Genomic DNA, 260060 nt, shown 5'->3' on the forward strand with positions numbered 1-260060 from the left:
CCGGGGCCACGCAGGGCCACCTCCCCGAGGAGAGCCCCCCGCCTGCCCGGCCGCTGTGACTAGACTTCCCAGTTGCTGCATAGTTTCTACATGTGAATGAACACCCCTCCCCCCGCCCCCCTCCCCCGCCCCCCGTTGCCGATGGCGCTGGCACCTGCTGGCCCAGACGGCCCCAGCATAGAGAGCCGCGTGGCAGTCACCTCCAATGTTGTTCGAATAAAAACCACCCAGAAGCCTATTTAGGGAGCTCTCCGTGTGTCTCTGCTGTTCTTTCTTACAGTGGGGGAGGGACCAGCTGGGCTTTCTCCAGGGAAGGGTGCAGGCTGTGGGGCAGTGGTGGGGACAGGACCCTTGCGGCCAGCGGCCTCCTGTCCTGAGCTCTACCCCCGACCTGTGACGCCTGCTCTGGGTGCCCAGTGTGGATGGCATGACCAACACGTGCCCAGTGAGCCCTGGCTCTGTGACTCCCGACTGCTCACTACAGGTCTGCTGGACGACTCTACCAGGAGGCTCTTAGACTCAGTGGGCCCAAGGCCCCAGTATCACCTGTGCCCTCCCTGCCCCTCACCTCTGGGGGCACCTCACTCTGGCTTGATGGCTTGGATACCTCCCTCCACCTCCGACTTGGGTTGAGGGCCAAGGTCGTGGCTTCTGTGTTCTGCATGTTTCTCTGGGGCTTGGGTCTACTGTCCTGGCCACTTCCTGCCCAGTGCTTGTCCCCTTGGATCGCTATGCCTCCTGATTGTCTCTCGGAGTGCTGTAGCTGTACCTCCCCCCCCACCCCGGCTGGCCCATCCTGCAGAATCCTTCCTCCTCTGTGCTTCTCCAAGGGTGGGGGTGAAGCGTAACCCCCCCAGGAGATCTTGGCACACTGTGGGGAGGGACAGGTGGCCTGGGTTCTATCCGCTGTGTCCAGTCCCCACAGCAGGTATGACTGGCACTGGAAGCCGCTCAGTGAGTACCTGGGCATGCATCTCGCTGGCCCCACTTGTGTTTGGATCAGACTGGTCACCCTGGAGGCCTGAGCCTGTCCCCAGGACCAGGACCCTTCTGGTCTTACTTGCTCCTTGCTCTCTTCCTTTGGTTAACTCTTTTCACTTCAGGGCTCAGTTGGAATGTCTACTCTTCCAAGAAGCCTCTCAAGCTGGCCCCTGGCTTTGGGGGCTGCTTCTGCTGCTCCGTCTCCCCCCACCATGCCAGCCCTTGGTCCCTGATGCCATAGTGGGCTCACCGTATCTGCTTGGGGTACAGCAGCCACGAGTCAATCCCCCACGTGCCAACTGTGTGGCTGTGGGTGGGAGTGAGGGGATGTTGACATTCATGTGACTGCGTTTTCCATTCCTCTGCATGAGCGAACAGGCCCAGACAGGCTGGTGGGTCACTCGCACAGGCTGAGGTCATGCCTGTGTGTCCTAACTCGTCCCCTGCCAGGAGCGGCTTCTAGCCGCCCCCCAGCCCTGTCTGGTCCCCCCTTCCACTCTCCCTCACCCATTAATAACAGGATTAAGAGCAGGTTGCTGCTGAGCAGAGACAGGCTTAGAAAAACAACCCGAGAATGTTCTAAGAGACCGAGAAACTTCAGCCATCAGCACTTTTTATATAGTCCCGAATTCATGAATTTTAACCAAATAAACACAGGCATGTTAGGTATTAATGTATGTGCCATTATGCAAAAGCGCTATTACGGCTGTAATGAAAATTAGATTCTGACTCGGCAGTGGTGGCAGCGTGCCATTGCCATAGTGACGGGGCTGCAGTGGGAGCTGGACCAGTCCTGTGGGAAGGGACAGGGGCAGGGCCTGGCCCAGGTGGCAGGAACCTGCTGCTGCCTGGCCAGCCCTGCTGGGCTCTCAGAAGAGCAGACCGTAGTTTGGAAGGGGTGTGGGTGTGCTGTGCCCGTGGGACTCACCTCCCCCTGTCCCGTCCTCTCCCAGCCGAGCAGAGTGGGATCACATATGTGAAGTAGAGCCGCCGGGGACTGACCGACAGAGCTCTCAGCTGGCTCACTCCCCAGACGCTTCTAGTGGCCAGGACTGGGCCAGGCTGAAGTGGAGGAGTCGGAACCCAATCCAGGTCTTCCTAGAGGGTCACAAGGATCTTACCACTTGAGTTGTCATTGCTGTCGCCTCTCAGGGTCTACATTAGCTGGCAGCTGGAGTCGAGAGGGTTCGTGAGATCAGGACTGAAACCCAGGTACTGCAATGTGAGATGAGGGTATCGTACCAGGCCACATGCCCACCCGTGTGCATGTGTGTGAGTCCATGTGTGAATGTGTACGTATGTGTATGTGTGTGTGTGTGTGACCACATCACACACAGTAGCTCACGCACACGCCCAACCATTTTTTTGGAACATGGTCAGGGCATGGGACACAGGTCTGTGTGCAAGTTGCCGTGACCTATGTCTTCCCAAGCCCACGCTCTCCTCCCGGCCCCCATGCTCGGCCCTGGCCCTGACTGCTGCCTCCTGCCTCCTGATATGTCACGGTGTCTGTTCCCTTCCAGCCTTTTCTTGCCCTCCACAGGGTCGTCAGGGTTTGTCCGGGTCACAGCCTGATAGGAAACTTCCACATTTACAGATTGAATTGCACTTGGCATGGCTGGGCCATGCTGTCTGTCCCTTTTATCACCCCGATGGCTTGTACCTTTCAGAGGATCACTGGCGTGTGCCCTTCAGCCTGTCCTTGGGGCGTGGAATTTGTGGAGCCGCAGCCATGAGTCCCTGTTCCCTGGCTGCTGAGAGCCACAGCGGCAGCTAGCTCAGGGCAGACCTGGAGACTTGGGAGGGCAGACCCCGAGAGCAGATGGCAGGCAGGGGAGCAGGGTGAGGACTGTGTGGCAGTGGGATCATGTAACACAGGGCGCGTGCGTGTTTGTTGCAGCTCAGCAAACGGCTTTCAGGATCGGTGGACACCCAGTGGCAGCGTGCACATCTCCCGTTTACTTTGAAACCATCCAGGCGTCGGATGGTTGACGAATGGCTCCAGACGTGGAGAGCTGGGTAGAAGCGTGATCAGCAAATATTTTGAAATGTAAATGGCAGCATTGTAGGTGGGAGCACGTGGATGTTTGCTAAAAATTCCTTCCACTTTGTCGTGTGTTTGAAAAGTCTTGCAATTAGATGTTGGCAGAGGGGGATGGGGAATCACTTATGGAGCGAATCTTTGCTGAATGCTGAATGGGAAAATGAGAATAATAGCATTGAGGGGCAGGGGGAGCAAGTGACTGAGAGAGAGTGCTTCCATCTGTTGGTTTACTTCCCCAGAGCTGGCAGGCTGAAGTCAGGAGCCTGGAACTCCAGCTGGGTCCCCACATGGCCAGCAGGAACCCAGGTATTTGAGTCACCCTGTGCCGCCTCTAGGTCTCATTAGCAGGAAGCTGGCTCGGAAGTGGAGAAGCCAAGCCCTGAGCCAGCACTCTGGATTGGCCTGTGGGTGCTCCCAGAAATGGATGAGCCCTCTGTGCCATCCCAGCTCCAGGTGGATGTTCCAGTCAAGGCTTATTTCATGTGAGGCGCTCTCTCGTGTTTTAGCTCCATTTATGGTCTGGCCACCCCACCAGGAAGCGGTTATGCGTGGAGAAAAGGAGGTACGGGAACGCAGCAGTGGAGCTGGGCTTTCTCTGGCTCAGTGTGGCAGTCCGGGGGCATCTTCGGTCCAGGCTCTGAAATGGGGCTGATGGCTCCAGGGCTCTGCAGGTCCAACAGCCACCAGCGTCCCTCATCACTCCCCAGTCCTCCGGGCTAGCCCCTTCCCTTGCTGATGCTCAGACATTTGGCAGGGCTGGGTGGTTTGACTGGGGGCTGCACTGCCAGGGGTGACCTGGGCCTCCCGCTGGCTCTGTGGGAGGAACCATTTTGTCTACCTGCAGTCCTGGCCTGGGAGAAAAGCCCCAAAGTCCAGACTGGTCCAGGCCCCTGCCTCCTTAAGGGGACCTTCCTCCCTTGGGGAGGTGGGAGGGGAGGATAGGGGCCCTGAGCTCCTGAGCAGAGCAGGGAAGGAAGACCTAGGGCTCTCCTGCCTTGGAGTCTGTCCACACTGCCACCATCTTCTCTGTCCGCCCCTCACACTCCAGGGCCCCACCTGGCCAGGCCATCCCTGGGGGCTGTGCTCCTCCTGGAGGCTGCGCAAGTCAGGACAAACCTGGCAGTCTGTGAACGGTTGGTGTGTGTGGGCTCAGCTCTTGGAGGGGGGTGGCAGCCAAGGAAACAGATTTCCTGGAGGTCAGGGGTCCACCTGAGTGGTCTGGGGAATGAGCTTGGCCGGCTGTGCCAGCTCAATGGAGAAGACAGCTGTGACAGTCACAGCACTGCCCCCCCGCCATGTCCTAGGGGACTCTGTCCTTGTGGGCTGGGCAGAACCCAGGGCAGTGGCTGAGTGACTTTGTTCCCTGAGAACCTGGCCTGGCCAGAAACACTGAGCAGGCATAGCCCTGAGATCATGACCCCCCTCTGCTCACCAGGGCGGGGGTGCGGCAAGGCAGGTGCGGAGCTGTCCCCCAGCTGGACCCTTCTCGGCTGAGGCTCCCTTGGGGACACCCACTCGGGGCTCTGACTTGCAGGCAGCTGTGGTGTGGGGTGAGGCCAGGGCTGTCCTACGTGCAGAGAAAGAGTGGGAAGGAAAGAGAGAGAGAGGGAGGTGGGGGGAATGCATCTTTGGGACACTAAGTCAGTGAAGGAGCCTTCATCATGACTTCAGCTAACCCCAGCACCCCCCAGCACTCCCTCCTGCCCAAAAGGGCCTGGCCCGAGACACGAACTTTGGGGAGATGTGTACCTGTGGTCCAAGACGGGACTGGCCATGGGCCTCTGACCAGAGCCTCAAGCTCAGGCACAGGGACCCTGAGCTGGGCAGAACACAGAAAGGACTGTAGGGTCCAGGGCTGGGGCTGGAGAGAGACTTCTCATTCTGTTCTCCCCTGGCGGAGGACCTGCCCACCCCCAGCCTCTGATGGGTCTGGGAATCTGCATTTGTAGCTGGTTCCTGCAGTGTGAGAGCTGCTGCTGGGGCCTGGTCCCCTCGTGTCCCTGTTGTGGGTCATCGTCCGTGCCTCTTCCAGGATGTCCCCGACAGTGCAGCTCCTCAGGTCTGCGTTTCTCATCACCTCCGCACCTTCATCTGGACCTGCTCAGCACACAGCAGCTGCGGAATCAGCTGGAGCCGATGGCCAACTCCAGGATCCCCGGAGGAAGATTCTGCCAGGGGCTGGAAGTTCCAAGTCCCTCTGGGCCCTCCCGCCCAGCAGGGACACCGCGCGTGTGTGCACCCACAGAGATGTGCACCCACGCACATGTAACACACGGCCACTCACACGTGCACAGGCACATACAGCCTTTCTCCTCAAGGAGACGTGCCAGGCTCCTCCCTGGCCCGGCTGCTGGCCATTAGTGCCCCTGCATGCCAGGCTGCATGCCACCCTTCCCTCCAGACAAGTCTAGCTCCCCAGGGAGCCTTTCACTGAAGTCGAGGCAAGGACCCCAGGGTGCAGATCCCCACTTGTCCGCCCCCCTTTGCATGCTGAAGGCCACGTCCCTCAGGGGCGGGATGGGGTCCCCAGCAAGTCCTGCCTGCCCCTCCCCCCTGTTGGCGCTGTCTGCCACCTGCCTTGCAGAACATGCAGGCAATGTGCTCCCCACCCCAAGTAGGTCCCGTTCCAGGAGAAGGCCCAGGGGATAGGAGGGAGGGGCAGCAGGGAGTCCTCACCCTACAATAGGGACGTGGCCCTGTGCAGGGAGTGGGCAGGAGTCCTACAGCTGCCCCCAGAGGCACCCAGAAGATTAGGGTGTTGGGTGGGCCGGCCAGGGGAGGTTGGGAGTCTGACTCACGAGGCAGATTAGGGAGACCGATGGCCTGTCCCTCAGCTGAGAGTCCTGGGCAGAGCTCGGCAGGGCACGAGGAGCAGGAGGAGGGGGGAAGCATGAAGGAATCCTGGGCCACGGCTGAGCCAGACGCTGGTGACTACAGAGTCTGAGAAGGCGGGAGAGCTGGGCCTGCCGTCGGAACCCAGGGGAACCTGATGGGGTCAGGTGCAGCCTGCGGCCCTGTCTGAAGACAGATCTGTGCCCAGGGCTGGCACAGGGACACCCCAAGGCTGAGGAAAGCTAGTGTGGCCTGGGTCCACAGTACTCCTGTGAAAATGTCCTTGGCCCTGAGCCCAGCACCGACTTCACAGGTGCATGGCAGGTGCACAGTCAGGCAGGGTCACCCCCAAGCCCAGCTTCAGACCCCAAAGCCAGCACAGCAGGGGGCAAGAGCCCTCCAAGGGACTAGGATGGGGCTGGAATGGGGTCCAGAGCTGGCAGGCAAGGTCCTGTTCGGGGCGAGGGCTGCCATGATCACCAGTGGACAGTCTGAACTCTTCCTGGCCACCTGCCAGGTTCATGGTCTCTTGGTTCTCCGTGAGCAGTAGCAGATGCTGCCCTCCCCCTCCCCCCACCCCTCAGGGGCACATGCATCCGCTGAGTAATGGACCGTGTGTGCCAAGGCATAAAGACTCATACCTGACTCACTGCCTCGGCCGTGGGCACCGGCTGTGCTGGTTAGGGTCTCAGCGTGGGCTGCGGAACTCACTGTGGACCCCTCCCATGTGGCCATCTGCTGGCCACAGCTCTGGGCTCATTTTGGGAGGCAGGTGGTGGTTCTCCCCACGTTGCAGGCAGGACAGGGAGCGGAGAGGCCAAGGCTAGGCAGTGGCTGAGTAGGTTGGAGTCCAGCTTGGTCTGACCCCTAGGAAAACCCATTGCCTTCTTCCACAACAACTTGCAGCTCCCGGGGACCCTGGGAGTGAAGCAGGCCTGGACTGGCACCTTGCAGGACCTGGCAAGTAGCTTGATGTGGCCTCTCTGGACTTGATGGCTGTGCCCAGTTCTCTCCTGCTCTTCCCAGCACCGTACCTGTTGTGCAGAGATGCCATGGCCTTGATTCCTTCCTGAAATGCCACAGACAGGAGCCAGCAGTGACAGGTCTTCCAGATCCCCCAGGGAGGCTGTCCCTGGCCTGGGTTCTAGGCTCCTGGGGTAGTGCCGGTTGCCCAGGGTGTGAGCAGCCCTGGGTTAAGGTGGTTGGGTTTGCAACAGCCTTGCGTGGTTTTGTTGTCAGGGAAGGCTTTGGGGGAGAGTAAGAGGGAAACGTAGCAGCAGAAACATCCCCGCCCCCGAAACAAGAGTTCCTCATGAGTTTGAGACATGGACGCCAATGCAGAAGTGACGGATCTACTGGTGCTGGGGGCCTGTAGCATCCTGCTGTTGCGGGGGGTGATCTCCCCTGCCTGGAGGCGGACCTCGAGGATGCTGGCCTGGTGTCCACGCTCAGAGTTCCTTGTTGCTTTATTTGATTGTCATTGTTATTCAAGAGTGTTTATCTGAGAGGCTGCAGGTGGAGAGAGATGTGTATGCCCATCCTGTGATTCACTCATCAAGTGCCACCACCAGCGCCAGGAGTCCACGCAGGCCTCCCACAGCCCCTGCAGTGGCCACCGCTGCCTCCCAGGGCACCCAGCAGCAGGAAGCTGGAGGTGGGATTGGAACCCAGGTCTTCCCACATGGGACATAGGCCCATGCCCGCCCCACTGTGAGTAGAACTGGGGGCAGACATCTGCGTGATCCAGCTCAGCATGGGTAAGGATCAATTTTCAGCCAAGCCACCAGCTGCTCCTGGAGTGAGACCCAAGGAGCAAGACCCACACATGGCTCAGCTCCTGTAGCCACCGTGCTGTGGGCCCTGTGATGAGAACACTGGCCTTCTTCCTGCTTCTGCGGGGCCCGCAGCAGGTCCCTGAGTGACTTGGTAGAACCAGAACAGGCTCTGATTCTGCTGCTGGAGACCAGAGGTCCTGGCATGGTGGCTGGTGAGGAGGGGGTCTGTGGAGTCCTGTCTCTTGGGTGCATTAGCAGGGAGCTGGATTGGATGTGGCTGGGACTCGAACAGGTTCCCGCATGGGCTCCTGTGGGAACCTTCTCCAAACCTTGTTGAGGAAGCATGGGAAAAAAAAAAAAAACGCATGGCAGAAATGCTTTCTAAGTGAAAAAGCAGTGTGTGTGTTAGTCACGGAGGCTCCGGAGCCATTTACAATACGCGTGAGTGGCAGGTGCTCAGCCCAGGGGTTAGAGCACCCACAGCCCACACTGCAGCGCCCACCCAGAGCCGGCTTCCTGCGGGTGCACCCCTGAGGCAGCCGATGTTGGCTCAGCAGCAGCTGGGTCCACACCACGCCCCGGGGAGGCCTGGATGGAGCCCCCAGTTCCCAGTTCCCTGCGTGGCTGTCACAGGCACGTGGGACGTGAGCCAGCGATGGCAGCTCTCTGTCTGCCTGCCTCTCGGATACAGAGAGAATGAAATGCCTGTCAGCCACGCACACAATGGAACATGATTCAACCTCAAAAAAGGGAAGACGTTCTGACACCTGCTGCGACCTTGTTCCAACCTTGAGGATGCTGTGCCAAGCGAGATGCCTAGAAGGGACAACCTTATAGAGAAAGAGGAGTGGCTGGGGCTGGGAACCAGGGAGGGATGTGGAAGGTGGGGAGGGTCGCGAAGTGGTGTGAATGTGTTTAACGCCACGGAACTGTGTGTGTTGTGTAAAAACGGATAGGACGGTAGGTTTTATGTAACGTGCATTTTACATAAGAGGAAAAAAAAAGTGACAGCTGCTTTGGGGATGGAAAAGGAAGGGATGGAAACATTACCTCATGCGCAGAAATAAAAGGGCGTGAGTGTGCGCGTGCGAGTGCGCGTGGGTACACCGCACGTGTGTGCGAGTGGGCGTTTCCTTTAGAGAGTGAGTGAGATGAGACTCAAAGGAAGGCTGTAGGTTTGTGGCACCCCCACTGCGGCATGGCGTCTGCTGGGTTGGCAGGAAGCTGGTGTTGCTGGTGACAATCTGAGTGGTCAGACACCTCCGGCAGGGGCCAGCACTGTGGCTCAGCATGCTAACCCTCCACCTCCGAGTGTCATCCCATGTGGGTGCCAGTGTGTGTCCCAGCTGCTCGCTCCACTTCTCATCCAGTCCCCTGCTTGTGGCCTGAGAAAGCAGGGCAGGATGGCTCAACTCCTTGGGACCCCTGACTCCTGGCTTTGGGTGGGCTCAGTTCCGGCTGCTGTGGCCAGTGAGGGCCAGAATTTTGTTTCTCCTTCTCATTCTTTCTAATAAAAATCTTGCTTTTTAATAAAAATAAATAAGTCTTAAGAACACCACTGGGAACTTTGGCATGCTGTCCAAATTCAGGCTGACAGTGAATTCCAAAATGAGCGACCAGGTGTCTGAGCTGGTATGAGGGGTGCAGCTCAGGCTGTGTGGTTGGAGCTGAGATGGCAGCAGCCCTTACCACGTGGTCTTACGTTCCCCAGGGCTGGCCGAGCCACTGGCTGCTGCTGGCCATAGCCAACAGGGCAGCTATATCTGCGGTGGCTCTAATTGGACACAGAGGAGGTGCCCTCTGGATGCCAAATCCAGGCAGGAACCAGTCTCGACTTGGCCAAGGGCAGAAGGGACAGCAACTTGGTGAGGAGCCTTGGGGATCCCCAGTACCCCTTCCTTCCTGCTACGGTGACCCTTGGAGACCTCTGAGACTACATGGAAAAGCCAGGCCAGGCCAGGGTCATGTGACTTGTCACCGAGACTTGAGCTGTGGGCGCTCAGGGACACAGCAGCAGAGGGCTGCGCAGCCAGCTGGAGGTGATGCTGCTCTGTGAATCACTCGTGCTGTCATTGTGATTACTTTTGAAAACAGCCCTACCTGGCTTTCATTCTATCCTAGGAACCAGCTATGACCGTGACCATGGCTGTGGCCATGGCCAACTCCCCCTGCGCCCCCACACCTGCCGCCTCAAGCCCAGCAGTAGAGGCGGCACTGAAGCTCTGGCGTGGCTCTGGTGGTCCTGACCACAATTCACTGTTTGGGTTCTCCATGGCAATTTCTACTGTCCCAATCCCAAGGCCACAGGAACATGGTGATGGTGACAGGCTCGGATCCCAGAGCCAAGAGCAAAGTGAGACGACACCGTATGGTGGCCAAGGGCCAAGGGAGGGTGTTGGAGCCGTCAACTTAGATGTGGCAGGTGCAGGGGCCAGGGCAGAGGGGAATTGAAGGTTTCTGGGCCAATGCTCAGTGGCCAGGGAGCCTGTGTAGTGGGTCTGGCTTTAGCTTTGCTGTCTCTGGCCCTGTTCTGAGCAGGTGCTATAGGCTGGAGACCAGCTCTCAAATACTTGGACCAGCTCTGCTCTGTGTGGCCCAACCTCGGCAGAGAGTGGTTGGAGACTTAGCGACCACAGTCACCACCAGGGCTCCCTGCCTGTCCTGCCCCCACATTCTTCTGAGAACCTCCTACTGTGTTGCTTTGCCTTTGGGCTGCCCTCAACACAGCAGGAGCCCGTGGGTGGCTCCTAGCCTCCTGCTTCTGGAGCTGTGAAAGATCCGCCCAGGGTGCTGGGGAGCCCTCCTATTTCTTATCTATTCTGTTGCAGGGCTTATTGGAATCTGCTCTCTCTCCTGCACTCAGGTGTGTATCTGTGTGTGTGTGTGTGTGTGTGTGTGTGTGTGTGTGTGTGTGTGTGTGTGTAGGGTGCCTGTAGTTCCAGGTGTGAATGTTGTGACTCTACTGAGTGTGGGTGGGAAGTGAGACCCAGGCTTCCAGAATTACTGTCACCGGAGCCAGGCCAAGGTCAGGGTCTGCAGGGCCTGGAGCCCACCACATGCTTCCTTGGAGAGGGCTGGTCTCCAAGACCCTCCTGTGCAGACCCCGTAGAATGGAACGTAAACTCAGCTGGAGTTCCAGAAGCTGAAATGCTGCACTAGGTTCTGGTGACCCGGTCCTAGCCCATCTGACTCTAGGCAGGAAGGGGAGGAGGGTGAGGTCCCTTCCCCCGACCCTCCCTGCTGCCAGGGATCTGATCAGCCTGCAATGGGCACCTGCCACAAGGCCTTTGCAAGTGCTACCTCTTGCTGCCCAGGCTGCAGTCTCCTTGGATCTTTTCAGGCCTTGCCTCTGCCCATACCATAAAGCTCTCTTCCTTGTCATGAGGGGCCTTGCTCCTCTTGGCTTTCAGATCTCAAGTTATTTGAGTTCTCCACTGACTGGGACCAATGGTGTGTGAGGACAGAGGTCTCGCTTGGCCTGTTGTCTGCTAGACTCTGACAGCTGTCCTGGAAGAGTCTAGAAGCATGCCCAGGCCGGAGCAGGCAATCGGCAGATTCCTCAGCTGGGCACCTGCTCTGGATCAGGCACCCAGGGACTGGACACTGTGCTGACCGCTGTGTTGCCTTGAGCGCCTCATACGTGCCTCCTTGGAGGGAAAACGGTGGCTGCAAGAATTCCGAGGGGAGAAGCCTCTGGGGTCGGGGGTGCCCAAGGGGGTCGGGAGGATGTGAGTACAGGTGCTGCAGCTACACAGGATCCGTGCACCTTCTCAGGCTCCTGATCCCTGAGGTGCTAACATCTCGCTGCGTGGGGCTGTGACGTGGTGGCTGTGATGTGGCAGCACCAGGAAGACATGGAGGAGTGTGGGCCAGTGTCTGGCTTGCTGTGGATATCTGCCTGAATGGATGGAGACAATTGACCAGGATCTTGCAAGTTGGGGGCCGTGGAATGATCTGGAAGCCATGTTGCCGCGATGTGTTTCTGAACCCACCTAGCCAAGGAGGTGGCTGCCATCCCAGCCAGGGACAGTCCACCCACCCTTCCCCAGCAGAGATGTCTGCCCGGCTGTAGCTGTGACCTTCACAGCCTTCTGAATGCTGCTGCTCGGGCTGCTGGCTCCTGGGAACCAGGCAATTGATTCGTGAACTTGACACACAAAGGCTCTCGCGACATGGGACTCGGAGGGATGCTGTGACAGTCCATCAAGGCCGGGCATGGCATTTGGCCGGCTGTGTCTTTTTCAAAGAAGTCAGTCCCTGGGAACTGCCTCCCCCCACCCCACCTCCTGACAGCTGCTTGAATCACAGACTCGGCTTCCGGAGGGTGCTGGGAAGTGAGGGTCTAGAGACACAGCCCTGGCAGAGAGGAGCTCCTAGTTCTGGGCTTCTGCTCCCAGCAAGCCATTTGGGGAAGACTGGCCGTCAAGGGTAGCCAAGCAGGGGGACATGTGCAGGAGACGCTTGGAAAGGCTAGAGCAGTAGTGTAGGCTCAGAGCGGCGCTGTCCATCCAGAGCACGCTGCCCTGTCACACCTTAACCCCCACCCTAGGGAGCGCTTGCCCTGGGTCCTGCTTGAACCCCCCCCCATCCCGCCAGGATCTGGGCCTGGCTGAATTGAGCCGAGTGGCTGCCTGAGAGGCGAGGAAACTGTGAGGACCCAAGCTGCCAGAGGTTCGGGTGATGCTGCGTCCCCAGGGCTGCCTGGACCTCATCCCTAAAGAGCTGTTGTCGGGACAGTGTCCTCGTTGCACTGTTTCCGGTTGCTGGCAGGACAGGCAAGCACCTCAGGGCCCGGAAGCCCTGGGCACAGGTGCAATGTTTGGAAAGATGGAAAGATGCAAAGATGGAAGTGAGGAACCTTGGAGAAAGATGCACATACTTCCCCACGCCCTGTCCAGCCCCAGGATCCTGTACAGAGCTTTGAGGTCAACCAGTTGATGACTGTTGGTGCAACCAATTGATGAATCAACCAACTGATGACTGTTGGTGCACACTGGGGCGTGTGTGCACTGTGCTGGGCGCTAGGTGAATGAGCGCTCTGCAGAGCTCAGTGGGTCTCTCATGGAGATGTGCCTCCTGGTGGCTGTCATGGAGGCGTCAGGACAGGATTAGCGCGACAAGCACACGCCCCTCGGCCCACCTGCAGGCTGGAGAGGGTGTCCTTGTTTCCTGCGATGTTGTTTTCAGGGAGTTCAGCCTTCTGAGGGGAAGGAGATTAATGAGCCACACGAAAACACTAATTTCCATATATTAGAGGTGATGAAATATGCTAATGGCTCCAACCTAGCTAATCTCCAAGATCGGGACTATGGAAGACAGTGTGAAGGGCAGAGGGGCTGTGCTGGGGATTCCAGATGCTTCCTTGGGGCGGTGGATTGCTTGTGTGTGTGCTCCCCAACTGCTACTGCACCTCCCCATCCAGTTGAGTGGTGAGAGGAGATGCTGAGAGCGGACCCCATGAGGCTGAGGTGGCTCCAAGCTCTGCAGCTCTCCCTTCCCCCTGCCCCCCAGCACTCCTACCACAGAGGGCGGAAAGCACTGGGGTTCCAGTTTATTTCTGTAACATGGAGCCCACCCGCCTCTGCTGCTGCCAAACCAAGATCAGACTTAGGGCATCAGACACTGACGTTCAATGGAGGCAGACAGTGACTCAGACATGGTAGTAACACACCAGGCTGAGGGGGACCCTTGAGCCCGCTGGTCTACACTGCCCTGGCCTTGCTGGGTGGTGCCTCTTCCAGGGCCCTTCGTGGGTGAGGTCTTGTGGTCTGTGTTGGACAAGCTGGATGGAGGGCTGCTTGATCTCTCTATTTTTCTAGGAGCGATTTTATTCGAAAGGCACAGTGAAAGAGTAAGAGAGGGTCAGAGTCCGAGAAAGCCCGAGGCATTTTCCATCTGATGATTCACTCCTCAAATGATCTCAAATAGCCAAAGCTGGTCTGGGCCAAAACCAGGAGCTTGGAACCCCATCAGAGTCTCCCACACTGGGGCAATGCTCTGTTGCTTTCCCAGGTGCCTTGGCAGGGAACTGGGTGGGAAACAGAGTAGCTGGGACTTGAACCCGTGCTCCCACTCTGAGATGCTCACACTGCAAGCCAGGAGGTATCTCCCAGCCACGGCCATGGGCAGGGGAATGACTGGGGTGGTATGTCCAAGCTCCTGCTGTTTTGCCGCAGCAGCCACAATGACAAACTTGCTGGAGAAGCCCCCCACATCAGGAGCTTTGGCAGATGGCCTCCTGCCCTGGGACCCAGAGCTGTGGGCCCTTGAGCCAGTGACGCCCGCTGCTCCAGGGTCCCAGTCCCAACTTTACCTGTCCCTCTGAAAAGCCACAAGACTGAACCAAGACATGTTCAATTGCTTTACCAAGGCCCAGGGACAAGCCAGACTGAACAGTGGGAACTCTATGAGATAAGCCACACGGCTAATACAGTCCTGAATTACTCCCCAAGGGGCAAGTTGCCAGGGTCTGCCTCCCCAGTGGGTATCAGAGTCCGTGGACGCTTTGTTCCTGAGGTGCCACCACCAGCCACTGTTGGCACCTGAATGGTTAAGACAATTGAAGTGACCTTCCCTCTCCCATCTGACCATTCCAGGCGGAGGCAGCACAGCTGCACACAGTGGCAGCTCTTGGTAGACCAGAGTGAGCTGGGGTGGGGCTGGGCAACACCCAAACTCTCCATGGAAGATGGGAACGGAGGTGGACGGGGCAGGGGGGCAGAGTGTGCCCCCACACCCAGCTCACCCTGTGGGACCGCTGCATGTTGTCTCTGCAAGGTTCCCTTCTCTCCTAAAGGTGGGTCCTGGGAGAGTGCAAGCCCCTCACGGCCTCCTGGGGAGCCCTGCCCATCCCCCACACTGTATACCTGTGGTGCCTGGTCCTGCAGCTCCCCATGGGCCCTGGCTAAGCAGCCTTAGAATCCAGCACTTAAAAAAATTGTGCCCTTGCCACTCTAGGCCTCACCAAGCTCCTCAGAGCCAGGGGGAAGAGCTGAAGGTAGGGGATGGGGCAGCTTGAAGCAGGGCTTGGCTCAGGAGGGGAGGCAGGCAGGGCAGCAGCTCTGTCCAGCCCCTTCTTCCTTGTTGGCACCAGTGGGAGACAGCATGGACTGCACATCTGGGCTACCCAAGGTTCAAGGCCCAGTCGTGATCCTGGCCAAGTTCTTGGGCCTTTTAGCCCATTTTCTCATCCACAGCAGGGCGATGCACCAGTACTTTTCTGGCAGGGTTCTGAGAGGACTGGGTAGTGCCCAGAACATTGCTGGCATTCAATAGGTGCCAACTCTTATTGCAGCAGGGCTCTGGGGCCCAGCCTTGCCCCATCCCCTCCCTTGACCCCCTCTGTTGGTTCATCAGTGGCCCTAGGACAGCTACAGCTGGCATCTCAAGCCTGTTACCTTCTCCTAGCCTCCACCTCCAGCTTCCATCCTACCCTGCAACTACCGATGACCGTCTGACAAGGGGCAGGGAGTACAGTGGAGACATTTGCTGGCAGGGATTAAAAAGGACTAGAAGCACAGTTGCAACACTTTTGGCTAAGCCAGGGTGACTGCCAGGGGAATGTGGAGGGGAAAGGAATGAGCAACCCCGGGGAGCCCAGGAGCTGGCGGAAGTCAGGGAGAGAGAAGAGGAAGGGCAAGCACGAGGCCCAAGCACATGCTGTCGCGGTATTGCCAGTGAGGGGTAGCCAGGCTGGAATGGGGATAGCCAACTTGTGACTCAGTGAGGGTTCAGAACAGAGAGAGTGCGCCTGTTGCTCTGACACTTGCAGGTTGCTTCCCAAGTCGCCATTGTTCTTTTCCAACGTTTGCATGGTATTAGGATGGTGCTTATGGCAAGCAACTTGGCTATGCTGCCCATGCTATGACTGGATAGCAGCTGTGAGGCAGATACAGTCTGTGAAGATTTTTGCCCAGCTCAACTGCACAGCCCATGGCTTGTTCCCCCTACCCCTTAGAGAGGGTAATGATTGAGAAACTGCTGGTATGTGCCACTGCTCGGCCCCTCCCCTGCCTCTCTCCCCATCTCTGAAGTGGCCACAAGGGATGGGCTTGGAATCTGAATCCTGTTTAGACTCTGTGCCTCTACTTCCTCTAGGGACCAGATGAGCTAACACACATGCCAAGTACTTTTGCAGCAAAGAGTGGCTCCCAGCACAGCCCAGGGGACCTGCAGCTCCCCTTGCTGGGGCGTGCACCCCTGCAGCCACAGGGACCCTTGGGGCTTAGGTCGGAACCTATGCTTCTTCTTCCATTCCTTGCACCCACAAGCTACCCTGGTGCCCATCATTTGCTCTTGCCACATTCCACAATGCCTAGGCTGCTCACGTCAGCTACAAATGCCCAGGCTATGAGTGGTCTTGTTCAGTCTGTCCTGTGAGGATGCTAGCTCCGGAAGGCCAGGACTGTGTTTTAGGGTTGTGTTTTGGGATGTGTCGACACTACCAACAGCTGATCTGTGCGCATGTGCGTTTTTAACAGTCAGTCTCCTGGCTGTCCGCTCTAAAGCTCCTGGGACCATGTGCGCCAGCAGCGGCAAGGCTGGCCCTGTGCTGCTTTTTGAGCCCCGCCAAGGGTCCCCTTGGGCCCTTCCTGTTTGTTTTGTAATTTATGACTCTTATTTCTTTTTCTAAAAAAAATTATTAGAAAGGCAGATTTATAGAGGAGAGACAGGGAGAAAGATCTGTCCACTGGTTCACTCTCCAAATAGCACTGAGCAGATCCAAAGCCAGGAGTCAGGGAGCTTCTTCTGGGTCGGTGCAGGGTCCCAAGGTTTTGGGTTATCCACTACTGCTTTCCCAGGCCAGAATCAAGGAGCTAGATGGGAAGTGGAGCAGCTGGGGCACAAATCAATGCCCATACGGGATCTTGGCATTTGCGGGTAGAAGATTAGCCTGTTGAGTCACTGCACCAGGCCCATGACTCTTATTCCTTTCTTTCTTTTCTTTTCTTTTCTTTTTTTTTTTTAAACATTGATTTGAAAGGCAGAGTGACAAAGAGACTGTGAGATCATTCACCTGCTGACTCCCTCCTGCAGATGGCTGCAATGGCTCAACGGGCCAGGTCAGGCCACAGCCAGGAGTCCAGAACTCCGTTCAGCCTCCTACCTGGGTGCAGGCAGCTGGGTAAGAAGCAGAGCAGTTGGCACCTAAGCCTGTGCTGCAATGCAGCATGCTGTGATGCTGGCGTGGCAAGCTTATCCCACTATGTCACAGCACCGGCCCCTACGTCTCTTGGTTTGAAGGTACATGTGTTCCCAGCTGCTGATAGCTTAGTCGTCCGGTTCTGTCCATGAGAAGGTTCTCTGGAACCAATGAGCACACTTTCTAAATCCCACACACATCAGCCGGGGACTTATCTTGCTAGTCTCAGATTCTCAACGACCTCTATGAACACCAGCCTGCGAGGTGACCCAAATCTCAGAGACTCCATGGCCTCACACATTCTGTCACCTCAGCGCCAATGCTGACTTAGGCACTACCCGAGTGACCATGAATAATAACAGGAAGTGCTCACTAACAGACAAGCTCATCTTTCCGTCTTGCTACGGGTTGCTTTTACCTCCTTTGTGTTGTGCTAACAGCTTTCCAGGTAAATTCATAGACTGTTGGATGAAAATGCAAGTGTTAACAAAAGCATAATTGATTCGATTTCTGACTGTAGCTGATTGGAGAACTCCACATGGCCCTAATAGGTCACTTAGCCAAAGCACAGCAGGGATAGGACTTGGTGACTACAGTCTATCAGGTGGCATTCTGTGTGTCCCCTGTGATGGAGGGGCCAGCGTGTCCCTTCGGCCTTGCTGCAGGCTGCTGTGTCAAGGGGACACAGCCAGTTCTGGAAGCAGCACAGTTGCACACATTACACTGTGATGTTTTGTGATGCAAGTTTTCTGTTTGAATAGCTGCGAATGGCAGGAGCCATAATTCTGCAATAATTACCATATCTCTGAGAACTTGCCGCACCATTGGTGAGAAAACAGAATTCGAAATTACCAAACAAAATCATCCTGAAAACCCAGTGTCTCCGGAGCCACTTTCCTCTTTCTTCTCGAAGGCTGCCTGCTGATAAAAGGTGCCAGTGTGATTCTGCCCTCCACAATCACACGCTTGGCCTCCTCAAATTACTTGCTGTTCTGCAAGAGATAGAATCTCCCCATGCCACGCTCCAAACCCTTTTATCACATCTCAGAATTCAGGCTATTAAAAGCCAAGTCAAAACCTAGAAGTGCAGGCCCGGGTGTGGTGAATATACTTTGCGAGTCTACCCTGCGGTTCTCAGGGCTCCACATCTCTCCAGAACAAAGGCAGACAGCCGAGGGAACTCCCAGCCTGCCCCGAGGCACACCGCCAGCCCATCGGACTCACCGGCATGGCCGCTAGTGCTCCGAGTTCTCCAACAACCCCCTTTTTAAGTCAACGGATGTTGGGAACTCTCTAAACCTCAAATTTCAACGACATTTTATTGTCAGCACTTTGCACTCACAGGTATTATTAATTTGCTGCTTAGTCTTTTGTTAAGAGCCGGTCTGTTCAGGTCCCCTGGCCATCGTGTCTGTGTCACAGTATCAAGTCTGAAGCTTCCGTGTTCAAGTTCCTGACTCATTCCAGTCAAACCCACCAGTCTTCTCCACCCAGACAAGTCTCTTTGTTTCTATAATTCCATTGGCCTGACCAGCTGCCACTCATCTTTGGGGTTCGGTCTGGCCCTGGCCCTCCATGTGGCCATGCCCAACCCCTAGTTTTGAGCTGGCTATTCCTCCTCGCCAGCCCATTTCCCTGGTCCTGGCTTCCCCAGACTCAGGCCACTCTCACTGCACTGCCAACTTCTTCTTTTTTTTTTTTTTTTAAAGATTTATTTTTATTTATTTTTTTTATTGGAAAGGCGGATATACAGAGAGGAGAGACAGAGAGGAAGATCTTCCGTCCGATGATTCACTCCCTAAGCGAGCGCAACGGCCGATCCGAAACCAGAAGGCTCTTCCGGGTCTCCCATGCGGGTGCAGGGTCCCAAAGCCTTGGGCTGTCCTCGACTGCTCTCCCGGGCCACAGGCAGGGAGCTGGAAGGGAAGCGGGGCTGCCAGGACAGAACTGGCGCCCATATGGGATCCCGGGCGTGCAAGGCGAGGACCTTAACCACTTGCGCCACCGCGCTGGGCCCCTGCCCTGCCAACTTCTTAGCTCTGCCTGTATCGCCACCAAACTGTCACCCTGAAGATGGCACGTCCGCCTTTTTCACTACTGAGTGCCCAATGTCTAGCAAAGTGCCTACTCGTACAGGGTGCTTATTAATAAATACTTAAAGAATGAGTGCATGAGTAATTTGATAATGGATGAACAGTAAAATATTTTATAACTGTTATAGAATAGGATCCTCACACTCAAAGCAAAATGCTTAATAGCACTCCATGAAGTATTTTTAATGTGAGATAGGTACAAAGTCAATCAGGATATACCCACTCTTAATTTTAACCAAGTTTGTTCTGTTCATTTAATGGAGTTGGCTAAATAGAAATTCAAATAAGTGCTTAATTATACTAATTAACAAACGGTTGAATTGAAATACACAAGCTATGTGAAACCTAGTTGAGATGCGCGGTTATCATGTGCGTGTGCCAAGTGCAGAATAAGTGAGGGGGTTTTGCTGTCCAGTGCCTTGTGGGGGAGAAGCCCCATGAGCAGCAGTGGACCCCGAGACATTTTAAAATCAGCACAGGGTGTTCACTTCGGCCAGCACGGGAAGATGGCACCCCTCTGGCCCTAAGGATGTACTGGTGGGTCTCCCAGGCGCATAAAGAGAGCCAGCACGTGTGATGCTCTACTGTACCTCATGAAGTGGCTTTGGCCAACGTTGTACCCATGGCATTCCTTTCCGCAACGCTGGGACTTGTGTGTCAGCTCCAAAGAGCCTTCCCTGGACAGGCTGGGCCTGAACTCCAGCCAGCTCCTTCCCCAGAATCCTCACACTATCACGTAGGGGTGGGGATGGGGCAATTTATTATCAGATTCTTCCAGAACTCAAGCTGTGCCAGCACAGCAACTGTGTCTGGTTTTGTCACTTTTCCCTAGGGGCACTGGTTGGGTCTCTCAAATCCCTGCATCCATTTGGATGGCTTTGAGAGGAAGCCTTCTGAGAGATGTTCCTTAGAATACAGTAAGACACAATGGGAGTGAGGAGACGGGAATCTCTCATGAGCAGCTGAGTCTGGAATTGACCTGGGTACTTGAAGAACTTCGTGGCAGATCTTGATTTACTTGACCATGATGGTGGTAGACCAGGCAAAAACACAAGTGTCTGTATTATTCCTGCAAAATAAAGGTAATCAGGCACACGAGAAAACGCTACGCACAGAAGCCAACAAGATGACAGACAACAAAACAGACCAGCCAAAAAAAAAAAAATCAGGAATTGGTTTATCAGAGTATGATATGCTGAGACCAGGAAAGGGTCAGAGGTCGAGGAAGATGAGCACGGAACAATACTTGTGATGAAACGGGAAGGCAACTCCAGGAAGCAGTCCGCCAGTCCCCCCAAACTCAGGTTCAGAGTCGCACTGCACACAGCAAGAGCTGACGCTCGCCCACACCCACGGTCAAACTCACACTGAACTGCAAGTTTGAGTCCCAGCTGTTCTGTTTGTGATCTGAGTTCCTCCTAACATGCCTGGGAAGACACTGGAAGCTGGCTTGTCCTGGGGCCCTGCCACCCCCTTGAGAGGTGGGGGAAGGAATTTCTGGTTCCTAGCTTCAGCTTGGGTCAACCCTGGCTGCTGTGGCCATTTAGGGAGACAGCAGGCAGCTTGGAGAGCTCTTTCTCTTTATCTCTTTTGCCCTGTACCTGTGTCTTTCATATATATGTGTATATATGTACATATGCACATATGAAATATACACATATATATTTTTAAATATTAATGAAGTACTGAGCCCAGTGCAGTGGCTAATCCTGTACCTGCAGTGCTGGCAGGCATCCAATATGGGTGCTGGTTTGAGTATTGGCTGCTCCATTTCAGATTCATTTCTCTGTTTACGACCCAGGAAAGCAGAGCAGGATGGCCCCAAATCCCGAGCTCCTGCACCCACATGGGAAACCCAGAAGAAGCTCCTGGCTTCTGGCTTTGGACTACCCCAGTTCTGGCTGTTGCAGCCATTTGGGGAGTGAACCAGTGGATGGCCTCTTTCTTGCTCCATCTTCTGTAAATAATTTTTTCTCTTTTTTTTTTTAAATGAAGCACTGATATATGCGACAACGGGACTGTCATTACACTAAGTAAAAGAAATTAGACATACAAGTTACATATATATGATTCCATTTATACAAAATATCCAAAGTAGGTAAATGCATGGAGATACATATAGGTTAGTGGTTGTTAGGGTTTAGGAGAAGAGGAAATGGAGAGTGGGTGCTAGAAGCTACGGTGCTTCATTTTGTTGTGAATATTCTGGAATCAGACCACGACAATGGCTGCTCAACCTTGTCAATACACTAAAAGCCACTGAATTTCACAACCTAAAAGGGCACATTTCATGGTATGTGACTTCTATCTTAATTCCTAAAGCTCAGAGGGATGCGGTCATGTAAAAGAAAATTTATAGCCTTAAATGAATATATTAAACTATCCTTATCAGCTTGCTAGAATTCTGTCTAGTTTACTTGCTATTTCTTTGTAAAAGACTGATTGTTTTCAAGATTTACTAACTGGAAAAGCAGAGGTAGAGGGAGAGGAAGAAAGAGAGACACCTTCCATCCACTGGTTCACTTCCCAAATGGCTTCAAGTCTAAAGGGCTGGTCAGGCTGAATTCAACAGTCAGGAGATTCCTCCAGGTCTCCCACGTGGATGCAGGGCCCCATGGCTTTGAACCATCTTCTACTGCTTTCCCAGGCCACAAGCAGGGAACTGGAGCATCTGGGACTTGAACTGGTGCCCATATGGGATGCCAGTGCTTCAGATTGTGACTTACCATGTTGTGCCACAGTGCTAGGCCCCTCGCCCCAAAATTTATTTTTTTTAAAGGCAGAAAGAGAAGGAGAAAGATCAGTTTTCTATCTACTGGGGCACTTCTCAAACAGCGGCAACAGCTGGAACTGGGCCAGTCAAAGCCCAGAAGGCCACGTGGAGCTCTCAGATGGGTGGCAGGCGCCCAAGCCTTTGAGCCTTCATCTGCTGTTTTCATCAGGCACATGAGCAGCAAGTTGGACCAGAAATGGTCATAAAACTGGTATTGTCAGATGGGATGCTGCCTTCACCTGCGGTGCCCCGATGTCTACCCCCACTTGTTCTTCTTACTGGTAAGAATTCTATTCTAATTTTCACACTTAACGTTCTTAATAGTAAAGACTAGTAAAAACAGTTGTACAAATATTAACCTATGAAAAGTAACACAGATCTTAAAAGTACTACAAAAAACACAGTTAACTTGATTAAAAACTTGCTGGGATTATTTGACAACCAATTAAAAGAGAATCTGTTGGCAGGTTGGAAATCATGGGATATTCTGGGGTGAAGTCTCAAACGGTTTGGCAAGGACATGCCTGTTTATGTAATGTGTACACACACAAACAAGTTCAGCAGGAGAGAGCGTAAACTGAGAAAAAATGCAGATATTCCATTTCCAACTGTCCACTCCCAACTTCCAAAACACTAGATGCTGTTTTGTTCCCAGCACAGTGGTGGCTTTTTTCTGTTTCCTTCATTGGGTCTTCGACATCCTCCAGATCTCTTCATATTTGGGCCCTCAGTTTCTCTCCGCTGCCACTCTCACCCCTTGGGGAATTTCATCCAGTCTCAAGCCAAACTAGACTGCTCCCTGGAAATCACTTTCACATCCAGGGCCTCACTAGCATCTCCACGTGACCATCTCATAAATACGACATTCAGCAAACCCACAACATGAGTCTGGAATCTCTGCCAGCAGCAGCCTTCCTTGTTTCAGCCTGGTTCTTGGACTCACCCTGGAGTGGCTCTTCTCAGTGAGCCCTTCAGCTAATCACCTCTCCCCTCGCGCTGTCTCCCTGCTCTGAGACATCACCAGTCCTACCTGCCGGAGCCTGTTAATGAACTTACCTGCTCCACCTGTGTCCCTGCACATCTCCCCGCCCAAGTCAGAGTGGTCATTTCAGATGAAGTCATATCACGCGCTGTAACTTTATTTCACAGAGTCACAACGTTGTAGCGGCATCCAAGGACCTGCACTGTGCTCTGCTCCGCGCTGCACATCAGCCTCCCCTTCACGCTTTTCACTGCAGCCAGCCACTGCCCACCCCCAACCGCCACCACCGGCAAGCCCCCACTCCCCACCCTGCCCCCAACACACATCGCTGCTTAATGATCTTGGCACTGGCCATTCCCCTCTTTCTCCTAAACCCACTTTGCATGATTTTGTCAGGAAGTGGGACCCAGGCATTGTTATTCTTTTTAAATGTTTCCTATTTCTTCAGCAATAACCTGGGGTTGGTTATTTCACCCTGAACTTGGGAGTTGTTGAAACAGAATGATGGGAACATGGGGCTCATTATATGAGTCTCCCAAATACGAGCTAAATGCAGCTTCCACTGGGATCCTGGGAACAGCACAGCTAGCAGTCTCTGCTCCGTAGATCCCAAAGGGGATAATTTCCTCCCTCACGGAGAAGAGCCATTTCTATCTGAAAGGCCATCTGAATGAATTAAAAACTTGCACATAAGGTGAAAATGGCAAATTTATTTCCTGAAATAAAAGGATGCACTTGAATTTACTTTGCAATATGCACAAACAGTGAAGACGCCAATGCAACCCGACTGATTTCAACTCAGCTCCCGCCCTGCGGCATCTGCAGAACCCAAAGCTTGCAGGAGAGTGTGGAGTGCCTGCCCCAAGCACAGTGCGCCTGGACAGGGCGGCGGTGTTTAAGACAGATGTGCTCTGAGACCTGCAGCTCCCCTGCCTCAACCAACATTCTAGAACGATTCCCTTGTGCTGACCTGCAGCGCAGGCCTTGGCCAAACTCTCACTAAAATGTAATCCACTTCCAAGTGCAGAGAGGATGACATCCTCAGCTTCAAAGGGTCAAAGGTGACACTCTTCTCTTTGAGAAACAAATCACTCCAATGCATTTACTGATTGGAAACACGCTAAGGAACCCGGTGAAGCACTGCGCGGTTCTCTGTTTCCCCCTGGGAAGTGGGAGCCCTAGAGGGCTAGTCAGGCTGGGAGCTGCCCTCCGAGGGCGGAGGAGCCTGTGAGCCCGTGCTGGGCGGCAGGCTGGGCTCGCTCATGCTCAGCAGGTGGCTACTGATGACATTAAGCTCCTGGATCACCAGGCTCAGATCCTCGTGTAGCCTACCTATGGCATTCCTGACTTCCCCCAGGAGAACCTGAACGGAATTACTGGCTTCTGGTTCCTCAGGCAAGTTCCTCGTTGTCTGAAAGCTGGAACAGGACAGAGAAGTGAAACAGTCTACATTTTGGGTGGAAAACTCCACCCAATTATGGCTAGAAATGTGACTCGTCTCTTTTTTGGCAGAAGCAAGGCTGGGCGGGAGAACTTCCACCACGCTGAGGTTGCTGCTTTCCCCGGGAGTCTCGGCGGGCGCGTGGCCGTCTCTGGAGGTGGCAGAGGTGGGCATGTGCTGGGACAGAGTCCAGGAGGCACGGTCGGCCAGGAGCGGGGGCAGGAGGTGAACTGACCTCTCGGCGGTGGTCAGCTCCGGAGACGACTCAGAGAAAGTGGAAAAGGAAGATGTGCCCTCGGACGTAGCTGGAACTGAAATGTGGGAGTGAGAGAAGTGTTTATTTAACACACGAGTGAGAGGAATAACTGCAATTATTTTATAAAATGTAAAGCTTACCTGGAGAGTCTCAACATATAGGAAGTACTTAGACTTTTAAATGTTAAATCTTCATATTAAGTGCCCCCCGCAAAAAAAAAAAAAAATCCAGAGTGGGAAACCCAGAAAATCTTTTACAGACATAAATGCCAAAATACCAAGGGGCTGAAGTGAAAATACAATGATGGGTGTTCACGTTGACTCCCAACCCCTGCCCAACATGCTCCACGCTGCTGCTGAGTCGGACGGCGGGAAGGCGCTGACCTCCGTGCCACCGACTGGCAGCCTGGCACGGTGGCATTTGAAGCAGAAAGATCTATGAGCCTGTCTTCCGATTCCTTGCAGAGAATGTCCCACCTCGAGGGACCCCCGCGTGGGTGAGATTGATCTTCTGTTCCCTCTGAGGCCAAGTGCCATCAAAACTGAGGTCTGACTCACCTGAGACCTGCAACACTCCAGCACACCTACACAACTTCACCAGGAAAGAAAGAGGATTCTAAATCTATCTTCCATGAGTCTAACGATCTCAGAAAATGTGGGTTTCCGCTCTGGCAGAATCCTAGCGAAGGTCACTTCCCTCTGACTTCCCTTTATGTCCTCATTTTGCGGCCTGTGCTATGAACACGGATTCCAGGCCAGCAGGACTGGCAGGTGTGTGCTGCCCCCCGCAGTAGGGAGGAGAGGAACCAAGCCCACAACAGTCCTGAGACATCCAAGGCAATCTACACAGTGTTTTCCCAAACTTTTTCTTCTTAAACTTAAAAAAATATTTTATTTTTTATTGGAAAGACAGATTTACGGAGGAGAGACAGAGAGAAAGGTCTTCTGTCTGCTGGTTCACTCCCCAAATGCCTACAATGGCCAGAGCTGAGCTGATCCCAAACTGGATGGGAAGTGGAGCAGTAGAGACACGAGCTGGCACCCATATGGGATCCTGGCACGTGTAAGGTGAGGATTTAGCCACTAGGCCATCGCAATGGGCCCTCCAACCATTTTTTAACACCCAGCTTTTATTTCTTCCTTGAACTCTGTATTTGCATTCATTTGTGTATGTGAGAAATTATTGAAATTCAATTCTAAAGTCTTTGCAAGTAACTGACTAAACCTGGCTTTTTGTTTTTTAAATAGAAAAGAGTTGTTTGCTATAAGTCACAGTACACAGGAACTGACATTTATTGCTTAGTGGCCATGACTCCTTATTATTATTTTGCTTTACATATTCATGATGCTTCTAAGCTAAACTGCATCTCCTGTAAGAAAATGTGGTCAGGGCAGGTGGCTCCTATTCCCTGCTCACCTCCATGTCTTAGGAAGGTTTCCAGTCATGAAACTACGGCTGCAACCACACCTGAAAAGGAGAGCAGGAGCTCTCATCAGCTGATAGGCACCCAAGCAAGCACATCTCGGTCTCCAGTCAAGCTTACCAGACACTGGCTCCGTGGCTTAAAAAAGGTGGTGGGCAGAGGTGTAGGGGCAAATCGTGGGGGTGAAGAGGTGCATGCCTGCAGGGCAGGAGGTGGGGAGCAGGGGCATGGCGAGAGGGGTCGTCTTGTGTATCTTTTCAGAATCACACTGCTGCACTCAGAACCTGTGCACTGCCGGCCTCCTAGCATGCCTGCTGCGCTGGCTCTAGTCTCTATAGCCCATGTGTCCTCTTGGTTCACTCTCATTGGGGTGCAGTGCATTCTTTCCAGGCAAGGGTAGGGACTGGGGCAGGTACTTGCTGTCTGACAAGGTGGCGAATACGAAGAGCTCCCCCCAGGTGTAGGCACCTGCCTGGGTTGCCTTATAGCTAGACAAGTGCTACACTGCTGGGAGAAAAGCAGCCAGGAGCTGGTGGGCATTCTGGGCCTGGTTGATGCCAAATTTGTGTGAACTATATCAGTATGCCAGCATAGTTGCCTATTCTATTTTTATTTTAAGATATGTGGGGAAGGTGGGGGACCTCTGGGCCAGAAAAGGCAACCCCAGCCCCCAGGCCAGGGGTGGGATTGGGGTACAAGGTTGGGCTGCAGTTTGCCTAGGGGAAGGGGGTCTGGAGATATATCACAGTGGCAGTGGCTGAGGGTATGTTTGACAGGACAGGGGAGGAATGACTTCCGGGGCCTGCCATGGACTGGGCCACTGTACTTGTAGGTAGGCAAGGGAGCTGAGACAGAGTGGTTTAGAGGGGGTATACCAGAGGGCATGTCTTGGTCAGGCCAAGGCACCTTCCTATGTGGGGAACCTGGGCTGGACTAAACAGCATCATCTGTAGCCTGCTGGTGCATGTAAAAGCGGGGGGGGGGGCGGGGGGGCAGGGCAGGGTTGGGCCATGCCAAGCAGAGTCACTTCACCCATTGGCACAGGTGGGACCCAGGAATGGGAGCAGGCCTGGCAGGGGAATTAGGGGAACTCCCCTATTAGGCTGCAGCTCCTACGGGGGAGCACAAGTGCTCAGACTGGGGGTAGGCCAGGCTAAGGAGGGCTGCAATACTTGTCAGCCTTTGTGTTGGCTAAGTCTGGGGCCAGGCTGGGCTGGGCCAGGTTGAAGCACTTGTTGGCACACATGAGAATGAGGTTAGGAGAATGGCCATACCCAGATAGGCTAGACTACAACATCTACCAATGAGTGTTGAGACTACAGGCAGGCCATGCCAGATTGGGCTGAAACATCTACCAGTATATGCAAGACCTAGGGTTGGGAGCAGACCTGGTAGGGAATCTGATGGCATGTATAAGACCCACGGCTAGGAGCTGGCCTCTAAGGACTACCTCCAGGACTTCCCTGCTAGACCACTGCTTCCACAGGTGAATGTAAGAGCTGGGACTGGGAGCAAGCCAGACTTGGCTAAGCTGCTGCACCTGCTGGTGTACATGAACGCCAGAATGGGTGCAGGTCAGCTGGGCTAGGCCTCAAAGCTAGCTAGCAAGTGCCAGGACTGGCAATGAGTCATGTAAAGCTTGACTGCGGTATCCTTGCAGGTGTAAGATAAGATAGGGGGCTGGTAGCATGCCTGGCAAGGGGACTGTGGGCACTTCTCTGCTCGGCTGTACCCACTGCTGGTGACCACATGAATCAAGGCTTGGAGTGGGTCAGACTGGACAAGGTAGTTGCACCTGTCAGCATATGTGAGGGCTGGGTCTGGGGATGGAATGAGCTGAGCTAAGTCATAGCACCTATGGGTATGTGTGAGAGCCAGATGTGGGATGGGCCAGGCTAAGTTGCAGCAGATGTTGGCATGTACAAAAACCAGTGCTGGGGTGCGTTTGGTGGGAAGTATTAGGGATTAACCTGACTGGGCTGCGGCACCCACTGGAATGCTTGAGGACTGGGTCTGTGCCAGGCTGAGCTGGGCATGGCTGTTGTACCTGTCGGTTTGCATGAGGCAGGGGGCTGGAGTGGAACCTATCAGGTATCTGTGTCCCCTGGCATATGCATTGGTTGGTACAGGTGACAGATCAAACCTTACCTGCACTGGCTGGTGCACAAAGTTAAACCTGATATCATTTCAGATGAGGTATCATGGGGGACTTCCCAGCTGGACTACTCAACTCAGACCCTGGCCACGGGAAAAGTCACAGACTACATTGTTCAACCTTGAAGTGCATGTACTGGGACTGGGCCTCCTTGATTGCTGATGTCTGTGCAATGGATAGTCAGTCTGTTCCGATGCACCCAGGGGACATGACAGCCAAGATGTTGAGTGCTTTGTCAGAGGATGGAAAGCAGAAGGGGTTGGACCACTCTCCTGGCCAAGCTTTGTGGTATGTTTCTGGGGCTGTGGATGCACTAAGGTGGATTTTTTTCCCCTAATCGATAGACCTTGGAAAGACTTTCTCAACCATGGAGCAATGAAATGAACAACTTCGAAGAACTATCAAGTCCACTCAAGTACACCCTTGGAGCATTCTCCCCCACATCGGGGTCTCTAAGGTGTCATCAAATGACTGTCATCCGTCCCTGGGTGCTGATGTAGTCTGACAGCAAGAAGTGGCTCCCTTCCTCTTCTCCCTAAGAATGCAGGAGGAAAAAAAAAACCCCACAAATACATATCTCACCCACCTTCCTCCATACTTGGCTCTCTCCCATCCTAACCAGAGACCCACATGGGCATGCATCCCTCTCAATTATATAACAATATTTAAAAATAAAAATAAAGTAAGAATACCAACAGTTCAACTGCTTTTCAAATTGTTCTTTTCTACTTCATTTTTGGGCATAAACTGTGGAATAGGTTTTGTAATCCTATTTTAAACATAAGAGTACTTCTAAAAGTTCTTAGAAAACGGAATTAGAGAATATTTTGTTTTGGTGTCCCACCTCCAATTGAAATCCATTCATACTAGCATGAAGCAAAGACATCTCAAAGGTTAAAAATCTGCCTCACACTCACAAACCTAAGAAATGGCGGAGACAGGGTTCAAATTTGCATCTCTTTGATGTCCAAGCATATCTTAACCACTTCCATACTACATTTCCATGCCACTCTGCTATGTTAGAATTAGTGACTCCTTTAGAGAACTGCATTAAACTTTAAGCACAAAATTCAGAAGGCAGGTAACCTGGATGGTGGCTATGTCAATCTGCACCCAGAAAGAGCAGAAGGACAAGAGGCCATACTTAACTTCTTTGAAAATTGTGACTAAGATGCTACCTTTCATTTCTCTTGCTGTACAAGTTAGGGCTGGATTTAACATGAAAAGGAGATTCTGCCCAAGTAGTGAAAGAACTTCCTAAAATCTCAATTCTCTACACACACAATGCACAGTGTTGGGAAGGATTGGCGTCCCAATGCTCACGGTGCCCGGGGAACAACCAGAATGACCAACCAGCAAGGATATGCCAGGCACAATGCAGCATCAGGCGACAGAATGAGGCGTCCCTGAGGAGGACATAGCACGCCTGTGAGAGCCCTGGGCTCTGTTGGTTGCCAGGTGCTTGCTCATGCATGCTGCCGTGTGAGAGCCACTGCTTCCTGCCCACTGCCCACCTTTCTCTTGCTTTGTAGCTGCACCTGCTGACTCAGTGGTTTGCCATCATTTACAGCTTTGCATCTTGTACTCACAGGCTACATGATGCGTTCACTTATAAGAAGCCACTCATTTCTAATTGCCCCGCATCAATTCACTTTTGTTTCCAAACACTCCACAGCTGTACCACACACTCCCAGCTGAAATTCAGGGCACATCTTCCTGGCCCACTTGGCTCCATTTCTCCGGCTCCCTCTGGAACTTATTTAGATATCTTGCTATCATCATCTGCTTCCTGTAGTCCACTCAACGGAGCTGACACGTAGCCAGTATCACAGATATGGCTCAATAATTTGCTGTTTGAAAATCTTGTGAGGGGCTGTTACAATGGCTCAACTGGCTAATCCTCCACCCACAAGCACCGTCATCCCATATGGGCACTGGTTCTTGTCCCTGCTGCTCCCCTGCTTGTGGCCTGGGAAAGCAGTGAAAAATGGCCCAAGTGTTTGGTCCCTGCCACCCCCATGGGAGATTCAAATGAAGCTTTGCTTCTGCCTGGTCCAATCCTGGCCCCTGCGGCCACCTGGGGTGTGAGCCAGCAGATGGGAGCTCTCTCTCCTCTGTCTCTCCCTGTTTTTGCAACTCTGACTTACAAATAAATAAATATTCTCAAAAATGACACGCAAGTTCTTACAAATAGTTAAAAATCCTTATTCGCTGTAAATGCACATTTTCCTGTAAGCAGCAGGTCTTTGATCAGCTGGACACTCTAAACAGTTCATTGTACAACAGTTTTTTTTTTTTTTCCATTCTCTAGTTCATCTCTTCCAGTCTTCCCAGCTGATATACATGACTGTCAAGTTAACTATACACATACGCCATTCTGATTTTCATTCTGTGGTTAAAAATTCTAACAGTTTACACAAGTGTTCCTAGCAGGATTATCTGCAACAGCCAAAATGTGCACACCAGCCAGATGTTGATCGGTGCATCAGCAAGATGTATGTAACTGGGTGGTGGTGTCTTCTTTAGCCAATAATGTTACAATATAGATGGGCCTCAAACAGCTCATGCCGAGTACAGAAGCCAGTCAAAACGCCACAGCTTACACGACTCCATTTACGTGAAGTGTCCAGGAGGAGTAAATCCAGCAAGACAGAAGGGAGGTCAGGAGTTGCCAGAAGTCGGGGGAAGGAGAATAGGAATGTGAGTGATGGGAACAGAACTCCCCGGGGTAATGAAACTGTTCTGGAATTAGTAGAGGTAAGTCTAAGAAAACAAGAAACACTACTAAACCGTGACCTTTACAAAGGCATGCTTCAGAGTATATGAATTAGTTCTCAATCGCAAAAAAAAAAAAAAAAAAGCATAACATTTATTGTCATTATGATCAGTAAACTACATAAAACAGATTAAGGAAGCCCCTACATCACTTATGTTAAACTTCAGACTAAAGATGTGTTTCCTCACTTGTCTTTGCAGCATTGGGCTCCCTTGATGTGAAAATGGCTGTGGTGCACCTTTCTGGCTGCACACAGCAGGCAGGGGCTGGCCGGCTGGCCTCCCCAGGGGCTCTACTGGAGTAGTGGCAGCTGTAGCCCTGGAGGGAATATGCTCTGCCACCCTCCTCCTCCTCTTCAGGGAAGCTACTCATTACTCTGGCTTGTGCGCTGCACAGAAAGCAAAGGCGCATGGCCGGTGCGGCTCCGTGTGTGGGTCAGGTAGGGCTCCTCTCACTGGCAAAAGTGAACTGGAACGGCTTCTCCTCAGCCCATTCTGCCCAGGGAATCCATGGGACAGAGCCCCAGGACGCAGCCAGGAGGAATGACCACCACGATTCAACACCAGAGAGAGAATGAACCCAGTATAGTCAAACACATTTGTTGCAGCTGAGGCTCCTAAGAACAGAGATAGCTGGCTGCCTCTGTGTCTGGCTTTGAAATATCTACTAGCTCCCCTCTCTTTCTAGTGTGTGTGGTAAAGCATCTAATGACTTGGAAGAACAGTTTGAACTACAGATAAATAACATGAAATTTAAACGGAGAAGGAATGACCTGTTCCAGGAACAGCTATTTATTACCAAAAGGTCAAGTGAGGTCACTGCAGCCAATCTGTTGCTCTTGCTCGGTGGAAATCTGAACATGCAGTAGCTGGCTGCCTGAGACGGCATCTTCCAGATCCACCAAAACAGGAGCGTACAGTTTTCAATTTGTTCCCTTCAGTATCTCTGATCTGGCCCTTCATACAGGAAACAGACCCTGGCTTCTCTATCTTGTCCCCCACTGAGTGGTCCAGTGGATGGTGAGTCTAGCTGTCTTGCCTTGACTCTCAACCACCTGACTGGCACCTGCTCCTCTGATAACTTGGCCACATCATGACTCAACTGTACCTCTCTGACATCTCCAAGCTCGCCTGCCTCCTGCTTACTTCTGCTCCCCCGTTTCCTTTAAGATGCTGACATTCGGCCTCCTCAGAGACCACAGGCTCATGGACCTTTCTCCCACCTCTATCACTGCCTGCCTGCCTCTTTTCTTACCTGTCCAGGCTAGACGCCCCTTATTTGTCACTCCAACCGCTTTCCTGCCACTCCCTGGCTGCACACATTCTGCCTTACTGGGTCCTTTGTGGCCTAGGCATCAGCAAACCTTTCCTGTAGAGGCCTGGATAGTGACATTGAGGCTCTGTAGGGCAGCGTTTGCAAAGGGGTATGGCCGGTGGGGCTCCGCGTGTGGGTCAGCTAAGGCTTCCCTCACTGGCAAAAGTGAAACAAAACGGTACCTACCCCACCCAGGGAACCCATGGGATGGAGCCATGCAGTGGTGTCTTCTTCAGCCACAGTGTCTGTAGTACCACAGCAGCTACAGGCAAGGAACAAACGCTAGCCTGCCTGTGGTTGCATTCTGACAAACACGGGCAGTGGGGCCATGTGTGGCCTGGAGTGGAGCCCTGATCCTCTTCCTGCTGAAGTTGCCACTCCTCCCTGCCTGAGCCCAGGCCGCTGCAGAGAAGCACGGCAGCCTGTGCACTGGGACCAAGCCTGCTGCCTCAGTTGGCGGTGGCGGCGGGGGGTGGGGGGTGTCTCCTCAGCATCTCCCTCTATCTCCTAGCTTCTCTCAACCCCTAAGGCTTGGCAGACAACCTGTGGTGACACACAAAGCCCAACACACAATAACAACCCAGGCCTCCTTATATCTGACCTCACCTACCCTCCTTTCTTCACAGCTCCCTCCACCCCGTGACCCCAGATGGGGAGCTTCTGTCCTTCTGGGTTCTTGGTTCCTCACACCAAGGTCCACCTGACACTCCTATCTCCCTCTCTCTTCTCTGTGGCTCCTTTTCTTGCATGGTTTCCCTTAGCAGCCTCTGGTTTTACCTCTAAAATCCATCCTATGTTCCTAAAATACCTCTGGGAGGCTTAAGACCTTAATGGCTTGCATAGACTTCAAGGGAAAGTCCAAACTTTTTACCCTTGTGCGCGTACACACACACACACACACACACACACACACACACACACACACACACACACACACAGACAGGCTTTTGAAAGTTGATAGGAAGTGAGAAAAAACTATGAATGTATTTCAAAACTTCTTTGCACCAAAATAAACTTATCCTGCTGTTACATTTTCCACAAACTTCCTGAAGCACCCGTGCAGCCCTCATGTTTTCCTCCATCATTTCCTCATGAATATCTTCTCTTTCTGCTTTACTCCTTTGTTTTCAGTTCACATACTGTGTGCCCATGGTGCACAAGGCACTGTGCTTGGTGCTGGAAGTAACAGTCAGCAGGGCAGAGCCTGGGCCCTGCCCTCAGGAGGCTGATGTTTCAGCTGGAGAAGAAGGCATGTTCTAACTGGGCACTGGAGACGGGAGGACAGTAAGGTACCAGGACAGCATCCAGCTGGGGTGCCTGGAAATCACACGGCGGGTGGGAAATCTTCAAGAGGCAATGCTTGTGCTGCTTTGGGAAGGAGGGACAAGACTGAGCTGGAGGGAGGGTGAGTCAGGGTGCTTCGGCCAGAGGGAAGAGCTGGGCGAGCCTGCAGCCGTTACCGACAGTGGTGAGAAAGCAGGCAGGTGAGAGGCAGAGGGCAGAGGCTGGGCCGCCAGGGTTGGGCGACCAGGACTGGGCAGCTAGTTGCCTGGTACTCTGACAACACGCTCAGCAGTTCAGGCTTGACAGCAAACACCAGGGACCGTGCCACTCTGGCTGCCCCATGGCTGCCTCCTCTGCATGCCTCCTCTGCCCGCGTGCCCGTCCAGGAGGACTGGGGTTCAGCTGTTCCTGGGACTAAACGGGAAACTGTGGGGGACTTTGAAAAACAAGCAGGGGGATTCTAAGGTGAGGAGAGGGCCGAGGTTGTACAGTTCTAAAAAATGGAACTCAAATACGCGCACCTATGTAACAAGAGCAAGTTTTGAGGCAGTGGGTCCGACTCTCAGCACATTACCGTGGCTATGACACTCACTGTGGTGGTGGTCTCACCATGTCTGCTCTACAGATGCAGGTATTAACAGGACAAACACCTGCCATACGAGGGAGGTCACAGGTCTGGGCCCAGGCAATCTGACTCAGTGTCTGTGCTCTCAATATTACTTATTTTCACCAGAAATCCAAGACGCCAGACACAATAAGTGAGCCACAAGATAAGTCTTTATTTTCAGGATGCTGGGTAGGGAGAAAGCAGGGAGCATGGAGAAAGAGCAGAACAAAGGGCAGAGGCCCCTGGGTAGCCCACAGGTGGGGCATGGGAAGTGCGGGCTCAGGGCCTGGGATGTGGCTGTTGGTGAACATCGGGGATAAATGCCCCAGGGGACTGGTGAGCAGGGCCGTCAGGTATGGGGGTCACAAAGCACAGGGATTGGTGCAGGGCTCAGTGTCAACCTAAAGAGGTGATGGGCCTGACGGGTGCTGAGACCTAGGAGATCTACGGTAGTGCTGGGTAAATAGGTGTTCAGGGTGGCACGGGTCCAGGATGACAGGGTCAGGGGCATTATACTCAGGACCTATGCCATCCAGCAAATGGGCACCTCTGCCTCATTCCCGGTGGGCCCATGCTTCTTCCCAGTAGCCCTTTGTCAAACTGGAGTCTCCGAACTATGTCCTAAACAACCAAATACAAAAATGGCCTGGCCCTTGCTTATCAATACAGAGATTTCAAGAACTTGCAATAATTATTGTTCAATCTGTCAATGTCACACACATATTCTATCTCTCTCCTTCCTGTCTATTAACAAAATTATTAGGAGAAATTAAAGGCCAAATTAATTTTTAAAGAAATAAATGATAAAACATTATAATTAAGAATGTAAGAAGAGGCCAGCATAGTGGCTCAACAGGCTAATTCTCCACCTGCAGTGTCAGCATCCCATGTGGGCATCAGTTCGTGTCCTGGCTGCTTCCTAGGTCTGTATCGCCAGGAAACTGGAATTGGTTGCTGGAACTAGGAACAAACCCATGGCACTCCAAAGGCCTGCCCGAGATTCCATCTATTAACACTTGTGAAATGACATTTTGTTGTCTCTTGGTATATACTGCTTATAAGGACAATCTAGAAATTTCTCTCGTATTGTTCCTTTGTACATGATGTGACAATATTTCCTCGCTGCTTTGAAGATTTATGTTAACTATAATGCCTGGGTATAGTTTTCCTTGTATTTATTCTTTTTAAGAATAAATAAATTAATTAAAAATGATTATTTTAATTTTTAATGTGGGGCATGCTCTGAGGGTCTTGCTCATGAGGTTTCGATACTTCAACACTTCTGAATTACTGCTGATCTCACCACTCCAAGCACGATGAAATCTCTCCAGACTCCACTGACGTAGTCCACCTTAGAGTGTTCGTTTGCCCAGATATTCACTGCTAGCTCTTGGCTGGGATAGTTGATCCGTTTGTTCCATCCTCCGTCCTTTGTTGTGGTACCAGGTGTCCCCTGCAGACTTGGATGGACTGCCCCAGCCTCCATGTGCACCTGGGTATGCTGTCCACTGCTCTGCCTTGTATTTATTTTTAAGCTTGGAATTCCCTGAGCATTCTGGGAGTTTCACAAATCTGGAAAGCCTTTGGCTAATAACTCTTTAAATATTTTTCTGCTCCTTTCTTTTTCCTCATGTTTTTTGCCATGTTTTGAAAATATAATGGCAACAAGGTGACTAGTTGATATTTTCCCACAAGACTTTAGATCTCTGTATTTTGAACTTTTATTTTCATTTTTCAGGTTGAACAATTTGTTTGAGCTCATTTACTTTTACTTTTTGCACTTTTCCTTCCTTATCTTCTAACTCCATTTTTTTTCCTCAAACTTTCTGAAATGCCCTCTTTGTCAAGTTTCTTCTTTACATTCACTCGCTATATTTGAAGCCCCTGCATGGATTCACAAGAGCTGCTCTAAGAACTTGGCTGCTGATGGAAACTTCTGGTCACCCAAGGGCCAGTTTCTATCGACTTCCGATATCCTCATTATGACTCATATTTTCCTATTTTTTCACATGCCCAGGAATTTTTAATTTTATAGTAGACATTTGAATGATACATTGTAGCATTTCTGGATTTTGTAAAATTCTCCTGACTAGTGATTTTTGTTTCAGTAAGAAAGCCTGGAATTTCTAAGCTGTCACCCTTATGGTGAGCAAAAGCTGATACCTCTTTTCAATTCTTTTAGGCTTCTAGCAGAACTTTTAGTTTAAAGATTTATTTATTTCACTAGAAAGAGCTACAGAGGAGACAGAGAGCAAGATTTTCCATTACTGATCATTCCCCAGACAGTAGCGATGGCCAGAGTCGTGCCTGTCCAAACCCAGGTGCCGGGGGCGTCTCCATGTCTCCCAGGTGGCTGCAAGGCTTTGGACCATCTTCTGCTTCCGCAGGCCAAAGCAGGGGGCTGGACTGGAAATGGAGCAGCTGGAGCTTGCGCAAGTGCCCACATGGGATCCTGGTGCCACAGACGGAGAACTGACAAGCTGGCTATGCCACTGTGCCGGCCCCTGGAATTTACCTTTTGTAAGTAAGATTCACTGGCTGCCCGGCTTACATCTATAAGCATAGCAGAGGGGTCCAAGACCTGGGATGAGTTTGCACTTGAACTGGGAGGAATCTTCTGTGAAGGCTTTTCTTCATAACTTTCCAGGTTCTCTGTCAGCACGCTCTACTCTCAGACCACGTGGCCAGGAAGGCATCCTCAGGGTCCCCATTTCAGCTCTAAGACTTTCTTTTTTGGGGGTCTTGTTTTAAACAGCTATTAGTACTCTGATGAAATTCTCCATCTTTTCCTCTATCTTCTAGGTCATATTAACCACATTTTAAAGCATCTATTCATTACGTTGAAGAGTCTAGGTTACAAGTCTGTTTACACTGTCGGATTCTCTCCTGTGTTTGTCCGTTTCCTGGAATTTTTTTTTTTTGTGTGTGCTGTTGAGCACACTTTTTTCCATTAGAAATTGCAGAAACTCTCACACAAGGATCTGATTGTCTTCTTAGGCCACTGGCAAACCCTCCCCTACTCTGGGGGAAGCTGGGCATGTGAGCCTGCTCTGTTCCTGGGCTGCCTCACGCCCAGTGCAGCTCTGAAAGCACAGTGTGTTAGTGGCCTCAGCTGACAGCAGGGCATGTGAGCCTGCTCTGTTCCTGGGCTGCCTCACGCCCAGTGCAGCTCTGAAAGCACAGTGTGTTAGTGGCCTCAGCTGACAGCAGGGCCCTCTACACTCTGGCCTGTTTTTGAACTCTAACTCCTGTGTTCCGGCAGCACAGAACCATCCGAATCTTGGTTGGCTCATTGGCTTCTCAGAGATTTCCCATTTAGCTTCTTGGCATCCACATCCAGAATATTCGCAATTATGCAATGAGTCAGAGAATTTTCTCTGCATTTCCCTCCCGTCTGGCCCTGGCTCCACAGCAGCCCCCGTTCCTCCCTGGCTTCTGAGCTTCTGAGGGAGACTGCATGCCCGGAGCCTCTGACTGTTGCTCGGCATCTGCAGCCTCTCTCTGCGAAGAGGTAACTGACTCCAGGCCTCCTCCCGACAGCCTTCCTCACCTGGGATCTTCCTGGATCAGCCTGCATCTGCCTGGCGACTTGACAATGACTTTAAATCAGCTTCCTACAATTTTCCAGCTTGAATGGTTATTTTTGGAGGAGGGGTTAGGTCAATCTATTTACTTCATTCTGAACAGAACCCAAAGTCCTTTTTGCTAACCAGTTTCAGAGGAACATATTACTAAGTTTTGCTAAGCTTACTCAGTACACAAACAGTGCCCAAAGCATATTTTCAATTTCTTGTGCTACTGTGAAAGGGATGAATGAAAAGCAGCAGCTTCCCAGGGCACAGCTTTGCACAGTGTCACAATTACCATAGCCGGGTCCCCGATGGTCTCCACATCAGTAGTTTCAGCACAAAGATTAATTTGGTGATAACCAAGAATCTGTTTTACTTCCTTTAGGTTGTTCAATACAAAAAATTTCTCAAAATGGTGGTAAAAATTTTTATTATTCATTAACCTTTATAGAACCAAAGTAAATCTCTTTAACTTAACATGATAGCTTCTACTGTTTGAATTTACATGTAGCTTTAATCTCTATTTCAAAGTAGCTTGAAAGATTTATGTTAAAAGCATGCTATCTGGAGGCTGGTGTTGGGCCTGGCACGATAGTGTAATGGTTAAGGTCCTTGCCTTTATCATGTGGGATCCCATATGGGCACCGGTTCTAATCCTGGCAGCTCCACTTCCCATCCAGCTCCCTGCTTGTGGCCTGGGAAAGCAGTGGAGGACAGCCCAAAGCCTTGGGACCCTGCACCCACGTGGGAGACCCAGAAAGAAGTTCCTGGCTCCTGGCTTCAGATCAGCGCAACGCTGGCTGTTGTGGCCACTTGCGGAGTGAATCATTGGACAGATCTTCCTCTCTGTCTCTCCTCCTCTTTGTACATCTGCCTTTCCATTAAAAAAAAAAAATCTAAAACAAATATAGAAAAAAAATAGAGGCTGGCATCGTGGCATGGTAAGCTAAGCCTCTGCCTGTGGTTTTAGTATCCTATGTCAGTGCTGGTCAGTATCCCAGCTGCTCCACATCTGATCTAGCTATCCTCTTATGGCCTGAGAAGGCAGTGGGACCCTGCACCCATGTGGGAGACCTGGAAGGAGTGACTTGCTTCGGATAGGCTTAGCTCTCACCACTGTAGCTATTTGGGGAGTGAAGCAGCAGATGGAAGATTCTGTGTGTGTCTGTGTTTCTCCTTCTCTCTGTAAATGTGCCTTTCAAATAAGAATAAATAAATCTTAAAAAAATAAACTAGATGAGTTCTAACTTTGGAATACATCTGTAAATTTATTTATAAAAAAGCTTGTTATTTATCAGTTGGTAAACACTACTATCCATGAGAATATAACCACTATTTAATCTTTGAAAAATGCATAAGCAAATCATTATTCTACTGATTAACTTTAATGAAGGATGCATAATTATATAATGCATGCATTAATAGCTGACAGCCCACAACCTGGAATTTCAACTAGTTTTGTCCAGTATCACCCAGTCTAAGCAATTCCAAAGCTTCTGGAAGACAGGAAAAGGAGGCGCTGCTCTGCTCCCTTTGTGTGCTGAGCACACAATGCCACCTCTGTGTGTGCGTAGTCACGGCCAGTTCTTCCTCAGACAGCACATCCCTAGTAGGAAACTCTCACCCAGCCTTAGTTCCTTCTAGTTTGCTGTGAGAACCTAGAGCAGTGTAGTCAACGGGGCACCTGTAACCCATGGTAACGAATTCTCCATCGGCCTTTAATAAAACAGTTTCACAACAGAGAAGTATTTGGCATGTACATGCTAACATCATCGATGGAGAGTGAAAGGAAGTGGTGGTGGGAGGCAACATGGAAAGCATAGGAAAGGGAAAGCAGAAGACTTCGAGACAGGTTTCCTGTTGCTAGGGTTTGTTTTTTGGAGACTCACCCCTGGTGATGGAGGCCGGGTTCTCATCTGCCATGGGGATGCTCTCAGGTTCCAGTGGTTTCGGGCGGTCCTTGTCGATAACGATCTCCTTCATTGGGTTAAATGTTCTGAATGAGGGAGACACGTACAGTGTCTCCACAGAGGCTTGGTTATAGAAGGTAGAGTCTGACTTGGAGATCTTGAAATTGTGGCTGATAAACTCTTCTTTACTTGAGTACCAGAATGTTGGCAGAGCCGTCAGGGTCTCACAGCTTCCGGCAGCTGCTGTGCTGTCAGGAGGTGTGGGCAGGGGGTCTTCGGTCACAGCACTTGTAATGGTACTGTCTGAACTCTGGTCCAGACTCACAGCTGTCTGGGGGGAGGGGCTCTTCTCCAAGGGAGCAGGCACGGCACCTACAGAACAGTAAGAATTCTACATAAAGAAAAACCCAAGACACGCCACCCAACCCCATTGCACTTCCAATAACCAGGATTTCCTCCCTATTTAACTCTCCTGCATTCATATTACACTTCTATCTGCTGCCTATTTAAAGCACACCCAAACTATAATTGCTGCCTTAGTCATTTGGTGGCTGCCTTCTCCCTCTCTTCTAACTGAAGTACAAAGCAAAGACAGCTTCAAATAGCTTGCCTTCAAAAATTTCTGCCAGCACCCACGTATCAGTCTCTGAAACCACCATATTTTTAGTATCTTCGAACTCTCATCCCTTACAAGACAAACTGGGGAAAATGTGCCTCATCTCACAGGTCCATTCTCACCCAGCCCCGAGCTGGTAAAGCCTCCTTCCCCTGAAACACAGAGTGTCTTCTTTCCTCCATATTGGCATGAGGGACGTTAAAGAGCCTGCATTGGGTAGCAGCAAAATTATAATTAAACCTTTTGTGGATAGGGAAGAAAAGAAACACTCTTCCAGGGTTGTGACAATGACTAGGATGTAAGTTCCTTCCGGTTTGAGATCTGTGTCCATTGCAATCATTGAATTCATCAAAGTATCTATAATAGTGCGTGGAATGAAACAAACAAGCAGCATTTATTACAAATAGAAGAAACAGAAGAAATTCTAAGAAACTAAGACTTAAGATGAACTTGATGTAGGCCTGTCTACTCAATCTAAGAGTCATAGGTCTGTTTGAATTTCCAGGTGCAAATTGAGAACTTATTTTGGGGAGGTTGGGTTCATCAAACTAGAAGAATAACAAGACGATAAGAGTAAAAGGAAGGTTATATCATTTAAGGTTCCCCAAATGGGAAAAAGAATATAGAAATTGTATAAATCACTAACAAGCTACAATGCAGATGATAACATACTTATAACATACATTTATATGCAACCAGCACTTTCAGGCTCTGGATGCTTTTTATTTTTGAGGAACTATCTAATTTATTTGAAAGGCAGAGTGACAGAGATGCATGGAATGAGAGGTATCCATCTTTCATCTATGGCTCACTTCCCACATGGCCACAGTTGTAAGGCTGCAGTCAGAAGCTGGGAGCTCCAGTCAGGTCTCTCACACAGGGAGCAGGGGTCAAGAACTTGGGCCAGCACATGGTGCCTTCCTAAGTGCTTTAGAGCAAGTGGGATTAGAGGCTAAGTAGCCAGCACTCTCTGAGATGGGATGCTGGCTTGGCAAGCAACGTCATCTGCTGTGCTAGTGTCCACTCCAGGCTCTGAGCTACTAAAAACAAAAAGCAAAGGGTGGATGTTTGGCACAGTGGATAAGACACAACTTGTGGTGCCTGCGCTTCATACTGGAGTATTAGGGCTCAATGCTTGCATTCAAGTTCAGCTTCCTGCTAACGTGTGTCCAGGGAGGCAGAGATTATGGTTCAAGTTCTTGAATCCCTGCCATCCATGGGGGAGACCTGGCTGGAGTTCTGGGCTCCTGGTGTCAGCCTGGCCCAGCCCTGCTGCTGTGGGCCTTTGAAGAATGAACCAATGGAGAAAAAACCTGTCTCTATTGCATTTCTTTCTACCTTTCAAATAAATAAAAATTATAAAAGAAAGAACACTTCCTTTGACTCTAAAAAACTTCCTTTCTATTTTCAACGCCAGTTGGGGGCCAGAAGTAAGTTGCTGGTGAACACCACAGAATTAGACAATAAAGCAACTTATTTTGCTGTCTCCACCAGGAATCCTATCTTTTGTTCAAACTTCTGGCTTCTAAAATTCAATTCAAATATCACTTGCTCTGACCCTTCCCTTCCGCATCCCATTCTCTTACTGTTCTTAGCAACTCCTGCTCAGACCTTGTGCTTAATTATAACACTTGGTGTGATGTGTTCTAAGTTCTGCCCCTCCCCGACAACAGCCTTCTTGACAGACATTATTAGGAGCTATCTTTATATACTGCACTTAGCAGCGACCTTCCTAGAGGACGGAGTCAGGCAATGCTCTTGAGGCAAAAGGAAAAAGACAGAAGCACACAGATGAAAAAAAGCAATGCCAAAGTCAATACAGTATTAACTTTTTACAAAAGATTTATCTATTAATTTTAAAGGCAGTCATAAACTGGGACAATTCAGAGTGACAATGTCTTTCTGAAGAAAATATTTGTAACAGCAATTAACATTTCAAAATTAAAATGTATAAAGTTGTCTATATGATTGTCACTTTAATATCTAATGTGAAAATTGAATGTTAGACCAAAATAAATAAATAAATAAAACCCTACAAGAGAAACAAAGCAAATTGAGGCTGTTCTGTCCCTATCAACCCCCGCTCCAACACCCTGGGAGAACCGGCTGCATTCTTGCTTGCTTAAACCTCAGGTAAAACTAGTAACTTTTGAAATTAATCAAATACTATCACCTTAAAGAATCCTGATGAAACCAAGAATGACTTTAAATGCATAGTTCATAATCTCAAAGAGAAAAATCTTTAAAGGTGAAACCTTGAAGATTCTGGAGAGCTAGCTGTGCTCACTGCCATGAGTGCTCTGCCAGGAGTCCTGTCCATGAGTCCTATCCATGAGTCCTGTCCCGCCCCTGCTCTTTATGCAGCACAGCGGATCAACACACTTCAGTTCAATCACTACTTCGGTTATTTGTAGTTTCTATTTTTTAAAAAAAATCTTCAAGAACTCCCTCTTGTGTTAGAAAGTTCAATCTCTGGGGCTTAAACACTTTCCTCTGCTTATCTGCTTTTTTTTCCTTTTCAAAAAAATATGTATTTATATTTTTACTGGAAAGTCAGATTGACAGAGAAGAGGAGATTCACTCCCCAAGCGGCTGCCACAGCCAGAGCTGTGCTGATCTGAAGCAAAGAGACTGGAGCCTCTTCTGGTTCTCTCACGCGGGTGCAAGGCCTCAAGGCTTTGGGCTGTACTCCACTGCTTTCCCAGGCCACAGGCAGGGAGCTGGGTGGGAAGTGGAGCAACCAGGACACAAACCGGCGCCTATATGGGATCCTGGTGCATGCAAGTTGAGGGCTTCAGCCACTAGACTACCCCGCCAGATCCCTGTTTATATGCTCTTGTAGCTCAATAGTTACAGCCAGGTCTGTGTCCCCACTGCTCAGACTTACTATGCAGGAAGTCCTTTGGGTGTCATTCCTCATGCAGGTGCAGACCTCATCTTTATGATCACTGATGTTCACCCTGCGTGCCCACACGGGAGCACCTGCTGCTCTATTCACTGCTCAAATCCCATCAGTCCCTCAAGGTCCACCTCTAACAATTATTACCTCTAGATGCCATTTCAAATGGTATGCATTTTTCCTTTCTAATCTATCCCTTTTCTGAAGCAGCATTTACATCTGTAAACTCACTTTTTTCACTCTATATAGGCCATATAATGGTTACCACAAAGCATATTAAGTTCCTGTAAGCTGGTTTTATAGCATGCATCATGCTTTACTATATATGAGGTATGATATGTTTGTTAAATTGAAATGTAATTTATACAAGATCTACTGTTAACTTCACACTGTATGTGAAGCCTAGAAATAAGAATGATCCAGCAAGAAACACTTGCCTGTACCTGCTGTTCACACTGGACCATGTTGGACTCTTTAGATATATACAAGTTGGAGTCACACTTCCTGCTGCCAATGACCTTGAAATCCAATTTGAGGGCCAGGTGTTATGGCAGAGCCTCCGACGGTGATGCCAGCATTCCACATGGGCATGGCTTTGTGTCTGGCTGCAGCATTCCCACACAGGCACGGCTTTGTGTCCTGGCTATTCCACTTCTGACAGCACCCCCACTCTAATGGCTTGGGAAGAGCAGCAGATGGCCCAAGTTCTTGTGCTCCTGCACTCCTGCGGGAGGTCCCAGATGAAGCTCCTGGTTCCTGACTTAGCTCTGTTCTAGTCATTGTGGCCATCTGTGGAGTGAACCAGTGGATCCAAGATCTCTCTCTCTCCCTGTCTGCAGCTCTGATTTTCAAACAAATATGTAAAACATTACTATAAATTATATACATAGATATACTTATATGCACACGAATACTTGCATATATCTATACATATACACAGTGTATAATAAGAAATGCATAAACTATCTGATGTAAGTTATCGATTGCACAACGCCTAGAAGACCATAGTTCCTCTATTAATAAACTGAATATAAAGAATATGCTTGTATAACATAGCAATTTGAACAATTCAAAATTTTAATTATTTTCATTTTAAATTCAGAAAGACCCTCTGCTTGCTGATTCACTCCCCAAACATTCCCAAAAGCTGGAACTAGGTCAAATTGAATTCAGGAGCCTATATAACTCCATTCAGATCACCCACATGGAAGGCAGGGACTCAGGTACTTGAGCCATGACGTGCTGCTTTCCCAGGAGCATTCAGAAGAGTCTGGATAGGGCCCAGCATGAAGTTCTCACCTTGCACACTCCAGGATCCCAGGTGGGTACCAGCTCTAATCCCGGCAGCCCCGCTTCCCAACCAGCTCCTTGCTTGTGGCCCAAAGCTTTGGGACCCTGCACCCATATGGGAGACCCAGAAGAGGCTTCTGGCTCCTGGATCAGCTTAGTTCCAGCCATTGTGGCCATTTGAGGAGTGAACCAGTGGAGAAAGATCCTTCTCTCTGTTTCTCCTCTCTGTAATTCTGACTTTCCAATTAAAATAAGTGAACAAATAAATAGGGTCTGGCGCAGTAGCCTAGTGGCTAGAGTCCTCACCTTGCACATTCCAGGATCCCATTTGGCACCAGTTCTAATCCTGATAGCCCCATTTCCCATCCAGCTCTCTGTTTGTGGCCTGGGAAAGCAGTGGAGGACAGCCCAAAGCCTTGGAACCCTGCACCTGTGTGGGAAACCTGGAGGAGGCTCTGGGCTCCTGGCTTCAGATTAGTGCAGCTCAGCCATTGTGGCTGCATGGGGAGTGAATCAGTGGACAGAAGTGACTCAGTCTCTCCTCCTCTCTGTATATGTGACTTTCCAACAAAAATAAGTAAATCTAAAAAAAAATGTTTTAAAAATATTACAAAGAAAAAAGAGAGAAGAGTGTGGATCAGAAATGTGGGGACCCAGACTAGCTCTTCTGGTGTGAGATGCAAACATCCCAAACAGAAGCTTACCCTGCCGTGCCACATCATGCAGAAACCCTAACGTAAATACACTGTAAAATGATGAAAAAGAGTAAAACTGGCAATGCAGAATTCGGCTTTTATTACAATATCCTGCACATTTGAAGGAAAAATAAAACAATGTAAGACAAACAGAAACCAAGGGAAGGAACCGCCAGCAAGTCTTTATAATAAGATCTATTTATTCAAGGAAAAACGAGACAGGAAGTTGACTTTTAGGGAAGAAATACAGAATGTAAGAGACAGGAAATACAAAGGTAAATGCAGAAGACTGTTCCCCTAATTCCTTTAATACTTGTGCAACTGATTAAACACACTCTGTTGCAAACTGTTTAAACAATGCTTTGTTTGCAATGTTATAACAAATATATTTATGACAACTACAGCTAAATGATGGATTGTAAAAACACTTATGTCTGCAGGATGCTTACATTTTACATGGTGTGCTGGTATGATCTTAACTCTAAATAGACTGCAGCTATTCAGCGAAATGTAACTTATTTCCCCAGGAGAAACCACAAACATTTGAAAAATTATTTGTTTATTTTGGGATAAAGTTCCATAGGCTCTGGGATCTCCTCTCCTCTTTGATCTTCTCCCCACACTGATTTTCCCTATATTATTGCAATAGTGCAGTCCTTCAAAAACAATCATAAGTCCATCATTCTGCTATGTAAGTGTATCCTGACATTGTAGGTATGGATAGACAAAGACAGAGAGTTCAGCATCCTATTGTCAAGATGTATTCAACAGTGTCACTGGGAGTCCGTCGTTGAGTTGGAAGTGGAGATGCATGCTGCATTGTGCCTTCACATTTCTACCTGATCGTCTCTGTTACACCGCTCCTCCAGATGACTATATGTACATGCATGTTGACCTATATGTCCACTGAGCTTGTACTTTGCTGGAAGGTTTTCTTATAGCAGAGAGAAATAAGATATTCGTCCTTTCAGTATCGGCTTGTTTCACTGAGCAGTAAACAAGTGTATTGTTTTTTTTTTAAAGATTTATTTTTATTATTTTTATTGGAAAGGCAGATATACAGAGAGGAGAGACAGAGAGGAAGATCTTCCGTCTGATGATGCACTCCCCAAGTGAGCGCAACGGCCGATGCTATGCCGGTCCGAAGCCAGGAACCTCTTCCAGGTCTCCCACACGGGTGCAGGATCCCAAAGCTTTGGGCCGTCCTCGACTGCTTTCCCGGGCCACAGGCAGGGAGCTGGAAGGGAAGCGGGGCTGCCGGGATAGAACTGGCGCCCATATGGGATCCCGGGCGTGCAAGGCGAGGACCTTAACCACTGTGCCACCGCGCCGGGCCCAAGTGTATTGTTTTTTTAAAGATTTATTTATTTTTATTACAAAGTCAGATATACAGAGAGGAAGATCTTCCATCCAATGATTCACTCTCCAAGTGAGCGCAAAGGCCGGTGCTGCACCGATCCGAAACCGGGAACCAGGAACCTCTTCCGGGTCTCCCATGCGGGTGCAGGATCCCAAAGCCTTGGGCCGTCCTCAACTGCTTTCACAGGCCACAAGCAGGGAGCTGGATGGGAAGTGGAGCTACCGGGATTAGAACCGGTGCCTATATGGGATCCCGGCGCGTTTAAGGCGAGGACTTTAGCTGCTAGGCCATGCCGCCGGGCCCATAATGCATGTTAATTTCTTATTTTCAAGTTTATCACCTCCAGAATACAGTACACAAATTCCCCCTTTCAATCTTTAAGCGAGTACTGGACAGTCATTTGATAAATGAATCATGAATCGTTATCTGGATGATGTGGCCATTGACATGAAGTCAAGTGGAGAGCAAGGAAAAGTCTTATAGGATGTCCCAATCCAGGCACTTTAAGATATACATGAAGCCTGAGACATCTAGGGATTAACTTGCTTAGGATCACACAGCAACTATAAAGGACTTGAAGGAACTGATGGAGAAGAGCAGAGAAAGCTGCTTCCGTGTGTCTGAGCACAAACACACGAGTATGGAGTTGTAAACACCCCAGCAATCCTTTCCTAAAGGCTCCCCAGCCGTCCTGGGATAGAATCTCCTTGAATTGCACTGAAAAGTCAGAGAAGACTGGAGTGAATTAATTTGGTCAGCCTGCTTTATCTGGTTTCTCATTTTCTTTCAATTTAAACCTGAATGCCAAAGAGCTTTGTTCTCAAGTATCTATCCAACTGACTCCTACGTGGGAAGCTTGCTGTTCAATTATGAGACTATCCAGTTTTCTTTGTTGTACAGTGCTTTCAGACCTGTCAATGCGCTTGATTAATGCAAAATAGGACCTCGAAACACGGCTTTTATTAAAGCTAGTTTGATTACTGGTAGTTATCATTTAAGGAGAAGCTTATTCTCTGTGTAACATATCGGGCTGCAAATTCAAAATGGATTGTCCTGCAAAAGTCTGACAAAGCAAAGCATGGTGAAACAAAACCAGCACTACCAGCACACGGCAAAAATGCCTGCATGCTCCCAGCCTAGGAACAGAGGGAATATCATACTGCTAAAAGTGCTAGAATGTTCTTGCCAATGTGCAGGTGATGATGAAGTTGTGTCTGAGTTGAGGCTTCACCTCCACTCTGCTACCTCCTTTTCATTTTCCACCAACTGCACTGCCTTGTTTCAGGTACACCACAATCATTGCATGTTAGTCGGTATTCATTACTGTGAACCTAATAATGGGTGTTATGTCCCAACAGAGCTACTGCTGAGCTGTATTCTCTGTTGGTCTGACACATAGCATCCAATTAGAGCTACAAAGTAGAGAGCTGGCAGGCATGACAAAAGATGGATGCCAAAACAGGTCTTTCTGTAGCTTAAAAATGTATAACTGAAGGAATTTCTACTTTAGTGATTAAGTTAATCAAAGGAAATAGGAGCTGGAGGTAATAATAAGGTCATTTTGCTAAGAGGCCAGTTAGGAATTATTAATATAGAGGGTGTTTTAAGCTGCTCATTAACATAATGGTTTAAAGTAGACTAGGCAATTTAAACTACACATAGCAAGCAAAAAATACTCATAAACATGTTTAACATGAAAATCTTAAATTTTTTTTCCTTAAGGTAAACTTGTGTGCCTGAGCACAGGTTAGAGCAGTTACACTTTCCCCAGGAGCTGTCTCGGCGGGGGAGGAGGAGGGCAGAGTGCAGGGGTGCCAAGTTGCAGGTCCTCAGGATTTCAGCAGAAATCACCACATTTCATGGTAGTGTTAAAATATTAACCCATGCTTGAGAACCACAAAATATGGCATGCAGTCAGGACTTGTTCCAACGTAAACTTGAGCTCATGGTCTAATCTCTCACGAGGATAGCAGATGTATGGACACACACGAAGGCTGTTTTTTCAAAAAGCTCTTCCAAGTGGGACAGCTAAAGACTTTCACGGCACAAAACCCAACCGTACGAACAGATTCGAACAGGAGTTCAGCATGCTCATCATAATGTTTTATACCACAGTTACCTTAAAAACTGTGATTTCCTCGAACAGACTGCAGTCACCAACCTGAAGCAGAAACTGTCTCTGTGAGCAGGTGATCCCTACTTCATGCGCTGGCCTCTTAGGCTTGGGCTGAGGGAACCTGGTCTCCTCGCTCCACAGAAAGCATTCCAGCAGGTGCCTCAAGACCCGTCTGGATATTGACAATAAAACACTACAGATGACAACACAAGTCAGGAGTCACAGCTTCACTTTTCACACTTGTTGAGAATGTGAAGCAGTACCTGGCTGCTGGTGTTGCTGCCTTGACGTGGTCTGAAGCCTGGAATCACGCAGAGGTCTGCAGGGCCCTGCCTGGAGCCAGGGGAACCTGAACAAAGCAGGGATCCTCCTCCCCCTGGAAGCTGCGCCAAGCACGCCCTGCTTCCCTCTGGCTGAGGTGCAGAACAAACAACAGGTAACCCTAACTCTCAAATGTTTTTCCCAGTAGATGGACACCCTAATTAATAAGGTTTGTTAACTTCAACTAGGAGTAAAAAAAAAAAAGAGTCTAAGCCAAAAAGAGGCCTATTAAAAGCACAAATATTACACTAGAGTTTGTTTCTTCAGAAACAACTTACTGCAAAGCAAAAAGGACACCTAACATCCATTTTTTTCTCCCCAGATCAAGACTATTGTTAAGTTTCTCTTTTTATAATAATAAAATGAAACAGATTTGACAAAGATCGAAGAACTTTTTCTAAAAATAAAACTAAAATAACTTAAATTAGTGGATGAAAGATTAATGGCAGTTGAAGATAAAACTTGGAGCTGGGTGACAGGTATAAAGGAATTATTCAAAGACACAGTACAGAGATCAAAGGGAAATGACAGAAGTGAAGATTCGGAGAGGGCAGAGGGTCATATGTGTGTCCCAGCTCTCACTCCTGCCTGATTCCCTGCCACCTGCTCCTCAAAGCAGCCACTCAGCACCCCAGCACCCCAGCACCCCAGCACTTCGGCTGCTCTCACCCCTCTGTGCTTTGCCAAGGTCTGCCCTTTTATTTTGTTTTCTTTCCTCATTTGGAAGTTGACTCTTCGTCTGCTGATTGGATAAGTCTTCCTTACTCTGTCTACGCTCCGTTCTCTCGGGTGTTAGCAAGCAGACACAGCCGACTGTCTGTCTCTTCCTCACCTGGCCACTGTTGGGGTCGCCTCTCTGTTGTTTGTTGTAGCATCCTTGACTAATATGGCCAGCTATACTGTCTGTGTGCCAGGAACCCAAATTTTGGCTCTTACGGAGTGGATGTGGGGATTTTTTTAGCACACTCTGAGAGTCTCCTAATTACATGATTTCCTCTATGGGATATCTGGGTGTAATTATTCCAAATCTTGGATTTTTAATGTTTGCATCTGGCACCTTGGGGCTGGGTTATCAGCCAGTGCTAAGATTTGTGCAAGTGCAACTCTGTGGTCTCTGTGCCCACCGATCCCTGTGAATATCCTCAGCTCTCCACTTCTCTTAAAGACATTTCCAAAACCTCACGGCTATCCACGAACCATTTCTGTCAGTCTGACCTTTTCCTTCTCACGTTCAGCAGGCGTCTTCTCCCAGATTCACCAAGATGGCTGGTTTTTTTTTTTCTTTTCTTTTTTTTTTTTTTTAAATGGCTCTGCTTCTACTCCTTACCCTTTCCCTCCGGCCCTAGCTTCAAGATGCCTTCCTGCACCTGTCATTGGCTCATCCCCTCAAATCCCTCCTTCTTGTCTGCAACTTTTTTTTCACTGCTTCCTGCCCCAGCCCACGGAGCTACCCAATCTCCCACTGTATTTTTTCATTTTATTAAGCTATAATTGACAAATAAAAATCATATATAGTTACAGTGTACAACATGGTTGTGATATATATACATATATATATCTCCTGTGAAGTGGTTAAATGGCTAATTAACATATCTATCATTTCACAGATTTACTTTTTGTAAATGTTTAAGATGTACCATTTTCAGTATTACAATACATTTTTACTTACTAGAGTCTCTATATTGTACAACGAATGTCCAGAATTTATTCCCCTTTCCAAACTGAAACTTCAGTAACCTGGTGACCATCATCTCTCCCAACCTCCGTCTCCTGGAACCCAGCATTCCACTCTCTGGTTGAACAGGACTTGTCTTCCCAAAACACATGCAGAAGTTTAAAGTCTGATGTCTTAGGGTTAATCATGGCAGCTAGGAGATGGGGCCAATGGAGGTTGTTAGGTTAATGGGAGCATGCCTTTAGAATATGTGCTTTCAAGAAGGGTGGCTTGTTTGAGTTCAAGCTTAGCCTAGCTTCTCTTTCTCTCTGCTCCCATGTTCATCATTTGATTCTTCCTCCACATCCGCCATGCCAGCCTCCATCAAATTCCACTGCAAGGTCAGCCATTCCTTTGATCTTAACCTCCAGATCCTAAGCTGAAACTAGCCTTCTGTTTCCCAGAAAGCTCCTTCTGGGTATTTCACTCAAGGTAATGAAAAGCAGACTAATGGCAAGTCAACTATTTTAGATCCTACATAGAAGTAGAATCAGAAAGTAGTTTGCTTTCTGTGCCTGGCTTACTTCACCTAATATAATGTCCTCCAGTTTCATCCAGGCAGCCTCAAATGACAAGACTGTCTTTTCCTTAATTGCTGAACAGCATTTCATTGTGCACATAAAACATACTTTATTTATACATTTATCCATTGACAGACACTGAGGTTGATTGTCGATCAAGGCTATTGTAAATAAGGCTGCAATAAATGTGGAACTACAGCTGCCACTCTGACACACTGATTCCATGTCCTGGGCATGTAAACAGTGGGATTGCTGGACCACATGGTAGCTCTATGGCTAACTGCCTGAGGACAATCCTTTCCACTTTCAATGTTTCTTTCCTGGGCCTGACTGCTGCGTTTGCCTTTCTCCTGCTGCACAAACTCAACACATTGAAAAAACGTGGTTTTTTTTACCATTGATTTATCTCCTCCTCATGTTCCATTCCGCTATTTCACCTGCAGCTGTGCTGTGAGACCACCACTGGCTCTTCCTTGTTAAATCAATGAGAATGTGTCAATCCCAAGTCTCAAGCACTTGACTGAGTAATTCTTCTCTTTAATCTGTGCCCTTTACTTTCTATACTTACTCATTCAAAAACACATTGGGCCGTGTGCCACACACTCGCATAAACTCCAAGAACACAACAGTGAACCAAAAGACAAAGTCTTTGTTGCCTTGGAGGTTACATGATAGTTGAGGAAGAAGGCATGAACACTCTGACAATGATTTACACAAAGGAGATCAGATGGTGGCTGCTCCTTGCTAATGGCTTGGGAAAGCAGAGGAAGATGGCTCAAGGCCTTGGGCTCTTGCACCCATGTGGGAGACCTGGAAGAAGTTCCTGGCTCCCAGCTTCAGACTGATCCAACTCTGGCCATTGTGGCCATTTGGTAAGTGAACTAGTGGATGGAAGATCTCTCTCTTCTCTCTCTGCCTCTCCTCATCTCTGTGCAAATCTGCCTTTCAAGTAAAATAAATACTAAATCTAAAAAAAAAGAATTTCTTTTTTTAGTACAACAACCCATCATCTAACATTAGTTTATTGGAGGTACACACACACACCTCTGCCCCAACCAGTTCAGTTCTCAAATGCCTGCAAAGGCTGGGTCATGGCCAGAGCTGATGCGGAAGCCAGAAGCTGGGAAGCCAGTCCAGGTCTCTCCTGTAGATGACAGGAAGCCAATCAACTGGGCCTTCATTGCTCTTCCCAGGCTGTGTATCAGCTAGAAAGGAGTCATGAGCCAGACCTGGGTGTGCAACTCGGGTACTCCAAAATGGAATGTGGGAATCTTAACCATCTTTCAGAGACTTTGGAATCCCATAGCTCTGACTTATCCTTCTGTCCTTGGTTATAGTTACAACTGTTGTGTAGAATTTTAGTTCTTTTTCTGATACTACAGTAAGTTAGATACTATAATTATTTTTGTGATCTGTAATTTTTGTTTGAGTTATTGTAAGCCTTAGAATCACACGATGTGCATATTGTGCTGAGGCTGTATCTCTTCTACCTTAATCCTGCTAATGAGCTGGCAAAAGTACCACTATCAATCACACACAGATGGTGGTTGTGCAGTTCTGCAGTCTGCCCCTTCTGCTTTCTTCCTAACGACAGGCAAGATCATCTTCTGCTCCAGGGATGCACTTGTTGGGATTCTCCAAGTGCTCCATCAGTGTCTTTTCGCACCACATGATGCCTTTGTTCTCGCTGATTCAATGAGGGAACTCAGGGCCTGACCTGTCTCTTGCCCAGGCAGATTTGGCCCGGTCAGTCTTGTTTTTGTTTTTCCCCATGCTGTGACCTTTGGCATCTCCTTGTCACTTTCAGCCCTGAAAATTGTTAATACATCTTTCACTGTACGTGCTTTGAAAGTCCCGCTCAGAATCCCAACATCCTGGACTCTCATAATTACACAGGCTACAGCTGTTCACCTGATGGCTAACCTCTTTTTCTGCTCACCATTCTTTCTTTTTTCTCAGCTCTTCCTTCTGGAATGGTTTCCTTCTGCCTGAAACACATTTGCAAGTTCTTTCCATGAGCACCAGTAATAGATTTTTTTTTCTTATTTGAAATGTCTTTTTGTAAAAAATGTATTTCACCTTTATTCTGAAAAAGTTACACATTTCAGATGGACAGTCACAGGAGAACTGAGAAGATACCATTCACTGCCATCTAGCTTCCAGCGGCCCTGCTGAGGAACCTGCTCCAGACTAAACGCTTCTCCTGTACAGCTCATCTGCCTTCCTCTGTGTCTGAGCAGTTGTCCAGGCTCTCTCTGACATGTCAGCTTGAGCTGCTGTAATGATTTATCCCAGTGGATAAACACTGTGCTTCTTGTATGTTTGGATGTATGTTTTTCAGGGAAAAAAAAATTCTCTCACCATGTTTTCCAACGTTGCCGAGTCTCTTTCTACATCTTTGGGTGGATAGACAGACACAGTCTGTTCCCGGGGCTCCTGTTGGCTCTGATAAGCTTCAATAGTCATTTTGTCTCCTTACTTTTCTTTAATATTTACTATCTTCTTGGTTTTTTCTTTTGTACCCTGGGGAATTTATTCCACTACATATTTCAATCGATTCACTCTCACTTCAGTCTTGTTTAACTATCTGATTTATCCATATTTTTCACTTTCAGTTGTGTTTTTCCTTTTCAAAAGTTTCAATTTATTATTTTTCCAATCTGTTTCGTCATCAGTCCTCTATTGATTCCATCTTCACTGTTTTCCAGCATTTGCTTCTGAGATGTTTAATTTCTGCAGCTAATAACTCACAGGTGAGATCCACTGTCTATGCTTTTGCAGGTGTCTGCTTGGCATTTGGGGAATCACTGATTATGGCATTACAGGGGTCCATGCTTTTGCCCCCAGGAAGCACCTGTGTTTTCCTGTGGGAGGCTCAGGCCAACAATGACTAAGAAAAGCAAGGCAAGTATTACAACAGCCACAGCAGGGAGCAGAGATGACACTCAACACACCATCATCATGAAATTGCCACAACTTAATTATTGAGAATTCTGAGTAATTAAGCTTTTTCAAGTTCATAGGGAGCAAAGGACCACCACTCCTTTCTGGAATTTTCTGATACTTAGCATTTCTTTTTGGAATTTCTAAATTAAATGAAATCAAGTATCTACAAGTAAGTAAGGCATCTTAAATCTCTATTTACTCAGAACATCTGACTAGAGTAGGAGCTGCACTCTAGCTCTGCAATTGTTATCACCCTTTGTGTACCAAAATCTGGAAGTGCCTTTTGGTAACCACTTTGCAACACTGCATGTTGATCCATCAACAGGAAAGAAATGCCTGCTTGCAAAATCTTCTCAGGCACATCAGGGTATCTCTACAGAGCAGTACTGTATCATATCACACATACCTACAAATACAAGAGAAGCACTACAACGTTTTTACAAAGGAAATAAAAATCATTTTGCATGGGCTTGATTAACTTGTCAGAACTAGCTCATTCATTGTCTACTTGCCCTTGAACATATCCCTGCTCTTCAGGACGATGACAGCAACACGAAGAGGTGAAGATCAAGTCTCGCTACCTGCGTTTTGTTAAAAACTGTGATGTGAACATGAACTGTGGTCAGTGACAAGGACAGAGAATACCCACACAGATTCCCCCAGCATTTCATCAAGGACAGCTCTGCATGCAAGGTGTACTCCTCTTCATAGTAAGTGAGGACTCCAATATTAGAAATCTACAGGAGACATAGGACCACCACCTAGAAAGCATAATCAGAATCTTGTTTTAAATCAGGATTCTTAAGGAAAGTGAAGGTGATTAAGAGATAGGAAAAGCCATCATCTAAGCTCCGAGTTAGCTATCTGAGTGCACTGATATTCAGGGCTCCCCAGAGTAGAGTAGAGTGGGACTTTAGTATCATAACCCAAAGCACACTGCTTAGATTTCCCAGACCTGCGGTTGCCCCATGGTCCCAGTCTTGAACAACAGCAACAGCACACACACTCATCAGCCAATGGCAGCAGCACACACACATTCATTTCATTCCCTCACACTCCCTGTCCCAGCCAGTGGCGGCAGCACACACTCACTTCCCCAAAACATCCTTGCTCCTATCCCCCTGTCCGCCAATCATCAGGAGATCCGCAGGACTGAACTCCACAAAACATCTCAACGCTGCTGTTTGCCATAGTCACTGACTCTGTCCTCAGCCAAGGTCCCTGGGACAGCTGATAGGGAACAGTCTCTTCAGTGACCTGCTTCTGCTCCCATCCTCATTCATTCTCCCCAGGCCACATTTAAGTAAATAGAAACCAGCTCTGTTGCTGTCCTCAGCACCCAGCCCTCCTCCTCCCTACACCTGCCCTTTGCTCTAGCCCCCATCTTCCTCTGCTCATGCCACTCCCCCCTCACTTGCTACCTTTTGCCCACCCTGGCCTCCTTGCCATCCTGGGAGCAAGTTGATCTTTTTCCATCTCTTAGCATCTGCGTTTGCTATTGTGTCTGCTTGGATGCTGCTTCCCTGGTTTCTTCATCTTTCTCAGCTCATCTCCTTTCATCTTGTCAAACTGCCACCCCATTATCACTTAACAAAGACCCTCTACTGACTTCCTCCAACGAACATTGGAACATGTTACAACCTGTAATTATTTTACTTCCTGTCACCTGTTACTTTATCAAACTAGAAACTTCTGATGTGTAGACCCTGCTGTGATTACAGCCATAAATCTGTGCCTGATGGTAAGTATACGTTGAAGCAGAATGCAATTTTCTTTTTTAGCTTTCCCTTTTTGACTTTTCTATTTCGCATTTAAGAGTAAGTTGTTGGCCACTATTTCAGTTTATGTTTAGTTAAATTGAGCAATATCTAGACTTTGACTCTAGTTTAGAGAGTTAATTGATTAAGTTGGGGTCTAGAGAACACCAGTATTATCAATCAACACATATAACAGCAACACTTCCTATTAGTATCAGAATTAGCAAACCCCACAGCTTTACTGAATGGAGCTCTGTCTCAACAAAGAACAGGGCTAATGAGCAGTCCTTCTCTCCAGTCTGTCTTTACTCTCAGGACAACACAAAGCTTCCATTTAATACCACTCAACGAGATGAGGAGATGGGCGCACGCAGGTGAAAGGAGCACAGCTGAGGCATTACTGTGCTTAGTGCTGGCCCCAGAACTCCATATGCCATTGAACAGACCCCTTTCCCTAAGCAGACTCTACTAAATATGCAGTCACCGGTGCCCACAGAGTATTTGCATGCAGGGTCCAGAGATGGAAGATTTGAACAAAAAACAAACCTCACCCAGATAAACTTAGAAAAAGATTTGGGGAGAAAAGATTTCTACAGAGAGAAGATTTCTCTCCCTAATATTGAATCTAAGCTTGCGTCCCAGAAAAGTGACTGGAGGGAAAAGAGGAACAGGTAAACAGCAGTCAGACTTCTAGTCAGGTGTGTGTGGGGAGGAGGGCAAAGGCTCTCGTGAGGGAGACACCTGGACCCTGTTCAGGGCCAAGGTATGGGAGTTGGGGAGTGGTGGTGGTCACCCTTTTGTCCAAAAGCGCTTCTGGAGCACCTGCCATCTGCTGGCCAGTGTTTTAGGTACTGAACGTTCAGCAGTGAGCAGAGCAGAAACATTCCTTCCTCAGAAGTCCCTTTCATTCTGAGAGTGAAAGGGACTTCTACTTGTCTTCTGGTGCAGCCTGGAACCATGGGAGCTGGTCCAGAGCATCCCCCTGTGTCCTACCCCACCTCTCTTCACCTCACAGCAACCCAAGAGGATGAAAGCAGTAGTGATGGATTCAAACGGCAGCAGCAGGGCTGGTTAAAAGAGTGTCTGAGTCAGTCCCTCCAGAGTTGCCTCCTGTGTGAGATGTGGCAAGTTTTCAGCAGTTCCTGGGGAGGAGAATTTGCTGGGAGCAGTTGGTAGGAACCACAGGGCTTCAGGATGGGGACAAGAAAGATGGGAAAGCATGGTCTAAAGCTTAACTCCAGGGCAGTGCAGGTGGACCTCAGAGGCTACAGGCAGAAAGAGAGGTGGACGATCCAAGGGTCACTTCCAGTAGTGGCTAGAAGGTTTCCCTGTCTCCAAAGCCATGACACTATCTTCAGGAGGGTAAAGGGAAATCTCAAAAGATTGAGTTTAAGACAGAAAGTTATGGATTCTGTTATAAGGAAGTTTAAGATTATCATCAATTACGGAAAAACAGAAAAATATCTCTACTTTCTAGCATACTTGAGTCATGGTTTGACAATATCATGTCCACAACTTGTGCATGAACACAATGAGATTGCTGCCTGCAGCCCCCTGGCAGTTCTGTCCTTCCTCTGCCCTCCTCTCCCAATAAACCACAGGCCTTATCCGTCAGCCCACGCTGCCTCCCAGCCTTCCTTGCCTCCTCGCAGCCTCTCCCCCTTCCGAGTGTATGAGGGACCACCCCGACATGTGGACACTGTGTGAAGTCAATGCTACATCTCTGGATTCAAGTTCACCAAGATGGGTCCTAGCCCAACAGACCTGACGTGGTCCAAAAGAAAACGCTAAGTAAGAAAGATCTGGACCAACCCAGTGCCCACATGCCTTCCTTCACTATACCCTTAAACATGACTTCAAATCCGTGCAGCTGAGCATGTCTTCAAACAGACTCTCTTTAGCTAAGGTAACAATCAAGTATAAACCAGAGATGAGGAAACTTCCACAGGATTCAAAGATGACTGCAGGCTGCAGACCTCCTCGGTGAACTCACAGTGCTCCCACTGTGTGGCTCATGCTGCTTGTCTTTTAAAAACCTGTAACGAGTCTTCTTCGAAGACACTTTTAAAGCATATACAACAAAGAGCTCGCTCTGTGAGGATGGCAGCCTTGCATTTGTTGGCATTTAAAATGCTACTTATTCAGCCAACAAATGTTTAATTCTACACTTACTATGTGCTAAGTACTGGATTAGAGACAGAGACCATAGTGATGATAAGACCCAGCCTTTGCTCTTGAAAAAGTGAGTCTAGTTGGTTTGATGGCAGGGAACCAATGGGTTGTGCCAATGTGGCATGATGGGCACCACATCTGGAGAAGGAGAAAAGCAGCACATACCCTGTCTTCCACATTTGAGGGACAGTCTTCTGGGAAAATTATTCCTTACCTGAATCCTGAAAATCAGCAGGGTTAGAAATGGCAAGTGGAGGCAAGGGTAGGACTTTCCTGGCTGAAGGAGTGGCAGGTGCCATACATTTGAGAGGACACCTAATTAGGAGGGCATTGTAGCTGGACAGGCTTGCGCGACGGGCAGAGGCAGGGAGATGAAAAGAGCAGAGGCCAGTGAAGGAAGGAGCTCAACTGCTCTGTGAAGATGTCAGGAGCTTCTCCTAGGGAAGCTCAGCTGGTACCTGACCAGAATTACATTAGAAGTGCCGAGGTCTCTGTTTCAGTTTTCACCCCGACTGCTCTTTGCGGCTCACCGGATTGACCCTGCAGGCAGTCATCTTCAGGAGGCTGGGATTTGACTACATCATGTCTTTCCTGAAGACATCCCCGAGTCTCCCCATTGGTTTTTGAACAAAACAGAAACTCTTCAACACGGCTTATCAGGGTCACCTTACTCAGAAAGCTCCAGGCTTAAACTGGTTATCTGAGAATAGTTACTACTTGTGTCTGCTCTCACCCTCAAGAGTGTGCTGGTCATTTCTCCTGGTACCCGATAGCCAGCTGTGCAGACATGACCTTGCTTATCACTCTGGCACCTCTCCCACCATTCAGGCAACCCTAAGTTCCTGCTGGTCTTCATTCAGCTCATCAAACCTGCTGAGCTCTCAGCTGCCCCACCTTCAGCTTCTGACCCCAGAATCTCTCTCTCACACACACATTTTCACTCTGCCTAAGAGAGTCTCCTCCTCCCACTTGGTTTGGCTGACTCTGTGGAGTAGGTGAAATGGTGCAAAAGCAACTGTGTGGGCCATCCTTCAGGGACCCCGCCTTGGCACCCTCAGCAGGCTGGGTTCTGCCACGTCCCCGTCCTCTGCTCCTCACCTCATCTGTCTGATGAGACTCAGGGAGGCCTGCTGTTTTCCACTGTTCCAAGAGCTGCAGAGAAGCAGGGATCCTGGTGCTTTCTGGATAGCCAGGAGCTGGCACAATGCCTGGCATTTGGTAAGTTTTCACAGGATGGATGATCTACTCTTGGTAATAAATACTCGGCTATTTGCTTCTCTCAAATAAAAAGTCATCCGGGGACTCACGCACCTGAGAGATCACAGTCAGCTTGATGAAGAGCCTGTCACCTTAGTTTAGATTAAGCATGGTTCTTCTAATTTGAACTGTCAAAAGGGTTTTATGACATTTTTGTAATACACACACTCATTAGCCAGAAAAAAGTTTAGGTTGGATGGCTTCCTGACCTAAACCTCATACACACTTCAATTTCTTTCATCTGAATCACAAGGATGTGGAAAGTTGGTCTTGAAAAAGAAAAGGTGGCACTTTTAATGTAGTTCTCATCTGTCTAGCCTTTTAATTGACTTCCACTATAAATGACTGCGGCTTGTCCGATCTATTCACTCATTTCAATGAAAGCCCTTTATTAGGTTCACTCGTGCCTGTTTTTCATGTGTGAACCATGCTTTCCCCCATTTTACTTTTAAAAATGTAAAAATTTCACTTTTAAAATGGGGAAAAGATTAAGATTTAAAACATTGCACTTGGATTCCCTGACATCTATCACATAATTCAGTTACTATGTTAAAAGTCTCTCAAATTTCTACAGTCAATTCTATAATTTCAGGCATGCTTTGCAATGCTCCGATTGACATATTGACATAAAGACAAACGGAGCACAATGTGAAGGGATGCAGAAAATTGTCATCAAACTGGAAGAGCTGAGTTTAGGCACCCCATTCATCAGCAACACACACAAACTATAGGCAACTGCTTGAAAAGCATCTTGTATGTACCAAGAAGTAGGCAGAACACAGTCCTAGTCTCCGCCTGATAGTAGCGGGTTTACTAGGATGCCTGGGGGCAATGGGACTCCTTGGCCAGACCACTACAGTAGGCCCAGCTATTGGAAAAGCTGCGCTGACTACTGGACTAGGTAAACTCACAGGAGTGGTCCTGGAAGACAAGCCGTCTACAATATGAATCAATAGCAATTCATGAGCAGCGGCTAACAGGTGCTGGTCAGGGACCGGAAAAGGATAAGATTACAAGACTGGTGACAAGGGGGCACATAGATGAACCTCTCAGGATGCACACACAATGGGAAGATATCTATGTTCATGATATAAATGCCTGCAGAAGCTATCCACCGTGAAAGAGGCTTTCAAAAGTCAGGTGGGAAAACTGCCCTGTTGAGTTGCTGTTTACACTCTTGCCTTCATCATTTAGCATCTGTTGTTCAGTGGGTTGTTGTGCAGCAGGGCTGTTCTTGACAGGCACAGGCTCAACAACATGAATTTTCTTTCACCAGGTCATTGATTACCACAAATGCTGTAAGTCCAAATTGCCAAGGGACCAATACTATATTCCAGAAGCTACCAAGCCCCAGGCCGACTGCCCTGGTCACTTTCCTCTACAGAGCCATGCAGGGAGACCCACACATTCTGGGTACCATTCACTGTCACAGGCAGTGGTCCCTTGGCAGTGGACTCAGGGAGTGCCTTATGTACTACAGAGCAACACTTCAACAATCCCACACCAACCCAGCTCAGGGCATAAAGAAGAGTAAAGATGCTATGAATCTAGCATAACCTTACTTCGGAAACATGATGGACAGAACTGCCCTCAACAGTGTCAGACACAGACGCAAAGCTGATAGACAACACAGCAGCAAACCAAATCCAGCAACATACAATGGCACTTCACAAAGTTTGGGTAAAACTGAAACACTTTCATAATGTACATTTTCTGTGAACCTTTTGAAGATCCTCATACGTAAAATATTAGGTACTATGGCCAGGTCAGACTCATTCCAGGAAATAAAAATTATTCTAATATTTGGAAATCAACTATTTTTCAAATTAATAGCCCAAAGGAGAAAAAAAAATCTGTAACTATCAATATTAATGCTAAAAATGGAGACAATTCCACAAATAGCCATGATAAAACTTAACAGATTAGGAATAGAGATCTGCAAAAAACAGTTTTTCTTAAAGGCAAATGTTGAAATGCTTCTCATCAATATATAGAGCAAGTCCAGGAAGCCATTATCACCCTTGCACTCAGTACTGTATAAGTAGTTCACCTGGCATGGCAAGTAAGAAAACAAAATACAAGGTATATGATTTGCAAATGAAGAAACCAATCTATCACTTTTCACAGATGGTATCATTTTCAACATGAGAGACTCAGAAGAATCTACAGACAAATTGGGAAAATTGCTAAAAATTAAGCAAGGTGTTGGTTGCAAAATCAATATACAAAATCTAATTCCACTCTTTTTCGGCATCAACATGCAAGTTAGAAAATATATTTTATAAGATGCCTTTCGTAATAAGCAATGAAAACACAGAGGCTATCAACTTGAAATGGCATTAAACCCTGATAAAAAGTTGAAACCGGTAAGTTGAAGATGCAGTTATACAGCTCGTCTGCTGAACATACCCTGCAGTGCTCCTGTCGTCCCGGGCCCCCATTGTAATTGTGACGCCAAGCGGGAGCTGTGGCCACTGCCACCATTACAAAACAGGATCACACCACCTACTGCCAGCCTGAGAATAAACTGAAATCCAAAATCCAAGTTTCTCACCGTGGGAAAGGAAAAAAGCCCAGTCACGTGAATGTTCCCAAGCGAGGGATCTTCTGTTTCTCAGATATCAAGGACTAAACAAAAGATATAAAATATCTCTTCATAACAAAAATGCATAAAATATCACACATTAAAAATTAAATGGACTGGACAGAATGATCTGACATTATAAAAAGGGGTTTTTTTTTCCCCCCAAGTTGATTTAAAGTTTCAATATAGTGGCAGATGAAACCCCAATAAGCTTTTTTCAAGCAACTTGACAAGCATTCATGTGGCAAAGCAAAGGGTCAAAAGGAGCCCAAACTCTCCTGATCAAAGCAGAAGCCTTCAGAACTATCACAGAAGCAGAGTGGTTAAATGGCTTTGTAGGAGTAGTCATGAAACAGACAGAACAGAACAAAAATACCAGAAACATCCACACAGGTGCGTACACCTGCCTTAGGAACAAGAAACACTGCAGTTCACTGGGGAGAAGCCAGCTAAGGCTGCTGACTATCCATGAGGAAGTAAAATGGGATTTCTGTATTAAAGACTTAATACACCAAGGTCAATTCTGTATTAAAGACTTAAATATTTAATTATTGAAAGTAAAAGTATAAACATTTGGGGGCTGGCACCAGGGCTCAAAAGGCTAATCCTCCACCTCCAAGCACCCCCACGTGGGCATGGTTTGTGTCCTGACTGTTCCACTTCCCATCTGCTCCCTGCGTAAGCCTGAGAAAGCAGTGAAGGATGAGTAAGGACATGTGACCCTGTAGCCATGTGGGAGAGCCAGAAGAAACCCCTGGCTTGTGGTTTTGGATCAGCTTAGCTCTGGCCATTGCAGTCACTGAAGGAATGAACGAGCAGATGGAAGATCTTTTCCCCTCTGAGTCTCCTTCTCCCTGTGAATCTGTCTTTCAAATAAAAATAAATAAATATTTTTAAAAAGATCTGGTACTCTTGGTCTTTGCATGTTATAAACATTGCACTCTATTTAAATTATCTTCATGGTCTCAGCACAAGAAAAATTTTGAAAAGATGCAATGAGTACAGACCGTAAAGAATAAAATTCTACCTCATTAAGATTCAGAACTTCTGTTATTCAAAGGCTCCATATGAAGTGAAAGAGCAAGTCATGAACTGGAAAAACATTTATGAGATGCAATGCTTAGCCTCCAGAATAAAGAATGCCTAGAAACCAATGAAGACAAGACAGAGGTTTGATGTAGCAGTTAAGACATCACTTAAGATGCCTTTGTCCCACAGTGGAGTATCTGCGTTTGGGTTCTAACTGTGATTCCAAATGCAGCCTCCTGCTGACACGCCACCCTGGAAGGCAGCAGGTGACAACGGCTCAGGACTTGGATCCTGTTACCCACGGTGGGGATGGGGATTGAGTTCAGGGCTCCTGGATTCATGGTGGCCCAGCCCCAGCTGCGTGGGCATTCGGCAGTGAACCAGCACATGGGGAGATCTATCTCTTTGCACTAGATCTCTTTGTAACCTAGATTAAGGGAGGGGGTGTTTAGCTTGGAGGTTGGGCCGGTTAAGATGCCAGTGGGGACACCTATGTCATTCAGCAGGGTGCTTGGGTTGGAGTCCCAGCTCTGCTCCGGAGCCCAGCTTCCTGCTGGTGTCCATCCTAGGAGGCAGTACACGTATACTTTCCTCTCTTGCTATGGCTCTTTGTCTTTAAAATAATTACAAATTTTTAAAAAGATTTATTTATTTTTATTGGAAAGACAGATATACAAAGAGGAGGAGCGACAGAGAGGAAGATCTTCTGTCTGTTGATTCACTCCCCAAGCAGCTGCATTGTTTGGAGCTGAACCTCACGGAAGGCAGGAACCAGGAGCTTCCTCTGGGTTTCCCACGTGGGTGCAGGGTTCCAAAGCTTTGGGCCGTCCTCAACTGCTTTCCCAGGCCACAGCAGGGAGCTGGATGGGAAGTGGGGCTGCTGGGATTAGAACTGGCGTCCATATGGGATCCCAGCACGTTCAAGACAAGGACTTTAACCGCTATGCTATTGTGTTGGGCCCAAAATAAATTTAAAAATTTAAGAGAAAAAGATAAACAAGCAAATAGAAAAGTGGCCAAGAGAGAGTGACAGATACTTTACGGATGAGTAAACATATCTATGTTTCAACACATGAAAGTACATTAAATTATATGATGAGAAATGCATACTATAGCAAATGAGACCTAACAGCTAATATACTGGCAAGTTTTTAATACGAGCAGTAAGAGTTAGTAACAACAATTAAAACTCTGAAAAAAAAACTTGCATTAACTAGTAAAATTAAAGTCTCATTACTGACCATACAGCAACTTTATTTCCAAACATATGAGTATACGCCCTAGATAAGTTATTTTCCAAGGGAACCAGGAGTCATGTCGAGTACACAAGTTCATAAACATCACTGTTTGCATTATAAAAAAAAATCTCAGGGTCACGATGCTCCTGAATCATATTGGGAAATCTATGAAATTTGTTTACTTTATATAAATAAGTTTAAAAGATCTTGACACACACTACTGATGACAGACTACATTCCTACAACAAATGATGATGAGACTGTGCAGTAAGTGGACATGAATCAAAATATAACTTCATGTTGGTACAAAGGACTTGAAATTCATGCTGTGGGGATTTTTTACAATACATATTTTCAAGAATTTTTGAAGACCTCTCTGATGCATGGAATTAAAAAGAAAAATTTGTTTCAAAATAAACTTATCTTTTAATTCTATTTCCGCAGAATTTCGGAAGCATCTTTGCACTGCATAGCAGTGAAAAAGATATGACAACCACATACATGATGAATCTAAAGAACGTAACACTGAGTGACAAAAGAAAGTCACAGAAGAGCAAGTTCAGAACAGCAGCTATATGAAGCCCCAGCGCCCAGGAAACGAACCAGCAGACTGTTTAGAGCGCACACACACACACACACACACACACACACACACACACGAAGAGCACATAGAAAAGCAGGGCCCCGTGAGCACACCATTCCCCAGTGGCTCCCTGGAGCTGCAGGCAAGGCTGGGCTCAGCATCAAGAGCTGTGCGCTCCGTGGGAGGGAGGCTCCCCACGCTGCAGCCGCTCGCTTGCCTAAGGAGGGCAAAGGCAAGGGAGGAAAGGAGAACTGAGGGTACCGCACAATAATAACTTTCCTACTTTATTTTTGCCTTGGGCTAAAGTTGTCAAAATCATAACATGGAAACGGAACCATCTGTTGATGGGATAAATCAGTGAACTGGACAGAATTTACCATAAGAAATTCAGAATAATGTACTCAGAATCCCTATCAAGTCACAGAAAAAATGTAAACGATAAATGCCTACTTTATTTGAAAGGGGATCAGGGAAGCAGGCATTTGGCCTCGTGAAGAGGCTTCTTGGGATGCACAGCCTGGGCTCGAGTGCCAGCTCAGCCCTAATCTCAGTCTGCTAACACGCACCCCAGGAGGCAGCAGAATTCAGCCATCCGAGCCAGGAATACCCATGGGGGCCTGGATTGAATCCTGGTCTGGTTCTGGCTGTTGTGGAACCAATGGACAGATGAGAGATCTGTCTCTCTCTCTGTGTGTGCCTCAAAAATACAATTAAAAAAAAAAAGAATGAAAAACAGGTGGGCATTTGGTGCAGTGTCAAGATGCCCCGTGTGAAAGCTAGCATCTCTCTGAGCGCTAAGGTTCACGCTCCGGCCTGGTCCCTGCCTCCAGCTCCTGGCAAATGCACAGCTGCGAGGCAGGGTGATGGCTCAAGGAGCTGGGTCCCCATCACGAAGTGGGAGACTTGGGTTGAGCTCCGAAATCCTGGCTTTGGCCTGACCTAGTCCTAGCTGTTGTGGATATCTGGAGAGTGGAATGAGATGAGAACCCTCTCCATCTCTCTATTCCTTTCTCTTCCTGTTTCTCCCATAAAATTAATAAATAGAAAAATTACGGAACTCCATCTCCAAAAAAGGATAAGAAATCTCATCTTTTAAAACAAAAAGTATGTACACATGCGTGTATGCATGTTCAATTTGGAATGACTACCGACAGAAATTGAACACCACAGTTTGGAGCACAAACACACAGAACAAAATTAGTAAAGTTCTATTATAAATGAAAAAGAGAAGCAAGCAACAATGAGCATGACATCTGAGTGATCTCCCTCCAGGGAAGGAGGAGGCTCGGGCTCAGTGGGACAAACACCCAGTATGTATACATGTGGTGGGGAGTGAATGCTTTTATACACTGTGAACCAGAATGTGAACTGGTGCCACTACACGGGGACACTTGGGCATACATTATGACTCAAGGGTCCCATTTCTAGGACCCACAGGAAAGGATCCACGCACAGCTACTCGCTGAAGCATCAAATACCCGAGAGCCCCTCAACAAGAGCATTCAGACACTGCAGTCCCACACCCTGCACAGGCATGTGACAGACCTCTAAATACTGACATGCATGGAAGGACACACGGTCATGTGATGTTCTATTTTTAAAAGTTTCAGAAAACTACAAAATAATGTCATAAAACAAACAGCAATTTGATACACTTCTTTTTTTATATTATTTTTTTTTATTGATTACATTGTATTATGAGACACAGTTCTATAGGTACTGGGATTCCCCCCACCCTTCCCCTAACCCTCCTCCCATGGTGGATTCCTCCACCTTGTTGCATAACCACAGTTCAAGGTCAGTTGAGATTCCTTCATTTTAAGCATATACCAAGCATAGAGTCCAGCATCTTATTGTCCAGATAAGTTCAACGGCTTCTTGGGGAGACCTTCTCTGGTCTGAAGGCAGGGAATTTGATATACTTCTAAAGATACATGTTTGTAACTATATAGAGAAAGGTCTGGAAAGTAACTATTAATTTGGTAAGTAAATGCTAAGGAGACCTGTTCAGAGCATGGGAGAGTCAAAGGGAGCTTTTAGCTGTATCTATATTGCTTGAATTTTTAAAAAAGAATTATTTACTCATAGTTGCATAAATCTTAAATAAAGCTTGTGAAATGATACAAATTAGAAAGTCTGTAATAGAGATTTATGGGAGCACAGTAGAAAGAGAAATTAGCTTAGCACGTCCACAGATCTTGACGGCAGTGGTGCTATTTTCACTGGGCCTTGTTGTTTGAGTGATTCTGTCATGTATTATAACTTGGTACAATATTTGGCAGATCATATTTTCCAAAGATAACTGTTCCAGCCATCCCATCCGATATGCTTTCCTTGCAGTGTGACAGTGACGTTCCTCGGTGGAGGGGCAGGGTTCTGAGTGTCCTCTGCGGTCCTGGGCAGGACTTGGAGAGTGCCTTAATGCACAGAATGTGGTAGAAGGATCCCAGCATGACTTCAGGGATTACTTAGTTTCTGCTGGGTCCCTGTTTTCACAGAACGCTCAGCCTTGGACCACTGCCACCCATGCTGTGAGGAAGCCCCAACCAGCCCACATGGGGAGCGGACTGAGGCCCCCAGCCAATGGGCTGCACCCATGGCCAGACACGTGGTGAGCAAGCTTCAGATGAGTCCCGGCCTCAGGCTTTGTGCTGCCCAGCTGAGGCTCAGAAACGCAACCGGGGCACAGACAAGCCATCCCCACTGTGCCCTGTCCTAATTCCTGCCCCAGAGACTCCACGAACAAAATAAATGGTTACTTTATGCCACAGAGCTTGATGGCAATACGTTACACAGCCAAAGTAACTGGAAATCTAAAGAGAAGAAATCACCTAAGCATGAGCTGTCATGAAGCATTCTGAGTGCTGCCAGTCTGGGGCGACGAGGCCAGAAGGCCTGCCTGGGTCGGACCATGAAAAGTTCTCTACGTCAATACAGAAAAAACAGACAACCCATTGGTAGTACAAAACTGCTGAAAGTTTTTAAGCTAGAAAGGCAGATGCTATGATCTGAAATTTAGCAACATATCCCTAAGACCAGTGTCAAGGGAAGTTTGGAGAAAAGAGAGTTAAACACAGAGACACTCTTGATTAAGACAGGTCCTAGCAGCGTGAAATAGAGCCATCATCCCGCAGCCTATGTGTTCTTACGAATTTTTCCTCTTAAGGCCGTCACTGATGCACATTTGCACTCCAGTTCACTTGTATTAAAATGTGAGAGGAGAAGCTTATGATCACACAGAAACCTGCCACACATATTTATAACAGCTCTATTCATAGCTGCTAAAATTATGTCCTTCACCAGATGAATTTAAAAAATAAATTGTGGTATGTCTTGTTCAGCACTAAACAGAAATGAGCTTCCGATCCATGGGAAGATATGGAGGAACCTTATGTGCAAATTACTATGTGAGAGAAGCAGTGTGACAAGGCCACATGGCCAACGATTCCAACCGCACAGCATTTCAGAGAATACAAAACTAGGCAGGCAATGAAGTGATCAGTGGTTCCCAAGAGCTGGGGAGAAGGAAGGATGAACAGGCAGAGGGCGGGGTTTAAGGCAGCGGCATTACACTGTGATTCTCCAGTGGTGGACCCATGTCAAACACTGGTCCAACTGCACAGATGGGCTGACACCCAGAGTGAGCGCCAATGTAAGCCGCGACTTGGGGTGAAAATGACTGGGCAAAACAGCCTCATTGACTACAGCAAATGTGCTATTCTGTGGTGGAATTCTGATAGCAGGGACAGGAGGAATATGGGAACTCTGCAGTTTCCACTCAGCTTTGCTATGAATCTAATTCTATCCAAAAAAGGAAAGTTTGTCTAAAAAAAAAGGTTAGGTGGCTGTTAGAATACAAGAAATATTTTCTACTTTTAAATTTCTGGTAATGGATCTGTTTGTAAAAACTGCACTGCAATAATACAAAGCAAGCCATCTAAAGACTGTAACCACTGGGGGGTCCGGCATGGTAGCCTAGTGGATAAAGTCTTTCTAAGTACTAGGATCCCATACGGGTGCTGGTTCGCATCCTGACGGCCCCCATCTTCCACTCAACTTTCTGCTTGTGGCCTGGGAAAGCAGTAAGAGATGGCCCAAAGCCTTGGGATCCTACACCTGCATGGGACACCCAGAAAAGGCTCCTGGTTCCTGGCTTTGAGTCAGCTCAGCTCTGGCTATTGTGGTCACTTGGGCAGTGAATCAGCAGACAGAAGATCTTCCTCTCTGTCTCTCCTCTTGTCTGTAAACCTGACTTTCCAGTGAAAATAAAGAACTCTTTCTTTAAAAAAGATTGTATGTAACCACTGGGGCAGGTTTTTGGCCTAACAGTTAGCATACAGGCTGAGACACCTGTGTGTCCCATTGCAGTGCCTGGCTTAGACACCCAGCTCTAATCCTGACCAGTTCCTGCTGAGGCAGACCCTCGGAGCTGGCGGTGATGGCTCAGATTGAGTGCCTGCGTTTGGGGCCCAGCTTCAGCCCCAGAGCAGCCCTGGCGTTTGAAGCCATTTGGGCACATGCTCATGCATTTACACACAGTCTCTCAAAGAACCATTTCTAAAATATTTTTATCATTCTCACAACTGGCTTCATAATAAAAGTTCCATCAATGCGGACTTACATAAAAAAATCTATACTAATCTATTATAGCTTTTAGATGATAGATGCTGAAGATCCACATAAGGGAGAAAATTTGAAGTGCATAGTCCAAGAGGGGGGAAAATATTGAATTACAAACAGCCGCCTCTGTAATAAGGAAAAGGATCTTTGGACGAATATAAAAGCAAAGCTACACAGTGAGAGGAATACCAATGAGAATATCTCATTGTCATCTTGGCAGAAGATCTCACATTCTACTTTCTGAGAAAATCAAGGGAAAGAATGTCTTAAAAATGAACAATTCGGGGCCAACATTGTAGTGTAATGAGTAGAGCCTCAGCCTGCAGTCCCGGCATCCCAAGCGGGCAATGGTTCAAGCCCCAGTTGCTTCACTTTCGATCCAGCTCCCTGCTACTGTGCCTGGGAGAACAGCGGAGGCTGGCCCCAGGGCTTGGGCTCCCGCACCCTTGGGAAAGACCCGGAAGGCTCTCTGGTCTCCTGGTTTCAACCCGGCCCAGCTCTGCCCATGGTAACCCTTTGGGAAATGAGCCAGAGGACAAAAGACAGTCTCTTTTTTTCTCTCTCTCTCTCCCTGCCTACCTCCTCTCTTTCCCGTCCTTCCTTCCTCCATCCTTCCCTTCCTCCCTCTCTCCCCTCTCTGCAACTCTGCCCTTCAAATAAACATCTTAAGAAAGAAAGGTTGAGAAAAACTTAAGAAAGATCGAGAGAGAGAAAAGAGGGAAGGAAATGGAGAGTCAGCAGAGAACAGAGGGGACGGAGTGGCTTGATAGTGAAGCCATCAGCCTCAGGGACCCGGAGCCACAGCGGAGCCATCAGCCTAAGGGACCCGGAGCCACAGCGGAGCCATCAGCCTAAGGGACCCGGAGCCACGGCGGAGCCATCAGCCTCAGGGACCCGGAGCCACGGCGGAGCCATCAGCCTCAGGGACCCGGAGCCACGGCGGAGCCATCAGCCTCAGGGACCCGGAGCCACGGCGGAGTCCGGCTAGAATCTCACTGTGTGATTCCTTCGGGGCCGGCTTTGTATCGTTTATAAAATGTGCCTTTCTCTGATGTTAGCTATTTAAAAGGTGATTAACCAATCTGTGGAGTAGATGCCATGCTGTTTTTCACTTGTTCACTTAATGCCTGCTTTGGAAAGATGTCATAACATTCTCTTCATCAGAAACTAGAAAAGGAACTAAAATCAATTTTCTGCTGTCAAAATAATTTGTAAAAGACTTAGGTTTGTAGCTAATTTTTAAAGAAGAATAACCAAAAAAAGCTAAAGGAAAGTATAGGGAAAAAAAACCAAAAACAATGATAGAATTATGCTATGCTATGTATTAGCTGTTTATTATTATTATTATTCTTTCACATATGGGTTAGATAAGCCCATGTCAGTCCGATCCCTCATTATCAAAGTGAAATAAAAGCCTCCTGCGGCTAGAAGCTCACAAAAGGCAAACCAATGTGAGGCAGTTCCTGACTAGCACTTCTGAATAGCCGGTTTACCTGCGTCCTGGACCTGACGGACTTCTGCGGCTCCTTCTGCGAAGCATGCATCTGAAGAGACGCTGCAAGGAGGAATCGCGGGCACAAGCGGCTTGGGGTCATCCTCGTGAAATAGCATCAGGTCCTGACAAAAAGACAAGACAGAACACATGAGGTGGGAAAACAAAATCAATCTCATTGGACGGGGCAGTCTCTGAAGACACCTTCTGTTGTACATGCCCGCAATAAATACATTTATCTCACTCAGACACAAGCTGCTCACACCCTTGGGGGGACATGAAGTGTGCGTGGTTCTTGGCACTTGGGGACCTCCCGCTCCTCACCAAAGATGCTCCATGGACAAGCAATGGTTTGTTTAGGCCACTCCCTTTCCCTACGACAACTGGAGCATACTGTCTTGGAGGTGAACTGTTTTTGTTTCCACAGTAACATGAGTCAAAAAAAAAAAAAAACACTGGGCCCAGCGTGATAGCCTAGTGGTTTAATCTCTGCCTTGCATGTGCCAGGATCCCATTTGGGCACTGATTCATAACCCGGTGGCCCCACTTCCCATCCAGCTCCCTGCTTGTGGCCTGGGAAAGCAGTTGGGGATGACCCAAAGCCTTGGGACCCTGTGCCTGTGTGGGAGACCTGGAAGAAGCTCTGGGCTCCTGGCTTTGGATTGGCTCAGCTCTGGCTATTGCGGCTATTTGGGGAGATGGCCAGCAGATGGAAGATCTTCCACTGTCTCCTTCTCTAGAAACGTGCCTTTCCAATAAAAAACAATCTTAAAAAATAATACCGGTGTATCTTTTGCTCATGTTTTAAAATTTAAATGTTTTACCACGTGGACAAAAGCTGCTAAAACAGATAATGTGATCATGTAGAACAGCAACAGTCAAGTCACAGCAGGAAATGAACCGGTGCCCATATGGGATCTCAGCATGTGCAAAGTGAGGACTCCAGCCACCAGACTGCCATGCCAGGGCCTGTAGATCACATCTGAGCAGAGAAAGATCTTCCATTTGCTGGTTTACTCAGCAAGTGGCTGCAACAGTTGGAGCTGAGCTGATCCAGAGCCAGGAGCCAGGAGCTTCTTCCAGGTCTCCCATGCAGGTACAGGGTCCTAAGGCTTTGGGCCATCCTCCACTGCTTTCCCAGGCCACAAGCAGGGAGCTGGATGGGAAGTGGTGCAGCTGGGACATGAACCAGCACCCATATGGGATCCTGGCACTTGCAAGAGGAGGATTTAGTTTTTGAGCTATCATGTGGGCCCTGTTAAAAACTCTTTAAAACAATAATCATGTCACAATGACAGAATTTACAATAACTCCTTAATGTAATCAAATATCAAAATTTTCAGATTTTCCATTTCTCAGAAATGTCCTAAATAAGGTTTTTAAAATAGTTTGTTTGAAATAAGTTTTAAATATAACTAATAAAGTGGGCATGGTTGAAACATCTTGCTTTTTTTTCTCTGTGAATTGAAGATATTCTTCCAGTTCTGTGCCGAACATATTTAACACATAGTAAACGTTATGTATTAAATGTAATGCCCAATAACTTTGATCAGAGGGATATGGCTATATAACCACTCTTCCCTTACTCCAGAAAGATATCTGAAATTTCTTTCCAGTTGATGCCACCCCACCCTCCATAACCCCTGTGGTAATTCTGCCTTCTATCCTCACCGATGAATTTTGCCTATTCTTGGACTCCTTGGTAATCACACTAGAGACTGCCTGGCTCCTGTTACTTGGCATGGCATGTGTGAGACGCACCAGGGTTTTGCTGTGAGGAGTTTTCTCTTCCCCACTCTTTCCTTTTGGTGAGAAACATCCTGCCGTAAGAACAGCATCCTCTCCCCACCTGTTATGAACGTGCTGTATGAATCTCTTTCTGGACAAACGTGCTCATTATTACTTGATATTACAATGTAGTGGAATTGCTGGCTCATAGAATAGGTTTGTTTTAATTTCATCAAACATTGGCATTTAACAACAACAACAAAATTTTCCAAAGTGAATTCAGCATTTGATTGAGAATCTGCAGATTGATATTTGATTGTAACAAATAACAGATCCCACATAGTCTTTACTCAGGTTTCTCCAAATGTGTCACTTTAGAAAACCACAGGACAGCCCATACCCGTCATACTGATGTCAGCACAGCACATAGAGCAACAAGGATCCTTCCTGATGCTCATTTATAATCTCCCCCTCCCCCGGACCACTACTAATCTGTTCTGCAATTCTATAACGACATTTCTTTTTAAAAAGATTTATTTTATTTTTTGGGAAGTCAGATATACAGAGAGGAGGAGAGACAGAGAGGAACATCTTCCATCCATTGATTCACTCCCCAAGAGGCTGCAATAGCTGGACTTGAGCCAATTTGAAGCCCAGAGCCTGAAGCCTCTTCCAGGTCTCCCATGCAAGTACAGGATCCTAAGCCTTTGGGTCATCCTTGACTGCTTTCCCAGGACACAAGTAGGGAGCTGGATGGAAAGTGGTGCTGCTGGGATTAGATGGCACCCATATGGGATCCCAGCATGTACAAGGCGAGGACTTTAGCCACCAGGCTAACATGCTGGGCCCTCTATAATGACATTTTAAAATGTTATATAAATGCAATGAAACAGTGTGAAAACCTTTGAGAATTGACTTTTTCTACCTGGTATAATTCCTGAAGATTCATCCCAATTGTGTGTATCAACAGTTCTTTCATTTTGACTGAACAGTATCCATGATATGGATGCGTTACAGTTAAGCCGTGGACAGACATCTGGATCTCTCTATGCATGCACTGCTACAGATAAATCTCCGAACGTCTGTGCACAGTTTTGGTATGCTATAAGTAAGTTTTCATAGTTCTGGGGTGGATGCCTAGGAGTACAACCGCTGGGTTGCATGATAGTCAAATGTTCGGTTTTACAAAAAAAAAAAAGTACCCCAATTTTTCAGATAGCTGTAATATTTTATATTCTCCCCAGTAATATGGAACGATCTAATTTCTCCACATCCTCACCAGCATTTGATGTCCACTTATTTAAAATTTTATTCACTTTAGTATTTGATTGTGTATCAGGACAAAATAAAACAAAAGCAGTGATTGAGCGCATGTACCCTCTGGCTTGCTCCTCAGACGCCCAACATGGCTATGCTGGGTCCAGGGCTGCAGCCGGGAGCTGGGCACTCAGTCCAGCTTTCCACATCCACAGGTTGCAGAGACCCAAATGCTTGAGATGCCGCCTGCTGCCCCCTTGGGTCGGGCCTGGCAGGAAGGAAGCTGGCCTCAGGAGCCAGAGTTGAACCCAGGCACTCTGGCCGAGACAAGAGCATCCTGTTCAGCACCTCCCCCTGCTGTGTACCCTGCTTACAGTTTCCTCCAGGCTGATGATCTGCTTGCCTTATTTGCCATCTGTACTTGATGAAATGACTGTGCGTATCATTTGCTCATTTTCTAATTTCCAGTTTGCTGAGGTTTTTTTTTTTTTTATCATAAATTGGTGCTGGGTTTTACTAAATACTTAATGGCATATTCTTCAGCTTGCTGAAATGACTGACTTCATGAATTTATACTAGCATATCTCCAATTCTAGTTAGGAATCCTGAGGTGCGGCAGTATCCTCTATCTGATGCCCACAGCTCCTCATCTCACACTGGAGAGATGACAAGCAGCACACGAGGATGCATTGGGGTCATTTGTCATACAATAATCTCAGCGCAAAAATACCCATATCACAGGACAAAAATAGCATCTAAACACAAGGTCATTTGCTTAAGAATACTTTGCAGTCTTAGATTTTGTTCTGTTATTAGGCCAAAATCTTTGCAGGGTCCAATGGCAAATCCAAAAATGAAATCTAATCAATGAAATTCAGCATTATTACTTCCTCGCCCTCGGCTTTACACTCTCTGTCCTATTGTGGGTGATTTTTTTTCTTAAATCCTAACTTTGTGGTTTGTCTTTTTTTGTGAGTTATTCAATATAAACCAACGGAAAATCCAAGAATAGAACTAACATAAATGGAAAGTTATTATATGATATAAGCCATACTTCAAATCAAAGGAAAAAATGGATTATTCAACAAATCACATTGAGATAAATGACTATCATTTATAAAAATATGAAAGCATTTCTCTGATGCTCTTCATTTAGCAAAAATAAATTCCTTATAATTAAGATTTAAATATATCTTAAAATTTAAAGTGGGAACCAGCATCATGGCTCAGCAAGCGAAGCTGCCTGCTGCAACGCCAGCATCCCACGGCAGAGCTCTGCTTTCAGTCCTGGCAGCCCTGGGATCCCATATGAGGATTAGTTCGTGTCCTGGCTTCTCTACTTTCCATCTAGCTCACTGCTTGTGGTCTGGGAAAGCAGTTAAGGACAGTCCAAAGCCTTGGGACCCTGCACCCACGTGGGAGACCTGGAAGCAGCTCCTGGCTCCTGGCCTTGGATTAGCTCAGCTCCAACCGTTGCAGCCGCTTGGGGAGTGAACCAGCAGATGGAAGATCTTCCTCTTTGTCTCTCCTCTCTGTATATATGACTTTCCAATAAAAACAAATAAATCTTTTAAAAATAATAAATAAATACACTTTTAAAAGGCATACAAATTCAGGGCTACTTTCTTATAAAATTAAATTACTGTTACGAACCAGCAATTTTACTCCTTGGTATTTTCTCAGATGAACTGAGAATGCACGTCCTCACAAAACCTGGCACACATATGTTCTATTTATAACTGTCAAAATTCACAAGCAACCAAGCTGTCTTTCAGCAGGTGAATAGATAGGCCAGGATATACGCAGATAATGGAATATTATTTAGTATTCAGAAGAAATGAGCTATCAAGCCATACACAGATATGGAGGGAACTCTAATATGTATTAGTATGTGGAACAAGCCAATCCCAAAGACTGTAAGGCTCCGAACAAATGGTACTCTGGGAAAGCTAACATCACACAGCGGTGCGAGGGTGCATGGCAGCCGGGACGGAGTACTACGTGGAGCACGGAGGATGTTTAAGGCAATGGACAGAACTGGCATGGTATAGCAACGGTGGACACAGAGCCCCGCACATTTGTTGAAAACCCAGGGAAAGAACAAACCAAGAATGAAGCTAATGTAAACCACAGATTTGGGGTGATTACAGTGTCTCACTGCAGGGTCCCGATCATCACAGGAGGACTAAGATGCTGGCAGCAGCGGGAGCTGTGTGTGCAAAGGGGAACGGAGGGCAGACAGGACACTCCTGGGCCTTTGCTCATTTTTCTATGAGTCCAAAATGGCTCTAAAATCCAATCTTGTTTTTAAAATCAGGATAACTTATACAGTCTTAGAGCAAAGAAGATTTAAGAATTACTTAAAATCCAGTAACTGTACAGGAAAAACAAGGTGATTTGATTTTTATAAACATTAAAGACTTCTTAGGGCAAAATGAAAACTGAAGATAACAGACAAGAACCAGACAACGGGCTAATTATTTAATAGATAACTTTTAAATTGATATGAAAAAGGTGAGAAATTCACAGCCATGCAAAAACGTAAAATCAATAAAAGGAAATGCGAATGCCTAATAAAACACATGAGAAATTTTCAGTATTATCTACATTCCATATTTGCAATGACAAGATTCATTCAGCTTTAGTTGTTACAGAAACTGGTGCAACTTTTACGAAGGTAATTTACAGTGATTTTCACAAATTTGTTCATTTGAAAGGCAGAGTGAGAATAAGAGGGACACAGAGAGAGATAGCATGCTCTTCCATCTGCTGGCTCACTCCCCACATGGCTGCAATGGCTGGAACTGGACCAAGTCAGGGACCCAGAACTTCATCTGAACCTCAGGCATGGGTGGCAGAGATCCATCTTCCACCACCTTCTCAGAAACATTAGCAGGGAAGTGGATCGGATGTGGAGCAGCTGAGACTCACATCATAGGCAGTGGCTTAACCCACTGTGCCATAACACCAGGCCTCAATTTGAAGAATTTTCAAAAATTGACAACATGTAAAAACCTTTAGCATTATTTGTTTGCAGGACAGCATCATGAAAATAGAAGGACAAAGGCTGCTACTGCAACACTGCTTTCAATAAACAAACATGAAAAATCTCCAAATGATTTCCATTACGAAATGGTTAAATTAATTATTATTCATTTGTACATTCAAAATATAGCATACTTACATGTTCTATTATAGAAATCTGTTCACAATATGTAGCTTAGTGAAAGCCTGTTTTGGAATAATGTACTTTAACAATTACAATTATTAGGCACAAAGGTAACCATAATATATTGCATTGTTCAGAGCAGGATGCCAGGCACCATATATTGAATTACTGCATTTAGGTAAAAGAATAATGTGCACATCAAACAGTTCCCCACAGTCCATTAAGAGACTCTGGACTACTCGTTTCTAGTGGGAAGAATTCCAGGAGTATAGAGGAATAAAGGTAACTTTCACCTTTACTCTTGACCCTTTTGTGTTATTCAAAATTTTTCAACAAGTATTTTCTAATTTAAAAAATAATAATACATGTACAAACATGAAGATGAAAAAGAACTAAGCATAAGGCAATGATACAGCACAGAGATAAAGGAATGATGGACTAGCATGATTAGAATAACTTCCATTTCTGTAACAGTATTGATGAATTCAAATTTTTACAAATATATAAATGACATGTAAATAACTAAGGATAAAAACTATATACTTTGCCTTTAGCAAAAATAAATGGAACCAATAGGAAATAAACATTCTTTATCTAGCACCATCAATTCAGTAACTCAAACTAGACAGAAGGTCTCCGTCAGCACTAATTTTATGTCAGCCACTTCACAGCAACCCTATCTGTTGCTATGGAAACAACTGTAACCCCCCAAATCACGACTTCATTGTTCAATATCCTCAACTAGGAAAAGAAGACAGTCTTCTGAGGTGGTAAAAAGCTAAAATTGCCTTATTAACTACAGAATTTAATAATGAAAATTCTGGACAGTATGAATAGAGAAAACAGATCCATGCCTGTCAAATTTCAAGGCTTTCCTTAATTTAAAAAAATATATATATGTATATATATATATAATTTAGGCAAGCACTATTCTGCTGCTGAAAGCTCTGTTAAAATTTTATTTACTGCCTGTGAAGTAATTTTTCTTTCATTTGGGGGAAAGGATAAAAAGATATCTATTTAAAACTTTTAAAGGATATTTTTGCAGCTTCTCTTGTTCTGCCTAAGCAACCAACAATATCGCTCTTTCTTCTGGTATTAGGAACACAAGGGTCTTCATGTAGACACAGCGCTTCTTACACAGTTCATTTAGCAACAGCAGTCAGCTTTCATGTCCAGCTGGCTCGGGTCTTGTCTCCTGCTCCATGAGCAGTTTGCTGCAGAGCTGACGCTGGATTCCACCAGCAACTCCTGATGGTCGTACGAGGAGACGCTTGTCAATAGGATGACGGGACATTTTGATAACAGAGTGATGCTTTGAGGAAGGGAAACTCAGCTTGTGAATTTCTCCTGAGGGAAGGGTAGTGCATTTTTTTCTCATTATTATGGTGAGTGATAATATACATGAATCAAAGGGGGTTCCTCTAAAGTAAGAAAAATCATTACAAATCAGGATTTAAAGACTGATGTAGAAAACAACCATGTGTCATTTTCTGTCTTTGGCTCCAAGGCACACAGGACTATTCAGTCTATTTTCTACCTAGAAGCAATCAGCGACAAATACATGGATTTCAAATTTAAAAAAATAATTTTGACTGAATGCCTTACGGTTTCAAATAATCTATATCGTTTTAATCTGTGAGCTGCTATGTAATTAAAGAGCAGTGACATTCCCATTCCATGTACCTTTTTGAGCTACCAGAAAAGCAGCTGAATCAAAAACCTAAACGGTGAGAAATGGGTTAGGAAGAGAAGGTCAAGAATTCCAACCCCCTTCATTGGGACTGTGACAGGGAGCACTAAACAAAGAGTCTCTTTCAAAGGAAAATACCTACCTACCTAGTGTCTACTGTTCACTCATTTCTTCACTAACAAAAATTGGTCATCCTAAGATCCAGCAATGAATACATTTCTCACAGTGCCTTCCTTTAGGGGGAGACACACAATACACACAACAAACAAGCGGATGAGTAACTGTGTAGTCGCAAAGGAACAGATTTTCAGTTAAGAGGGCTCTGCATGTCTGCAGTTCAGCAGTACTTGACCTCCCCAAACACATGGCAATGCAGGAGAAAACACAAATGGGAAAGTTAAAAATACGCAGTCACGCTCAAAACCAAGATTAACTTCTGTCTCTAAGGATGAGGACGTGAACAGAAACAAGTAGTCGCAAGGAGGCTCACACAGTGGACTCTGGGGCCCTGGGTCCATAAAAGGCAGAACTGGGAGCATACAGTAAACTCCACTAGAAGTGCCCATCAATGGCAGGCATGCTGAACGTGGACTCGCTGCTTAACACTACACCTAGGCATTGGAATCCCTTGCTCATGAAGGAAGCTGAAACAACCTGCAGGCATTGCAGCCCAGAAGTCTTCTATGGAGGTTAGATGTGAGTACTGCGGTACAGTGAGTTAAGTCTTCACTTAGGATGCCTGTATCCACCCTGGAGTGCTGGCCACAGTCCTGCTATTCCTCTTTTGATGCTACTGCACCCAAGAAGGAGGCAGATAATGGCTCCAATGGTTGGGACCCTCCCATCCATGTGGCAGCACAGGTGGAGTTTGTGGCTCCTGGCTTTCAGCCTGGTCGGTCCTGGCTGGTGGAGCTGGTGGAGAAGTGAAAAAGGAGATGGGAGATTTCAGTGCCATGCATAGTGTGTGTGCCATGCTGGCTTACTCTCTTTTTCGCTTTCTGCTTTTTAAGGGGATGAAAACAAGTAAATCTAAGAGAATCCTACTGCTCCACTATCAGATAAAGCACTCCACCCCTGGTCTAGGGATCTGATCTGGCCCCGTGCTGCCAGGTTAGGTCCTGGACTTGGACAGATCTTCAGAGGAAGCAAATAAAAAGCTGTCAAGCAAGAAGGGTAAGGAGACACACACACACGAGAGAGAGAGAGAGAGAGAGAGAGAGAGAGAGAGAGAAAGAGAGAAAGAGAGAGAGAGAGGTTAAGTTACCCAAGACGAATTTATAATCTAATAATCTGAGGCATACATTACTCCTGACAAAATCAGAATTATAAACAAATCTAAAACTAGGAATTTTTCCGTTTGAAGGGCCAGTGAGTCATGAAATTGCCTGTGACATCAGAACCCCATCTTGCAATGCAGGTTTAAGTTTCTGCTGCTCGAATTCTGTTCCAGCTCCCTGCTAAGGTGCTGGGAAAGCAGTGGGAGATGGCCCCTGCCACTTGGATGATGTTTCAGCTCCTGGCTTTCAGTCGGCTTAGTCTGGCCTAGCCCTGGCTGCTGCAGCCATCTGGGAATAAATCAGCACATGAAATATCTTATTCTCTCTGTTTCCTCCTCTCTGTCAATCTACAACTCAAATAAATACAATTAATTTTGTAGAAAAAGAATGGTTAGTCTTCAAAAACAGCATGGAAAGGATAAAGTTAGTTTACAGGAAAATGTAAATGACAAACAAAAATAGGCAGAGATGTAGTAAGTACAAATAAGTATAAACAAGAATAAGTAATATTTTCAAAATGAAAACAGAGACTGAAGTAAACTTTGTTTTCTAAAAATGCTTATTTTCAATTACTGGAAAGAAGAAGGGCAGAAAGGTTATCTGCCGACTCACTCCCTCCATCCTCCGAGCAGGCAGGACTACGCAAGGCCAAATGCTGCTGTGAGGACACACAGGAGTGAACAAACAGCACCGCAGAAGCTCGGGGAGCACTGACACCAGAAAAGAGCAGGTGCTGGTGCTGGGGGTCTCTCTTCCCTCCAGGCCAACTCTGGAGGCATTACAAAAGGATGGCACAAAAATGAGAAGGAACTTGGAGGCCCCAGGGGGATGGAAGTGCTCTTTTGAGTTGAAGGAGTGGCCTGTTGTTGGTCTTACACCATGGCAGGAGGCCTCCGCAGTGCTAGGGGAAATGAGGATGGAATTCCTCTCTATTCATTGTCTTGAAAGCCTCCTCAGCCAGCCATACCCAGGAGTATCTTAGCCCGAGTGGCTCAGGATGAGAAAATCCAGTGGGGGCTTGCCAGGCAGGCCTAGGAAGATGGCTCTTCACCCCCGCTCACCTAACTCTCCAGACAGGCACATGGTCCATCTTCCTCTGAAGCTACCTCTTCCAGGGTAAAGGAATAAGCTCCCAAGTGACAGGCACTGATCCTGAAGGGGTGAGAGATTAGCTCTGGATGTGGAGGGAAGAGGAACAAGTGCCATCCACTGGGCCACCCATTTCCCCTCCTGCCACTTAAACGAACAAGGCAGACACAGACTAAAGCTTAGTAATTGTGGACAGAGCAGTTGTTACTTCTCGGGGTAATGAATCATTTGAGGAAAACTATCTACTTGAAAATAAAAATAAAAATAAAAATTTCAAAAGCATATTTCATTAGCAGCATAGGTATTAGAGAAAAAGGACCAGGAATTTAAAATAAGTTTAATATATTAAAATAAGTAAGGAAGAACATAAGTAATATGAAATCAAAGATGATATAAAAAAGAGGTATTACAGATAAGATGGAGGTATACTTGGCTTCCTGCTTGAGCCACAGGTTGGGACCTCTGCACCTCCTGCGGGAGCACTGTTGGATTCTACCTTCCCGCCCGTGCACACCCTGGAGGGCAGCACGACCATGCAGGTAACCGTGAGAGAGCCAGGACTAGCACCAGACCAGACTAACTCCATCCCATAGCTGCTCGCCAGCACGTTCACACTACGGCTGCTCGAAAGCACGCACACACTGGGTAAAACAGGATGGAAGTTCAGTTGAAACAGTATTTGCCAGAGGACTAGAGGGAAAAAACAAAAACAAAAAACAAGAGCAGTGATTGCCAGGGGATAAGTCTCCAGCAGCATGAAGGGCTTTCTCGGTGAGATGGAGATGGGACAGTTCCATTTTACAAATGGGAAGCTAGTTTTACAAACCTATGCATGAGATAAAAATGGCACAGAGCTGCACACACACACACAAATGCAATGGAAGGCAAAGGAAAAAGCCCTGACACCAACAGAAGCTGAACACTGAGTCAGGCTCATAGTCTCGTTAGCACCAACACCAACAGTCACTCCTGTGTTGACATGGTGTTGCAGCCATGTAGGCAGCCAACCCCGGAGAAGGCTGACAGAAGCACATATCAGACTTCTAGGTAAGTATTTAAACTTCATATTAACTATATCACAATAAGAATCTTTAAATGAGGAAGATGGATGATATAATCAATGAAATAGTGTTTCTCCAAACATAAAGCAACCAATAAAACAGACCTCAAGTTCACATTATGCAGTAAAATTCTAGGAGACATAAAGACCGGAACGCTTGGAAGGATTAAGAGATTTTTATTGTGTCAATATCTTAAGATGTCTTAGAAAGCACACATCATAAACGAAAACTTTGATAATTAGACCTTACTTGATTAAAATCCTGTGTAATGGGAAGAATCAAGATGGAGGAATAGGGTAAGGACACATTTAAACAGACGGAGAAACATTTAATCAGGATGAAGCAGAGAGGACATATTCCAGGAAATAGGAGAAGACAGAACAACAGCAGAGGGGTACCTGGACACTGACAGACACAGGAAAGCAGCAGACAAAACAATATGGTGTTGCAGTGACTGATACCCCAGCAGCATTGAGCAAGTGATGATCTGAACTCCAACCAGCAGCCGGAACTCCATCAGCAACCAGGTGGGAAGGGACTTTCAGTGGGAGCTCAGGCAGTGAACCCAGACAAAGAACAGCCTGTCCTGCTAGGCCATTTGCTTTGATCAGGAGCAGAGACAGAGCAGCAGATCCCAGATGGGCAGTGTGAGAAAAGGGTGGATTTCACAGCCCAGTCAGCCCCCTAGAGCCGAATTGGGTGCCATTTTGTTTAACGAGGCAAGGGCAAGGGAAAGGACTGAGCATATACTGAGCTGGCAGTGAACTCATTTTTGACTCAGTGGACTGCATCAATGTGGCAACCTACAGGTTCCACCCAAGACAGGTCTGGGTAGCCTTCAGACCTGATGGCCAGCAAATCAAGAACTGTAGTAGTGGTATGTCAGGCGCCATTGTGTACATTGTGGCAAAAGCTATAGGACTGCAGGGGACAACAGTGAACTGCACATGTGCTGAGCTCGTGAGAACTCACTGAGTTCCGTGGATTGCACTGGTCCCACAGGAAAATAATACCGACTTTATCATCGTACGAGTCAAAATAGGTCTGTGTGGCCCTCAGACCCAACACCCAACAGGTTCCTGCAAAATCACCACCAACAACAACCTAGCTATATAAGAAACCTGGTGTCTCCCTAATCCTGGGACCTGCTCCAACTGGAAGTGAAAGAAAGGTTGTACAGACAATGGTGCAGCCTCAGAATGGTATCACAGGAGGAGGAGATTGGTGAGCCAGGAGCTGGGGATACCGAGACCATAGTGAAAATATAACATAAGAACCCAAATCTTGAATTCACTGGAAGGGAGTGGCACAAGTGACTACAACAAAGAGCCGTGTACCAACTGCAATAAGTAAAATCAAACTGTAGACCTGTGGAATGCACAGCTTAGAAACCTGCTCCAAGGAGAAGACTCTGCTAACCAGAAGTACAATGACCAAGAGCAAAACAAGAGGCAAACACACAATGAATATTAATGAAAACTCCCCTGCAATGGAGCAAAACCCTATCCCAACATAAGAGTTCACTGAGGAAGATATGGAGAAATGGGAGACACAGAATTCAGAAAACTCATTTTAAAGCTTCTGATCAACAATGAGAAGCATATACAAGAGTTCAAAGAATTTAAGGAATATTTTACACAAGCAATAGCAGTAATAAAGCAAATCAAGGCTGATATGTCAGAAATTAAAAACACAGTAGAGCAAATGAAAAGTACAGTGGAGAGTCTCCAAAATAGAATGAAGCAAGCAGAAGAAAGAATCTCAAAATTGGAAGATATTTCCTGTCACCAGGGGGAAACAAACAAAAAGCTGGAACCAGAGCTGGATCAGGCCAAAAAAAGTATTCAAGAGTTGAAACACACTATTAAGAGGCCTACTATAAGAGCTATGGGAGTCCCAGAAGGTGCAGAAAGAGAAGCTGGGTTTACAAATATATTCAATGAAATAATAACTGAAAATTTCCCTCACCTAGAGAAAGAATTGGGAAACAAGAACCAGGAGGGGCACACAACTCCCAACAGACTTGACCAAAAGTGATCTACACCACGACACATGATCATCAAGCTCTCTTCAACTAAACCTAAGGAAAACATCCTTAAATGTGCATGTGAAAAAATTCAACTGACATATAAAGGAATTCCAAAAAACTCACAGGAGACCACTTACAGAAAACTCTACAGGCAAGAAGAGAATAGAGTGACATATTCCAGATTCTAAAAGAAAAAAATTGTTGGCCCAGGACAACATATCCAGCAAAGCTTTCCTTTGTCTTTGAAAATGAAATAAAATTCTTCCACAGTCAAGAAAAGTTAAAAGAGTTTGCCTTTCCCAAACCTGCCCTACAAAGGATACTTAAAGATGTTCTCTTGACAGAGAAGAGGAATAGTGCCCACTGAAACCAAAGGCAAAAGCGAAGAACATCCCAGTAAAATAACAATAGAAGACTAAGTCAATGAACAACCCATTCCTAAAATGACAGGAACAAATTACCACCCATACATATTAACCTTGAATGTAAATGGCTTTAACTCATTAATCAAACGTCACAGATTAGTAGATTGGATTAAAAAACAAAACCCATCTATTTGTTGCCTACAGGAGACACATTTCTCCAGCAAAGATCAGTGGAAACTATATTGCATGGGTTTTGATGGTTTCTGTTAGCTTCATCTCTTCAAACACTTTTTTCTGATTGAGTTCTTCGATGACTCACAGATCATACAGTAGCATCTTTTTCAGCAAGAAGGTTCTTGATTTTCATTTCTTCAGCAACATGTTGGTCGTTTAGTGGCATGTTATTTGACTTCATGGTGTTGTTAATTTCTTTTTCCTCCCTGATATTGATGTTGTTTTGTGGCTCTTCATTTAAGAGGATGTGTAGTAGTTGTGTAATGGAGACTGTCATATCTAGTAACATGTTATTTAACTTCATGGCATTGCAAATTTCTATTTTTCTTTCTATTGTTGATTTTGCATTATGACTTTTCATCTGAGGGGATGTACAACAGCTGTGAAGTGGAGACTGACATATCCAGATGTGAGGATACAACGTAGTATGCATCTCTACTTCCAGACAAAAATGGACTTACAATGAGGCTGTTTATTATGTTGACGATGGGATGTTGGACTCTGCCATCGTCCATGCCCGCAATAGTGGACATATGACTGTGTATTAGGAGCTATACTTCAGTAATAATATAGAGGAACTAGGTGGGGGGGGGGATTGGGGCTGGGATAAGGGAAACACCAGGAGCCTATGGAACTGTATCATCAAATGATAATAATAATGTAAAATATGAAAAAAATTTAAAAATCACACACACACAATCCTGTATAACAAAAGACACAAAGACACAAAGGTGAAAGACAAAAAGCAAAGTTGTTCCTGGAACACAGGAAGCTGCAGAGTTCCCGAACAGACTGCCCCTGGGATCTCCTTGACTGGGACCCACTGACACCAGAGCCTGAATTCTAACCTACAGGGCTGTGGGGTGAGAGACATGGGATGTTTTAAGGTGTGGGATGTGTGGCTGCTTGTTCCCTCAGCAACGGGAAATGACCTACCTCTGTTGATTCCCATGTGTGGGGCACCAGTGGCAGGGACTCCTGGGACAAGGTGGCTCCAGCCAGCAGCCGAAGGTCTTGGCGCTGCTCTTGTTTCAGTCCTGCCTTGGCAGTGTTCTCTGTCAACGACACAGAGCTAACATTTTACTTTGGCAGAAAACGGTAACGTTTTTATATCAGCTCCCAATTTTAAGACTCGTTTTACCTCCCTAATCCATCCACATCATCCAGTGGTTTATAAGTTTCAATTACTTCCACATAGCTGTTTATCATACTTGTCAAGTTCAGACATTTACAAAAACAACTGCAACTTGAGTCCTTTCTCACATTCACAACTCTATTATACTTATATTATCTGATACATCTTCCTTAAGAATAAAGTATAAAATGGTAAAAAGTCTGAAAATATAAAAATTATTCAAGTGAAATTTTAGCAACAAAGGCAACCATAATTATTCTAATTGTTTAAACGCACTTACTATTGCAGTATTTTCACCTGTTTCAAGAGAAACTGATTAGAAATGCATATATTATTTGACAAGAATACACTTTCAAAGTTTTGATGATAAAACATTCACCAATGAAAATAAACTTTTGTTTGTATATTTTTGCTGAATTTAATATTTTTGTGGTCTTAATATTCTTTTTTTGTTAATGTTAATTATTAATACCAATATTAAAAAGTACAACTCTTTTTTATGAAGCACTCTTTTATTATCGTGTATTCTAAGAGTCATATAAAAGCAATTCTTACAGTGATAAATGCAGTTATCTGGGGGTACATAAAGACTTTCCAAAAGCTAGGTAGGCACCGGTAGTTTCACAGGAACCACTTCTGAGATCCACCCTCTCACATCTTCTTTCCCGCAGCTTCAGGAGGCCTTAGGCTAGTTCTTCTGTCTCATAAGTACCTGTCTCCCACGTTATAGCAGAGCAAGCAGTGCTGACGGACAGGACAGGCCCTGTTCCTGAGGTTACACAAAGGAGTTTTCCAGTTTGTCCTGTTCGGCTTGGACGTCCCTCAGGTAGGGCACAGCCAGAGCACAGGGGGTTGTTGTCCACGGGTGACTTGGTTCAGAGTGGCTCCGAAAGAGCGTGGGGACCCTCAATGTCCCTGGCTTTTCACCTCTAACTTGGTCACACACGCATCATTCCTGAAGATTTCTTGGAGGCAAAGCAGGAGACATGCCATGAAGTCAACAACCCAACAGAAGCCAACAAGGGAGAGCAAGAAGCGTGAAGACAATCGTGATATTTATTTACACATTCATTAGGGGAAAGATGTTTTCTGAGAAACTTGATATATCATTTGGCTAGTTGTCTTGATAATGAGGGTTGGCATTGACAAGTAGGTAAAAATATAAATATTTTCTAAAAAGTGAACAAACCAAATCTGCAGTTTTCCTTATGTTTATGACAACACACTTAAAACACAAAAATTACCTGTTAAAAAGCATTACTCAACAGATAGGTGATGCAATTAACATCTTAATTTTTTTCATGCTTTTGAGTATACTGGATTAAAGTAAAACAGCTTTAATTCAGTTACTTGATAAATTTTGATATATATTTTTTGGATTATTCCAAGAAATTGCATAAATTACTCCCAATGATTATTTAACACATTATTTTCTAAGTAGTTTGTTTCCAATTCTCTGCATTTAACAACACTTTAGAAAAATCTAATTAACAGCCAATGAGAGATTAAAAACCTTTTTTTACAAATCACTGTATAATTTCTGGTATATTACTTGGAAGGAATTCATAGAATTGATTGGCACTGCTATAATAAAACTCCCTCTAGTTCCACCTACAATTTCTGTGAACAGACTTTCTTAACATTTACATCGGTAAAAATGTAAAGCAGAAACAGAAATACGTTGAAACCTGCTCTTATCTAACAATAAGTAGTATTATGTTTTACAATAAGATATGTGGGTATCTCATAAGACCATGTTTTTCTATAAGCTTTATGCTGGATAAGTATTTATAAGAATTTATAATAATTAGTTTTGACTCATTGTTTAATAATAATTATAAAGAGAAGTCAATCTAGGAGAAATATTTTACCATGTAAAACCTTTGGTCACAAATTATTTTAGAAAGTAATTTTAATTTACATACAGATTTGATATAAAGAAGACTTTCAAACATAAACTATTTTATATTGAGAGAGTGGAGCTACGGCATAGCACAAGATGCCTCTACTTGCAGCTCTGACATCCCACATGGGCACCAGTTCAGGTTCCAGCTGAACTGCATCTGATCCAGCTCCCAGCTTGTGGCCTGGAAAAGCAGTGGAAGATGGCCCAAGTCCTTAGGACCCTGCACCCATGTGGGAGACCCAGAAGAAGTTTCTGGATTCTGGTTTTGGACTGGTCTAGCTCTGGCCATTGCAGCTGCTTGGGGAGTGAATCAGCACACAGAACATTTTCCTCTCTGTATATCTGACATTCCAATAAAAATAAAAAAATCTTTAAAAAATAAACAAAATCAATGGCACAAAACCTTCAAGGGACTAGGGAGTTGAGTCTAATACACAGACTTGTAGGAAACAGAGAACAATTTTATGTTATAGGTTCTTGAGTTAACAAATCTGCAGGCAGGAAAAAAAAAATAATGTGTACCACAAAATCAGAAAGAGCCTCAAATAGAGAGAGCCGAATTTGAACAAGCCTGTGAAGCATTACTGGGATTCCAAAAAATTCATGAGAGAGCGCGTGCCAAGCAGCAAGGACTGTGTAGGCAAAAGGCGGCAAGCAGCGGAGATGCCAGAGATCTGAGTCACAAGAACGTCTCATTTACAGTCACAGCTTTTCATTTGTTATAACTTCACAGGAAGATGAGTAATTAAAATGGTCTTATTTTGAGCCCAAAGACTGTAATTAATACTGGCAAACAGTGTGACACCGGGCTGAGATCATCCAACTGTTTGGATTTAATCAGGAACTTTATTACCCCTCTTCCAGCATCCAGCAGCAAAGTATCTCTGAAATGATATGGACTTGACTTTTAGACACTGCACAAGTAAATTAATAAAACATATCAGAACATCATTCTAATTCAATCATGAGTGAAATACAATAGGAAGAATTGAGAAGGAAAAACACCTTATATATTTGGTGATGCATTTTAACCTTAATCAACTAAAATGCTACGTATGACTATCTTACGGAAAAACTAGAAAGGCAGTTATAACACAGTGAGTCTGCGGAACTTCACTTGGCTTTTAACATCAGCGAAACACTGGAAGTAAGGTGTGCTTAATTAGACTACGTTAGACCAAGTGACATTTACTTGTTCTCCTTAGTGGAAACGAAATCCCTCTGATATCATAGGCTATTTGTCAGTTGAGACTCGAGTCACAAGCCAAGGAAGGCTAGCACGTGAACGAGAAAAACGAAGACGCCACAGGGAACATGTTGGTGAGTCACCCTGAGATAAGTGCTTAGCTATCAAAGCAATCTCACCGAGCTGCCCCCTCGCAGATAACACGGCCAGGCAGGACTGGTAAACCAGGGATGTGGCTTAGATGAGATACACGGCACTCAAACTGTCAGACAGTAACAAGACAACAGCAATTTTGGGAATGAATGTTCTGGAAATCAAATTTCCAAACTGTTCAGTTTGTTATCCAGCATCTACTAACCACTGTTGCTATCAACTGGTAATGCCCACCCAGGTATAATTTAAGTAAATGAGGCTATTTACTTAGCAAAATTAATTTTTAGAAACTAATTAAATCCCTCACAGAAATATTCAGTTGGCTGAAAAAACCAGACAAAATACAAAATAACTTTTATCACGATTAAGGTTACATCTTGACTCACATTTCTTTATCTGGGAGCATAATTACACATAAACATCTTCAGGTAATTTATATTTGTCCTATTTTTTAACTTTTAATTTTATAATAATCTTAAATTTATAGGAAAGCTGCACAAATAATACAAAGAACTCCCAACATTTTTCATCCAGAATCAGTTGTTAACATTTTGTCCCTTTTGCTGCATTAGTTGCTCTCTGTCTCTTTCACTGCATGCACACTACTGCTGAGTTGTGCTCGCTTTGGCAGCACATACACACTACTGCTGAGTTGTATTTTAAACCTAGGAAAAGTCACTGTGAGTTGGGGTCCACATAAGGACCGTTCTGAGAAGCCAATCAGTGAGCAGGCTGGAAGGCAAGATTGGACCAAAGCAGAAACTGACATGCCTGCAGAGGTTCTTCTAGAATCCTTCAAGATGGAACAGCTCTTGGCAACTCCCTTGTCTGGAAGCAAGGGGACTGGCCCATATCCACAAGTCTGGTGTAAGTACCCTCAGCAAGGGACTTATCCTTGGGCAAAAATCCTCTATAGCAGCTGGAAATTCCCAAGGACTCGGGTGAGCTCAGCCCCCATGCTCCCAGCACCCCCGCCCTGAGGGACAGCTGGCCGTACCACAGCAACTGCCCCTACGCTTTCACGTCACTGCTCCGGTTCTAGAGACTCTGAGAGGCATCGGGACAGAACACACAATGTGCACAAACTGTAAATTCTTCTTCAAACGCAAATTTTGAGATTCTTGGGAAAGACATTTAAAAAAAAAGGTAAAAAGAGAATTCTGAGCATATTTTTAATTAAATGTGAAATAGGTAGACAATAAATGAATGAATACATTTTATTGGCAGAGATCTTAAACAAGGTTAAGGTACTTTTATCTTCCCCATTTTGCTAAAAATATCATGTAAAATTTGAGACAACTCCAACTGTTGTTAGTTAAGAATAGTGGGGACCAGGAAGAGTCATAGACTTTGTTAAATGCTCAGCTCCAGGAACAAAAAAGAACAGTACTGCAAAAGCAGGTTTGAATCGCCAGTGGTTGATTCCTGAATTAAGGAAGAAGAGTAAAACTGCAGCATTGAATTACCATCATTTAACACTTAATGTTATTATAAGTCAAAACTAATAAAAAAAAATTTATGATAGCAATCTGAGATGGAAAAAGATGTAACTGGGAGTAATTTTTAGAAGAAAGACAAAGAAAGAACTGTGGTCAGGAAAAGAAACAAGATCTAGGACATCTCCTCTTTCCCCGAGTTACCCCGGCGGCTGCCACGACGGTGAGACCGCTCATCAATCCCCACACACGCAGCAAAGCACAAGCACGGACAGTGCTTCCTCCCTTTGACTGAGAGGGGGAATCACCTTGAGTGAGTAACAAAGAGGCTGAGGATTTAATGGAAAACAAAGTCGCGGTTTCATATTGAATTGGCACGGGAGGAAAGGGGTGAGATTTGAAGATCGCATAAAAAAGATTCAGGAACAGGACAGAGCCCAGGAAGTCTCCAGCAGGTTGCACATAGCTCAAGCCGAGACCTAGTTCTTGCCATTGGAAAGTGGGTGAATAGCCCACTAACTGCACCTTGATGAAGAAAATAGAACTGGCCCGAATGACGGGAGAAGTTGAAAAAACTTAGTAAGTGTATCTAAGCAAATGGCAGCTCTAGTCGGGGCTATGCTATCCCCATCGCACGACTGAACCGGAGGCAACACAGTAACCTAGGAGTGGTGACATGCCCAGCTAACTGAAATCCTGGCTCTCTGTGGCCTTCAGTCACAGCTGCCTAGTACAGCATGATGTGAAGAAACAACGTGAGAACTGCCCAAACACGTTCCACCAAATAGAGGAAGCAAGGAAAAGAAAGGAAGGCAGAGAGAAGCAAATGGTGTGCAGCTTCAAGGTCCCTAACTGCAGACAAAAGCTGTCCAAGGAACAGAAGGAAAATCCCTCACAACCTGCTCGTGACTTGATTTTTTTAAGAAATTGTAAATTATTTCTTTCTGCAAACTTCATTTTATGACTGTTATTGCTACCATGGGGAAATTCAAAATATCTTCAAAAGTTCATTGAAAATGTATAAACTAAAGAAAATACTATGCGTGAACTTTTTTTTTTAACCAAAATAAACTTTTAACTCCATTTTCCACTAATCTTTTAAAGTGCCTTCATACAAGGCTGAATATATTTTTAAAATATTTCTTGACTTTACATGTTTCCTTCCTTTTCCTAGGAAATGGTTTCCATATTCCATTTTTTTTAACCTCCCTAATTGATTCGGATGAATTCTGGATGATGATGTTTTTATCAGTTAAATATGTTGCAAAATCCTCCTGTTTTGTGACTTGAGTTTTTTCCAGTTTCTGTTTGATGGGTTTTGATCTCAAAATCTACTATTAAAAATAACAACAACAACAAAAACAATAAACTAGCAGGGCTAGGGATGAGGAGAGTCAGGTCACTCCACATTTGAGTCCAGTTTGAGTCCTGCCCACTTCACCTCCAACCCAGACCCTTTGCTAATAAGCCTGGGAAACTGGCAGAAGATGGCTCAAGTACATGGGCCCCTGCCACCCACATCAGAGACTCTCTTGAAGCCCCTGGCTCCTGGGTTTGGCCTGGCCAATCCCAAGCCATTGTGCCACTGTGCTCTTTTGTTTGAGAGTAGACCAACAGATGCCAAGATACCCCTCTTGCATGCCTCTCTCTCCTCTCTGAAACCCTTTCAAAAAAATGGAAAAAAAAAAAGAAAAAAATCCAACAAAAGAGATCTTTGATACAGAAAATAAAAATAAACCACAAAAGCCATAGTCATCAAAATAGCATGGTCCCAGCAAAGTAACAGACATGGGGCTAGCAATTTTCAGGTTAAGCCTCAGCCTGTGATGCTGGCATCCCATATGGGTACTGATTTAAAACCTGGCCGCTCCACTTCTGATCCAGCTCTCTGCTAACAGTAGAGAATGGTCCAAGTGTTTGGGCTCCTGCGCCCATATGGCCCAGGCCTGGTCGTGTAGCAATCTGACAACTGAACCAGCAGATAACAGAACTCTCTCCTCTCTAATTCTGTCTTTCAAATAAACAATAATTAAAAACAAAAGAAAACAAAGCAACACACATGTAGATCAATAGGACAAAACAGAATTACTAGATATAAATCTAGTCAATTCATTTTCAACAAATGTACCAAAAATACACAATGGGAGAATGGCTGCCTGCCTGCCTGCCTGCCTGCCTTCTCTTGAAATAGTAGTGGGAAACTAGAAATTCACATTCAGAAGAATGGAATTGTTCCCTTATGTCATCCCATTTATCAAGTCAACTCAAAAAATGAATTTAAGATTTTAAAGTAAGACTTGAAACTGTAATACTCCTAGAAAAACTAGTGTTGTGGCACAGCACGTTATGCTGCTGCCTGAGTGGTTGGCATTCAATATGAGTACCAATTTGAGTTCTGGCTGCTTCACTTCCCATCCAGCTTCCTGCCAATACACCTGGGAAGGTAGTGTGAGCCTGCTACCCCACGGAAGACCAAGGCAGAGTTCCAGGCTCTTGGCTTTGGCATAGCCCAGCCTTGGCCATTGCAGTCATTTAGGGAGTGAACCAGAAGATGGAAGATCTTACTCTCCATGGCTCTCCCTGTATCTGTAATTCTGCCTTTCAAATAAAACAGGTAATTCTTAACAAACAAACAAAACTACTAGAAGAAAACAGGGAAAAGGCGTTGGCATTGGTCTGTGAGGATAAGATGGATAGGACCTTAAAGAAGAATGATCAATGTAATCGTTTCTTAAAAAGAGACTGATTTATTTATATTTACTTGAAAAGTGGAATGACACAGAGGAAGGTAGAGGCAGAGAGACACACATAGAGCAAGTGCTCTCTCTCACTGGTTCACTCCCCCAGTGGCTGTAACAGCTGGATCTGGTTCAAATGAAGTCAGGAAGCAGCAACTCCATCCTTCTCTCACACTTGTAGGTGGTGGGCCCAATTATTTGGGCCATCTTTAACTGCTTTTCCTGGCACATGAGCAGGAAGCTGGATAGCAAAAAGAGCAGCTGGGATTTGAACTGGCACCCCGATGTGGGATGCTGGTGTTACAGGCAGCACCTCAGTTGGCTGCGTAACAGTGGTCCCTTACTGTAGCTTTACTGATTTTTCCTTTGTTGTTGTAACAACTTAGCACAAAGTTGTTTGGCCAAACCAACAACCTTTCATTAGCTCACAGTTTTGTGAAGGCAGGTTAAGAGAGTTCTCTATTTGGAGTGTCTCACACAGCCACATCCAGGTGTCAGCCAAGCTAGATTCTCTTCTGGATACTCGGGAAGATGCCCCTTAAAGCTTGTGCAGGCTGCAGGCACCGCACAGCTCCGTGAGGCTGCAGGACCCAATCCCTATCGTCCTGCTGGCTGCCAACCATGCAGGGGCTACTCTCAGCTTCTGCAAGATGTGCGCTTCTTCTCATTCCACCTTAAAACCAGTGAGGTCACAGGGTTTGGGATCCTCCTCTGAGTGCTCCCACGTAGGGTCCATGACGAGGAACCTGGGCTCGCCTGGATAATCTGGCCCGTAACTGACCAGGGGACTGACCATTCATCACAGTCACAAGTTTTACCATTGCTCGAGGAGGCAAGTGCCTTGGGAATTTATTCTCATGATCCTGTCTACCTCTTTTTAAAACAGTCTTGTATTTTTTTAATTTTTAAAAATTGTACTTCTTTTTATTATTATCATTTTATGATACAGTTCAAAAGGCCCTGGGATTTCCCTTATCCCATCCCTAATTCCCTCCCCACTGAGTTCCCCTATTCATTACTATAGTATAGTTCTTCACACAGTCATATGTCCATCATTGTGGGCATGGACAATGGAAGACACTCCAACATCCTATTGTCAAGATATAGTAAACAGTTTCATTGGAAGTTGATCTTCGTTTGGAAGCAGAGGTGCATACTGCATTGTATCCTCACATCTGGATGTGATAGTCTCCATTACACAGTTACTTGACATCCTCTTAAATGAAAAGTCACAAAACAACATCAACAACAGGAAGAAAAAAAAATTAACAACACCATGAAGTTAAATAACACGCTACTGAATGACTAACGTGTTATTCAAGAAATGAAAAAGAAAGTCAAGAATCTTCTTGAAGAAAATGATGCTACTGAATGATCTGTGAGTCATCGAAGAACTCAATCAGAAAAAAGTGTTTGAAGAGATGAAGCTAACAGAAAGCATCAAAACCCATGCAATATAGTTTCCACCGATCTTTGCTGGAGAAATGTGTCTCCTGTAGGCAACAAATAGATGGGTTTTGTTTTTTAATCCAAGCTGCTAATCTGTGATGTTTGATTGATGAGTTAAAGCCATTTACATTCAAGGTTAATATGTATGGGTGGTAATTTGTTCCTGTCATTTTAGGAATGGGTTGTTCATTGACTTAGTCTTCTATTGTTATTTTACTGGGATGTTCTTCGCTTTTGCCTTTGGTTTCAGTGGGCACTATTCCTCTTCTCTGTCAAGAGAACATCTTTAAGTATCCTTTGTAGGGCAGGTTTGGGAAAGGCAAACTCTTTTAACTTTTCTTGACTGTGGAAGAATTTTATTTCATTTTCAAAGACAAAGGAAAGCTTTGCTGGATATGTTGTCCTGGGCCAACAATTTTTTTCTTTTAGAATCTGGAATATGTCACTCTATTCTCTTCTTGCCTGTAGAGTTTCCTGCAAGAGGTCTCCTGTGAGTTTTTTGGAATTCCTTTATATGTCAGTTGAATTTTTTCACATGCACATTTAAGGATGTTTTCCTTATGTTTAGTTGAAGAGAGCTTGATGATCATGTGTCGTGGTGTAGATCACTTTTGGTCAAGTCTGTTGGGAGTTGTGTGCCCCTCCTGGTTCTTGTTTCCCAATTCTTTCTCTAGGTGAGGGAAATTTTCAGTTATTATTTCATTGAATATATTTGTAAACCCAGCTTCTCTTTCTGCACCTTCTGGGACTCCCATAGCTCTTATAGTAGGCCTCTTAATAGTGTGTTTCAACTCTTGAATACTTTTTTTGGCCTGATTCAGCTCTGGTTCCAGCTTTTTGTTTCCCCCTGGTGACAGGAAATATCTTCCAATTTTGAGATTCTTTCTTCTGCTTGCTTCATTCTATTTTGGAGACTCTCCACTGTACTTTTCATTTGCTCTACTGTGTTCTTCATTTCTGATATATCAGTTTTCATTTGATTCATTTCCAATGTGACATATTCCTTAAATGCCTTGAATGTCTGCTTTACATGCTTCTCATTGTTGATGTTTTACAGCAAGTGTTTTCAATTCTGTATCCTCCATTTTCTCGATGTCTTCCTCAGTGATCTCTGAGGCTAGCTTTTGCTCCATTGCAGGGGAGTTGTCATTAATATTCATTGTGTATTTGCCTCTTCTTTTGCTCTTGGTCATTGTACTTCTGGTTAGCAGAGTCTTCTCCTTGGAGCAGATTTCTAAGCTGTGCATTCCACAGGTCTACAGTTTGATTTTACTTATTGCAGTTGGTACACGGCTCTTTGTTGTAGTCACTTGTGCCACTCCCTTCCAGTGAATTCCAGATTTGGGTTCTTATGTTATATTTTCACCATGGTCTCGGTATCCCCAGCTCCTGGCTCACCAATCTCCTCCTCCTGTGATACCATTCTGAGGCTGCACCATTGTCTGTACAACCTTTCTCCCACTTCTGGTTGGAGCAGGTCCCAGGATTAGGGAGACACCAGGTTTCTTATATAGCTAGGTTGTTGGTGGTGGTGATCTTGCAGGAACCTGTTGGATGTTAGATCTGGGTGCCACACGGACCTATTTTGACTCGTACGATGCCATAGCCAGTATTCTTTTCCTGTGGGACCAGTGAATGCATACAGCTCATTATTGTCCCTGCACTCTTACAGTCTTTGCCACAATGTACAAAGTGGCACCTGACATACCACTACTACAGTTCCTAATTTGCTGGCCATCAGGTCTGAAGGCTACCCAGACCTGTCTTGGGTGGAACCTGTAGGTTGCCACGTTATTGCAGTTCACTGAGCCAGAAGTGAGTTCAATCCCAGCTCAATGCAAGAGTTCACCTGTCCTAAGCCCTTGCCTCTTTAAGCAAAATGGCACCCAATTCGGCTCTAGGGGACTGACTGGGCTGTGAAATTCACTCTGTTCCTACATTGCTGGTCTGGGATCTGCTGCTCTGTCTCTGCTCCTGATCAAAGCAAATGGATCAGCAGGACAGGCTGTTCTTTGTCTGGGTTCACTGCCTGAGCTCCCAGTGAAAGTCCCTTCCCACCTGGTTGCTGATGGAGTTCCGGCTGCTGGTGGAGTTCAGATCATCACTTGCTCAGTGCTGCTGGGGTATCAGTCACTGCAACACCACACCGTTTTGTCTGCTGCTTTCCTGTGTCTGTCAGTGTCCAGGTACCCCTCTGCTGTTGTTCTGTCCTCTCCTATTTCCTGGAATATGTCCTCTCTGCTTCATCCTGATTAAATGTTTCTCTGTCTGTTTAAATGTGTCCTTACCCTATTCTGCCATCTTGATTCTCTGTGCTGTACTTTAAAAAAATAGATCTCTTTCTATCCCAGTGTAACAGAAACTCTCATTAAAACAAACAAGAAAAAGCTTTATTTATTTAACTTGAAAGTCAGAGTTAGAAATAAATTTTCCACTTTTGGTTCACTCCCCAAAGGGCCACATGGCCAGAGCTGACCTAATCTAAAGCCAGTAGCTAGGAGTTTCTTCTGGGTTTCCCACTTGGCACAAGGACCCAAAGACTTGGACTGCATGTTGCTTTCTTCCCCGGCCATAAGCACGGAGCTGGACAGAGAAGTGGAGCACCCAGGACTTGAACTGGTGTCTGTAAGGGATGCTGGCCCTGCAGGTGGAAGATTAGCTCATGTAGTCCTTCTCTTGAATTTTCATAAATATTTAGATAATTGCCCAATATTATCTATTCTGAAATTCATCTCATGCCCACCAATCTAAAAATTCACTTGTGATACTGAGAATTTGTAGTGGCACAGATCTGTTTTCCGGGCCCTATAAGTTGGTTACACTGATTCATGAACCATTCCGTCTCTCATGATTACTGAAGATGTAGTCTTGTTTAGAAAGACAAGCTCTCCATCTTACTCAGCTTCAGGAATGTTTTGAATATTCTTGATCTTTCTGATGATTCCACATGAATTTTGGAGTCAGCCCATCAAACTCAATCTAAAAAATTCTTTTTGAACTTTGTAATTGCACTGATTCAGCGGTTCTCCACTGTAGACAGTTTTGGCCTTGAAGGAACACAAGGCCACGTCTGCTGACATTTTTGATTCTCACAACCAGAAGGGAATACATGCTAACAGTATCCAGTGAGTAAAAGCCAATGATAATACCAAATATTCTGCAACACACAAATCCAATAGCAAAGAATTGTCTGGCTTGGGGCTGGTACAGTGCGCAGTAAGTTAATCCTCATCCTGCAGCACAGGATTCCCATGTGGGTGCTATTCAAGCCCCAGCTACTTCACTTCCCTATCCAGCTCCTTCCTAGTAATCCTGGGAAAGCAGTGGGGAGGGTGGCTGAATTCATCCTACATGAAAAACCTGGAAGAATCTCTTGGCTTCAGATCGGCCCAGCAGGCAGAAGTTTAGTATACTACACTATGGCACCAGCCCATCAGCAGCTTTCTCTTTCACTCTCTTTTTAAAAATTTTTGTTTATCTGAAAGGCAGAGTTTCAGAGACAGAAAAAAGAGAGAGATCCTCCATCCACTGGTATACTTCCCTGTGGCTGTAACAGCTGAGGCTGGTCTGGTCCAAAGCCAGCAGCCAGGAGTTTCCTCCTGTTTGCCCATGTGGATATAGGAACCCAAGAACTTAAGCCATCTTTGTTGCTTTGTCAAGCACATTAACAGAGAGTTGGACTAGAAGTGGAGTAGTGGGGATTTGAACCAGTGTCCAACTGGGATGCAAGATTGCAGCCAGCAACTTTACCCTCTATGCCACAGTGTCACTCCCTATACAACTTTCTAAATATATGCTGAGTTTTTCTATTTCCAATCATTTGCTTTTGACTTTGGTATGAATTTATACCATATACAAGGTGCTCCAAATGTTCATAGAAAATTGAATTTTTTCTATTTAAAATATTTATATTTAAAATATTTATATATTTATATATTCTATTTAAAATATTATATTTATATTGGTGCAAAACTTCCTGAAATCCATGCATACAAAGAGTCTTTAAAACGTTCATGGAAGAGCCAGTGCTGGGGCACAGCAACTTAAGCTGCCACCTGCACCACAGGCATCCCAAATGGGTGCCGGTTCATATCTGATCAATTCAGTTCTCTGTTAATAGCCTGGGAAAACAGCAGAAGATGGCCCAAGTCTTAGGGCCTCTGCCACCTACATGGTGGCATTTTTCGATTCTGCAAATTCTTATTTCAAATCAATCATGCAGCTGTAATAACCTCTTGATGGCTGGTGATACATATGATTGTATTCTTACTCATTTAAATACATAGCTAGTCTGTGCCCTGATTCTGGTCCTTCTGTTATCAACAATTTTGGGGAGACTAAATATGCTCTTTGCTGCTTACTGTCTCCCAGTTTGGTGACACTGGATTACAAACTCTTTACTTGATTTTGGTGGCAAAATCCCTGGTGGCAAAAATACCAGGGAGTTCATTTTTCAATTCAGTAGGCCTTCTTTGTGCAAAGATGGCTTCCTGGGATGACTTCTGGACCTGTGGAAGGCTGGTTTCAGGACACTAAGCTTAGAGTTTCCTTACCAACAGTCCAGGCAGACCCCAAAAGCATCTTTGTAACTATCAACAAAGCCCTCACACAACACACGCTCTACAGTCCCCTGATGCTTCTCACAGCATCACAGTCACACTGACCTCTGCCCACGCATTCTGCTTTACTTGCTTTAGCTATCATAAACTGCCGGAAGTCAAGATCACTGGTGACCTTCCATACGCCTTGTGAGGCCAGTGAATATCTCAATACTGTATCCTTTCCAGTCTCTGGTTACTGGGCAACAGATGAGTGCCTGGTGACTCTCACTATTAGAGGCAAATCTTGATCTTTTTTCTAAAAAAATAAAACCTCCTTTTTATAAAAACAATCTGATTCTACTTACTGCATCTCTCTATATACATATGTCTAAATGATGGCAGTTAAATAATGAGACTGGAAGTGAATGCTTCTTAAAATAAGCATGCATTATTTATACAATAGTTATTTTTCTTAAACAAAAACAAAAGAAGAACATTAAGTAGTGTGGAAGTAAACACCGCAGCATGTGAACGGTGGCTGATCTGGGATGGTAAACTGCTATATTTCCTATAATTATTTTAAGATTTAAAAGAATTAACTTCTGGGTGTTCATCAATGCAGATTAGTTAGTAGGAACCACAGCTTCCATCATGAGTCCTGGCATCTTGTCTAAAGGAACTAACTACAACTCCACATCAACTCTGGCAGCACAAAATTCACTACAGGGAGTAACAACACCAAGGCCTGCGGTTTTGCTTATAAAAGCAGGCAACTACTTTGATGTATAACTTCAACATTTTTTCTTCATTTTATCAACATGTAATATTTCTAATATAACATGATGTTTTGATTCATGGTAACTAGTATAACTACCTCCTCAAAGTTTCATCATTTCTTTATGATGAATACATCTGAATTCTCTCCTAATTAAGACAGAATACATTGTCATTAACTACACTCACTTGTTTCATCAGGGGACACCAGAACTTATTTCAGCAAAATGTAGCACTGCAGTATATATGGATTAAACTCTTCCAATTTCCCTTCCCTCTTTCACGCCCTAGTCTCTGATAACTACCCTCAACTTCTACCCTCCACTTCTGTAAGATCAATGTTTTCAGATCCATATATGAGATCACGTCTTCCTGTGCCTGAATTACTTTACTTGACGTAATGCCCTCCAGGATCCATCTATGCTTTTGCAAATGACAAGAGTTTCAAGATTCTATATGGCTGAATATTATTCTATGGTTATACAGATTCTGTGTGCATAGATGCTGCATTTTCTTTACCCATCCTCTACTGATGGCTCTGTAGGTACAAACAGCGGTGCAGACACACGAGAGTGTGGGCGTCTATTCCACATGCTGATTTCACTTCCTTTGGGTCTGCACCAGGAGTAGGGATTTGGGATCAAATGGTAGGCTCCATTTTTAGTTTTTTGAGAAACTGCTATATTGTTTTCCATAACAGCAATACTAATCGATATTCCCACCAGTGATGGGTAAGAGTTATCCTTTTTCCACATCCTGCCATTACATTGCGATTTTTCTTTTTTTTTTTAACAGGCAGAGAGGTAGTAACTCATTGTGGTTGAGATCTGCAGTTCCGTGGTGGTGAGTGATGTGACTCAGCATTTTTCATATTTGTATATCTGCTGGCCATTTTTAAGTGTTCTGAGAAATTTCTATTCAGATGTTTGGCCCTATAATTGGACCATTTGTTATTGTGCTATTAAATGGTTGAATTGCTTACATATTCTGGACATTAACTCCTTCTCAGATGTATAATTTGTAAATAGTTTAATTCAGCAGCATAGTAAAAAGATCATTATGACCAAAGTAGAATCCATCCCAAGGATGTACGAATGGTTCAGACATGCAAATAAATAGATGTGAGATCTACTACATCAACAGAAAAAAAGTACAAAACAATAAGATCATTTTAACAGATGCAGATAAATATCCAATATACCTTCATGATACAGAAAAGTTTCTATAAATCAGTTTTAGAAGGAATGTACTGCAACACAATGGAGGTCATCTATGACAAACTGAATAGCTAGTATCATACTGAACACAGGAGAGGTGAAAACTCTTTCTCTAAGACCGAGAACAAGAACATCCACCTTTACCACTCACGTTCAACACATAAGCAGTGTTACATTCACCAATACCAGAAGCCCTGGTCAGAGCAATTAGAGAAGAAAAAAAGTAACGTAAATACAACTAGCAAAGGAGGAAATTAAGCTTTGCACATTGTATAAAGAAAATCCTAAAGAATCCACCGAACACCTGTCAGAAGAAATGATTCCAGTATAACTTATGGCTTAAAATCAATCGTATCATATTTTCAGGAAAATATTCCCTTAATACAAAACTCCATTACATGTAACATGATCCAGAGGGTCATCCTTTCATGTAGATGAAATCCACTGCAGAGATGACCACTCAAGAGCTCTTCATGAACACTGAAACAAGCACCGCAGGCAAACACTTGGTAAGCAATCTTTGCAGACGCAGTTTTTGTAGTAAGTACTGCCTTGAGCAAAGAGCCTACCGCTGATGCTTACAGCTCAGGGAAGCTGTGATGTAACTGTGCTGTCTGTAGTTTCCTGTCTTGCCATCCAGTAGCAGGTACCCTTCAGTTCATCCCCTTCAAACAGCAAAAGCATCAAACAGAAACCACACAAGTTATCCTCTAGAATTAAAACCAGTGTAAATATTCAGGAATAGGCAAAAAATAAGTATTAATGTGTATACAATGCCTTCTTTGAGTACCTCATTTCTCTTGCTAATTCACCATGAAGAAGTAAATTGCAGATGTGCTGGCTCTAGCTGCTAAAGCTTGGAAATCCGATTTCCAGCAATGATTTTTATTTCACTACAACTAAATAACTTAGAGACATCGTTAAATACCTTCTGGCAGAGGTTTACCTGTGTGGCACACTCGCTTGCCTCCATTTCCCCCGACTCCAATGTTATTGCCATTTTTCATTTCTCCCTTTGTTTCCCACCAGCCACTGATCCCACTGCCTCCCTACCTCCCATGCTCTCTTTAAACAATACTCTCCCTTGTCTCCACAATCCCAGAGAAGGGTCTTATAAGCACGGATTCAAACTGTCTCTTGGAAAACTTCTGGCCCAATTTGGGTTTCCTTACAAAGCAGTAAGAATAATCTTCCAACAGCTGTTTTCAGTAATAAGAAAGCCAAGTTTTGTGACTAAGCAAAACATCCCTTCTGTTCTTCAAGCCCTACAACAGTTTGTAGTTGCTAGGCTTCTCAAATTGAAATGTCCAACAGTGTTTACTATGTCTTCAACGAACTGCTCTGAGTACTCTTAGCTGTGTGCTCAATTCTCTACAGATTCAAATGAATAGATTTTATACCACTTAGCTGGGCAACCACATACAAGGAACTTCAAAAAGCTCATGACAAAGAGTATTAAGAGATATTTACTTGGGTGCAAAAACCGAAATCCATGCATAGACTTTTTCATAATGTGCATCTTCTATGAACATTTTTTTAAAGATTAATTAATCCATTTGGTGATCTCTGTATTATTCCAGTTTTAGTACAGGTATTGCCAAAGTGAACACTAATTGGTTAATCTGGAAAGCTGAGCAACACAGAAACACATAAAGAGAAACACACAGATCTTCATTTGCTGGTTCATTCCAAGTTGTCCAGATGGGATCCCGACGCATGCCAAGGACAGGACTTTAGCCACTGGGCTGCTATGCTAGGTCCAGAGTCACGTTTTTAGCCTAGAAAACCTAGCTATTTAGGGAAGACAGCAATAGTCCCAGGATCTGTGTGGCCTCTACTACTACCACTTCCAGCCTTTCCCACTTCTAACCCATCCAGCCATCTCCTACGCGTTCCTTCAGTACTTTGCCTACCCTTCAAGGAATGCTCTCCCAATTCAACTTCTTATCCTTTCCAACTCCCTCCCAAAGTGTTAGTTTTCACTCTTCCTTTAACTTCAGATTCAGATTCAGATATCTACATGGGAAACAGTGCTGCTAAATTTATTTAATCCAGTCACTCTTTTCCAAACAGAAATAGACATATCTATATATCTAGTATATATAAGTACTTCAAAAAGTTAATGAAAAATAGAAAACCAGTATGCTGTATGCATACTAAATATATAAAACAAAAACAAAACTAAGACTTTAAAACAATGATAGTATTTACATTTGCTAGTCCCTCTGAATTGTTCTGTTTCTATTTCGACTTGGCATTTACTTTGATGATGTCATCACTAATCTCTAAGCAAGTCTCTTCTGTAACATTTTTTATGAAACATATGTGAAAATAAACAGTGCATCTCAAGACATAACCTCCATGAGCAAACACCTAATTTGCGTGCCATGCCTACAAGAGTGGTTGGCATATACTGGGAGCAAAACTTTGACAGTAAACTGAAAACCTGTTTTAAAAGGTCGAAAATAATGCAGAGCTCAGTGTAGGGAACAGTATGTCATAAAGTGGGGAAATGACAGAAGAAGAAGAAGGGGAAAGGGAAGAAGAGGAGGGGAAGAGGAAGAGGAAGAAGAAGAAGAAACCTCATGTGTCTATAAAGCAATACTCCAGAGTTTCTGGTATGAACCATAACAACGCCTCAGCAGTGACTTAGGAGGTGAAGCTGACGGCGAACCTGACGGAGGTGGCTTCATTCAGAGCGCTTGCTTCTGCCGGTCCCTGTGCTGATGGGTCTCTCGCTGCATTCGAGGCTCACCCTCAGTAGTCACCTCCTCCACATGGCCTCCAATAAAGTGACCCCTACCACTCAGTCAGCTGACTCCGTCTTTGGTGTCATACAGACTGCTATTGACATGCTTTATATTTATTTTGCTCTTTGTTTAATGTCCATTTCTATCACTAGAATGTTAATCCTACGACTGAAGGAGTTGTACTTCATTCACTGCCATAGCTCCAGGTTTCTGGATACTTAAATTCCAAATAATACATTCAATAAATTGTGTGTTTACAATGAAACAGGAAAGAAGAAAAGATACAGAAGAAGGAAGATCAAGGGAAGTAGCAGAGGGGATGAAGCAACTCTGGAGGAGACTTAAGTGGCTGTTTGACTCTGCAATGCTATTTTTAGAACCAGTTTTAAACCTCAGGCCTTCATGAGGTGATTTCAGAATGAACTGCGAACCCTTTTCAAGATTTTATTTCAAAAGAAATGGGCAGAAGAGGTTCCACAACGTTCAGAAGTATTTGAGTGCTATTTGCTCTCATAATTTCAACAACCAACTGTCCCTCCTTCTCTCTCTCCCTCTCTATCTCTATCTCAAAAATTGGTATTATTGGTATTATTCACATTTTAATTAATGTTTAATTCAACAATTTAATTTTCCTTCAATAATGTAATTAACATTTTTGATTTCCCACACCTGACACTTCAAGTTATCTGTTCACACTGAACAGCTGCATACCTGCTTTGGGGTTCTTCCTTTACAGCAGCTAAGCTCAGGCTGCTCACAACCTAACACCCTAGGAGCAGAGATGGTTTCTCACAGTTCTGAGGGCTAGCTCAGGAGGCCCACAAGGTCAGGATCCTGTTCTGGGCTGCAGGTGCAGACCCCCGGCTGGAGTCTCGCTTGGCCACAGGAAGCTGACCAAGCCTCTGAGAGTCTCTTCATGAGGCGTACCCCCCTACTCCATCCCCACTCCATCCCCACACCCTAATAACCTCCCAAACCACAGCACAATATTCACTCAAGAAGCCCGGAAGTAAGCCTCTGAAAACACTTGTATCCATACTATTCCCACTGTGTCCCTCACCTTAGGGGACAAAGTTTACTTTCTTTCAAGGAACAGTTATCTAAGTCACATTTCATTAATTTGCTTGCCCCCTCAAATTGCTTACTTCTTTTAAAAAAGATTTATTTCATTTTAATTGGAAAGTCAGATAGACAGAGAGGAAGATCTTCCATCTGTTGAGTCACTCCACAAGTGTCTGCAACAGCTGGAGCAGAGCCAATCTGAAGCCAGGAGCTCAGAGCTTCTTCCGGGTCTCCCATGTGGGTGCAGGGTTCCAAGGCTATCGGCTATCCTCTACTGCTTTCCCAGGGTGCAAACAGGAAGCTGAATGGGAAGCGGTGCTGCTGGGATTTAACCAGTGCCCATATGGTATCCCAGCACGTTCAAGGGGAGGACTTTAGCCACTAGGCTACTGTGCCAGGCCCTAAAACAACATTTTTAATGTTCTGGCAAATTCAGTAGAAAAGATCCTTCTACTTTCATTTTTCCCACTGATTTCTATAATAACATCATAAACAAGCTCTTTTATTAAAAAAAAAAAGTTCAGTCATCCTGGCTTCAAGATTTATGCAAACTAAACAGTATAGAGTACTATTCTAGAAGAAATTTTGAAGTACTTTCAGAATTTTGAGGCATTTTAGAAAACTCAGTTTCTTCATGCGCAGAATCAGTGCCCAAGCACACATACCCAGACCCTTAGAGAACAGTTTATTCCAGTGATAAATTAAACCTTCCTCCTCTCCACAGTACAACGTATAACATAGTAATGTTGATATAACACTTATGGCCCATTATGAAATCTGATCATTTACACTTCTGAATTGCTCTTAAGCCTCACCTCTGGCACTGTAAGTCCACGTTCACTGTACTTACTTTTACTTCTCAGGCTTGTTATCTTTTGTTTCTTCTGGGAGGTAGGGATTTCTGGCGTGGGGGCAGATGCGCAGGCTGTTGGTGAGTTCCCTGCACCAGGTAATTTTTTAGGAAACGCCATGGAGTAGGAGGTGCGCCGTCGAGTCCGACTCGCCACTTCCCTCTCTCTGTGCAGCAGCTGCTCGTCCATCAGCAATGTCATGAGTTGCTTAGACTTTTCCCGAATATAATAACCTGAAAAATGCATTGCATTTGCTTGTAAAAGGAAACTCTAGCTAACACTGTAATAACAATTTGTATTCTAAAAAGAAAGCAAAACTGAGCAAAGTCAAAAACCTGTTGTAAATGAGGAACTGCCCATAAACACGCTCCTCTCCGTGTACTGTGAGAAGTAAATAAATCATTATGATGAAATCACGCCACAGATTGGCATTACATTTTTCACATTAAGTACATTATTGCTTTTCCTTTTAAAAGCAATACAAACTGCAATAAATCATACAACATCGCATCAAAGAAGATGAATGAATTAGATCTAGACATACTGACCTAGATGTATGACCAGGGCCTATTGCCAAAGATTTAAAGTAAAAACCATTCGTAAAATTAAGGAGAAAATAAACTACCGTGTGTGTTCATAAAGAGACGTGGATGAGAAGTGCCCAGGTGCCTTCTGGGTGAATGGGTGCCCTCCAGAACCTAGGCACTGCCATCACGATGGTCACGATGGCATTAAGAGGTCAGGTCCCTGTCAAGGTGTTTAGGCCTGAGGGCTCCTTCCTCATGAACGGGATTAAGGCCTTATCAACGAGCATCCATGCAGTGTTAGTCTTTTGCCACCTTCTGCCTGATACCACATGAGAACATGAAAGTGCTTTTTTTTTTTTAAGAAATTTTATTTTTTGATGATGTTTACATAGTTGAGAAGGATATATGCCCACTGAGCCAGTGATTCATGTGGAAAGGGTTGAGGAATGGGGGAAAGTGAATAAGACAATGGCTTTCAATCCCCTCTTTCTTTCTGTATCTGGGGTAAGGAAGGTAAGGGAGAGGGCCACTCCCAGGAGCCCAACTGCCTCAGTATCCATGAGTGGCAGATGGCCACCCAGTGCCATCCTAGGGTTTCTGGTGTATTCTTCGAGGGTACAGCTTAAGTGGTCCTGATAGTTCTCAGATGCTGTTCATTTCACTGTTCCAAGGTTGAGAAAATCCTTTCAAGGTTCATTGGCTGACTTAATTTACCTTAGAGTTTCCACTTGCTCAGAGACTTGCTATCAAAGCTTGGCTGGAAGAGCTATCCAATCTGTTCTGCCCTGCATCTTCTGCCATGGCACTAGATGTCCTCTGCAGGCCACAATGATCTGTCATGTTGCCCATGTGCATCTTGGCATGTTGTCCACTGCACAGGCTTCAGCAACCGAAGAGGCCCATTCTGACACATGCGCTCCACAACCAGGCCACAGATCCTGTGATTTTCCCTGTGGTTGGAGTTTTGAGTCCAGCAGTCTAATTGGGTGGGGGTGGGAGCTCCCCAAAAAAACTTTGCTGAAATGACCCCAGGTATTAACTCTTGGGTGTGCCAGCCAGGGTGGGGTCCGGTTCTGTCCATCACCCATATCAGCCTACACACACATGCACGTTGGTGGTTGCAATCATCTGGTCAGTTCTGTCCCCAGCCCCATTTCATGCGCAAACCAATGGATGTTGTGGTCCAGCCTAACCATGCTTACCACACACTCGGCCCTCACACACACCAGCAGGAACTGCAGCAGATGTTCTATTCTTTACAAATTGCTCTGGTATTTTGTTACAGTTGCATAAAAGATACAGATGATCAGGCAGATTGTCTACTTACAACATCGATAATATTTATTAGTTTAAAGGAGTGCTACTGTGGTGAGACTAGAAAAGGGAGAGAGGCTTTGACTTTTCTTTGACTCAATATCCTGTGAAAACAATTTGTTAGTATTAGTAACGGGCAAAGTATAGTCAAGCCGAAGTGCAGTGACAGCTCTGCCCTCAGGCATCTGCCTGGGCTGCAGCCTGTCTGAAAAGCAGTATAAGCAGATCTGTTCAGTTTAATTTACAGACATAAAGTACACTACAACCTGTAATTCATTCAAGTACCAGTCTGAGTACTATTCTAAACTCTCCCACAGGAGAAGAAATCATGGAAACCAGTTACCTCTCTGCATTCTGTGACCAACTCACGTAAGTACGGTCTTCCCCAGCCTTCTTCCAGAAGTAAATTGGCAAAGTCTCCAAAGATGGATATTTTGGGCTTTTAAGCATGATGAATTAAAGTACTGCTATTTTCTAACAACAATTGGCCAAGGTTAAAGTGATGAGAAATGGTCAACTCTAGGGCCCATTTAAATGACAGAGACCAGATTATCTATCACCTCACTAAGGACTGATTTGATCAGTATCAAAAACTGTGGCTCAGGTTGCCAGCTTCACCAAAATTAACTCACTGAATCTGACAATTGGCAAACAGTGTATGCTCACAAGTATTTACTCAATGAATGAATCAAAAAAGAAACAAATGATCAAAAACCCTTCACACTTTCTCCCTGATATAATGCAATGGAACCACAGTATATGGAAAGATACTGAAGCCAAGTGACAAGTTGGCTTCCGGAAAAAAGTTGTTTGGTCTAAATAAGCTCTGAAATAAGGGCAGGATTTCACAAAGTTCTAAGACATGACCTGGGGTACCTGCCTCACAAATCAGACTTCTTGTGTTCAAGACTTTCTGCTACTGTGCACCTTGCACGGGCTGATGACGGCTCAAGTACTTGGGGCTTTGCCACCCATGTGGGAGACCTACAAGGAACTCTAGGTTCCTGGCTTCAGACTGCCCGACAGCTATTGTGGGAATTTGGGGAGTAAACCAGCAGTTGGAAGACATTTGTGTTCACTCTCTCTCTCCTTTTCTTTCTCCTCAAATAAATAAAATCAATAAGGGCAGAATACTCCACCAGGAATCTGTGTGGACTGTGGGTTCTGAGGGCTGCTGCAACAGTCCTAAGAGACAAGCAGATACACCAAGTGGACCGTGCTTGGGGACCTCTCCTCCCCACTACCCGGGCTCCTCCCTGAGGTAGAAGTCAGCAGTGCCAGCAAGGTCAGGTCAGGAAAGCTTACAAACCAGGGACGATGTCACCCAGAGGTGAATTTCACACTCTACGACCTCAATTTGTTGTGTACTAACTTGGCCGGAGGGAAGCAAATGGGAGGACATCCAAGAAGGACCCCACAAACAGGCCCCAGGGGTGAACTAAGCAATTGCAACACTAACAATGAGACAACATCTACTCCCTTCTATCCTGTAAACCCAGAAAAGGAAGGAAGGAAGACACAGTAACCAGAATATAGAATATTCTGGAATACGGAATATGATAGTGCTGAGAGTTTAAACTTGGGCAACAACTGCTTTGTGCCTGAAAGAAAAGGGGACAAGAAAATAGAAAAGATTCTTTTTGAAATAAGATTTTAATTATGCAACAGATTGCTATCCAAAGATATTATTTTAAAAACCAAGTTAAAAGATTAGTCAATGTGCAGGTTACAATGAGACTAAAGCCAGACACTACCGTAACTGCATTGTTATCAGTGACAGTAACCCCTCCCGGCACACCCACACATCCCCCTGGCCCTAGACACCACTGCTCTAAGCTTCTGTACTCTCCTAGCACTTGGCACAGTCTTACAGTTCCAGTTTGTAACTGCACTTCTCGTAAGTATCTTTTTCCTCTATTTCACTGTAATGTCCATGATGGCCAGAACTACATATGAAAAATTTTGTAAAATAATAAATGAAGATAACGAGGACAAACATTCCCAAATGTGAGGAGGAATCTTTATAAAGCTTACAACTGGGCACCACGTAAAGAGGCTTGGGAATATGATAAATCTAAAGACCGTGAACACTGAAGTGTACAACCAGGAAAAGTACATAACATATAATCTTCAGAAAAATGTGTTATGCATCAAATAGTAGTTATGAAACATCTTACTACTGATTCATTGCTGTACCAAAGCCTATTCTTTCAATACCCATCCTCTTCCCACTCTTATTAGAAATGTACACACACACGCCCCAAATCAGTTACACATGCCTGTGGATTATATCCACCAAATGTCTCCTGAATCCATTTCCTCCTCACCGTCTCCCTTAACTCCGACCCTGATCATTGGTCGTCTTTGGTACCCTAAGTCATTTATATTTATCTCCCTTCCAAAACAGCATCCACAATGCTTGCAGGGGTCAGCTCAAGTCAGGGACGGAGGAGAAAAGTATCCAAACAAACTGTCAAGTGAAAACATCCTAGTCATGCTGGCGCAGTGAGCTGATGCTGGGAAGTATCCCCTGTGTTCTGCGGCAAATACACAGCAGCACTACGCACTGCCAGTCCCCAAAACGAGCAAGATCCATGGAACAAGGAGGAAATGGGGCAAGCCCCAGCCTCAGGGCTGCTGAGCTTCCATCTGGCTGCCAGGTGTTAGGGAACTAGAGCTGAGCCCACCTTTGATGTCACTGGGGGGTCTGTGCTGTGAGAGAAGGCCTTGGATGGGCTTATTTTCTCTGGGGGTGCAGAAGCAGGAAGATGAGCCTTTAAGCCCTAAGCCTCCAGAGTCAAGTTAAGCCACTTACTTAGTCTGTCCCTGTCTGTAACATGCTTCTACATTTGCATGAGCCCCAAACTGCCAAGGCCTGTACTTGAGGTTCTAAGAGAGCTGAGAAGATGGAAATAAAAACCCAACACAAAAGCAGAAGAGGATATGGACTGTTTTGAGAAGAATCTTCTACTCACAATAAACCTGAAAACTAAAACTCCAAAATACATGTTTGAAAAAAATCTAATGTTGTGATCAGCATTATGGCACACAGGTTAAGGCCCCACTTGTCATGCTGGCATCCTATATCAGAGTGTGGGTTCAAATACTGCTGTTCCACTTTTGATCCATTTGCCTGGGAAAAGCACACAAACTGAGCCAAGTAACCGGGCCCCGCCACCCTTGTGAGAGACCTGGGTGGAGTTCTGGGCTCCTGGTTTTGACCTGGGCATTGTGGCCACTTGGGAAGTGAATAAGCAGATGGAAGATGTCTCTCTGTCTTTTCTCTCTTTCTCTGTCACTTTGTCACTCTGCCTCTATAAATAAATAAATAAATATTTTTAAAAAGGATCAGCGATTCAAAATGGCGGAATAGGGTGCAAACACGTTTAAACAGCTGGAGAAACATTAGTCAGGGTGATGCAGAAAGGGCACATTCCAGGAAATAGGAGAACACAGATCAACAGCAGAGGGGCACCTGGAGACTGATGGACAAAGGAAAGCAGTGGAGACAACAGGGTGGTGCTTCAGTGACCTGATATGGCAGCAGCATTCAGCAAGTGGTGATCTGAACTCCACCAGGAACAAGGTGGCAAGGGGCTTTCACCAGGAACTCAGGAGGTGAACTGACAAAGAACTGCCCATCCTGCTGGTTGGTTTGATTTGACCAGGAGCAGAGACAGAGCAGCAGGTCCCCAATAGGAGGTGTGAGAGCAGGGTGGATGGATATCATAGGCCAAACCCCCACTAGTACCAAATCAGGTGCCATCTTGTATAGGGAGGCGTTTTACTTTCTTTTTTGTTTTTTCTTCCTGTTGTTGATTTTGTTTTCTGGCTTTTCATTTTAGGGGATGAATAGTAACTGTGTAAGGGAGACCATCATATCCAGTGGCATGTTGTTTAACTTCATGGCATTGTAAATTTCTGTTTTTCTTCCTGTTACTGATTTTATTGTAGCTTTTCATTTGGGGGGATTTATTGTGACTGTGTAGTAGAGACTGACATGTCCAGATGTGAGGATATGGTACAATTGCATCTCTACTTCCAGATCAAGGATGGACTCCCACTGACACTGTTGGGTGTGTCTTGACAATGCGATGCTGGACTCTCTGCCTTTGTCCATGCCCACAATGATGGACTTATGACTGTCTGTGAGAAACTATGCTGTTGTAATGATATGGGAGTACTCAGTACAATTTAGGGGGGGATGAATTAGGGAAAGAGGTAAGAGAAATCCCAAGGTCTATGGAACTATATCATAAAATGATAATAATAGTTAAACAAGGAAGTAAAAAAAGGATCTAATGCTAAAAAAGAAAGATAGCTGATACTAAACACAAATCTATTCTAAATGAAATACACATTTCTTTTTTTAATTTTTTTAAAGATTTATTTTTTTATTTTTATTGGAAAGGCGGATATACAGAGAGGAGAGACAGAGAGGAAGATCTTCCGTCTGATGATTCACTCCCCAAGTGAGCGCAACGGTCGATGCTATGCCAATCCGAAGCCAGGAGCCTCTTCCAGGTCTCCCCTGCGGGTGCAGGGTCCCAAAGCTTTAGGCCATCCTCAACTGCTTTCCCAGGCCACAAGCAGGGAGCTGGATGGAAAGAGGGGCCGCCGGGATTAGAACCGGTGCCCATATGGGATCCCGGGCGTGCAAGGCGAGGACCTTTAACCACTGCGCCACCGCGCCGGGCCCTGAAATACACATTTCTATAGGTTATTCTACGGAGTCAATACTTTATGGAATTTAAAAATCCTTTAACAAATACTTTAAAGTATATGCTTGAGATTAATGTAGGACTCATGCCCAGAAAAACAAAAATGAACTAGAGGACAAAATAAAAACTGGCAAAAATAAAGTAAGTACAGATGGAAATGGAAAAGTGCACTAAAAAACCAGGAACTCAGGAGGTGGGGGATCAGCATTATGGTACAGTGGGTGAGGCTGTTGTTTGCAATGCCAGCATCCGTATGAGATGATTGGTGTTCCAAGTACTCCACTTCTAATCCAACTAATGGCCTGGAAAAAGCAGTGAAGGATGTCTCAAGTGCTTGGGTCCCTGCTACCCATGGGGAAGACCCGGATGAAGCCTCTTGCTTAGTCTTAGCCATTGTGGCTGTCTGGGAGTAAATCTGCTGATTTTCTCATTTACTCTGTCTTTCAAATAAATAAATGAATCTTTTTTAAAATCCTAGAAATGAAAACTGTAAGAACAGACAACTGGCATGGCTGTTAAGATGCTGGGCTTAATTCCAAGTTCTGACTCCCAGCTCCAGCTTCCTGCTAACACAGATCCTGGGAGACAACAGTGATGGCCCACCCAGGTCCTGCCAGCCACGCGAAAAGTAACAACTGCATTCCCAGCTCCTGGATTCGGCTGCAGTGCACTGCCCTCGATTACAGGCATTTAAGCAATGAACCACAGGATGCAAGTGTGCTGTCCTTGCTTCTCTGTCACTCTGCTTTTCAAGTGGACAAAACGTTGAAAACAATGTCTTCAAAGACCAAACAAATAAATAAAAAAAAATAACGCTACTTACAGAAATGTGTTGAAAAATCAAAGAATGGGGGGGCAAGACAAGATGGTGCAGTGGGTTAAGTAACTGCTTAGGACACATGCACCCCTTGTCTGAGTGCTAAAGAAATCTTGGCTACTGCACTTCTAACCCAGCTCTCTGGTAAGGCGCCCGGAGAGGAGCAGAGCATGGCTCAAGGATCCGAGGTGCTGCAGCCCACGCAGGAGGCCCACAGAAATCTAGGCTCCTAGCTTCAGCCTGGCCTGGTCCCAGTTCTTCCAGGACTTTGGGGAATAAACCAGGAGACAGAAATCTGCCTCTTCCTGCCATTCTGCCTTTCAATACATTTGAATATATAAATACTAGGAAAAAAAACCAAATAAACAACAAAGAATATTTAAGATAAAAGTAAAGTAAATCTCTATTTTTATTGCAAAATCAGATATACAGAGAGGAAGATCTTCCATCCAATGATTGACTCTCCAAGTGACCACAACAGCTGAAGCTGAGTCAATCTGAAGCCAGGAGCTTCTTCTAGGTCTCCCACGCAGGTGCAGGGTCCCAAGGCTTTGGGCTGTCCTCAACCTCTTTCCCAGGTCACAAGCAGGGAGCTGGATGGGAAGTGGGGCTGCTGGGATTAGAACTGGCGCCCATATGGGATCCTAGTGCGTTTAAGGTGAGGACTTTAGCCACCAGGCTGTCATGTAGGACCCTAAAAATAAATCTTAAAAAGCTACTAATCTCTTCTTTGGGCCAACAAGAGCATGTTTGTCAGCTGATTAGTCATTTGATCAGTATTTATTTACTACACTACGTAAAGAAACAGAGGCACAAATAAAGCAGTTGGCCATTGCAACACTGTCTAGTGCGGATAACTGAGCTGTCCATCAGTGATCCTAGGAGTGTGCCAGGGCTGCGGCAGATTTGGGGCCAACGGGCTGGGCTTGGGCAAGGGAGTAGCTGCTCAACTCTCCAGGACAATAATAAAGACTTTCATGAAGAATAGCTGCCCAAGCTTCACATTTTCACATAACTGTTTTAGAAAATGATAATAATAAAAAAAGTAAAAAATCAACCAAGGATTAGCAGTATCAAGCTAACCGTGGCTGATGATTTGCTACTATGTGCCTAACTTGCAGAAATATCTCTAATCCTCACAACCCTTGGGGTTAATCATTACGTCTACTGCACAAAAGAGAAAGATAAGGTTAAGAGTGATGAAGTAACTTTAATGTTAATAAACTAGAACGTGGAGATTAACACTACAAAAATGATTAAATATAGGTTTTAATTTCTCTCATTGATCTTGGTATGCAGGAATGAACTATCTTATTTGATGAGACCCTTAGTAGAGAATAATTCGATTTGCACAACACTCAAAGTGCTAAGCTGATTGCTCTTCTTTTTCTGTTTACTGTACTCTGTCATCCATGTAAGTATAATAAATAAATAAAGACAGACTATCCAGCTGGATAAAGTCACAATAAGTTTGAATAAATTCATGCTTTGCTTCTTGCTAGCAGGATTACCAACACAATTACATTTGTTGAAAAAGAAGACAAGGTTATCTGGTACATTCAATGATTTTAAGTAATAATTTTTGCTTAAACTCACAATGGTATAACTTTTAGTCACAAAGCTTATGATGATCTAAAAGCTGTGACATGTGCTTTAAAGAAAGACTATTTGTCCATCAAAAATATTTGGTACAGGAAACTGCATTTGCTTACTTAAGCTACAAACGATCTTAGAAGCCTTGGGCTAACCCTCCACCACCGAGCACATCCGCACTGCACCAATGTCAACCATCATAGATGAGACGAATTCTCAGAGAATTTTAACTAGTGCTGTCTGACAAGGGCTGAAAAAAACTCAGTCTGATCTATTCTGAAGCTAGATATTTTTCTCTGCTGCTTTGTTTTTTTCATGTTACCTTAAGCAAACGTCTTTCCAGAAACTACTAACTCCCCACCTTTTAGTTATTTGGCTTTGCCGACTTGACCTGGCTAATGATCATCTAAAGTAAATCATTATTTACACTGTTAAAGTTTCTTATTTCCCTTGAGTTTATTCCTTCCAGATGTCTTGGCTTTGTTTGTTATAGTCACCTTGAAAAGGAAAATCTCAAGCATTCCTTTTCCTCCTCCACACCCATGGCTCCCTCCTGGTCTAAACATTTCCAGCACCAATACTTGGTGCTTTCCTTTCTAACTGAGCTGGGACTCAGAAAACATTCTATTCCAAGTCAATTTTAATAATTCATAACCTAGGGTAGCTATGATTAAATATGTTAGATATTTCAGGTACTTGTTCTTTATAATTTTTTTTTTATATATCTCTGAACCATGGCATTAAAAAAAACTAACTCATTCAAGTTTTGGTGAGCAAGAAAGGAAGCTGGTGATTGCTCTGGGCCCAACAAGGGACACATTAGCGATCACAAGAAAGTAACAGCCTTCACAAGGACAAGCCATGAGTTAGGTGAGTGACAATGATGGTGCAAAACTAAAATGGCAGTAACAGGGCCCACACTGTGGCCTAGCTGGTTAAGTCACTGCCCACAATGCTGGCATCCCATACAGGGGCTGGTCTTGTCCAGGCTGCTGTATTTCCAATCCCGTTCCCCGCTCATGGCCTAAGAAAGCAGCATAGGATGGCCCACGAGATTGGGCCCCTGCCACCCAAGCGGCAGACCCAGATACAGCTCCTGGCTCCAGTCTGGCTCTGTCCTGGTAGTTTCAGCCATTTGGGAACTGAGCCAAAACACAGAAGATCTCCCTGCCTTTCAATTGAGTAAATAAGTCTTAAAAAAAGGAAGTAAGATAAAATGACAGTAAAGTCACCAAGGCATGTCATTTCTAGCAAAATAGCTTAATTTTTTAACTTTGAAAATTGGTCTTTTTAAAATGTATCCCTTTTATAAAAAATATACCTTCAATTTAAATACAAAGTACTTCAAAAAGTTTGTGTAAAAAACAAAATTAAAAGATGCATTTTCACAACCTGTTTGACTATCCCTCACGTGGAGTGAGCCAGAGGAAGGTGCTAGCTCATGTACATGTGCTCATCTGCTCTCCAACCCTGCCTTTCCAATAAATAAATCTTCTTTTAAAAAAATCTCCCACAAACTCTCTGAAGTACTTTTTAATGTATGTACATATGTATATATGAAATAAAGACATTAAAAAAGATTTTAAGTGAAATTAGTTAGTTCCATAACTTACCTAATTGAGAATAAAATAGCATATAAAGGGCCCAGCATCATAGCCTGGTGGCTAAAGTACTCACCTTGTATATGTCAGACACTCATATGGGTGCTGGTTCTAACCCTGGCTGCCTTACTTCCCATCTAGCTCCCTGCTTGTAACCTGGGAAAACAGTAGAGGATGGCTCAAAGCCTTGGTACCCTGCACCCGTGTGGGAGATCTGAAGGAAGCTCCTGGCTCCTGGGTTCAGACTGGCTTAGCTCTGGCCAGCAGCTGCAGCAACTGGGGGAATGAACCAGCGGATGGAAGATCTTTCTCAATGTATCTACTTCTTTCTGTAAATCTGACTTTCCAATAAAAATAAATCTTTTTAAAAACAGCATATAAGCATTTCCTAAAAATCTACATTGGCTTTTAAAAGCTATTACTTTAGTGTAAATTAATATTTTGATGATATGAAAAGTTCTCACATTTGAGTATTTTCCACACAATTTTGATTAGAGGAATTCTAGTAATTCAGTGAAATTTCTAAAATATTTTTAGCTCAATTAGCAGAGGCTGTTTAACTTGACAGGATCTATATGAGTTACTTTGTTCAGACATTGACTGGCTAAACAACCTAACCTGTATCACCTAATTTCTTTTAGCATTGGCTCCACATCCCTGCAAAAGCCACACAGGCCTGATCTTTCTTACCCACACAGGATATGAGTCAAGCCCCCCAGAACAGTGTGACACTTTAGGTAGGATGGAATCTTATATACTGTCTCTGATGTTTTACACACACACACGTGAGAAAGTTTTGCCTAGATATTAGGCATAGTAAAGGATTAACAGCAATAACTAATAATATAATAGCAAAATTATACTAATAAACTATATTAAAACTATTTAAAACTTTCAAATGGAAATTTCTTTGTAATATTTTTGGAGCACAGTTCTTGGTGAACTAAAACCCAGAAAGTGAAAACTCTGGCAATCGAGGCTATTTTAGCCTTCTCTCCTCTCAAGATGCTTTAAGCATCAAATAGAACAACGTCCATGAATGTTGTATTGTTAAAGTCTGATAATGCTCAAACAACTGCTTCCCATAAGGAAATGATGAAGTTTACCTCTTTCTCACGATGTACACAAAGTTAAATCTAGAACACCTAGCTAAAACTGGAAAATGCCTAGAAGAAAATGTAGGACAATATCTTTCTCTTGGCTGGCAAGTTTTTCAGATAAGACCAAAGAGGCATAAAAAAAATCTCACTTTATCAAAATTACAAACTTTAAAAAATTATTTTTTACCCTATATTCTCTTGTAGATGGATCTTGAGGGCTTGCTTGGCATACCCTTGACCATGAACAGCCTTTCTGTACCAGGGAAAGCCATCCTTTCCACCTGGGGACAGGATCTTGGGAGAAACACATGTGAAGAGTGAGGAAGGAAAGGGGTTCCCACAAAACCAGCCAGACCAGCCAACCAACCCCGTAGTCAACGGGGGACAGACAGGAGCCAGATAATTCCTTGCTTGTAATATTTTATCATTATGTAATTAAAAATGTATGACTAACATGTAACACTTATATACTTTTTAAGAGGCATAATGCAATTTTTAAAGATTTATTTATTTTTATTGGAAAGGAAGATTTGCAGAGAGAAGGAGATAACAGAGAGAAAGATCTTCCCTCTGCTGGTTCATTCCCCAAGTGGCCAAACAGCCAGATCTGAGCTGATCTGAAGCCAGGAGCTTTATCCGGGTCTCCCATGCGGGTACAGGGTCCCACCGCTTTGAGCTATCCTCCACTGCTTTCCCAGGTCACAAGCAGGGAGCTGGATGGGAAGTGATGCAGCCAGGACACAAACTGGCACCCATATCGGATCCTGGTGCATGCAAGATGAGGATTTAGCCACTAGGCTGTTGCTCTGGGCCCACACAGTGCAATTTTTAAGCATGTATTCATAGCATAAACTGATCAAGCAAGGCAATCAGCTTCCAGTTTCCTATCTTTACCTTTAGAGCCCCACCATTAGACTCTTTCAGCAAAAGACAATGATGAAAACCAAGCTGCAGACTTAGAGGACGTACCTACAGCACAGCTATCTGACAATGACATCTGAAGGTATGAAGACTTTCTATCAGAAATAAAAAGAAAATAAAAATAGGCCACTCCTAAATAAATCCCACTCCTAAGTATAAACCAAAGAGAATCAAATGAATACAACCAAAGACTGTTGCATTTATATCACAAAGAATCTTCCAAAAAACTACAAATAACCCAAATTTCCATTAACAAAAGATGGATAAATAGCCTGTGGTCCATTCATATAACAGAATACAGCAGGGACCAGTATTGTGGCACAGAGAACTAAGCTGCTGTCTGCAATGCCAGCAACTCATAGGAGTGTCAGCTGAAATCCCGGCCACTGAACTCCTGGATAATGCACCTGGAAAATCAGTGGAGGGTGGCACAAGTGCTTGGGCCCCTGCCACCCATTTGGGAGACCCAGCTGGAGCTCCTGGTTCCTGGTCTTGTCCTGGCCCAGCACTGACAGTTGCAGCCATATGGGCAGCTCTCTTCCTCTCTGCAACATCATCTTTCAAATAAAATAAGATCCTTAAAAAATATGGCAATAAAAGGAAATTATTGATGTTCAAGGTAACATAAATGAACTTCAAAGACATTATGTTGGGGCTATGGCTGTCTCAGAAGTGACCCAAAGTTAGCTAACATACTTGTGCTCAGTTGCTGGGAAACTCAAAGGAAGGCACTAAGGTGTACGTGTGTGAGCCACGGTCAAGGCAAGCGAGACACTGCATGCTGGTGTCTCAAAGCTTTCTGTCTTCAAGAAAAACCACATGGTCACAAGTTAGTTTTCTTATGGGGTCAGGAGTTGGGAGCTAGATTGCCCAGCACCTGCAGCTCTGCGCAGATGGATGCCAGGTCCTAAAAACAAAACCAAAATTATTATGTATACATCAGGTTGTTCTTAATAATGTCATGGGTATGTCTGATGCATTGATTGTCTTACGTTCTCCACATAATCAATAGTCATTAACTTGCCTTACATAAATCCTGCAGCTAATCAATAAGTATGAGACACTAGGGTCGCTCTTGGCACTTGTGTTCTGCTAAGACAAGCACCCTGGTCTCTGCTTGATCGAATTCTGTTGTTTCTCATTTTTTCGGAGCTTGTCTCTCATCTCTTTACAGATCTGCTGCACTGGAACGTGACAAAAATAGACTATCTATGTCTGTCCATATGACTTGCAAGAATAAATGCAGCTGATTTATCTGGCTAAAGAACTCAGATGAACAGTTGCTTGTGTGGAGAAGGAAAGATTGAAGAGGGTATGAGGGAACTTTTAAGTGATAGAAATGTTATCTGGATATAGTTGGTTGTATTCATCAGAATTCCTCAAACTGTACACATAAAGTTTATACATTTTATAATTAATAAATAACATTTCAATAAAATAGTGCTATCATTAAAACAGTTTAGAACTTGTATTAAAGTGGCAAGTGCTAACATTTGTATATTTTATCTTCCTAAAAAAAAGTCAATTGCTAAAAGTAGAAAACATCAGGGAATTAACCATCCGTTCATCAAATATGTACTGTGGAGTGGGCATCTGTTAGTGATTGATCAGACACCTGGAGTTCAACGTCTGGCTCCCACTCCTGACCTCCAGCATCCTGTTCATACAGGCTCCAGGAGAAAGTGGTGATGAATGGCTCAATAACTGAGTTCCTGCCAACTATACAGGGTACCTGCCTTCGGTTCCTGACCCTGGCGCCAGCCCAGCCTTCAGATGTGAACCATGATTAGGAACTCTTTCTGTCCATCTGCCTCTCAAATAAAGATATATTTCAAAATACATATATAAATATTCTACACCCAGGCAATGGACTAAACGTATTAAACTGCCTTTGAGAAATTTAGTTTTGCAATGGACAGAGACGTGGACATAAATGGGCAATGGCAGAAGTTACACAGGCATTGTGGACATCAAAGAGAAACTGTTAGACTGCCTCAGGGCGTCGGGAGGACTCAGAAATCCAAGTAGAAACCCTCGCATTATCTGTGGCAACACTTACGCATTCTTAGGAGGGTAAGGGCGGCAATGGGCCTTACCGATGTCTAGCTTTATTCTCAGGACCACCAAATCAGCTAGACTTGAGTAAGGGAATCTTAAAGATATCAGCGCTACAATAAATAATCTAATCTGTGTATTTCTTATCCTGTCTTTGACCTAAATAAGATCAAAACAGACATTTTTGCTAACGAGTAAAAGAGCTGAACAATGAGAAGTCAACAACTCTCCTTTGATCTACCAGAGAGGTACGGTCCCAGGACAAACGCTGACTCCTAAACTAGAGACCAACAGGCAGATCCAGAGACTCGTGGAACCCATAAGCACACACCTCTGAGGAGACCAGTGGTGATGTAGGGCAACCCAGCTATAACTGCTGGATGGCTCAAGGCTCAGAGCAAAGAACTCCAGAGGGAGCTGCTGTCTTCTGTGTCTCTCACACTTTTTTCAGTTTTATTTCTAGGAGCTTAATGTGGATCTCACAGTGAATAATAGGGAAAAGTATCCTTGTGTGGGTGACTGGGTGTGAGGGAAGGAGTGTAGCAGAAGACAGATCCTTTTTCTTTTTAAAAAGGGTTATTTAAGGGCCCAGTGCAGTAGCCTCTGGGCTATAAAGTCCTTGCCCAGCACGCGCTGGGATCCCATATGGGCACTTGTTCTAATCCCAGCAGCCAAGCTTTCCATCCAGCTCCCTGCCTGTGGCCTGTGAAAGCAGTTCAGGATGGTCCAAAACCTTGGGACCCTGTACCCGTGTGGGAGACTCAGAAGTTCCAGGCTCCTGGCTTTGAATTATTCAGCTCCAGCCAGAGTGGCTGTTTCAGGAGTGAGTCGGCGGACAGATCTTTCTGTCTCTCCTCTCTGTATATCTGACTTTCTAATAAAATAAATCTTTTTGTAAAAGATTTATCTTATTTTTTTTTTATTTAAAAGTCAGATATTCAGAAAGGAGGAAAGACAGAGAAGATCTTTTATCCACCGATTCACTCCCCAAGCAGCCACTATGGCCAGAGCTGAGCCAATCAGAACCAGGATTTCAGTGCTTCTTTGGGCGTGCCTTCCCATGCGACAAGCAGGGAGCTGAATGGAAAGTGGGGCTGTTGGGACAGGAACCAGTGCCCATATGGGATCCCAGCTTGCACAAGGTGAGGACTTTAGCCCCTAGGTTATCGTGCTGGGCCCGACAGATCCTTTTGAAAGACTCCAGGGCACTGCTCTTAGCAAAGTCAGCCTTCAGAGAAACTAGTGAACCAGGATCTAATCTGAGAGAAGGGAAGTCTCCAACTCCAATGCACTCTGGCTATCCTGTCCTACAGAGGACGGGGTGCAGGGAGACTGGACAAGAGCGTGACTGAGGAGCGCACTTGGAATTCAGGCCCTCCAGACACAGGCTCACTATCAAGTCCTGCTGCTCGCCTTGCCACTACTTCACTAAAGTCCTGTTGATTAGAGTTCCTTCCACCTAGCAAGAAAAACTAGACAGGACATGGCAAAGAGCAAAGGTCACAAGTTTGAAGAGATAGGCATCAAGACAGATTTGGGTGTGGCGTGGTCACTGGAAGATTAACAACTTGGAACAATTATGACTAAGATGTTATGGTGTTAATCAATAAAATGCATGGCATGCAAAGAACAGAAAACCATCGTGAGCAAAAACATGGAAATTCTAAGAAAATCAAAAGGAAATGTCAAAGATGAGAAAAAAACATAACAGAAGGATGTTTGGTGTGCTTACTGGTAGATTACACATGCTTAAGAAAATCTCTAAGCTTAAGAGAATTGCAGTCTAGATTACCAAAACTTTGGGCCGGGGGGCGGGGGGGAGGGTGGAGAAAACCCAAAAACAAAAAACAATGTGCAAGAGCTATGGGACAGCTACAGAAGATAAAATGTATTCAAGAGTTCTTCAAAGAGTTCATAGAAAATAGAACTAAAAGACAAAATTTAGTGTGAAAAAATTTTCTAAATAAAAACTTAAAAAATCATTCTTTTTCATGACCTGCATTTTTTCTATGAACTTTTTTTGAATCCCCCTAATGTGTAAAAGCAATCTTTAAAAGATGGGAACAGAAACATCTGAAACAATAATTATGAAGGATTTTCCTAAATTAACTTTAGATACTAACTATAGGTCAAGTAAATTTATAGAGCAACAAGCAGGATATTTGCAAAAAGAAGACCAAGAAAAATACACCTAGACAAATTATTTTCAAACTACAAAAGATCAACAAGAGAAAAAAAATCTTGAAAAATGTCAGAGAAGAAACAACACCTTACACATAGGAAAATACATAAGAATTCCAAAATCCAAACAACAAGAACATGGAGTGAAGCAAAGTACTGAGAAAACAATCACCAAACCAATACTTCACATCCTGCGAATCTCCTCTTGAAAAGCTAATGAGAGGACTGATGGCTAATCAAGATGGCTGACTAGCACCCAAGATGCTATGGAGTCTCTCCACACCAAAGGACCAAAACAAGGAAAACAACACAGCAGTTACTCCACCAGGATGCCAGAAGCAGAGCGCAGTTGCATATGCACAGCACGAGGATCTGTAACAGCCTCATAAAGAAACCAAATATATAGCATCTACTGTCCAATTGCTCAAGTTCAACCCTGAAGCAAGAGAGAAAAGTCTAGAAAGGAGGCCTCCAGCAGTCCCCCCTCAAGTACAGACACCTCATGCCACATGGTGGCTAGCAGCAATGCCACCTGCAGTATCAGCATCCCACTTGGGCTCTGGTTCAAGTCCTAGAAGCTCCAGTGCCAGTCCAGTCCCTGTGCTCAAGTGCATGAAAAGGCAGCAGCTGGTGACCCCGGTGCCTGGGCCCCTGCACTCACGTGACACACATGGATGGGCTCCAAGCTCTAGGATCCTGGCTTCTGGCCAGCCCAGCCCAGCCCCAGCCAAGTGTGGCCATTATGCAAGTGAATCCACAAAGGGAAGATTTTGCTCTTTCTCTTTGTGACTGCCTTTCAAACAAATAAATCTTTGTAACCTTTTTTTTTTTTTTCTTCAAGACACCAACACCAGAGGTACTTGCCACTGGAGAAGCCTGTGGCCCACAGAGGCACTGAGCTCACTTTGGGGAGCTGCCAAGTCAACACAGTACTGCCCAAAGAGCCCAACTCACCTGGCACCCTCCCCCAGGCTGCATCCTACAACACAATGCCAGCTTCACACTCTGACTACCTGGGATGGGGGGTCATACAAAGCCAACTCAGCCCTGCAGAGCAGTCAGGTGGCCCCACCCACCCTCCGTAGGTTCAGAAAGCAGTTTGACAGCCTATTCTAAGTGACTCAGGCTATAGAGGCACTGGGCAACAGACAGGTGGCCCCACTCACTTACCCATAACCTTGGGAAGCAGCTGAATAACCTTCTAAGAATGGCTCAGCCTGCTGAGGCACTGAAAAACTCCCAGGCAGCTCCAAGCAACTTCCTGTGGCTCTAAGAACAGTTGATCAGCTCAGGCTCAGAAGCTTAGCCTGCTGAGGCCCCAGAGAGCAAGTAAGTGGCCCTGCCCATCTACCTTTGGCCCTAGGAAAGTTTTCCAGAGAGGGCAGCCCCCAGAAGTCCCATGAAGTCACCCATGTAGCCCTCACACACTGTTAAGTGTCATGTCTTGGCCCACTGTGACCCAATCCCTGGTTATCCCTTCAGCCCAAAGGGCACCCTGACCCTCTACTGGGCACACTGCATTGCACCTCCTTGGGCCCACTAGGTTGTCTTACTTTCACATAATCTATTGAAACTGGTGGGTACATCATAGCCAAAGCTCCCAATAAACCCTCCCCTCCTTAGAGAATTGTATGTTAGCTAATGGTATAAGCTCACAAACATTGCCAATCCATTGATTACAGCTTGACACTTTGCTAAAGACCAATTTGGAACCATAGCCTACATAGCCAATCCAACCAACACCCTGGAACACACTGCCAGGACAAAGTCCTGCTACAGAAGCTGTCCTGTGAAATGAGTAGAGACAGTTGACCCACCAGATGCGCAAACAGCATTGCAAGGACACAAGAAGAGTTGCTGGACATCGGCAGGAGGAAAGCAATGACTCTCCAAAAACAGAATTCCCCAAGGAAGCTAATACATTGCCTTACAAGAATTCAAAATAATTATCTTAAGGACACTTAGTGAGATAAGAGAACACAACAATTTAACAAAACTAAGAATTATTAATATGAATGAGAAATTAAGTACAGATAGAAATCATTAAAAAGAACCAAACAAACATCTTACAGCTAAAGAAGTCATAAAGAAAGCAATAAATCAGCAATGAGCTTCAACACCAGAATACATCAGGGAGAAGGATGAATTCCTAAGATTTAAGATAGGACTTCTGAAAGGAGCCAGATTAAAAAAATTTAAGAATAAAGAAAGTCCTTGTGATTTATGAAACAGCATAAAGAAGCAAACATTCACACTGCAGGTGTTCCAAAGGGATGAAAGAGGAGAGGCACAGAAAAACACCTCACAAAATAATTGCTGAAAAGTTTCCAAATATTGGGAAAAGTATGAATATGTAGGTCCAGGAAATCCAAAGGACTTCTAGATAAGAGAACATCATCTCCAAGGCACGATATGGTCAAATTGTCATAAGATTAAGGTCAAGAGATAGCAAGAGATTCCCATTACAGAAAGGTGGCCTTCTCAACAGAAATCTTACTACTAAAAAGAGAACGAGACAATCTGCACAAAACTCCAACACCTGAGAATACCACACCTACCAAGGCTACCCTTCAGGAGGGCAGAGACTTAGTCTTTCCAAGACAAAACATCACAAACACATCAGCTCTGTAAGAGAAATGCTTAAGGAAGCTGTACATTAGAAGTCAAAGGATTGTGGGAAGAAGGTGAGGACACGTTTAAACATATGGAGAAACATTAGTCAGAGTGAAACAGAGAGGGCACAGTCCAGGAAATAGGAAAGGACAGAACGACAGTGGACGGGCACCCGGAGACTGATGCACACAGGAAAGCAGCACAGACAACGGCGTGGTGTTGCAGTGACTGGTAGCCCAGCAGCATGTGGAGACAACGGGGTGGTGTTGCAGGGAATGGTACCCCAGCGGCACGCAGCGAGCAGCAATCTGAACTGGACCAGTGCGTTTGGGAAAACAGTGAATACGGTACAAGTCCTTGGGTTTCTGGCCTAACCCAGTTGAAACCATCTGAGGAGTGAACCAGCAGATGGAAGATCTCTTTCTCTTTCAAATAAATTAACCAAAAAGAGAAAGAAACAGACACCAGTAGGGGCACTGAGTATGTAGGTTCAGGTTCAGTCTCCTGCTGGTGAGCACCAGGACAGGTTGTAGGTGACAGCTCAGGGTTTGGATCCCTGCCGCCCACAGGAGAGGCCTGCACTGAGCTTCCAGCTTCCAGCTCCGCCTGACCCAGGCTTGGTCACTGTGGGCATCTCTCTCAACCTCTCTCCCTTACTTCACCTCTCAAATAAGTAAAATTTAAAAATAGAAAAAAACAAAGGTATGTCTTTGTTTTTACTTATCAACAACTTTTTGAGTATAAAGGGATTAAATTCCCTAAATAATAAAAAAAAATCCAAACAAATTTTTACATAAGATAATGTGATGCCCATGAGCACTCACTTCACCACTAAAGGCTCACGGACAGAAAGTGATGGAATGGAAAAAGACACACCCCACACACAGAAAACAAAAGCAAGTTGGAGCAGTTAGACTTAAATAAGCTTTAAGTTAATAACTTAAAATACAGGTCATGATATAAAGAGATCAATTTAACAATAACAAATAACAATTGTGGTGTGTTTGCAAAAAGTTATTTATTTGAAAAGCAGAGTTAGAGAGAGAAGGAGAGAAAGAGATCTTTCGTTTGTTGATTTACTGCTCAAATGGTGGCAACAGCCAGGGCTGGGTCACCCTGATGCAGCAACCCAGGTACTTGGGCCATCTGTCACTGCTTTCCCAGGCACACGAGCAGGGAGCCGGAGCAGAAGCAGAGAGGCTGGGACCCAAACCATTGCAGATGCTATGTACCACATTGTTGGTCCCAGGAATTACAACTGTAAATGAATATTGTAAATGAACCGTAACTGAATTAAGCAAACATTATTAGACCTAAAAGTATATATTCTAATACAGTAACAGTTGGAGACTTCAACACCCCAGACTAAAAATAGATCTTCCAGACTAATAAAAGAAACACTGGGACTAAACTACACTATAGACCAAATTAACCTAATAGAGACTCATAGAACATGACATTCATCAATTAAAACAAAAATACATTCTTATCAGTTCATGGAACACTGATCATGAAGGCCACATCAGGCCACAAAAGACGTCTCAAAAATTATTTTTAAAAATATATATTTATTTTTATTTGAAATATACATTTGCTGAGAGAGGAAGAGCCAGTGTGATCAATCTTTTCTCTGCTCCCAAGTGCCTGCAACAACTGGAGGTGAGCTGTTCTGAAGCCAGGCTTCTTCTCTTATTTTTAATATTATTTACATAGCTGAGAGGAATGTATGCCTATGTGGGTCCCTGATTAGAGTGGGGAAGATTGAGGTGTGGAGGTAGGTGGGTGGAATAAATGCTTCAATTTTTTTTCTTTCTTTCTTTTCTTTGTCTTTCTCCTGTATCCACAAAGAAGTGGTGAGAAGGAGGCTCACTTCTTGCTGTCAAACTACATCAGCATTCAGGGATGGAGATAGTCATTGGGTGCACCTTAGAGACACTGATGGGGGCAAGAATGTTCCGATGGTACTGTGTGAGTGGTCTTGATAGTTCTGAGATGTTGACTTCATTGCACCAGGATTGAGAAAATCTTTCCAAAGGTCATCGGCTGATCAGGTCTACCTTGGTGTATCCACAGACGTAGCCACCTACTGCAAGGCCCGGCCTGGAGAGTTGTTCAATTTATTCTGCTTTCTATCTTTAATGAGGCACTGTTTGTCCTCTACTGGCTCAGATGAGCTGGCTGTCATGTCCTTTGCGTGCATCAAGGTATGCTCTCTACTGCACCGGCATTGGCAACTGAGGAGACCCAATCCCCATATCCACACTTCCAAGCAGGGCCACGCATCTTGGGATTTGTCCTGAGACCCAAGTCTGAGTCCTGTGGTGTAATATGCCTGGGAAAGTATTTGTACTTATCACACACATGGGAAACCAGGACAGCGTTCCCAGCCTCTAACTTCAACTTGACTATGCCCAGACATTACAGTCCCCGGATGAATGAACCAGTGGCTAGAAAATATTTTCCTTTCTCTTTGTCCCCTTCTTTGTCACCTCGCCTTTCAAATAAATAAATCTTAAAAAGCAAAGAAAAGGAGTTCATTTTCACCATTCTAGTGCTTCCCAGCCCAAGATCAGTCAGGCCCATTCTTGCTGACAGGGTGCCAAGATGGCAAAGCACATCACATGGCAAGACACAACGAGTGTGCCTGCCTATCCCCATTCCTCCTTTTAAAGCCACCAGGGTTCAAGAATGCAGGTTCCACCTTAAAGACCCAACCCATCCAGCACTTCCTGGAGGCCTGTCTTCTCCAAAAACTAAGGCTGTACTCTCTTAGTGTCACTAGTTTATGACTTTGGGGTTTAAAGTCCTTTGTCAGGTCAGAGGCAAATCAAGTACTTATGGTCCAGAGGTCATACCAGTCACATCCAAAGGAACTGAAATCAGTATGCTAAAGAGACATTTGCACCACTATTTACAACAACAAAATATGAAATCAATCTAGGTGTTCATTAAGAAATGAATTGAGGACCCGGCAGTGTGGCCTAGTGGCTAAAGTCCTCGCCTTGAATGTGCCGGGATCCCATATGGGTGCCGGTTTTAATCCCAGCGGCTCCACTTCCCATCCAGCTCCCTGAGGCCTGGGAAAGCAGTTGAGGATGGCCCAATGCTTTGGGACCCTGCACTTGTGTGGGAGACCTGGAAGAGAATCTGGGCTCCTGGCTTTGGATTGGCACAGCATCAGCCATTGCAGTCACTTGGGGAGTGAATCATCGAACAGAAGATCTTCCTCTCTGTCTCTCCTCCTCTCTGTATATCTGACTTTGTAATAAAAATAAATAAATCTTTAAAAAAGAGAGAGAGAGATGAATTGAAGGCCTGGCATGATGTTTCAACTGGGTAATCCTGCACCTCCAAGTGTGGCATCCATATGGTGCCAGCTCATGTCCCAGCTGCTCCACTTCCCATCCAGATCCCTGCCTGTGGCCTAGGAAAGCAGTGGAGCACGGCCCAAAGCCTTGGGACCCTGCACTTACATGAGACACCTGGAGGGGGCTCCTGGAACCTGGCTTTGGATGGGCTCAGCTCTGGTCATTGTGGCCATTTGGAGAGTGAATCAGTAGATGGAAATATCTTTCTGTCTCTCCTTCTCTCTGTAAAATCTGTTTTTCAAAAAAAAAAAATCTTTAAAAGCAAAAATAGATAAATTGAAGTCAATACACAGGGTAGGTATCTATCCTAGCGGGTAATACGGAGATTGGGATGCCAGCATCTTATATGAGAACGCTGTGTTCAGGCCCCAGCTTTGCTTCCAATTCAGCTGCCTCGAGTATGTGAATCCTTGTCACTCAAGGAGGAATCCTGGAGATCCCAGCTTCCAGCTCGGGCCTGGGATCACATTGCAGGTGTTGGTGAATGGCATCGTCCCGAAGCAGCAGCACAGGTCTCCCTGTGCCAAAACTACTCCATCTGGTTCATTAACTTCAAATACCTTCGGCTTTATTTACTGCTATCATGGAAAACCTGTTTTGTCCCTTCTCATCCAATGCCCATTGAGCCCAGTAAAATGAAATCAGGCATGTTGATCACAGCACACAAAACAAGGATGTAGATTCTCATTACAGAGAGCTAGGGAATGAATTCACTCTCCTCCAGCCCTATAAGTAAATATTAAAATAAAATGTTGTGTATATGTACAATACAATATTATTTGGCAACAAAATGAACACAATCCTGTCATCTGTAGTAATGTGGATTGAATCAGAGGATGTTATATGAAGTCAGGCACAAAAAAAGACAAATATTATAGGTTCTTATTCTTTTATGGAGACTAAAATGTTAATTTCAAAAAAGCAGAAACAGCAGATATTACCACGTGCCTGGGAAGGGTGTGATAGAATGGTTAGTGAATATATGAGTAGAAAAACTATAGATGACAATAACTGAATGTTGCAAAATAACTAGTAAAGAGGGCTTTGAATATTCCCAACACAAAGAAATGGCAAATGTCTGAGATGACAGACAGCCCAATATTCTGATCTGATTATCACACGTTATATATATGCACTGAAATGTCACACTACAGCCCATAAATATAAAGTTACTATGTACCAACCTAAAATCTTATTCCAAGAGTCATTTATTTGTTTTAAAAACAGAGCTACAGAGTGGGATAGATGGAGATCTAGCCACTAGTTCACTCCCACATGGCCACAACAACCAGGGCAAGGAAAGACTGCAACCAGAAGTTTCCCCTGAGTCTCCCATGTGGATACACGGCCCCAAGCACCTGGGCCATTCTCTGATACTCTCCCAAGCTCATTAACAGGCATCTGGGTGGGAATTGGAGTAGCCAGGACTCAAACTGGTGCCCACAGGGGAGGCTGGCTCTGCAGTTGGTGGCTTTGCTTGTCACCAGCCCCTAACCTAATTTTTTTTTAAGTGAAAGAGAAATATTTTCTCAAACAAAAATTTAGGAATTTGTTGCTAGTGCAAAAAACTTAAAAGACAGTGCTTAGACAAATGGAAAAGAATTAAGGACAAGTCACAAAGCAACATCAAAAAGGAAAAACATCAGAAAAGGAAGAGATGAAGGTAAAATAAAACTTTCATTTTTCTTAATCTTTCTTAATATAATACGTAACAGTTTGCTTGAAATAATATTATCAAAGCAACAATGTATTTATATATTTATATAAATATATGCTTATGCATAAGCAAAATGAGTAGCAATACATGAGACAAGAGAGAAAGACTGGAATTATTGTATTATTATACGGTAGCAACAGTATCTATGAGGTAATGCGGTGTTTAGGGTGGAAATGAATTAACTGTGTCAGGCCACAAGCAGGGATGAGAAGTGGAGCAGCCTGTACATGAACCATCACCCATATGGGATCTTACAAAGTAACATTTTTAGCTATTGAGCCATTGCTCCAGGCACAAATATAAACATTTTTATATGCACTGGGAAACCAACAATTTCCCATGGCTTTCTTTGATATTACATTTGCTTTATAGTAGTAATTTGGAACTGACCCTGTAATATCTCTGAGGTGTGCCCACATAAGAAACAGACAGGCATAAAATCAGTAAAGCCACAGCTGAGTTGAACAATACCATCAATCAACTGGATATAATAGACCTTTAAAGACTACTTAATCCAACAACAGAATATACATCTTGTCAAGCTCACATGAGTATTCACCAAGATAGACCCCATTCTGAGCCATAAAACACATCTTAAATTTAAAAGAACTAAAAATCCTAAATCTGCTTTTAGACCACCACAGAATTAAACTGGAACTTGGTAACAAAAACATACTCGGAAAAGTCCCAAATACTTGGAGAGTAAATAACACACATTTGAATAATGCATGGGTCAATTAGAAATCTCAAAAGGAATTGTAAAATACTTTGAAATAAGCATAAATGATAATGCAACTTACTGAAGTTTTGGCCATGCAATGAAAGCAATGCTTGGAGGAAAAGTTATATCACTGGATGAATATGTCAGGGGAAAAAACTGTGTGCTTTGGGTGACGACCCTGTGTCTGTCCAGCACTGCTGGGGATGCTGACAGCCGGGAGGCCACACATGCATGTGTCTACACTGGGAACATATGGGAACTTGTGGACTCACTTCAAATTTCACTGTAAACCTCAACCTGCTCTTAAAAAAAGAAAATATTTTACAAATTTCAAAAGAAAAAAAATCAACTTCTCAACATCTGTCTCAGATTAACAGAGCTCAAGTTCTTTTATCCTGTTATACATAATTGGATAAATGCTTGGTCAAGTCTGGAAACGTGACAAATGCTGACAACATGGAATAAAAGAACATATCAAAATAAGCATATATCCTTCATTCATTCATCCCATAATATATTTTAGTTATTCAGAACATGGATTCTGGAGTCAAAATATTTAAGATTATAATCAACTAGCTAAGCAATAATTAAATTACTCAACCTTTTTTGCGTATTATTTTTTTTTTCTCATCAAGAATATGAGACCAGCATCACCTAACTCCATCGGGAAGAATATTAGACGGGTTGACATATGCTAAGTGTTTAGGAACATGCCTTTCACAATTTAAGTGCTACACACATTTCTTCAAATAATTGGGTCCAAAGTATCAGGAGCTAGAATTCACAGAAAAATAACATACAAGTTACATTTTCAAATAATATCATGTGTTTGTATTGTCTAGACACTCTTTTGGGCAAATTTATATTTAAGTGTCCAACTGCTAAACTAAACAGAAAAACCCAAGTTTTATACTATAGACTGTCCCAAGAGTTCAGAAACTAGGGAAAATGTGTTTTTCAGATTAATTGAATTCATTGCCTTTACATATATCAACTGAAAAGCTCAAAAAAAAAAAGATTAAAGAAAAATATATCGAGCACATTATTTGAAAAGGTAACTAATTAATTGAAAATAAGCATCTCCCATGTCGCCCAGTTTTTCTTCTTCCAGCACATATAACTATTACTAACCACTGCACATGCACCCTGGAACAGGTGCCACTGGGGATAGCAGAGTACAGCAGACATGGAATACCTCTGTCCTTGTGAAATTTAAGCTTTAGTAAGAAAAGCTAGACAACAAAGTAACAAAATATATTGTATACAGATGCAGATGAGAACTGCTCTGGAGAAAAACAGAGAGGATGGCCAGGGTATGGGAGGGTGGGCTGCGGCCTTATTAACAGGGTAGACCCAGGGGCTCACCATTAAAATTTTCTGTGAAAGGATCTGAAAGACACAAGGGAGCCATACAGGTCTCTGGGGAGCTTCACTGCAGGCAGAGACCAGCAGGTGTAAAGACCAACCAAGAAAGCACCCCCACCTCACCCCAGCTTTTTTTTCCTAAAACATCTGTGTCTACTTTCTGTTCACCCCTCTTGATGGCTTATACCTAGAGTGGACTCCAGACACAAGTTACTTGGCTCACTACAGTTTCTCTTTCATCTGTTTTCCAGTACATCCTTCACACTCTGCTTTTTATTTATCCAAGAAAATCATTTTTATCAAGTAGTTTTTCAGTAATTCCATTTTCCTTCCTCAGAATTCTTGCTTTTCTTAGAATGTCCATTGTAATTGCCTACTACATGTCAAGATCTGAGTGTAAAAAGATAATTAACACATGATACATGCCTTCAGAATCTAGTTATGCGAAGACATATCACAGACAGGATACGCTGCAGAGGAGTATTTGAACAAAATATTACAGCAATTAGTTCCTTTCATTGAAAGAATGGTCAGCAGCACAGAAGAAGAGGCCTAAGCTGGGATTTAGAAACCACAGCAAGGAAAGAATTTGCCAAGGAAAATAAAATATCTTTTTAAGATAGATTCATTCATTCATTCATCCATTCATTTATTCATTTATTTGAAAGGCAGAGTATATGAGAGAGACAGAGTTCTTCCAGCTGCTGGTTCACTCCCCAGATGACCAGTAGCCAGGGTTGGATCAACCAAAGCCAGGAACTCCATTCTGGCCCCCAGTGCAGGTGGTCAGCAGCAAGCACCTGGCCATCCTGAGGAAGTGGATATACAGTGGAGCAGCTGGGACTTAAACCAGCACTTTGATATGGGATGCTGGGTGTTGTAAGCAGCAGCTCAACACATCACGTCACAACATGCCGAAATGAAATATCCTGTACAAGCATTAGGATGTGTAAGTAAACAATGAGTTAGGTAGGAACGTTTGCTACACTGAAGACTAAGGAAACTAGAAAGGTAGACTGGAAACATACTAAGAGGCCTCAGCAGCTTCCACACAATTTTTACTGTACACTTTACCAGGAGCAAATTTTTTTCAGCCAATCGCCAACAACAGATACATGTTTACTTCAGAATAAATTATGCCAGTTATTCTAGTATATATTAATCAGAAATGAAAAACCAAAAAGAAATGTGTAAAAGATGAACACAAAACAAGTCTTTCCCCCAATGTTATCATGTCTCCTGAACATGTATCAAATTAATCTGGACCAATGCTATCAACTAATAGCTAATACATCTTCCATAATCAACAAATAAACATACTATTCTGTATTGACACTTCAGTTCTAACCTCCATTTTCTTTTAGATTATATTTTCTTATCTGAGAGGCAGAGTTACAGAAAGCGAAGAGAGATATCTTGCTCCTACTGGTTCAGTCCCCAAATGATTGTAATGTCTCAGGCCAGGCCAGGCCAAAGACAAGAGCTTTGGAGCTATATCAGGTCTCCCATGTAGGTGGCAAAGACCCAAGAACTTGAGCCATCTTCCCACCATCTTCCCAGGAGTATGAGCAGGGAGACAGGTTGGAAATGGAGCAGCATTCGAACCACTACTCACCAGTTCAAATCTCAGCCGCTCTACCTCTTATCCAGCTCCCTGGTTAGGCGCCTGTAAAAGCAGCAGAAGTTATCCCAAGTTCTTGCACCCCTGTACCCACATGGGAGACCCCGAAACAGCTCCAGGCTTCAGACTGGCTCAGCTCTAGCTGTTTAGGGCAGTTGGAGAGTCGATCTACATGGGCAAAATCTCTCCCCGCACCCTCTCTCTTTTTCCTCACTCTTTAACTGCCTTCTCAATAAAAATACATATTTTTTTTAAATCATTAAATTTGTTAGTGTAGTAATAACACAGTTAACTCTCTAAAAGGCAAGGATAAAAGGGCTTTCAGCCTAGTTACTGAGTGCTTAATCATTTTTATTTATTCCAAAGGCAGAATGACAAAGACAGAAAGAGGATGGAGAGGGAAGAAAGCAGAAAGAAGAGACAGGAAGAAGGAGAGATGGAGATGGCTCCTCCATCCCCTGGCTTACTCCACAAGTCCTTGCAGCAGCCAGGGAGGGTGCTCGAGACAGCACCTCCTGGGTGCAGGTACCCTAACCCTGGACAAGAAAGGAGAGGCACAGGGAGCACAGACTCCTGGTCCTGGGTGTGCTGATCAGGGATGCAGGGATCCAGAGCACCCACCTCTCAACCTGCTATTGGAGATGCAAATCCTTAATTAGCATTTTTATTTTTAATTACGATTTAATCCTCATGAAAGCTGATGCCTTTACAATTTCAGATTAAGCAATATAACATGATTAAACTCATGAAAATTTAGCTAATTTCGTCATTAAGCCTCAAGCCTGACCTAAAATTAACACTTCAAAAATAGGATATATACACCACGATCAAGTGAAATTTATGATAAAAATGCAAACAAGTTTGGTTCATATGAGAAAAATCAATCAATGCAATACAACATATTCACAGAAAAAAAAATGACTAAAAAAACACTCATCTCAACAGAAACAGAAAAAGCATTTGACAAAAGTCGAATGTCCTTTCATCACAGCAACTCAACAAGCTAGGACCAGAGAATTTCAAAAAGCATCTGAAAAGCTCACAGTCAATGCTGTTTTTACTGACTGGAAATCTCCCTCCTGAGCAAGGCCCAGACAGCCGTGTCCTACGGCCCACTACTGCCGGCAAGGAGAACCAGAAGAAAGAATCCAAATTGGGAAGGCAAAATTAAAGCTCTATATGCACATGACACGAGTCAGTCATAATTTTTAATCAGTATACCAAAAACAATTACAGCATAAACTCGTTCAGCATAGTAGTGGAATACAAGTCAACAGACAGGGCCATTGTGATGGCTCAACAGGTTAAGCTCAGCACCAGCATGCCATATGGATGCCGGTTCATGCCCAGCTGTTCCACTCCCATCCAGCCCCCTGATTATGCCAAGGAAAGCAGCACAGGGTGGCTCAAAGCCTTGGGACCCTGAGCCTGCGTAGGAGACTCCTGGCTTTGGATTAGCTCAACTCCAGTCACTGAGGCCACTTGGGGAATGAACTAGTGGATGGAAAACCTTTCTATCTCCTTCTGTCTGTAAATATTTTTTTAATAAAAATAGATAAAACTTTTTTTAAAAAAATAGACAAAAATTAGTTACCAGTTGCATTTCAATATACTGAAGATGAAATGAACAATTCTGCTTATAATAGCATCAAAAAGAACAAAACATTAGGAAATTAACAAAAAAATCAGGAAATTAACAAAAGAGTATAACACATACATATACAGTATTGTTGAAAGAAACCAAAGACTGAAAACAGATGACATCTTACATTCACTGGAAAGTTCTAACTACTCAGATGACAATACTGCCAATGGGGAAAAAGCCTTTTAACAAATGACAGTGGGACAACTGAATATTGATATGTGAAAGGATGAATCTGGTCTCTTACTGCAGAAAACATATAGAAATGAACTCAAAATGGATCTAAAACTTAGAGTTTAAATTATGTTTTACAAAAACACAGGTATAAATGATCTTTATTTTTAAATACACAATGATTTCTTTTAAAAAAGAGATTTATAGAAAGTCAATGACTGGAACCGAGCCATTCCCAAGCCAGCCAGGAGCTTCCTCTGGGTCTCCCAAATGGACGCAGGGTCCCAAGGCTTTGGGATGTTCTTTACTGCTTTCCTAGGCCACAAGCAAGGAGCTGGATGGGAAGTAGAGAGTCTAGGGCATAAAAGAGCACCCATATGGGATCCTGGCACATGGAAGGCAAGGACTTTAGCCACTAGGGTACTGTGTCTAGCCCTCAAATCTTTGAAAAAACAAATAAAAATGGGCCCCAGCAGCTTAACAGGCTAATTTTCTACTTTCAAGCACTAGCATCCATATGGACACTGACTGGTGTCCCAGCTATTCCACTTCCCATCTAGCTCTCTATTTATGGTCAACAGAGGATGGCCCAATTCCTTGGGTCACTGTACCCACATGGGAAGCCAACAAGCTCCTGGCTCCAAGCCTCGGATCAGCCCAGCTCTAGCCATGGTGGTCATTTATGGAGTGAACCAGTGGGTGGAAGATCTCTCTGTCTCACCTCTCTATTAAGAAAAAAAATCTGCATGATGGCTAAATTGACTAATCCTCCCCTTGCAAGCACCGGGATCCTATATGGGCATTAGTTTGTATCCCAGCTGCTCCTCTTCCCATTCAGCACCTTGCTTGTGGCCTGGGAAAGCAGTGGAGCATGGCCCAAGGCCTTGGGACCCTGTATTCACATGAGAGACCCAGAAGGATCTCCTGGCTCCTGGCTTCAGATCGGGTCAGCTCTGGCCATTGTTATCATCTGAGCAGTGAAACAGTGGATGGAGGATCTTTTTCTCTATAAAACTGATTTTCAATTAAAAAAAATCTTTTTAAAAAGTATGCCTTTCAAATAAAGTCAAATGTTTTTTAAAAATGAAATAAATGAAACTTATGTATATCAGAAGACACTATGTAGAATGTAAAAAGGAAACCTACAAAATGGGAGACGATTCTTTCAAATCACTTACTCAATAAGGTTTTATATCCAAAATACACAAAGAACTATTAAATTCAACAACTAAAACAAACAAACAAACAAAAAACAGCTAAAAATGGGCTAAGAATTTGAACAGGCATTTTTCCAAAGACACATAAATTTCTAGCAAGGACAGGAAAAGATAAATCAAACCAAAATGAGATATTTTATGTTCAGCGTGATGATTACGAATTAAAAAAAAAATCCTTGGCCAGGTGTGGTAGCTTAGCAGCTAAAATCCTTGCCTTGAACACACCAGGATCCCATATGGGCACCAGTTCTAATCCCAGCAGCCCTGCTTCCCTTCCAGCTCCCTGCTTGTGGCCTGGGAAAGCAGTGGAGGACGGCCCAAAGCCTTGGGACCCTGCACCCACATGGGAGACCTAGAAGAGGCTCCTGGCTCCTGGCTTCAGATTGGCTCAGTTCCAAATGTTGCAGCCACTTAGGGAGTGAACCAACGAATGGAAAATCTTTCCCTCTATCTCTCCTCCTGCCTACAAATTTGCCTTTCCAATGTAAGTAAATAAACCTTTTAAAAATAATTAAGAAACAAAAGTCATATAAGTACAAGAAACCAATCTGAAAAGGTAAGAACTTATGATTCCAACTTTGGATAGCTAAACAAAGGTAGTTACAGACAGCAAGAACATTAGCAGTTGGCAGGAGTTCAAGAGAAGAAAAACCAGGTTGAACAGTGCAACTATTCTGAGATATATGAGTTTTCCAGCCCCACAGAGATAGTTCAAGTAACAGGCTCCTGCAACCCCTACTGGAGGTTGGCCTGAGCTCTTAGTGTCAGCCTGGGTCCCAGCGCCACCCAGGGTCACTGCAGGCAGCTGAGGAATACTTCAGTGGATGGGATCTCGAACAAACAAGAAACATGTTAAAAGGCATCAGAAGCCTGTACAACACAATGAGTGAATTCAGATATAAAATGTGAACCTTAGCTAATACTGTTATCAATATTGGTTCATCAGTTTAAACAAATGCACCAAACTAATGCAGGATAAAAGAGAGTAATAGGAGAAATTGTACGTAAGAGTAGGTGAGAAATATGTGAAAAGTATACTTTCTGCAGCCCTAACACTACCCTAAAGAATCTACTTACAATACATACTTAACACAGGGATTGCACCAAATTTTATCCTTGTCTCATGATTCATAAAACTGTTGAGCATTCTAAGGAGAGGAAGTGCAGATTCTTTCACCACTGTAGACTATCAGGTACAACTGAATCATCTTGTCTTCTATAACTCCTTCCGACTGCGCCTCCTCCTCCACCCACATCAGGATTATTTCACAACCTAAATTTCTGTGTTCATATAATTACTTCCATCTGGATGGCTTTTGAAGATTCCATAGTCTTTGGAAACATTTCCGTAATTCATGGCTATACTCCAGTCGTATTAAGAGATAGGGTGACATTACTAAATTGCCAGGCCTCTTGTTCTGTTCACTTTATTCATTTTCCATGAGGTATCATTTTATTAGGAATCTGTGTTCATTTGACACATCATTAAAAAACAAACAAACAAACAAACAAAAAACCCTTGTTCTTGAAGGCCCTGAGGAGTCAAGCCAGATGATTAGATTAGAAAACCTCACTGCCCCTTCAAGAAAGTTATCTGGTATAAGCAAGAACAACTTCTCCATACCCATGTTTCCAAACGACCCTCCCAAGTCATCTTTTTTAGCACACTGTATAAACCTCCTTACTTTTACCTTGGTCTTTCCCAGCTTCATCGACATGCTGAAAATCTTTCAGTGTATGAAGGTTACAGAAGCCCTCTCTGCAATGCTGAATAACTCTCTTTGATCCATTCTTGATGAGATAATCCATTAGCGTAAGGGATTTGTACACATGGCGCCAGTTTTTCCCATGGTCACCAAGTCTCTGCCATAGCATATTCATAATCTCCGAGAGAGAACTCGTGTTGAAAGTCAAGTCACTGATATCCAACATCAGAGAACTAGAGGGACCCCACGGGTCATTGGAAGTTGCTTCCCTGACTTTAATTTCTGCATCTGAGTAATTTTTCACAAAGTTTTTCATTTGCCTTCTGAATGCCATGAGTAAGACAAATTTAAAGGTGAGACAGGTGATGATAATAATGGAATAGAAGCTGTGCCATTGGTTTACAATACTCCTGACAGGTAAATGGTCCCCAACTCCAAATGATTAGTCTCCATGTTGGCAAAGTACCAATTTCCTACAAAACAAGCATAAAAAATGCACAAGTTGATAAACATATATAAATTACTTTTTTAATGTCTACAGGAGATGATGTTGGAGCATAGTGAGTTAGACACCTCCTGTGAAACCAGCATCCTGTACCACAGCACTAGTTCAAGTCCTGGCTACTCCACTTAGGATCCAGCTACCTGTTAATGTGTATGGAAAGACAGAAGATGACTTCAGTATTTAAGCTCCTAACACCCAAGTGGAAGACCCAAATGAATCCTGGCTTTGGCCTGGCCTAGCCCTGACCATTGCCATATGAACCAGTGGACTGAAGATACCTCTGTCTCCCCAGGCCCTCTCTGCCTTTCAAATTTATAAATAAAATCTTAAAAAGAAAAAAAAAGTTTCTGTAGGAAATCAACTTATCTGGGCAGCAACCGAATAATTATGAAGCATTACATGAACAATGGACATTAAAAATGGCATTTGTATTTGGATAACTCTTCTCAGGGCTAAAAATATTATGTCCTAAAATTAACTTAAATGATGGCTTTTAAAAAGTGAGTCTTGGAATCACCTAGTAATCCTATGACTGCATTCTTCTTAGAACTAGAAGTCATTAGAATCTGATCTAAATATGTCTTGTTACTGTAAACTGAAGTCAATCAGCTATTAAGACAACAGTCACACCTCAAGAGACTTCATGGGAACTCCTAATCCCATAAAGTCAGTATTTAGTCCAGATAATGTTGGTAAATTCAAAGGAATGGGTAAATTACTTTCTTTACTCACTTTATGAACAAAAATATGAATTTAGGATTACAGTGTCGACCGTAACATTCAAGACTGGAGTGATCAGCATGTATCTGACAGATCTCAAAGAGATGATTTGGGCTGCTATAAAAATACATCCAAGCACATTTTGGGCACAGTAGGTAAGACAGAAGATGGGCTAGGCATTGTGGTGTAGTGGTTTAAGTTACTGCTTGGGATGCCCACCCCATAGAGTGAGTGCTGGGATCCAGTCTGTTTCCAGTTCAGCTTCCTGCTAATGTGGATCCTGGGAGGCAGCAAGTGGCTCAAGGGCTTGAGTCCCTGCCACCACAAGATCAGAATGGAGTTCCTGGCCCCTAACTTTATAGCCTGTTCCTGTGCCCACTGCCTCAGGCATTTGAGGAGTAAACCAGCAAATGAAAGGCCTGTCACTCTGCCTTTAAAATGAATAAAACCTAGGGGGAAGAAAAGAGAAGAATACCTGGACAGCCACACCCTGGCTCCCATTTCTTGGATCAGCTTGTTCAAGTTACACCCTGGGAGGCAGCAGATAATGGGCCAGGTTCTCGGACCCCTACCACCCAGTTGGAGACCTAGATGCGGTTCTAGGCTCCTGGCTTTGACTGACCCAACTCTGGCTACTGTGGTCATACAGACTGAACCTGAAGATAGACGACCACTTCCTGCCTTTCAAATGAAATAGATTTTAAAATTAAAACATACATACATTTAAACCTTAAAAAGGGATGGAGTCCCAGATGATGCTTGTGAATTAATCAATTCATAATTTATATGAGACTATTCCCTTCCCCCTCCTTTTCACTTTTTGCATTAAGGTGAGTCAGTTTGCAATTTCTCTAGAGATTCATTGTTTACGGTGATGAAGTTAATGTACCAAATTGATTTCAAGCCCTGCTGAGTTCCCAGGCCCACCAAAGCCTGTGTAAGCTATAATCAGATTTTACTAGTGAAACTGCACACACACACACACAAAAGTAAAAATGTTAAAATCCATAACAAATGTATTTGTCACTTTTAGTTTTGTTTCCCCTCCTTGACCTTCTCAGATATTAGCTTAGGCTTGATGAACTTGTATGTGTACTAAAGAAAACATATTTTTTCAGAAACATCCTAAATGAACCATCATTCCTGTTGCAGAAGTCAAAGGAAGTCATTATCTTCTTTTCTGGTGCAAGTACATACATCCTCAGGTAAATGAGATAGAAAATCTATCATTTTAATTAATATTTCTCAGAAAGAGATTAGAAAGAAAAAGGAAAGTATATTTCTACAACCTTTTGATTTTTTCTCATTTGCACTTCAAATATAGACATTCTATCTTCCTTACATACAGCAGAAATCTGATTTATAATGATTCAGTAAGCTATTAAAATTTTCAATCATGAGAATTTTCTATTGTCCTTTTTCTCCTCTTGCCAACTCATTCAATACAGATATACTGTAACATTCGCTTATAGCGACAAATATTGATTGCTCCCTTTACAAATCTATTTTTTAAGAAAGCCTGTTAAAACTGTTTAAGTGTTAGAAGCAGACACTAGTTGCTAAAATCCATTTTTTGGATAGCCATTTATATTTTGGAGGAAATTTTAGTTTTCAGGTTTTCCTATATTCTCCAATCTGCATTCCTAAATTTTTAGAAAGAATGTAAATGAGGGTCCTGCTCCAGAAATATATCAAAATAATAATCTTGAATCCAATCCGATGGCTTAAAATGGATATGCTTGACACCATACAAAAATTAAACATAGTCCCAACCCTCTAACCATTAAAAGAACCACAAAAAAGAAAGTCTGGATAGTGAATTAGTATCACTTACTAATGTATACTGATATGAACAATACTTTGGTACAGAAACAGAGTATACACTATTCTAATTCTTTTAATGTTTAATTTTACCTATTTTAAAGGAACAGAAAAAGTGAGAGAGTGATAGAGAAAGATTTTCCATCTGCTGGCTTATTCTCCAAATGCCCACGTTAGCCAGGGCTGGGCCATGCCCAAGTAAGAGTCTGCAGATCCCATAGGGTCTACCATGTGGGTGGCAACAGCCTAGGCACCTGAAACATCTGCCCCCTAGGGTGCATTATCAGGAAGCTGGACTGGAAATGGGGCGGGTGGGACACAAACTGGCACGTCATAATGGGATGCAGGGTCCCAAGAGATGTTCACCCTGCTAGACCACAAGACCTGCCCCAACTTACTACTGATGTCTTTTCAGACCAACAAGGAATTAATTGGTATTATTTGTAAACTATATGTTGTTTCTGTTTAGACACCTGTCTACATGTAAATGCTTGCTTTATTCATACCATCAAATAACTTTAAGGTTGCAGTTAATCATGCACTGCATAATGAGTTTTTGGTCAAAGACAGACTATATAAGCAATGGTGTTCCCATAACATTACATCACCTAGTGATACAGCAGCCCTCTAAGTATATGCTATAATGTTCACACAATGATGAAATCACCAAATGACATGTTTCTCAGGACGCAGCCTTAAGCAACATGTATGGCGACGTACTACCGGGGTAAATGTCCACACAGGCATTTTGATTGTCGGACTACCCACACCATTATAATACTAAAAAGAAGAAAGTGAATGTTTTCATGTCACAAACTTCTGTTGTGTTTTCCGAGAGGCCTTCACTGACCTTGGTAACTACTAAGGTCCCTCCTTACACCCTTTTGAGTGCCTGCTCATTTCCTTCACACCCCTTACAATGGTGTGTGTCTGTGTCATCATGACCAAACTAGAAGCTCCTTGTGGGCAAGGACCTTGGCCACTGCATCCACCCCTTAACTCTAGGCTCAGCAGACACCAGCAATATCCTTTGGGACAAAGCTGCAATGGCTCTTCTGCCCTGGACTACACATATTATTATTAATTTTTTTAATAATACCTAGCTCTTGTAATTCTTGAGTTCTGAGCAAACATTTTCAAATCAACAAATATTCCTAAAGACCTAGCATTTCTCTTTTGCATTTCTTTTTCTATATTTACATTTCTCTTTCTAAAACATGATCTCTACTTTCAACAACATTCTATTACTGCTTAGTAAAGGAACTGTCTTCCCTAATAGTCCCCCAGCTAACAAACGCTAACATACAAAAGGTTTCTTAGTTTTCTTTTCAGATCTGCCCACTATTGAAATGCTACTTCCCCACAACACCTCTTATCTAAATTGTCACAGAAAGTGATTTAAGTTACCAGGTATCATTAATCTACAGAATCACAATCTCACCCAAATCTCTTCAGGCTGAGTGAGTTTTAGAACTCGATTTTTATTTTTCTAACTTTGGATTTCTGAAAGATAGTGCAGTGCCTAGACCACAGATAGCATGAGAACCACAGTGAGGTGAGCGGTCGCCTCGCACAAAGCCAACATGTAAATATTTAGAATAAAGACTGGAAATGGCCTCACATAACGGAGGATCTGATTGCCCAAAGGGACGTGGAGAACACTGGCCGTTAAAGCTTTCTGGATTTTGGAACTGAGAATCAGGGCCAGAAGAGCCGGCCAGACGCGGGCCAAGCCTGACAGGAGCCATGGCGAGCAGCGCCGAGGAGGGGATTCTGAGGAAAGGACGGACGCCACCCAGGGGCTGGAGAAGCACGCCAAGCTGCCGCCCGTGCCGCCCGCAGCCCGCCCTTCAAGGTGCCTGCGGCTTTGAGCTCCTGCTCGCCATTTCCCCCGCCGAGGCTTAGCTCCTCCGTGACTGGCGGCTGGGAGACAGGAGCGACCTGGCATGGCCACAGCCAACGTCCACCTCGTTCCCTCAACGAGCAGGTGAGAGCGAACTCCACGCAGGCGGAGGGAGAGACTCAGCCCGCTTCGGACAGGCAAACCTCTCCGCCTCTACTGAGGCGCGGCCCACGGGAAGGGTTCTAGAAGGAGGAAGGGGCATCATGGCGTCTCACAGCAGGTATCTCCCAGAGGCTGGGCTGGCAAGACAGTTCCAGGGCGCCCTCCACCCGCACACTCCAAAACTTACAGCTGTTACCTCAGGTTGAGGCCCAGGAGCTGCCTGTGGGCCTTTCCTCTCTCAGGTTCAAATCCTCCTCGAAGACTCTGGCCGAAGCAGCCACTTCCGCTTCCTCACTTCCGGTCCTTTGCGTCCGCTCCCGACAGGGCCTGGAGCAAAATGGGTCCGGGGGTGCTTCCTATGCCCACCCTGAAGGGTATCAGGTGACAAGAAGGAAGAAGATTTTAGAGTGTAGGAAAATGCTTAGCAGACAACCGTAGTATTTGTTTTTAGCCTCACTCATGATTATAATAGCCGAAGTTATTTGTACAGACATGTACAGTGTAAGGGATCAGTAAAAGATAAATTGGGGCTGGGGTTAATGCTCGTAATCCTCCGTTCAAAGAATAGATGTTTACAGGGTGTGCTACTAGTGTAATTGTAACCGCCTCAGGCGGCTAATTGACACCTCAAAGATGGAAGAGTGACGCAAGGAGAGCAGCAGCCGAGCCTGTGCCGGAAGACACCTGGCCGTCGGTATGCTCAGCTGGACTCGTGTGTGCAGCCACCTCGTGCCAGGCTGTAAGGACCCTGAGGTAAAAGTCAGCCCTGTGTGTTAACAGGCTCCTGGGGGTGACAGACACCCTCACGGGAGTTTGTGACAAGATCTGTGTAGCGTGACAGCAGAGGAGAGAACATGGCGGGAGAGCAGAGGAGAGAGCATGGCGGGCCAAGCTTCACAGAAGACTTCACACGTGAACCGAATGACAGGGAGTTCACTAGGGAGACGACGCAGAGGTGGCCACTGTGGCCAAGGGGCCTAGCAGATGTAACAGCACAGAAGCCAAGAGAACCCCTTATCTTGGTAACTACAAGGACTGCATGACTATGGCTGACACGGAGGCAGTTAGTGGAACAGCAGAGGGAAGTGAAATGGCAGAGGGTGGCAGAGCATGAAGCACCTTGTCCACGCCACCAGACAATGACATCCAGTGGGCACTGAAAAGGTGCTCAAACCTGTTTCGAAGGTTATCAGTGAGTGGGTACAGTACTGGTTAGGATGGGGTCGGGGAAGACTCGAAGTATAAGAAAAAGATTAGTGGGCAAAGTAACTCTTGCTTTTAGCTCCTGCTACTTGATTCGTAATTGTTATTATAACGGTAGCTGACATTATTTTTTTTAAAGACTTTTATTTTTACTGGAAAGGAAGATATACAGATGATGGATTCTGTGTGGAACATTTGGAGTCTGAGAAGTCTGAGATGACTAGGGTGAGAGTCCCCAGAGGCAGCTGAACCAAGAAAGAGTTTGGGACCTGAGAATTGCCATGACATGGACGATAGAAGCAGCAGGTTTGAACAGGAGACAGAGCAGTATTAAAGATTGCAGTCTCCATGAGGGTGGAGGTGCCCATGGCAGGGAAGGAGCTGGTTAGGTCCAGGAGAAGTGCCAAGTGTTGTGGGCAGGTGTTGTGGCACAGTGCACTAATCACTTGGGATGCCCACATCTTATATTGGAGGATGTAGAACTGAGTCTCCCTCTGCTTCCAATCCAGCTTCCTTCTGGTGTTCACCTTGGGAGTCAGAGATGATGCCCAAAGTCTTCAGTCCCTGCCACCCAGGTGGGAGGCCTGGATGCAGCTCCTGGCTCCTGGCTTCATTCCTCCATTTGGGGGCACAGTTTAGTTGCAGAATTGTGGCATCCATGAAATGCAGTTATTCTATGAAGACAACTCGGCTGGTTTCTCTTCTCTGATTTTCTGAACTCAAGTTTTTATAAAAGTAAAGTTTGCTTTACGTGATTTCCAAAAACCCTCTTCTCTGCCTCTCACTTCATTTTTCTCAATTCTCTGAATCTCAACTCTAGCTGAATCTGTTCTCCAACCTTGTGTCTTCTCTTTCTTCACTCCCTAGGTGATGGTAACCTGTTAATTCCCTTCTGAACCAACAGCTGCAAGGCTTTATCTTCAGCCCCAACTTCCCAACTGCCAGCCCAAGTATCTAACTTCGCATGACTTCCCCAAAGGTCTGTCTGTGGACATCTCAGTGCCAAGACGTCTGAAAGTAAGTACCTCATCTTTCCTTCTAAGCCCATCTCTGCTGGTCTCTCTAATCTCAGCAAAGGATGCATCAGGCTGCAAGCCCTAGCCCCTATCTGATTCTTCAATCACTTACTCCTTACATCCCAACTGCCAGCTTCCCTTGGAGAGTCAGGGTGACTAACCACCCAAATACTGCTTGCTTTATTGATACTGTATTCCTCCACAGTCCCTGTCCCCATTCTCCGAATACTCTACGTGCTCACACTCTGCTCCCTGCCACCTCGCCCACCACGGTCTAAGCCACTGCCATTTCTTGCCTAGACTCCTACAGTGCTCTCCTAACTCCACTCCCAGCTTCATTCTCTCTCTTACAATCTAGCTTCAGCACCATAGTCAGGTGAGCCTGTTAAAATGGAAGTCCCTAGTCAGATCATACCAGTATCTGCCAACTGCTATGTCTGCAAAAGTCATCTCCACAACTGTCGGTCGGTCTGCCGTGTCCCTTAACCTGTCTGCGTGAAATCATCCTCCCCACCACACATACACACACCTTGCAGCTCCAGCCCCATTGCACTTCCCTCTAGGATATACTGACTGTGCCTCCCTTCGTCAGCATGCAGGAGCCAGGAGGGCCATACTCGTGGTTTGCTCACTGGGAGACCTGCTCTGCACCCAGAGCAGGCCTAACATGGAGTGAATGTTCACATATTGTTTACTCAGTAGATGAAAAGATACTATCTGAATGCACACTATTGAATCAGAGGTATGTGTTTTACCATCTGGGTCTTCCACTTGGGGGCAGGGGCCCCAGTCCCTGGGCCATTGTCCTCTGCTTTCCCAGGCACATTAAAAAGAAGTTGGATGGGAAGTAGAGCTGCCAGGAGTCAAATAGAGGCCTTTGTTATGGGACGCTGTGCCCCTAGTTTTTTAATGTGTGGTTTTAAAAGAAAATGTCTCCATTGTGAGTAAGTTCAGATTCTGAACACACATTCCTGAGTCCTCCTGATTTTCCATTTTTCTCAAGTCCCTCTTGGCTCTCAGTACCCAGAGTGCTTGCTGTTTGGATTCTGCCCCATCGTCCCCATGAATGACTGACAATGCTGGAAGCTGAAATGCTGATCTCACACTCAGGTCTTTATTCTCATGATGATGGAGGCAGATGCTGCCTGCCTGCCCACCGGGGCCTCTGGTCCCAGGCCCTGCCTCTGTGCTCAGCTGTAGAGCTCCTATAGAGCTTGCAGGTGGTTTTGTTCTTCTCCCAAGACGTTCTGTAACTCATCTGCCAGTCAGGGCAAACTGCCTCAGCACCTGGCTCTTGGAGATGTTTCTGTTTTGTGCTCTGACCTAAACTGGGCGGGGCGCTTAGAATCTCTTCTCCCCCAGGGTGGGCGGCAGTGGGAAAGTGTCTTCCTCATCAGAGCACAAGCCAGAACCATCAGCCTTCCCTGCCCTCCTAGTTGCTACCCACAGAAGTTCAGGGCCTTGCTGTTTGGCCATGTCAAGCCCTTGTCTTGGGATCTGTTGAAGAATCGGGATCACGGCCAACAGATTGCAGGAACTTGGCAATGTTCCTGCAGATTCTCTGAGAGCAGCAAAGCCTGGAGAAGTGGGAGGGCACCTGTGCAATGGCTCAATTGGCTAAATTCTCACCTTGCAAATGCCAGGATCCCATATGGAAGCTGGTTCATTTCTCAGCTGCTCTACTTTCCGTTCAGCTCTCTGCTTATTGCCTGGGAAAGTAATGGCGGGTGGCCCAAAGCTTTGTGACCTTTCACCCACATGGGAGACCCAGAAGAAGCTCCTGACTTCGGATTGGCACAGCTCTGATCATTTTGGTCATTTAGGGAGTGAACCAATGAACGGAAAATATTTCTCTCTGTCTCTCCTTCTTTCTGTAAATTTGATCTACTTTTCCAATAAAAAAAAAAAATGGGAGTCCAGCTGTGAGAAGTCCTGGCTTCAAAATCCATCATGCCCTGTTAACATTAGGGGTGTGAATTGTTTTTGTTTTTTAATGCATGGAACTAATGGGGTTTCTCCTCAGATAAAACTTTTTAAAGCGTGACAAACCTAACTCAATTTTTACTATGCCCACGATTAAAGAATTAAGAGGTGCAAATGACTTAACTCATCTGATAAATGTTTACTGAGCACCTGTGATGACCAAGGTATTCTGTTTAATCTGTATCAGATGCTTTTGCAATTCGATAAAAATGTTGAGCAGTACAGCCAAGGAAAAAGTTTAAAACAAAACAAAACCTTGAACAAAGCTTAGAGCAAAAGAACAAATAGATACAGTAGGATAGAACTTTATAACATAGAATAGGATTGAACGCTAGAGCCCCAATTTGAGTTTTCTGTGACACACTCCTTTTAGGAATTCCGGAGGTTAGGGTCAGACCACCCCTGGGAGCCAACATTTCCCTCTTGTTCTTGAGTGGATAACCTCAAACTCTGAATGGTACCACTTAGCAAGTCACATGGTCTCTGATTTTGCACAAAAGATGCAAGGTTGGCAGTACATTTTCTACCAAGAGCAAAGGGAAAGAGAGAGGCTTCACAACTTGCAGTTGGTGTTGGGGGGCAGGGTAAGTTAGACATTTGAACCGAAGAACTAAGGAAGTTAAAGGTGACAAACCTCTAAGTCAGTGAAATATCTTAAAATCCCAGAGAGCTGTTAGTCCAGCATGCTCAAGATAATAGGACCCAGAAATGCAAGGTCTCCAGTTCAGACCAAAGTGTGACAAGCCTGGGGTTAGAATGCACCCTGGCTCAGCACTTTTGGAATGACGGACACTAAGAGTGAAATTGCAGGCTGAGTGAAGTCAGAAGGCATTTCTTGGGGCTGGATTGTGGCACCAGGGTTAACACCATCTCTTGCAATGCCAACAATCCCATATCCAAATGCCAGCTGCTCTCCAGTTCTCTGCTCAAGCACCTGGGAATGGCCCAAGAGATGGGTCGAGATGACCCAAGTACTTGGGCCTCTGCTACCATTGTGGGAGATCTAAATGCAGGCCCAGGCTCCTGGCTTTGTCCTGGTCCAACCCTGGCTGTCACGACCATTTGAGAAGTAAACCACCTGGTGGACTATCCGAGCTCTCTTCTCTCCCCACCTCATCCCCCTTTCAAATAACTAAATTTTTTTCAAAAAGTGTATCTTTCGGGATTTTGACACTGTGATTGATGAAAGATGGCTCATATTATGCAGGAATCAGCTTTAGAAAAGAAATGCTTCCCTCTGGATCCGTGGCAGCTTGCTGACCAAGCCTGCTTGGGATAGCAATGTTCCTCTGTGAGAATCGGGGTTCAGGGTAGGAGGGTGTTGTTAAAACTGAAACTAAGCATCAGGGAGCAAAAGTGTTTCACTGAACCTCCTGCCTTTTACTTTAACAACTCTGACAGCGAGAACACAAAACCACACCATCTAAGGCTCACACCCAGCTCTCTGAAGCCCCGTGTCTGCGAGTTCCTGTGTGGTTTGCCTACAGACGGCAGGGGTGACTGGGGGTAGTCAGGAGGAAGGAGCCCGGGGTAGGGAGGAGCAGGCACTACTGATGGATCTGTAACCTGGCACCTGTTTCAGTGCGGGACTTGGAAGACAGCACAGGTGGATCTGTGTCTTCAAATGCAGTCATTCTGATGTCTGAGGTCCTCTTCCTTCTCGCGAGAGGGGACTCCAACCACTCTGTGTCCGGGCGGGGAAAGAAGCAGCTTCTTCTCTTTCAGAAGGTAAGTCGTGATGCAACGCTGGGGCACGCTGTATAACAGCCTGAACGGACGGGTGATGTGTAGAACCTGCTGTGTGAATCACATCTCCTTAAGATGAGTCCCTGGGGCTCTGTCAGTATTGGCTTTGAATATTTTCGCCCAGGTGTCTTAAGTGTATGGTGACTTGTTTTGACTTCTAGCCAAGGGATTCGGAAAAGACTTGTTCCCTACTGAGACTGTAATCAGAAACTCCACGTATTGGTTTGGAAGCCAGCTCAGGGACAGCCTTTTAGACTTACCCTGGAGTCATGGTGGTGAAAATACCACTGCACTATGGTTGGCGCTGAATCTAAACTAAGGGTGATTGAGGAATTTGGGGGGCTAAGCACAGTGTACACCAGCACCCTGAAGGTCAAGGATTTTTCTCGCTTCAAATTCTGACTTCTGTTAGAACTTGCGTGACCTTTACAGAGAAAGAACACTTGATGTGGGGACACGCTTTGAGAAGGGGTCGTCTGTCTTTGTCTCTCTGAATATTTAGGCTCTATCCCAAAGCCGGCGTCTCATGTGGACATCCAATCTAAACATAGTTCCTTTATGCTCTCCAGTCCCAACTGTTCCTGAACCCATCAAAGGTTTCGCTAATTTAAAAAATGTGTCAGATTGCCATGCACAGAATTAGGCCGTGTTCATGATCTAAGGGATCGTGTTCATGATCTAAGGGATCTTCTGAAAGTTCACAGAAAATGCCTGGTTTGAAAAACGAGGCATGGATTTCAAAATTTTTTATGCCAAAAATAAATTGATCTTTTCATTCCATTTCCCACCCCCCAGACCCTTTGAAGTACTCTCTCATGCCTGTGGGTTCATGGATCTATTATTGAGAATATGCCATACATATTGAAACATACATGAGGAGGGAAATGCTTAAAATGTATCTAAAACATTTCCTGGCTCACAGTCTGTTATCTGAGTATAAGAAAGCTGAAGAGCTTTAGTGCCCTGCAGCTACATTCATTTATCATAAACCCAGTTCTTCAGTGGATCTCCCTTTTCTTTCTTTATTATTTTTGGTTTGAGAAAGACTATTGTAAGTCCCTTGAACAACACAATATTGTATACAAAACTTTCTGAATATAAAATAATTTTACTATGCAGTAAAGAGCAGTCAGCAGATAGAGAGCCACCTCAAGGCATTTGAATTCCAAGTTTTAAAAAATTCTGATTTGTACCCTTTTTGGAGAACATCTTTGGCCTTTTTACCAAAGAGGCTGCCCTGTACCATTGAGTGAGATTTCCTTTGTAGATTGCTTTGAGTGTCTCCCCTGTCATAACCTGTAATCTTATTCTCCCTAAATTGTGATGGGTTTTATCTTTTCTTAAATGAATTTGCTGAAGAAAGGGGAAGGTGGTGATCGATCTATTCAATATGAAGAAATATCCCGGCTGCTAATGTAATATCCTTTGGAATATATTTCATATCGGAGGCCCTGATGAAAATCTCTTTTTCAGAAAATTTCAATTGCTCCACATCTACCTCATAGGGCTATTGTCAGAATAAATGAGTTAACATAGATATGAAGTGCCTTAGGAAAAAGGCCCTGCAAAAATGCAAGATGATATCGTGATTAATTATTTCTTCAAATCCTCATCATTTTAGTCCTACCTCTTTATACAAAAATGTATCTCACCGGCCAGCTGAAGTCATTTCTTTCAGAACCGTTTCCATCCGGGAAAGCTGAAAACGATCCTAGTTCCTGTGGATATATTGATTCCCAGAGAATAACACCTGCAGGTGTGGGTCACCTGGAGGGTGCATGCTCTAATTTGTGTAGAACCTGCCTATTTCCTGGCTCCAGGAAAGTCTGCAGCTGTTTAGAAATGTGTCCTAATGTGTGATCCCATCAGAAATTCTTAACCAAGTAACAGTTACTGCTGGATTAATCTTAGGGACAAACTCTTCGTTTTTGTGCCCCCCATAAAACAAATTCAAAAACTTGTGTAAGGATCTTTATGAGCTGATCTTATCTGAATCAGTACATAGGATTAGCTTGGCCCTTGAACCCACTTAAAGTATTGACCCAGCATGGAAGACAGCTACAGCCTCATGTGTCTTTGCCTTGATCTTCCTATTTAACAATTCTCAGGAATGCAAAAATCTCATCTAATGAATAAATATTTTACAAGCATTCCTTGAGCAGTTACTACATGTCATGACCTGCTCTTGGCAATGTATTCTCAGCAATATTAATATTAGCCTTCCACAAACTTGAGCCAGTTGGAAGTCGGCAAAGAATTTTCTAAGAGTTTTCTTTTTTAAATACAAGGGCACACTTCAGAAAGCTTTTGGGGAAATGAAATTAATATAACTAAGTTTATCCCAGCACAAAAACAAAAAATATTTAGAACCACATGGATGGTGTTTTTTTTTTTTAGTCATTTGCATTTACATGAAACTTTTGAACATGATTTTAAACAAGATTTATTTACTTTGAAAGTTAGGGTTACAAAGAGAGGGACATCTTCCATTAGCTGGTTTACTCCTCAAGAGGCCACAAGGGCAAAGGTTGAGCCAGGATGAAGTTAGGAATCACATCCAAGACTCCCTTGTGGGTGATGGGGACCTATGTGCTTGGAATAGCTTTTGTTGATTTGCCCAGGCCATTATTAGAGAGCTGAATTGAAGCATCTGGGACATGAACCTGCACCCATATGGGATGCATACGTTACAGGCAGAAGCTATATCACAACATAAGCTCCTTGAACTCTTTTTTAAAATATTTATTTTTATTTGAAAGGCAAATTTTATAGAGAGAAGAGACTGAGAGAGTGGTCTTCCATCCACTGGTTCACTCCCCAAATGGCTGCAATGGCTGGAACTGAGCTGATCCAAAGTTGGGAACCACAAACTTCTTCCAGGTCTCCGATGTGGGTGCGGGGACCAAAGGACTTGAATCATCCTCTGCTGCTTTCCCAGGCCGTAAGCAAAGAGCTGGATGGGAAGTGGGGCTAGCACTCCCAGGCAGAGGATGAGCATGATATGCTATTGTGTCAGCACCCTTGAACACTTCTTATAGGCATGGATTTTAAAAACAAGACAAACTTTTATTCTTTTTTTTCCATGAACTTTTTGAAACACTAGTATATGCATTTAAGACAAAAATCTTGGAGAATTAAAAGAAACTACTGCAAAATAGATAATAATAGAAGTTGTAAGTGCTCTCCAAAGATGGTATAAGACATGTAGCTTATAAAGAAATTGGGGACAATGTCTAAATATCCGGGGGACTTAAAATGTTAGACAAGAATTTCCTCTAGACTCACCATCTGCTTTCAACAATTGTGTACTCATTGCAATATTTTTTCTGTGTGGGCACACTGTTTTCTGAATTACAGGTAAAAGGACTAGTCCCTCCTAAATAATCCAGCACATGGATAAAAATAAGGATGTTCAGTTAACCCACAATGCCATCATTATACCTAAGATGGACATCTACGACTAGTCCAGATGTAACTTTTCCCGTTTGTCCCCAGATATGGACTATTAAAAAAAACACGAAGTAATTTTACAAAATGAAACCAAATATTGCATGTGGGCTTTCTGTCTCCTCTCCTAGCACTGGGTGTTTTAAAAGGTTAGACCAGTTGTCTTGGAGAATGCCCTTCTGGCTTGGTTGCTGCATCATGTGTATTTTGCTCCTCTCCCTTCTGTGTTTCCTGTAAACTCACACTTAGACTTTAAGCACTTGCTATAATGTGCTGCCCAGGGTCCACATCGCTGCTGGCCTGGAGGCACTGTCATGGCATCACGTGCAAGGCCACCGGTGACCAAGGCTCACCAGAGCTGTGTCTGGGAATGTGTCCCTATCCAGGTACTTTGTTTTCCTCTGCGATTAGCAAGTGCCCTGCGAGGGTGACAATCAATTCTCCAGCAAACTTTTGTCCCTGTGGTATCAGATGATAGTCCAGAACCAGCTGCTTTCCATTGGGAATCAGAGTTCTCATACACTTTGAACAAAGAGAAGATGAGCATTCTTCACAAACACTTATGGTGAGCTTAGTTCAGAAACATGAAATAACAGGTGGCACTCACTGAGTTCTTGCTAGGAAACTGCGCAGCTGGGAGTTGAACCCGGCTCCTGCAGCTCCTGAGTGAAGCAGGACACGTTACTCAGGCCTTCTGCCTTTCAGTTTCTGAAGCTCTCACGTGAGAGCAGGCGTACTGCCTAGCTTATAAGATTGCTGTAAAGATGAAGTAATTTATATATGTAAAGTTCCTCAGAGCGCGTCTGCTCTCATTGCTGTTGGTCACGGGGCATGCACACGGTCTGCAAGTGTGTTAGTTCATGTGCTGCTCCTCTCACAAATGAGGAGACTGGAGCACAGAGAAGTTAAGTACTTAGTACAAGGTCACTTCACCAGCACATGGTGGAATCGGGTTTTGAACCCAGCCAGTCTAATTCTGGAACATTCTCTCTGAAGACTGGAACATGCAATGAGGAAAGAGACAAATGGATCTGAGTAAGAATTAGCAGCAGGACGTCCCTACAACACACACATGTATACACACAAGCACACACACCCATATACACATAGGTGTACACACTTGATGTTCCCAAACGTCTGAGAGCTTGGACACTCATACACATTTTAGGCTTTGTTCATCTGAATAGGAATCTTATTCTACATTATGCATAGAGAAGTAGTGTACTTATTGCATTTACATGGCTTGCTGCTCTGTTCAGGAAACCTTAAATGCTGAATAATTTAGGAGTGTATAGAAGAACTGTGAATGGATAGTAACAGCAATAACTAAAACCTGCCAAAAGGAACAGCGCAAGAGAGGACTCAGGAGCCGAGAGAAGGAAGATGCCTATTTTGGTACAGTTGGGCCTTTTGGCTAAGACCAAGTGTGGAAGGGGCACCCCTCACACTTGTGACACTCCTGCCGTGTGTGTAGATTTTATCATGAAAATCATGAAAGCCCAGGACAGCGAGTCCCCATCGGAGTTCTAGCAGGCCACGTTGGGTTTCCTGATGGCCCATGGGTGACTGATTACCTGGTGTGTTAAGCATTCCAGAGGGTGCCCATGGCTTCTGAAACACCTGTCTTCAGAAGCAGCCTCAGCACCTAGAGGCCAGCAGGCCTGGACTGGGCCTCTTCATTAGCATTGCAGAAGTGTTTCAGGGCTACGCCAAATCTTATCCACTCCTTAAAAGTGCCATTTCAGAAAACTCTCGAGTGTAATTTTCTAAAAGAGAGCTAAAAATAAATGAGAAAAAAAATTCCACATTAATAATGTTTTTATGCTTTTCTAATGCAGTTGATGCCAAATTGATTCTGCCTTTTTATTTATTTATTTTTTGTATGAAAAGCAGCCTAATTGATCAATTGGTCATGAATAATACTTTTTTGTTTGGTTTTCTCCACACCCCACCCCAACCCTCTAGAGCCCATGGGCTTAATTTATTGGCCTACAAATGGTTCATGATTTCTGTCTTTTGTCTAGTGCTTTATAGGAAAACATTCAGAACACACTGCTGAGAACGCAGTAGGAACTCAGCAAATAATAAGTAGATAGTTCTCTTGTTAAGTATGGTTTTAAAGAAAACTCTTTCTAAATAACTAAGAAGCCTTATGAGGGAAGTATGCAAGTAAAGGGTAAAAGATTGGTTGGTTTGTTATTTGGCATTTTTCTATTCATCAGTGTCTGGATCACTTTTATTAAATAAATCACTTTTGTAAAATAAATCTTTATTAAATAAAGATTTAATTCATTTTAAAAAGTGGAGTTTTTTTTGCTTTCATTTTATTTGAAAGACAGGGACAGGAAAAAGTCTCCCACCCACTGGTTCACTCTCAAAAAAATGTCCTCAACAGCTGGGGCTGAGCCAGAGCAAAGTCAGTAGCCTGGGACTCCGTCTGGTTCCGGGGACCCGCATGCTTTAGCCATCCCCGCTGTCTGCCAGGTTGTGTGTGCAGTTAGAGTTGGGAAAGGAGCTGGAACTCACACCCCTCGCTGTGATGCGGGAGCATGCGGGCTTTCCTCGGAGCATCTGAAGTGCTGCACTGAATGCTGGTCTCACCCCCAAACAGGTTTGAGAACATTGAAAATCCAGATTACCAAAGCAGCAAGACTAGCAGGAGGAGCTCACTGACATTCAACTGAAGAAAACTCTCAACTTTCTAGACCTTAACCCCATGAAGTTAATTACAAATAAAAGGGCAGTTGCAAGATATCAGCAAGGGAAGGCAGGCACAGATACCTGGGCCTGGGTCCCTGCTCCTCTTCCATTCTAACCTCCTGCTGGCACACACCGGGACAAAGGAGATGACGGCTAAAGGGCTTGGCTCCCAGCCGCCCGCATGAGAGACCCAAAGCTCCTGGCTGTGACTTGGCCCAGCCTTGACTCCTGTCGGCATTTACAGACTAAATCAGCAGATGGAAGATTTCTATCTATGTTTCAAATAAATAGATACATTTTTTTAAAACTAATTTACTTTTTTATTAGTTTTCTTAAAGATTTTATTTTTACTTTTATTGGAAGGTCAGATTTACAGAGAGAAGGAGAGAAGAGAGAAAAATGTTTATATCCACTTGTTTACTCCCCAAGTAGCCGCAACAGCTAGAGCTGAGCCAGGAGCCAGGAGCTTCATCCAGATATCCCACAAAGGGCTTTGGGCCATTCTCTACTGCTTTTCCAGGCCACAAGCAGGGAGCTGGATGGGAAGTAGAGCACTTGGGACACGAACCGGCACCCATATGGGATCCCAACATGTGCAAGGCAAGGACTTTAGCTACTAGGCTATTACACCGGGCCCTCATTTACTTTTATTTGAAAGGCAGAATTACAAGGAGAGAAGGAGAAATTTTCCATCTGCTAGTTCACTCCCCAAATGGTCACAACAACATCCAGAGCTGGGCTGGTAAAAGCCAGGAGGCTGAAGTTTCCTCTGGGTCTCCCACATGGGTGCAGAGGCCCAAGCACTTGAGCCATCATTTGTTGCTTCCCCAAGCACATCAGCAGGGAACTGGATTGGGAGTGGAGCAGCTGCAACCCATATGGGATGCCAGCTCCGCAGGTGGAGGCTTAGCTTTCTACACTGCCATGCTAGCCCCAAATAGATTTCTAAAAAGACAGTTAAGGTACCGTGTGCTTCTTGATGAACTCTCATGATGTGCATGCTGCATAGGTTGTGGAAGTGGAAGTGGCAGGGTAGGTAGGGAACAGGGAGGGCTCACAGACACACATGGGAAGCTGCTGACAAGAGCTGTGGCAACTCACCCTGTGAAACAAAATAACACTGGGCCTAGCATACACCTTCACATCACTTCACACAGAACCTCCCTCCCCTGAGAGCCTCTCATTTATCCCCAGTGGGAGACGTTTCCTTAACCAAGTTGCTTTATGCTAAAGCTAAATGATCTTGTTTGATCTGACTGATCTTGGAGAACCATGGCGGACCTCGCCTTTTGTCCCTCCTTTATCAGAAAGAGAAAACAAAGCTCAATGGATTTTCATGACCTCAAGGTTGTTCCTAGCTGCTGGAACCAGGCTTCTCCCACCACACTAGGTGGAACACAATGTTGTAGAATCACAGGATCCCGCCAAGGCTCCTGAAAACTGAATCCCTCTCTCCTAAAGACTGACTCCATGACCTTGAACAAGGCGCCTGGAATCTCCAACTTCAGTTTCCCACTTGGTGAAATGAGAGTGTAGCTAGACCGCCCTTCCTCTGCAGCCCTTGGGTTTTCTGTTGGAAACCACCTGTCTCACTGAGAACAGAGGGCCATGACTTCCTGCCACGCAGGGCAAGGCCCTTCCCCTCTTCCCTGCAGGTAGGAAGAGTAACAGCCAACCCTGGTCTGGATCCCATCAGGAGCTATAACTATCAACAGTGCTTTTGTGGGTTGTTTGGATGTCATTTGCTAGTTGCTTCTCTATCTGCAGTGGCAAGTATCAGTGGCAAGTAGCGTTGACACTCCAGCCCCATGCTTTGCACTGGGGAGACGTGCTGCAGTGCGGTACTGCCCCTCTGGCAGTTGCAGTGTCATGTGGAAAAGCAGAATGTGGATGTACTTATCTGGGGCTGATGGGCCCTATCTTTCTTAAAGAGGTTATTCCTTTTGAAGCATACGAAGGCTTCCGCCTGATTTTTCACGAATCATATCTGTTAATATCCCTGAGATGGACTTGGCAGGTGGAGCCTTGTGAGAGGGTGTGTAGCTCTAAACACAGAAGCCCAGAGATCAAGAAGGGACAATAGCCACTTCCCCAGGCCCTGGGACTCAGCAGAGCCAAAGGCGGCCAGGCCGCTGGGACAGGGACAGGCCGGCTGCGTCTGTGACCATAACCGTGGCCACCCCCAGGTGTGACTAACAGCTAATGGTAGTTGGCAACGGGGCCTCTGTCTCTCGGCAGGAATTTTGCTCTTTCAATGGTCCAAGTGAGTTTCAGGCTGGTGAGTGGGGTTACAAAGGAGCAGATCGTTTGCTGTGCACGTTGTGGGAGGTAACGCCGCCCAGTGACAGAGAGGGACATGGAGCGTGAATATGGCTCCTGTGTGAATGTGGCTCCTGCGTTGCGTTCTCACTTTGGCCTCCTGATGAGTCCATAGGCTGTGTCTCCCCTCTGACCCAGAATGCCCAGTGCAAGAGACTCCAGAGGCATCACATGTTCTACCAAGTGGATGCTGTGGATGTTGCCCTTGACCGTACCTACCCTGTACATGTTAGGTAGAGAGAGGGGAGAAGCGTAAGAGCTGGGGATCCCTTGGTTCCAACTCCTGGAGCAAGAAAGATAGCGCCTTCAGACTCTTGCTTCTCCCCAGTAGAGATACGCAGCTCGTGAGGGACGTGAGGAAGTGCGATCTACTCCATGGCTGACTCTGTCAGCTCCTGTTAGTCACTAAGTGAAGGTCTGTTCGCCGTGATTATCATCAAGAGAACGCTGTAATGCATTGTCATGTAGATGCGACGAAACATTACCTGTCTGGTTACTTTAATTCATCTTTTGGCTACCGTCTGCAGAAAGCTCCCTCAATCCCTGTAACTGACAGGTACCAGAAAGAATGAGAACATTTAGGATAACACAAACAAAAGCTGAATAGAGTCACAATTTCTTAGAGAAACTAGGACAAACCAGGGAATATCCTAGTGCAATGCAAACTTCATGGCAAGGAGCTAACAGAGCAAATGACTAGCAGAGGGCATTCATAGAGAGGGCTTCTTGGGGGTGGTGTGCTAAAAGGCAGAGAGCAATGAGTCAGCAGAGGGATTTAAATGCTTCCACAGATCTCTGCATTCCAAAGAAATCTTGGCAAGAAGTGGATCTATTTGGCTGACAATGTTTGTTTTGCAAAAAAAGAAGCAAAGAATAAGAAAGCCCTCATGCATGTTTTTGTTTATTTGTTTTACTCTTGAGGAATCCAGAAATTAAATTTCTGCCACCAGAAATTTACCCCAAGCTCTTTCCCCAGAAAGCCTCCTCTTGCCAATCCAGTCCTGTCCTTCAATGTCTTCTTGGCCAAGCATAAACATCCCCCCGCTCCCCAATTCTCTCCACTGCTCCTCCTCTGTGGCAGTGGTGCCACCAGCACGTCAGGTACTTGCCTCTGCACCAACTCCAGTCTAACACCTCTTTCCTTTCATGGTGCCCAGAAGGGAACGTAGCTCTCTAGCAGGGCTCTGACAGGGCTATGGGGTACTTGTCTCCCTAAAGGTACACCCCATACTTCTATTAATGTGGCTCATGTTTGCATTAGGCTTTTTGGCATTTATGGCATGCTGCTGACTCATACTGAAATTATGGCTGGCCAAGAACCCATGTCTTTCCCATGTTCCACACCCTTTCTTACCGTGTCCTTAACATGATTAAATAAAACTTCACGCACAGAGGTCTGCAAGTAGAGGCTCTGATCCCTGTTACAGTTAGCCAGACTTGTGTAGACGGGATGTGTCAAAGCATTCCCGAGCGAGCTGGTGTCTTGGCTCTCCCTGGCAGCAGGTGAGGACTCCCGTGGCTGTGGAGCAGAAGAGTATGTCTCACTCTGAAGCTCAGCTTCCAGAAGCTCCACGCTTGCTTCTCTCTTTGGACCTATAAACCGTGTGTGAGTGGACATATCTTCATTCAGAGGCAAACTAGGGGCCTCTGTCTTCCTATCTGTGAAGTTGGAACATGTGGGAGAAGCCCTTTCCTCCTCCAGGCTGGTCTCCAAGCCGTAAGGGAGGAGACCATGCTCCCGGAGGGCAGTCCCCTAGGACACGAGCAGAGGTCCTGCCAGAGGCAGCTTCCAGAAGATGTGGTTATCCTCACCGTGACCCATTATAGATCGTGGGCATTTGGTCCTGCCGCTCTGTTGAAGGCCTGATTCAGAGTTGGTGTAATATCATGTGATGCCAACATAATTTTTGCACAAAATTATTTGTAATTTGAGCAGATTCCATAAAGTTGTTTCCTTGCAAGACCCGCCTTAAAAATATAATTTTTAAATTTACTTGAAAGGCAAAGCGAGAAAGAGAGGCAGATCTTTCATCCACTGATTCATCCCCTAAATGGAGCTCAGGTACAGGATGCTGACATTGCAGTTGGTGGCTTAACGCTCTGTGCCAGCTCCAGCAAGGCAGTTCAGAGTGAGTGTCAGACCGTGTATATGTGTGTGAGCTCGGCCTCGTTCCAGCGAGAGCCCAGGGCAGAAAGCCCGCGTGCTTTAACTCTCCATTAGACTGTGAGGTTGCTGGAGCATCTCCAGTGGCCGCAGGGGTTACACCCATTCTGTCATCTTCCCTTAGGTTAGGCGCCGGACTGATGGGAAACTAGAGGGGCTGCAATAGCTCAAGCAGCAAAATCGTTAAATACACGACAGCAGATAAACGTAAAATACGCCCTTCTCTTCTCTCACCCCCAGCCCTTCCGCGATCCTGGCCCCTTCCGTCAGCTGCACATGGGCCCAAGCCCCTGTGTTGAGGTTCCTACCAGAGTGTTGGAATGCTCTGGAAGTCAGGCCAAAAGAGAGAACTTGCACAAAGGCCCCTGGGAATATTGGTAGAACAATGACATTAAAAGATGGGCTTCTTCTGGTGTGAAAGCTTTGAAATCTATACATGCTTGTAGAACATGTGTAACTTCAAACTGGAGTCAAGGGTGCATTTCAGAACATTTCCAGTGAATGATTTTTGTTCATAACAGAATAATGAGGGATACGTCCATGTTGTTCTCATCTTGTTCTAATAGAAATGCTGCTTTGGAGATCTTGTAATTACCAAGATTCCAGTAGCCCCTCCTCCATCTCTTAAGGGTGCTTGTGACGTGTAAGGCCAGGATCTTGGTAAAGCCGTGAGCCCGGGCATCTCATGGTGTGGCTAGGTGACAGACAAGTGGGCAGTGGCCCGAGTGGTTGCAGCGGGGATCTGGGCAATAGGGATAGAGAATCTGGCCACGAGTGGGAGGAGACACACTGGACAACTGCCCTGTGCTCAGAGACAGGCCACGCTAGGGGACAGGGCTGGAGGAGGGCTGGGGGAAATCTAGGAAGAGAGAAAAGAGAAGGCTTGGTCCCGGAGTGGATGCTAGGTGTGATCCCCAAATCATGTCAAACCTGAAAAACAAGATTTCCAGTGCCCCCATGAAATTCAGGAAGCTTCAGTGACAGGCTTTGGAGCAAGGTGCAGTGTGGCCGGCTAGGCCTGGGCCTCGGCAGAGCCAGGCCCGCAGCAAGGAGGAGCTGTCGCAGCATGGGCATGAGGGTCCTGCCGGCTTTCTAAGCCCCTCCCCGGGGAGGCGAGGGCTCAGCGCTTCCTGCCAAGGACATGGGTGGGCAAGAAGCCTGCCCTGGCCATGGACAAGACACAAGGTAGGAGCTGGCACGGCTTAGAGAAGGCCTCCCAGGCACTTCCCTCCTGCAGGGCTCCTAAATCATCTCACACAGGTTTTCTACTCGTCAGATTGTCTCTCTCCCGCCCTTGCACACAGCGCACTCTGTGAATAACCCAAGCCACCCGCCGCCTCCGCTGCCAGCCTCAGCCTTTCCTCTCCCGCCTCAAGACTCTCGACTCATTAGAGTCCTCCTCTGACCTTTTAATCCCTTTCTTCTCCTCTGGACTCGCTCCAAGCCTTGCTCGCCTGCTACCCTGGAAATGCATTCATTGAATGGAGACTGTGCCAACTGCCCTTTTGACCATGGAAAACAAAGGAGGGAGGGCATGAAGGGACAGTCATGGTTTGGGAGTGGTGCATCCGTCTGCTCGCTCCAAGGAGCTGTCATTCTTGGTCAGGTAACCATCCTTACTCCAGCCTCACGTTTTGATTGTCCCATAGAGGCTTTCTCTGGGACCCTCTCCTAAGGATTAAAGAGTACACCCCTCTATCCAACAGCCCTGATGTGAATGTAGCCACAAATACAGCAGATAAATGCATCCATTCTATGTCACTGGAGGCAACACACTGCCACGGGGATTCGGTTTCCAGAGTGAGCAGCCCCAGAGGTGTATTCTACCAAATTTACTCCGTTTGCTGCAATGTGATCCACTTGATTTCACATCACGCCTCTAAGTAGGAAAGTGGAACTAATTTTCAGCAGGCTGCGTGGGTCTGTGGATGCCCCGCGACATCCATAAGGGTCACTGTGACTAGTTGGTAGCAGTCACGGAGGGCTTCTGGGAAGCCGCTGTGGAAGCAGCCTGCTGTAGGCCGGGCTTTGAAATGCGGTTTCTAAGAGTTAGGACAGAGGAGGCCATGCGATGGCGAGGAAGACAGACCTGTCTGGTAAAATGAGCCCTCCTCCTGTCCCAGATGGTGAACCAATTCTTCCCTCCTCAACGGTATTTTCAAAACACTCATCCTAGGGGCTGGTGTGATGACTCAACTGGCTAATCCTGCCTGCAAGTTCCAGCATGCCATACAGGCACTGGTTCATGCCCCTGGCTGCTCCACTTCCTATCCAGTTCCGTGCTTATGGCCCAGCAAAGCAGTAGAGGATAGCTGAAAGTCTTGGAACCCTGTACTGTACGGGAGACCCAGAAGAGGAGGCTCCTGGTTCCTGGCTGTAGAGCAGTTCAGCTCTGACCATTGTGGCCATCTGGGGAGTAAACCAGCAGATAGAAGATCTTTTTCTCTCGCTCTCCTTCTCTCTGCATTTCCAACAACAACCAAAAAAAAAAAAAAAACAAAAAAACAAAAAACCCTCTAAACACACAGCCTATTAGCCACTATTATAGAGAGAGAGATAGATAAATCATGTGTCACAGGACGCAGCTCAAGCTGCAGGCCCCACCACACTTGAGTTGTATAAGCACTGACTGTGCCCATGCTGCACACCTGCTCTATGCTGGGCACCCCTCCTCCTGCCCTCTCTCTTTTGCACCACAGCCTCTTTCACCTGCACCACTCCCCAGTTCCTAAGTCTCTGTCTCATTATCCTCCGGGGACGTTCAGTGTCCTCCAGGACCCTCAGTGGCTATGTTGGGGGCCCCTTCCTTTCATGGCTCACCAGTTGCTGACTTAATCCTGGCATTCGCTCCAAACCCAACAAGTCGGCTTGGGGAAATTTTTATTGATTTCTCTAACTAGTAGTTTCTATAACAGGCAGTTTCTTTCAAAGGAAATCGCTTGTGGAGATGAGCCCCTGGTAGCACAGGGCCATGGTGCTGAGCAAATAGTGGGCATAAAAAATAGTGGATCTAAAAAAACCACCTGTAAACTGCAACATGCTCCCTCCAAGTAAATCATGACTGCTACAGTACAGGAATCCCAAGTTCCAAAAGTAACCGGGTGATTTGTAAAACTTCAGCAAGGCTTGGTTGGTAGCATGGTTGGAAAAGAATGTTAGAGGTTTCAGAGTGTTGATCCTCATCAAAGGGCTAATTGTTTACACAAACACATACCTACTTAGAGAACATCCAGAGACTGTGCCCGCCTCCCTCTCGGTGAAAAGAGCTGTCTGGACTGTCTGTGCTTTGGTGCCCATTTTCCCATCCCATATACTCCACTATTTCCCAGAAAGCTACCACCCTCACTCTGTGTCACGGTCCTTTGAGTTTTAGCTCTGCTCCTGCCAAAATGAATAAAGGGATGGTTCAAGCAGTTGAGTCCCTGTCGCCCACACGGGAGACTTGGCTGACTTAAGTCCCAGGTTCCTGACTTAGGTCTGGCTCCACCCTGGCTTGTATGTACATTTGGGAAGGGAACAAGTGAATGGAAGATTCCTCTCTGTTTGCCTGTCTCTCCCACTGCAAATAGATAAAGAACCACAGATCTTTGTGGAAATGTTGATTGCCCTAAATAAACATGTGAACTATTGCTGGGTGGCATCTGTCACAGCTCCTCCCCCTCCAGTGCTCTGTGAGCCACCACAGGTGGAAGTTACAAGTCGCATTAGAATGACCAGAGGCTGAGGAAGAGAATTCCATGAGCCCCAAAGAAGGTCTGTGTGTGCCTGAGGCTGACCTCCAATCTGGAAGAATCTGTGCCCCTGCCGGGAACTCTGAAATAGGACAGGTTCTGTGAAACAGACTCTTGAGAACCCTGTGAGTGATGGATTGTGTTCTTCCTTGTGCTTTTCTGGAAGTTTGAAGTGTGTTTCATGTACAAACGTGCATAGCTGTTAAGACACACTCCCTGGAAGCACCTGAGCTGGATTCTCCTGGCCTCTGGGTCCTGACTCTAGCCCCCTGCTGCTGCAGAGCCCGGGAAACAGCGGTGATGACTCAGACAATAGTTGGTCCTGGACACTCATGAGGGAGACCTGGATTGAGTTCCCAGCTCCTGGCATTGGCCCCTTGGCTGAGCCCCAGCAATCATGGGTATATGGGGATAAGCCAGTGGATAAGAGCTTTCTCTCCCTCGCCCACCTTCTCTGTCTCTTAAAAATGAAAATTAAAAATAAACGCAAGAAAGACCCATATGATTTAGAATTTAGTGAGTCGAATAAGCATCCCTGTAATTTATTTCAGGCTAAAACTTTGCAGTAGTTGGAGCCACAAAAGCCACTCTTTGACTCCCAGCTGCACTGTGTTTTATCTGAGTATAGAGCTGCCACGAACCTGTGAACACTCAGCCCGGACTTCACACAATGCCAGGCTGTGTTCTGTTTTAGTAAAAAGGAGCTCTCTCTGCAGCGTGTGAGGCTCCTGGAGGCTAGAAGAACCGCTGGTAGCACCATTAACATCTGCAGCCTGGGGCAGATGTGGAGCATCTCTGCCTGGAATGCACACTTCCCATCTCAGAGTACCTCTGATCCAATTTCATGCTAATGAGCACCCAGGGAGGCAGTAGAAGGAGTCCTTGGTGGAGTTCTGGGCTCCTGGCTTCAGCCTAGCCCAGCCCTGGCAGTCATGTGCGTTTGGGAAGCGAACCAACAGCTGTGAGATCCATCTCTTATCTCTTTACCTTTCAGATAAATAAAAATCAATCAATAAGCATTACACTTTCTTGAGCTGTTTTATTATTTCATACTTGATCCTTGGCAGGGCAAACATTTTTCCAGCAAGGGGGAGGGTTCAACAAATGACTTTTTCATGATCGTCTTCAGCATGATAAGCCATAAAACTATTGCCAAGCGCATAACAGCTACTCAATCAATGATCTGAAAGTCCTTTGTTACTAAGCAAAAGGTAATTTCAGTCATTTACAACAGCAAGCAGTGGATATGATTTCCAACTGCTTTTCTTTGTGGTTCAGCAGATTTTTTTTTTTTTTGAATGGGGAAAGAACCAGACAGTGTTGTAGAAACTGCACTGCTGAGAGCAGGTCGTAGTGGTACGGCTAGCGCTTGGCTCCACACTTGTTGGAAGCGCTTCTTGTACTCTTGAATTATAGCTGTGTTGCTGCTGTAATGGGGGATTGGCCCAGAGCCCCTCACTTCGTGCCAGCCTTTACAGCATCTGTCTTTGTTCTTCCGGCAGCAGCCCCTTCCCTCCCCTCTGCCTCTGCAGGCAAGGCAGGCCTGGCACAGACCCCTCACCTCAACTACAGCCAGTTTCCCCAAGAACCTGCCATCTCCTGTCAGCAGCGCCTCTTGTTCCTAAGCACTGTGCCATGAAATTAGGAGTGTTCAGTGAGTTAAAAAGGGAAGTATAAAATTACCCAGGTCTGTCAGTGTGTTAAGGACACTTGTAGACTTAAATAAGATCTCTTGCACAAAACCACTTGAACTCTTTCTTAAGATAGGCTAATTTTTTCCCCTCTCTCTGATTGAATGGTTGGCCTGCTGGACCTCTGACTGGTTATTACCTCGAGTGTGTTTGGAATAATTCTTGCCCTCACTAATCTAAAATGTAGTTAGCAGTGAAACGCGACGGTGCAAGCCCATCCATCACCTGAGGCTGGGTCTGCGTGAGATGGCAAGAACTAAGCAGCACTGTGTGTGTCCTGGGTGCAAAGAAATCTCAGAGAAAAACCTGTGGCATTCAGGGAAAAGCTAAGGCTGCTGATGTCATGGGCCCCCTCTGGCCCATATGTTGGATTTTTCACAAGGAATCCAGATGTACAGGGAATTGTGGGTCTGTTTGAAAACAGAAAGCAACTCTGTGTTCTCAGAACTCTGCTTTTGCAATATGGCTGCTGTCATGACTCTGGGTGAAGCCAACCCCAAATCATACTTTCGGTAGTTCCAGCTACCACAATTCTCACCCCTGCCCGCAGGAAACGAAGGCAGTTCAAGGCCTTATCCCAGTTCTCGTGCAACAGCAAGTGCAATAGAGAATGAATATTGTCTAGGAGGTGGTTAACACGGGAGAAAACATTAGCCCACATGGGTGCTGTACTTGTGGGTTAGTCAGGTTCCTCATTTTACTATTATTCTGGTTATTGGAGCAAGACAGAGGCCTCCCATCTACTGGCTCACTCACCAAAAGTGTAACAGCCCAAACTAGCCCAGGGCTGAAGGAAGCCAAAGCTTAGGAACTCAGTCTGGGTCTTCCATGAAATCGTAACCACTTGAGCCACTACCACTGCCTTGCAGGGTCGTCGTGAGCTGGAGGCTGGAAGCAGAAACAGAGCTGGAATTTGAACCCAGGAACTCTAATATGGGCACAGGTGTCTTAATCACTAAGCCAAACACACTCCTCCTTGAATATAAGCTGTGGTGGAGAAGCCTTTCATTTCTCAAGCGGGAGCCATTGCACATGGGCTGCTCCATGATTTCCATCCTCGCTCCTGAGTTTGGGATCCACCACAGCTATTACACAATCCTGCTCTGGATGATGATGAAGGTGTTCAGCCTGGGGACCCCAAGAAGAGATACCTATGTCATTGCAAGGCATTTTGGATGGCCCATTCAGAATCTGTTGGAACCATCCAGAAAGAACTCTGCTAGTCACCTCATTTTAAGTCTATAATGTGTTTTAGTGCACCACTCTAACACACAATGCCTTTTCATGATTATAGCAATATTTTCCTTTAATATTGCAAGAATACTTTTTAAAATATTTATTTATTTTTATTGGAAAGCCAGATATACAGAAAGGAGGAGGGACAGAGAGGAAGATCTTCTGTATGATGGTTCACTCCCTAACTGACTGCAACTGTCAGAGCTGAGCAAATCCGAAGCCAGGAGCCAGGAGCTCATCTGGGTCTCCCACGCGGGTGCAGGGTCCCAAGGCTTTGGGCCATTCTCTACTGCTTTCCCAGGTCACAAGCAGGGAGCTGGATGGGAAGCAGGGCCGTCAGGATTAGAACCAGTGCCCATATGGGATCCCGGTGCGTGCAAGACAAGGACCTTAACCACTATGCCATCGCGCTGGGCCCAAGAATACTTTTTATAGCTTTATTCATTGTGAACAAATTTCACATATTTCACAATATAGATGTAGGAGCCCAGTGATCCTTTCCGTCCTCTTCTCCTCTTCCCACATTCCTCCTTACCCACCTGCCACCTTCCTTATTTCTTTGCTTTTTCTTTTTTAAATTGTCCAATGGTGTACTTTCATTTCACTTCACAGTCACAGGCGTAACACTCCATTAGGTAAAGATTTCTGACCTGCACTTATGCTTGTCATGGCTGTGTGGGCAGGCAGAATCTTGCTGGCCTCTGCAATGTATTAATAATGTATTAATTAGCTTCCTGGTACTGTCCCAAATGAGGAACAGAAGGGATTTATGTATATCCTAAAAATTTAATGGGAAGTTAAGACTTTGTTCATTTTAAGGGCAGTCTCAGCATTAAGCAGTAAAGCAAAATTTATGCCTTTTTTGTTTGTTTTTAATGATTTGTTTATTTACTTATTTGAAAGGTAGAGTTACAGAGAGAGAGGAAGAGAGATTTTCCATTCATTAGCCTACACACCAAATGGCCTCAATGGCATGATCTGGGCCAGCCCAAGTCAGAAACAAGGAACTTCTTCTGGGTCTTCCTCATGGGTGGCAGGGACCCAAGGCCTTGAGCCATCTTCTACTGCTTTCCCAGGTGCATTAGCAGGGAGCTGGATCAGAAGCAGAGCAGATGGGACTCAGATTGGTCCCATACAAGATTCTGGCACCACAGGCTTTACCAACTACTCAACAGCACCAGCCTCTAGGCCTAACTTTTTAGAGAAGATAACAAAACACCACCCAGTTAACAAAGCATTTATTTAACACCTCCTGTGCACAAATTCTAGAAGGCAAAAAGGCCTGGAATAAATAAAACTGGCCAATATGGTCTTATGGCCATAGTTAAAAGACAAAGAATGTTTTATTTAACATTTCTTACATTAAATAGATTAGATTGAGCTATAGGAAATGGATCATGCTTGACCAGTTTTTTTTATCCCAAAAGTGGCAATTTTGTATGATTCACTGAAATATTAAGGTTCTATCATTCTGTACCAGCTCCTAAGGCATTATATATTTCATTTCAAATTAAAGAATTCATTTCAAGTTGTCACTAGTAGAACAAGTAATACTAGTAGGGGATTACAAACCAGGCTTGACTGTATTCTGTATTTTTTTTGTAGACAAGGTAAGCAACACATATTCTCAGTTTCTGGTGATGGAAGGCTTTTGCTCTCTTGAGAGCCCTGCTCCCTGCCACCTGTCCTTCAGGTGTGACAGTCTGCAACTCAATCCTTCTGCCATTCTTCTGGAAATCTCATGCGAAACCGTCCCCTCCCGTGTCTTCTAGTCTGCGGGGATGTCTGGTTCCAGAACATGCCCCTTTTGTGAGGTACTACCCTAAAAGGATTAAGGAGAATGTCCAATTTTCCAGTTTGTCCGGGAGTATAAGTTACGACGCAGTCAGAGCAGGTAGCCATGCCTAGATTCCTCTAAATCCATTCTTTTAGTTCCCTCTACACTTAAGAAATGCTGACCAAGCTCCTGTTCTGAGCAAACACTTGAACAGGTCCTCTGGCAGGTTTGTAATTGTATCAATAGAAAATGTGTGCATTCAGAGAAACCCAAGTTTGAAACTGGCTGTACTTCAGCCATTGATGCGAGTGCATCTACTTAATCTGATCTGAAAGTATAAGTGCCCTGGTGGTATCCATCTTCAAGATGAAGCAATTGAGGCCACAGGAGATTGCGTGAATTCCTAGAACCCAAACTATTAGTTAACTAAGGCATCAGTTGTGGGGGACCTGATACTAAAAAGCAGATGCTTTTTGCAAGCCATGCATTCCAAGTACCTTCTAATACCCTGAGAGCTAGGACTCCACCCAGGCTGACCTGACTCTCATGACAGAAAGCCCCTGCACCTGTCACAGGTATGTCCTCTCCAGCACACACCAGCACACAGGTGCTGCCCGGCCGGCTCCTGCAAAGTCATGTCTTTCCCCAGATCATATCATGACCCTGCCCAAGTCCAGGCACTATCAGGAAAATGATCACTCATCCTCTTCCCGTGACAGCCAATGTGTGAACACTGATAACACATCTCAATTCTAAGAAAATCAGCAGAACTCATCTCAGTCAACCTGAAAAGTCTAGTGACTCATTCACACCCTTCTCACAGGCTCCTTTGGGGCTGCCTGCTTCTGCAAACCAGCCCAGGCCTCCCATAGCCCCTCTGCAGTGCGTAGCCCCTCTGCAGCGCGGGCTCCCAGTGAACAGATACGGGTTGACTTTCTTTCCGCCAGGCTGTGCCTGCTCTGTGTTGACAGCGACCCCACCGTGTGTTTCCCCTTGGGGCAGGCTAAATAAGGCTGCCTTGGAAAAAAAAATAATAGGGAGCAAGATGCTGGCACTGGAGCCCCTGGGGGCTCGTTCCTGCGCTCCGGAGGGTGCATCCTAATATCCAAACAGGACTCGATTTATGTCGGGTCGGATGAGTACGTGCACATCTGAGGATGCTGAAGCCAGGCATGCTCTGACGCTACTCACAACACAACACGGCGAAGCGATGGACGGGTTCATTAGGAAAACGAGGCCTCGTGTGCCAGCTTGCCAGAACCAGAAGCAAACAAAACAAAACAACAAAAAACTGGCTGCTTGAACTACACACACACACTCGGGGTTGCCAGAAGACCACAGGAGAGCTAGTTGCCCTGGCGATGAAGACAGGATATCCAGGATTTTCTTGTTGAAAATTGCAGTGGGCCTTGTAAATGTGTTGAGTTTTCTCCAAGCTTCGCGTTGGACCTCCATCCATTTTCTAATGCTTAACAGTTGTGGGACCCGTGCAAGCCACTTAGCCAGCGTCTATTTCCTCACCTGTGAATGGGAATAATAAAAGGAGCCCACATGTGTCTCCTGGGGAGCTGACAACATGTGGGAGCACTTAGAACAGCATGCACTGCGTTCCAAGGAAGCCCTCGGCCCATGGTAGCCACCTGTGATGGTGGCTGGAGATGGTTCCTTGGGCCCTGCTGCGAGAGCAGTGAGCTCTGTTTTATTTTTGGCTTTAATCTCATTTCTCCCTCTTTGGTGTCCTCGGAGGAGGAGGATGTTTAGCCGCGTCGTCCTTGGAGTGCAATCTCTCCTCTCATTAAGAGCCATTATGAAGTCTCTTCAAGCTTCTCTTCTGCAGCCAATGATCCTGATTCCTTAATGGTTCTGTTTTACATGCTTTAATCATTTATTTGAACTTCTCAACCATCTCCAGATAGAGTACACACGGAAACAATGTTGAGGAAGAAGCGGCCCTGCAGTCCCTGCGCATCTGTGGCTCATGAATGTGGATGTTTAAAACATCAGTTCAAATGTTTAAAACCCGTGGTACTCAAGAGCCAAGCTGACATCTGTACCATGCTGGCCATTGCTTTCACAGGAATTATCAGATGCATCCATCAGCCTGAGCCAGATGTTCCTGCAGTGTTTATGGAGGGCCTAGTGTGTACCAGGCACTGTGCTGTAGTCTAGATACAAACAAGATCCTTCCTGCTCAGAGAAGTTTACGGCTTAGATGGGAAGACACAGCTGTGACCAGATCAACACAGGTGCCTACGCTTAGGGACGACACGTCCCGCAAGGCGGTGAAGCCACCGTACGCTTGGTGGAAGGCACGCAGGATTATGCTAACAGAGAGCTTTTACAGAAAAGGTGACATTCGAGCTGTGTGTAGGAATGGCAAAGAATTGAGGTGAAAGTGAAGGAAATCGTTCAGCGAGAAAAAAAAACACCCGGGGACAGTTTGTTGGGTTGTTGGGTTGCTGTAACTGCGGGTGACCTTGAGCGTTGGTGGCAGGATCAGGGCCAGGGACTGGGAAGGGAGCAATGATAAAAAGAGGCTCAGGTCAGCCATGGTCAGGCCAGGCAGCCTGCAGCGGTGAAGGGCTGGGGGAGGTGTGGAAGCAGTGGCCTGGCACCGGCTGATGTCTGATTTATCCAAGTCACTGTAGATGCAATAAAGCGTGGGGGACGAGCTGGGTGAGCCTAGCGTCAGGGAGAAGTGGGCTGCAGGAGTCCTGGAGAGATGCTCGGCTCACACAGGCAGGGTTGACAGAAAAGGGAGTGGGTTCACCTGGTACCATGAGCCGTCTGCGTCTTTATCACCCGTGATTCTTTTAGAAATACGCACTAGCATGTGTGACATGTATGCTAAGAAGCTGTGCACCTAGAAGTCTTGATTAATGTTCTAGCAATTCAGTTCTCACATGCATTAAGAGGTCAGCACTACTTCAGCTGCTGGTGCCACCTGCCCTCCCTTCCCTCCACACCCTCTTGTTCCCCCTGCACGCGCGCGCGCACACACACCCCCCTCCACAAGGTCAGGGCTTTGTCTCTTCTGCCCTCATTTGCATTGCCAGCACACATCAGCACACAGGCTGCCTGAGAGGTGCTCCGTAAATGTTTGTTGAGAAAATAGATGGATTCACATGTGGGTGAAAAACAGTCATTTTCCTAAAGAGGAAAGAAAGGAAACCAGCCGGTCTGGGCTCAGAGCAGCTTCTGCACTGAAAGGCCCCATTGGCAAGAATAGAACTCAAGTTCCCAGGCGATTGTTCTCTCCCTGCAGCCCCACTTCTGGGACAGTCATGGTTGCCAGTGTGGACGGCAGCTTGAATTGCCCTGTTACCCGTACTGTGCAGTTGTACCTCTTGGCAGAGCTCAACTTCCTTAAATGCCATTGGATTTGCAAGGAAAGGGTGATTTTTCCTTTTTGATTTCCTGCCAGTTCCTCTTTTGTGAAAAAAAAAAAAAGGTCCCAGTTGCGGCTCCCTGGCACATGAACAACAAAGTCTTAACGTGGAGGGGTAGAAATTAAATCACTCGCCCGTGCTGGTCTCCAGCCACGTGATACGGAACCATCCCCACGTGCCACTTGAGTGTTCAGCCTTTCTCCCTTTACATTTAGCAGAGGGATTCTTCCTTCTGGTGGCATTGTACACGTGTTCCTTGTGATCTGTGAAATCCCAAGAAACACATTTTAGAAAGTAGTGTTTTTTACTCAGTAGCCTCAGAGCAGTGGCAATGTGATCAGCAAATACAAGTGTAGCAAAGAAAGTTCATGGAAAGTGGAATTCAACGACAAGTCGATTTTGGTGCAAAAAGCAATGTAAGATCTGTGCAGACAAGGGGGTCTCCTAAAATTGCGTGGGAATGATGTATGTGTTTGAGAAACTTCTCACGGATTTCAAAATTTTTAGCATACAAGTATGCTTCTCTTTTAATTCCATTTTTTCCAGCAGTTTTTGGACAGGCCTTCCTAGCTTATCTTGGGTGACACTGTGATAGGTCCACAGATGTCAAAGAGAAGTGAGACTTGGGTTCTATCCTCTGGGACTGGCATGTTGACTAAAGAAAAGCACAAAGTGTAAGATGAAATGAACAGGTACTAATGAGTGACCTCGACCCCAGTTGCCCCTTGGGGTGGATCAGAGGACTGGCCACCAGACAACAATCCTAAAGGAGATGAACTTGAACTTGAGTTGGATGTTAGTAGGAAGCCACAGATGGGAACACCCACGCAGACCCACTGGACCACCCACTGGAGGATCCAGGCGGCAGAGGCTGCCCAGCTGGTGGGGTTCCTCATGGCTCCTCACTGTACCCAGAGCCAGGCCTAGTTCAGCTGTAAAGGGTGGGTACAAACTCTGGCAATATCAGAAGTAAGTGCAAAAGTGAAATGGTTTTTATGCTCTCCACTATCCCTCCCTGAGCTCTGCCACATCCCCACTTTTCCCAGATACCCCAGTGTTTCTTGCACTGCACCATGCATTGTGCTGACCTCTTTTTCTGGGGTCCTTCAGTCCTCTCCCCCACCCAGCTCAGGCCTTACCTGAGCGCACCACCCTACCCCCTGGAGTGGTGTAAGGGCTCCCTGCCTTGGAAGACTGCCAGGGCTTCAGCAGTGACTTCCCCCTACCTTATCACTGCCTGTTTATTCATATGCCTCTCATTCCTCAGCTCTGGGCTCCTTGAAGTCCTGCAGGTTGGCTTCATCGAGTTCCCAGCTGTGAAGGCACTGCCTAGTTCAGATTAGGCCTTCAGTCGTCAGACAAATGAAAGAGTGCCAGTTGCCTGTTTGTCTTCTTGATGCATTCGTTTGTTTGTCGCAAATATTTATCAAGCGAGTGCTTACGATCGACACTGTGCAGTTACACTTAAATGTCAAAATAAACCTGTGCACGCCAGTGCCAAATTATGCTTGAGTAAATTATGCATGTGGCGTGTTAACATGCACACGCCGTAGAGAGGACGTGCATATCTACAAATACCAGAGCTAGCAACCACAGTGAGCTGCGTGCCAGATGTCCTGAAATTATCAAAGAACCAAGAACCAAAAATGACAGTTAGCACCACAACCCCAATAAAAGAAATAAAAAAAAAGAAGGAAAAAGAAAAACATTGCAAAAGAACATATGAGCCTTAGGCTGAAGGAAGTGGCTGTGGGTTTTTCCCTCCCCTTGCACTCCAGCTGAGGGTGGGAAGGTTTAGAAAAGCATTCTAGGCTGTGGCTCTGACTTCCTCAAGGGCTAGCTCTTAGGAGCTGTTTGGAAAATCCATTGCCATACATGAGTCAGAGAACTGTTCTGGAATGCACTGGAAATTGTTCTTGGGGACGGCATTAGCAGGCCCCCGATCGCTCTGCCTGACAGAGTCGGCAGGTTTGCCGAAGCAATTGCGGAACCTGATTATTCTCAATTAGGGGAGCATTGTCTGGCTGACATCATCCAGTGAGTATAAATATATTGATCGTGCTTGGGATGGGGGAGGGAGGCAGAAACGGCAAGGTAGACACAGGCCCCCTTGTCCCTCTTTGCTTGGATCTCACCCGGTGGGGCACCTGGTATGCAGTACAAGCAGTCACCAGCTTGCATGGTAGAGGATTCGGAATTCAAATGCTGTTGTTCCAGAAGGGGCCCTGTCTCTCCTTATTTTTCCTTTTTTTCATGTTTGTGTCTGCGAAAGCTGAAAGGGGAAGAGAAAGCAGATGCTGCATAGATTGCATTTTCATTTTACCCGTTGGCCACGCTGCCCCCACTTAGCTTCTGCTCGATTCAAAGTGATGGCGGGGAAGGCTGCGTGACAGGGCCAGCGCCCTGGTGCGGAGCTGCCCGGTCTCCCGTGGGTTCATTTCACTGTGGATCGGTGAGGGGCGGGGGGTTGCAGGGAGAATGCTTGTGGGAGAACCTGAGCTGAAGCTGAAAGCCTCAAGTAAAAATAGTCCCCAATGGGCTACACGCGGGGAGCATCTCTTGGGTTTAAACAGCTGGGAGAAGAGGCACATCTGGTGGCCTTCCTGTTGTCTCATGGAGAGCAGGATCTGTTTATCTGCACGAAGGGGAGAAAAGCTACATCTGTCTGTGCCCGGATGGATGACTGGGGGATGCAACTGTCCCGGAGGGCAAGGGCAAAACCCCAGGGGCCTGCCTTCTTCTCTGAGTCTCTAGGATGATGTGTTAATGACCATTTATGGAGCTAAGTTGGTTTCTGTGCTGTTTCTCCACCTGTGGGCTGAGGCCCCCGCCTGCCACCCCTTCCCACTGCACTGCCGCCCACCCACCTTCACTCGCTGCAGGTTGCTCTATGGCCTGGCTTCCCTGGGTGGCACTTGGAGGTACCTCTTCCCAAGGGCATCTGACCTCTGACTCTCCTCCTCCTCCAGCCTTTTCCTGCCCAGGGTCTCCTCCTCTGGTCTCTCAGAAACCATCAAAGCCAAACTCTTTCCACCCAGCTGCCAGAAATATACATTTCCATTGCTTTCCAGATCCAAGGGCAAAATGCTTCATTTTTTCTCGCTCTTTCTTCTGACCTCCTGCCAGATGCATTGTCTTTCGAGAACCAGAGCTCATTTATCCCCAAGGAAGAAAGAAAGCCATTCCATAGCTACCCATTAGCAAATTACCGCCTACAATGACAGTTTAGGCAAGTGCTCCAGTCTCTCCTAAGAAACGGTGTACTTGCCTCGGCCGAACCTTGGTGGCTGGACAGCCGCTGTCCCCTCCGAGTTGGCCCAAAATTCTCTTGCTGGCTTTGTTTCCTGGAAGCAAAGAGATTTCTTGATTCTTCCTTTGTCTGATTCTGCTTTTGAGGGATGTGCCTGACTTTCTGGGTCAGCTTGCTATGTAAGTGAATTTGCAGGGCCCACTGACTTGCCCCAAACGCCTGTCCACTGGAAAGCTGCTTGGAGACACACCTGAATTCCTGCTCCTGACCCTCTGGTTCTGTGCTATGTGAACAGGGGCATGAGACAGCCACCCGCTGAAAGATCGTGTCAGTCACCACCTAGCCTTGGGTTCTGAGGTCAGCGACTCAAGCTGTACAGTAGACCAATCATGGGCCCCAGGCCCTCATCTTCCAGGCCACATCTTCCTCCTGCTGGGTGCTGTGAGACATCAGCAGTTCATCTTGGCTGTTCTCCATAGTGAGAGAACAAGCAAGTGAAAGTGTGGAGTGTTGGTGCAAATTACACGTGATCCCAAGAGGGTGCTTGGGGCCTCAGCGTGTAGATGGCATTGTGTGATATATGTCATGTGGTTCCAGGGACAGAACTTCTTGAACACAAAGGTCTTTTTTTAAAAAGACTTATTTATCTGACAAGCAAGGAGGGAGGGAAAGGGAGAGAATCTTCTGTTCCTGGCTGTAACAGCCAAGGTTGGTCCAGGCCCAAACCAGGAACCCAAAACTCCTTGCAGGTCTCCCAGGTGAGTGGCAGGGCCTAAACACCTGGATCATCAGCTGCTGCTTTTCTAGGCACAGCAGTGAGGAGCTGGGGAGCTGGATTAGAAGAGGAACAAGTAGGAATGAAGCCAGTGTTCACACAGGATTCTGGCATCGCAGATAGCAACTTAACCACAATACTGCTCTACACAATGGTTATTGACCTAGTTGGACCTAGTTGGATGTTGTGTCTGCCATTCTTCTTCTTTGTTACTTTCTGCTGGGAGGTTGTAGCTAGCAGATTGGAGGGGAGCCTGGTTAATGGGTATGTGCCCATGTTGGTTTCTGGTTCATATCTAACGAATGAGGACCTAAGAGGTCACCATTGAGGGAAGGCAGACAAAGAGGGGGACTTCCTGTGGGTCTGCAGGTGTTTCAATAATTGAGAGAGAGATGGGAGTGGTAATTAGGAGGAAATATCTTCATTTATTTTTAGTCCCTGGATGGACAAACATTTATCTTTTGTGTACTCTTTCCTCTCTTTTCACCTATAGCTCCTGGGAGCAGGTGGGGATAAAAAGCAAGGGTTTCCTTTGCTATGAAAGAAAACACAGGAAAAGAGACAAGCTGAGAGACGCCCTACCAACATTATATGAGAGGCCCCCACTTCCTGTTGTCTCCCAGACCCTCTGCCTGCATCCGCACCCACCTTGCTCCTTCCCTTCCATCCCAAGAGGAGATCCCTACCCCCACCTGGCCCCTGTTCCCCTTGAGTAAGACTCCCCGCCCTTCCCCGCGGTTCCAAAGGTCCATCTTCCTGCACCTTCCCTCTGGGTGAGCTCCGACATCTCACTCGGGGCCTTCACGACCGTCTCTCTCAGAACAGCTCCCAGATCCATGCCTCTCCCACGACTTCCTGGCATAGATTCACACCTGCATGTGTGATCGCTGGCCAAAAACTGCTCCCCAATTATCAAACAAACATTTCAGCTTGGGGTCACCCCGTGGCTTGTCTTGACCCGTGGCTAGTCCAAACTGACACAACCTGTGAAGTTCAGATACATAGCAGATTTCAAAGGTTTCCCCAAAATAGCCCAATAATATTTGTGTTAATTTCACGTTAGAATGATGACATTGGAATTTGTTTTCGTTTACTTTGTAAATGTGCCACCAGAATATCTACAATGACCTATAGGGCTCATATTGGTGACTTGCATTCTCCTTCTATTGGGCAGTGCCATGCTGGGCTGTCCCCTGCCCCTAAGACACTGCCAGCTGGTCAGTATGTCACTGCAATGCCCTGGCATCAGTGTGAGAAGACAGAGGCTCAGTGCCCAGGCTGGGGTCACATCCTGATTCTGCTCTTTCTGGGTACAGGTGAGCCTGGGTACCTGTTTGACCTCTTCGAGGCTGTCAGCTGGATCTGAGCATCACTCACTCTCAGGTTCTTGTAACAGTTAAGGGAGATATGCATGTGGAGCACTTACTGTAGAGATGAAAGTGTGAGCGGAGGGCCAGTGTTGAGAGAGGGAGCCCTCAGCCAGGCCCTCATCCTTCCAGCCAGGGCTATTGCCATGGGCCTTCACTGTCACAAACTGAAAACTCCCTAATGCTGCTTCACCCCTGGGATGAAATCCAAAGCCCTTGGCTTATCCAACAATCCCAGATCCTGCCCTCCACCACATCACCAATTGAGCCTCCCTGGCTTTGCTCTCACTGTTCTCTATCTAAGACACACACACTCTCTGCCTGTTTGTCCACTAGATATAGATCAGAAGCTGTGTCTGCTCCCACCCACTCCTGGATCCCCAGCCACTGAGCTGTGACTCCTGCATTACTCTGGCCTCAAGCCTCCAACTGACTTGTCTGTGTTTCCCACAAGACTGTGAGCTGGCTCTGTCTTATTCACCCCCGACCTCCATGCTCAGCATGGAGATGTCGTGCCTGGCACAGGGTGGAGCCCAAGGAGCACTGACTTGAGCAAGTGCCCCTGGTACCAAGACAAGTTGAGCCTGAGTTCCAGAGAGTCCTGCAGCAGGACCTTAGAAGGAACCAGGGCAGATGTGGCTACTTACTGGTTGGCAACTAAGAGAGAAGATTCTAGGTAGAGTCAGTCATGAAGGAAAGACTTCGAGGGGCAGGCACAGTAGTGCAGGAAAGAAGCCGTTGCCTGGAGCACCTGCATCCCATCTTGGAGCACCAGTTTAAGTCCTGGCTATGCTTAGGATCCAGCGCCCTGCCAGTGTGCACCCTGGGAGGCAGCAAGTGATAGCACAAGTACTCGGGCTCCTGTGACCCACTCAGGAGACCAGGACAGAGTTTCTGGAACCCGGCTTTGCTTGGCCCAGCCCTGGCTATTGCATGTAATTATTTGGGAAGTAAACCAGCAGGTGGAAGATTCTCTCTCTCTCTCTCTCTCTCTCTCTATCTATCTATCTATCTATATTTCTATTTTCCCTTCTCCAAACACTCTGCCTTTGAAATAACTGAATAAAAGTTTTACAAAGAGAGGATCAAGAGAAGAGAAGAACCCCTGGCACCGTTGGTGGTTTAGTGACTTCCTCTAAAATGATTCTAGGAAGAGACGTGGTTCTAGGAAGTCACAAATCACAGAAGGGGAGGATGAGGCATCACCAGCCAAGCCCAGGATTATTTGTCATCAGGTGACATGAGTAAATGCCAAGCTGGTGACTGTGTGATGGAACTGCTAATAACCAACTCGGGCTGCTGCCCCGGAATGTTTTACGGAGGTACAAATACTGAGCTTGGAGTGGCTTGACAGGGTACAGCTGTGAGAAGGGAGATAGTGAATTTGAGGACAATGATGTGAAATGTCAACATCATTGCAAGAGAAATATCTGAATACAGATGAGGGCCAAGAGAGTTCCGGCCTCACCGCAAACATGAATTATCAGAAAACTCGCTTTTAAGAACAGAAATTCTAAGGTGTAAACCTTATTTATCAAAACACAGAGCATCACAGAGCACTGAGTGGGAAAGGCATGCCTTTTGACCCACGCAAGATTAAAACAAACCAAGAGGGCCCAGTAGCCCTGTGGTATGGTGGGTAAAGCCACCACCTGTGATGCCAGAATCCCACAGGGGCACTGGTTTGAGTCCCTGCTGCTCCACTTCTGATCCAGCTGCCTGCTAACACACCTCGGAATGCAGCAGAAGATGGCTCGACTGCTTGGGCCCCACACCCATGTAGGAGACCTGGAAGGACCTCCCGAGTCCTGGCTTTGGTCATACCCAGGCTTGGCCATTGTGGACATCTGGAGAGTGAACCAGCAGATAGAAAATTTCTCTCTGTTACTGACTTTCAAATACATAAGTATTGAGAAACTAGAAGCTGGGTCATTGTGTAGCTTGTGGGCTTATATGAACGAGAAGATAAACTTCCACACACAGACCACAGCTTTCACAACAATGTCTCAAGGCTTTGCTCCAGGAGCACAGATCTGACGCCAAGGCTGGGTCACTTCCCAATCTGCGAGTAAGAGACCTCGTGGGACAGGCACTGAGTGAGGCCACGGGGCAACGGGGGTGGGGGAAGATTGAGATAGAGGGAACCATTCTTAACCACACTGCTATCCTCGGCTGAGATTTACAAACGATACTAGAAACAAACTCGCAGTTGTCTGCCTCAAATTCAACTTTAACTGGAGTCTGTATTTTTCTTTTTTGAGATTTAGTTACTTGAAAGGCAGCATGGCAAAGCAAGAGAGAGAGAAATCCCTGGTTCACTTCCAAACGGCCATACAACGGCCTGGGATGGGCCAGACACCAGTAGCCAGGAACTCCACCCAGGTCTCCCATGTGGGCAGCAGGGACTCAAGCACCTGAGCTGTCATCCGTCAGAGCTGGATCAGAAGCAGAGGAGCTGGGATTGAACTGGTGGTCCAATATGAAGGGCCAGCATCCCAAGCAGAGGCTTACCCTACTGCACTGCAAGGCCCGCCCCACCTCTATATATTACCAGGCAGCCCTGCTGAGGGAGGTGTTCCTTTCCTCCTCTAATTCTCCAGGAGACCCCCATAGTTACCGGCTCGCAAGGAGCATGCACCTCACGTGGGAGAGCATAGACGAGGGCCCAAGCAGGTCATGAAAGGCAGCAGTTACTCTTGTCCTGGGAAAAACACATCGCCCCAGTCTCTGAAGGAGCAGCCCTGCTCCAGGACTCATGGCCTGGTGACAAGAGCCAGGGAGGACTCTCAGCCAAGGCTTCTTGAATAGTGGACAACCTATACAACCAGCCAGAGTGGTGTGAGTCCAGTGGCAGGAGGACAAGAACAGAGCCGGGATGCAGCTGGGGCTTGAGAGCCATGAGGAGACACTCATTTGAGCATGTCTACTGCTGTGGGGGAGGTTTGGAAATTGTTCGTGAGAGACTGGGCCACAGGGTGGTGGGGAGGGATAAGCGCTGAAGGCCTGAAACGATCGCAGGAGATGCTTGTGGTGGGCATTGGGCCCAACAGCCTACCTGCAGCTTGGGACACATGCATCCCACAGGAGGACCTGGATGCGAGACCTCACTCCTCTCCCAATTCCAGCTTCCTACTAATGAGCACCCATGGGAGGCAATGAGTACATGATATCCCATACACTGGAGACCCAGGCACCCACATGGGTCACCAGCATGGAGCCCCCAACTCTAGGCTTCCACCTGCTCCAACCCCAGCTGTTACAGGCATCTGGGGAATAAACCAGCAAATAGAAAGTTTCTCTGTTTCTCTTTTTTCTCTATGTCTCTTTCTGCCTTTCAAATAAATAAAACTGACAGGCGAACATGAGAGACTTGAGTGTGTACAGGAAGTCACATAAAAAAGGAGACTGACAGATTCCAAATGGGAAAATGGCCTCCAAAGGGGGTGTCAGAAGCGTCCACTCCCAGGGCTCCAGTGGCACAGGAGAGGACACGGAGGGGGAATGGCAAACACTGAGGTGGGCTATGCTAGGGAAGATGGACATCTTCCACCTGGCAGTGCCCCAGGATGATCCCAAACAGTTGATCCTGACATGTTTCTGTCCCTTTCCTGTGGATTTGTGTGACAGGCCTGGGGGTGGACGGGCCGGCACAGCTTGATGTCAGCGAGGCACGGGGTTACACTTTTCCCAAAGGTCCCAGAGAATCAGGTGAAATGGACAGCTCTGGGACAGTACTGTGGCGCTGTGGGTCTGCCTCTAGCTGATAGGCAAAGTGGACGGCTGAATGGGCTCATGCCCACCCCCCTCCAGGAAGCCACTAGATGAAAGCAACTGAATTCCGCCCGGCCAGAAAAGGAAGGAGGCAGGGCCAGACCCAGCCATGCTGGCCTCTGAAGTCCGTGTCTGTTTAGTGTGGGCTCAAGAGCATGAAGTGAGTGGTTGAAGGAGGGCACAGCAAGTCTATGTCAAGGGCACCATGTCAGACCAAACGACCAGCCCAAGTTGGGGGACAATGACAAGATGAAGTCAGGCAGGAGGATATTGAAGCTCTGTAGTTCTTCCTAAAATCCAGGATAGGTGGGGGTGGGGACACCTGGCCGGCCCATCATCCCCCAGGGAAGTAAGAAAGTGTAGCTGTGCTTGCTGAATTCCCTGCCCCACAGAAATTCAGAGTGCAGGGAAGGTGGCTCAGTCGCCCCGGCTGGTCAGCTCAGTCCAGCCCAATGCATGGAATATTAGATTCAAGTGTAGGGAACATATTTAGGAGAGAACATACAACAGCTGAGAAGGAGCCTGGCAGGGGAGTGGTGTGGAGGGAGTGGGGAGTGGCTCTGTGGACACTTAGAAATGAGAATTAAGACTGAATGATATTCCTTCCTTTCTTTTTAAAGATATATTTATTTATTTGAAAGTCAGAGTTCAGAGAGAGAAGGAATAAGGGATCTTCCATCCACTGGTTCACTCCTCCAGTGGCCCTGGCGACCAGAGCTGGGCCAGGCCTTAGCCAGGAGCCAGGAGCTTCTTCTAGGTCTCCCACATATATGGCAGGGACCCAAGCACTTGGACCATCTCCTGCTGTTTTTCACAAACCCTGAGTGGTAAGAAGCTGGATCAGTACAGCACCCAGCATTCGAATCAGTGCTCATGTGGGATGCCAGTGTTGTGGCAAGGGCTTTACCCACCATGCCACAATACCGGCCAACTTTGTTTTTTAATGTATCTTAGGGCAGAATTTGAACCGAAACAAAATAGTAGAGAACTTTTGGTTGAATAGAGCCAGTTCACCGAGCTGTCAGCTCACTCTCTCCTATCCCGCGCCTGGCCCCACATCCATTTACAGCCGTCTCAGTAAATCAGGAGACAACCTGCCAGCCTTCTAGGATTTGATCAAAAACTGGCAGTGAAGAAGAGAGAACTATTAAAGAAACTATTAACATTTGAAAATAAAAGGAATCTATGCTGGCACCCCGTTTATTGGCCACTATTCTAGTACCTTCACTGGGTAACTTGCTAAATAAAAATGCCACGAACTGCAAAGGCACGAAGCCAGGTAAGGGTCGCGTGAGTCAGCATTCACCTTTACAAGCTTTGAACTAAAAAAACAGCCAGCATTCCAGTGACCACTGGAGGCTCGGGGACATAAATAAATGTGACAAAGAGATTAAAACAGTTGTGGCCACGCGCTTGTCTGCTGGATGCTTTTCCCAGATGAGAATTAAATAGTAGCCCAGGGCAGGAGGTGAAAGGCAAGACAGGAGCTCTGAGCATCTTTTGGCCTTTGGGGAACAATGTCACAGGCCTGGTGACAGCAGAGCAAGAAAATGGAGGCTCTCAAATATAATGGCAGATGAACCAGCTGTTCCTCACCCACATCAATCAAAACCACCATGAAATGAGCAGAAGTTCAGGGGGAGAGAAGGCTAAGGCACCCCAAGACCCCAGCAATACACAGGAGGGGAAATCATGTAAAGAGGAAATAGGATGCAAGAAAAAAGCCTGAGAAGCAGTAAGATGGCCGGCTGTCTCTTTGGTGTACCCTTCGTCCAGGGCTCCCTTCCGCTGCTCCACTCCAGCCCGGGATGATCAGGCGGTGATTTCTGAGTTGGGAAAGGCTTTGGTCGGTGTGAAGGTTTTGCCCTGGGGACACATGGAGTTCTGCAGACAGTCCATAGTGCTGTGTGGCGTGGGTTGCGTGCTTTTGGGATGTCCCTTCAGGGAGGGCAGTGCAGGGGAACCAGCCAGAAGCATCCCATCTTCCGTGTGCTCTGTTGTCTGTAGAGGCCCAGTGTTTCCTCCTGGAAGAGGCAGGGAATGGTTAGTGAAGGATACAGCACTGATGGGGTGCACAGGAGCGGTGGGGATGAGGAAGGAAAGGGGAGGGGGACAGGCAGCTTTGGACTGGATGACCGAATTGTTTCCCCGCCTGAAAGCACAGGTTAACTGGCTAGGAGTTCAGCCAAGTGGGTGACCATCTTCACCTCTTTGGCCAGGAAGCAACCGGCTTGGACTGCGTGGGCCTGGGGGGATGGCTCCTGTCAATGACTTGGCTGAAGGATGGTGCCCCCACATCCCGGGCAGCTGCAGGGGTCCCCCAGCCAGTCGGTGATCAGCCTGAACTGGTGGTAGCATGCGTTTTAGTTTCCTGACACCCACAGAGGTGGGAGTAAGGAACCAGCAGAGGAAGTGTATGTCCACGCAACGTCTGCATTCTCCCTCTATAAAAAGAGAATGATAATAATTGGTGTTGTGGGGGCAGTGGGTTAAGCCACTGCTTGGGATACCAACATGCCCAGTGGCAGAATTCCAATTCAGAATTCCAATTCAGCTTCCTGCGAACGCACCTGGGAAAGCAGCAGCTGGTGGCTCAAAAGCTTGGGTCCTTGTCCCCCACAGTGTAGGAGAGCCAGATGGAGTTCTTAGCTGCTGTGGGCTCAGGGGAGGGAACCAGCAGAGGGAAGATCTCTCTGTGTGTCACCCTGCCTTTCAAATAAACAGCCATGCCCACAACAACCATAATCACCATGGCCCCGAGTGACCATTCGTCAGGCCCTGGGCACCCGTTAGGTCAGATCAATAATTGGTAACTTCTTTTTAGCTGCTCTGTGTGTCACTGGCGAGGCTTGGCAAGGGTGTTTTCTCTGTGGCGGCTCCGGCGCTTCCTGCTGAAAGTCACTGCCCCAGGCCTCAGTGGACTGCGAGCTACAAAAGTCAAGCTCACGTCCCTGTCCTCTGCCCCCTTCTCCCCTGGCCTCCCTCTCAGCCCCTGACATCTTGTCTCCCTGCTCACTTACAGGTCGCACTCCCAAAGCCGAAAGGGAGGAGCTGGGGCCCCGGGTTGGGGTAGAGGGGAGTGCTGAAGAGGCTGGGAAGGAAGACAGGCGTGGAGTGACATGCCTTACAAACGACACAGAAGCATGGTAGAAAACCAACCTGCAAATGAGCTGCTGGTGAGCAGACTGGCCCATCTGACGGCCCTAGTTCTTGTCTGTGGAATTCAGCTAAGTCCCTTCAGACAAAACCATTTCACTTACACAGAAGATACCTTTCTTATCAAAAGTTTGTGGAAAGATGAGACCGTATGAGATGTTTCTTGAACAGAAAGAAGTCGCAAACATGTGACGTAAAGCAGACTGGCACAGGGGAACTGCAAGAGATTGGTAGGCAGAGGGAAAGTAGACAGCTGACGCCCTGTCTCGTGCAGCCCCCCAGGGTGGCAAGAGTGGGGAGGGGCAGGGGGTAAGCTCCTGACTTGTCTGCCCCACCTGCTACTTCCTCTCCCTCCCCCACCCCACCCCAGTGCCCAAACTTAAGCAAGAGGAAAGAAATTCATGAAACATGAGCAAAGCATCCTCGGCCAGTGAAATTAACCTAATCCACAGTGCTGGGCAGGGACCTGCAAAACAGCAGCTTTGATTAAATAAGGATAGAAGGGATTTCAAGGGGCTCCCCTGTTGGCGGCAGTGGCAGGGTTTTGGCGGGGGTGGGGGGCGCTTGTCTGGCAGTCTCAACAGTCTTATAATTGTATTGAGCTTCCAAGCCCAAACCCTCCCCAACCCCCACCTTTGCCTTTTCCCAGGGGAGACAGTGCCCACCTGGAAACCAGGCAAGGATCTCAGGCAAGGCTTAGGGTCCCTGGTGAGGCTGGGAATCCTAGGTTGCACTGGCAGAGGGGCCAGCAAGGCAACAGTAGAGGGTGGGAGCATTGCTGTGGGTGGCAGCAGGCTGATGGGGACCGGGTCCTTCTGGGTTGGGAGGCCAGCATGCTGTCTCTCCCCTGATGCCCACTCAGGGGCTAGCTGCCTATCAGCGACCTGTCAGCTGAGACAGCTCCGAGGGGTGTGGGGCTTGATGCAGAAATGAGGCAATGAGAGGATGGCTTGTTATCCAGGGAACACACCTGTGCCCAAGCAGGGAATGGATGGGAGACAGGCAAGCGCTGGCAGCCTCTATTCATAACTCGCCCTCTTGCGGGCTCCAGGACTGCATCAACAGAGACGCCCGGTTCTTGCATGCATGCGTAGTGCAGGCCCCCTCTGTGTCCATGTGTTCATCCCTGTGGGTCATGCTGAGGGACTGCTGCTTTCCTGGGGCTAAGGAGGGGGACAGTAATGAGTCAGTTGGGAATAGGAGACAGAAAAGGATGCCCTGAAGGCGCCAATCACTTCCGCAGAGGCCCATTATGGGGCTGAATTCACAGCTGGCCAGTCAACCAAGCAGCCAGCCAGGCAGGGCACAATTTGCCTGTCTTAGCTGGCTTTGATTACAGAACCACCCAAGGTGTTTCTCTCTCTCTGTCGTCTTGACAAGGTCAACTCTGAACCCTAGCTAACCCGTATCTCCGACTTGAGAAGTCCAGATGAATACAGGAACTGGGAGCTGTGACACCCCTCAATTCCAATCCCAAGTACACAGCTCCTTACACATGTCCACTGGGGAAACCCGGGCCCCAGGTAACCCCATGAGCATCGGCAGTAGCTGCCACAATTTCAACTCATACTTTTGACCCTCTGCATCTGTACCTAAAGAAAAGGCAGGTGGATCTTACTAGAAAAAGATGAGTGTCTTTTTTTCCCCCGAGATTCATTTATGTTTTTGAAAGGCAAAATGACAAAGAGTAAGGAGGAGACAGAGAAATCTCCCATCTGCTGGCTCACTCTCCAAATAGCTTGCAATAACCAAGGCTGAGCCTGGAACCTGAAACTCCATCTGAGTCTCCCTCTGTGGAGAGCAGTGGCCTGGGAGCTTGGGCCGTCCTCTGCTGCTCTCTGAGGCACATCAGCAGGGAGCTGGATCAGAAGTGGAGCTGCTGGGATTTGGGATACAGAATGCTGGTGTTGCCGGTAGCTTAACGTGCTGCACCACAACACCAGCTCCCCGCCATCCCCCACCACCACCACCACCACCACCATCGAGGTTTGCTTTTATTTCATCCAAAAAATGAATGGGAGGCTATCCCAAAGAACAGGCCCCATGAAGATGTATGTAAGCCTTGGAAAAGATTGGCATTCCCAGCTCAGCCCTGTAGATGGGCTGTAGATGGACTTGCTGCTGGCTTGAAAGGAAGCAAAAAACTTGGTTGTCTGAGAGCCCAGTGGAGGAAGGTCACCTCTCCTCTCTTCCCCCCACCCACCTTAACAGTGTGGAAGCAGGGGTCTTAGGCAAGAGAGCAGACCAGCCTGTGCTCGCAGGTTCTTAGGAAGGCCACCTGTACTTAACCTGCCTCGGTTTCCTGTTCCCATGCCCAGCGCCCAGGAAGAGGTGATCACCCCCCGGCAGAACGGCCGCAGACACAGCTGCAAGGCTCAGATAGAAGAAAACCACACAGAATGGGGTTTCAACACGGGCTCGTTGGCCTAGAAACAACAGCAAGAGGGAGGGCCGTCCCTAGGAGGTGCGCAGGGCCCCCTCTCAACAGGACATCAAGACGGAAGCTGACAGGTAGAGGTCAGCCAAGCAGCTTACACTCTAGCTGGAATGCCCACAGACTACGTGGGAGGACCTAGGTTCCAAGTCCAGTTCTACCTCGTGTCTCCAGTTTCCCACCAACACAGACCTGCAAAGCAGCTGTGATCACCCCACGTAATTAGATTCCCACCACCACCCACATAGGAGACCTGGATTGGAGTCCCTGCTCCCTCCTGCTCCTTGAACATTTTTAAAGGAAGGAAAAGTAGGTGCTGTGGCATGGCAGTTTAAGCCACTGTTTGGGACACCAACATCCCCTGTTGGAATACCAGTATGAATCCCAGCACCTCTCAATTTCTAACCCAGCTTCCTGCTAATGTGCCTGGAAGGGCAGCCACTATTGGCCCGAGTGCTTGAGCCCTTGGTGCTTGTATGAGAGACCAGGATGGAGTTTGGGGCTCTTAGCTTTGGCCTGGCCCAGCTCTGGTGGCTGTAGGCAGTTGAGGAGTGAGCCAGCCAAGGAGAGCTTACTCTTACACATTCTCTCTCTGGTTGTCTTTCCCTGTATCTCTGTCTCTTGCCTTTCAAATAAATTAAAACTTTTTTAAAAATTGAAAGGAAGGACTTTAAGCATAAGCCATTGTAAAGAAGATGGCCCCCTCCTTCTCCATCCAAGTCACTCCACATTTCTCGGGTGTCAGATGCCCAAATGTTGACATGTGTGTGCCTTCAAACTCACGGGAGACAATGCAGATAGCACCAGGCTGTCTAGAGAGATTGCAGGGATGCAAGGAAAAGTCACAAGATGGAGTGGGTGATTCAGGGCGCACCATTGCCCTCTATTGGATTAAATAAATCAGATGTCTTCAGGATCTCGCAGGCTGCGTGAGCCGAAAAGCCAGGGCTGCTCTGAGTGGGAAATGGAGTGATTCCGTGACCAGGGAAAGGCTCCCTCTGTCCGTAGGCAGATCCTTCCCTGGGGAAAGCAGTCACAGCTCCCGCTCTGAGGACAGATGCCTTGTTGTGAGTCCATTTCCTCAATAGTTCCTAAATGCACTGTCCAGGTATTGGAGAGACTCTCAGAATAAATACCTACCACATGTTGGGATCTACATGTCAGCATGTAGCAAGGTCACACAGTGAGTGTGGCAACTCCCATCCTATGGATGAGAACACAGGGCATTCAGGAAGCAAATGGCACAGTCTAGGTTCCAACTCCATCCAGTACCAAACCTACACTGGGTCAACCAAGCGACAAATCCTCCCCTCAAACAGACAGTGGGAGACAGGAAATGGACATGAGCCCTTACAGCAAAAACCACAGCCAAGGGGCCCAATCTAGCCCATCCCATGTTTGGCCTTGAGATAGCATGGTTAAACATGTTAAAATGGCTGACTTTTTTTTTTTAATAATAATACTTTGGAGTGGCATTGTGGTATAGTGTGTTAAGCCACTGCCTATAACACTGACATCCCATATGGGCACCAGCTCATGTCCCAGCTGCCCCACTTCTGATTCAAGTCCCTACTAATGTGGCTGGAAAAAGTCGTGTATAAGGTATAAGTGCTTGGGCCTCTGCCACCAGCATGGGAAATTCAGAAGAAGCTCCTATCTCCTGGCTTTAGCCTGGCCAGATACAAGATTCCCTCCCCCCTACCTTGTCTTCCTGTCTTTTTGTCCTTTTAAATGAATAAACCTTTAAAAAAATTTTTTTTTTAATTTGAGAGACAGAGAAGTCACCATCTACTGTTACACATCCCCAAATACCTGCAATGGCCAAGGCTGGGCCAGGGCCAGGGCCAAGTACTCAATCTGGATCTCTTATGTGGGTGGTAGAAACTCAATTACCTGAATTGTCTTTGCTGGCTGTCTCCCAAGGTCTATTTTAGCACAAAGCCAGAATGAGGAATCGGGACCCGGTATGAAACCCAGGCACACTTACACAGGTGTCCTAACCGGCATCTTAGCTGTTAGACCTAACCACACCTACCCCTGAGTTCAAACATTTTTACTGAAATACGACCATGCACACTGGGTTCCCACATGCTAAAGCTACCTTATCTGCTACAACAGCAAAGTAGTTGCGACTGAGGCTATGCTGTTCACAAAACCAAAAACAAACGCTGTGCGGCCCTTTGCAGAAAAGAATTGAGGACCCCCGATCTATTCTCCAAGGCAGAAAGTTCTAGATGAGTAACAGAGTCTGTTTTTTTCTTTTTAAGTGCTTTGAGAATCAAGAAGAGGGGAAACTCATATTGATGCAGCCCCCAGTGTGCAGAGCTGGGAGAACCTATACAGGTGCACTCTGTTTCAATACACAATTGCCTGAAAACCCAGACTTTTCAAGAGAGAAATTAAAAGGTAGTTATTTGCATAACAAATTTCCCCTTCTTGTTCTGTAAAGGATTCGCCACAGGGTTCCTTTACAGAGTGAGCCTCCATAAAACACGCTGAAATGATTCCATTTACAAACATTCTGTTCATTGCCCCTGCTTGGGAACCTGCCTATTGTGTACAGTGGGGCTGAGCTGTAATCGTCTTCTCCCGCAAAGCAAGGTCTTTCCCTTCAGAGAAGTCACTGAGCTGACCTTGTGGCTCCCTTGGGGAGAAAATGCACCCTCGTTCAGTGTTGTCTCTAAGAGACAGAGGCTCTGCCTTAGCAACAACAGAGGGGCTGCAAACTCGGAGCCTCTACGTGAAGTGATGTGGGAGAGAGCTTAGAATTTCACTGAGTTCCTCTTGTGGCTGCAGCCCAAGCCCGACCGTGCACCCTCTTCACTTTGCTGCATCGCATGCAGGAGACAAACTCATAAAAATTACGTTTATTGCAAATGTCCCAAGAAGTAGGTGATAAACAATACTTAGGAAGAAAGCGATGCTTCTCTCTCTCTCTCTTTCTCTCCCCCCACCCCCCGCTCTCTCTTAATTTCAAGACATTATGTTACCCGAATTACAATACAAACTGGGGGAAGTATTCGCAGGGGAGCTGTCGCCAGCAAATAGGACGTGGGATCGCTGATTCAATTCAGGACTAGGCTGAGTCCTGCGCGTCAGGCTTTGCCTAGCTTTGTGGTGTTATGCAATTGCTCTTTTAAGAGATACATAAAATGGAAACCTTGGCTATTCATAGCCAACCTAAGGAGGAGCTGAAATCGTTCGAGAAGTTTCTTGCCGGGTTGCATTTCAGGGTAATGCTGCATTTCTGCCTTCTGTGTCTGGTGGTTGTGACCAGGCTATTTTTCCAGCACTGTCCACGGCTTCAGCTTTCTCCTGCGGAGGCGACCGTGTTGTAGAAGAAGGCACGCATTCCCCAAGCTGGATGGTTTTCGAGGTGTTGGCGGCAGCAGCAGCTTCCGTGGGAATGCAGGGGCAGAGCAGCCTGGGTCGCCCGGCTGCTAAGGGGCAGCCGCATACACTCCGGAGGGGGGATGAGAGAAGGACACACAGGGCTGATGAGAAGTGAGTTGGCATTAGGGCTCGGCAAATGGCATCAGCAGGGGGCTTGAGGGGGTGCTTCTGGAGATGGCTTGGCCCTACTCTCTGCCACCACCACCTCCTCCATCACCCCCACCGAGCGGCTGCGACTTCCCCACTGTGTGGCAGGTACATTTCAGCGATTTATCAAGCCGTCTCTGGCAAGGAGAGCGCATTTAATCCATCTGTGAGGTTTGCTGTGCAGGGGGCTCTGTCTTCATCCTCCCCAGGGATCAGAAGCATGCAAATTACAAACAGCAGCCAGAAGGCTCCTCACACCCTTGAATTCAGGTTACTGCATTCTCTCTCTCTCTCTCTGTTGTTGCTACCCAGTCTTTGCCTGCAGCATGTATTTTTGTGATTCCCCAGATGCAGCCTGTAGTGGTGGCAGGTACAGATGATAACATAGGTTGATACCTGCTGAATACACTACATTAGTTTGCTCTTCTTTGTTTGTGCAAAGTACACGCACACGGATATAGAAGAATGGGATATAAATCCCCATGCATTTTTATGATCCAACAGAAGGTGACCCCTGGGGGCAGCATTTGCCTTCTCTGTCATTAGGGGTGATTCAGGAGCCTGTGATTGGACGGAAGTGGCGTCTCCCAGTCTAACCCTGCTGGAGAACAGCAGTCCACCACGCTGCATCTCATGAATAGAAAGAGAAGCAAACTCTCTCTCTCTCTCTCTCTCTCTCTCTCTCTCTCTCTCTCTCTCTCTCAGTAAAGGCCTGCTTAATTGAGGTTTTTTTTTTTTTTTTTTTTAGCCAGGATTAATATTATAAGCCAAAGAGCTCTGTGACGTGCCTGTTTTTTACTTTCCCACTCACTGCCTGCCTCCTGGGAGAAAGGCAGAGAAAACCACCACTGTTCAAGAAGCAGTTGGATTCCTCTCTCCATCTTCCTGGGGGAACTGACAGCCAGGCTGGACCCCGTGTCCAGCACAAAGCTGTTAGCTGGGTTGTCTGCAGGAGGTTCCCAAGCACAAGGTCACACATGTGCCTTGCATGGTGTCTTTCTTTCTTTCTTTTTTTTTTTTTTATCTCTAATTTACACAACTTTCTAATAGTTTACATTGGCTTCTCTTTCGCCCCCCTGCTGCTTATTAAGCTCAATTTGCATAGAAATGGGATCGTGGTTTTAAGAGCCATTCACCTGACACTTAATCTCTTGAAATGACCAGTTCCCCTCCATGACTCCAAAAAGGTGACCCAGAGAAGCCCCTGTCTGCCTGCCGACCAGGAGCAAGGCCTTAATTAGAAGAAGCTTTTCATGTTAGCATTAATGGGCTGAATCGAATCGGCAAAGATGTCCAGTGTTAATGAATGGGGCAGGCAGCAGCCCAGGGAGCATCCGCAAAGAATGTGCACAGGAACTTCAAAACGTTCATGGAAAGTCACATTAGGAGATGTTTATTTCTAGATAAGAAAAAATAGTGAAACTCACGCACCTTTTTATTTTAATTACGAGGTTTCTGAAGACCCCTTGTATGAGTATTTACGTTGTCCTTTGGGAAGGCGTTCCCGTTGGCGATAAAGTGCACCATAACTTTTTCTTGGACTCCTGGGCTGGTTTTGGCTCTGGATTGATAATATTCATCTCAGCAAATTACACTTGGAAGACCAAGCAGATGTGGAAAATCTGAGACACGAGCCCCTCGCTATCGCCCGCTTGCAGTCGCCTGCCAGCCTCTGATCTCCCTGTGCTGTGCCCTGCCACCTGCAGCCGCATCCTTCTTTGCCCAAATCTTGCTTATGTTGGCAGACATTCCTACTGCTTATGCACGCCACGGCTCCAGCCGCTGGTCCACGTGTGTCAGGTCTGAGGGTTGCTGATTAACAAAGCAAAGGAACTTGAGACTTAGGGAAATTCTGATGCAGATGAATGCACCCAGGGTTAAGTTTCTAGACAGTGGCCTGACAGTAAGCTGCCTTAGCGGAGACTCAAAGGATTTGACGGTCTGGGAGAGGGAGCTGCACATTTATTGATTGCAGTGGCTGGGGCTGCTGGGCCTGTCTGAAGCCTAGAGCCGGGAGCTTCCTTCTGGTCTCTCAGGTGAATGCAGAAGTCTCCGTTGCTTTCCCAGGTGTATTAGCAGGGAGCTGGATCAGAAGTAGAGCAGCTGAGTCCTAAACCAGTACTTATTTATTACATGTGATGTGGCCTTGCAGTCAGCAGCTAAACATGCAATGACACAGCATGGGCCCCCAAAAGGAGAAAAGTTTCAGAGGGGGTTGCTGGGAAACAAGAGAACCAATGTGCTTCTGGGTGGGCTGCCTCTTTTTCCCTTTATTTTATGGAAGAGTACTTCAAAAATCTAAAGCCAAAGAATTTATTTAAAGATTATAATCATGTAAAATTATAGTACTCAAACCTTCTAGCAAAATAATTTTTTTGATAAATAAGCTAAATGCCTTAAAAAAAAAAAAAAAAAAAGCTAATGGAATTCAGAGGTGAGTCTGTTTGGAACAAAGAATTGAAATCCTGGCCCAGCGCCGTGGTGCAGTGGTTAAGGTCCTCGCCTTGCACGCCCAGGATCCCATATGGGCGCCGGTTCTATCCCGGCAGCCCCGCTTCCCATCCAGCTCCCTGCCTGTGGCCTGGGAAAGCAGTCGAGGACGGCCCAAAGCTTTGGGACCCTGCACCTGCGTGGGAGACCCGGAAGAGGCTCCTGGCTTCAGCTCGGCATAGCATCAGCTGTTGCACTCACTTGGGGAGTGAATCATCGGACGCAGGATCTTCCTCTCTGTCTCCTCTCTGTATATCTGCCTTTCCAATAAAAACATAATAAAAAAATAAATAAATCTTTAAAAAAATAACAAAGAATTGAAATCCATGCCAGGTATTTTCATGACATGGTTTTCCTGTGAGCACTGGGAACTTGACCTCTCCTTTATAGTTTCATGTCCCAACCTGATTCATGAACTATCATAGCTGTCCATTTCACAGATGAGGAAACTGAGACCAGCTGCTTGCCACTGTTCCTATGACCTGCTGTTTGTCTGCCAAGAAAAGAGTAGCATTTCTACTTCTTGTCCTGGGTAGGGGACTTGTCTTTGCCCTACCTAGTGCCCATCTTTGGAGAGGCTAATATTTTAACTCAATTCAGAAAGACCATGAAAAGACAGTTTCCAAGATGCACTTGATTTACGGCGTAAGAAGAGAATGCCGCCCGGCCCACAGGGGCTGCCTCCTCCAGGACCAAAATGCTGTCTACACTCACGCCTGGCAGGAGGCCGGCACGCTGCTCCCTGATCAGCAGCTGCCCCCTTAACTGATTCAGATATAAAAGAGCAAATGGCATCTGTGTCATTAACACCGCCTGGTTAAATATAGCTGCTGCCTGGGGATGGGATGCTCACAGAACAGGCGTCCGGCCCCAGGAGGGCCCCAGTTGCGGATGACAGCCCGCCTCTCGTCCTTATCAGAAGGAAGCAGAGATGCCCCAGACACGGTGACAGGCCCGGACAGACACAGGGAGCTGAAAGGAGAGGGCCAGGCTGTGACAGGCCTGCTCCCCACACCTGGGGCCTCGGAGGCACCTCAACCCTTGGCTCCAGCTGCTCGGCCTGCTGGCCGGCACCAGCTCTCCCCTGCTGCACGCAGTCCTGCCCAGTAGCCCCCAGGGCTTGGTGGATCCTGCCAGCCGCCGAGGCTGCCAGGCAACGCCATCTGCTCAGGGACCCTCCCCCCTTAGCAGAATGGCAACAATGACCTCGCGATTTCTCTTGCAGCCTCACACCGTCATCATCGTGGTCGTAACATGGAAGCTGTCGCCAAGTTCGATTTCACTGCCTCGGGGGAGGATGAGCTGAGTTTTCACACAGGAGACATCCTCAAGGTGGGTGCTGTGTGGCTGTAGGCGGGCAGCAGGCAGTTTTGGTTCCCCTGCCAAGGCAGGGTGGCTGTCCCTGCTTGGTCTCTGAAGGGCCACGGTTCCCTCTGAAGGGATAAGCTTACCTCCAATTTGAGTTGTGTGTGTACATGCCAGCAAGTGCAAACATGGAGTCAGCAAAAGCTACTGTCCAGGTTGTGCCTGGGGTTCCAGGGGTCAGGGAGAGGCATCCACGCCCATCCCAGGGCAGTTGCAGATGCTCTTGGCTGAATCATGGAGTGACAGGGCAGGGTGGGTTTCACCTTTTGTGGGAGGCAGTGGGATGTGCAGTCATGTGGCCCTGCCAGGAGCATCTGCAGCCTAAAGCTTAGCGGGAGAAGGAAGAACAAAGACAAGCTGAGCACAGGCTCAGCCCAAGGAGAGCGGCTCAGCTAGGCCCCGGGGAATGTGTTTGTGTGATAAAAAAGCAGCAGGTGAATTTTGAAAGTTTTTGTGCCAAAGTAAACTGGTCTTTTAAACCTGTCTGGACTATGGGAGAACTGGCCAGGTAGAGAGATGGGGGGGCCAAGAGGACTGTGGGCTGTGGGGTGAGCCCCACAGAGGTCAGGTGCACTTGGCCACACTTAGGGCTTCTGAGAGCTTGTCTCCAGCCACACTTGAGCCATAATGGCCACTTACTGCGCTGAAGTGGCCTGGGACCAGGTCCACCTTTCAGGCCACACACACACACACACATTCCTTGGGAAGATGTGGTGCCGGGGCCTTGGCCTGGCCTCCATGCAGACCCACTATCCTCAGCAGCCCAGCTGGGCCTTCTCAGATACCTAGTGGCATGGAGGCTACCATTGTCACACCATTGAGAGAGACACCTGCTACTCAAAAACCTTGTCGCTGTGCGAACAGGCAGCTTGGAAAGCATCTGTGGAGGGCCAGCTGGGCAGACTGGCTTCTTCTGGGGTTTGGACATTGGACACCATCCCTAGGCTGCCTTGTCGTAGCACCTGACAGGTGAGATCTGGAAGTGTGGCTGGCAGCAGCTGGTACAGCTAAGGATCCTGGCAGAGCTCTAGTCCAAGCAAGTGACCTTGCTTAGGTCACAGAGGGGCTTACTATGGGGGTGAGATATTCCCTCCTCTCTGAGGCCTTGGGACCCAAGAGGAGCCTGTCTAGTTCCCAGCCTCATCTCCTGTTTGCAACAGAACTTTGTCTCCCACTGAGGTTTTCCCTGTTTCCCAAGAGAGTGAAAGGGGGCTGGCTCTGTTTCCTGACCCCGCTCCTCATTTCTGTCCCCTGTATTAGGAAAGAGTCCCTTCCCTGGGCTCCTGCCACTTCCTCTCCCCGTTCATTTCACCACACCCTGGAATCTGCCTCTTTGCCCAAGCACTAATATGACAGCCCCTCCCCATCTGTTGCCTGCATCATGTGACAGCCTGCCTCCTTCTTGCTGCAGGGCCACAGTCCTCCTTGAAAGGTGATCTTGCTGCAGACTCCGCCCTGGACTGTCTGCCCTTCCCTGCTCTCTCGGAGCCATCTCCCCCACTCTCTACTTCTGTTCTCACCTCTGAGCCCCAGCCTGCAGCTCCAGCTCCAACTTCTCTCTAGAACCCCTTGACCCACACTGCCAGCTGCCTGCAACCCCTAACCCAACGATTCCAGAATCACTCAACTACCACCCCCAGGCACTCCCAGGATCTCCTGGCACCAAGCCAGCAGCTTCAGCCCTCACCAGTGCCTCACATGCCAAATCGTGATGATCCGTAGCAACATGTGCCCAGACAGGATGGAGGCAGACCTTGCACCCTCTGCTCAGCAGACCTGCAAGGTGGACACTGCCCTGTCCTCCATGTTAGAAATATGGAATTGTAGCTAAAGGGCTCAGCCAGGTGTCCAAGATCACATGGCTGGAAGGTGACCCTGCCAGGATCTGGGGAAGCTATGTCTGACGCCTAAGCTCAGAATGTCTGCCTTTCATGACATCGTTTGGGCAATTCCTTGTTTCCTGGGAAGAACTGTGTCACAGGGGGAAGGGCAGGAACTTTGGGGTGGTCAGACTGGTCTGTGTTCAAACCCAAGGCCTGTCCCCCTTGTTCCACCTGGGCATTCCTCTCTCTGCGGCGGGAGAGGCCAGCTTGCAGGACCCCAACCCAAGCAGACACCTAGTGAGTGGCTGTCACGGCAGCGGCAGCATTGACTGCTATGGCCACCGCAGCCCTTCATGGCCTCCTGTCTCTTCCTCCAATCATTACACATACGGATCCCAGAGGATTTTTCTGGAAGGATCTGAAACCAGTTCCTCAAAGGCCTTCAATGCTTCCCCATTACGAGCTGATTGAAATCTGAACCTTCCGACCTCAACCCACCCTCTAATCTTATCATGCACACAGGCAAATCCACACAAAGACCCTCATAGTGTGTGCACGTCCACATGCACATAGGTACACACATGCGTGTACTACACACATGTGCATATGCACCCTTCCGGACACACACACACACACACACACAAACATACGGGCATCTTTGTGTTTGTAGTGCTCCTCTGTCCCACTGTAACACGCTGTCCTGTCCCAGGTTCCCCGACCCCTCACTGAACATAAAACTAAAGTACACACTTGACCACCTTCGCCATGAAACCCTCCACCACTTACCGCCCCAGCTCCTCCCTGCGTCTGACCACACATTGCATTTCAAGGCACTTACAACCTGGCCTCACATGACAGCGACGTACGGGAAAGCTGTGCTTCTGTGGTCTCACACCCCCCAACCCTGCACCCACCTCCTGTCGCCGCCCTTACTCTTGTGTGTGTTTTTGGCTGTGCTTGCCACAGCTCTCAGGGTCCAGCTCTGAGGCACACCAGCCTCCTGGGACCTGATGAAGGCGTGGACGTGAACGCCCCAAGAGCAGAGCTGTGCCGACTCACCCTTTGTGTCTCCCAGCATCCCACACAAGCCACAGCCCTGACAGGTGCACGGCGTGTGTTCCTTGAATCGCTAGATGGCATTTCTCATTTAGAATTCCATCAGAAAGCCAGCCTCTGCCCCTTTTCAAATGCTGCATCAGGCAGCTGTGCAGTGAAGCAAAAGCCAGACTGGGCTTGCTGGTCCTGCGATGGCTGCCCCTGCTTCCTTCCAGGAAAGGTGACACCACTTAAGACCTCCAAGATTTGTCTCAGAGGCAGCGCTCAGCTGCCCCGGCAACTCTCTGGCATGCTGTCTCCTGTGTAACCTCCAGTGCCAAAAACCCCAGTGTCTCATGAGAGGGTCCACAGAACCCGCCCCACAACCCCATTTATGTTCCTCTATATTCCCAGCACTCACATGCCAACAGCAGGCACTCGGTAGGTGCTGATCCGCATGGAGTAGCCAGTGAAAGATAAGCAGGGAATGCCTGCCGGCAGTTGGATCCCCATCTTCTGTCAAGAACCCGATTACTCATGTCCCTGCAGCTACGCGCAACCCCGGAATTACACTGGAATTGGCCATCGGAATAGGCCGACAGCTTTGACCAATGTCTCTTGACCCACTGCCCTTCCACCTGCTTCTGTAGGAAGTCCAATGTGACCCCATTTCTTCCCGCTACAACAGCCCCTCAAAGCAGCACACACTAATCCAACCTAATGAGCTCTTCAATGCTTCAGGTTTCTGCTGAGCCTCTAAGAGCTATAATTTCATCCAATTTTAAAATTCATCCAGCCCTCCTTTGGCTCTTGCTCTCCCACGTCTAATGTACACTCGGGTCATGTAACCCAGAAAATTGTTCCCTTAGGGAACAAGATAAGAAGTAAGATACAGTAAACTCAAGGGTGAAAAACTTCATGGGTTTTGGCTGAGCTCCTTGCTGGGGTTTGCACAATGAGCAGCTGGGGACCCAGGAGACATTGAGAAATGAGAACAGGAAGTTACAGGGCTCGGGGCCCTCAACGGGGCAGAAGAAACCCAACCACCTCCCTCCCCCTCACCCACTCAAGATACTTCTCATGGCAGAAAATGAAAAAAAGTTTTTTTTTTTTCAAAATTACCTTGCCTTCCACACATCATAAAGCCTATACATTCACCTCCCTGGGAAACATCCTCTCAGGCGGACTGAGCTGCAGGTGGCAGAGAGAAATGGCCTGGCGCCTCGCAGGATAATCTCTCAGGCTCTGGAAGAGGTTGTGAGGAGAGTAAGAGCTGTGATAACTAGAATTACATCTGCGTTCAGGCCAAAGAACCAAGCCCCCAGTGTCAGCCGATTTCCAAGCGGCCCCGTCCTTCCTTCTCCTCTTCAGTCTCTGTACTTGACATTCACTACCCTGGCCAGATTCCAGAACCATAAAGGTGGGAGTGAGTGATGGCTCCGGCAACTCCATCTTTACCCCTCTATGTGGATGCCAGGCTGCCTCAAAAGTTCCCTGTTTTCTTTCTGACCTAGATTCTCTGTCCCCACCCCCTCCCTGGCCCATCCCCCATCTCAGTGCACGCATCCCCACATGTCCTTGGGGACACCAACAGTCGCATTTGATGTCAGAGACTCTGATGTTTTCTGTCCTCGGTAATACTCGAGCTCAGACATGGGGCACGCTTTTATTTCTACCCAAATACCGATTGCGTTCAAAACCACACACGTAGAAGGCTCTCACAAACCTTCCATGGGACTCACAAACCTTCCATGTCCTCCCGTGTCCTCCCTTGGACCAGGCTATAGACAGAGGCACATTTTCCACTGCAGACACTTTCTGCAGGGCTCATCCCATCTTCACGGGGGGATCCGTACCCCTGTTTTCCACAGGCTGGTTGGCCGGCCCTCGTGGTGGGCGAGCTGACCTTCATGCTCTCCTCGGCCTCGGCAGTGATGGCTGTCACGGGGTTCCAGCTCTCCACGGTTCTCCTCCCAGCCCTTTCTCCAGGAGGAGGAAGCCTACGGGGACCTCCTGACACCAACCCTCGCCCCGTTCTCAGTCTCTGCTCCCTGGCCCTGACCTGCGTCCAAGCACCCCCAGCAGTTCCCTGACATCGTTTCCCCCGTGGAGAACTCAAGTTCATGGGCACACCAGCCAGAGTCTACGGGTGGCTCCTGACCCTGCTCCTGCTGCTGTATCTTCTAGCTCAGTGATGTCATCCCCACCCACTCAGTCTCTCAGCTGGAAACCGGAGTCATTCCAGAATGCCCTCCCCACTTGGCTCCCGAGAACCAGAACTGTCAGCCTGCCTAAACGTGGCACACACCCTCGCCTCTCTGTGTAGCCCGGCCCTGTCACCTCTGGCCTGGGGGCCACATTGGGGCTCAGGCAGTTTCTCTCCGCCCCGTCTTTCTCCATGCCCTCTAACACAGCTCTCCCTCTCCTTTGCTGCTTTATGTAATCTCACTGCTGAGCACCCCTTAATGGCTGCCCACATGTTTCGGGGTAAAACCCTGTGTCGCCCAGCACACGGGCCCTGTGCTCCAGTTCTCCCCTACCGCCAATGTCAGCCCCAGCCACCCTGAGGCCTCGCATTCCCAGGAGGCACTGCTCCCCTCCTCACGGCCTGTCCCGAGGGACCTGCTGCATGGCCTGGGCAAGCAGCCTCCGCTCCAGTCTCTCCCAACCGACTTCTGCTGTCTTCTTTATCCTGGGATTTCCTACAGGGATGACATTCCCAGCTACAAGAAGCAGAAACTGAAAATGGCTTAAGCCATCACCAAGATTTAGAATTTCTCAATGTTCAGGGTAGAGAGCGCCAAGGAGGGGTGGCTAACTCAGTGGTACCAGTGAGGGATTTTCCACTTCAGGCCCATTGTCTTCACCTCCAATGACCGCTGTCACGTACTTTAGATATGTTCTCAACGGAGACAGCAGACCCCGCCTGCCAGTCAGCGTGGGCCGGGGAGTAAGGAGACACAACTTTCAGTTTTGCTAGGACTGGCTCTGCGAGCTGATATAGGACAGGTATTTCAGGGATCCTAAATTTTGCCCCAAAGAACATTTTGTGAAACAAACTGAATAGAATACCAAGGTGGATATTTAAGTTTTTATCTGTGTAGTTAAAAAATAAAAAAAAGTTTTCAAAAAATTAAGAATTTTATTTTTATTGGAAAGGCAGAATTACAGAGAGAAAGAGCAACACAGAGAGAAAGATCTTTCAACCACTGGTTCACTCCCGAAGTGACCGCAACTGCTGGAGCTGAGCTGAGCCAAAGCTAGAAGCCAGGAGCCAGGAGCCTCTTCTGGGTCTCCCGTGTGGGCACAGGGTCCCAAGGCTTTGGACCATCCTCCACTGCTTTCCCAGGCCATAAGCAGGGATCTGGATCGGAAGTGGAGCAGCCAGGACATGAACCAGCACCCATATGGGATGCTGGAGCCACAGATGGAAGCTTAGCTTACTATGCAATGGTGTCTGCTGTTGGCCCCCAAAGTTACATTTTTTAAAGGTTTTTTTTACTTCCTAGAAGGGAAAAGAAGCAACATGGAGCCATTGTTTCTCTTCCCATCCTCTGACTTGATGAGGAACTTACAGGAGCTTAAGGCCCCAGACAAAGACATTTCCGAAACAGAGTGAGGGTTTCAAGGAAGTCCCTGGGAGCTGCCAGGTGATGACACCAGAGGGTGGCCCAAGGTGACAGAAATAACTCCAGGTCCAGAGAAACGAAACTCCAAAACAAACCCGCCGCTGCCGCCATGGGGCTCCAGGGGACTTCCAAGGGCCACTCGGTGGTCCCTTTGAGCTTCTCCTCTGACTCTGAGGGTGTTCTCTGAGCCTTCCCCACCCCCCTTCTCTGGCTGCCTCGGGATTCTCATCACAGTGTGTGTTCTGTACCCCCATTCCCCAGATCCTGAGCAACCAGGAGGAGTGGCTCAAGGCAGAGCTGGGGAGCCAGGAAGGCTACGTGCCCAAGAACTTCATCGACATCCAGTTTCCGGAGTGAGTCTCCCCTGTGTGCGCGCTGCGTGGAGAAGGGCTGCCCACGCACACGCCCCTTGCTCTTCCAGCAGGTGCTGGAGCTGCCCCCGCATACCCCAGGTGCCGCCGAGAACGGCCCTCCCTTCACCAAGGCCAGGGTGGGAGGGAGATTTGCATCTCATTTCGCTTCCCGTGGGATCCCACTTTAGGTACGTGCGTCACCTGTGTTAAGTTTTGAACAAAATCAGTGGAACAGCTAGCTGCCGTAAGGACTTCAGTCTCGGGGTTTCCAGGAATTCCCAAGCGGGGGCGCTGTTGGCTAGCACTAGGGTCCCGAGGCCAGTCAGGTGGCTGTGTGGGCTGTGCTGGCCTGTTCACCCCAGGGAGAGAAGTAGGAAAAAGAGGAAATTGCCTTCATGAAAAGAGGAAACGAGAAATTGAGATGGTGGTATCCTTTGTCTGAACGCTGACCACAAGGGTTAGATAGAAATCTAATCTTGTGTCACAGCCGGTCCTGTGGCCCGAGAGCAAAGGTGTGCTAGAAAACCAGAATGGTGCGGTGGATGGGGCGAGGGTCTGCCACAGAGCTCCCGGTAACCCCGGGCTGACCTCTGGGCTGGTGGAATGACCCCCTTGACTTTGACTGGGCCGTTGTTGCTGCTCAGCCATCTTCCTAACTATTCTGGCCTCAAATCTCCAGCCCCTTCCCATCCCTGAGACAATGGAAGTCACCAGGAGAGAGCCCCCTGCCCCGTGCCAGCCCCACCTGCCCCCACATGCCTCCTCCTTCAACCCTGACGGATGGAGCTGCTGCGACACATACACTTGTCCTGCGCCTTCACCTCAGCTCTTCCTGCTTAACAATTGTTGCGATTCTCCATTCTTACCAAGCAAACCACCAACCCACAAAAGCCAAAACTCTCCATTTCAGATCCCTTCCCGCTTCTGCTCCCCCCGCCCCATTCTCCCTGGAACTCCCAGGGATGTCAGGAAGGGTTTTCTTTACTGCTGGCTGTACCCCAGCCCTCATCCCATCCCCTCCCTCCGCGCTCCCTCAGCCCTGTGGGGTGCAATGGGGATTTGGCAGCCTCTTCAGCACCCCCTACAGGCTGGCAGCCCCTCACACCGCAGCTAGCTTCCCCTGCAGCCTTGAGCTGGGAGTAACAAACACCTTTCTCAAGTTCCCCAGGTCTAGAAGGCCTGAGGAACAGCTCACCAGGGAGCCTAACACGAAGCATCTGTCTCGAAGGGAGAGTGGAGTAACCTTCTAGCACAACACTCCTTCACCATTGCTATGCCTTCTGCCCTGCGGCTGCAGCCACCACACTGTGCTTGCTGTGTCTTGACCTCACACACACATGCACACACATGCACCTGCAGCCACACCGCACTCACCAGGGCTGCCACCTCTTCCCTCTTTTCCACAGTAGAGGTGGCATTTCTGGGCAGAACCCAGGAGATGGCTGGGCAACTGCTCTGTGGCCTTATCAGTCCCCCTTTCTCTGTAGTGTGTGCACAAGGGGTGCTGGGTGCCCTCTGCCCTGCACGCAGGGCAAAAACCACTGGTGCTATAGGCCAAGGAGGCATCCCCAGGCTACCGAGCGCTCAACCAGGGAGGCAGCACGCAGGCCCTGCAGTTGTTTCCTGGCCTCACGCAGCAGTCAGTGGTGGTCGGGGCGCTTGGGTGGCTGCCTCCTCGGTTCTGGACGCCTGGTGTCCCTTGAGTCCCTCCGTGCTGCAGAGACCTCAGCCTCTGCCCCTCTGGGTCACTGGGGGTGTCTCACTGACATCCTCCCACACTGTCTCACGCCTACAGGTGGTTTCATGAGGGCCTCTCGCGACACCAGGCGGAGAACTTGCTCATGGGCAAGGAAGTCGGTTTCTTCATCATCCGTGCCAGTCAGAGCTCCCCAGGGGACTTCTCCATCTCTGTCAGGTATTAGTCCCCCTCCCTCCCAGCCCACATCCCGTTGTCCTGACCCTGCTCAGCCTGCTGAAGCCACAGGGCAGCCTCATCGTGTGATCCAGCAGCCATCAGGGGCCTGGTGGCAGGCGGGTGACACTTTCTCGTTTCCTGCCCGGAACTTGGGCACACAACACCTGCCCACCTGCCAGCCCAGTTGCCTGCAAGGAGCAGAACTTTGATCTGCTGCTTCTTCATGCCTTGAACAGCACCTTGCACCCATGCAATCCTCAGGAGTGTGTGTCAGGAGCAGGGGAGGGAAGGAGACATCGCACACCCACCAGGGGTTCAGCTCTTCACCTTTTGCTTAAATGTGTGCAAACAAAGGCAGAAATTCAGTCATTGCTAGAGGTTGCCTCTGCGAGGGGCCTCTGAGAAGCTCACGGAAATGCCTAACAGTGAAAAACTACACATGCATTCGAAACAGTTTTGCACTAAACTCATGTGTTTAAGATTCATTCATTTATTTTGAAACAGAGAGATGGGGAGAGATATATTTTTTTCTGCCCACTGGTTTGCTCCCCAGTGGCCACAGCTGGGCCAGGCTGAAGCCAGGAACCAGGAGCACCATCCCGGGTCTCCCATGGTCGAGATAGGGGAGCAGGAATTCAAGCACTCAGGCCATCTTCCTTGGCTTTCCCAGGCATTAGCAGAAAGCTAGATGAGCAACTGAGCAGGCAGGACTCAAGCCATAGCTCCAATGCAGGAAGCTGGTTTCGTAGGCAGCAGCTTAATCCACTGCCCCATTCCGGCAACCCCTGGACTTACCTTCTAATGTCATCTTCCCGTGAACACACTGAAACACCTTGGGAGCAGAGAAAGGCCGACTGCACATAGCACCTCAGGTGGCAAAACTGAGAGCAGGGCTGAGGCTGGCTGGCAGAGCCTGGCAGTGCCAACATGTCACTCCTGGGTGGCCCCCAGAAGGAAGTGACTCAGTGCAGGCCCCAGACATGACATGACACAGCCCCACACACGGGAGCCCCAGGTCTGACCACACTGCACGTGGTCAGCCTACAGGGATTGCAAGTCACATAATCAGATTTGGTGACCACATGTGAAAGTACGAGAAACTGCTGAGAGTAGATTAGGAGCCGTCATGGCAACCGTGCAACAAATCCTGCCGTCAAGGTCACGGGCAGGAAGTCCTGGTCTACACTGCTCAATGGGTCTTGAAGAGCTCTGAGTATGGAAATCCAATCTTAGGGAACAAACTGTGGCCACTTCAATGTTTAGAAACAATAGTTAATCAAAAAGCCTGTGGAGAATGGAGTCAAAAGACGATTTGTGGGGCAGAGGGGTTAAGCCCCAGTTTGGAATGTCCACATCCCCGTGTCCCAGTCCTGGGCTCAAGTTCTCCCTCCGTTTTCTGTCGCCATGCCGGGGATGGCCCAATGATGCTACACCTGCACAGGAGGACTCTGATGCAGTTCTTGGCTCCTGGTTTCAGCCTGGTCCAGCCTAGGCTGTTGCGGGCATTTAGGGAGTGAATTCTTTCTTCTCTCTTCACCCCTTTCCTCCCCTCTCCTCTCCTCTGCCCTTTTCCCTCTCTCCCTGTTGTTTTGCCTTTCCAATAAATAGACTTCACAAAAATCAAAAGACATTTTATTTTGGTGCAAAGATATCTGAAATCCACCAATGCGGATATCTTCCAAAAGTTCATGGAAAATGTGTATTAGGGGAAAGAGACAGAGACTTTTACAAAACTTTTTGCAACTAAATGCATGTATCTTCCCATTCCCCTTGCAGTCTTGCTGGCTGGCCAGCCCTGGCGGACACAGGTACCTTCCCAGTGCTTGTCCTGTGCTCTTGCTGAACCAACCAGTCCTTAACCAAGACTTTCGTTGTTGCTCATTGGGCCATAGTCAGCTTTAGCTCAGCCAATACTGATGCAGCACAGATTTTAAATGTGTTAGATCCCAGTGACATTTGGCTCTGTGAATAAATCTTACAAATCAGCCCTATTCCCTAAGGGCCCCGATTACAACCAAATAATTTGTTAGACTGGAGGACATCTTGAGATGACCCATCCCCTCCTTTTTAAGGCTGATTTTATTTATTTTGAAAAGTAGAGTGCCAGAGAAAGATTTTTTTTCTTTGGCAGGTTCACTCTCCAAATGGCCACAACAGCCAGAGCTGGGCCAGACCAAAACCAGGAATCAAGAGCTTCATTTGGGTCTCTCCTGTGGGTGCAGGTGCCCAAGCATGCGGGCCATATTCCACTGTTGTCCTAGGTGCATTAGCAGGGAATTCAAGCCACCAGGACTGGAACAGGCACCAGTTGGTGATGCCAGCATCGTAGGTGGCAGCTTTCCCCACTGTGCCCAGTGGCTTTGGTTTACATGACCATGACTCCAACTCATTGAACTAGGAATTATAGTTTGTATTTCCTTGTTGAAAGTGAACTATCCAGGGTCAACCTTGACTTCTGCTGACGCCTTTTCTAGTCTTGAGGCGATGTAGCATCTTGTGGTGAGCACTACCCCAAACGTCATGAAACCCGGTGCAGAAATGTACAAACTGCCACAGAGCAACCTGGTTCTGATTTCTTTTCTCCTCTGCTTCGCATCACGGGGTGGGTGGCAGCAGGGAAGAGCTCACTGTGGCTGGAGAAGCGACCACGGTGCTAAGCTTCTGCCTCCCTCTTGCATGCCTTGAATCCAAGGTCCAAACAGATGATCCAAGGCCATTCTGCTGTCCACCTGCCAACTCAGGGAACCTGAAGGGCTGAGGTCTTAAGCGGAGTCCTTTGCCTAAGTGGCAGTGGATAAATACTTAGATTGCAGGAGGATTTCACCTTCCTCCCACTCATCTGGAGGTGAGAAGTAACGACAGTGAATTGAACCATGTGGTCCTGCAGAGGAGCAGGCTCTGGGAGCAGCCAGAACCAGGGGCAGGGCTGGCCCATGGAGTGGCCACTGCACCCCAGCAGAGAGACCCTGAAGTTCAGAATTCCTGCTCCTCTCTGATCACAGACACCCCAAGTTCATCCTCCAGCCTTCAGAGGTAACTCCACTTCCCAAACCCTTCCCATTCTTGTTGCATGCGTTACTACTGGTGTCTTTTTAAGTGGAGTTGTGTCTCCTATGGAAAAACAGTCAAAGCAGAAAGGCCTGGCAATGGAGTGAGGCTCCAGTGGAAAGTAAAGTTGGGTGTCTCTTTCCAGATAGATAAAATCCAACCTCTCTCTACCTCTGACCCACATGTACCCCAGCATTTGTGAGTGCAGAGCGGGATGCCTACTAGACTGGAATCAGGACTAGTGTGGTGGCCCATCAGATCAAGACACTGCCAGTGATGCCAGCATCCCATATGAGCGCTGGTTCAAGTCCTGGCTGCTCTACCTTAGATCCAGTCCCTTGCCCCACTCTGTCTCTGTAATTCTGCCTTTCACATCAATTGCGTGTGTGTGTGTGTGTGTGTACCTTTGTCCTGGAGTGTGTGTGTGTGCATGCAAAATCTTGCTCAGCTCTGTCAAGTCCTTGGTGACCTTGACCAAGGCCCCTGCATCTCTCTGAACCTCAAGTAATGAATAAAAACAATCTCCAAGGTCTTTTCCAATGAAACTCAGCAATTCCGTAGGCTACTTCCTGGCAGAAGCTCAAAATATTCTGTAACCTGATTTATGCAAAGCAAGATCAAGAGATCTCCTCATTACATCGAGAACAGACGACAGGTTCTTGGAGGAGCATCTTACCTGCCAGTGCTCGCTCACTCACATGCTCGCTGATGGGCTCACAGGAGGCAGTTCAAAGCAGCTGGTGATAGCACAGAGCTAGCAAAAGCCTTCAAAGCCCTTGACGGAGGGGTCCCAGCACAGGACAAAATTTGAATGTTGCCATGTTGCAAGTAAACGTGGATCTTTTAGTTTGTAAGGCACTTGGAACAATGTCCCTGGTAAAAGCTTGACTGCGATAACCAAGACAGATTTTAGCTGTCTCATTGCCCTGTGCTGAGGTGCAGATCCCCTCTGGCACCTGTGCCCTGAGTGTTCTCTTCCCCAGAGGAGCTTGCCCAGCCCTCCCCTTCCCCTCCACAGGGCAGTCACAGTGTCCACCATGGGTGGATGCAAGCGCCCTGGGGTGCAAAGCCAAGGTCACTGGCTAGTGCACCACTAGGGTCTGCCTTGCTCTCCAGGCATGAGGAGGACGTGCAGCACTTCAAGGTCATGCGTGACAACAAGGGCAACTACTTCCTATGGACCGAGAAGTTCCCATCCCTCAATAAGCTGGTGGACTACTACAGGACAACATCCATCTCCAAGCAGAAGCAGATCTTCCTGAGGGACAGGCCCAGAGAGGATCAGGTGCGCTGCGGGACCCCATCAGGTCCTGGCTCCTGGCTGAGTCGCCAAGCTCAGGCACCTGAGGCGGCAGAGGGGGGCTGGTCCTCTGAGTATTCTGGAAGGTGGAATGGCTCTGAGGTCAGATGTCCATGTCAGCAACAGCTTGGCCCCTCCTCCCATGGGGCTTCAGTTCCCTGGCCTTCAGTTCCCTGCCGCATGACATGGGGCAGGCATGGTACTCCTGGCACAGCCATGAAGGTAAGAGAGGGTCTGTCAGCATTAGTTCTTATTGTGGGTGCTGGTTTAGCCACATACCTTGTGGCTAGCAGCTCAACCACAGCATTGCCCTGAGGAGGGAGGCTGGGGGCGGGTAAAAGACCAGAAAGCTGGAGAACAGGCTGGCGACCCCTGCTGGAGCCCTGTGCTGGGGTGGGGAGATGGGCACTGCAGAATAGCCGGCCTGGAATCACGTGTGCTTAAAAAAATGCACCGGCTGGAACTGCAGTCCATGGACTCAGTAACTAGTCAAGATGAGAAATCTGAGTGCCAGGTTGCTTTTTGTTTTCCAAAACAGAAGCAATGCTGTGGGGATTCGGCCAGAGGACATAGGGGACAGCATTGTCCCACCCCTGCCCCTCGCCAGCTGGTCCATACAGGCACAAACTGGCCTCCACTAAGTACATTTACTTGCACAATTTATAAACAACTGTTCAGAGCACCTGGTACGCTGGTGAGAGGCAGGTCTGGACAGGCGGCAGCACCACCCAGCCGGCCAGGTTGCGGGAAAGGCAGAGAGATGCATGCTTTGGGAAACCCCATAGAACCCACGCCTTTGGTGTGCTGGTATCCGAGGAGGGAGGGGTGTTCCCAGCAGTGCACACCCACCTTCAGAGAGGGAAGCAAGGGGGGGAACCCCAGAGCTGGTGAGTTACTGAACCCGGAAAAGGGCAGAGAAATGAACTTGCCAGGATGTGCCTTCCAAGAAGAGCGACAAGATGAAATTGCATTAAAGCTTCATCAAATGAGTTAGTATTTATAAAGTGCTTAGGACAGTCCTAACACATGCCTTGCCTGGGGCCGGGGATAACTGTTAAATAAAAATAACCACAGTAATTCTGATTCATGCGGCTGCAGAAGAGGGCGCGCCCGTTCCCTCAGCCCAGCCACAGGTCTGGTTTCCATGGTGCTGCCTGGTGGTATTGTTTGGGCCTGCAGCTCCAGGGGCTAAAGGATGGGTCAGAACCTTGCCAAGTCAGTGGCTGAGCTCATCTGGAGGGCAGGGCGTCCAGCTGTGTGGCGACATGTGCCAAGAGGGGCTGATATCACCAAGAAAAATCAGACCACTGGGCATGAACAGGCACGTGAGAAATGTTCATTGTAAACCCCCCAAATGATGCGGGGTGGTGGGGGGACAACTGGAGACAGCAGGAGCCACTTCAGGGATAGCCCAGCAAGGCGACCAGCTGGCCGGCGGGGCAGGGCGGGGCAGCACTGGGAGGCTAGAGCTGCATGTGTCTTCTCCTTGGCAGGGTCGCCGGGGCAACAGCCTGGACCGGAGGCCCCAGGGAAGTCCCCACCTCAGCGGGACTGCGGGAGAAGAGGTCCGTCCTTCGGTGAACCGGAAGCTGTCCGACCACCCGCCCACTGCGCCCTCGCCATTCCCCCAACTGCCGCTGCAGCAGCAGCCGCAGCCACTCCAGCGGTACCTGCCGCACCATCCCTTGCACCAGGTATCTCTAAGATACATGGAACAGAGAGTTGGGCAGGAGTCCCCAGCCCTTCCTTGCACCTGGTCCCGCCATGTCGGGTCCCAGAGATCATAGCAAAGACCCCCAGTCCCTGCCCGTGGCCCACATGTCTTTCTCAGGAAAGATAGCTCCATCCACTGAACGGCTCCCTGCTCGAACATGTGCACATGTCCACACATGCGGTACACACACATGCGTGCACACATACAACATCCTGAGAACATAGTCATGGCACAATCCTATCTCCTCAGGTCCCAGTATCCCACCCCAGCCACCAGCAGGAGCAGGATTAATTCCTGCAGGCCACATGGCCACAGGGCCGTGCTGGTTTGTTCCTCACCCAGCTTATTCCAGACGGGATTTCAAGCGGCTTATTGAACCACACAACAGCCAGATAGCATCGCTGCTAAGTTCCTTAGTGGAGCACGTCAGGCCCAGCCCGGCCTGCAGCTCCCTGCCTTGCCACGCCAGACGAACACCTGTCAGCAGAGGCCCTGAAGTCCATAGGTCCCCTCTCCCACCTTCGTGCTACTGTGCCATTCCCTCCACCTGAGCTGGGAATCACCTGCCCTGACCAGTCCCACTCCTTGATTTTTTTTTTTGCATACATTTTAAACAATTAATTAATTAACTAATTGGAAAGCATGACCGAGATTTTCCATCTGTCTAAATGCCTACGACAGCTGGAGTTGGGCCAGGCTGCTGCCAAGAACTTGCACCTCAAGCCTGGGTCTGGGAGTGGCAAGGGGTCCAAGTGGGGTGGGGTTAGGACCAGCATGTGCTACCTTCCCAGGCGTAGTGACAGAAAGCTGTAGAGGATGCATCAAGGAACCAGGATTCAAAGTAGAACTCTGATAGAGGATTTGGGGATCCCAACCCCTGGCTTAGCTGGATGTACCACAGTGCCCACCTCCTATTCCTACGACCTGTCCTTCAACCAGGAAGCCTTCCTTGTTTTACCCAGGCCAACTCAGGCAGTCTCCTGTCTGCTCCCTCACCCTCCTCCCCTGTAACATGTATTCCCTCCTTGCTTTTAATTGGAAACTCCGCGACATTGAGGGTGCTCTCTTCTCAGCTCTATGAGGGCACAGACTTTTCATGGTGTGCATTTTCAAACTTCCGGGCCCCCACTGTGCGCAGGCATCACGTGCTGTGCTGCCTGCTAGCGTACCTTGCCCCACAGTCTCTAGGCTGCCCTCCGGTCTCCCGGGTGTGGGGTGTAAGACCCCTGGCAGGTGCCCGACGAATCTTCCTGGGTTGAACCTGTGAATCGGCCTTCCCCTGTGCCTTCAGGATGTTAGGGCTCTGTCCCCATTGGGGCTCTGCATCACCGCTTGCAAGGATTCCCAGCATTCCAGCCAGCTGTGCACCCAAGTGAGGCTCTGTACTCCTCTCTTCCCCTGAGAAGTGCCTTGCCAGGGGGGTAACTGGTCATCCACTGCACCTATTTCAGGATCGCCGAGGGGCCAGCCTGGACATTAATGATGGACACTGTGGCATGGGTGTTGGTGGTGACATGAATCCAGCCCTCATGCATCGGAGACACACAGACCCTGTGCAGCTCCAGGCAGTGGGGGTAAGCAGACTCTCCCTGCCTGCGCTCCCCGGACATGGAGGGGGCGAGAGAGGCAAAGAGGGGCGTCCATTTGCACAGAGCTCACACTAACACGGGAAGCTCAGGGCGGGGAGGAGGGGCATAAGGGGTCCTGGGGTCCACCTAGCAGTGCCGGGAGCCCTCTTAGTCTGACAGCCGGGCCCTACCCTGTTCTGTTTCTGGGCTCCAGTTCCAGTGCTGGGATCCGGGCGAGCACCCCCCAACCTCCTCCCTGGGGGCGGTTACTCTGGTCCTGTGAAGCAGCAAGGGTAGACCCCAGGGGGCATGGGGCTGAGGAGAGCAGAGCAGGGCCCAGCCAGCTGGCACACAACAGAACCACCTGTCTGTGTTTCTACCCCCACAGCGTGTGCGCTGGGCCCGGGCGCTGTATGATTTCGAGGCCCTGGAGGACGACGAGCTGGGCTTCCGCAGCGGAGAGGTGCTGGAGGTGCTGGATAGCTCCAACCCGGCCTGGTGGACTGGCCGCCTGCACAGCAAGCTGGGCCTCTTTCCTGCCAACTACGTGGCACCCATGACGCGATGAACCTGCCGGTGGTGGGGGGGAGGGGAGCCTGCAAGAGAGCGGACAAGATGGGGGAGGAAACCAGGCCTTGTGACCACCTCCACGTATGGGCACTGAGGTGTGCACATGCGCGTTCAGGTGTGCACCGGCCTGTAATAGTAACTTATTGGCAGTTGGCTTGGTGGATGAATTGGTAAGACAAGGACCTCGGGCCGAGAACCACAGCCACACTGTGCAGAGACACTGGGGGTGTCCGGGTGGGATTGGGGGCAAGGCAATGAACTGGAACTTTCTCCCATCCTTGAGCTCATGCCGCTTCCTTCTTGGCCTGGCAGAGCAGTGAAGCAGAGCCACAGCCAATGTCTGACCCAACTCCGCAGGACGGAGTTGGGTGTGTCGGCAGGGTGCATCCTATCACACCTGCCAGGGCCCACGTGCCTGCAGAGTTGTCAGAGTAGCTCTCCTGCCTCCCTCCCTCCGAGATGGTGCACGCGGCTGCATTGAGAACCAGGATGCAGCTGACCCAGTGATACCACAGGTGCACAAAAGCAAGCCTGAACTGGATACAGGCAGGGCCAGGGCAGAAGGAGAGGCGAGGAAGGCCAGGCCCCGCTGGGACTTGCACCCCCTGAAAGGAGCGCCTCCTGGGCCGTCCTGCTGCCTTCATGGACAGGAGCAGACCGGAGACGCTGTAGGCGCCTGGGATTTCTGCAGCTCTCTGCAGCTTGCTGGGCTGTGTGCGTTGGCCCAGCTGCAGAGAATGCAACATCCTGGCCTCTACAGGGTATGAGAAGCCGTGCCTGAGGACGGGCTCAGCAGTCGGAGAGAGCCCTGGCAGACCCGAATGTGCTTCCCTCCTGATTGCCTTGAACATGTCTTACCGTGGCACATAGACAAGGCCACTGTAAGGGAACAGAATATGACCCTGGGCGAGGAGCTGGCTGAGTGATCTCTCCTCTGGCCTGTGGGAAGGACTGACCCCCCAGGCTCCCTCTTTCTCTACCCACACTAGAATCTTGTCCTGGTTTCCACCTGGTGGGACCTGGCAGGAAACGTGGCCACATAGAGGGCATGCTGGAATGTACGTGTGCATATGTGCAGATGTGTGTATGTCTTACCCATGTGCAGGTGCATGTGTTAGGGAGAGAGGGCTGGGAGCATGTGGTGGGCGTGGAAGGAGGCATGGGGCCAGCACCCAAGCACCTCCCGGTGAGGATAAGAGTTTCAGGGTCACAGGTAACTGTTCGTTAGTGGAAGTCGTGTCCCTTGCAGCTTCGGTTCTAGGATTCTTTGATCTGTATGTTCCCTCAGCAGTGGGCACTGGGGGGAGGAAGAGGGTGTGTGGCAGGCAGCAGCTCCTGCGGGGGGCTGGGGCTGAGGGGCAACAGAGAAACTGAGGGAAGAGGAGGGGGCAGGATAGCCGTGGGCAGCATGGGAGGGAGGGAGCAGGCAGGTGAGAACCTGGGCAGAGATGCCACTGGTGATGTGGAAACCACGGGCGCTCAGAGCAGGCAGAGTGAGCCCCTGGCACTGGTGAGGAGCCTGGTGACAGGGCATGCCGCAGCCCGTCAAAGTTCCCCACGTCAAGTGCTTCAGGCTGCCCACCGCCAGCTATAGGGGCAGTCACCCTGAATGCCATGAAACAAATGGTTTGGTTCTGGCCCACACATGGTGCCTCATGAAAACAGCTGGCGGAACCCTCACCCCCTTCTGAGGTTGGTAACCCCGAGAGACAGCACATGGTTGGTGGGGTACCAGGGAGCGTGCTGCCCTTCCCAGAGCTACAGTGGAAGGTCGGGGAAGGATGGCTTGCTCATTAGAACGGCCTTGCCCCACCAGCTCAGCTGACAGCAGCAGTAGTCACCTGACCACCCACGTGGAGGAGGGCGTAGAGGAACCTGGCACCAGTAGCTGCAAGAACAAGCCAGCTTGGACGGCCTGGGGAGTCACTCCCTCACCCTGCCCCACCCACAGTAACCCCAGGTTCTACCTGTCAGGGAGTCAGGGCCGGGGGGAGGGCCCACACAGCACCTGTCCGCAGCCACACAGCCACAGCGCCCTGTCAGCTGAGGCTGCAGCTCCGTGTGTGGCTTGGGAACAGAGACTTCCAGAGAAAAGCCAGTTCCTGTTGGCCCAGTCCAGCCTGCCCACCTGCCACTGCCACTGCCCACCCACTTTCTGGGTGATTCAAGGTGGCGCTTCTCAGAATCTCAGAACCAGAGAGCACCCTGGGGCTCATGGGTTTGAGGGGCAGCGTGTGAGTCAGTCCCGCAGCTCCTCGGAAAGCCTCCCAGCTGCCCGGGTCACACTGTGAGTCACCGGGGCGAAGGGCTCGGCCGCCAGTGGAGTGTCTGAGCGATCTGATTGGGCCCTTCTCGATCGAGGCACAGCCGTTTTTCTGTATTGCTGAGCTAGACTGTCGCTATGGCCTCATCCACGCCCGGAAGGTGAAGTGATTTCTTAATCTTAGCATTTCCTTCTGCAGCCAGAGACATGGAGATGAAAGGTGAGTAGGAATTTCCCGATAGCCATTGTGCATGTTTTATTTACTCATTTTTCATGTATTTGGAAGGCAGAACAGCAAACATCTTTTGCTTCCCACCCCTCACATGCCTACAACAGCCAGAGCTAAGCCAGACCTAAGCCAGGAGCCAGGAACTGCATCTGGGTCTCCGAGGTGGATGACAGGGTCTAAAGTCCCCGGGCTGTCACCTGCTGGCCTCCCAGGTACATCAACTGGGAGCTGAATCAGAAGGCAGAAGTGAGATTCCATCTGGGGCACTCTGAATCGAGATGCAGATATCCCAAGCTGAGGCTTAGCTTGCAGCACCACTGTGCCTGCCCTAGTCATTATCTCAAAACAGCAGAAGTTGTGAAAGCTTTCTCAGGAAACTCTTAAACATGAAACTGACTCCCAGTAGGTGGGGCTCTACATGGCCTAGTTAGATCTCCATTGACCCAAAGCCAAACAGCCAGCACTGGGGGCAGACGGGCACGGTCCAAATATTTGTTGTTTGCCACATCTGAGGCCACCATCTGTGCCTGCCTGTGCCAAGGCAAGGGCGTGAGAAAAAGCTTTCATGTCTCCATTCTTTGTTCAAGGAACCTCCTGGAGCATGCAGTTGGCCTGGCAGTTAGGACGCCCACAGTCCACACCCCAGTGCCTGGGTCTGAGATCTGGCTTCAGCTCGGAACTCCAGCTTCCTGCCCAGGCAGATCCGGGAGGCAGTGCTCATGGCTCCCTGTCCCCAACGCGGGAGACCTGGGCTGAGTTCCGGAATCGGCCCAGTGCCAGCCGTGGTGGGCGTTTGGAGAGTGAAACTGGAAAATCGTGTGTGTGTGTGTGTGTGTGTGTGTGTGTGAGATATGCACAGCACCATCCCAGGATGTGTCAGGTGGCCAGGAACCCATGTGTATGTGCACATGTGTCCATGTGTGTGTACCTCTCAAAGGGGCAATAGCCACACTGCGTAAGTTCCAGCACCGCCCTCTGTTACTATGGCCACGCTGCCCTCATTTCTCAGTAGGCACCCGAATCATCCCATAGACATCCTGCTTGTCTTCCTGCTTGTTCCTGACCCATTTCCAGCTGAGATGCCAGTGCCATCTTTGTAAGAACAATATCAATCACTCCTTTTCCCACAGCATTGAGGCCTACAGGCAGCCTTGTGGGGGTCTGCTGCCCCCCTCCACGCGTCACCTTCTCCAGTGACCTCGTCCTCCCCACTTTGCTGTGTGGCCCCATCCTGGACCTTCTCCCACCTCCCGGTGCCTAAGGAGTCCTGCCCCCAGCCCTCCACACCTGCCAACAACAGTTCATGCCCATCTTCAGGTCCGGTTCAGAGGTCACGTCCTCCCACGGTCCTGCCCTGACAGCTGGACTTACGGACACAGGGCCGGGCGCCTGAGGGGCCCTTAGGGCAAATGCCTGCACCGGGCGAGGTTATGTGACTGACTGGTGGATTGTACGCTCCTCAGCGGGGAAGGAGTCAGCCTGTTTAGTCACTGCTGTCCATCCAGCACTGTGCAGGGCACAGCGGCTCCCTAACCATTTTCCCTAATGAACCAAGAGAAACTGCCTCCTGTCATCTGTCCATTCGCTCTGGGCCCAGACGGCTCCAGCCTTACCGATTTCCAGGTGATGTGGATGCTGATGCCCAGCTGACCAAGCACCAGCCACCCCCCCGGGTTGTCCTGCAGGCATCTCTGAGACCCCCAAGAGAGGAAGAGGCATAGCTCTCAGGCCGCTCCCATTGGCCACACTAATGGCAGCCTTTGGCCCTGCACAACCAACCCAACCCACCTTCCTTAAGTCTCAGATGTGCTCAGCAAACCACCTCTGCCGCAGCCCCATGGGACAGGAAGGAGGTGGCAGGGTGGGATGGAGAAGGGCCTGAGCCTGATGTCAAAGGTGCAGCCCTCCCCCTCGCAGCCCTAGTTCTTCTCTCTTTCCCAGTCATCCCTGTCTCCATCAATGGAAAAGTAATGTCCCAGACCACTTTGCAGCAGAGACACACACATGCACACACACACAGGGGCCCGGAGGAAATGAGTCCAGCAGTGCTGCCTGGGCTCAGCTATCCTTCATTCACTAAATCAACAGATACTTACCACATTCCCCTTAGCACTGGGTCCTCCACGTCTCTGTCCTTGCTGCACCTGCACCACAGCCTCGGCCCCAAGACCCAGAGGCTGTACTGTTGCAGTCAATGACTCCTGGCTCTCTGCCTGCAGCCTTAGACTAAGCAGTCAAGAGAGCAAAGTCAAGTTGCTCAAGAATGATTGCTGTGGGACTGTATTGCTCTACTGAGAACCGCCCACCCCCTAAGTGAAAGCAGTGACCTTCGGCACTGACTGGAGGTGTGGTGTGAATACCCCCAGCTGCCCGGTGTGAACAACCCAAGCCACCCAGCGACAACAGAGTGAGAACCCAGCCGCCAAAGCCTTGCAATCTGCAAAGATAAAAACTCCATAATCAGAAAAGGAACAACCCTTGAAACCAACATGGTGGCCTAGCAAGCTGATCCTTTGTCTGTGCTGCCAGCTTTCCATATGGGTATCAGTTAGTGTCCCAGCTGCTCCACCTCTGATCCAGCTCTCTGCTAGTGGCCTGGGAAAACAGCAAAGGATGCTTGGCCACCTGTACCCATATGGGAGACCCTATCTCCCAGCTTCGAAGCAGGCCAGCTCTTTCTGACCATTTTTGGGAGTGAACCAGTGGCTAGATCTCTTTGTTGCCTCCACCCCCTGCCTTCCTCTGTAACACTTTCAAGTAAAATAATCTTTAAAAAGAAGAAAATTAACAATCCAAGTAAAAATTGGGCAAAAGATATGTACAGATGCTCATCAAAGAAGCCCTATAAATGATACATAAACATATGGAAAAAATGTCCCATTGGAAACAGCAGCAAGACACAGAAGACCTCTATTCAAAAACTCAAAATCCAGAACTACTAGCAGTGCCAGGTGCTGGAAGAGAATGTGTGCCAGGGATGCCTGTCATCCGTCATGGTGGGAGTGCCGAGCGGTGCAGTCAGTTTGGAAGAAGGCTTGGCAGGTCCTTATGAAATTGAGCTTACTGTGCACTCCAGCGAACGCACGGCTTGTCATGAATACAAAGACTGAAACTTTACAGCCACACAAGCACCTGCCCAGGGCATCTATAGCAGAGTAATTGCAATTGCTGAAATGTACGATATCCCTCAGTGGATGGATGGATCAACATAGTTTTCAGAACTAAGAAGAAATATGGGAACCAGCATTACGGTGCGGTGAGCTGAGCTACCAGCAGCCCGTGTCAGAGCACCAGCTCGTGTGCCAGCTGCTCTGCTTCTCACTCAGCGCCATGCCAGCACATCTAGGGAAGCAACAGCAGGTGGCCCCAGTCCTTGGATCTCTGTCGCCCATGTGGATCTCCAGGCTCCTAATTCTACCTGGTCCATCCAGTCCTGACCACTGCAGCTGTTTGGGGAATGAGCCAGCAGGTGGAAGGTTTTCTCTCTCTGTCCCCCTGTCTCTATCACTCTGTCATTGGAATAAATAAATCTTTAAAAGAGAGACATGTGCTCCCAAGCAGTGGAAAGTTAGAGGCCCCTAGAGGCGTGGCACGGCGTGAGAGTAGCTGGCACTTTTTGTGCAGCACGTGCGGTGTGGCTCCGGCTCCCTGACATCCTGGAAAAGACTAAGCCACGGGACCAGCAAAGGAGCAGCTGTTGCCCAGGGCGCAGTGAGCAGACAGAGGCCGAATGGGAACAGAGGCTGCGGTGGCACGTCCTGTCACCATTCATTTGTCAGAGCCCATAGCCTGTGTGAGGCCAGGGCAAACCCACTGTCAGCCACGGCTTTCTGGAATCGCTGTGTGCAGAGGGCGCATCCCTTCTGAACAAGACAGCTCCTGAGGAAATGGGATCCAAAAGAATGGCTGCCCAAGAAATGGGAACCCATGCGTGAGCTCTCCAGCAGGCACATTTTCTCCAGTGCATCACCATGCCCCAGAGTTTGGTGTGGGATAGAGCAGGGGAAGGTGGTCAGCCTAAGCACCAAGACTGGTCCAAGAGCTACTGAACAGTCATCTCACCCTGTGCCAGGAAGGGGAGGCCTGGGCAGAAGTCTCCAGATGGGGCCCAGCATGACAGCCTAGTAGCTAAATCCTAGTCTTGCATGTGCCAGGATCCTATATGGGCATTGGTTCGTGTCCTAGCTGCTCCACTTCCCATTCAATCCCCTGCTTGTGGCCTGGGAAGCAGTGGAGACTGGCTCAAAGCCTTGTGACCCTGCACCCATATGAGAGACCAGGAAGAAGCTCCTGGCTTCAGATTGGCTCAGCTGTGGCGTTACAGCCACTTGTGGAGTGAACTAGTGGATGGAAAAGCTCTCTTTCTCTCCTTCTCTCTGTAAATCTGCCTTTCCAATAAAAAGAAAATAAATCTTAAAAAAAAAAAAGATAAAACAACAACAACAACAAAAGCCCAAAGAAGTCCCTGGACATGAAGTTTTCTCAGATCTCATGATAATGGTGTCTACCCCAGCACCCAAGGGGCCACCCTCGTGGTCATCCCTGCCTTCCTGCTCCCAGTCTCAGTTGAAGATTGCCTTCTCAGAAGTCCCCTTCAGCCTCTGCAGATCCCTGGCCTGACTGGAGCTCAGCCTCCCTGTGCCAGCCAGCACCGAGGGAAACAGCCTGAGCCCACCATGGGGCCTTAGACTGCTGCGAGCAAGCAGAGCTGTAGGGGAGCCTAGGCAGAGATGTGCTCACAGACAGACAGTGCACAGGGCTGCCCATGACCTGCCCCACTAGACTGAGGGGAACGCACTTGTCTGATGACCAGCGGTGCTACAGGGACGTTCTTGGACCACACTACAAACCATGTATATACCACATACACATACACACCCTAACACATACAGCCCACATGCACACACACATCCCAGTGCACACCCACACCCCCTGCTCACACACATACACCTTACGCACACCCCCAGAAACCGCGCACACATTCCACATGCACACATGAACTCTACGTGCACATACCATACATGTTTACATAGCCCATACATAGATACATCCCACACATACAACACAGCCCACATACTACACCTGTACACAGCTTGCACGTAGATCCGCACATGCGTGTATGTACCACGTGTGTATGCCACATGCACGTGTGTACATACCACACACATGTGTGCACCATGTGTGTACCACACGCATGTGTGTACCACATGCATGTGTGTGCCATGTGTGCCACACATGTGTGCACCACATGTATGTATGTGCCACACGCACATGTGTATATACCACACATGTGTGTACCACATGTGCACCACACGCACATGTGTGTATGTGTCACGTGTGTATATACCACCTGCACATGTGTGCCATGCATACATGCTACATGTGTGTATGTGTCGTTGTGTCCATGCATTCAGGCACATGTGTGCAGGCTTCCATCGGCTCTGGCCTGTGAATCCCCACACCCACACTGGGCCCGTGAGCCTGTGGGGGCAGATTCTTTGCTCTTCAAAGCAGCCGCCGAAGCTGGGAGCCCTTTAGTCAGCCGGAGGACACAGGCCCCTCCTTCCCCGGCTGTCCCTGCGCTCAGTTACTGCGACTGCACCATCTCTGTGAGGTCCCCCCACACAGGCATGTCCAGGTAGGGTTCCCGCAGGGTCATCTGTGGCCACGCTGTGACGTGGGCCATCCCCCACGGCAGGCAGCACGTGATGTCTCTGGTGTCTCGCTCCCCCAGCTCTGACCTGGTTATGGCGAGTTGCTAGGTAACTGCTTCCCACGCTGCAGGAGGCTCGGTTGCCATGGCAAGTCCAGAGGAGTCGGGGATGTGGGAGGAAGGGAGCAGCGGCCAGGGGTGGGCAGCCTGGACTCTGCTCCCATCTGTCCTAAGCTCTGCAGCCTTGGGGAGCACCCCCAGCCCCTCTGCACCTTAGTTTTCTTGTCAGAAAAAAGGAAAAGGAAAGAAACAAACAAATAACATCAACAAAGAACAGAGGCCAAGCCTTGGGGGGGGGGTGTCTTTTGGCTCTAAACCCTCCGATGTTCACAGGTGTCATCAACTAAATAAACGTAGATTCCCAGACCCCTTAGGTCAGGAATGACTAGAGACAGGCTGAGAAGCAAGGGACAGGCGTTTCCTTGTCTTCATGACCAAGTGGGAGCCTGGAGCCTGTGTCTCTAGTAGCGGGAATGAAAGTCACAGATTCCTGCCCCCACCCACCCTGTCTGCAGCAGCTTGGCTTCTGAGATTGACACAAGTCCCTAGAGCTCCCAGGACCTTTTCAAGAAAGCTTTATTTCTTTGAAATGCAGAGTGGCAGAGGCTTCGGGGAGGGGGACTTACATATCCACTGGCTCACTCCCCAAATGGCCACAACAGCCAGGGCTGGACCACGTAGGAGCCAGGAGCCAGGGGCTCCATGTACGTCTCCCATGTTGAGTGACATGGGCCCAGGTCTGCTGTTCTCCCAGGCACATAGCAGGAAGCAGGGTCAATGGTGAGCAGTCGGGACAAAAAACAACTTTCCAGTATGGCCTGCCAGGGTTGCCAACGGTGGTTTGACCCACCATGACACAGCATCTCCCTTCCCCCAGCCCAGAACTGTACCTCCCACTAAACAGGGCCTTCCAGTTGAGCCCCAGCTGTGGCCATGGTAGGGTGACCCCAACTTCACCCTGGCTTTGCAGGTACACTGTCCCACCTGCCTCCTCACTTCTGGGGTAGCACCAGGCCAGTCCCCTTCTCAGAATTGGGAGACAATCCCTGAGGCTGCCTGTCTGCACACCTGGTCTCCATATGCACTCCCTCAGCCTGCCTGTGACTTTTGGCTTGAGCCCAGTACCACCCTACCCCTGCCTCAGCTCATGGCCACCAATGGCGTCTGTGACAGCAGAAGACAGGCCAGGACCCTTCCGGACCCCAGCGGCTAGCTGTCTTCCCCTGCATCATCAGGGGGAATGGCCCCATGGTATCTCTCTCATCTGCTGGTTTGGCTCAGAACATTCTAGCAAAGGCTACAGCTGAGCCAGGCTGAAGCCGGGAACCACAACCTCAATCCAAGTTCCCCACATAGGGGGCAAAAACCCAATGACTGAGCCAATAGCTGCTGCCTCCCGTGTCCTTTCCAGGGGCAGCTGGCAATCGGAGCAGAGTCACTACTGACCTGTGATGGAGGAGTTGGGTGTCCTCACTAGCATCCTAACTGTGGGCTCACATGCCTGCCCCAGAAGATACTCGTGGAGTCGCGGTACAGGCTCTGACACTTGCTATGTGAACCTAGGCCAGTTCCCTGCCCACTCTGAGCTGACGCACTGTAAAGGGCCATCCTGGGAAGTTGATAAAATGACAGGCATATGGATGTCCAGGACCCTCTGGCCAGTACAAATGCAGAGAGGAGCAGAGAGGAGCAGGGCCCGGGCCCTGCCTGGGGCTCCTGGGGGCTGGGAGCTCAGCCTTTGAGGACGTGTCCCTGCAAAGCCTGGGGCCTCGCCTTCCCAACCCGCCTGTCCTGTGTTCCATCCTCCAGGCAAGCTCCACACCCAGCAGACCATGAACTTGTCCAGGCAAGGAACCAGTTTGGAGAATGCTTCTCTCCCGCTCACCATCACCCTCTTCCAGCTAATGTCTGCCCACATGAGGGGACCTTGGGAGGGATAAGACGCTCACAGCAGTGCTGTAACAGCAATTTCCTGCTTGGCCAGGCTTCGCCTGATCCTCTGGGTCTCCAGCTTAGCGTCTCCATGCACTTCCTGTAAAATTCAGTTTCAGCCAAGACCCTGCTCCTCCACCTGCCCCCACGGGATGCCTGATCACCGCGGCCTGTCCTTTGCTTTTTATTTATTTTATTTGTTTAATTTATTTGAAAGGCAGTTACAGAGGGAAGAGGGGAGATCTTCCACAATCTGGTTCTCTCCACAAATGCCTACAATGGCCAGAACTGGACCAGCCAGAGGTCAGGAGACAAGTGTTCTATATGGGTGACCGGGACCCAAGTCCTCGAGCCACTTGCTGCCCTGCCAGGGTGTGCGTTAGCAGGAAGCTGGAACGGTAGGCAGAGCCTGGAACACAGACACTCGGATGTGGAATGTGCATCCCAAGGGACATGTTCATCACTGCCAAACGCCCACTCCAACTTGGCCTTGTGGGAGATGGAACTCCTGTAAGACCACTTTCATCAGGATTCTCTTATCACCTGCGTTCCCTTTGAGTAATTTTCTACCCGCCGTCATCCACCTTGCTCCTTGACCATGATCTTGTACTTGCCCATGCTGAGTGCAGAACCGAGCCCAGGGTCTCCCCTACTGCCAGACCCCGTGGCAGTGCTTTCTGTGCCTCACGTGATAGGCCTGAACAACATCTTCCTTGCCTGTGTTTGCACCAGTGGTATTGGAAGTTTGTTTCTTTACCAAGTGGTGGCCAAGTCAGGTGACAACTCTTGTAGGAGAGTGACAAACTAGGCAGGGGTTTCCACAGGGGTCGTAGAACAGGCAGAGCGTGTGTGTGGCGGAGGGGAGGGCATCAGTTGCTCTAGGGAACTATCTCTTTGCAAAACACCCATCCAGGCATCCAGCAGGTCCCAGGTCGCATGACCTAGAGCCATGGGCCCACCTGCAAGGTGGTCACTGGATCCGTGAGCCCCAGGGGTCACTGGATCTGTGAGCTCTATGCCGAGGGGGGGGGTCCTGCATGGCCCAGGTCGCCTGGGTCAGGTCCATGAGCCCACCTAGGAGAACTGATCTTTCTCAGTGTAGAGGATGGAGTGCTAGACGGCAGACCATGGTGCACATGGAGGACATGGTATAGCTCATTGGTGTCTGCAGAAGACATCTGGTACCACAGCAGAGAATGGAGAACAGAACATATAGACAACTACCCCAGCCAAACAATGACAGCAAATATTTAGGCAACTGGAGACTATAAGGTCGATGGTGTCAGCAATGGACATTGGAAGGGACTCCTCATCCATAGATCAGCAAGATCAACAGCATTTCAAAACTATGGTAACCACCTGGGCAGAATCTTTGGAACATGTGCCATTGTGACCTTGGGTTAATATTGGGTGGCCTTTCCCCATCCTCAGGTACTGAGATGGTTGGGTGGTTGGGTATGGCTTCTCCCCCGTCTCCCTACTCCTCCCAGAAATGGGAAGAAGAAATAGAAAGTTTAGAAACAATGATAACATCCACTTCTCCCTGACTCTAGATCCTTCCTACCCTGATCATATTAAAAAAACCACCCAGATAGCCCCTCACTAAAAAGATGATTTAATTTTTATTAGAAATGCAGATTTATAGAGATGGAGAGATAGAAAGATCTTTCATCTGCTGGTTCACTCCACTTCCCCAGATGGCCACAACAGCCCAAGCTGAGCCAATCTGAAACCAGAATCCAGAAATTCTGTATCTTCTGGGTCTCCCACATGGGTGCTGGGACCCAGGGACCTGAGCCATCCTCCATTGCTTTGTCAGACCATAAACGGGGAACTGGATGGGAAGCGGAGCAGCCAGGACATGAACCAGTGTCCATGTGGGATGTCTGCACACTGCAGGCAGAGGGTTGGTCTACTAAGCCTTGGCACCACCTCCTCCCTGCCCCACTTGCCATAGGCCCTCTTATGAGTACGCCTTTCCCCTGCCTTCCCCAGGCTGCGGTTCACACTGCTTCTTGACAACAGGGCTAGGGAAGGCACATTTCTCAACCTCCACCTCGCACAGCTCCCTCCACCCTGAGTGGTCTCTGCTCTCTCATTAGTGCCCTCTCTGCATCCTTGCCAGCTCTCAAGCTCAGGGAGGAGAACATTAGCCCCCGACTCTCTTGCCCTGTCCTGCCCTGTGCTCAGCCTGCCTTGCCCCACCCCAGGCAGTGGTGGGGAGGGGTGTGCACTTAGGGCCTGTCCCCAGATGTGGCTGCTCCAAGGGTCTGAGACACAGAGGAGTGCAGAGCAAGGTCATTGAGTTTAATGGGGAAGAATACACCTGCCAGGCCAGGTAGGTGGCTCAGGAAAGAGCTGGGAGTGAGCAGGCATTCAGACCTGAGGGCAGGGCTGGTAAGGAAAATGGGTCGGGTCATTCCCTCCCTCCACCACCCCTTGACAGAGTTTGCTGAGTGTGGAGCAGGTGGAATTCCTCCCCCAGGTTTGTCACAGGGTTTGATCAGACTGGACAGAATGGATTCTCCTGGGGTGCCTGCCTATGGGGCATGGAAAAAGCTGGATCTCCCAGGGTGTGGGCAGGACTGTGCTAACATCTTCCTTTCACACACACTATCTTCCCACACTTCCAGGCGCCCAGGGCAGGGGCGAGGAGACAGCAAGGATATCAGCACGCATTCCCTCCCTGGCTGATGTCAAAACTGTCCTAAAATCTGTCCACTGAGGTTCCTGGCACTGCCAGTGTGGCAGAGGGAGGCCCGTGCCAGCCACAGCTCTCGTCATGAACATGTGGATCAAGACTGTTCTCCCAGGCAGCCCCTTCCTACATGCAAGACCCACCAGAGGCAGCCCGGGGACCCCTGGTCCCTGTCCTGCTGCCTGGAAGAAGAAAGCAAGGGTCCTACCCCTCCCAAAGACTTCCCTGTCCCAGGCCCTGAGCAGCCTTCTTCCTATGATACCAAATGTTGTTGGCAGCTCTCTCCACTTCCAGGTCACCCTGCTGTCCTGGTCAGCTGCACCCCTCCTCTGCCCCACCCTGCTGTCCTGGTCAGCTGCACCCCTCCTCTGCCCCACCCTGCTGTCCTGGTCAGTTGCACCCCTCCTCTGCCCCACCCTGCTCCCCTGGTCAGCTGCACCCCTCCTCTGCCCCACCCTGCTGTCCTGGTCAGCTGCACCCCTCCTCTGCCCCACCCTGCTCCCCTGGTCAGCTGCACCCCTCCTCTGCCCCACCCTGCTCCCCTGGTCAGCTGCACCCCTCCTCTGTCCCACCCTGCTCCCCTGGTCAGCTGCACTCCTCTCCAGCACCGTTTTAGCCCACTGTTTCCCAGTTTCCACACTTTCCACGGGCTCTCAACACAAGGATTCATGTGTTCACATGAGGCAACTTAGACTTCTGTCCCTTCACTCCTGTCACTCCTTACCCCTAAAATACACACACAATGGAAGCGCTCTAGAACTGTGCTCTGCAACCACAGCCCCCACCAGCCTCACATGGCGGTTGAACACATCACATGTGGCTAGCGCAATGGGAGGACTTGGATGTTTACTCGTATTTTCTCTTCATTTGAGTAGCCACTTGTCTCCAGTGGCAACCTGGCCGATGAGCACAGTCGCCTAACCCTGGAGTCTCACGGTCTTGGTGACAAGAGGTCCTGGCTTTACATCGTTAGTTGTGTAGCCCAGGTTGGGTGGTGAGGTCTCTCTGAGGCTCAGAACTTTATCGGCTACATCCTAAGCAGGTGATAACACACCTGACGTGAGCAAGAGATGACCAAACCGATCAGAATTCAGCAGCACAGAGCCTGGCGTCCAGGGAACGCTGGGAAAACGGGTCGAGCCTGAACGTTTGTCTCCAGGAATGAATTATTTTGGATGATGATCCGCTGCAGACAGTGAACCTCAGATCGATATGTCCATGGGCTCTAAAGTGCATTCGGCTGAGCTGAAGGAGCAGGCAGCTCTGGCCCCAGGCCTCCCCTGGGAGGAGAGCAGGCAGCGCGGGGCAGAGCTGTGCAGTGGGCCACAGCTGATGCCCTGTGTGTGTTAAGGGCAATTCATCTCGCTGAGAACAATGTCTCGCACCGGGACTCATAGGCAGGCCGCACTGTGTGCAGAGGCGGAAAACAGGCTGGCTCCCCGCACTGCGCCCTCAGGCTGCATCTAACGGAGCAGCAGCAGGCAGAGTGATGGCTGTGGGGTCCTCTCACACCGGGGGTGGAGTCCCACGACGGCGGGCTTGTGCGCAGGTGGAGGGCATTCCCACTGGGCAGTGAGAAACCCAGCCTTGGTCTTACCACGCAAGTCCTCTCTCTGTCTCTCTCTCACACACACATACACACACAGCTGCAGTTAGGCTGTGCAATCAAGTGGCTGGAAAACCTCTTATTCCATCGAGTCGCCTTCTGCATTCCAGATTCCTGATTTTATGTTCTCATGGTGCTTGGAAAATTTTATGGAAAATAGAATGAATTGGTGTCATTAAAAAAAAAATCTCTGTGTTTGCGAGGTTTTCAAAAAGCTCATGAAAAATACATAGTAGGAAAAATTATGCATGAATTTAAAAAAAAATCTACCAAAATAAGCTTGCCTTTTAATTCAATTTTCCTTGATTTTATTTTTTTTAACATCTAATTCATACGAAAGGCAGAATAGCAGAGAGAGAGAGAGGCAGAGAAAGAAGTCCCTTCCACCTGCTGGTTACTGCTCAAAGGCCCACAGCATCCCGAGTTGAGCCGGGCTGACGCCCAGAGCAGGAGCTGCAGTCCTGGTCTCCTTATAGGGCTGGTAAGAACCCAGTACTGGGGGTACCACCTTGCCGTCTCCCAAGGCACGTTAGCACAAAGGGGTTCAGGAGTGGATGTAGGCTTCAATCCGAGTCACTCTGACACGATGTGTGGGCATCCTGGAGAACAGCTTAATGCCCTGCACCACAATACCCATCCCATGCGCTTCCACAAATGCTCTGTCCTTTATCTATGTCAGGGGAAGACGGAGCGTCCTGCTTAGCTTTAGGAAGGCATTCACCGTGAGTCTGACACAAGAGGCGGCGTCACAAGGGGAAAGTGTGTGAAAGTCCAGTGGTGGGGTAGACGGCCTGAGAACATTGTGAAGATGGGGCTGGGGGCTGATAGGTCATTGCCACCCAGAGCAGGAGAATGGGAGTGACCCTCCGCTGAAGGCAGAAGGTCCTAGGAGAGTTGCTGGGGACTGGAGAGGAAGGTGAGTGGACGCTGGGGCTTCCCCCAAGCAAAGACCCGAGTTACAGGGCCAAGGAGGGGAGGCTGAGAGGGATCCCACAGACATGGACCGTGGGGGTCCTCAAGGTGCTTGAGAGTTGGCCTAAAGGTAGGGGAGGCGGGGTGAGGGAATGACATCATCTCACGCTGGAAGGGACCTGTGGGACCCCACTTAACCTGATCTCTCTAGAGTGAGGACAGACTCCAGTGGGAAGCCAGGAGACCAGCTTGACACCTAGGCTGGTGAAAAGAGGATTCCAGAATCTCACAGAGGCACTCCTGCCCAGCAGATTCCAATCAATCCCTGCTCCCCCCTCCCCCCCAACCCCCAGGGCAAGAAGACAGGTGAGTGGCTGCGTCAAGCAGGGGCGGCGTGGAGGTGTGTTGTATTGGGACATTTGCATGAGAGGAGCCTGAGCAGTGTCGGAGCAGTGGTGGCCTGCGGGCAGCCTAGAGCCTGGAGGAGTCCGGGGCAGTGAGAGTCAGCCAAGACCGTGGGACTGGGTGAGCTCGGCCAGTGGTGGGTGGTGAGAAAGAGCAGTCACACGGTCGGAAGGTGACGGCAAGACCCTCCAAGCAAAAAGTGAGGGGGGACATTCCGTCCCTGCCTAGCTCTTAACTAACACATGGTTTTGATGCACTTTCAAAGACCCCCTCATATGCAAAGATGCAGAAATCTGCACTGACATGACCTCAGTTTTGAATTTTGTTTCCTAGCAGCTTTGTATGTGTCCAAGGTGGCAGATAGAACCGAGGCCAAGGATGTGGGAGGGCTGTGGGGGCAGGAACCTGCCTCGTACACTGTCAGTGTTCAGTAAACAACCATTGAAGAATTCATCCAAGTCTTAGGTGAGTAATTAGAGGCCTCTGCAGGTGCATCCCAGGAGGGGGTGGGCAGAATGGGTCAGAGGCAATGGCCGCTCTGTTCACTCAGTCCTCAGGGGCTATGTCTTACCTGGGGTCAGGGCACCCTCTCCCCTCATTCTCTCATCCCCCAGAGAAGCCCTAAGGCATTAGAGGAGGCTGTTCTGGGACTCAGATGTCACTAGAGGCCCTGGGGAAAGAGCTGATGAATACAACCACAAGTCATGCTAACCTTAAGCTGTTGTGTCCTTCCCAAGCATACAGCCCACAGTGTGCAGTGTCTCGCCAGTGAATTCAAGCCAAGGGTTGGGATGGGAACAGAACTGTGGGAAAGAGGGCACAAGTTTTCCAGAAGGTGCCAGTGACCTTGGGCAAGGTAGCCTCCAAAGTTAGACGTGCAGAAGCCTCATGAAGCTGGGGAACGCTCCAGCCCCTAGAGCAGGGGGGCTGAGAGAGGACCAGGAGCTTTCCCTTGGTGTGTGTGTGTGTGTGTGGTGGTGGCAGGGGGCTGTCATCACCTCACAGGCCATCTCTGCACCGGGTTGAGCTGAGTTAGTAGAGTAAGGAGAGGGACCGTTTTGATCAGTGTCCTTGTTGTAGCACGTATCCCAGACCCTGGCTGCTCAGCTTCCAATCCAGCTCCCCGATAATGTGCCTGGGAAGGCAGCAGAAGATGGCTCCCCCGAGGGGAGACCCAGGTGGACTTTCTGGCTCCTGGCTTTGGCCTGGTCTAACCTTAGCCATGGCAGCCAACTAGGGAGGGAACGAAATGGGTTGTTTTCTTCCTTTCTTTCTGACCCTCCCTTTCAAATAAATAAGTAACAGAACTTTTTAAAAGGAAATTGTTTTCCTTAGGCTTTGGTAGCTTTGGGAGGGTGGTGGGTGGTGGGCTGCTGCTGCCCTCGGGGCAGTGCCTCCCTTCCTACAGCCTCAGTTTACCACCTCTGTTTCACCTTACCATCATTGCTTTCAGAGTCTACTGTAAGACACAAGGTGGGGAGGACAGGTCACACTGGATAATCACGCCTTAAATGCTGCTATAGCCCATTGCCTCTCTGCCCAGGCCACCAGGCCACTTGTCATCCTGTCTAGTAAAGATAATTGCGAGTGCCGGCCTCCCAGCTAAGCTGAGTGAGCTGCCAGGGCTGCCAGTGTGTGTCCGATCCTTCTGTTTCATCCCCAGTGGCAAGCATGCTAATACCCACGCCCTCTTCCTCCTCCTTGTCACTGTGCTGGAATCTGTGCATCTCCAGCGTGTGAAGGTGAATGATACAAAGAGACCACGGTGAGTTTCATAGTAATTAGCTCTGGGAGAGAGCTCTCCCAGCGTGAACTGTTGCTAAGATATTTCGCTCTGCTTCTTGGATCACATCACAGTGTAAGAGAGAGAGAATTCCACATCTTAATCATGCTGGTTCCCAATAAGCTACACCAGCATCACTGCTGAAGTGCCTGGGCTCACGTCCTGGGCTCACGTCCTGTCCTGGATGCACATCCTGGGTGCACATCCTGGTTCTGTCCCTGATTCTAGCTTCTGCTAGTTGGGCACCCTGGGAAGCAGCAGGTGGTCCCTGTCCCCATGTGGGAGACCTAGGGGACACCCCTGGCTTCAGGCTTTGTGCTTAAGAAGACTCCATAAGGAGTTGGCAAATGAATGAACGGCTTCTGACCCTTGCAATACCAGCACTCAGCACTTGTGTTTATCGAATGATGAATCATTAAACAAGGGGAGGGCTCTCTGGAATGTCCATTTTAACAGTCTGAATCAACGGAGACGGTGTAGCACCGCAGGGAGTTAGACAGGCTCTGGAATCGGGCAGCCTGCCTTTGAACTCAGCTCTTACACTAAGCTGGCTGACCAGCCTAGCATGAGGTTCTGATTCTCTCTGTGCCTCGGTTTCCTCATCTGTAGAATGCAACAGCACCTTTTCTGGTAGGATCACATAGCTCATCAGAACTGCTCCTGAGCCTGGGTTCAAAGCTCAGCTCTAGTTCCTGGTTCCAGTTTTCCAGCTGATGCGCGCCCTGGGAGGTGCTTCAGGCAGGTGCATACCTGCCACTCCAGGCCTGGAATGAGTCCCCCAGCTCCCAGCTTTGGCCCAGTCCAGCCCCATCAGTCATTGCAAAAATCATTTAGGAAGCGAGCCAGTGAATGGAGGCTCTATCTCTGATTCTCAAATAATTTCTTAAATGCACATTACATAGCGCAGTTTCTCAGACATCATTGCTGCTGCAATTTATTTTTAAAGATTTACTTATTTGAAAGGCCGTTACAGAGAGGTGGAGGGGAAAGATAGAGAGAGAAGGAGAGACACAGAGAGCTCTTCCCAGCTGCTGGTTCACTCCCCACATGGCCACAACAGCCATGACTGGGTCACTGAAGGCAGAGCCAGGAGCCTCATCTGGATCTCCCATATGGGTGCAGCGAAACCATGTTCTGCTGCTTTCCCAGTCCATGAGCAGGGAGCCGGATTGGAAATGGAGAAAAGCCAAGACATGAACGGAGACAATACTGGCCCTAAGGTTAACAATCTCGAATAGAGCCCAGGTGTGCTCAATTCTTCTCACCCTTCGAAGCTCTATTGAAAATCAACTCCTGCTAAGCAAAGCCCTTTTTATCCACAGCCCAGGGCAATGGCTCCTCCTCCCACAGTCCTCACCGCTCACTGGACATAACTTTCTTCTAGCCCTGACCCATTGTTTCTTCTTTAAAAACTACATACTGGGCAGGAACTGTGTGGTAGGTGCCCAGTAGGCAGTGAGTAAATGTTCTTTGAACCAATTTGCTCACAAAGCATTTGTAAATGGATTTTTATTGCAAGTCAGAGAGATAAGGACAGAGTTCTCTCCCATCTCTTGGTTTAGTCCCCAGATGCCCACCAGGTCTAGGGGTGGGCCAGGCTGACGTCAGGAGGCAGGACCTGCAGGCAGGTACTTCCTGATTTGAGCCATCACTTCCAGGAAGTAAGCCTGGAGACTCTGACATGAACATCAGGTGTCTGAACCCACAGGCCAACTTCCTGCCGCCCAAAGGGACAACGGTTGCCTCACACCTGTGCTGCGGCCCTCTGCTCTTGCTGTCCTTGGCTGTGCCTCTTACTGCCCGGAGCTCCTCTGTGTCCCCAAAGGCCCAGGCCTCAAGAAACTGGGAAACCCACTCGATGCACCCCCAGCTAAAGATGTTTTCAGGATTGTCGTGTTCCCAGGCATGAGGCCTTCGGGTTCCCAAAGGACAAGTGAGGAGACCACGGCTCTGGCCCCCAGCCTCAGGGCAGACATGGCTGTCACACAATGCTTAGCCCTCACTTTTCCAGACTCTCCCAGGAAGGCCTGGAAGCGATCTGCCACCCCCTCAAATCCCGCAGGTGCCCTGCGACTTGATGTCACTTCACAAGAAGAGGAGGGGCAAGGGCTAGCCTTGTGGCACAGCGCATTAAGTTGCTGCCTGTGACACTCACATCCCATAGAGGTGCCAGTTCAAGTCTTGGCTGCTCCACTTCTGGCACAACTGTCCGCTAATGCATCCGGGAAAGCAGAGCAAGATGACCCACGTCCTTGGACTCCCGCCTGGGTGACCAGGAGGGAGTTCCAGGCTGCTGGCTTCAGCCTGGTCCAGCCCTGGCTGATTTGGCCATTCAGGAAAGGAACCAGTGGGTGGAAGATCTGAAATCCCTCTGTCTTTGCCTTTCAGATAAGTAAATAAATCCAAAGGAAGAGGTGGGGAGGTGGCAGGCAGCAAAGCTAACAGTGATGTAGACCAAGGCACTGTTGCTCCTGCAGGCCCCCCTCGCCTCTCCAGTATACACAGTTGGGCACTTGTTTCCCTGCTACAATTTCCCCATTTGGGAAATAAGGGGGTTGGACGGGTTTCCAAAGCTCCTTCCAGTTCTGAAGTGCTACACCCTTGCATGAGCGAAATGGGAACCCTTGGTTGCTATGATCTGAAAATATTCTGAATGTGGAGAATCGAATTGTACAGCCATGCAAGAACAAAATAATATGTTAATGGCTAAGAAGATTGTAGTTAATCCAAAGGAGAGCGAATGTTGAAGTCGCTGGGGTGTGTGTGTGTGTGTGTGTGTGTGTGTGTGTGTGTGCGTGCGCGGTTTCCTTCCTGGGGCCCACACGTATATTTTGCATCACTAATACAGTAATGAGGCTTGTGGCATCCCAGGGTGCCCAAACACACACACACACACACACACACACACACGCACGCGCGCACACACACACCATTTGCAATTAAAATGGGCTGAAAGTCTGCTACCGCTGCTGCCACTCTTTTTGCTTTCAGGTGGCTATTATATATTTGAGATTTTTATAGTGAAGGCATAGGGCTGACAGCCCCTCAAGGCCTCTGATATGGAAACTGGGACACATGGGTGGGTGGGGAGCTGTGCATTCCTTGTGCATTTTGCTGGCGAACATCAGCCGCCTCCACTTCATGACCCTCACAATAGCCTCCAGACAACGCTCTAGCGGATGGAGGGGCCAGACACGCGGTCCCAGAGGCCGCCCGCCTAGGACATGTGCTCGGGACACCCCCCTCCCCGCCCCAGCGCCCCGCGCGTCAAAAGGAACGCGCACCTGCCCCGCGCCCTGGAGGGGCCCACCTTTTTCCCCACCGGAAGGGTAGCAGGCGCGCACTGGAGATCTCCCGGTGGCCCCGCCCCGGGCCCGGGCCAGACCCCGGGTCCCCCGAGTCTGGGGGCGGAGCGGGCGTGGCTGTCCCTGCCTGCCCGACGGCCGCGCCCTCGCTCGGGCCCCGCGGATTGGCCTGCGCGCGGCTGCGGGGCGGACCGAGACCTCGCGGCCAGGTGAGGCGCCCCGCCCTCGGCGGCGGTGCCAGGTGCGGCGGTGCACGCGGGGGGCCGCGGCGGGCCGGGGCGCCATGGCCGAGTCCCAGCTGAGCTGCCTGGACGAGGCGCACGTGAACGAGCGAGTGACCGAAGCGCAGGCCGCCTTCTACTACTGCGAGCGGCGGCGGGCCGCGCTGGAGGCGCTGCTGACCGGCGGCGAGCAGGCCTACCGCGAGCGGCTGGGCAAGGAGCAGCTGCGGGACTTCCTCTCCAGCCCCGAGCGCCAGGCCCTGCGTGCCGCCTGGAGCCCCTACATAGACGCCACCCCCGCTGCCGGCAAGAGCAAGGCCAAGGCTAAGGCCCAGGCCCCCGCGCAGGCCGCGCCCGAGCCCGAGGAGTCCCTGGCCTACTGGCCCGACCGCTCGGACACCGAGGTGCCCCCGCTGGATCTGGGCTGGACGGAAAACAGCTTCTACCGCGGCGTGAGCAGCGTCACGCTCTTCACCCACCCGCCCAAGGAGGAGAAGGCACCACACCTCAAGCAGGTGGTCAGACGGATGATCCAAAAGGCCCAGAAGGTAGGCCCACCCGCCCCCTCCCCACCCTTCCCCATCCGCTCCCGTCTTGGCCATAGTGGTGGGGCCTCTGGAGAGAGGATGACTACCGGTTACAAGGTGTGTCGGGGTGTCAGGCATGGTTGCTACAGGGTGCAGAGGTGCGGCTAACCCTGCCCCTTGGGAGACCCCCACCCCACAGCCGGGGCGCTCATATTCACGCATCTTTTGGGGCCCAGGATTAGGGGCTCCAGAGGCTACCACGAAGAGCGGTGCCATGTTGAACTCTGCTGTGTACCTGCGTCTTGCTGGGCTCAGCTGCTGGGCCTGGAGGGGAGGACGTGTGTTTCCGGGTGAGTGGGGGTTGGGCATTGGATTGTAGGGGAGACATGGTTTTTAAGGCTGTGCCTTTGGCTAGGGGTGCCTGAGCAGAGTTTCCAGGTGTGTAGGGTGTGGTTGACCACAGGCGACTTTGACGTCGGTTCCTCCACAATGTCACCCCAGGCCTGAGAAGTCCAGCCTGACTCTCCAGTGTCCTGGACTGAGTGTTCCAGGAAGGAAATGGAAAGTGGGTGCAGTACCCAGCGGCCTGGGCGACAGGGGTCGGGGTCAAGCTCCTGCGGTAATGCCAACAAAGTCTCCGTTTATTTTCTCCTTCCTCTGTGCCAGCCATTGTGCCCAGGACTGCCTTTTCTGCTGTGGTAGATAGGCATTTTCCGTATTTTTGGAGAGAGAGGCAAAAAAAAATCAGGATTCTGAACAGTTCAGTTACTTGCCTGAGGACACCTAGGCTGGGCCAGGAATCACACGTGGAAGCCCTTTGCCTGTAGCCATGTAACCACAGCTCTGACTGTCCCACCCTGTGCCGCTGTCTGAAGCGATGGGGCAGGTGGCTGAGGGCGAGAGTTGACCTGCTAAGTACCCTATTCCAGAAGGCCACTAGGGCTTCTAGTCCCACCTGGAGTGCCAGGACTTGGGTTCAGAGCTAGGTCCTGGGGGACGCTAGCTGGTGCCAGGGTCCCAGGTGAGTGATCACCCCATTTGGGCTGACATACCTGCCCAGCCCTCGGGGTCAGTCCCCCCGGCCATAGTCCCTCCTGTCCCAACGACACGTGCTTCTCCAAAGACCCTGTGAGGTGGACAGGACACAGAGGCAAGGGGCAGGGCGGAGAGACACGGGTTCCTGGCTGCTGCTCTAAACACCGCACCTTCTCACCCACCGCCTGTCTCCCCGCCCAGCCTTGGCCAGTCCAACTGGCAAGGAACCCTGTGTGGCAGTGAAATTGGCTGCTTCCCCCTCCGTGTTTACCCCGAGGGAGGGAGTTTCCTGGTTTGCAGTGAGTCTGGCCTGCTGGGAGGAGGGGCAGGCCAGGCGCCTAGGTAGTTCCTGTGCTGCCCGGCAGGTAGCCTAGGGAGGGGTTGGAGAAGTGAGTGCCCTGGAGGCCCACCAAGAAACCCTAAGCTTCCCTTCGTCCTCAGGAGCCGCAGTGCCAACCCCTTGACAAACAGGAAGCAAGGTTCAGGGACTGTTGGCAGGGCTTGCCCGTAACTACAGACATGGGGGAGCTCCCATACCTGGCCCTTGGGAATAAGGAGGAAGAGGGGTGTGCCTGGGAGACACTGGCCTATATGATCAGAGAAGGGGCAGGGGACCGTGACCAGCAGGCGTGCACAGAGCTGTTCCCCAGCCATGCTGGGACCCAGGGCTGTGTTGATCTGTGGGGTGCAGGGCTGAGTTCTTAATCCCTGAGTGACCTGCTTATTTCAGTGTCCTTGAATGATGTCTTTTGTCTGATTCAACCACGGGTGAATAGGGTGCCTCCAGGGTGCAGGGGTGCGTGCTTCTCTGTGCCACACTGGCAGGCAAGGTGCTTTGCTGGTGCTTAGGCCACTCCCCATCTCTGGAACCATGGATCCCGGGGCAGCCTTGGTTCTCACAGTCGGAGGGCCCCCAGGGTGGAGCCTTGAAAAGAGGCCCTGAGGTCCTGAGGGTGCAGAAGGCATTAGTTCTCCTGGCACCTGGGTCCTTCTCCCAAGAGGGTTGCAGGAGCGACTGAGCCTGACCCCTGGGTCATCTGAAGACCAGGCAAGTCTGGTTGGGATGAACTGATGCCTTAGAAAGTCTCTATGTCCATTTGGTCACCAGGCAAATATTTGGAGGTCTACTGAGTGCCAAAACACACCTGAGTAGAAAGCAGGCCCATAAAATGCAGCTGTGCCCTTCAGTAGCCAGCCAGGCTGCTTACTCACCATGGTGGCAGTACAGGGTGGTGGGGGCAGGCAGGCACCGGCCCAGCTCTTAACTTGGGCCCAGGAGGTCCCTGAGGTGCTGAGCGCCTGTCTGCAGACATGTCTGGACGAAGCGAGAAGCATGCCATGACGTGCCAGCTGCTCATCCACCCACCCCTGCACTCAGGCTCCGTTGCGGCCAGCTGTGTGCACGTTTAAGGCCTCTGGACTGGCACATGAAGTGTTGCCAGTAAGAAAAACTGCTTGCTGGCACCTGACCTCAAAGACTGACCCCTGTCCCCTGTATTCCTGGGCCCCATCCCAAATGTATCAGCCAACCTGTATGTGTAATAGATTGATTTTATTTATTTGTTTAAAAGAGTGACAGAGAAAGGAGGATGCAGAACTTCCCTCTGCTGCTCCACTTCCCAAATGACTGCAGTGGCTGGAGCTGTACCAGGCTGGAGCCAGAAGCCCAGAACTCCACCAATATTCAGATCTCCCACATGGGTGCAGGGACCCAAGCATTTTGGCCATCTTCTGCTGTCTTCCCATACACATTAGCAGGGAATGGAATTGGAAGTGGAACAGCTGGGGGTTTGAACCAGTGCCCATATGGGATGCGGGTGTCACAGGCTGAGTCATAATACTGGCCCTGTGTAGCTCTGATGAGTTTATGAAATCTGAGAGTGCCTTGTCTGCTACCCTCTGCAAACCACTGTTCCGTACAATCTCCGTTTTACAAGCTCTGGATGCTCCCAGGCTTTTGGCCTCATGAGGTGGACCGGGGCCCCGCGGCAGCTCCCGCCCTCCGGTGAGCCTGCCCCAGCGTGTTCAGGCGTCTGCCACGAGGCCTGCGTGCCCCACCTGCCTGGGTTCTGCAGCGTCACCATCTTGGTGCTCCGTCCCTAGGCTGGGGAGCTGGGGTTCCTGAGCAGTAGAAATGAAAGACAGACTTCACAGTTGAGAGATCTGGATTCCGTTCCGCTGGGGCCACTGGCCAGCCGAGGTTCCCAATGGTTGGAATGGGAATCCAGAACTTCGAAAACCAGAGAGGGGCTGGAAGTGAAGGAGTCCCCTGAATGTCAGTTATCCCAGGTGACAACTGCCCCCTTCTCCATCTCCAGCAGGTGGGAGGAGTGTGGCTGCATTTCTTCCCAGGAGGTTGGAGTTCTCTAAGGGGGTGGGGAGAAGATGAGACACAGGAGTGTTTGGAGCTGCTCCTGGGGAGGGCTCTCCCACCTCTTTCCTCCCTGGAATGCAACAGGAACTGCCCTTTGCCCTGCTCATCCTGCCTGTCCATGCTTCCGTGGTGGGGGTTGGTGGGGACAGCTATGCACCTGTTTCTGAGAGTCCAGTTCTTCAGCGTGGGATGTGCTCTGGGCAGGGGAGGGGGTGCTGCTGGCAAAAAAGTGCAAGGACTTCCCCCTTCCTAAGCCAGGCACCTCCCCCTGCCCCGCCTCCCTGATCCTTTCCACATGAGCATGCAGCCCTTGAAAGGGCCTGGCCAGCTGCCCTGTGCCAGCCCACAGAGTCCCGGGTGATCCCGGCAGACTCCCTAGGGTCCATCTCTTCGGAGGACTAGAGCTTTGGTTGGGAGGAGGGGCCCCAGGAAACGGGTGGGGATGGGGTGGTGAGTGCTTGCGATGACCCTGGCCCTGGACAGCTTCCTCTCCGGCTCCTCTGACTTCCAGCACTTTGAGTCACAGAAACTGCTTTCCCAGAGTGGAAAATAGAAGGTGGGGACAGTGCGGAGCCATTTCTTGGCCTGTGCTCGGTCTGCTAACGAGGACCCATCTGTCAGGCAGAGTCCCCCGTCCGGGGAGGGGACACCGGCCAGGAGGCCCCCTGTGCTTGTCTGGTTACCGTGGACAGGTCATTTGCCTCTGCTTGGCCACCACGTCTGCACCTGTGAAACAGAGTACTTGGTGCCACATTGCTCCTTCGGTGTAATGCAAGGTGGTGAGAACAAGTCCTGAGCTGGCGACTGTGAGCAGATATGAGGGATTTCTATCTGTTCCTGAAGATGACAGACAGAGACGACAGACAGAGACGGCAGAGTTACAGAGACAGAGGGGGAGAGACGGGTCTTCCATCCTCTGGTTTACTCCCCAAATGGCTGCGCCGGCCACAGCTGAGCTATTCTGAAACCAGGAGCCAGGCTCCTTCTCTGGGTCCTGGTGCTTGGACCATCTTTTGCCGGTTTCCCAGGAGCATTAACAGAGAGTTGGATAGGAAGTAGGGCAGCAAGAACTCCAAACAGCGCCCCATCCTCAGCATCTGGGGGACAGCCATCTGCAGAGTCAAAGGCCATGGAAGGGCAAGGAAGCCCCCGGACATGTACCCAGGCCTGTATCCTGTGCTCTAAATCCAGGGTACCTTGGGAGGAATTGTCCTCTGGGGCCACCTCCAAAACACCTTCCAGAACATTCCAAATGTGTCATCAGCTGGACCCTACAAGGCTCTGTGGATACAGACAGATGCATGACTGGACCCTGGCTGGCTGCCCCCTTCTAGGCCAACGGGGGAGAGAGGAGGGCCCTTCATGCCCAGTGGGGGTAGCACAGGGCCACTGAGTGTAGGCAGTCTCCAGGAATCTGTGTTGTCCTCTTCGTGGCCACTTCCAGGTCCCCCATCGCTTGGCAAACCTTGAGGGCGTTCCCAGCCCGGCACCCCTCATCCACCACACTGCTCCATGTTAGCAGGTGGCCAGGTCGGCCTCTCCCCCCTTTGTTAGTGTGCACAAAGCAGAACTGTTCTGGGGCCGCCTTCCAGGCTGTGCTGGGAGAAGGGAGGGGAGGAGGAGCAGGGCACGTTTCTGGCTGACTGCCTGCCCTGGCTGAGCCATCCCCTGCCTCTCCCCAAGGCTGAGTCACCATGAATCCCTGCCCCTCCCTGGCTCCAGCACCCATCAGCCCAGCCTCCAGTTTGCTTTCCTTTCTCTTCTGAAATCTGTGGAGCCCGTGGACACATAACAATCCCACAATCTCAGGCCTGGAAGACAGCCGCTGGCTCTTGTTGGCATCGGTGCCACCCAGGCCCTTTATCCATAAGCTCATCCTCTCCGTCATTCACTGACTGACCTCGTGGGAGGTTGTGGGTCAGGAGGGGATAGGCCAGAGGTGGGACCAGGACCCCTTACCCTTTTGCAGGGGGGCTTCAAGGACTCACTGTGATGGTCCTTAGCTCCCCTCTCCACTCACCCCCACACCGAGGTGACCTGGGGATTCCCCACATTGGCTCAAGCTCTTACTGTGCACCTGATGTCCAAGTCTATAAATGAGGACGTAGATCTTGCTTTCAGCCCAGTGGGGGGACACCAAAAAGAAAATGCACACGGCTCAGGAATGGGGTGTGCTGTTGTGTGTTGAGCCCTTAGAGCTACACAGTTGCCAGCCCCAATGAAGACCTTATTTCATTTTGCTCTTCTAGAGGGCAATGGTTTGGGGTGTGCTGCTGGCAGACAGGAGCTGCCGAGGAGCGCTGGGGCCAGCTCCCAGGCTGGCGCACCTGCACAGAATGCCCAAAGACTGGCGTGGCCGCTGAAAGATTGAGGCTGTTGGGGCCTGGAGGCAGGTGGACACTGCCGCGGTTGACCTCCTGACTGCCTGCACCAACTGGACCCCTTCCTGCACGCCCAGCCTGCCTCCATGGGGAAGCCCTCATAGATGACGTCACCTTACTGTAGCTGCCAGTCACCCTCGCTGCATCCCAGCCCCCAGGGCAGATTGCCAGCTCCACGTGGCTCACCCCAATGGATCATTCCGAAAGTAACACTGCTTGCCCAGGTGCTGCCCGGGCTGCCAGCTCAGGCCAGCGTTGTCGGTGCTGAGCTCAAGTCGGAAACTGAAGGCCCCCAGTTATTCCAGAAATCATTTGTGTATCTTCACTGGGATGATTTGTGTTTTAACGGTTGATTTATCTTCGTTATTAAGTTTGGCTTTAAGCTAATGTTAAAATGAGCTTCCATTCGATCATCTTCGCTCATTAACACCTGCCGAGCTTGGGGAAAGGCCAGCTCAGCGTCTGTCCGGGCGGCTCTCCACGCTGAGTGCGTGACCTTGTCTGGCGAGCGCCGTCTCTCCTCTTCCTCCTTTGCGGGTGCCCCTTCGTTCAGCCTCGCCCCTAAGGTAAAGGCATTGAGAGTGGCAGGCCTCGTGGGCTCCGATGGTCAGGCCCTAAACCACTGTGGGCACAGCAGGGACACAGGCTAGGTTAGGAGCCAAAGGCCAGGGACTCTGGGAGAAAAGGCCACAGCGTGCCCTGACAGAATCAGGCTGCAGATGCTGCCACGACACCGGGGCGCATCTGGTGTTTAACGAGCTCTGATTAGTGAGCCTGAACTGTGTAGGCTGCTCACACAGCTGTGGGACCACGGCTGGCCAACCACACAGGTGCCATGCTTGGGTCAGGGCAGGGATCAGGACCCTGTGAGAGGGCCCCCATGGCACGGCCCTCCAGAGGGGAGAGGGCCAGGACTAAAGCCTGGACTGCCATTCAACTGTGGAGGGAAGCCCCCTCCTTTGGGAGGGTTTTGATTAGAATCTGGTGTCTCACTTCTTCCATGCAAGAAGGAGGGACAGGCAGCTGCCCCCCACCCCCGTGGTCAGACGGCAGAAACGCCCTCTCGTGCCTGACAGACACAGGACTGCGAATCCCGGGAAGCAGCAGTGATGCTCTGGGGGATGGTCTGACGTGGAACTCGGAGCGTCCCATGAAGGCACCACGTCCTTGCGTTCAAGTGAGAACACCGCAGCCTTGTGCCCCAGGCTTCCTGCTTCCAGCTGGTGTGGCGTCTGTTCCAAACCCGAGCCCGTGCCTCGTGGTGACCCACCTCCTCTCTGCATCCACATCACCTCCGGTATGGGAGGGGGCTGGGGAGTGTGGTTAAAATGCTTCTCCCTGGGCCCTTTGCACCCAGGCCTTCGAGGATAAGGCCGTGGACTCTGCATTTTACCAGCCACAACCCTCCCCTCCCCACTCCCAGGTGATTCTCCAGCCACCCAGCGCCCTTGGCCCCACACTGCCTCCCTAGCCCGAGGGACATTAAAGCTTAAGATGTGGGGAATTCACCCCAGCGGCCCCTCCCCTCTCACCGTGCAGTGTTTTCCTGGACTTGGTGGCACAACCTCACTGCAGCCTCCCAGCAGTCCTCGGGGGGAAGGCAGCTACACTTGCAGGTCAGAGGATGGCCTCTGAGTTCCTTCCCCAGGCTCTCCCTGGAGAAATGACCGCCCTCCGTCATCGTGGCACACACCTCCAAGGGCAGGGGGTTGCCACCCTGCTGGGTTCGTGAGGTCTGGATTTTTCACCCCATGGAGCTGGGTGAGAGAGGGCTGGAGGTCGGGATGTTTGCAGACGCTGGAAGGCACGAGCTAGCAGAAGAATAAGGTTGTCTGTTCCTCTCACCCCATCTGCTGCATGCTGGCTTTGTGTCCCTGGAGCTGGCTAGAGGTGGCAGGTCAGAGCCCGCCCTGTCCACCTCATTTGGGGTCACTTTTAGGGATGTTGCAGAAAAAGCTTGTGAGTAAATTCAGGTCCTCCCTTTCCCAAACATCCCCACCGCGTTGATAGTCATTCCTCAGACGTGGAGGACTGGCTCTGGTTTGAGAATCTGCAAGAAACCAGCCAGGCTCTGTCCTCCTGAACAGTCTGGGCAGGGGATAAGGACTCGCAGCAGATATGGCCTGACACAAGGGACACAGGCGTGTGCCAGAGGAAATAGCATCACCAGTGAGGCGAAGTCCAGACTCTTGGGCGCTGGTGGAGGCACAGGTGGTTTGCAGGGGGATGAGGTAGGGGTGGAGCAGGAGGATCAGAGTGCCAAGGGGGTGAGTGGGGAGGAATTGGAGGCGGGGGCGGGGAGAGGTGCTGAGGGGGCGGAGCAGGACCACTGAAGCTGCCTGAGCCATGGTGGAAACAGGGGGGATCCCCACACTCCCTTCTTCCCAGGAGGCATTGGTCAGTGTCCAGAGACAACCTAGGTCCCCTTGCCTGAGAGGGGTGCTGCTGGTGGCTTGAGGACCAAGCCCAGGGCTTTCGCCAAGTGCTCCACAGTACACAGGGCAGCTACTTGGCAAAGGATTCTGTAGCCTGAACGCTCAGTGGGGAGGGCTCATGTCAAGGTGGCAGAGGTCATTCTGTGCAGGTGCAAAGGAGCCAACCCTAAGGCACTTCCAACGCCAGGTGGTTTGTTTGTTTGTTTTCTTAAGATTTATTTATTTGCAAGGCAGAGCTTCAGAGAGAATCTTCCATCCCCTCACTCCCTCCCCAAATAATCACAACACCAAACCCAGGAGCCAGGACCTTCAGCTGGGGGGTCCCACGGTGCAGGGGCCCAAGGACCTGGGCCATGATCTGCTGCTTTCCCAGGCACATTAGCAGGGAGCTAGATTGGAAACGGAGCAGCTGGGACTTGCATCAGATGCTCCTACGGGATGCTGAGACTGCAAGCATCAGCTTAACTCATTTCACCATGACAGCAGCCTGTCGATTTCAAGAGGGGGAGGCAGAGATGGAGTGGGAAAGACCAGTCCAGAAACTGTTCCAGACATTTGAAAAGAAACAAGGGCCTGGGCCGGGGCAGCGCCACCAGTGGGAACAGCAAGGAGATGACCCACAGGAGGTGTGTGGTGGGAGCAGGACCTCATGTCCCAGTGACCCACGAGGCTTGCAGCCCAGATGTTGGAGAGGATGTGTGTGCGAGGCAGGCTGGTGGATGTGACCCAGCGGCAGTCAGCTCTGTGGGCATGGGCACCTGAACACAGCTGGGCTGCAGAGCCTGTGTCCTTGTTTCTGTTGTCCAGAGGAGAATTCTGGAGGGCGGAGGACAAGTGCAGTAAGCCTCTTTCTCTGGTGCTGAGCCCCTTGTTGCCCTGTGTTAAAGCCTGGTTTTCCATCTGGAGTCTTGGCGTTGGACTTGGTGCGGGCCCAGATCATGGTGGGGTGGTGGGTCATGGTCTCAGTCACTACGTGGGCAGCTGGATGCTGCGAGCTGACCGTCAAGCAGGGCCCTCAGAGGCCACGGCGCAGGGTCATAATCACTCTCCTCCACGGCAAGACACGGGTGTCTCGGTGCCAGCAATTGATTCCCTGACTACAGATATTTCATTGTTTAATTGGCAGTGACACAGATGGCTGCCTCTCAGCACTTTGTCCTGCAAGCCCCTTCTCTTCGCAGCCCTGGGCAGGTGAGGGTAGGGCAAGAGGGGCAGGCGGCTGGCTGCCCTGCTCACCTTGTCAACTACAAAACCCAGTGCCAAGCTTCCTGCATCTGAGAACCAGTCTGGCAGTGCTGGGTGACCAGAGCCAGCTCTGAGCTGAACGCTGGGGAGCCAGAGGGCAGCAGACAGTGGCCTCAGGTGCCCTCAGGGAAAGACAGGAGCACCTTGAGGGGGTGGCAGCCCTAGTGCTCTGAAGAGAACCATGTATGTTAGGGTTAACTCTGGTGCGTTTTGGTTTCACTTACCTGCTGTTTTCTGTCACTAGCACCGCAGTGCCCGAGGCCGGACGGTGTAACAGAAGAGAGAGAGAGTTGGCAAACTCCTGGTGGTGGCTACATGACAGTGTCTTCTTGCAGAGTCACCAGGCAGCCCTGGGCCTTGCATGGTCTTCCCTTCTTATGAACCTGCTGGTGCCACAATCACCACCCACAGGACCCATTCTCTGTCTTTTCCAATTGAGTTGCCTACAGAAGCAGTGTTTGGCCTCTGTCCACCATAGAACGTTCTAGCATACTCCCTACTCAGTCTTAGAGAGAGAGAGGTGTCTGTGCCGTTCCCATGTCTTTGTTCCTGTGTGCCCTATAGACCCAAGCCAAGATAGAGGAGGTTTCCTGATGTTTGGAACCAGGAGCAACTTTGTTGGCTTCCAGTTGTAAATTCAGTCCACCAAGCTCTACCTGCGCCCGCGCTCCCACCGCCCCCAACAGCAAGGGCACCCTGTCCCCACCAGTCACAGTCAGGATGACCCAACAGTCTGCTTTTTAGTGCGACTTCTCCTATTTCCTGTGCTTTCTTAAGATTTTTTTTTTGTAAGTTTCATTTTGTTTATAAGGCCGAGAGATCGTCCACCTGCTGGTTGATGGTCCCCAAATGGCAGCCCAGGCTGAGCCAGGCTGAAGCCAGGAACCAGGAAATCCCTCCAGGACTTGCGTTTGGATGGCTGGGACCCAGCCGCTGGAGCTTTCCACCAGCATCCCCTGAGGGATGCTGGTTGGGAAGCAGAGGAGCCCAAGGCACTGTGATGTGTGTGGGTGCTGCATCCCAGCCCCGACTCTGTCCTGAGTTCCAGCGAGGCCCACTTCTCCATGTCTGCGTCCGGGCCTGGAAATTGCCTGCTCAAATCCTTTACCCATTTCCTAACGTGTTTCCTATTGTTTTCCTGCTGGCTCGCAGGGGTCTCATACACATGATGAATTCCTCAAAGTCATAGGTATTGTCATGTATCACTTACCTTTATCTCAGATGTCTTTATGGAAAACACCCCAAATGCCACACGCCTCTTTTACATCCTACTTATTTGCCTGATGGTTTATGCCTTTGGAACCTTAGGAGAGAGATTTGCTTGTTCTTTGGCATGAAGATATTTTCCTGTATTTCTTAGATCTAAGTTTTATCTACATGGAGATACTTGGCCCAACTGAAATTCACCTTAGTATATGAGGTGAGGCATTGGTCCACCTGGAATTTCTTTGTGTTTAACAGCCAGTTTCCACCAATTATATCTGCTAAGCAATAGCCTTTCTCAGAGCCATAGAATTTGCCACACATAGAATTTGTGTGTGTGTGTGTGTGTGTGTGTGTGTGTGTGTGTATGAGAGAGAGAGATGGCTTGCTTCTGCTCTGTTCTCTTTGTCCCCCTGGTCCATTTAGCTGAGTTCTTGCCACATGCCTCTGCATAGTGTATCATACCCTATCAAGTCTCCCCTAGGGACTTTTTTTTTTCAAAACTGGTGCAGGTATTTGTGGATCTTTTATTTTTTCCCGTCCGCATCTTAGAAGTATTTGAATTCCTCCAAACACATTGGCTGAACTTGGATTGGGATTGCTGTGGATTTTCTTAATATGGAAATAATGGAAATTTGCAAAATTTGTCATAATTTATCTCTTCATTTATTCATGTATTTTATCATCCTTTAACAGGATTTTCAAAAAGTATCCCTAGAAAAAGACCACCTGCTTAAGCTGCCTTCATGAATGGATCTTGTTTTTCTGTAACTGACAGTCTTTCTCTTACAGTCTTTCTCTTAATTCTCTCAGCTCTTTCCTGGATTCTACGATTTTCTGTTTTTTTTTTTAAAGATTTGTTTTTATTATTTTTTTTTATTGGAAAGGCGGATATACAGAGAGGAGAGACAGAGAGGAAGATCTTCCGTCCGATGATTCACTCCCCAAGTGAGCCCAACGGCTGATGCTATGCCAATCCGAAGCCAGGAGCCTCTTCCGGGTCTCCCACTCGGGTGCAGGGTCCCAAAGCTTTGGGCTGTCCTCGACTGCTTTCCCAGGCCACAGGCAGGGAGCTGGATGGGAAGCGGGGCTGCCGGGATTAGAACCGGCGCCCATATGGGATCCTGGGCGTGCAAGACAAGGACCTTAACCACTGCGCCACGGCGCCAGGCCCGATTCTACAATTTTCAAGGGAAATAATATCAGTTCTAAGTCCTGGGAGTTTGTCTCTTCTAATTCCACGTCTTATTTCTTTTCCTTGCCTTATTGCATTGGTTAGACCACCAGTACTGCTGAACAGGAATGTTAGGGCCTTAATCTTCCCAGAATTCCAGGAAACATTGCTCAAATTTCTCTCTTAAATGTTCCATGTGAGTTTTATCACATTACAGAAGATTCCTTCCTCTTTCAGATTTCTGAAAATTTTACTCACAAGTGGAGACCTAGCTTTATCAAATATAAAGTTATGAAGATTAGGGTTAGTACTCTGGCAAAACAAATTAAGTTATGGACCAAAATGCTGACATCTCACAAAGGGATACTGATTAGTGGCTGCTCCACTTCCCATCCAGCTCCCTGCGAATGTGCCTGGGAAAGCAGCAGCAGAAGCCCCGAGTGCTTGGGCCCTGCATTTGTATGGGAGACCTAGAAGCAACTGCCATTTCCTGCCTTCAGCCTGGCCCATTGTGGCCATTTGGCGAGTAGCAAATGGACAATATTTCTTTCTTCCTCCCTCCCTCTTCCCCCCATCTCTATTTCTGTTTGAAATAAACACAATCTTTTTTTTTTTAAATGATGTGTTTATTTCACTTAAAAGAATCACAGAGAGGAAGAGGGAGGGAAGAAGACGAAGAGACATAGATCTTCCGTCCTGTTGGTTCACTCCCCAAACGGCTGCAACGGCCGGAGCTGAGCTGACCCAAAGCCAGGACCTCTTCCAGGTCTCCCACATGGATGTTGGAGCCCATGGACTTGAGCCATCCTCCACTGCTTTCCCAGGCTGTCAACAGGGAACTGGGTTAGAAACAGAGCAGCTATAGTAGCACCCTCGGAACATTCTGTCCACATCATCAAATGACTGTCCCCATCCCCAGTTCTGATGTAGTTCACTAGCGAGCAGTCGCCTCCTCCCGTTCCACCTCTATGGACACAGAAGGAAACAAACTGAAGCATTTGTGCCACTCACACTCCTCATGCCTTGACCCTCCCCACCCTAGTTGGAGACCCACGTGGGCATGCATCCCTCTCAAGTATGTAAACAATATTGAAAATAAAAAGGAAGGAAATGGGACAGCCGTGATACAAACCGACACGCATGTGGGATGCCCGCACCATAAGGAGAGGATAGCGTGCTATTCCACCGCATTGGCTCCTTAAAGAAAACCTGTAAAAGATTTAAAAAATGGTATATAATTTCCTTCTCCCTTAAATGTTATGGATGAACATGGATATATTTTCTGATGTTGAATCATCTTCTATTCCTAGGCGGACTCTTACTTGACTGTCATGTACTATGTTTAGTTTGTTGTCTCGATAGGTTATCCATGTCATTTGCATCTTAAAACATTAAGGTATAACTTGTCTTAACAGTTTTTCACACATCACTAGTATCCGCATAGTTATTTTCCCCCTTTTACTCAGAATTTTGTTTGTATCTCCTTTCTGTGTGTCAGTCTAGCCATAAGTTTGTCTGGCTTGGTTATTGACCTTTGCCAAGAGCAAGGGTTTTATTTATCTTTATCATATGAGGGAAAGAAGGAGAGAGAGAGAGCGAGTGAACCTGCTTGTTCACTCTTCAGATAACCACCGCAGCGGGGCTGGGCCAGGCTGAAGCCACCAGGGACTTTGTCCAGATATTCCCCACAAGTGACAGGGATCCAAGTCCTCAGGCCGGGTTTGCATTAGCAGGAAGCTGGGCCGGAAGCAGAGGCAGGACTCGGTTGCAGATGCTCCAGCCTGGGACACTGGCTTTCTTGCTGCTCCTTCCACCCCCCGGCGCCAGCCCCACCCTGGGAGTGTGTTTTTCATCTGATTTTCCCAGCATACCTCACAGCATTGTAGAGTCACGTAGACCCGAGTGTCTTGCTCTGCCACATGCCGGCTGGGGACACTGGCCTTTGCCCCTCTTTATGCTGATTTCCTTCATTGTGACATGGGAATGCCAGCGCTTCGACACAGGCGGCTGTGGAGATCCAATCAGAGAATGCACCTAAAGCACTCGGAACGGTGGGGTGTGCGCACACTCAGGACAGCTTCCCGCCCGGCTCTGTACGGGCTCAGCGGCTCTGCTGGGCTCTCCGTCGGCTGGGGGGTTGTGTATCAGCATGTCCCTGCTCTGCTGGGCTCTGCTGGGCTCTGCTGGGCTCTCCGTCCGGCGGGGTGTGTGAATCAGCATGTGTGTCGCAGAGATTTGAGGACCTGTTTCCTGGGGTAGTAGAGATGTAAGTGGATCCAGGCTCTACCAGGCCCGCCCACAGGCTGCAGGCCAGGCGTTGCCAGCCCTGTGCAAGGCAGACGGCGGCTGGCCAGGATCCCCTCTGGCTCATGGCAGCTCCAGTCAGCCCTTAATCTCAGTGGATCGCAGAAGGCCCCGCCATGGTGCAGAGGAGGGTTGCCCACCTCTCTAGTCTCATCCAGAAACCGCTTGGCAGAAGCACCTAGAGCAGTGACTGGCCGTGTGGCTGATCATGGTGGCCCACCCACGTAACACACACAGATCGCCTTTGTGGAGACCTCGCCCTGCAAGCCTCTGCTAGGCATGCGGCAGCTGGGGGTCACCAAGGAAAGGAGTCCACCCTTGGGCAGGCACGGCTCTGCCCAGCCTGTGCTCACTGCCCAGCCCAGTGCCCACTGCTCAGCCTGTGCCCACTGCCCAGCCCAGTGCTGTGTGTATTCATTCCTGGCCCCTGGTGCCCAGAGACCCTCTTCTCCCCAGCACACCTTGGTCAGTAAAGTCCTTCCCATCCTTCCCTCCCTCCCCCGTCACACGTCACCTGTGCAGCTCCTCAGGCTTTTTTACCTTCTCTGGCTGGACTCACCCCAGGGTGCAAGCATCATGGCCGATCTGGCTCTGCGTCCTCCTCCACCCGCTCGGGGGCTTGGCTGCCACTCCCACCTGATTAGGGATTGAGGAGCAGCGAGGTGGGGCTGGGGTCCTGGGACAGCGCAGCACGAGGTGACCACAGTGCTCAGAGTTGTGCATGGTCTGTCACACCAAGTCTTTATAGCATCCTTTTTGAGACAAGTACTATTGTTATTAACTGCAAGAAAGCTGGGATCCCCGTGGGGTCCCTGTGGGGTCCCCGTGGGGGACCAGGCCTGGCATGTCTGACCTTGGCGTCCACACTGGGCTGTGATGGAGGGCAGACTGGTGCAAAGCAGCCACCTGCTGGTGAGGACAGGCTGTGTCAGCTAGGGAAACCCCATTTTGCAGACGGGAAAGAGAGGCTCATGTAGGTTAATGGGCTTGCCCAGGGTCACAGAAATAACGAGGGGTGGAGCTGAGGTTAAGACCAAACCTCCCCGACCCTGAGCTATATCACACAGATCATGGGGTGAGAGCCATGCAGGGGCCAACAAGGGATGTGCCTGCAGCCCAGGGCGTCAGGCCGCGGAGGCCTGGCCTCCAGGAAGGTCTAGCAGGATCAACTTGGCACGAGGCAAGGGGCCTGGCAGCAACCTGGACCTGGGGATGGGGCGGGAGGGACCGGACACCTGGTGGCCTGGGGAATCCTGGCCAACTGGAGCCTTGCCCAGATCTTTGCTGGAGCAGCCAAGCTGTGCACAGCTGAAGAGAGATCAGACGCCAGGGCGTGCTGAGAAAGTGCTGTTCCAGCAGGTCCCCGCCTGTAGGAGCCAGCCCGCCCCCTGCGCCCTGGCGGTAGGGGTGGGAATGGCAGCTCCCCCCACCCCCCCACTACTGGCTCTGCACGAGCCGTGCCCTCACAGCCTCCTCTGAGGAGCAGCTGGAAAATCCCAGCCCTGCCACTCATGCTCTTCCCCAGCCCTAGGCGGGGTAGGGGCGGGGTAGGGGCGGGGTGGGGGAGGCATGGCCTCGGCTCTCAGGGTTGTCTGCTGGGTTCAGGTGGGTGCGACAGGGAGACTGCCAGGAATGGTGCAGGTGGTGGCTTTTCGTGATTTTCTGTGTGTCTGCCGATTTTATTTCTTTGAGAGGCAGAGAGAATCAAAGACTTACCCTCTGCTATTGGGTCATTCTCGAAGCGAATGGCCCTGGCCAGGCTGGGCTGAAGCCCAAACCCAGTCCACGTGTCTGCTAGACCCCCAGGGCACATGTGAGCAAGGAAGCTGGAATGAGCAGCAGCCTGGACTTGAACCCAGGCACTCCAGGGTGGAATGTGGGGGCCCCAGTGGCATCTTTGCCTTGTGTCCTGGCTCTCCTGCGCCTCTTCCAGACCTGTCCAGGCACATACGTCCCTGCTGATCCCAGGGTCCCTCAGCTGTGCCCCTTCCCCATGCAGGTCATCGCTGTGGTCATGGACCTCTTCACCGACAGAGACATCTTCCAGGACATTGTCGATGCCGCCTCCAAGCGCCGGGTGCCCGTGTACATCATCCTGGATGAGGCCGGGGTCCCATACTTCCTGGAGATGTGCCAGGGCCTGGAACTTGCCGATTTCCGCATTCGGGTGAGCAACCCCTCCGCTGGTTCTGGGGTTCCAAGTCAGGACCGTGGTCCTTTTTCAGGGAGCTTTGGAAGTAGGTGGGAGCCACGTCAACATGTCCACAGCCAGGGCAGGACCTGGTGACCACAGGGAGTCCCAGGCATGAGGCCACGGGAAGCAGGGGGCATTGAGGACCAATAGGGAGTGCCCAGGGACAAGAGAGCTGCTCATCTGCTGAAGCTAAGAATTGGCCTGCCCCACCCTCCAGGGGTGACAGCGCCTTCTCCTGTCCCCAACAGAACATCCGTGTCCGTTCCGTGACAGGCGTGGGCTTCTATACGCCCATGGGGAAAATCAAGGGGACCCTGTCCTCAAGGTTCCTGATGGTGGACGGTGACGAGGTGGCCACCGGATCCTACAGGTGAGTTGGGCCTCTATTCGCAATCCTATCCATGCCCCACCCGGCCACATGCAGCCTCCTGCCCAGTTTCTCTCCCTGGGCTGCGTGGCCAGTGGATTCTTCTGGAATGACGGACCTCTTTCACAGAGCAGCAAATGTCTGGAGGCTGGTGTGGCTCAGCCAGGTGGAAAGTAGAACAGGTCCAACCTGGAAAAGAAATCTGAGTGTGAGAGATGCAGAGGGAATGTGGCTAGCCCTTCCATTGAAGAGCCAGTTACTGGGAGCGTGGGGCCGTGACTGTCGCAGGGCGGCCGAGGAGAGGGACCCTACATACATGGCACGAGGGTGACCGGACAGCCTGAGCGTGCTGGCATGATTCAGATGAGAAGCGGGGAGGAACGGAAAGCAGGGCCAACAGCCGACACGGGGGCGGCAGCTCTTGCTGGCATCAGATGCGTGCCGCCGGTCCCCAGGCCCAGTGTTTCAAGTTGTTACCAGCAAAAAGTGCACATTATGAAAAGAAAAAACATGCATGCACTTCCAGATCCCTTCCCAGCATCTGCCACCACTACCCGCCTGGCCTTTGGCCTCGGAGGCCCAGCCCCAGTGGGGGAAACAGCAGGATTTGGGTTGGGACTGAGAGGGCAGCGGGCACGAAGAGTGCATGGTGCCTGACTGCCAGCCGGTCACCCCGTGCACTGCATTTCTGTCTCTGTGTCCCCAGGTTCACGTGGAGCTCGTCCTACGTAGACAGGAATCACCTCCTCCTCCTGACGGGACGGAACGTGGAACCCTTCGACGTGGAGTTCCGGGAGTTGTATGCCATCTCCGAGGAGGTGGACTTGTACCGGCAGCTGGGCCTGGCGGGAGGCCCCGGCCGACTGGGCCTCAACTACTCCTCCACAGTAGCCCGCAAGCTGATCAACCCCAAGTACGCCTTGGTGGCAGGCAGTCGCCACCCACCAGGGGAGCTGATGCGCTGGGCCGCCCAGCAACAGCGGGAGGCTGGCAGCCCGCCGGTGGGCCAGGAGGAGAGCGGCAGTGGCGGTGAGATGTCCCAGCGCCTGCACAACTTCCTGAATGACCTGGTCACACTGCAGCAGGTGCTGCCCCCCGTGGAGGAGCTGAGGGTGGTCGCCCAGTCACACATGGACCCGAAGTCCAGACCCCGGAACGGCAAGCTAGAGGCTGCCAACGGCGAAGCCACTGCGTCCAAGGAGGGCAAGCGCTTCGGCAGCAGATGGTTCAGCCAGAGGGGCAAGCGGCCCACGGCACCCAACGGCACAGCCGGCTCCGCCGAGACCTTCCCTGACAAGGAGATCCGGATGGGGAAGAGACCCAGCGAGAGTCCCAATGGTGCTGACCTCTCAGGTGAGCAGCTCCAGCCCTGTCCAGGGGCGCCACCTCCTGTCTGCAAGAGGGCCAGCCTGCTGCCAGTGGGCGTATCCAAGAGGGCCTGGCGACCCAAGCTTGTGGCTTTGAACTGAATCACTGTATTTCTGAGCTCCCTCTGCACTGGGGAGCACCCAGTGTCCTGGGGCACGGAAAGCACCCAGTGCTGCTACCAAGGGGCAGTCGGATCGGCCCCGGTGACTCAGCGAAGTGTGCATGTGTGCCTGCGTGGGAAATTCAGAGGCACGGCCCCTGGTTTTGATCAAGGGCTCTTCTACCAGCCTTTCTTTGGGCCTAATCACCCGCCGGCAGGCTGTACACCTGGCCAAACACAGCCCCCTGCCCTGGCCCACCCACTCTCCCCAGATCCTCTGGAGGGAGTTTGGCTTTCCATGCTTCTGCTGAGCCGGTTTGCCATGCTGCCTACCTCTGAGACGGCAGCAACATCCTTGTCGCTGTCCTCCAGGGTCCCCAGCAGATGTCCTGGCCTCCGATCTCCCCTGGAGCAGGCTCAGCAGGCCATAGCGACATGCAGTCTGCCAATGTCACCTTCCCCACTTTGGCTTCCTGCGGTCGGAAGGTGCAGGCAGGGGGTTCTGTGCTGGGATTTATTTATTCTCATCTACTTGAAAGGTGGAGGGAAGCAGGGTGCAGAGAGAGGCTTCAGGAACCTAGAACTCCATCTGGGTCTCCCCCTGTTGGTGCCAGGGGCCCAAGAACCTGGGTGTCCTCTGCTGCCTTCACAGGGAACTAGCTTGTAAACAGAGGGGCCTGAACTCAAACCCTCCAGTACAGGAGGGAAACATCCCAAGAGCCTAGCCCACTGTGCCGCAGCACCTGCTCCTGTGCAGAGGGGCTTTGCTGAGAGGGACACGGCGAGTCAAGAAGGGCAGAGCCCAAGGCCTCCCTGGGCCCGTATGGCCCCACAGACCAAGCACTGCCCCAACTAGGAGTGGGAGGAGAGCCAGGTCACCCCTCAGCTGACGACCCAGCACACGTGGTATGCTGATGGTCAGGTAGATTCACTTCTTAAGGTGAGAGCAGTGTGTGTGTGTGTGTGAGCGTGTGTGAGTGTGTGTGTGAGTGTGTGTGTGTGTGAGTGTGTGTGAGCGTGTATGTGTGTGAGTGTGTGTGTGAGTGTGTATGTGTGTGTGTGTGTGTGAGTGTGTGTGAGAGAGTGTGTGTGTGAGTGTATGTGTGTGTGAGAGAGTGTGTGTGTGTGAGAGAGTGTGAGTGTGTGTGTGTGAGTGTGTGTGTGAGTGTGTGTGTGAGAGTGTGTGTGTGTGAGTGTGTGTGTGGGAGTGTGTGTGTGTGTGTGAGAGTGTGTGAGTGTGTGTGTGAGAGAGAGTGTGTGTGTGTGTGAGAGAGAGAGAGTGTGTGTGTGTGAGTGTGTGTGTGTGTGTGAGATAGAGTGTGTGTGTGTGTGAGTGTGTGTGTGTGTGAGAGAGTGTGTGTGAGAGAGAGAGAGAGAGCGTGTGTGTGTGTGTGTGTGTGTGTGTGTGTGTGTGTGTGTGTGTGTGTGTGTGTGTCGGGGGGAGGTGTCTCTGGGCACAGTGGGGTTGCTAGGCCCGAAAGCATTCACCTAGATCCGGCATGGGTACTCCCCTCCCTGCCTGTGTCCTCACTGCAAACCATTGCGGTGGGGAGACGGCAGGTGGAAGTTGATGGGGGCCTGGAGAGTGATAGTAGGGCCAGGGCACCACACAGGCCCGTGTTCTGGGTGGAAGCCCCTGGGAAGGATGCCGCTGCCCACACACACTCTGTTTGGAGGCAGGTTGCCATGGAGAACATGGCAGGGGGAGGGACTGGGCTGGGCTGGGCTGGACCAGGCTATGCTGGACTGGGCTGTTCATGGGGAGGGAAGGGAAAGCTCTTCCTTCAGCCCCTCGCCCTGAGATGCTGTTTCCATAGAAACACAAGTCCCATTGTCTTGTCCTTCCAGCTGTCCTTGGTATCTCCGCGTCCAGTCCCCACCTCAGCATCCAGTGCCACCTCTGCTGCCTCCCTCAGTGTCTGCCCCTGGACAGCTCCTTACTCCCATAACTGGCCTGTGTCATGGGGCAGCTGTTCCCCAGGGTACCTGACATAGGTGCCTGACACAGGACAGAGTGGGGGCCAGGCAGGGCAGGAGTGCACTGCCAGGACAGCCAGGACTACCCGGCCTCATCCCTTCCCTCCTCCTGCAGAATAAACTAGGACAGACATCGGGCCCTGGGCTGCACGTCCCCTCGCGCAGTCCCCCTCCCTGCCCTGTCCTCTGGGGCTCTCACCTCTGTCCCCTAACCAGGAGAGGGGGTTCCCCTTCCTACAGTAAACTTCTGGAGTAGCATCGGGACAGGCACCTGCTTACCACACACTGCACCTTGCACCCTGGGACACAGCGTCCCCCCACACGCCCAGAGCTATCCCGTCCTGTGGAGGACAAGAGGGCTGCTGGGTGGGGGCCTCCTGAGGCTGCCCCTCCCTGTCCCTGCTCTCAGATGGTACCAGCTCTGTCTCCACAGCCCCCTTGTTGGGAGCGAAGCTGGGTCGATGACAGCATGGTGAGAAGAGAGACACACAGCGCAGGCTGGGAGCTGACAGCCTGTAAAATCGCTCGATAAGGAGGATATAGTTGTCAAACAGCACGCAAATTCCCATAAGCCCAGGCGTGGCCTCAGGGGGGCAACCTTGGCCACCCTGAGCTGGAGATGGGGGAGCTGCTCGTGTTTTAGAGACTCATAGCTCCCTCTAGTGGCAGATGCTGGGTGCACTTTTGTCATGCTAGGTGCACTGGGAAGCTGGACAGACCAGGCTTCTGGGGGCTTTTTTTTGGTTTGTTTGGAAAGTCAGATATACAGAAGAGGAGAAACAGAGAGAAAGATTGTCCATCCTTGATTCACTCCACAAGTGGCCACAACAGCTAGAACTAAGCTGATCTGAAGCCAGGAGCCTTGAGCCTCCTCCAAGTCTCCCACGTGGGTACAGGGTCCCAATGCCTTGTGCTGTCCCCAACTGCTTTCCCAGGCCACAAGCAGGGAGCTGGTTGGGAAGCAGGGCTGCCAGGATTAGAACCGGTTGGGAGCAGTCATTTAAAATGCAGGAAAGAGTCCATTCCTGGGCAGAGTCTGCCTTGGAGACGCCTGCATTTCTATGGAATTCTGCCACCCAGTGGATCCTTGGATCAGCCAACCTCATGGGGGAGAACCAGACAGGGCAACAGCCCCCGCCCGGGCTCAGGGATGTCCAGATGAGGAGAGGGGGCTCCAGGTACTGCACCTGACACCCAACCCTGCACTTCCAAAGCCGTGGGAGACACATGCTGGTCGCTGACAGTCACAGCCATCTGCCTGCTGCCTGTGTTTCACACCTGAGACTTCCCTGAGACCCCGGCGGTCAGCCTCTAAAGGGTCAGAGGTCAGTGGTCAGCACCACTTAGCCTCCTAAACCCCCCCAGCTGAGAGGGAGGGGGAGAGGCTGGGGGAACGCACCGCTTAGGGTCCTGTCTTCCAGGTGAAGCCTCTGCACACACAGGAAGAGGCAGCGTCCTCTCTGTGGCCTGCACAGCTGTGTCCCCGCTCCGCCGAGCAGGCACAGGTCCTCAGTCCTGCAGCCTGTCCCCCACCACACCCCTGCTGTAGGTCTCCCCCTTGAAGCCCGATTTCCTCTCCCCTGGGGAAGAGCTCCGGTTGCAGTAGGAATGTGTGGGGAGAAACTGGGCCGAAGCCGCTGCTCCTCCTATGACCAGGTCACCAGGATTGATTTACTTACCTGGCTGCGAACTGCCATTGTCCCCCCGCCCCCCGGGAGGCACCTGGCATCTGCTTAGCAGGCCGGGCAGGCAGGATGAGCAGCTAAAGAGGAGGGGCAGCACAGAGGCTCCAGCACGGCAGAGCCTGGTCACCTAAGAGCCGAACCTGGACCCGGTTCTCAGTGCCACCGCACAAGGTGACCCGTCCTCCTTCCCAGCTCCAGGCAGGCACGGTGGGTTCTGTGAGCCACTGCAGGAGACTCCATGCTGGCCAGCCTGGACCAGGCTGTGGTCCAGATATTGGATAGGAGCAGAAACTGGGGGCTGGGGGAGGTGCGCAGGGGCTGGGAGGCGCTGGGCTCTGCGTCGGCCCTGATCAGGGCCTCTGTCTTGCTAATGGCCCAGAGGAGGAGGCGGGTGCCACCCTAATCGAATTCACAGCTGAAGTGATCTGGGAAGGCGGCACAGAGCGCCAAGGGAATACAGCCCTTGCTGCCCGGAGAGGAAGTGGCAGGAAAGAGCTGGCAGGGCAGCCTCCACTGGGGGAGAGGCAGCCTGCGAAGCTGGGCTCTGGGAGGACGCAGTGCCACCACGGCCTGACACCTGCGGGATAGGGGCAGAATCAGTCTTAAGATGGAAAGAAAGTGCCCGGTGGAGGCCTGGGCGGGGAGAGTGGCTTCATCCTCGGCTGTCACCGCAGCTAGGGCCTCTGTCCTGCCCTGGCTGGTCCTGCGAGCTCTGGCCACCCATGAGGGCTTGTGACACTCCAAGTGACCAGTGTGCCACCTCCTGGCAAGACGTTGAAATCCTTGCTAGTTCCAGCGTCTGGATCCCTCCCCCTTTGGCCCTGCCCACATGTGGTGGGGTGGGGGGTGTCAGCAGAGGCCCCCAGGGCATGAGCTCTCCATGGTGCCCACTTGGCCTGGTTTTGCAATCGGCAGCTTGAGTGGGCGACCTCAGCCTCCCCCCGGACATGGTGCGGTGTGGACAACACACGGAGCAGGGGCTGCTGATGAATCCACCACGCTTCTCACTTAGGCCTTCTGTGCCCGTGTCTCCACAGGTAAAGCAAGTCCCAGTCCTGCCAAGACGAGCAATTGTGTCATTTGCTGAGCTACAGGGCCTGAGGATGCCGACCTGCCTTATCCAGTGCTGTATAGAGCCCAGGCCACTCCCTGCGACCTGGTGTGGCTCCCGGACCCACTCAGGCCTCAGGGCCAGATCGTCTCAGGATGACCCCAAAGCCGCACTGCCGGGTGCCTTGTTTACACAGCTGGGAACTGCTCAGCTTTGTGCTGACCCCGCCCCCCAGGGCTCCCGCCCTTTCTACATCCCCATGGGATGAGGTCTCTGGGGATGACCCTGGCCTCTGGCTTCTCCTTTCCCGAGCTTCCTGGGGCTTCTGGTCCCCCCAAGAGGTTGATGGCATAAAAGAGAAGAGGGTGAGTCTCTGAGTCCTAGCAAAGCTGAGTGCCTTCCTGCCTCGCCCAGACTCAGAACCCTAGGCAGGAGGTGCTGCGGACTATGGCCTTCCTGGCCCATCCCTGCGGGCCCTTGGTCCAGACCCCCCAGTATCAGAAGCCGGCCTTGCTGTGCCCCGCTCTTGGCCTGTATGTACCAGGCCGCCCTGTTGCCCATGTGGTTCCTACAGTGCCTTTACCTGGCCCTCTGCGCCCTCGATACACCTGTGCTTGCAGCCCAAAGCAGGTAAGTGGCTGGGCCACAAGCAGCTTTTGAGGGGCTGCTTCTGTTACATTTCAGCTAGAGATCAGGCTTGGGGTCCTGGGAAAGTCCGGCTGTATTGAAGGGTCCCCGCACTCCCCATAGCAGGTGGGCCAGGGGATACTCAACACTCAGGCCAGCCCTGCCAGGATGGCCTTTTTGTCCTCTGCCCACAGCCTCCAGCCTCTTAACCCTGTCTTCTCTGCCTTCAAAATACCCCGGAACCCCCTCTACCTGTACCTGAGGGAGGGGTGCCCAGACTGGGCTGACGAGATGTGGGGAGGAGAGGGGAGAGAGGACCCCAACCCATTCATCTGCCTGGACTTTTCGAGGATCAGCCCTCCTGGAAGTGTTTTCCTGTGCACTGAGACCTCTAGTGGAGCATTTGTGCTTGTCCTGGGGGAGGGTTCGGGGCTGTTACAGCAGTGCAAACGGGTGGACCCACAGAAACTGCCATGGGGGATGGGGGTGGCTCTTGGCGTAGAGGCTGGGCCCCTTGGTCTGGAACCAGCTTCCATGCACGCCTGCCAAGGGATGCTCATACGTCCCCTACAACTGACACGTGCAGGCCACATCCTTCCCTGCCAAGGCATCTTGGCACACCACATTCTGGACAAGTCCCCAGTCCCTGCAGCCTCACACCAACAGGCCGGGGTGGGGGTTTCTCACTGCGTAGGCAAAGAGCCGTGGTGTGCGGGGGGAAGCATGCCTGCCTGTGAGGCAGGAGGCCTGCCTGGGCAGGGGCCTCAACCTCAGCGTCTTCATCCCTGCACAGGGTCAGCCATGGCCATCACCTTCTCTGGAGCGTTTAAGCTGGTGACCATGGCCAGGAGAGCGCTCCGGATGCTGGGTCCGTACAACCCAGCTCCAGCGTGCTTGTCTGCAGAAGCTCTGACCCCCATCAAGTCTCAAGGGGACATCTGGCCTCCCCAGCTGGACGGCAGGTGGTCCTTGGTCCCTGCACTGGAGCGTCCCCGGGGCTGGGCAAGGAGGGCCTTCGGTGCTACAGCCAAGCTGCTGGCTCACTTTCTGATGTTAACAAGGTGGAAAGGCTGGCTGGCCAGGGAGCTGAGATGCTTTGAGGTTGCTGCTACCGCAGTGTCTATGCCTGAAGGACAGGGGGGCACGTATGATGCTGCCCAGGGGAGGGGAATTTTCCCAGCCTTGTCAGCTCTGTGTCTTCAGAATACCGATTCCTGAAGAGTGCTGTTAAACCTCTGGAGCTGATCTCACTCCTCTTTGCCTGTGCAGAACATTCTGGAAGAGGTAGACAAAAAAAAAGGGGGGGGGGCTTAGAGAGCTTAGAGATAATGGAGGCAATTGGGTCTCCACTTTTCATGCTGCTAATTCCCCGTCCTTCCAGTTGTTGTCTGTGGAAGGTCGGTCCCTTGGCTAAATGCTCTGGTCACGTGTTGGACTGCAACTGAGAACAAAAAGAAGAGCTTTGATCAGGTGGTGTGTCCTCATGTGGGGAGCAGCACGGGGGGTGCCCTGGGTTTAGGGCAAGGCACACAGCTCTCCCCGGATCCTGTGTCATGCACGATGTAGACTGGGGGCTTGCCCTGAGCTCAGCCCTTCGTGAGGGCAGAGGATGGTGCTGGGCTGAGGGTGTGAGGAGCGCCCTCTCAATGTGATGGTTGACAAGGTCCCCCAGAGCGGAGCGCCTGGCTGCAAACTCAGGCCGACGTCCTGGCATCCGTTCCTCACCACCTCGCTGTCCCCTGAGCAGGTGTGTCTGCCTGCACAAAGCTGCCTCACTGCAGTTGGCTCCCTGTCAGACGCCCTCCCACTTCCTTCCGTCTCGCACCGCTGGATGACACACCTCGGTGTATTCCCCAGTGCCCCCCAACCACCACCACCTGCCGACGCCAACTGCATCCTTAACAAAGGTAGACACAGCCCCTTGGGAACCTGCTCAGCCCGGCTGTATTCCTGGGTCGTGGTTCACCACCTGGGGGCTGGTGTGCCATGCCCCACCCTCCCTGCCCAAAGGAGCCTGCAGCAGTCACCCATCCTCTACACAGCCGCTGCAGAACCGGCCCCTGTGCACGGCAGGGAGGGGCCCAACCCAGAGGACAAGGGCAAGAGTCAGACTCAGTACCAAATGGAAACAAAGGCCTTGCCAGGTAAAACAGGCCCAACCGTCACAGCCCCGCTGTGCTCAGCTTGCAGCATCCCGGCCGCAGACAAAGAAGGCCCTACCTCTGGGCACCACGCTTGTGGTCCAGCACCATCGGCCTCCCAGGCCCGGGGACCCAGCTTGCTGAGCTCACTGTTGTAACCACAGAGTCTGCTTACTCCCTGTCTGCTGAGTGAAGGCTTGACAGCCGCTCAACACTGAAGTTAAACCAGGCTGAGAAGGGGGACGAGCGTTTCGTGTGATGCTTAAGTGTCCACGATATTGCAACTCTTGCATCATATCAGAGTACCTGGTTCAAGTCCCAGCTCCTACTTTCAATCGAGCTTTCTGCAGACACACACCCTGGGAAGCAGCCAGTGGGGGTCCAAGTGCTTGGGTCCCTGCCACCCACATGGTAGGTTGAGTTCTGGGATCCGGGTTTTGGCCTGGCCCAGCCCTGGTTGTTTCAGGCATTCGGCTCCTCTGAAGTAAAAACCAGGCCTAATGCACTTGGGAAGCGTCAGAGGTTCCAAAATGGAACAAGACTGTTTTGATCTTGTGCTTGACTTTGACACTGTACCTGAAAGCCAGATGGGACTGCACTGGCTGCTGATCAAATCAATTCCTCAAGGACACCTGCCCCCTTCCTCGCATGCCCTCAGCAGCTGGTGTTCATCTGCAAGAACTTCCAGACCGGATGGAGCCAGTCTGCTGGGCCTCTGGCTGCTCAGGGTTGGCTTCTGTGGGTTTCTACTCCTTTTCTTGCTCTGTGTATTCATTTATTTGAAAGGCAGAGTGGGAGAGACAGAGAGCTTCTGTCAAATGTCCACGAGTAAGGGCCATAGCCAAGGAACCTCACTTTGGTCTCCAGCTTGAGCCATCATCTGCTGCTTTCCCAGGTGCATCCGCAGCAAGGAGCTGGACCAGTGTTGCAGTAAGGAATACCAGCATCCTTATCGAGAGATAAACCTGCTGCACCATGACCCTGGTCGCTGCATGCCTCCTTTCCACAGGCTAGCGCAGGAGGAGAGCCAAAGCCACTTGACAGGTTTGGATATCCCAGGGGTCCCTCTCTCCCCATAGCTGGAAGTGAGTTTTCACCAGAAAGTAGCTGTGAGTGAGGCAGCGTCTGCATCCCTCACTTAAAAGCAGCTTCCTTTGGAACGTATATCCCACAAGGAGATGGGCAGGACCTAGCACGAATGATGCCGCCTGCATGGGGGCCCAGAGGAAGGGAGAAAAGGCAGTGCCCAAGGCCCCATGGGGGAGGAGCGGGCCGGAGGCTGAGCCCACTGCCTGCAGCCTTGAGTGCCCGTGGTGTCCCTTCCTGGAAAGGCGGCCCCTACCGTGTTCTGACAGTACATTCAGTTGTTTCAGTAGGTATTGACTGGCCTTCAGGCCTTGGGAGACTTGGTCAGTGAGGGCGGCTGCCAGCGGCTGCTGGGACCTCACCAGTCACAGGTGGTGGACAAAGGGCAGGCTTTGGAATGGGGAGGCGGGTGCTGTTGGGATCCTGGACTCCAATCCTGGGCAGCCAGGGATCGGCAGATGTGAGGTGGAAGGTGACCCGGGAAGCACGACCCACGGGAGAGGCTGTAGATGCCATTGGACC

At 48.4% G+C, this 260060-nt stretch overlaps 3 protein-coding genes across 4 annotated transcripts; 2 read left to right on the forward strand and 1 right to left on the reverse strand.

Annotated features, from left to right (window-relative positions):
* Positions 1–23808: 23808 nt before the first annotated feature.
* Positions 23809–138975, reverse strand: ENTHD1 (ENTH domain containing 1). The gene is made up of 6 exons (XM_040988251.1): positions 138627–138975; positions 105667–105900; positions 85406–85524; positions 70569–70692; positions 39337–39729; positions 23809–24374 (listed from the first exon to the last, which is right to left on the reverse strand). Exons 1-6 carry the CDS (start codon positions 138973–138975, stop codon positions 23809–23811), a joined length of 1785 nt encoding a protein of 594 aa, XP_040844185.1.
* A 10362-nt stretch (positions 138976–149337) lies between these two features.
* GRAP2 (GRB2 related adaptor protein 2) lies at positions 149338–211472 on the forward strand. 2 transcript variants are annotated; one of them, XM_040986394.1, is made up of 8 exons: positions 149338–149622; positions 194103–194209; positions 200991–201082; positions 202878–202997; positions 207162–207330; positions 208839–209039; positions 210511–210633; positions 211016–211472. In XM_040986394.1, exons 2-8 carry the CDS (start codon positions 194132–194134, stop codon positions 211193–211195), a joined length of 963 nt encoding a protein of 320 aa, XP_040842328.1. In that variant the 5' UTR covers positions 149338–149622; positions 194103–194131; the 3' UTR covers positions 211196–211472. The 2 variants fall into 2 exon arrangements, with proteins under 2 accessions (XP_040842328.1, XP_040842336.1); XM_040986402.1 differs by lacking the exon at positions 149338–149622 and adding an exon at positions 172976–174131.
* A 20854-nt stretch (positions 211473–232326) lies between these two features.
* On the forward strand, positions 232327–255731 carry FAM83F (family with sequence similarity 83 member F). The gene is made up of 5 exons (XM_040991269.1): positions 232327–232812; positions 248942–249109; positions 249385–249506; positions 250210–250856; positions 255671–255731. The coding sequence occupies exons 1-5, from the start codon at positions 232327–232329 to the stop codon at positions 255718–255720; spliced, it is 1473 nt and encodes a 490-aa protein (XP_040847203.1). The 3' UTR covers positions 255721–255731.
* Positions 255732–260060: the final 4329 nt, after the last annotated feature.

Source organism: Ochotona curzoniae, unplaced genomic scaffold (genome assembly GCF_017591425.1).
Source record: "Ochotona curzoniae isolate NIBS_2020 unplaced genomic scaffold, NIBS_Ocur_1.0 contig_1014, whole genome shotgun sequence".
NCBI classification, from domain to species: Eukaryota; Metazoa; Chordata; class Mammalia; order Lagomorpha; family Ochotonidae; genus Ochotona; species Ochotona curzoniae.

Excerpts from the sequence above, each read along its gene's own strand:
- GRAP2 (XM_040986394.1), top strand. The coding sequence starts at position 194,132 with ATGGAAGCTGTCGCCAAGTTCGATTTCACTGCCTCGGGGGAGGATGAG. Across the intron at positions 194,210-200,990 it reads ACACAGGAGACATCCTCAAG|ATCCTGAGCAACCAGGAGGA; the intron begins GTGGGTGCTGTG and ends CCCATTCCCCAG. Across the intron at positions 207,331-208,838 it reads ACAGGCCCAGAGAGGATCAG|GGTCGCCGGGGCAACAGCCT; the intron begins GTGCGCTGCGGG and ends TCTCCTTGGCAG.
- FAM83F (XM_040991269.1), top strand. The coding sequence starts at position 232,327 with ATGGCCGAGTCCCAGCTGAGCTGCCTGGACGAGGCGCACGTGAACGAG. Across the intron at positions 232,813-248,941 it reads TGATCCAAAAGGCCCAGAAG|GTCATCGCTGTGGTCATGGA; the intron begins GTAGGCCCACCC and ends TTCCCCATGCAG. Across the intron at positions 249,110-249,384 it reads TTGCCGATTTCCGCATTCGG|AACATCCGTGTCCGTTCCGT; the intron begins GTGAGCAACCCC and ends TGTCCCCAACAG.
- ENTHD1 (XM_040988251.1), bottom strand. The coding sequence starts at position 138,975 with ATGGCATTCAGAAGGCAAATGAAAAACTTTGTGAAAAATTACTCAGAT. Across the intron at positions 85,525-105,666 it reads AACAAGCCTGAGAAGTAAAA|AGAACACTGCCAAGGCAGGA; the intron begins GTAAGTACAGTG and ends TGTCGTTGACAG. Across the intron at positions 24,375-39,336 it reads CCCGGCCTCCATCACCAGGG|TTCCAGCTACGTCCGAGGGC; the intron begins GTGAGTCTCCAA and ends CCCACATTTCAG.